Below are 288,358 nucleotides of genomic sequence, written 5' to 3'. Positions count from 1 at the left end.
TTCAGCAGATCGAGGAAGATGAGGCCAAGATCCAATTAGAATCTCTTCGGCTGAGTGGCACCGCTCTCGTCTGGTGGGAGAGAAAGTTGTAGAAAGGTAGTAAAAACTTGGGTAATCTCCTTTCTTCTTGGTCCAATTTTGTGTCTGTATTAAAAGATCAGTTTTATGCTTTGGGTTATCGACAAAATGATTTAATGGAATGTCAATATTTGAGACAAGGAAAGGGTCAAAATGTACAAACCTTCACAAAAGAGTTTAGAAAACAAGCTTTGAATTTGGGCATTTCACTTGATTCACCATAAACTGTAACAAATTATATTGGTGCTTTACATAGTTACATCAATCATTCTTTGTTGTTATTTGAGCCTACTGCTATTGATGTGGCCAATGTGAAAGTCATTCACCTTGAAAGTAGGGGCAAGAATGATAAAGAAGAGAAACCGAAGAAATCATCTTTTAAACCTCATAATGGCAAGTTCAAAGGAAAGGCAAGGGAAAGGACAAGAAGGCAAATACAACCAAGAAGGAGGAAGGAGCAAAGTCATATTGCACACGTTACAAGAAGGAAGGCCATGATGATGAACACTATTGGAAGTTGCATCTGAAGTTGAAACCAAATAGATTTGGTGGGAAGAACAAGCAAAAGATAGTGGCAACCATACATCAGGACCTTGGATCTGATTCCGGTGACGAGACACAGATCACAACAGTGGGCATACAAGGTACTCTTTCTCTTCATGCTAATGAAAATTATGAATTGCATGCAAGTACAAGTTCTTCAAATGAGTCTCTTGTTAATGAACGAAAGAGAACTGAATTGTTCCACATTAGAGTTGCAATGAAACATACTAAAGTGGAAACATTGTTTGATTCTGGCTCACAAGCAAATTTTATTTCAGAACCCTTGGTTAAGAAGTTAAGGTTAGAAACCAAGCCTCATCTAAAACCCTACCCTCTTGGTTGGGTGTGTGATAAAGTCAAATTACATGTAACCAAGTAGTGTAGAGCTAGATTTGTGATTGCATCCAAACTAGTAGATGAGGTTGATCTTGATGTTGTACCCTTGGATATATGTGGTATTGTATTGGGGAGTCCATATTTGTATGACAGGAAAGTAGTTTTCTTTCACCATGAAAACAAGTATCATCTCATGAAAGATGAGGTGGAATACATTGTTAGAGCTCATCGTGCAAAAATCAGTGTCAGTCTTGTAAGTGAAGGTCATATGAAGAGATTAATCAATTCGAACAAATGGTGCATTTTCATGGTTGTGAAAGCAAAGATGTAGAGACATCTGAAGCTTTCCAAGGTTGTGATCCCACTCATAAAAAGGAATTGTATGAAATTGTTTCTAACTATAATGGCCTTTTTCAGGAACCAAGTGGGTTGCCTCCAAAGTGTGAGATCCAACATGAGATTCACTTGCAGCAAGATGCTCCTTTACCCAACATTGGTATGTACAGGTTGTCAGCCATTGAGATGGAGGAGATAAAGAAGTAGGTGTAGGAAATGTTGAACCAAGGGGTCATAAGGCCAAGTTCTTCTCCATGTGGTTCACCTATTTTGTTGGTGCCAAAGAAGGATAACACATGGAGGATGTGTGTGTACTACAAAGCACTCAAGAAAATTAAACGACAAAGAATTGGTACCCTCTCCCTCGCATTGATGATTTATTGGATCAATTGAAAAATGTTATCTATTTCACAAAACTAGACTTGCGCAGTGGCTATCATCAAGTCAGGATTGCATAACAGGAAGTATGGAAAACTACATTAAAGACAACATAGGGGTTGTTTGAATGGTTGGTGATGCCATTCGGACTATGCAATGCCCCAACCACATTCATGAGGGTGATGAATGATATTTTCATAACTTTTCTTGATGATTTTGTACTTATGTATCTTGATGACGTTCTTATTTTCAGTAAAATGTGTGAAGATCATGTGAGTCATGTTATAAAGGTGTTTTATGTTTTGCAAAAAGAAAAATTGTATGTCAAAATGTCTAAGTGTGAATTTGGTAAGACCTCTTTGGTTTACTTGGGTCACATTGTCAGAGGTGGACAATTAAAGATAGATCCTTCTAAAATTGATGTGATTGTAAAGTGGCCTAAATCCACCAATGTTACAAAGGTTCGTAGTCTTTTGGGTGCATTACAATACTAGAGAAGGTTCATTTCCAACTTATTCATCATTGCATCCCCCTTACGTGCATTGATAAGTGTGAAGCAAACCTTTCAGTGGGGAGGAAAGCAGCAGAAAGCATTTGATACACTGAAAGAGAAGATCGGCATCGCCCTAGTTTTGGCCTTAATTTACCTCCAACAACCTTTTGATATCAAGACAGATGCCAGTGGGTATGCCATGTGAGTAATGTTAATGCAACAGAGGAAACCTGTTTGTTACGATTTAGAGACATTCTCCAAAGCTGTTGTGAACTATCCCACATATGACAAGGAGTTGTATGCCTTGGTTCAAAGAGTGAAGAAGTGGAAACACTATTTGATTGGCAAGGAGACCATCATTCACATAGATCACCAGCCCTTGCAGTACCTACAGTCGCAAACCAAGCTTCAACAAGCACGTTGTTGAGCTAATTTATTAACACAAATTAACACAAGTATTCATTATCAATCTAGGTTTGTAAAACTTGGAGGCATGTCCACAATAAATGGATATCAGATGTAGCCAAGCTTAGAAGATAAAATATAAGGAATTAAGGAAGTGCATATTACAAATATAAATCTATTTAAACAATTTCTAATTCACTTCTGCAATGTATGTGAGATGAAGTGGCTCTTAACTTAAGAGATCCATTCTTCTACAATATTACTTAATGAATAGAAATAAAAAATCATTAATTAACAACAGCTCAAGATGCATGGATAAACAATGAAGGAGACTTCTAACTTAAGAGATCTTTGGTATTCTTCATCACAATTCACTCATCATTATGCTATTGTTAGAAAACTGAAATTGTATAAAACTGCTTAAACACACTAAAGATGAATTCTAGTTTTGATCCATCAATTTAACAGAAGGAGAATTCAACTTGAACACTTTGAAGTCCCTTCTTATCAAAGTGATAAACAAACTAAGATTCATCAACAATATAAATCATTACACATCAATTCAAGTAAGCAAATCTGAAACAAAACAAGTAAATAACTCTAAAGCAACTAGTACATGAAGATTGAGTTAGTTTAACAATGAAGTGTACTTAGTTTGGAGTGGGGGCCCTCCACCCTTGCCTTGCACACTTAAGGATGTTATAAACTACTAAAACTTCAGTCACTCATCCACACCAATGAATAGCAAAATGGAAGTAGAACAAGTTCTTCAAATTAACTTCAAATATTCAAATGTCTCAGCATAAAGTTATACAAAAACTACATACATAAGCCTTCAAAGTTTTGGCTTTTAAATAGAAGATCATGAAACAAACTGATATAAAGTCTCTCTAACAACTCTATCTATTCATATCCATCTATCCAAGTTGAATCCATCCAATCTATCACTAAAAATATGGACAATCCCATGAAATCATAAAACTTCCCTATTTCCTGGGGATTTTCTAGATCACTGGTCCTGTTTGACAAGCTTTGATCGGGCCTGATTTAGCTTGTTTTGACCGAACCAATTGGAGTTAGTTTAGTCTTAGTTCCCAAGCTTTCCATTCATGTATCCAGCTCGAACCCAGGTGTCCTGCAAATATGACATCCATATAGCTATTACGGGAATTTCTGATTCTGTCCAAAAATTGCACTTGAAATTCAATTTTCATAAAAATTCCAAGAAATTGCAAAATTAAAATTAAATACCTGAATGTACATAAAATACATCAAAATGAAGTGGATGTGATGGAAAATGGATGGCTAATATAAGAATTAAGTAAGTTTCCTTAAGCAAAAATAGACCAAAATTGAGGGCCAACATCTCCCCCTTGTTGATCTTCAAGCATGTCCTCATGCTTATTTCTTCCTCTTGGACCTCCTTGCCCCTGCTGTGTATCCTGTTCCTGACCTTGATGCCTCCTTTTGTGCTGCCTCTAACAAATAATCTATCCCCATACTGTTTTCTTCTTTATACAATGTAGCCTTGACCTTCTGTTTTTCATATTTATTTTTCCACATGTTCTTTTCCTTAAGCCACTTGAATGCATGTTTGCAAAGGACGTCATTTCTTCTTTTTAGTTTGCCTATTTATTTAGTTAGTTTCTCATTCTTCTTAACTAACTTTGCATTAGTCTTCTTATTTGTCTTATTTTCCTTTTTCAAGTGCTTTTCCAGAATCTTATTTATTTCTAGCTAGTCTGTTAATTCTTTGATTTTGCTCAAGTGTAACTCTTTTTCGAGTTCTTGTGTGTCTTTGGCAAATGATGTTGCTGGCACATCATCAAAATAAGAGTCTTTCTCTAGAGCTTCTTTCTCTAGTCTCTCAATGATATCCTCTACCCACTTCTATGTTGAACATGTTTCTACAATTTGTACGTCTTGGTCCCTACTACTTGTTTTTACTGGGCTCTTCCTCCTAGGCTTCCTAGGAGTGGATATGATGGAAGTTTCTTTTTCAACCATGACAGTGTTGGTTTGTTTCTTGGAACTGGTTCTAGGATAAAGTGGTGAAGTCATAATGCCCCTGGTTTCCCACTCTGCTATTTTTTTGTTCCTCAATGACCTGTTCTTGATACTGGTTTTGATTTAAAAACTCTCTCCAAGTTATGCCCTGTGTTTTGACTTGATGCTCTACAAGTATTTTTATGAGCCCCTGATGATAGACTTGTGCCTCCCTTGGTTTATTCTCATTTCTTGTTGATTCTATCATCTTAATGAGACTTTGGAAGAAGAAATATGGCAGGTTTATTTTGACTTCCCCCTTAATGTGTTGGAGGAGCCTAACATGATACAAGTGTGCCACACTCTGTCCCCTATCACAAGTGAAGAATTTCTGAATAATCAAGACTAGTTCCCCCCATGGCTCATTGAACCACTCCCTAGATATACCTTTGGCTCTGTCAAAGGTTCCCTTCCTGTTTTTCTCCAAGAAAAATACCATGCTTTGTCCTTGAAATGTAGACTCTTGTGATAACTTTCCCTTGTCAGTTGAAGGTATATTGCTTGGGAAATGCATTCCTGAGTCACTGGAATAATTAGGTTCCCTACCCTTGTTTGCTCCTGAGTATAGCTATTCACAAATTCTCTGGTTATCCCCTCACTATGACCATTGAACCTTTGTAAAAACCCTATAAGCCCTGCTTCATACAACTTTTCTATTGTTTCCTTCTTCCATTGTTCTATTTGAAATTTTGGCTCTATCCTGGTGGCCATGTTTTCTGAAAACCAATGGATATACCCTTCTACTGTCATTAACTTCATTTTTAACAATAAAAATAACAATCATTTGTGCATACAAATCCTTTTTGATTCAGTTTGTAGAAGGCTTACCTCTCTCTTGTTATTCTTTAGAATGATAAAACCAAGCTTCTTTTTGTCTCTGTGTTTCTGCAATAAATGAATCAATGTTTTTTAGTAACTTTTGTGACTGGAAAAAAAAAAAAAAAAAAAAAAAAAAAAAAAAAATTGTTTTCTCTGATGTAAAATCCACTCTCGGCTCTGTCCCTTTTTATCACATCCATGTTCTATCCATACAAACAAAGTATTCATGCATAACACTGTTTATAAGAGAAGACTTGGAAATCGACCTCTGTTTTTTTTTTAAACAAAATCATATCATTAGTTTTTCCTTTTCGAATTTCCTTGTCACTCTCTTAACTCATTCATATGTCAAACAAATCATATGTCAACACCATTATTCAGATCTCGTTCATATATCAAACTGGAGTTATTTCCTCGTTTACTGTTTGTCGAATTAATGCCACTATTTATGCAATTAATCTTACTATCTATGCAATCAAATTCATTATCCATGCAATCAAATTCACTATCTATGTCACTCTCTATGCAATCTAATTCACTGTTGATGCAATCAAATTCACTGTTTATGCAACCAACCCACGATTTTTGCATTTTGAACTTACTATTTACACAATTGAACCATTGTTTATGCTATTTTAACTCAGTGTATACTCATCGAATCCATCCATTTTATACATTTCTTTGCAAGTTCAATACTCTGTTTCATTGACCAATTTGGTGTAGACATGTATTCATGCAATCATAACTTAACTTATCATTATGTCTCATTACCTAACACGTGTTTTTGCACTCAAAATTACAATCAAACTCTCTATTTTAACTCGACGACAGCATGTGTTTTCAAAACTCCACTTTAAACACTCTATTTTCATTATTCTTGGAAAAAGACTGTGTTTATGTATCCACAACCACACTAAACACTTCGTTTCATGACTCAAGCTCAACGAAAACATTTAGTTCTGCAATCAAACATTCAATTTGGCGATTTAATGAGTGAACGTGGAGGTTCCAAATGGAGTTACCTGGCTACAATGACTTATATTGATTTTCCTTTGATCTTGACTCAACCGACCTGCATTTTATTATGGTTGCCACTTGTTAAACCTCGGTTCAAAACATCTATTCCTTGACTAATGGCAGAGACAGCTAATGACAAATGACAACAGAAGTTGGAGCGCTTTCCTATCTCGGAGTTTAACTTCTATTTTAATGAAAGAATCTTGTGATTTCCTCATAACCATCTGTTGCATTCAATGAGGGAGACCAAGTTTCGATCTTACCTTATTTCACACGAGATCTCTTTGAAGTAACTCCACTTTCTTTGTTAGTCTTCTCGGCTTATCTCTTGATCCTCTCCGGATTTCCTCCTTATCACTCCAATCCCCAACCGCTATATCTTCTGCCTTTGCCTTCTCGGTTTACTTTCCTCTCTTCTCGTGTTTCTTCACTCAAACACGCATCTCAGGCTCACAACCATATGCTAAATGCTTCTACAATATTTCGTCGCTCTCCTTGAGCCTTTAGAACAACTGTGATGGTGGAGAGGGACGATATTCACCAGACTTTATTTATACAATGTTAGACTATGTGTATTCAATGGCAGACTATTTGCAAACTCACAGCATTGTTTGAAACCTCTGTTGTTTGTATTTAAAATTTCGTTTGACCATTTACCTGCTCTAATGGCTTCCATTGTGGCTGTCCCTCATTCCATTGTGGCTATCGTGACTGTCCCGCATACCATTCCTTAGTACTGTGGCGACATTCATTGTTTGACCTTGACTGATATGCCACTTATGCCATCGTATTATTTGCAAACCATATGTTTCGTCATAGTTGGCTCGTATTTGTTATGCATTGTGTTTTGATTGCCATTTGAATAGTTTTGGTTGCACGTTGTATGGTTTGTTTCTATTAAACTGTCATCGTACTCTCCATTACTTGCGGCTTATTCCTTCGAAGCATCATAACATGTATTTGCATTGTTTGATTATTATAATAATAGGTATTTGCATTGTATGTTTATTATAATAACCCTTGTCACTTCAATAGTATCATTCCTTATGCGCTATTATAACTCTTTACAATAAATCATTTCCACTTTATATCTTTCATAATGCGCATGTTTCCATATGTTTTTATTTCAATATATCTCTTTTTAATTTTAAAAATGACCATATTTAGGTCATGTTTTAAAATTAATTCCATGATACTAATGTTGTATTTGGTTGTGCAGGTTCTAGGGTTTCAATTGTTGAACCCTCTATTTTGATCCTTTTTGCTTTTCAAAAAAACCTTATGGTTAGGAGATGAAATGGATATGGAATATGTACATGGAGTATGGAATATGAATATAGGACATGAAATAAATATTTGGAGGATGTTTATAGTATTAAATATAGGATAGTGCTTATGAATAGGATAATAGGATGAGGGTAATAAAAGGAATATGTAAGTAAAAATAATAGGATGAGGGTAGTGAAATGAAGATGTAAGTAAAATTATGATTTTAGGTACTAACTTTAATTTTAACATGTTAAAAAAATAAATAAATAAATAATTGAACTTTGTACTTACAGTACTTGTACTCCTTGATAATATTTGATAAAGCCTATGATGTCTTATGGTCAAATGTCTTTGATGAAATGTCTAATATGGATTGAATAAACTTTATTTTTGCTTCCTGTTCTTGCATCCTTCATTGATTCAAGTCCATTGATTGTTGATTTCGTTCAGGTCTCGTATGCAATTGATTCATAATAACTCAGGTCCCTACTGTCATTACATTTTTTTATGCAGTATATACATGTTCTTTTCTAACATTTCAGGTCCCTTTTGCTCAATGGTTTCAAAAATGTTTCAGGTCCCTACTGCGATACAATACAAGTTCCGTCATCAATTCAGCTGCTCAAACTTCCAGTTGCTCAACTAAGTTTCTTTTGCGACTTTCCCCCTTGCTTATCTGAAGACTTGTCCTCAAGTCTTGTTTCTTTGGAGGATCTTTCTGCAAAATCAAACTATTGTGAGAGTAAAACAGAAATTGTGAATTCATATAGGCCAAAACTAGTTGGTTTTCCTTTATGAATTCCTGTTTGCTTGGTGCCAGTTGCTTGGTTTTCACTAGCAAACTTATTATTATTATTATTCCTCTTCTGGGGTACTGGAAGGCATATGGCTATGTCGTTCCATTACTTCCAGATTTGTCTCTTTTGTCAGTTGTTTCACAAAATCTTCTTTATTGATAGGCTTATTGTAAACTTTAAGCCTATGTCTGTTTACTAAAAATGATGTAGACTCTTGATCAATTGTTTTTATCTGAACAACTCCATTGTCAAAGATTTCTTCTATCTCATATGGCCCTAGCCAATGAGTTGTGAACTTTGCCTTGAAATCTTTGAATTTGGAGTCAAACAGTAATGCCCAATCTCCCTTGTTGAATGTCTTGTTCTTGATGAAGCGGTCATGCCATTTCATTCTTTGGTGCTGCACCAGTGTTGTGTGTTCTACTACTTGTTGTCTATGTTCATCTAGTTGGTTCAGTTCCATTATCCATTGTTATTGTGCTTCAGACAATTCTAGTCCTAACTCTGCTGCTAACTTGAATGTGTGTATCTGAAATTCTATGGGCAGTAAGACTTCTTTTCCATACACTAACTGGTATGGACTAAACCCAGTCATGTTTTTCTATGTTATTTTGTACGCCCATAGTGCATCTCTTAACTTTTTTAACCAATCCTTCCTATTCATTTGTACCGTTTTTGTCATTATATTCTCTAGGAATTTATTTTTCACATCCACTTGTTCATTTGCTTGAGGATGGTACGATGTTGATTTCTTGTGTTTGATCTTGTACTTTTCCGTAAAATCCCGAACAAGTTTTGAAGTGAACCGTGTGCCTTGGTCAGTTACGATCTGTCTTGGTACCCCAAACCTAACAAAGATTTCCTCAATGAGTAATGTGACCACTGTATTCTCTGTTTCCCTTGTTACCGCCTTTGCTTCAACCCACTTAGTTACATAATCTATACATACCAAGATGTACTTATTTCCGTTTGATGGTGGATTTATTGATCCCACAAAATCCAGATCGCATTGCTCAAATTGTTCTATGAGCACTTGTGGCTTAATTGGCATTTCATCTGATACTATTGGTCTTCCTATTCTTTGGCAATTGTCACACATCTTGACATAGGATTTGGAGTCTTTGAAGATTTTTGTCCAGTAGTAGCCCAATTGCACCACCTTGTAGGCTGTCCACTTGTCTGCAAAATGACCACCACATGGTTCGTCATGACATGCTTTCAAAATTTCTAGTATTTCGTCTTCTCTAACACATTTTCTTATTATTAAATTAAAGCTAGTATAAAACAGATCACCATTCACCCAACTATATCTAGCACTTTCTCTAATGATCTTTCGTTTGTGTTTCTTTGTGAACTGAGCTGATAATGTCCCAAAGTATAAATAGTTTGCTATATCTGCAAACCATGGTGTTTTTACAGTTATTGCAAACAAAAGTTCATCTGGAAAATTATCTGCAACATGATTTGGATCACTGGGTGTATGAAGCCTTGAAAGGAAATCAACTACTTGATTGTCTTTCCCTGGTCGATCTTGTATTGTAATGTTAAATCCTTGTATTAACAGTAACCATCTTGTTATTATTTCATTTATGATTGATTTGTTCATTAAGTATTTGATTGTTGAATGGTCTGTGTGAATAAACACTTGGTATCCTATTATGTAATGCCTGAATTTGTTTACTGCATGTACTACAACTAACATCTCTTTCTCTATGACTATGTAGTTCAATTCTGTTGGTGTTAAGTTTTTTCTTATGAAGTATATAGCATAATTGAATGGGTTTTCTTTTTGTCCAAGTGATGCACCTATAACAATATCAGATGCATCAGTTGAAATATGAAATGGCAAAGACCAGTTTGGTCCTCGAAGAATGGGTGCAATTGATAGTTTTTCTTTCAATATTTGAAATGCATTTTGACAATGATTTGTCCATTGGAATTCAACATCCTTTGCAAGTAACTTGAATAGAGGTTGTGCTATTTTACTGAAGTTTTCTATAAATCGCCTATAGTAGCCTGCATAACCCAAGAAACTTCTTACCTCCTTTTTAGTTGTAGGTGGCATCAAATTCACAATGACTTTTATTTTTGTTGGATCCACCTTAATTCCTGATGAGGAAATATGGAGTCCCAAGACTATTCCTTCTATTAACATCATATAGCATTTTTCATTACTCAGGGACAAATTTGTCTCTATGCATCATTTCAAGACTTTCTCAAGATTTTTCAAACAATCGTCATATGTGTTTCCATATACAGTGAAATCGTCCATATAGACTTCTACACATTCATGGATCAGATCAAATATTGCAAGCACTACTCTTTGGAAAGTAGTAGGTGCATTACATAGTCCAAATGGAAAAACATTGTATGCATAGGTTCCCCATGGGCAGGTAAATGTTGTTTTTGTCCTGGTCTTCCATTACTATTCTAATTTGATTATACCCACTAAACCCATCTAGAAAGGAAAAGAATTTCTTCCGAGCTATTGAGTCTAGGACCTGGTCAATAAATGGTAACAGGAAATGATCTTTTAATGTTGCTTTTTTTAATTCCGGTAGTCCACACATATTCTCCACTTCCCATTTTTCTTTGGTACAAATACTAAGAGAGAATACATTGACTATCTGAAATAGGATAGATGAACCCAACTTGCAGTAGTTTATGTAGTTCTTCTTTCACTATTTCCTTCATCATGGGGTTCATTCGCCTTTGAGGCTGCCTTACTGGTTTAATCTGGTCATCTATATAGATGTGGTGGATACATGTGTTAGGATGAATTCCCTGCATATCTATGTAATCCCAGGCAAAATCTTTTGAGTATTTTTGTAGTAATGCTATTACCTCTTGCTCTTATGACGATTGTAAATGAATACCAATGTTCAAATGTTTTCCAGGATTTATCTCAATTGTTTTTGTTGTTGAATTGGTAATTGTGTTTATAGGAAAAATATTTGTGAAGGATTCTTGCAGGGATTGAATTGTACAGGTTTCCTGAAAACACTGATTCAAAAGATTACTTGCAGCTTCGTACTGAGTTACTCTAGGCTGCTCTGAAATATCCGGTTCTGAGATGAAAATATCCAATATATCTGCGTTCTCCTCTTCTTCTCTAAGATAAAAAATTCTCTCTTTTTTTCCTTGGAAAAAAGTTGTAATTTTCATTAATGAGGAAAATTGCATTTTGCATATGCCTATGGCATATACTGTACTATGGGCTAGAAGCCTATCCTGTTTGAGAATTCAAAAAAAGAGGTGTACTCCACGCAAGGAGACACTGCTCTGTACTGTGATTTTCAATATGAAATATGTACTTACTCTACGTAGAGAGTATCAAAAAATAACTGTCATGTATAGGACTACTTGAAAATGCATTTATATAATATTATATAAAGACAAAAATATATAACAAAAACTATGTGTCAAGCTCCCTTTGAGCTTAACTATTCTGATATATCTATAAAAGGTCGATGATAATACTGATGGAAGGTTCCATCAGTTTGCTCCAGTATGCTCCATGTTCCTATAGGCCTGTGCGCTGCTTCCTTGGATAGTAGATCGGCAGCTGTGTTCCGCTCCCTGTATATATGTTGACAAATAAATGTGTCAAATAAGTTTATGAGTCTATGTATTTCTTCCATGATGTGTCTCAGAGAAAATGCATGACAATTTGTAATTTTGTTTATCCAATTGCATACTGTTTTTGAATCTCCAAATAGTTGTAAGTTTCTGCAATGTTTTTCCAGTGCAAAATGTATGGTGTATTTTGTTGTTGAAAGCTCAGCAAAGTTGTTCGTCCCTCTGCCTAGTCCCTTCTGCAGGTTGGTTTTGATATTGTTGTGGAGGCCAAGCTTGCCATGGCATTGGGGTATTCCAAGAGTTTTGAGGAGGATACTGATAGTTTTAGGGAATTGCTGAGGGAATTGTTGAGGAATCCTTGGCTGCCAAGGCCTTCTTGGTGCCACATAATAGAAACCTTCTGTTTCTGGTACTTCTTCCATTGGATTCATTTGCAATTCTTTCAACTTTAGACAATTTTCTGTCGAATGATTTTATGTGTAAAGACCACATACTTGAACATTGTCTAAAGGACATTCTCTTAATGCATGTTTTTTCCTACATTTGGGACAAAAGATTGCTAAGACTTGTTATTGTTCTTTTTTCTTTTTATTTGCTTTTAGAACATCTACTTGTGTCCCTAATGTACTTAGGAGATCAGTTTTGAAGTTTTCCAGCAAGCTTCCTATCTCTGCTCTTGTTACCCCTCCTGCTGCTGATTTTGTTGCTTTTGAACTAACATCTCTTCTTCCAGCTTTTGATCTTCCTCTAGAATATTTTTGACATAATTATGCAATTTCATTAAATGACAAGTTTGAAATGTCACCCTTGCCCATTACATTCAGAATGTCAAGATATTCATCTCTTATACCCTTGAGAAAGATTGTTCGAATGGTTTCTTGGTTTAGCGAGTGTTGTTTAGATTTTTGTAGATTATAAGCAAATCTTTCTAAGTATTCTTCTAAACTTTCGTCTTCTTGTTGTGTCATTCTGAAAACATCCTCTTTCGAGTCCCTAGGCCTACAATAGGCTTGGTATTTTTTAAGAAATATTGTCTTCATTTCATCCCAAGAAGTTATTGTTTGCTCTCCTAAACCCATGAACCATTTTAAGGTTGTTGCTTTCAAAGTAGCAGGAAAGAGACAAAGTTTGTGTGTGTCATCTGTGTATCCATAAGTTCTACACAAGATGTCAAATTCAAACATAAATGAATCAAGATCTTCTGTTGACATTCCATAAAAGTTAGGCAATACAGAAGGTGGAATATTTTTCATTTTCACATCTTCTCCTAATATTGCGCTTGTATCCAATATTGGAAAGCCAAAAGTAGCTTCCGGATCACCAACATTTTCTTGTTCATTATCATTTTGTCTTTTCCTATCCTCTTCTCCCTTTCTATCATTTTCTCCTTTTGCATCTTCCTCTCTTTGTCTTCTCCATTCTCTTTGTTTTCTTTCATATTCAAGTCTTTGTTTAGGAGTAAAGATAACAGATCTGTGCCGCTCTTCTGTCATAGCTTCAGCTATTCCAATGACAACTTGAGACTCGGGTTGTTCGAAAATAGGTTGATCTATAGGTTCAAGAATGGGCTAATTTACTTTAACAATTTTTTTATTTATTTTTCCTGAAGTAGGTGTTATTATTGGAGTTTGTTTTCTTTTCACCTCCCAGGCTAACAAAGTTTGTCTTTCAATTAAAGTTAATCTTTGTCATGTTCTTTGTTTTTCTTCTAATTCCTCTATTGTTGGTTTACTAGCAACCGGTGTGGTTAGTTTTGATGGTCCTACTTCTATTGATGGGGGGTTTTGTTTAATAAATCTACCTTTAGGATCTCTATTTCTAGGCATAAAGAAACATAACTAAGAAAAATGTAACATAACTGAATTTTTATTGTTTTTGTTTTATCAAATTTTTAGTGTTTTTGTTTATCTTCTATTTGACTATGTTGATGAATGCCTCCCCGGCAATGGCGCCAAAATGTTGAGCTAATTTATTAACACAAATTAACACAAGTATTCATTATCAATCCAGGTTTCTAAAACTTGGAGGCATGTCCATAGTAAATGGATATCAGATGTAGCCAAGCTTGGAAGATAAAATATAAGGAATTAAGGAAGTGCATATTACAAATATAAATCTATTTAAACAATTTCTAATTCACTTCTACAATGTATGTGAGACGAAGTGGCTCTTAACGTAAGAGATCCATTCTTCTACAATATCGCTTAATGAATAGAAATAAAAAATCATTAATTAACAACAGCTCAAGATGCATGAATAAACAATGAAGGAGACTCCTAAATTAAGAGATTTTTGGTATCCCTCATCACAAATCACTCATCATTATGCTATTGTTAGAAAACTGAAATTGTATAAAATTGCTTAAACACACTAAAGATGAATTCTAGTTTTGATCCATTAATTCAACAGAAGGAGGATTCAACTTGAACACTTTGTTGTCCCTTCCTATCAAAGTGATAAACAAACTAAGATTCATCAGCAATATAAATCATTGCATATCAATTCAAGTAAGCAAATTTGAAACAAAACAAGTAAATAACTCTGAAGCAACTAGTACATGAAAATTAAGCTAGTTTAACAATGAAGTGTACTTAGCTTGGAGTGGGGGGCCTCCACCCTTGCCTTGCACACTTGAGGATGATATCAACTACTAAAACTTCAGTCACTCATCCACACCAATGAACAACAAAATGGAAGTAGAACAAGTTCTTCAAATTAACTTCAAATATTGAAATGTCTCAGCGTAAAATTATACAGAAACTACATACATAAGCCTTCAAAGTTTTGGCTTTTAAATAGAAGATCGTGAAAAAAATTGATATAAAGCCTCTCTAACAACTCTATCTACTCATATCCATCTATCCAAGTTGAATCCATCCAATATATCACTAAAAATATGGACAATCCCATGAAATCATAAAACTGCCCTATTTCCTAGGGATTTTCTGGATGACTGGTCCTGTTTGACAAGCTTTGACCGGCCCTGATTTAGCTTGTTTTCATCGAACCAATTGGAGTTAGTTTAGTCCTAGTTCCCAAGCTTTCCATTCATGTATCCATCTCGAGCCCAGGTGTCCTGCAAATATGACATCCATATAGTTATTACGAGAATTTTTTATTTTGTCCAAAAATTGCACTTGAAATTCAATTTTCATAAAACTCCAAGAAATTGCAAAATTAAAATTAAATACTTGAATGTGCATAAAATACATCAAAATGAGGTGGATGTGATGGAAAATGGATGGATAATATAAGAGTTAAGTAAGTTTCCTTAAGCAAAAATGGACCAAAATTGAGGGCCAACACACGTCATTTTAGATGGATTGGATTTCTCCAGCAGTTTTACTTGGTAATAAAATACAAGAAGGGCACCAATAACAAAGTAGCAGATATGTTTTCTCACCGTCTTATTTTTGCATCTATAGTTTTGAAAAATGCTTCTTTATCTTTTGAAAGTTATGCTGAACAGTATGTTGATGACGATGATTTTGAGGAGATTTATGCAAAGCTGACTCATGGATCACAGGTAGATAATTACCATTTGCAGGGAAAATTGTTGTATCACATTGGAAAACTTTGTATCCCCACCAATGATAGAATATATGTAGTCAGAGAGGCACATACCTCTCCTGTGTCGAGTCATTTTGATGTAGGGAAAACTTTGTGTCATTTGCAGAGGTTGTGTTGTTGGCCTCACATGAAAAATATTGTGACTCGATATGTAAAGGGACATGTGTTGTGTTCAATTAGCAAGCCCACTAAAAGAAAATTAGGGCTCTACACACCACTCCCTATTCTGAGTCGTGCATGGGAAAGTGTGTTAATGAATTTTGTTGGTGGTTTTCCTTTGTCTAGGAGAGGTCATGACTATTTTTATGTTGTTGTGGATAGATTTAGCAAAATGTGTCTCTCAATTCCTTGTAAAAAGCAAGTCACTGTAGAGCAGACTGCTCATCTCTTCTTCCAATTTGTATGGGTCCAGTTTGGGCTTCCCACATCCATTATGTCTAATCGAGACTTTCACTTTTCGGAGAGTTTTGGACGAGTTTGTGGAGAATGATGGACCCCAAGCTAAAGAAGAGCACGACATTTCATTTGCAGACCGACGAACAAACAGAGGTTGTTAACCGCACAATGATATATTCAATATGAGGCTATTGTGGCAAGCATCCCAAGTTGTGGGACGAGCAGCTTCTCTATGTACACCATGCATACAACCGGGCAGTGCATTCATCCACTGAAATCTCACTTATTCAATACATGCTTTGTATATTTGCTAAAGGATCCCTTAGACATGGTCTTTGGGAGAGATGAAGATTTCGGTGGGAAAGATGACAAGGACTAATCAGGTGCTCAAGAAATAGCTCAAAATTTAAAATTGTCAGATCATTGTGGAACATGAATTACTGCGTAGTACTCATCATCCTAAATCCGACGCAACTCGTTTCACTTGAAATGGACTTCGTATGATCCCAGAATCATGTTTTGTTTGCTTTCCCAATTAGGTGATTTTTTGCAAAATATGATAGCCGAGTCAGCAATCCATACTGCTGACTGTGTATGCTGATGTGGCGGGGTTGACTGGTCAACGAGCTCCTTCGGTGAATCATATGATTCCAAGTGGCAGTTTGTCATTGGGTGCATTTGGCATTTTTTATTGGATGGTTGGTGGCCAACCACACCAAAAATTCATTGAAGGTTTGGGCAACAGCGGCGAGGGTCAAATCGGCAAGCTCCAAGCACAAGTACAAGCCTCCTACCAATGCGCCACACATAATGGTTCTTAACATACTATGGTATCAACGTTTATTTAAACGTTATGTCCCTGCCAATCCGGGGAAAGGGCCAGCCCTTGGACGCACCACCCCAATGTGATCACCAGCGGAATGGAGCGGGGCGCTCGACCAGTGGGGGCGGGCCGTTGGCCTTGGCCACGGGCATGTGGCCCCCCACATGACCATAAATTTCAGATTTAGGGCCTTATAAGCCATTTAACGCGCCCAGATTTTGGCGAAAGTGACGCTCCATTAGCATAATATGGGGAAAATTTGTAGGATGGTGCCGGATTCTGGAGAAATTGCGATGCGATTAGCAAAAAGACTTGGGGAAGCCATAATGTCTTCAGTTTTTTGACCAAATCAGGAGCAGAAAGAGGCTAGACAGGCATTTTAAAGCATTATGGAGCCATTGGAACATGTTTCATAGCTATCTGATCATTGTAAACTAATGTATTCACACTTTTGAGCATAATAGAGAGGGTCAAGCCATTGGAAGCTGGAACAAGGAGACGTATCCCAGGCAGGGTGAACTCCTTCATCATGTGCTATTGTGATACTATTTTGGTGTTGTTCATGTATGTTATATGTTGTTGTTCAGTCATTTGTTTATGCTAATTTGTACATGAAATTTACATAAAAACACTCAAAAACTCATGTTTAGACTTGCAATTAACAATTAACCTCATGAATCCTTAAGCACTTTTACATATCCTGGAGAGGAAATTAGCACAACAAAACTAATTTTCCCAATCAGATCAAGTTTGATATTAGAGCACTTGTTTTTCTTTGTGCAAGGAAGATTTAACTGTTTGCAAGTGAATGTGATGCTTCCAAGGTTGAAGCTCAAGAGAGGAGAAGGGAAACTCGTTGAAAGTCCTGAAGCTGGGTCAAGGAGAAGGAGCGCAAGGTTGCCACAATCTCCACCACCAGTTCTAGCTCAAATTGAAGTTGAGGCTTCAGTAAGCATGTCACATGAAGGAGAGCCTGCAAATATGACATAAGATGAGAAGGTTTTTAGGAAGGCTTTCTTTGACATGACAGAGATGGTGAAAGTCCTCTATGAAGAGAGGAATACCAAACTGCAGGGTGAAAGATCCAAGCCTCCAAAATGAGAAGGTTCTTCAGGAGGAGGAGGTAATGGAAATGGAGGTAAACCTCCACCCTCTCCACCATCATCTTGTTCTTCAACTTCACATGCATCTTCATCCTCTTCCACTAATAAAACCCTTACTCATACTCATCAACATACCTCAAAAGGAATTGGTAAAACACCCCTGTTAAAACTTGATGTTAAATTTGAACTACCCATGTATAATGGTGAAGTGAATGCAAATAATCTTGACAATTGGGTTCGTCAGTTGGAGGTCTATTGCAAAATTCAAAACCTTCAAGATGATGACATAAAGATTTAGCTAGCTTCCTTGAGGATGGAGGGTGCAACACTAGTATGGTGGGAATCCAGGACACAAGAAGAGATACAAAAAAACATGGTAAGATCTCAATTTCTTGGTCTGATTTCATTGCTGCAATTAAAAGACAATTTTACCCTCTAGCATATATGCAGAAAGCCATCATGAATTGGCATAACTTTAGACAACTTAAAGGTCAAAATGTGCAATATTACACCGAAGAATTTAGAACAAGGTCTCTAATGTTAGGTGTAGATTTGCAATCACAAGACACGTCGTTGAAGTATATATGGGGTTTACACAGTTACCTTAGGCATACTATCCTTATGTTTAATCCCAATAATCTAGATGAGGTGTATGTGCAAGCCACTCATCTTGAAGCAAGATGGAAAAATACTCCAGAAGAGGGTAGTAAAAAGTCATTTAAAGGTAAAGGAAAAGAAAAGGGTTTCAAAGGGAAAGGAAAGGAAAATGCATTCATTAAGAAGGAAGGAGAGAAAATAACATGCAAGCATTGTTCCAAATAGGGTCATGGTGAAGCTCATTGTTGGAAGTTTCAGATGAGACCAAAGAAATTCAACAACAAGGGAAAACAAAAGACAGTTGCAACCACTCAAGAGGATTTGGGATCCGATTCGGGCGATGAGACTAAAATTACAACCATGGGTATGAAAGGAAAAGAATCCATTGCTAGCACCAATACTTCAAATTTACACAATGAAACCCCAAATGAAAAGAAGAGGATATAACTTTTTCACATAAGGGTAATCTCAAAACATAGCAAAATTGATACTCTTTTCGATAGTGGCTCTCAAGCCAATCTTATCTCTGAAAACATTATCAAAATTTTAAACTCGGAAACCATTCCACACCATAAACCATATCCATTAGGATGGGTGTGTGACAATGCACAATTGCAAGTAACTAGAAAGTGTAGACTGAAATTCGCCATTACTACAAATTTCATAGATGAAGTGGAACTTGATGTTGTGCCATTAGACATATGTGGTATAGTTTTGGGTAGCCTGTATCTCTATGACAATAAAGCTATCTTCCATAGACATGAAACAAAGACCATTTGTTCAAAGATGGAGTAGAATACATTGTAAGAGTCCATAGCAAGAAACTAAATCTTTCACTTGTTAATGTGGGGCAGATGAAAAGACTAGTGAATTCTAGCAAGCGTTTTGTGCTTCTAATGATCAAACCCAAGAATGATATTGATAATGAAGCTTTTCAAGGTTGTGACTCAAGATTAAAATCTGAATTGGTTGATGTTGTTAATCAATATGATGAGATGTTTCAGGAACCAAAAGGATTGCCTCCCAAGAAAGGAATCCAACATGAGATACAGTTGCAGCAAGATAGTCCTCTTCCTAACATTGGCATGTACAGGATGTCAGTGATGGAAAGTGCATAAACTAAAGCAAATTCAAGAGTTGTTAGATAAAGGGATTATCAGGCCAAGTTCTTTGCCATGTGGGTCACCTATTGTTTTGGTGCCAAAGAAGGATGGAACATGGCGCATGTGTGTGGACTTCCGTGCATTGAACAAGATTACAGTAAAGAATCTTTACTGCCTAGAATAGATGATTTACTTGATCAATTGAAAGATGCAAAGTATTTTACTAAGTTGGACTTAAAGAGTGGCTACCATCAAATTAGAATTGTTGAAGGAGACATTTGGAAGACAACATTCAAGACAAAACAAGGTTTGTTTGAATGGTTAGTTATGCCTTTTGGTTTATGTAATGCTCCTGCTACCTTCATGCGTGTGATGAATGATGTGTTGAGGCCATTTCTTGATGAGTTTGTTATAGTCTACTTAGATGACATCTTAATTTTCAGTAAATCTCATGATGAACATGTCATGCATGTGAAAAAGGTACTTGATGTCTTAAAGAAATAACAATTGTATTTAAAGATGTCAAAGTGTGAGTTTGGAAAAACTTCTTTACTTTACTTGGGTCATATTGTTGGAGGAGGTGAGTCAAAAATAGAACCCACCAAGGTTGATGTCATTTTAAATTGGCCAAGGCCCAAGACAGTTACTCGGGTAAGAAGTTCCTTGGGAGCAACCCAATATTGGAGGAAATTCATTGCTAACTTTTCTTCTATAGCAACTCCTTTGCATGCATTGACTAGTGTGAAAAAGGTTTTTCAGTGGGGAGGCAAACATCAAAAGGCCTTTGATGCATTGAAGGAAAAGATTAGTTCAACCCCAGTACTTGCACTTCCAGACTTGAGACAATCATTTGAGATCTAGACTGATGCTAGTGACTACGCCATGGGTGCAGTCCTCATGCAACATGGTAAGCCTATCTATTTTCATTCGGAAACTTTCAATGGTGCAGTGATTAATTATCCTACATATGATAAGGAATTGTATGCATTGGTGCAAAGTGTGAAAAAGTGGAAACACTACTTGATGGGTAAAGAAACAATCATTTACACTGATCATCAGCCATTGCAATACTTGCAATCTCAATCTAAGTTGCAGCAATCAAGACACTTTTGATGGATGGGTTTTCTTCAACAATTCCACTTGGTAATAAGGTATAAGAAAGGTATCTACAATAAAGTTGTTGATATGTTTTATATGCCTATTATTAGTGCAACTACTTTGCTCAAACATAATTCTGTTTTGCATGAAAGTTATATTGAGTAGTATGCATTAGGCAATGACTTTCAAGGTGTTTATGCAAGTTTGAGTCAAGGTAACCGAGTAGAGGAATTGGATTATCATTTGCATGATAACTTGTTGTACCATCTTGGTAAGCTTTGTATTCCACAAGGAGAAAGAATCAACATCATAAGAGAGGAACATACTTCTCTTATTGTTGGTCATTTCGGTGTAAGTAAGATGGCGGCACGTCTACAAAGGTATTGTTATTAGGCTCGTATGCTTGAAAGTGTGTCACGTTTTATTAATGGGTGTTCATTATGTGCAGTCAGTAAGCCTAGCAATAGGAAGTTAGGATTGTACACACCACTTCTGGTACCTTCACGACCATGGGAGAGTGTTTCTATGGATTTTGTAGGAGGTCTTCCATTGTCAAAAAGAGGTCATGATTATTTGTATGTAGTTGTGGATAGGTTCAGCAAAATGTGTATTTTGATGCCATGTAAAAAGAAAATTACAGCTGAACAAACTGCTAAGTTATTCTTTTAGAATGTATGGGTGCATTTTGGATTTCCCACATCCATTGTTAGTGATTGAGATTTTCACTTTGTTGGGAACTTTTGGTCAATTTTGTGAGGATTCATGGACACCAAATTGAAAAATAGTACAACATTTCATCCGCAAACAAATGGTCAAACCAAGGTGGTGAACAAGACAGTGATACATCTTCTTCGTGGGTATTGCAACAAGCATCCTAAGTTGTGGGATGAACATTTGCACTACATTCAACATGCTTACAACCGAGCCAAGCACTCTTCAACTCAAACATTTCCATTTGAAGCATGTTTGGGATACTTGCCGAAGTCTCCTTCGGATTTCATTTTTGGAAAGGATGTTGCTATTGATGGTCATAGTGACATAGACAAAGCAAGAACGTTCATTGAACAAATCCAATTGGTACACTAAAGAGTTCAAGAACAGTTGGAAAAGAGGCAAGGCAACTACAAAGCAAGGCATGACAAGCATCGTATAGATCACAAGTTCCAAGTCGGTGATGAAGTTTGGCTTCACATTAGAAAAGAGAGGCTCCAAGGAGAAGGTAAAAAGCTTAAACCAATTAGATATGGTCCATATAGAATTCTGGAAAAGATTGGTGACAATGCCTTCAAGTTGTATTTGCCTTCATATATGAAAATTTATGTTTTTGTTAATGTTGATAACTTAAGGTTGTATGAGCCTCCTTTGATTGAATATCAAGGAGAAAATGTCCAAATTTCTTCCACTGAAGAATTTTCTTCTAAATACCTTAATGAACTACAACAAGACACAATTCTTGACAGAAGAACAAGGTCTTCAAAATGAGGGAATGTGGATTACCTTCATGTGGGGCTCAAAGGAATAAATCCTTCCAAGTCCAAATGGATCGAGATTGGGAAGGTGAGGGAACTGTACCCTCACCTACGGGACAACTAAAAGTGATCTTTTGGGGTCCAAAAGGCTTCCAGTGGGGAGGAATGGTTAGGTGCTCAAGAAATAGCTCAAAATTCAAAGTTTTTGGATCGGTGTGGAACCTGAATGACCCTGTAGTGCTCGTCATCCTGAATCTAGTGCAACTTATTTCGCACAAAATAGACTCCGTATTCTCCCATAATCATGTTTTGTTCGCTTTCCCAAACAGGCGAATTTTTGCAAAATGTGAAAACCCAGTCAATAGTCTGTACTGCTGACGTGGCATTGACTATGTATGCTGATGTGGCAGGGTTGACTGGTCAACGTGCTCCTTCGGTGAATCATATGATGCCAAGTGGCAGTTTTTCATTAGGTGCATTTGGCGATTTTTGATTGGATGGTTGGTGGTCAACCACAGGCTGCCACGTGGCAGCCTGGGGGCAACCAAAAATTCATTTAAGGTCCAGGCAACAGCTGTGGGGGTCGAACTTGTGACCTCCAAGCACAAGTCCAAGCCTCCTACGAACGCGCCACACATAATATTTATTAACATACTATGGTGTTGGGTTTTATTTAAACGTTATGTCCGCGCCAATCCGGGGAAAGGGCTAGCCACTGGGGCCAACCCTTGGATGTACCACCCCAATGTGACCACCAACAAAATCGGGCAGGGGGGCCGACCGGCGGGGGTGGGTCGTTGGCCTTAGACCCAGGCACATGGCCCCCCACATGACCATAAATTTCAGATTTAAGGTCTTATAGGCCATTTAACGCACCCGACAATTTCACCCGGAATTCGATGAAATCGGCGCTCTGTTAGCACAATTTGGGGCGAATTTGTAGGATGGTGCCAGATTTTGGGGAAATTACGGTGTGATTAGTAGAAAGACTTGGGGAAGTCATAACTTCTTCAGTTTTTTACTAAATCAGGAGCAAAAAGAGGCTAGATGGGCATTTTTAGGCATTCTAGAGCCATTGGAACGGGTTTCAGATCTATCTGAGCATTGAAAATTGATGTATTCACACTTTTGAGCATAATAGAGAGGGCCAAGCCATTAGAAGCTGGACCAAGGAGACGTAGCCCAGGCGGGATGAACTCCTTCATCATGTGCTATTGTGAAACTGTTTTGGTGATGTTCATGTTTGTTATATGTTGTTGTTCAGTCATTTTTTTATGTTGATTTGTACATGAAATTTACATAAAAAACACTCAAAAACTCATGTTTAAACTTGCAGTTAACCTTATGAATCCTTAAGCACTTTTAAATATTCTAAAGAGGAATTTAGCATAACAAAACTAATTTTCTGAATTAGATCAAGGACAAAGCACGAAAGTTCATTCAACGGTTTTAGATGATTCACCAGGCAGTGCAGGACTCGTTGGAGAAAAGTCAAGCTCAATACAGAGCTTGACATGACAAGCACTGAGTCGATCACCAATTCTAGGTTGGAGACAAAGTGTGTGTTTATGTTGATTTGTACATGAAATTTACATAAAAAAACACTGAAAAACTCATGTTTAAACTTGCAGTTAACCTTATGAATCCTTAAGCACTTTTACATATTCTAAAGAGGAATTTAGCACAACAAAACTAATTTTCCCAATTAGATCAAGGACAAAGCACGAAAGTTCATTCAACAGTTTTAGATGATTCACCAGGTAGTGCAGGAGTCGTTGGAGAAAAGTCAAGCTCAATACAAAGCTTGAGATGACAAGCACTGAGTCTATCACCAATTCTAGGTTGGAGACAAAGTGTGGCTCCACATCAAAAAAGACAAAATGAAAGGGGAAGGAAAGAAGTTGAGACCAATGCGATATGGCCCATTCATCATATTAGAAAAGATTGGAGACAATGTTTTTCGTCTCGATTTGCTAGCATACATGCAGATGTACTAAGTGGTGAACATTGAAAACTTGAAGCTTTATGAACTTCCTTTAAATGGACACCGAAGAGGTTGGACATGTTCGTACAGTGGATGAATTTCCACCCGAATACTTGGAAAATCTACCATAGGATATCATTCTTGACAGGAAGACTAGGACTTCACGACGGAGAGACGTGGAGTACCTTCGTATTGGTTTCAAAGGAATGCATCCAAGTAAGGCCCAATGGATTGAAAAGGAGAAAGTGAGGGAGAAATTTCCTCACTTGCCAATTGACTAATAAAGCTTTTGACATCCCAAAATCTTATTAGCGGGGAGGAATAATCCAGGTGGCTCAAGAAATAGAAATGGTCTTGAAAAGCTAAAAAAAAAATCAAATTCATTGGATTGAATTGAAACCATGACCAGATCGTAGTGCTCATCGTCCTGGTTCCAACGGTGTGAACGATACTCATATCTGAGTTCGTATGCTCAAGATATTCGCTTTCAAAGTTCTAGTCAAACTAGGCTCAGTAACAATCATTAACAAGGCAACAATTTGGCAAAGGGTCAGCGCACAGAATCCGGATGTAGGAATATGTGAATTTTCTGCCTATTCAATTTTTTCGGTGACCCTCAAAACTAGGTGGAATTTTTTGTATAGTTTGGCTTACATAACAAAAAAATAAAAAATAAAAAATAAAAATATTTCAGTTGGCAGGCCACCAACCCTGCCAATCAAATGGTTAATATGTTCAAACTATATATATATAATATATATATATATGGATATATGGGTCGGGCCACCGAAGACCCGAGCCCCGCCCAAACCACCAAGAAATACAACGACGACACGTGGAAGGAGGGCGACGGGGTTTGAACCCACTTGGCCCAGCTAGGTTGGTCTGCCAACAGATAGCCCCAATTTTAAAAAAACGATCTAAACTATAAAATAATATGTTGTTCATTAAACAAACCCGCACCAAAATTAAAACACAGAGGAGCCATAACGAGGGGTCTTGCAGGTTGGACCCCGGGACCTCCTACCCAACCGAAAACCTTAACTTGGACACTACCCACCAACGAGCCAACGACCTGGGCTTTGCAAAATCCATCTCCAATATTACATATAACCCATAATTTGTCTAAGCATGGGGAGGAGTGGTAAAACCAAAACAACGAGATTTGAATTGTAGGTGGAACCAGGGGCACGCCTAGGTGGGCACAAATTTCAAGAAAGATTCCTAGGGAATCTTGGGAGAATTTTTTTGTAGGGAATCTTGAGGGAATCTAAAGATTCCTTAGAGATCCAGATGTGACTTGCTCATAATAAGGTCAAGTTTGTAGTCGTTTGACACGATTTCGCGCCACGAATCGAACAGTGACGTCAGTTTCTGCTGCCGAGCTTTGCATTTTCATCCTATGCCGGAAAATGGAGGTATAAGGGTCATTTATGTAAATTTGTTTGTACTTTATTTTTGTTTCCATTTAATGAAAGAGGCCTCCCCACATTGAGCAGGGCCCGAAGACGCAATCCACACTGGGTGAACTCTGTAATCAAATCGTTTTGTGCCTCTTATCTCATGGTTACTTTTTTATTTCCACTTATTTTCATGTGTTTAAGTTACTTGGTTACATGCTCTTTTATATGAAATTTTGTATGCATCATTGAAGTAAAAGATCTGGATCATGCAAAGTGGGGCAAATTTTCAAGAATGGTTAATCCTCTTGTAGAAACTTATTTAAACGAGACAAATAAATTAGATGGTTCCAATTATGTATATTGGAAGTTTAAGTTACAAATTTTAATGGAAGGCTACTCTATGTGGTCGATAACAAGTGGAGAAGAAGAGAAGCCAAATTTTGTTATAGGTGCAACAACCACGTCAATTCAAGATTGGGAAAAACTGGAGAATAAGGCAAAGGTATTGTTAAGGATCTATGTAAAAGACAATATCATTCCCCATATTCATGATTGCAAGACCTCTAATGAGATGTGAAATACACTTAAGGATTTGTATGGGTCTAAAAATATAAATCAAGTCCTCTCCTTGAAAAGTAAGCTCCTTGATCTGATATGATCATATATTAAATACTGATGTAGAGTTGATTAGCCATTAGTGAATTGAATGATAACTGAAAACACGAAAAGCGAGGAAGATTGTTGAAGAAAAACACTTTATGACAGCTGATAAACCATAAGAAAGACGCAAAAATGAAATGAAAATAGCGAAAACACAGATATACCAAACAACAATATTGATTACGGAGTTCGTCCCTGACGGACTACGTCTTTGGGTCTGATTTCAAGATGGGTGACCATTTTATTAGTAATGAGAAGAAGAAGTGGATTACACAGTGATTTAGTTAGACTGAACTTGCACACACAAAATTCTGACATTTTTCATCAGATATCTCTCTGAACCAACTTTCCAACGCTACTTATGGTTTCCAAATCCGACTCTCCATGCTCCCGAAACTATGAAAACAAAATTCGCCTCTAACCTCCAGAACCTGCACATGAAAACTGAAAACTCTCCTCCTCGTCTTCAATGAAGAATTCTACCTTTATAGGCCTGCAAATGCATCATAACCACCTCTGACTGTTTGTATGATGAATTCGGTTGCTAATGGCTAACTTCTGGGTTGAGTTTTAGCCACCTCAGGGCTTAATCATGGCATCGAATTAATTAAAAATCAATTTAATACCAAAAAAACCCAAAATAACATTGGAAAATGCCCGAAAACCACAAACAGTTTTCTAACCAGACGGAATAGTTACAGCGCATGTGAACGCTGTCCACAACCTGCAATCAGCACATCAACGGTTCTGGTTGGCGGTGACAGTGACTGTTGCAAACTGCCAGCACATACCTGTTCATGAAAACTATTTACTGATAACTGTTGCGGCCAACCTCCAGCGGTTCTGGTCTCCAATGGTTAAAGGTCTACGGTCACATGTCAGCGGTTACGGTCCTACTGCGGTCAACATACCCGACGGTTAATTACCGTGTGTTCACATGCCCGCTGCGTTTAGAGACCCTGCGCGGTCTAGCCACGGTTAAGCCTGTTATATGTTTATTGTAATGTTTTTACAATGTGTTTAACATAGGAATTAGGCCAAGGGTTATGTTGTAGGTTTTGAATGTGTTTTAATACATAGGATATGCATTAGGACTTTAAGCTTTAGGTTAATGGTGTTTTAGCATAGGTTTTAGGTCATATATGTAGGATTAGGATTTTAAGTCTAGAATATAAAAATCCTTTTACAATGTTTCGTCACTATGTGACGTAAAACCACATGCGACGACAAAACCCTGCACACATCGTCAACTCCAGCTGTCTTTGCAATGACAGCCTTGACAATGAACTTATGCCCCGGATGACACCTTTGTCGACACATCAACCTCTGCCACTAACGACACAACCATGTCGATACTAACCCTATTTAAAGAACAACAAAACACATGTTGTCTACCAAACCCTGGGGAACTGTCGACGAACTCAAGTCGACAACCAGGCGCTAAACCACATCAACTGAATGCCATGAACCTACGAAAATTACCTGAACAACCTGATCCACAACCAACATTATTGATCTATCAAAGCTGAATTGAAGCGAAAACAACATTGAATGACACCCATAAACACTGATAACGACACTTTGAACATCTGTACAATTGGATCAATGGATCATTCCTCTCCACTTTAAAGCTTTTGGACCACAAAAGTTTGACTAATTAAATAGTCGATGAGGGTAGAATTCCCTCTCTTTCCATATTGACCTGACGATGTACCAATGCATTCGATCAATCATCTGCATGCGATGACCCTGATGATGCTGACCATGATACATTTTGATTCGGTGACCTGTTTCTTCCATCCGCAGTATGGCCAACTTGCGACGATGGGTAAACAACCTGTTATCAACATGGCAATTGGATTCTTTCCACGAAGAATCATAAGTTAGTGATTCAAAAACATCTTTGAAAACAGTGTTTGTAGAACTTTGTTCAATACATCTTATTGGTATTAACAATCTACTTTCCAGAATAACTGAAATATTCAAAGACTCCTTTGATTTTGATTTCATATCAATTACTTGACTTGATTTACTTTCTTGTTGACTGATTACTAAGTGAACTTGCTACCCATAACTCATCCAGCTGTGATGTAAAGACTGTTGCAACTTAGTTTGATTCTGAAAGTATCTAAGTAATTGTTGATTTACTTGAATCACTATGTCTATTAACTAATATTTCCATTGACTAACACTTCCAGTTAATGCATTAGTTTTCAAACCTTGGTAAGGAAACTTTAGATCTGCTTTTGAAAATGCTTTTTCATGAAAACTTATAGACTTCCTCTCCACTTGAAGAGAGGCTTCATTACTTTTAAAAGCATGAAATGATGATGCAATACTAAAGAAATGCAACAATGACTTTCCCCAATACTGACCTGCACCCTTGAAACTGAAAATAAACATACCATCTGAAACAAGTCTCTGATTAGACTCACATGTACCATTCCCTGCAATACACTATTGATGATGATAACTTCTACAATTCAGTTGAATAAATGAATTGAGATTCATTCTGTCTTTAAGAAGATGTTCGTAGGACATTAAATGTATCTCATGTTGCTTATCTTGTTCATGAGTAAGACTTCTTGTAAAAGAATTAACTACCTTAACCAATTGATCTATAAACTGAATCTCGCATCTTGAACAATCAACCTGATGTTGTTCCTTAATAACCATGAGTACATATTTACTTGAACTTATAAACTGCTTAACTTGATTTGAAACAATTAAATCCAAGTTTGATTTGACTTTGTGTGCCCTAACAATAAATTCAACCCCTTCTTTTTTTCGGTGATATTTATGTTCTCTTCTGTAAAAGACTACATCTCTATCATAAAGATAAGGACTCCCTAAGACCACTCCACAAATGTCTACTTGGACCACATCTAATTCCACTTCATCAATGTTCTTAGATGTAATTACAAATTTTAACCGACACTTCATTGTGCCATGTATCTGAGTTGATTTATTAATCCAACCTAATGGGTATGGTCTTGGATGATTATGTGTCTCCAATCCCAATTGATTAACTATATGTTCAGATATTAAATTTGCTTGCGACACATTGTGAAACATTTTGTCAATCTTTGTATGCTTAGTAGTTATCCTTATGTGGAAGAGTTCAACTCATTTATCCTCATGTGGAGGATTTATGTTTGAAGAAGATAAATTAGATTTCGAACTTGAACCAATATCAGAAGTTTTACTTGTCGTAACCATGGCAGTTATTTTCCGTACATCACCTGAATCTGAACCGAGGTCTTGCTGGATTATTGCAATGGCCTTCTTTTCATCCTTCGCCTTTAGGAACTTTTTGGGCTTAAGTTCTGGATGAAGTTTCCAGCACTTTGATTCATCATGACCGATTCTCTGGCAATGAGAACAGGTAGGTATTTCCTTCTGAATGATCGTTGATTTCTTTCTCTTCGAAATGTTCCGCTTACTGTTTCTGGAATCTTTGTTTTCCATCTCTTTGGATGACTGAGATGACAACTTGAATGATCTGCCACCTGATTCAATGTGTATGGCTTGAACACAAACCTAGTCAAAATCGTCAGGATTAAACATTAATAAAGTATGCTGCAAATATGAATGCAAACTACCGATGCATTTTAACAAAGTTTCACGTGTATCTAATGAAATACCAAGTGCCAATGCTTTCTTTTTGAACTCCTAAGTAAACTCCTGAACACTCTGCCCTTTACCTTGCCTCAGATGCTGCCAATCAATAATAGCTTGCTGCATGTATCATAAAGGATAGAACTGTTTCCTAAGAGCTTTCAAAAACTTAGACCATGAAGAGATAACTTTACCTGTTTGCTTTACATCTAACCATGTTTTGCTTTCCCACCAGATTAAAGTTGTTCCCTTCATTCTAAGTGTAGCTAACTGAATTTTAGTTTTATCTTTAGAAATGTTCTGAATGTGACAATACACTTCTAACTGCTTTATCGAGTTATCAAACTTTTCAGGATTCATTTCACCATCATAAACAGGTAACTCAAATTTAACATCAAGTTTCAAAAGAGATGATTTCTTAGGTTTCTTTTCCGTTTCAGATGATGCATTGGAAGAAGAAGAGGATGATGGAGATGATGGCCGTGAAGGAGGTTTATCATCCTTGCCTTTATCTTTGTCCTTCTTCGATGCCTTTGAAGAAGAAGTTACATCTCGCGCCTTCTTGTCTTCGTACAATTCTCCCAACATCTACTGCATGGTTAAGAACGTTTGCTGAAACTGTTCTTCACTCATCTTAGTTTCAGTGTGTTCACCTGCATCAAGTCCTGACATGGTCGCTTTCCGAATGACTCGTTGCTTTCCAATTTCTGGATTGATCTGCTCAATGATTCCTTCTCCTCGTTGTGACTCAGTTCTGGTTAACATTCAATGGGAACTCTACAAATGAAAACCTACTCTAATACCAAATTATATGATCTGATATGATCATATATTAAACACCGATGTAGAGTTGATTAGCCATTAGTGAATTCAATGATAACTGAAAACACGAAAAACGAGGAAGATTGTTGAAGCAGAACACTTTACGACAGATGATAAACCATGAGAAAGATGAAAAACTGAAATGAAAACAGCGAAAACACAGATATACTAGACATCGATATTGATTATGGAGTTCGTCCCTGATGGACTACGTCTCCGGGTCCGCTTTCAAGATGGGCGACCGTCTTATTATGAATGAGAAGAAGAAGTGTATTACACAGTGATTTAGTTAGACTGAACTTGCACACAGGCAATTCTGACCTCTATGATCATATAACTCTCTAAACCAGCTTTCCAACTGGTGGGCTCCAGTATTGTAGCAATAATGCTACAACTCCTGGAGCTTCCTTCTCTAATTTTATCAACCCGGTAGTTCGTAACAAACTTGGAAGCGACGGTGCTGTATGCACAAGTACTAGCTCCTGTCACAGCTGTCACTTGGTCAGCTCGCACAAGTCCGCTAGGGCTCAAGCCAACTTCTATGAGTTCTCAGAAGAAGCTTTTTAACCGATGAACGAAAGCTATCTCAAAGGAAATTAACCTACTGTAGGAAGGAACTGAAAGCCAACAAGAAATGAAAACCCTAGCAAACCCTAATTCTACCAGCTAGTCCTACTGATGCAAAGGTGGGAATGCAAACTACTGAAAGAGGTGCCATTACTTCTAGGAAGGTGAGATGCATGTGTCTAGACTACTTTGATCTAAAGAAAGCATATTTTTGTATTTTTGTTCAAGTTGTTGGAATTATTATGTATGTGCTTCTAACTGGGTCTTGACTGTGCAGGGATAGATCAAGGAGGGAAATGCTTGGAAAAGGTCAGGAAGGCTCAGAGAGGGTCTAAGGAATCCCTAACATCCTTTCAGAGAAGTTCACAAAGTTTAGATGCCTGGCAACCGTGTTTACAAGCTTCTACAGGAAGTCTGCAGGGGTTCTACAGGATGTTCAGAATTTCTACAGGAAGTTCAGTAATTCCTACAGGATGTTCTGCAATAGGATTTTTGGGTGATGGATGAGTGGAAGAGGCTATATGGATGGAAAGGGAGGTAGGAGGGGAGCTTGTGATGGTTTATGGACAAAGAGATGAGATGAAGAGGGGGTGTGCAAAGCTGGTTGGTCTAGACGAGGTTAGAGGAAATGGAAGGCCGAAAAGGTAGAATCACGTGGGTGATAGAAGAGTTAGGAGGCAAGTGGTCTAACTGAGAGATGAGTGGATGGCCTAGGCACGGCTTAGAAGGATAAGGGAGTGAGGGAGTAGGACTGCATAGTGTAAATGAAACAAATCATCCATGTCTTGCACATAACCGAAATTTCATCAACCTATTCTAACTATTTTTATGAAACCACAGAACAACAACGTGATTTTGTAAAGAAACTCTTGCATGGTACTGAAGCAAAGATTCATTCCACAAGATCTGAATGCATGGACGCTGCTACAACCGAGAACATTGCATCAAAGCTTGCATGAACATGTAAAACAGTGTTTTTGGTGGGTGGCACGGTCTGCAATTCCAGTCCCTAAACAGAGGTGGAAGTGAGTGTGCAGTCAACCCTTTTTGGAACTCTGATTAACTCCAATCTCCTTACTCTAATCTAAACTACTGAAAGCAACTTTGTTCATAAAACTAACCTACTTAACCACACCAAGAAATTCAACTAAGCAAACTATGTTTCCAAATGCATGTAAAGGAAAAGAAATACAATGCTGAAAGAAAGGTAACAATACAAAGGAAGGAGGCCTATTGCTCTCAGGTTGGGCCCAACCCCGAGAGCTATGGCTCCTCTAAGAACTCAGAACTGAACTCAAATTTGCCTGCTTTTCATTAAAAGATAATAGTCATAAGTCAAATAACATGCCAAAAATGGCTTACAAAGAGCAAAACAGAGCTATCAGCTCGTAGTTCAGAATATGCAACAAAGTTTCAAAAGTCCCATCGAAGGCTACGGCCTCATCATTTATACATTACGAGGGCCAAGCTGGCCTCCTAAATTAGTGGGGTTTGGCTGAACAAACTAAGAGTAATTTGCTGCTTCCTCAAAATCCGTTTGGCTGCCTTCTATCTCGGTGGTGGTGGCTATTGGAGCTCGGAGTTGGGGGTGGAGATCACGAGGAAGGCCATTCAATGTTGTGGACAACCTTCCTACAAAACCTCAATCCCATCTTGGCTGTCTCCTAGCCCTCATCTGCGTGGTTTTGCTCCATTAAATGTCAAAAAACCTGAAATAAACATGTGTTAGCCACCTAGGAATAGTGACTGCCCTCATTCGTACAAATGACATGAATATACTAAAAAAATGATGCATAAGTTATGAAAAATGAAGGGTTGAGCAAGGGTAGTTAGGTCAAATGAGCCCAAAATGTTACCAAATTTGGGGCTCATCATCACCCCCCAGCTAAAATGATTGCTCATCCTTGAGCAACTAATCCAGCTCCTCGTCCTTCATTGCCTTTACTGCCACCCTCACATCCCAAGCTTCTGCAGTAGTGTCCTCCTTACTGACATGGAACCCAGCCTTTCTTTCCACCTCTTCCCACTGTTCATGCTCATCTTTCTCTGTGTTGCCTTCCATCAATCCTAACAGCAGAGGTGGGTTTAGCTTGAGGCCAATCCAGCTGGCCTGGAGGTTCTGCATAGATTTCTTATAGAGGGGCACCCGTACTAGAGCTTCCCTCATTCGAGTTGGAGTATGATATTCTCTAATTTTTAGATTGTGGGCCAATGTGTTCCATCGGCGGGTGCAAGCTTGAACACAGTTGTCCCCTAACAGTCTCTCCATATCCTCGAAATGTGCTATGGCCTGGGCCTGCTGATCCATATATTTCAATGAAGCTTGAGGGTCGGTGGATAAGTGTTGGTGTGCTGATATTAATGCAGTTGGATCCCCTGGTTCTGCTCTAATTAGTAATGGCTCATTCAGCTCTCGGTTCATGACCGCTTTGGCTTTTGCTGCTCTTTCGTCTTCATGGTTCAACCATGAGGCAAATGCCATTAATTGCATATCCCCTAATACCGTGTTGGGATCCCATGAAGTCACATTAGGAAGGGCCAAATTATGGAGGTAGAACTCCGATAGTTTGGCCTTATCCTCTGATGAACTGGTATTGCATAATTCAGTGAACTGTTGTGGGTCTTGGAGCTAAGAGATACCCCTTTGCGCCAAGGTATTGATTTGAAATTGTAGCCATTGCTCTCTCAGGTACAGGCCATAGGATTTGGCTGGCTGTCTGCATTGTATAGCATCCATGGCCCAACTGGCCATACAGGCCAATTGTGCCTCTTTCTGCTACAGCTGTTGTTTGAGAGCTTGCACCTCAATTTGTGCTTGCAGTTCTGTTTCCTGTAGATGCGTGGTTGGCTCCCCAAGACCGATTTGCAGTTCCTTTCTGCCTTGTTGTTCTGCTGTGATGTCCCCTGAGGATGTGCCTGTTCCTCTCCTCAGCTCCTGTAGCTGCAGTCTAAGTTTTTCGTTTTCTTCCTGTAGGAACACCCGCTGGCAATTTGCCACGTGTTTAGCCATAGCTAATTCCCTTCTTGCCTCCTTGAGTTGCTCCTCCAAGGGGCCTATGTCCGCCACACCTTTTGATTTGGCTATTTTCATCCACGTGTGCGTTCGTACTCTCTCTTCCTCCAATGCAAAGAATAGTGGCACAGTAAATTTTTGTGGTATAATTTTGCCAGCTTCTAAGAAGTTATAATATGAGCTCAGACTTGGCTGAGGGCTAGGCTCCGTAATATGCTCTTTCTCTTCCTCTCTTGGTGGCTCTACTTCGTCCTCCCTCGGTGGTGATGAGGGTGCTTCTCCTTCCATTCTCTCTGTCTCCTTAAGCCGGGCTAAGGTTTCCTGTAGAGCAGCCTCAACATCCTGTAGCCGGGCTTTTGAGGCCAACTGGTCCAACCTCTCTTTCCAAGTAGTTGTTTTCGGGCTCCCCCTCTCATAGGTGACTAATATCTTTGAGGGGGACCTCTCCCTGGGCGAAGTAGGGGCATCCTCTATAGTGATTGGGCTGCTGGATGGAGGCTGTGGCTTGCCCGTTTTTATTCTCACACTTCTCCTAGCTTTAAAATATAGAGGGGCCTCCCTCTTTCTCTTTTCCTTTGGCTTAGGAGGTGTACTGAGGGCGGCCAGCACGGCTGGTGCCTCCCTTGCAAGAACGTCGGCTTTCTTTTCCTTGGGTTTTCTTTTCTCAGGGCTTCCTGTAGAAGGCTCTTTTTCAGCTGATTTCTGGCTTCCTGTAGAAGCCGGTTTTGGTTTTCCTGTAGGAACAGGTGGCATCGTTTTAGTTTGTTTTGCTGAGTGTGTTTTACTTTTTTACTTGGTCGAGGCTGCTGTCGAGGTGCCCTTAATGATGTGGACTGGCTCAGTCCTGTCCACCCTACTTTGTAATCTTTTCTCTCTGGGCGTTAATATGGGTGTGTCATCCTTCTCTTTGGCACCCTTTTTCTCTTTTTTCTCCTTTGGCTCTGTCTTCGGTGCTTTGGCCGTGGGTCTCTGGCCTTTTTCTTTCTTCCCTGCGGGTACTGACTCCTTCTCCTCGCTGCTGGAGGAACCAAGCTCTTCAGTCAACATTTTTATATCGCCATCCTTAGTCAAATTTCGGAAGGCTTCCCATGAGATAGGGACTTTGTATGTGTGGAGTGCATCCTCCACGAGGAGTTTAATGAGCCCGTGATGAGCTACCTGGTCTGGTGTGCCTTCTCTCAACTTGGTGGCACATTCAGTCATAGACTGCAGTAGAAAGTAGGGAATACTTAATTTGTTCTCTGCAGGTAGGTCCATCTGATGCCTTAATTCTGTGAGTAGCCGAAAATGGTACCCATACACAATGCTAAACCGACCTTCGCAGGTGATGTATTTCATAATTTGGAGGTTGACTTCGCTCCAAAGTGGCAGTAAGCTAGTCCTGCGAACCCCGTTCTTATCTTCTGAGAACTTCTCCTCTGGTGGAAAGAATTCCTTCTTAGCCTTTTGGCCTAATTTCCTCTCTTCTTTGTCCCATGGTACCCCCATTGGGAGCTCGGTAACTCGGCTGATGAACTGTGGGGTGAGTCTGAGACTCAAACCCCTGAAATTGACGGTGGCTAATGTCTTTGATTTTGGCTTCAGAGCCCGCAAGAACTCCTCTGCCACCTCATCATCATACCCTTGCAATTTGTCGCAGAACGACATCCATTGCGCGCAAGTGAACAGCTCTACCACCTCAGGGTTCTCTCTTAGTTTCTTGGAGTTGGTTGTTTCCTTTCTGATGAACCCACCCGGCATGGTGAAAAACTACTACGTTGGCTGGAGGTGGCGGATGCAAAAAAAACTAGCCTTTTGGGACAGAGCGTAGAATTACACCTCTGCCACGCATACAATTCACGAAGACTATCTCCAGATGAGCCTTAACAGGGCTTAATTACAAATCATATCCTGTAGGAAACCTTACATACACTTCGACGACAATTCATGCAAACGGCAGACAACACTTGCAATTCTTTTATGAGCAGACTGTAGAACGTCGACTCCGCCACCCTCGAAACCAATTGCATGGGAGGCAAGGTTCAGGCTTACCTTTTTAATTCGCCACCTTTGACGTGAAGAGCCCAATTTTCCTCGTGGCAGTGAGCTTCCTGTAGCGGAGCTTTCCTGTAGAAGCAGCGCACGGGTTCTGGAGAACACTGCAGTGGTTTTGCGCCCTCTGTGCTGCTATCAGACGTTCGAACAGGCCGAAGACTTGGAGTGTCAAGCTTCAGAGGAATCCGGATGCTCACTCGACTTCTAAACGGCTGATGATAAATGCGTGGGGTGGAAATCTAGCCGATAGATTTGAATCCGGCGGAATCCGTGGCGCGGGGGTGAGTTGTCCCTGCCGGACCGTTGGACGACGTCACTTAATCATTCTACTGCAAGTTCCCTGACTGCCGCATCATTCTCCGCAGATCCGCCGCCGTCATTTCTGTTAAAACGCGCTTCTCCCTGACTGGATGGCTCTCACGTGTCCACTACCCGTTCTTCTTGCCACGACCACCTTTTACACATCCGACTAAACCATCTGACTGGTCGACGTGGCCAGTCGAATGGCCATACGACCGCTCAACCCATTCATTTCATACTTGCAAACATTTCAAAGTAGAATTCATGTAATTCGACGAAAGAAAGGGCGAGGCACTTACCTGTGCGGCCGCGACATGATTTTCCAGGCTTCACGACGACGATGACTAGATTTGCTTGCTGCTACTTAATTGCACAGGCCCGGAGGTTCCTCTTCGCAGGCTGCTGATGATGAAGCTTGTGACTCGGCTGCATGTGCCCGCTTTATTATTGCATGTTGCAGGCGATTGAATGGTGTACACTCTAGTTGGCTTAACTGCTACGGGATTCCTGTGGGATGTCCTGTAGCAGTTTTTCCTCCTCGGGTGCATGCTGAACGGTGAAGACAGTGGCATCACGATCACGCTCATAGGGCCCTTGGATAGCTGTGATGGGTATTGCATGGCATCTCGGCATCTTTTTTCATTTAAGAATCGCTTCCTCTTGACAATTCAATGATCTGTTTTGATTGTGCAGGTACTTTTATTGCATGTCAACTGGGGTGGTAGAAGGAGGTGACAGAAGTGTGTGATGGAGAAAATAGTAGCTTGCATGCCTCCATGTCGAACCTTGGTCGTTAGATCTCCCCACACAATTAGTTCTGGGTCGTCCAAAACTTCTACAGGAAGTTTCCTGTAGAAATACAGAACTTCCTGTAGAAAGTCTGCAGCTTCCTGTAGAAGACTAAGCTGTGATGAAATCGTGCCCATACCTTGGAGAAGATGAGTGTTTTCAGAGGAGGTGCTGGTGAGGTCACCTGGTAGCATGATAAGGACCCTTGACTTTGAGTTGAGAGACCTCCTCTCCTTCATAGAATACCTGCAACCTGCATGCATTGCCACATTGTGAACTTGCTGTCCCTGTTTTTTTTCTTTCTTCTTCTTTTTTTTTTTTTTTTTTTGAAAGACAGCAGGGGCGCCTCAATCAGGTTTTCACCCTTTCCATCTTCCTTAAGCGCCTCAGAGAGGTTTTCACTCAAGGATCTTTTTCAAATCTCTTTCTTCCTTCTTCTTTTTTTTTTGAAAGACAACAGGGGTGCCTCAATGAGGTTTTCACCCCTACCATCTGCCTTGGGAGCCTCAGAAAGGTTTTCACCCAAGGATCTTTATTTATTTATTTATTTATTTTAAAGATCTTTCAGGGTATGCCCAAAACAGAGGCAGAACCCTTCTCTATGACCAACACTGATTTCTCCACAGTTTTGATGAACTCTTGTCTTGAGAGAGGTTTCCTGTAGATCTTCAGTCGATGCCCATTGACAAGCATGTGGATGGCCTCCTCATCAATGGTCCGAATAAGAACAGATCCATTTTCATGACATTTTTCCACTGCATATGGTCCCAGCCATCTGGTTCTCAGCTTCCCCTTGAAATCTTTATGCCTGGAATCATACAACAACGCCCAATCTCCTGGCTGAAATTGCTTGTCATTGAGGTGTTGGTCATGCCACACCTTTCTCTGAAGTTGAACCACTTCTGAGTGAAGGAGGGCCTGCATTCGGTGCTCGTCCAATCCATTCAGCTGCAATAACCTTTCTTGTTGGGCATGGTTGAGATCTAGGTCCAGCTGAGCTGCCATCCTCAAAGTGTTGTCTTCAAATTCAATTAACAGCAAAGCTCTCTTTCCATAGACCAGCTCATAAGGTGTGAAGCCGGTTGTGGTCTTCCAAGTGGTGTTGTAAGCCCATGTGGCCTCAACCAGGCGATCTGCCCAATCTTTCCTACTGTTGCTCACCACCTTAGTCAAGATCCCTTCCAATGCTCTATTGGTGACTTCCACTTGCCCATTTGCCTGAGGATGATAGGGGGTGGAAGTCCTATGCTTGATTTTGTGATGAGCTAGTAGGTCTTCAATTAAGTTGGATGTGAACTGGATTCCTTGATCAGTGACTAGCTCTCTTGGGTAGTCAAATTTGTAGAAGATGTTTTCTCTTAAGAACTAAGCCACCTTTTCTTCTGTCGCTGCTTTGATTGCCTTAGTTTCTGCCCACTTTGTCAGGTAGTTTGTGCACACAATGATGTAAGACCTTTGCCTCGAAGGAGGGTTGATTGGACCCACAAAATCCATAAAACCCACTTCTCAAATGGCTCAAGAGTCACTTGAGGTTGGAGAGGCATCTCATCCCTTTGAGTCGGTTTCCCCATTCTTTGGCATCGGTCACATTGGCTGATATACCTTCTGACATCTTGATGAAGTGTGGGCCAATAGTAGCCTGCCTGCAGGATTTTGAAGGCAGTCCTCTTTGCTGCAAAATGTCCTCCACAAGGCCCATCATGACAGGTGAGGAGGATATCAAAGACTTCCTCCTCCCTTACACAACGCCTTAAGATCTGATCAGGGCCAAGCTTGAACAGGTTGCCCCCGATCCAAGTGAATGAGGCACTTTTTCTGATGATTCTGCTCTTCTCTCTTGAGGATAGGTGCGGAGGGAACTGTGCTGAAACAAGGTAGTTTGCTATATCAGCAAACCATGGAGAGAGTACTGAAATAGCAAACAGATGTTCATCGGGCATCTGGTCATCCACTGTTCCATCCTCATCTGCAGATAAATCCAATCTAGATAAAAAGTCAGCAACAACATTTTCTTTACCTGGTTTGTCAACGATAGTCAAATCAAACTGCTGCAACAAAAGTAACCATCTAATAATACGAGCATTCACATCTGGTTTATTCATTAAATATCTAATTGCAGCATGATCAGTATGTACAAATGTTTGATAGCCAGTGATATAATGTCGGAACTTGTTCAGTGCATGGACCACAGCCAAGAATTCTTTCTCAGTTACGGTGTAATTCAGTTCCGCTTTGGATAAGTTTTTGCTAACAAAGTAAATGGCATACAGAAGTTTTTGTTCAACTTGTCCTAAGGCTGCCCCTATGGCTTTGTTCGAGGCATCAGTGTGAATGTGGAAAGGTAGGGCCCAATTTGGACCTCTCAAGATTGGGGCAAACACCAACTTGTCCTTTAGTTCATTCAGAGCCCTCTGACAATCGTCAGTCCATTTAAACTCCACATCTTTTGCCAACAGGCCAAACAACGGCGAGGCTAGCTTGCTGAAGTCTTTAATGAATCTCCTGTAATACCCTGCTAATCCTAAGAAACTTCGAACATCCCTTACCTTTTGAGGAGGTGGAACCTTCTTGATGAGAGCAATTTTGTTAGGATCCACCTGTAACCCTTGGCAAGAAATGGTATGGCCTAGCACGGTCCCTTCAGTCATCAAGAATTCACATTTTTCAGGACTAAGGGACAGGTTCATCTCAATGCATTTGGTTAGTACTTTTCCCAGATTGGACAATGCTTCCTGGAAGTTGGACCCATAAGGAGTGAAGTCATCCATATAGATTTCCACCGCATCATGGACCAGCTCAGAAAAGATGCTCAAGACGGCTCTCTGGAAGGTAGCAGGAGCATTGCATAGCCCAAAGGGAAGAACTCGGTAGGAAAAGGTACCCCAAGGACAAGTGAAGGTGGTCTTATCTTGGTCTTCCGGGTTGATTTGGATTTGTTTGTACCAGCTAAACCCATCTAGGAAAGAGAAAAACTTCTTTCCTGCCAGTCCATCCAACACTTGATCTATGAAAGGTAGAGGAAAATGGTCTTTCTTGGTAGCTTTGTTCAGTTCTCGATAGTCCACACAGATTCTCCACTTCCCATTTTTCTTGGGAACCAACACCAGAGGGGACACCCATTCGCTATCTGAGATGGGGTAAATGAATCCGGCATCCAATAGTTTTTGCAATTCTTCCTTGACGATGTCCTTAAGGGCTGGATTCATTCTCCTCTGGGGTTGCCTAACCGGTTTACAATCCTCTTTGATGTAGATGTGATGGGTATAGACCGAAGGATGGACTCCTTTCATCTCCTTATAGCTCCAAGCAAAAGCATCTAGATGATTGGCCAACAGACTACACAGCTCCTTTTCTTGGGAAGGAGATAGGGAGGAGCTGATCTTTAACGTTCTCTCAGGGCCGAACTCCACATTTTTGACTCTAAGAGTGACAGGGTTGGTCGCACAAAGGTCCACTAAGGTGCTGGCTTGGGCATCCTCCACCAATTCCTCTAAGGACAGTGCACTGGGAGGTGGATTCTGGATCAAGGTCTCAATCAAATCATCCTCGGTTGGGGGGTCTCCCCTAGTGGTGTCTAGGGTGCACAAAGGTGTTGAGTACACCTCATCCTCTTCTCCTTCCTCCAACCAAAGTGGTAAGTCATGCTCTAATGAGGGTTGGGCAGGAGGGTATAGGACTAGCTGCTTGGACATAGGACCATTTTTGATGGTCATGTTTCCTGCACGACAGCTTATGTAAGCATCTGCAGTGGCTAACCAAGGCCTTCCCAAAATAAGAGGATATCCAGTGAGCTTTGCCTTTGGTTGCAGAACCAAGAAATCTGCAGGGTATTCCCAAGAGTCAACAGAGACCAAGACATCCTCCACAATCCCTTCGGGAGTCACGGTGGAGTAATATGCTAGTTGTAGGACTGTCGAGGTCTTCCTCAAGGAACCCTGAAGGTTGAGTTTGAGCATGGTATCTCTGGTCATCACATTAATGGTAGCCCCCAGATCAATCAAGGTGTGAGGTATGATGGTGCCATTGATGTGGACATCTACTACAGGACTCCCAGGATGTAGATACTTTAGGCAGATGACTTGTCCCAACATAAGGTCAGACAGCTGTCCTATGACATTGGCGGTTGAAGCATCCCTCTTTCGCCTGCCTGGGTATCTGAAACACTTTTCCTTAACCAGTTTGTTGTATATTGGTACATCTTTGATGGCTTGGAGAAGTGGTATTTTCACACACAACTGTTTCAGCTCTCCCAGAAGCTCATCCTCCTCTGGGTTGGGTTGTGTGGTGTCTGTTAGTATCTCAGGAAAGGGTGGAATAGCCTTTGGTTCACTTTTCTGTTTATCTTCCTCGTCCTCTGGGGGAGGAGGTTGGAGATCCGGAAGAGTCTTTCCAGATCGCAGATTGATCTCCTGGATCTCCACAGCATAGGTAGGGCATGATGTTTCCCCAGTATATACCTGCTGGGCCTGTCTGTTGTTGGGGTTCGGGTTCGGTTGAGCAGGCATTTGAGGTTTCCTTGGAGGAGCAGGAGGTAATGGTTGTGGTTGAGCTGGTGGTGGAGGCAAAATGGCGGGAGGAGTATTGTACTGGGGCCTCCACCCCGATTGAGGTGCATTCCACTGAGGTTGTGGCTGGGCATGTGAGTGATATGAATAAGTAGTGGGTTGAGTATGGTACTGAGGTGGGTAAGACCATGGAGGAGGCATAGACCAGGAAGGATGAGCAGGGGGACCCCAGGAAGGCATAGGAGTAGATTGGTTGGGGCTGTAATAAGCTTGGGGTGTCCCTTGCATCCCCTGTTGGTAAGGTCTAGGTCCTTGTGGCCTCCTTTGGTTGAGGAAATAGAGAGGTTCAGTGGGGGCTTCTGTCCCTTGATACATGGCTTTAAGCCCAGGTAAGGTTGGACATTGGTTTGTGGGGTGGTCCTCCTCACAAACAAAACATACTTCAACCGAATGTAATGGGCATTCGTTCTTAGGGTGTTTCCTTGTACACCTAGGGCAGAAGATAGCCAAGGCCCTCTCAGCTTCTTCCTTCTTCTGCTGGATCCTGAATGTATCAAGTTGCATGGCAATGGTCTGTATCACCTCACTCTTGAGATCCTCTAATTGATTTGCAAACTCATGTTTGGAGAAAGGAATACCAGCTGAGAAGTGGTTTCCTCTACCTCTTTTCCGGGCTGCCCTAAAGTGGTTTCTGAACACAATCTTTATGTCTTCATAAGACAGTTGGTAAATATCTCCTCCAGCTAACATGTGAAGGGTATCTAAGAGGTCTTCAGGGACTCCTCGGAGCAGGACCAACTTGAGGGATTCAGGGTCAAGTGTGCACCTGGCCCTTTTATAGCTAAGTTGGAACCTTTCCTCGTAATCCTCTAAGGACTCATCATTTCCCATGGTCATCCGAAATATTTCTCCCTTGGTTTCCTTGGACCTACAGTAGTCCCGGTACTTGGTATTGAAAGCTTGCTGCATCTGAGCCCAAGTGGTGATATTGTTCCCAGGTAAGCCCATGAACCAGCGTAATGTTGCATCCTTAAGGGTTGAGGGGAAGAGTTTCAGCTTCTGCTCATCTTCAGTATAGTCATAGGTTCGACAAAGGACAACAAACTCAAACAGGAAGGTATCAGGATCTTTAGTAGTCAGTCCATTGAAGTGAGGTAAAGCAGAAGGGCTTATGTTCTTCATTTTCATGTCTCCATTGGTCTCTCAGATGGGGAAGGCACCTTCTATTCTCTCATCTTCTCCCCTATTGTCAGCCATAGCTTCAGATGGAATGGTCTCTAACTCTTCTTCTGCTATAGGATCTTCGTATATCTCAGTAGGTTCGCCTATAGGTTCTTCTGGATCACTGTCACCAAAGAAGAGAGAAGGGTGACTCAGTGATGTAGTGGGGGTGTTGGGTAAGAATTTGCCTGTTTTATCTCGATTCCTACGAGGCATGAAATGGAAAGACTTTTGATTGCTTTTTTTTTTTTCCTCTGGTACCTGCAAAAACTTAAACAGATTGATCTACAACTAACTATCTTGCAGAATTGAAATGAAAGCAGGAAAGAACTAATCTACTTTTCTCAAATGAAATTGCAGGAATGGAAATGCTAGTCTACGCTTGCACAATTGAAATGCTAATCTACGCTTGCAAAAATGAAATTGCGGAATTGAAATGTTAATCTATGAAAGCAGGAAATGTCTATGCTACTTTTGCAGAATGGAAATGAAATAAACTACTTGGCAGAACGCGAGAGTAGGAAAATAGAAGAAAAGCAACAATTACTAATACTCTGACGCTTCCCCGGCAACGGCGCCAAAAAGATGGTGGGCTCCAGTATTGTAGCAATAATGCTACAACTCCTGGAGCTTCCTTCTCTAATTTTATCAACCCGGTAGTTCGTAACAAACTTGGAAGCGACGGTGTTGTATGCACAAGTACTAGCTCTTGTCGCAGCTGTCACTTGGTCAGCTGGCACAAGTCCGCTAGGGCTCAAGCCAACTTCTATGAGTTCTCAGAAGAAGCTTTTTAACCGATGAACGAAAGCTATCTCAAAGGAAATTAACCTACTGTAGGAAGGAACTGAAAGCCAACAAGAAATGAAAACCCTAGCAAACCCTAATTGTACCAGCTAGTCCTACTGATGCAAAGGTGGGAATGCAAACTACTGAAAGAGGTGCCATTATTTCTAGGAAGGTGAGATGCATGTGTCTAGACTACTTTGATCTAAAGAAAGCATATTTTTGTATTTTTGTTCAAGTTGTTGGAATTATTATGTGTGTGCTTCTAACTGGGTCTTGACTGTGCAGGGATAGATCAAGGAGGGAAATGCTTGGAAAAGGTCAGGAAGGCTCAGAGAGGGTCTAAGGAATCCCTAACATCCTTTCAGAGAAGTTCACAAAGTTTAGATTCCTGGCAACCGTGTTTACAAGCTTCTACAGAAAGTCTGCAGGGGTTCTACAGGATGTTCAGAATTTCTACAGGAAGTTCAGTAATTCCTACAGGATGTTCTGCAATAGGATTTTTGGGTGATGGATGAGTGGAAGAGGCTATATGGATGGACAGGGAGGTAGGAGGGGAGCTTGTGATGGCTTATGGATAGAGAGATGAGATGAAGAGGGGGTGTGCAAAGCTGGTTGGTCTAGAGGAGGTTAGAGGAAATGGAAGGCCGAAAAGGTAGAATCACGTGGGTGATAGAAGAGTTAGGAGGCAAGTGGTCTAACTGAGAGATGAGTGGATGGCCTAGGCACCACTTAGAAGGATAAGGGAGTGAGGGAGTAGGACTGTACAGTGTAAATGAAACAAATCATCCATGTCTTGCACATAACCGAAATTTCATCAACCTATTCTAACTGTTTTTATGAAACCACAGAACAACAACGTGATTTTGTAAGGAAACTCTTGCATGGTATTGAAGCAAAGATTCATTCCACAAGATCTGAACGCATGGACGCTGCTACAACCGAGAACATTGCATCAAAGCTTGCATGAACATGTAAAACAATGTTTTTGGTGGGTGGCACGGTCTGCAATTTCAGTCCCTAAACAGAGGTGGAAGTGAGTGTGCAGTCAACCCTTTTTGGAACTCTGATTAACTCCAATATCCTTACTCTAATCTAAACTACTGAAAGCAACTTTGTTCATAAAACTAACCTACTTAACCACACCAAGAAATTCAACTCAGCAAACTGTGTTTCCAAATGCATGTAAAGGAAAAGAAATACAATGCTGAAAGAAAGGTAACAATACAAAGGAATGAGGCCTATTGCTCTCAGGTTGGGCCCAACCCCGAGAGCTATGGCTCCTCTAAGAACTCAGAACTGAACTCAAATCTTCCTGCTTTTCATTAAAAGATAATAGTCATAAGTCAAATAACATGCCAAAAATGGTTTACAAAGAGCAAAACAGAGCTATCAGCTCGTAGTTCAGAATATGCAACAAAGTTTCAAAAGTCCCCATCGAAGGCTAGAGCCTCATCATTTATACATTACGAGGGCCAAGCTGGCCTCCTAAATTAGTGGGGTTTGGCTGACCAAACTAAGAGTAATCTGCTGCTTCCTCAAAATCCGTTTGGCTGCCTTCTAGCTCGGTTGTGGTGGCTGTTGGAGCTCGGAGTTGGGGGTGGAGATCACGAGGAAGGCCATTCAATGCTGTGGACAACCTTCCTACAAAACCTCAATCCCATCTTGGCTGTCTCCTAGCCCTCATCTGTGTGGTTTTGCTCCATTAAATGTCAAAAACCTGAAATAAACATGTGTTAGCCACCTAGGAATAGTGACTGCCCTCATTCGTACAAATGACATGAATATACTAAAAAAATGATGCATAAGTTACGAAAAATGAAGGGTTGAGCAAGGGTAGTTAGGCCAAATGAGCCCAAAATGTTACCAAATTTGGGGCCCATCACCAACACCACTTACGGTTTCCAAATACGACTCCCGATGCTCCCAAAACTCTGAAAACGAAATTCACCTCTAGCCTCCAGAACTTGCACATGAAAACTGAAAACTCTCCTCCTCGTCTTCAATGAATAATTTTGCCTTTATAGGCCTGCAAATGCATCATAACCACCTCTGACTATTTGTATGATGAATTTGGTTGCTAATGGCTAAATTCTGGGTTGAGTTTTAGCCACCTCAGGGCTTAGTCATGGCATCGAATTAATTAAAATTAATTTAATACCAAAAAAACCCAAAATAACATTGGAAAATGCCCGAAAACCGCAAACGGTTTTCTAACCAGGTGGAATAGTTACAGGGCATGTGAACGTTGTCCACAACCCGCGATCAGTATGCCGGCGGTTCCGGTTGGCGGTGACGGTGGCTGTTGCAAACTATCAGCACATACCTGTTCACATGAAAGTTGTCTACCGATAATTGTTGCGGCCAACCTCCAGCGGTTTTTGTCTCCGATGGTTAAAGGTTTGTAGTCACATGTCAGCGGTTACAGTCCTACTGCGGTCAACATACCTGACGGTCACTGCTAACCCGACAGTTAATTACCGTGTATTCACATGCCTGCTGCGGTTTAGAGACCCCGCGCGGTCTAGCCACGGTTAAGCCTGTTATATGTTTATTGTAATGTTTTTACAATGTGTTTAACATAGGAATTAGGCCGAGGGTTATGTTGTAGGTTTTGAATGTGTTTTAATACATAGGATATGCATTAGGACTTTAAGATTTAGGTTAATGGTGTTTTAGCATAGGTTTTAGGTCATATATGTAGGATTAGGATTTTAAGTCTAGAATATAAAAATCCTTTTACAATGTTTCGTCACTATGTGACGTAAAACCACATGCGACGACAAAACCCTGCACATATCGTCGACTCCAACTATCTTTGCAATGACAACCTTGACGACGAACTTATGCCTCCGACGACACCTTTGTCGACACATCAACCTCTGCCACTGACGACACAACCATGTCGATACCAACCCTGTTTGTCGAACGACAAAACACATGTCGTCGACCAAGACAGAGAGCAGAGAGACTCAATTCATCAACACAACACATAAACACAGAACACAAGACTTGCTTCCATTCATTGATTAACAAGTATTTATACAAGATGGAGAAGGTTCTGGATATCAATTCGGGCGGTGGCTTCCTGAAGAAGCTTGCCCCTTTGTCAACAGTTTCTAGATACTGCATTAAAATCACAGTTGAAAATTGGTTTTGGGTAGTTGGAACTACTTCCAGTTTCTTCCAACACTCCCCCTTAATTCCAACTATATAACAAACATCTGATATGCCTGCTGGTCTAAGTCTCAGCTAGGCTTACAACATAATTTGGATTTTCTACAATGCACAACTTACTTCTACATATTTCAAATTTAGCCTTTCCAAGAGGCTTGGTGAATATGTCTGCCACATTTTCATTTGTATTACAATATGATAAGTCAATTTCTTTTGATTGCAATTTTTCTCTTACAAAATGATGTTGTGTCTCAATGTGTTTTGTTCTTGCACGATATATAGGATTGTTTGCCAATTTGATGGTGCTTTGATTGTCACATCTGATTACTATAGGTGTTGTGTTTCTCCAACATCTTCAAGTATCCTCCTAAGCCATATTGCTTCACAGGTTGCACTTCATAATGCTTTATACTCAGCTTCAGTGGATGACAATGAAACAGTTGGTTGTTTCTTACTGATCCATGATATTGGTCCTGAACCAATATTGAACACGTATCCAGTAGTAGATTTCCTATCATCTGGATTTCCTGCCCAGCCAGAATCAAAACAACCTGCCAATTCAACATCAAATTCATCAGTATACATAATACCAAAATTAAGTGTTCCTTTCAAATATCGAAGGACTTTCTTTGCTGCTTTCCAATGGATTTCACAAGGCTTAGCCATGAACTGACTAAGTATGCTGACATAATATGTTATATCTGGCCTGGTAGTGGTGAGATAGTTCAGACTTCCCACCAATTGACGGTACATAGTTCCATTCACCTCTTTTTTTCCATCATCATTGTACAATTTGACATTCTGTTCTAAAGGAGTAGATGTTGCTTTACATTCAATCATATTGAATCTTTTAAGGATTTCCCTTGTATATTTGCTTTGTGTGATTTGTGTCTTACCAGGTTCCCTCCAAACTTCAAGACCTAAACAATAATGCAATTCACCAAGATCCTTCATCTCAAATACATGTGACAACTAATTTTTAATTTCTTCAATCAACTTGCATGCATTTCCTGTTATGATAAGATCATCAACATATACAGATATTAAAGCAACATTTTTGTCTTTATCTTCCTTGATGTATAAGTTAGGATCATTCTTGCTTCTCATAAAAGAAAGAATCAATTTTCACATACCGTGATCTTGGTGCTTGTTTTAAGCCATATAAAGCTTTCTTTAACCTGCAAACTAGATGCTCCTGTCCCTGATTTACAAACCCTTCAGGCTGAACCAAATAAACTTCTTCTTTTAACTCACCATTCAAAAATGCAGATTTGACATGTAACTGATGCATTTTCCAATTATATTTTGTAGCTAATGCAATCATAATTCTAATTGTGTTCAACTTAGCTATAGGTGCAAAAGTATCTTCATAATCAATTCCCTCCTTTTGTGAATATCATTTTGCAACCAATCTAGCTTTATGTTTATCAATACTTCCATCAGCATTAAATTTAGATTTATAAAGCCATTTGCATCCTACGGGAACTTTGTTTTTAGGCAATTCTGTTAATTCCCATGTGTCATTCTTCATTATAGAGTTATATTCTTCATTCATTGCATTTCTCCATTCTTCATATTCTTTAGCTTCATCATAGCTTGAAGGTTCTACAACATTCATAACATGAGACATTAATGCATAATCTTTATACTTTACAGGTACCTAACTTTGACGTGATGACCTTCTTGGAGTTTTGCTATTTCCATCTTTCTTTTGGCTTTGCAGAGTCTCCTCTCCTCTCTTTGGAGTGTCATGACTGCTTGATGCCACTTGTTCTTGAACTTGTACCTGTTCCTGTGCTTGTTCCTGTTCTTGTTCAACTCTTGTATCTAGTTTGACATAATAATCAATATCATGCCATACACTAGTTTTATTTATTTTATCACCTTCATTTGTATTCTCATGAAACACCACATCCCTACTTGCAAGCAGTCTATGAGTATTGGGATCAAACAACTTGTATGCCTTTTGATTATCACAATAACCAATAAATATGCACTTAATTGACTTTGCATCAAGTTTTCTTCTTTCATTTTTTGGAATATGAGCAAATGCCTTGCAACCAAAAACTCTTAAATGACTCACTTTTGGTTTGTACCCACAAAATGCTTCAAAAGGTGTTTTAAGCTCTAAACTTTTTGTTGGACTTCTATTTTTCAAATAAACAACAGTATTAATGGCTTCAGCCCAAAAAACATTAGAGATATTTTTACCTTGAAGCATACTACATGCACATTCAACTAGTGTTTTGTTTTTCCTCTCAGCGACCCCATTTTGCGGTGTATGTGGCACTGTAAATTGTTGCAGAATCCCATTGCTTTTACAATATTGATTAAATTCTCTTGATTTGAATTCTCCCCCTTGATCAGATCTCAAAATTTTGATGTAATTACCAGTTTGTTTTTCTACCATATTCTTAAATTCTTTAAAGTACTCAAAAACATCACTCTTCTTTCTTATGAAATAAACCCATGTATATCTAGATCTATCATCCACAAAAATAAGAAAATACCATGCTCCACCAATAGATCTAGTTTGCATAGGTCCACATACATCAGTATGAATTAATTCAAGTATTTCCCTTTGCCCTTTTTCTTTATGTATAGGAAATTCCTCCCTATGTTGCTTGCCAAGTTCACATGCTTCACATTGAATATGATCATTCTTCAAGACATGAAGCCCTTCAACCATAGTGTTCTTTTAAAGTAGCATTAAATTTTTGTGATTTAGATGTCCATACCTTTGATGCCATAAATCTACTGTTGATATTGTTGTAGATGCCAACGCTTGATGACTTTTCCTGGTCACATCCAGCTTATACAAGCCTCCAACTCTGGTTCCTGTGGCAATAACTTTGTACTTATCTTGAATGTCTTTCACTACACACTGTGATTTAACAATTTCCACCTTCAAATCTTGGTCAGTAATAGTAGAAACAGAAATTAAATTCTTTTTGATATCAGGAACATACATCACATTATGGATTTGTTTCTCTTGTCCATTAGGCAAATTCACACCTATTACTCCATAACCTTGAACTTTAAGTGATCTGTTATCTCCTAGACAAACATATGTTCCATCCATGTTTTCATGATATTCATCAAACCACTCCTTATTACAAGACATATGGAGTGATGCACTAGAATCAATGAACCAAGCATTCTTATCATTATTTTCCATAGACAATGTAGCATCAGAAACAAACAATTTAAGATTTTTAAATCCATCATTGATTGGGGTATCTTTGTCCACAAAATTTCCATTATGCCTTCTGTTTCTTTGCCTAGACTCATTATATTTCCTTTTATAACAATCTTTAGAATGATGCCCAGGTTTGCCACAATAATGACACTCATCATTTCTCTTTGGAAATTTAGACTGTGTCATACCTTTTTGTTTTACTTGAAACTTTCCTCCTTTGTTCTTGTCCCATGGCTTGCCTCTGTATGGATATTTGCCCTTGGCCACCAATGCCAAATCTGAACTGCTAGAGCCCAAATTAAAGCTCTTCATCCTCTCCTCCTCTTGTAGAAGAATTCTTGTCAATTCATCAAATGAAGGGGGTTTCTCTCTAGTTGCAAGACTTGAAACAAAAAATTTGATAATTTTGCACTAAGCCATTTAATATGATGGTGACTAAGTCAGTACTAGACACCTTTTCACCAATATCTCCTAACTTATCACTTAAATCTTTGACACGAGATATGAAATTGCCTATACTTTCATTTGCTTCCATTTTTAGAGACAAAAGCTTAGTCTTCAAAAACAAGATTCGGTTTGTATTTGTTGTTTCATATAAACCCTTCAGCGTATCCCATGTTTCTTTTTATGTCTTGCAATCTCTGATGTGAGGAATAATGTTGTCCTTTACGGACATACGCAACAACACCTTTGCTTTCGTCTGCCTTCTCTCCCAATCTGGAATGGAACCTGCAACAGTGGGTTTGGGCTCATCCTCACTTACAATGGACCACAAATTATTTCCTTCTAAAATAGTCATTATCTTGAATTTCCAATTCACATAATTTTCTCTATCAAGTTTGGTGGATTCATTCATATAAGTATCAAGCAATAAATTTGCCATGATGAAAAAAAACTTCCTCCAATCGCCAAAATGCCACCAAATCTAAATCCAAATGCACTAAATTTCACTAAATCTCACACATGCACCATAAAAAATAAATAAATAAAAATAAAATAAAATTTGTCTTTCACAATTTCAATGTTTCCTTACTCAATAATAAAGTGTCAAGATAAACCAAATTTCCAACAAGAAATACCTCTGGACTCTTATTTTGTTGTTTATCACATCTACTATATTGGCACCTCCACACTCCTCTTTATACTACGAATAACATATCTCTATAAAAACAATCCATTTTTTTTTATTCTTTTCGCCTTAGAGGTAGTGACAAAAAGCATTCAACATGCATTCTTTTGATAATACGTGCAATATAAACACATCACCAGCACAACATTAAAAGATATCGATTTAATAGCAATGGTAATCGACCAACCCCTTTTCCTTCAAACGTAAAAGAGAAAAACCATACAGAATGAAAAACAGAAGAAACAGATGATCAAAGCTATGAAATGGCAAGAAGAATCACAGGTAACACCAACACAGATGGATTACTAGATCTAACAGTAAGCGGAGGAGAGAATTAAACATAAATTATTGTTATCTCACACGCCCTTCGACCCCACAGCGAGCACCAGTATCAACAACGCTCTATTAATGGCACAACGAACTCAGAACAACCATAACGGGCACAATAATCCGCTCGGCTTCGCAACTCTCCAGCACAGAACAACGCCAAACAGTATGCTCGCGTTCTGGTCGGCTCCACAGGTGGCTCAACGCTCACTGCCAACTCCCTCACGCTGCTCTATGCACAACAACAGGTTTTCTCCACACTTTGATTTGCAGTGGCTCCATCAACCACACTCCACACACGCAAGGATTAACTAGCTATCCAGGCTGCCGCTGGCTCCAGGCTTACACACAACCACCCCAGAGCCCACAACTCTCGCTCTTACTCAAACAACACCCACGGTCGAAACCCTTTACTCACACACAGGCGCAACACACCCTCATGCTCCGGTACCAAGACAGAGAGCAGAGAGACTCAATTCATCAACACAACACATAAACACAGAACACAAGACTTGCTTCCATTCATCGATTAACAGGTATTTATACAAGATGGAGAAGGTTCTGGATATCAATTCGGGCGGTGGCTTCTTGAAGAAGCTTGCCCCTTTGTCAACAGTTTCTAGATACTGCATTAAAATCACAGTTGAAAATTGGTTTTGGGTAGTTGGAATTACTTCTAGTTTCTTCCAACAACCAAACCCTGGGGAACTGTCGACGAACTCAAGTCGACAACCAGGCGCTAAACCACATCAACTGAATGCCATGAACCTACGAAAATTACCTGAACAACCTGATCCACAACCAACACTGTCGATCTATCAAAGCTGAACTGAAGCGACGACAACACTGAATTACACCCATAAACACTGATAACGACACTTTGAACATTTGTACAATTGGATCGACGGATCCTCCTGGATCACTCCTCTTCATTAATATGAAAGAAAATTAAACTATTAGTAATTTTATTTCAAGAATTAAAGATTTAAAGGATAAGTTGGGAGACATAGGAGAAGTAAAATCTAACATTGATCTTGTAGCAATAACATTAAATGGAATGTTATATGAATACCAGATGTTCATTATAGGTCTTGTAGCAAGGGAGAAAGCTCCCACTTTTGATGAATTGACAAGTATATTAATGTGGGAGGAAGAAAGGAAAAAAATTCTAAGGCCTCAAAATTCAGATTTGGCATTGATGGGGAAGGTAAAACAATCTTCCAAGGGGGAGCCATGGTAAGGAAGCAAAGGAGGAAAGCCACCACAAAGAAAGTCATCATTTGGAAAACCATCTTATACAAAGCCTCAACAAGGTATGATACCTTCAAAGGGTGATGTTAGAATGAAATGTTATTATTATGGCAAGTTTGGGCATCATTCTAGAGATTGCTTTAAAAGAAAGTATGATGAATCAAAACATAGAAGTAGAAGGCATACAAGTCATTTTGTTGAAGGAGGAGAAGTTATGAATAATTATTTTATGAACCTTAGATTATTTGTTTCAAATGTTGCATTGTTTGTTGAGACCGATGATTCAAATGCATGGTTTGTTGACTCTGGAGCCTCTATTCACATGTCATGTAATAAATATTGGGTTGGAAACTTCCATGAAACCAAGAATGGTGCAAACCTGTATCTTTGGGATGATCGTCCACACCAAATTAAAGGGTATGGTGATGTGCTTGTAACATTACCAAATGGCAGTGTTAAACATATTCATAATGTGATGTATGTACCTGGCATTAAGAAGAATTTAATTTCTGTTTCTACCATAACAAACTAGAATTTGAAGGTAGAGTTTGTGAAGTCACACTGTTTGGTGAAAGACATGTAGGATCACTTCAAAGTTGTTGCTACAGGTGTGTGAGTTGGAGGCTTGTATAATATTGATGTAACAATCAAAATTCATCAAGCATTAATGACTACAACCATGACATCGGAAGCTCTTTGGCACCAAAGTATAGCCATCTTAATTATCATAACTTACTACTACTTCAGAAACAAAGAATGGTAGAAGGATTCCCATTATTAAAGAATGAATATTCTGCATGTGAAGGATGTACATTAGGGAAAATGCATAGGGAAGAATTCCCTACTAATACAAATAGAAGAAAAAGGGATGTTTTGGAACTTGTGCATACAGATGTGTGTGGGCCTATGCAGACTAGATCATTAGAAGGAACAATTTTTTTTTTTTCTTCATTGATGATTACACAATATACATGGGTTTACTTTATGAAAAAGGAGAGTGAGGTATTTGAATATTTTAAAGAGTTTAAAAACTTGGTGGAAAAGCAAACAAGCAAATACATCAAAATCCCCTGATTTGATCAAGGAGGAGAATATAGATTGGTGCATTTGTCAGGTACTGCAAAGCTTATGGAATCATACAACAGTACATGGTGCACTCCACAACAAATGGCATAGCTGAAAGGAAGAACATGACCTTGGTGGAATGTGCAAGGAACATGATGAAAGGTAAAACTCTTTCTGATGCTTTTTGGGTTGAAGCTATTAGTACTAATGTCTATTTAAAAAATAGAAGTCCAACATAAAGTTTAAACTATAAAACTCCAAACTCCATTTGAAGCTCTTTGGGGTTATAAACCAATAGTAAACCATTTGAGAATATTTGGAAGTAAAGCTTTTGCTCATGTTTCGAAAGAAGATAAGAGGAAACCTGATGCCAAAGCTATCAAGTGTATCTTTATTGGTTATTGTTTTGATCATAAGGCATATAAAATGTTTGATCCCTCTTCATATAAAGTCTTTGCAGGTAGAGATGTTTTGTTTCATGAACATGTAGATAAAAGCCACACATGTGGCAACTATGATGCATGACATATTCCTCATGACCTTGATGATGCCAAAGAAGAAGTTGAACAAAAGCGGGAGCAGAAACAAGAGGATAAATCTAGTGATATGGACACCTCTAGTAGTGAAAGCACACCCAAAGGAGGAGATGAGTCACCAGAAAGCAGAAGATGGAACTAGAGAAGTGGACTCCCAAGAAGACCATTGTGCCAAATTCTACCACTTGTAAGGTATAAATATTATGCCTTGATGACTAATGTGTTGAATGTCATGTAACCTTTGAACTTTAAAAAGCCGGTGAACATGTGGAATGGAGAAATGCAATGAAGGAACAATATGATTCAATAATAATAAATGATACTTGGGAATTAACTGAATTTCCTAAGAATAAAGTACCCATAAGATGCAAATGGTTGTTTAAACCTAAATTTAAAGTTGATGGAAGTGTGGATAAATATAAAGCTAGATTGGTTGCTAAAGGTTATTCACAAAAAGAGGGAATTGATTATGATGAAACCTTTGCACCAGTAGCTAAGTTAAATACAATTAGATTGATGATTGCTTTAGCTACAAAACATAAATGGAAGCTTCATCAACTAGATGTTAAGTCTACCTTCTTGAATGGGGAACTAAAAGAAGAAGTATATCTTACTCAACCAGAAGGGTTTGTTAAAAAGGGACAAGAACACCTTGTTTGTAAATTAAAGAAAGCTTTATATGGGTTGAAACATGCACCAAGATCATGGTATGAAAAGATTGATTCTTTCTTTCTTCGGAAGGGTTTTATGAATCATCAAAGCAATCCTAATCTCTATATCAAGACAGATCATAAGGGGCATGTTGTTTTAATTTCCTTGTATGTTGATGATCTTATAATAACTTGTAATGCTTGTAAATCGATTGATGAAGTTGAAGGGTAGATGTCACAGGGTATTTGAAATGAAATACCTTGGTGAATTGCATTATTGTTTAGGTCTTGAGGTATGGAGAGAAGTTGGGCAAACTATGATTACATAGAGTAAATATATCAGAGAGCTACTCAAAAGGTTTGAAATGGATTAGTGTAAAGCAATGCCAAGACCTTTAGGAAAAAATTCCAAACTCTATAGTGGTGATGGCATGGGTGAGGTAGATGACACATTGTATCGTCAGTTAGTGGGAAGTCTGAACTATCTCACTACAACCAGGCCAGATATTGTATATTCAATCCTAATGTTGAGTCAATTCATGGCGAAGCCTCTTGAAAGCCATTGGAAAACAGCTAAGGGGTCCTCTAGTGCCTTAAGGAGACTGTTAATTATGGTATTAAACATACTGATGCTTTTGATGTTGACTTGGTAGGTTATTCTGATTCATATTGGGCTAGGAATCTCGATGACAAAAGATCAAATTTAGGATATCCATTCAACATTAGATCTGAGATCATGGCATGGAGCAAATGAAAAAAATCAATTGTTTCTTTATTATCAACTGAAGTTGAATATAAAGCTTTGTGTAGTGCTACATGTGAAGCAATTTGGTTGCGACAAATCCACAAAGGTGTTGGAGAAGAACATAAAATACTTACAATCATCAAGTGTGATAATCAAAGCTCCATCAAATTGGCCAATAATCTTGTGTACCATGCAAGATCAAAACATATTGAGACTCAATATCATTTTGTCAGGGAAAAGATGCAGTCTAAAGAAATTACTTTAATTTATTGTAATATCAGTGATAATGTGGTTGACATCTTCACAAAACCTCTTGGAAAGGCAAAGTATGAGTCATTTAGAACTATGTTAGGTGTGGTAGAAAACACATTTCTCCATTAAGGGGGAGACTTAGAATAATGGAGAAATGTAGATTTCTCTAGATTATATTATTATTAGCTACTTCTTGTGCTATATTAAGATTGTGAGTTTTTTTTAGTTTTTAGATCCTATTTATGAGGAGGTTGTTCAAACTCCTCTAGTGATTTGTAATCCCATATATGTACGCATTTTTTGGCTGATTGAATCAAGTTGCGAGTGTAGACAATCTCTACGTTGAGCCAACCTCCTGTGAGAGCTGCACATCTTTTCTTCATACTTTGTCTTCTATAATTTCTATATCTTCTTACACTAAATAACTTTCTATATTTCTATATCTTCCTACACTAAATAACTTTCTACCTATAAAATGAGTAGTGGTCTAATGTGGTGACTTTTTGGCCCTTTTTTTCAGAGGAGATTTATTAGAGTTGTTGAATTTGCACAATGTAGTGCCTCAAGAATTTTCAGGCCAATAAATCTATTTCTAAAATTTAAATAATAAAACATTACAATCTCACAAAAAATCATATTAACCAAATTTCAACAAAATGCCAAAAAATCACCTTATTAAACTACACCCGGAAAATAAAATTAAACGAAAATTAAACCTTTCCTCAATAGTCCTTACCACTCCACTACTATTTCAAAAAATTTAGAAAATCATTAAAATACACCGATGAATGAAATGAAATGGTTTTAATCACGTCCACGAGACCTCGCGGTCTAAGGGACCATCCACTATCGCTTAATCCATATTCAATTTCTTTTTTAGGTTGATTCCGCTGTTATGGATCTTGAGTAATTTTTTTGTTGTTTTGTGAAGTCATGTCTTCTCAAAAAGCTCACTAAGACTATTCATCTTTAGGCTGCTCATAAACTCACGACGATAACTTCATATGCCGCACATTTTTTGATAAAATGCCATTCTGTTTCTACCACCCCTTTGTTGCAAAAAATGCAAGTTCGTTCTTCCCAATCTTCTTTAGGGACCGCCCATCTAGTTTCACATCTTAAATGATGTGAGTTAGTCTTGAGCCGATCAATTAAATTTTTTGTTGTTCTCTTGATTGAGGAACTCAAATACTCTTATCATCATGTTTCCACGTTAGGTTAAATTCTTTGACATAATATGCTTTCTTTTTGCCTACCTTTGTCTACATGACAGTGTAAATTTTTCTAACGCCCACTTTTTTATCTCCTACTTAGCGTGAAGGTAATCATGCAAATTTATGTCCCATTTGCCTAACCAATTTCTAGTTTGTTTAGCTAAGTCTTTTCCACTGTTTAGTTCTTCTTCAACCACCAATTTGGACAACAAATGCTTATCCATATTTTCAACATTAGCCAATGAATGATGGCTGATGATAGACGGGTCTCCCCACGAAAAACAAATTTAAGGAATTGAGGACTTCCCCTGGTCACGTGGTACCAGCCAATGAATGATCGCTGATGATAGACAGGTCTTCGCTCCTCTCCCCACCGAAAAACAAATATAAGGAATCGAGGACTTCCCTGATCACGTGGTACCATGGGTAACCGGATGGTCCAAAAAAAACGCTACCCACCCCATTCGCATCTGCCCCCTTCCGCGCGCGTTTACTGGTCTCACCATTCACGTGCTAATATGGCTTCCATCTTAAAAAAACGTTACCTACCCCATCAGCGCCCGCCTCTTCCCTTGGGTGCTAAGCGGTTTCATTAATAAACACTGATTGCCATTAATTAGTAGAAGCGATCTCACTGTCTCAGGAGCTTCAGCTGAGTTTGAATTCGTCCAGGAAGAAGAGAGCAGAGCAGAACAGATAGATGACTACCATGAAATCTTTCATCCCCATAAGTCCGGACTCCCATTTCTCTCTCCAGAATCTGCCCTATGGAGTCTTCAAGCCCAACCAAGCGGCCGAAGCGCGCCCTGCTGTGGCCATTGGGGAGTATGTGTTGGACCTCAGTGTTCTGTCTCGAGCTGGCCTTTTCAATGGACCTCTGCTCAGCGGATCCGACTGCTTCCTTCAGGTTCTTAAATTTTACATTTATTTCGATTCTTTTAAAATTCTTTCCGGATACAATGAATTACAGGTTCGAGTTGTACTTGCAAATGTACACATTTCAAAGGGGCATTACTGTGCAAGAAAATCTGATAGAGTTATACCAATATAGTAATAGCTTGACAGTACATAAATAGATAACAACTCCAAACGAAGTCAGAGAGAAGCAGTAAATCGTCCAGTGGATGTATATTAGTTTGTCTGACATTTACCCTATTTACAGTGTCTACTTTCTATGCATTTTATGTTTCAAACAAGTAAGTATTAATGTGAAGGAAATCTAATAAAGATATACCAATATAGTAATAGCTTGATAGGATATACATAAATAACAACTACAATTACAAACCAAGTCAGAGAGAACTACAATACATCACCCGGTGGATGTGTGTTATTTATCTGACATTTTCCCTATTTGCAGTGTCTACTTTCCACGCATTTTATAAATTAGTCTAATCCATTTTCTGCTATTATCCCAGGGTATTTGATCAGTATCTATCTAAAGAAACACAAAATATCCAAAGACATTCTTACTATGTGCTGTTAACCATATTATCTTTAGCACCAGTATTGGGACTGTCCTCGTAAAATAAAGCTGGTTCTTCGCTGGAACGACTGTTTGGGCACACCGACCTTCAGTAGGCTGCATCACTGATTCCTTGATATCTTTGATTCTCAGTTTATGATTTTCTTGAAAAATACACAACTTAAAAGAGCACACACAACTCCCCTGCAATTGCTCATGCATAACACCCCAGCTTTTTGAGCATTCTTCTTGATCTTTTGAAAGGTTTTCATATCCCTATACCCGTAGGGGATGTATCTTTTCTGCTGAGTAATTTGAGCTTACATATGTGTGTATATTAGCAGAAACCAAATAAAGTAACGGTGATATCATGAAGATTACAATGCCCCAGCCATACCTGTCGGATGTTATTCTTATATCAACAAGCCAATATTACTCCGAAACACTTAATTGTGTGTGCCTAACGCCTGAAATATTAGCAGCTAGCCCTCTGCGGAACCGGAGAGTCATACAGCTTGAAACAAATCTTTTTTTTCCTTTACTTGAGTCCATCACAGAAGCAGACGGACCATCATTGGGCTCGGATAATTAAGCTCCACTTAGTATCCTTTTGTCCTCTTATAATATTTCCCATGCTCTTTCTAAGCGTCCAACTATTTTTAATCCCTAGTTCCTTTCAAGCTGTGTATAATCGAAGATAACTAATTTTATTAATGTCCAAGTGAATGATCATCACAGTAACTCAAGGGTATCGACTATCATGAATACAATGTAGGAGTGCACATGCAACTTCTATAGAGAATGTGTAAAATAATGTAAAGAAATAGCTTTATAATAGTACTGCATATGTATATAACTACTGTTTTTATATATATATAAAAAAACCATGACATAGGTATGGTGATACAAAATACTAATGTTCTACAAGGATGTGTTCCCCAAGGTGGGGTGTGTTCTCTACATTTCTATAACTACTGTTTTTATATATATCTAAAACTATGACATAGGCATGGTGATACAAAATACTAATGTTCGACAAGGATGTGTCCCCCAATGTGGGGTGTGTTTTAAACATTTTTCATGGTCTCAGAATGAAGGGGGTGGGGGCACTCGAGAAATGTTACCCATGTTACCTTTTTGGGGAAACTTGAAGAAATGCATGGGAAATGTTTCCTTAGTGTGGAGGATACATTTCCCCAAAAGGGGATGTCTAGGGCTCCCCCAATATTTTTTGTCCATAACCCATGAAAATAGAACAAAAATGGGGGGTTAAAGCTTTGATGAGCTAGTGGCCTTGGTAGTTAATGATAATATTAAATTTTTAAAGTATCTTTTTACTTAAATTTTTAACATTACCATTAGTTGCTTCATAATGTTTGAGGGTGGTTCCAACCTTATTGGACTTCATATGAAGAAAGTAGAATTTCATATCTCATTCAAAGTTCAAAGACTTAATAATTTTCAGGATTGATAGGGTTATAACGTTTCCACTGGATTGCACAATGATGAATTTGCATGGGATGAAATGTTATTGTTGGGATTTTGTCATTACTATATTTATTTTTATAATTTTGGAGACAAGGACCCCTATCCTAGGAACCTTGATGACCCAACCTTATATGTCTTTGCGCTCTTGTGGGTCCTCGTCCTGGTAACTTGCTAGAACATAACAAAATACTAAGTGAGTTTGTCTAAGACTAGAAAAATGGAAAACTCAAGAGCCTATTCAGAGAGAGAGAGAGAGAGTAAAGTCAATAATGTCAAGGTATCTTGGGTTTGATGGCCAAGGGAAATGGGGCGAACTAGGCATGTTGTCAAAGTTCTCTGGAACCATCTTGGGGTTCGACTATATGATCTTGGGGGGGATGTAGAAGTGGGGGATACTCCTAACATTCGAGGTCAAAAGAAACAAACTTTGAATAGATCACTGGCTTCACCTTTAGGATTGGGAGGTAATCAGATAGGTAGAAGGTGCCCTGCTTTGGATATGTTTGGAGCAGATCCCTTTAACACTTTGAGGATGTGTGACTAGTGTATGGTTCAACACCTCTGAATCGATCTTAATGATATCGATCAATCTCCTAAAGGGGGAGGTTGAGGAGAGACCAAAGGTCTCACCATTCTATTGTTTGTTGCACTTTGGAACTTTGCCTGCTTTTTGTTGCTCCAACCTCACAGATCAACATGAAAATATGAGGTGATTGTCCTTGTCATCAAAATGCGGGACACGGTGTCGAGGGGTTGAGATCTATGTATAAAGATCTCCTTGATGAAGAGGATAGGTATCTCTAATCCTGTTGGAAAAAAGTAGAGGGGGAGCCCCCTAAGTCCCTATAGAGGTATTGATAATGTCCTTTGATTTCATGGTATAGGGGGCACCTAAAAATGAGGTGCACCTTTGTCTTTGGCTCTTATAAGTGGCACATTTGGTAGATCCTATTAGACCATGGTATATGGTGGTCCATCTCTATTAAGAGTTGATGAGAATTGACTTAGAGTTGTCTCAGAGTTGTCTTAGTATGGTCCTAAGCAAGTGATCCAATGCTGACACGTATAAAGTGTTGAATTTGTAACTATGGCCGGTCTTCATAATGTATATTTGGTCACTTGATGTATTTGTATTTATCATTGTAAAGCATATTTTAAATGTTAGGGTCAAAAGAAAATTTATTTTGAGTCAAAGTCCCATTGCTCCAAAAGTTGTCAAGTCGACCTCCCTCCAAGTCAAGTCGGCCTTGGCTAAAGACACACCCATTCGACCAAGACAAACTACTATATAAAGGCATTTCAACCTCCTCCACTTGGGCATTGTTGATTTGTATAGCTTAGGAGGTACTCCAAGCCTTAGGGTTTAGGGTTTGGAGGGCAAAAGCACCACAAGGGTCACTTGTGGGCTTGGAACCCAAGGTTGGGGTTTTTGCACCTATTGGGATTTAGGCCAAAACCATGATGAATTTGAGCATGAGAAAATTTGAAGTGATAGAGCTTGGTGTGCAGATTCCAATGCTCCAAAGATCACTCAAATCGAAGCTCTAGAAATGAAGTTATGAATTTTTGAAGTTGACAATTAATTATGGACAATCAAGTCATGTAGGCTTGGTCCAAGAGACATGTCTCTTCAAATGAATTCGTGGAGCCCTCTTTATGTGTATATATAGAGGTGGAACAGAGGACTTATTAATCATCCTTTTGTGCAAAGCATACCTCATTTGAGTAGCTCGTTGAAGGAGGAAAGGTCTGATTTGAAGCCGCAACAAGGGAGGCTAGGGTAGTGAGGATTGGAGGTCTATTTTAGGGGTGAATAGGGGTTCAAAGTTTGTTGTTGGAGGTCGAGTACACTTGCAGGTAGGCTGAGGCCTTAAGGGCTGAACGCTGGCTTGTTTGAAGGCAACAAAAGTGCTGTCTTGAGGGCCGCAACCTTGTTCTTGAGGGTTGCAGACAAGGAAGGGACAACGTGCATGTTTCAAGGCTTGCTGGAGGGTGGACAATCCTCCTAAGAGGCTGCCACAACTCTTTTAGGGAGACAGATCCTTGTGTTGGACTTGAAACTACCCTAAAGGAGCAGCGTGGAGGGCAACATCTCTTTGGAGGACAACTGCATCCAATAGGAGTAATTCTGGGCTAGTTTGATGGGTTGTTAGGGATTGTGGTTAGTGCCCTAACCAGTCCAAGAAATGCAGCAAGTTCTAAACAACAACGTTTGGTATGTGTTGGGTCGCAATTTGTTGACCAGATTTGGATCAGAGTATTGAAGCCTGTGGAAGCCATGTATTGGAGTTGACTTAGGTGTGAGAAAGACTTCAATTAGGAGTAGATTTCACAGTGAAGGATTGGGCATCATTGGTCTGGTGGAGGGCAGCGTGTTGATAGCCCAAAGTAGCCCTAGACGAGCTATCTTGAAGTGACAAAGAGGAGCTAAAGGTTGGGTGAAGATTGGTGCCAAAGTGTAGTACCTTGATGGAAAAAGGTGACTGCTAGCCTGGTAGTTTGGAGCTCGGGAATTGGCCAGCCCAGAGAGCATATTAGATCAGCCCATTTACATGCTACAGAAGTGACTTGTAGCAGTGTTAGGTGGCAGCGCTCTTGGAGTCTCGATGTGTTGTCCTTTGAAGGACTAAGGGGCAGCTAGTGAGCAGTACGAAAGTGAAGGACCGACAGGAGAAGATACGACATAGAAGCTGCAACGAAGTTTGTCATTGTATCTTGTATACCATAGACTATTATATTATTCAAAATTGGTTTAATATGACGAAGATTGGGTTGTAGAATATTTGTTAAAATTTGTGTATACTTGTGCATATGTGATTTACTGCTTTATATTTTCTGTCGTGCAAAGTAGTTATTGTTGAGATTCTTAGTTTGGTAGTGTAAGAGATTTTAAGATTCTAACATACACCCAAGATCATGGAAATTCAAAGTCCCATTGCTCCAAAAGTTGTCAAGTCGACCTCCCTCCAAGTCAAGTCGGCCCTGGCTAAAGGCACATCCATTCGGCCAAAACTACTATATAAAGGCAGTTCGACCTCCTCCACTTGGGCATTCACATTCTCTCACACAAGACAAGTTCTGGGCAAGCAAGCGAAGGACAAGAAGGATGAATAGGACGAATAAAAGGAGGAATTGACTCTCTCCTCTCTCTTGCAACTCGCATGTGTGAATAAACTCTTCTCTCTCTGGTTCACAGTTTTTCTAGGCATTCTATTGCAGGGGCTGAAGTTTTGGGCCACTGCAGGGGCCGAAATTTCTAGGGTGACTGGCAATTGCAGGACAGCCGGAATCCTTGGTCAAGACAGATAGAGCGAATTGCTGGATCAGATTGGGAGGCTTGACTTGGACGGGAAGACTAGGTTTGAGTCTTGACCATAGGTCTAGTTGTGTCTCTCGTTGAACAAGAATAATTTCTATATTGAAAAGGTTGTTGGGTTCTTCCCCTTGGTAGCTTTTCCCAACCTAAATCTTGTCTTCTTTTGTGCATTGTGATCTCTACTGTTCTATTGTTGTTTATGGTTGAATTTCTAAAGTACAATCACTGAATGATATATTGGAATAATTTAAAAGAAGATCTACATCAAAAGTAATTATCAGAATTTTAGAAATATTGTGCTAAACCCTAAACCCTAGAGAGCATTTTATTGAACTCCTTTTTGTAGATTGACATCTATGGCTTATTTTATGAAATCTAAAAACAAGATAGAGGGAACATCAAACTTCAAAGCTTGGAAACTTAGAATAAATCTTAATCTTTCCAAGAACAAAGTTTTGGACATTTTGACAGGAAAGGTTGTGGAACCAGCTGATGCAATAGGGAAATAAAAGTTTAAGGAGGATGACATCACTGCCATGAGTCTTATAATAGACTCCATTAGTGATCATCTCATTCCCTACATTGCAAAGCATGATACTTCTAAGAAGATGTACAATGCTCTAATAAACCTCTACACTATCAAGAATGTCAGACAATCCATGAGTTTGAAGAATGAGCTTCGAAATACAAGAATGACTAATGACGACACTGTGGCTTCTTACTTCGTGAGGATTTCCCAAATAAGAGATCAAATTCAAGCAATTGGAGAATCCATTATTGATCAAGAATTTGTGGCCACAACACTTAATGGTCTTCCTATATCATGGGACACTTTTGCTATAAGCAGTTGGAAGGAAGCCCCTTCATTTGAACAACTATGGACATCTTCTGCTCAAGAAGAATCAAGGTTGATGACAAGAGATTGTTAGGAAGAGGAAGCTCAAGCTTTTGCAGCTTGTTTCAAGAACAAGGGAAAGAAGAAGTTTGGTCCTCAACACAAGAAGTCAGGAAAGGGATCTTCTTCCTCCTCTCAAAGGAAGAGAGATTTATCAAAGATTCAATGTTATGGTTGTCAAGAATTTGGACACTTCAAGAGAGATTGTCCTAAGATGGCTAATAACAAGAAGAGAAAGGGAAAACAACATGCTTTTGCAACAAATGTTGAAGATGAGAACCTAAAGAAGCCCAAAGGTGACAAGGATTTCTTTTACTTTTCTGCTCTAACAGGTTCCATTGCAGATGATGATGACATGTGGCTGGTAGATAGTGGAGCATCAAGGCACATGATTGGAGAATGTGGAAATCTTTCTAGCATGATGGAAAAGAGGTTGTCCCAAAGGGTTGAGCTTGGAGACAATCATAGCTATGCAGTCAAAGGAGTTGGAAAAGCATCCATAGAGTTGGAATCTGGTAACAATGTGCATCTTAGCAATGTTCTTTACATACCAGGTTTGAAAAAGAATCTTGTCTCTATTTCTTGTTTGGAAGATAAAGGAGATAGAGTAGCTTTTGTGGATGGAAAAGTACTTGTTTGGTCCAAGGGATCTAGTATAGATGATGCTAGGGTTATTGGGATTTATGATGGAAGACTGTATAGACTTGTGAGTCAACCAACTCAAGCACTAGTACATGATGAGATCAATCCAAGTGAGCTATGGCATAGAAGGTATGGACATCTTCATTATAGAGCATTGCTTGAATTGAGTCAAATAGTTTCAGGGGTTCTTGAATTGTAGATAAAGAATGATGGTGTATGTAAAGGTTGTGCTCTTGGAAAGAACATTAAGAAACCATTTCCAAATAGTGATAATAGATCTAAGGAAACTTTGGATTTGATTCATTCTGATGTATGTGGTCTGATGCCTATGAAATCGCTGTACTATGTGACATTTATTGATGACTTCTCCTATAAGACATGGACATATCTCTTGAGGACTAAGGATGAATCTTCGACAAATTCTAGGAATTCAAAGTTGAAGTCGAAAACTTGATAGGCAGGATGATCAATATCTTGAGATCTGACAATGGAGGAGAATACATCTCGAAGGAGCTTGTTGCTTTCTGTAAGAAAGCTGGGATTAAGAGGGAACTGATTGTTCCCAATAATCCACAACAGAGTGGTGTCGCAGAACGAAAGGGCAGGCCCATTAAAGAATCTGTTAAGGCCATGATGCATGATTTGGACTTGCCGTTGTTGTTAAGGCATCATAGACAATTGTGTACATTCAAAATAGAAATCCTCATAAAGTTCTGGAAGGTATGACTCCTGAAGAAGCATTCTCTAGAAGGAAGCTAGAGGTTGGACATATTTGGCTGTCCTGTCTACATCCATGTTCCTAAGGATAAGAGGAACAAGCTTGAGCCTTTAGGAAAGAAATACATATTTGTTGGTTATAGCGAATCATCAAAGGCCTATAGAATATACATTACATGGCAGCGACGGATTGAGGTAAGTTGTGATGTCACCTTCGATGAAAAAGTGGCATATTGGAAATCTAAGGAAGTCTTCGTGGATTCCTTGGATGAAGTGAGGTAGGAGGCTTCAAAGGAAGCACGTTCAAGTTCTATAGAATGTCCCGAAAGGCTAGAAGGGCCTTGTGATCCAGTGGAACCAATTATTGTCCTAGAGATCAGGTAGAGACTAGCATGGCTTAGATCTACATTAAAAGAGGTAGAAGGACATGCAACTCCTGATGGCACATCTAGATAAGTTAAGAAACCCAAGAGGTTTTCTAGCTATGCATCTCTCATGACAAATCTTATTGATGCAGAACCTTCCACTTATGAAGAAGTAGCTAGCCAACAAGTGTGGAAGGAAGCGATGAATGAAGAGTACCAATCTATTATGAAAAATGATGTCTGGGAGATTGTGCCAAGGCTTAAAGGGAAGTCAGTGGTGACTTCCAAATGGATATACAAGATCAAGCATGTTGCAAATGGTAGTATTGACAAATACAAGGTGCGGTTCGTGGCTAGAGGGTTCTCCTAGAAATAGGGAGAAGACTACGATGAGACCTTTACTCTAGTTGTCAGGTACACCTCCATTAGATCCATCATTTCTCTTGCTGCTTTGTTGGGATGGAAATTGCACTAGATGGATGTGAAGATTGCTTTTCTCAATGGTGTGATTGAGGAAGAGGTGTACATAGAGCAACCTCAAGGCTTTGAGGTACATGGAAAGGAATCTCATGTTTACAGGTTGAAGAAGGCTTTGTATGGACTCAAGCAAGCTCCTAGAGCTTGGTATGCTCGTATTGATAGCTATTTGACGAGACTGGGATTTGCCAAGAGAAATGCCGATCCAAACCTTTATTTTAAGGTTGTGAAGAATGCACCTGTGATATTATTATTATATGTTGATGATTTGTTTCTAACAGGTGTTGAGCCTCTTATCATTCAATGCAAGAAGCAGTTGGCTTTCGAGTTCGATATGAAGGATCTTGGGTTGATGCACTATTACTTGGGATTGGAAGTATGGCAACAACTTGGCAAAGTCTTCCTTGGTCGAAGAAAGTATTTGATTGAGATTCGTCAGAAGTTTGGGATGATGAACTACAAATCCATGGCGACACTGATGGTGATTGACTTGAAGAAGTTAAGAGGCTTTGACTCCAGATTGATAGATCCATCTATGTACTGGTGGTTAATTGGTTCATTGATGTATTTGGTTAACACTAGGCCAAACATATGCTTTGTTGTGAACACTTTGAGTTAGTTCCAGGTAGAATCGAGACATGAGCATTGGATTGCAGCAAAGCACATTTTGAGATATCTGTGTGGTATTGTAAACTTTGGTCTAAGATATGCTGCAAACAAGGATGTACAACTTCAGGGATATATGAATGCTGATTGGGTTGGAAGTGTTGATGACAAAAAGAGCACTTTAGGAGTATGCTTCAGCTTGGGCTCCGCTATGATATCTTGGATGAGTAGGAAACAAAGATCAGTCACACTCAGCACAACAAAAGCAGAATATATTACAACAAAAGCATGTATAGAAGTAGTGTGGCTTTGAAAGTTGTTTGCAGGATTGTTTGACCAAAAGTCGGAACCGATAGCGATACATAGCGATAATCAAAGCTGTGTGAAGCTTTCAGAGAATCTCATGTTCCATGACAGGTCGAAGCATATTGAGATCAAGTATTACTACATTTGTGACATGATGCAAAGGAGAGCGATGAGGCTCAAGTACATCTCCACCGATGAGCATGCAACTAATGTTTTGACGAAGCTGTTACTTAGAGACAAGTTCGTGTACTTCAGAGACAAGCTGGGGCTCGTGGAGATTACCCCTCTCATTGAGAGGGAGTACGGATATGTCTGCAACATGGATGGACATTATTCCATTTGGGAGAATGGGTCTGAGAGGTCCAGAGTGCTCAACAGGCAGGTTTGAGTGAGTGCCTCTTGGAGGAGACCTGATAACACACCATAAAAGGGTGTAGTGAGGTTTGTCAGTATTTGGACCCTGATCACACACTAGGATGGGTGGAGTGAGTTCCTAGACCCTAATCACACATCGGGAAGGGTGGAGTGAGGTTCTTTAACATCTGGATTCAATCGCACACCAGGGAAGGGTGTAGTGAGATACCAGAACTTGATCACGCACCAGGGAGGGGTGTAGTGAGATCCTGGACCCTGATTACACACTAAGTAAGGTGGAGTGAGGTCCTTTCAACATCTAGACCTGATCACCAATTAAGGAGGGGTTGAGTGAGGTCTTGGCCTAGAGTGCTCACTAGGAAGGGTGAGTGAGTGCTTGCTAGTTGAGGGTCTCAACATTTTGGCCTAGGGAGAGGCCATGAGATTTGAGGACCGATCACTCTGGAGGAGTGAGTCCTGATATGTTGATAACATTGCCATGGGTTTGGTACTGCCCCAGATATGGCAACTAGCAGATGATGATGATAGATGATGATGATGATTCTCTCACACACGACAAGTTCCAGGCAAGCAAGCGAAGGGAAAGAAGGACAAATAAGATGAATGGAAGGACGAATTGACTCTCTCTTCCCTCTCTTGCAACTCACATGTGTGGATGGACTCTTCTCCCTCTGGTTCATAATTTTTCTGGGCATCCTGTTGCAGGGAGCCGAAATTCTGGGTAACTGCAGGGGTTGATATTTCCGGGGTGACTGAGAATTATAGGAGGGCCGAAATTCTGGGTCAGGACAGGCAGATCAAATTGCTAGATCAAATTGGGAGTCTTGACTTGGAGTGGAAGACCAGGTTTGACCATATGTCTAGGTGTGTCTCTCGTTGAACAAGAATAATTTCTCTATTGAAAAGGTTGCTGGGTTTTTCCCCTTGGTGGGTTTCCCAAGGTAAATCTTGTCTTCTTTTGCGCATTGTGATCTCTATTGTTCTATTGTTCTTTATGGTTGAATTTCTGAATGATATATTGGAATAATTTAAAATAAGATCTACGTCAAAAGTAATTATCATAATTTTAGAAATATTGTGCTAATCACTATTGCAATAAGAAAATCAACGTAAACGGTTCAGACGATGATGCCATTCGACAACTCCAAAAAGTGCTCCAGGTAAAAGGACATCTTTGAGTCCAAACTCATTAAAGGTGAGGTCAAAGTGGCGTGAATGTGCAATCTATGGATAACCTCTCTAATAGCTCAACCCCCAGATCTCAGAGCCAAAGAGAACTGTGGGTCTGATAATAATCTCCATTTGTTGGAGTTTGGAAGAGATGTCTTGAAAATGATATTGGAAGTGTTATCTCTTGATGAGGGCTAGGAAACCATACCCTTTGTTGAGCGGAGGCTGGAGGGCATGATACATACCAAAATGAGGCCTTGTGAACCGTACTCTTAGGTAGGTTGAACTCGTGGTGATCTCAATCTCTCCCCCCCTAAGTAGAAATGTAAGTCTGCAAGAGAGCTCTTTGATGCACTGGAGATCAAAACTTTAGTTTTACCCAGGTTGACCATCAACTATTGAAGGTCACAAAAGCTGGCCAGTGTGTCGATCTGTCTCTAGAGGTCCTCGAGAGTAGAGGTCAACAAAACCAAATCGTTGGTGAATAGGAGCAAGGAGATCAAAATCTGATCTAGAAGACAACCATCCCTCTCCTCAATGTGCTCATAGAGAAAGGACACTAGCTCATCGATATAAATATTGAAGAGAATCGACGAGAAGGGGCATCCTTGTTGAGCTGAGAGACTCATTCTACAACCCAGTATGAGGGTGATGTGTAATTCCATTTGTGCTCAACTTAGAGTTGACACGCGTCCCTTTTAAATAAAAATATAATATTCTCTAAATAGAAAAACAATGTAGGCTATAATAAAAAACAAAAATGGATATGTTATGCAGGTTTACTTAGTTGTCCATATAACGTAATATAATAATTCATGTAAAGTAATTAGAAGTAAAAAAAATGGGTGAGTAAGATGTTTAAACCATACACTCTTCAAAAATATTTCAACATTGTATTTAAATAAACTATTTGAAGATGTATGTTAACTAATTTATGTCAATATCAACTTCATATATATCTATATATAGAAAAAATGTTAAAAGAAAATATTTTAATGTTGTATATAGTAAAATATTCAATGTGGGTTATCAAAAATATAGTTTAATACTAATTAATATTGGCATAGGCTTAAAAATATATTAATAATAAAAAAACCATTTTAATGTGCTTTGATAAAATGTCTCAATACACATGTGATGTTAAATATTTTAATGTCAACTATGTATATATTATATATTGTTTAAATTTTTTTATGTATATATCATATAAAACTCTTGAAAAAATAAGTTTTGATGGTTAAATGTTTGAAGTGGTCTCGATATTTTACAGCTAGGTCCTTTTTTAGCTATATGATTTTTTGTAGAAATCCATTCAAAAGTACAATTTAAACAATAAAAAATTACACATTGTATTTTGCACTCTAAAAGAAGTTTGCCCCTAAAGAAATTTGACCCCTCTCCGCTCATGTTAGATTGTGTTTAAGATGGATCTAACTGGTTTTACCCCAATGGTACTTTGGAAGAAGTCGGAAAGGATGTATGCCATCTCGAGGCATCCCAAAGTTGACTCATATAGTCTCATGATGGTTACCGCGAGGGTTTCAGATATGCCAATGTCATGGAGCCTTTAGATAATGCCCCTCTCGAAACTGTGTCAAATGCTTTTTAGAAGTCTATAGAGCAACTGTAAACCTCCGGAGAGCAATGACGAGCCTCTCATTAGTGATTTGGAGTGTGAGGATGTGACCAATTATCTACTTGTTTGGGTGGAAACTTGCGTGTTCTCTAGCCCTAAGATGTTGTCTCTCCAACTCCTCAGAAATCTAATAATGTAATATTGTGGTGTAAAGCTTGGAGAATGTACAACCCACCATGATAGTTCAGTGGTTGTTTGGATTAGAACTAATCATTGATTTATTTATTGGATAAATAATGTGTTTTGTCTAAGAGAGTGGGGGAAGCTTGAACATACCACATGGTTAAATAAATCAACAACATAGGACTCAAGGGATAGGACATTATGCTTAAGCAATTTGACCCGAAGCCCTTCTTTATCTATTTCTTTGTTGGTACTCATTGCTCTCACCATTTACCTAATGGCACACTCATAGAAAAGGTGTCATAAAGAGGGAGAGGAGGAGATGCAAGTGGGAGGTTGTTTATGAATGTCATAAAAGGAGGTTGTGTGGGAAAACATGGTGTAAGGGTTAAGGTTAGGTGGGACGGCGTAGTGTCTAGGAAAAAGGGTACACCAAAAGGCTTTTGGAGAGTGGTTGAGGGCCTCACAAATTTTTCGTCTCTATTAGAAAAATGTTTCTTTTTGACAATCACTGAGTTTACGATATGTTTTGCAAAGGCGAGGGGAGGAAGATGGGTCATGTATGAGAGTGAGATAGAGCTCTTTATGGAGGAATTTACATTCATCATTGAACTAGCGGTTCATGGGGTAGGAGTTATGGGTAGGCTTATTAGTGTGTTGATGAGTAGAGTTGGGGTATGAATCAAGGGGTACCTCCACTAGGACTTCGGAAAGTATCTTGTAGTTCATTGTGGTTATGTAGTGGCCTAAAGTGAGAAATAGGAAAGAGGGTGGAAAGACTCCTTAAGTTAAGTGTTTATGTATATTTTATTTTAATTTAATTTTATAACATGATTTTTTAATTAGTTTGAAAAATGAAAAAAGCATAACTACCTTTAAAATAATTCTCAACCTTCTTTCTTAATTATTATTAAAAATATTATATAAAAATTAAATCTTTATCATATTAATTATTAATAATTAAATAATTTTTTTTTTAAATACTATTTTAAAATAAACTAGTATCTATCAATATAATTACCAACTGTTTAATAAATATAATACAAACAATAAAAACAAAGAATGTTAATCTACATTATAATGGTTCCCACTATTATGCATCAAGGATGAGAACCGTGTAGCTGGTGTTGCGAGGAATTAGAATAAACGGAATATGTAAAATGATTAATAATTTAAATAGAGAAGGAACATAATTTTAATAAACTATATTTAATTTTTTTTTTAAATAAACTTATTATTATTAATTTTTTTTATGTTATTATTTATAGTTTAATATTGGGAATCCAATTTATTTATTTATTATTATTATTTAAATTTATTTATTTGTAAGATGATTAGTTGAGGCCTTATTGTGGGTTGTTTAGTAACCTTCTATTTCTAATAATTACTAATTTTTAGTTTTTAGTTTTATTTCCTTTTCATCTAAATTTTTGATTTTTTTCCTTTTTCTATTATTTCCATTTTCATGACTTTTAGTGTCTTTCTCCATATTTTCAATTTAAGATGACTTATTATCATATTAAAAACATATTTTATTAAATTTAATTATAAAAATTGCATATATTAATAAAAAATAAAACACATAAATATATATATATATATAAATAATATATTTAAAGTGTATAATTGTTAATATAAACAATATTAGTTAATCAAATTTCTTAAATTTTTGTGATGACATTACACAATACAATATTTTATTAGTTGTTTTATTTTTGTTTTTTTTTTTAATTAGTGCCAAATTTTATATTAATAATAACAAAATTTTAGTTCAATTAAACTATCTTTAAGTTAAGCAGCAGGTACTAGGTACTATGTAACCCTTATTTATTTAGGAGTTGTCTTTAGTGAGACTTTTTGAAAACTTTTTCCTGAATTTGACAACTCTATTTATTTACCCATATTACCGATATCTATAAATATGAAAAATAATTAAAAAAAAATTAAATTATGCCATCCCTTTCTCCCATATATGTACGCATTTATTCCTAACTAACAAATGTATGAGGAAAGTCTCAAATTTTGCTTGCAACCACACCAATAGAGAGCTTCTGTTTGCAGCCTACGCTCTGGAGCTTTACCATTTGGATAAGTATCGTGACATGGTTCGTGATTATTTCCAACTGGTAGAATTTTTTTGCGTTGTTTAATGAATAAGTGAATTTTTAAGTTGGGAATTTAATATTTTTTTAAATTTTTTTATTCTGGAAGTATGTAAATAGTTTAGTTTTTAAGTAGAAACATATTTAGTATTATTATTATTTTTTAGATATTTAAAATTTTGAATTTTTATATTTAATTCAGAGTAATTTAAATAGAAAATAAAAATAATTATTATTTTTATAAAAATAAAAATAATTATTATGTATTTTTTTTGAAAAAATCATTATTATTATTATCATCAAAACTTATTTAAAACATAGTTTAACCAAAATTATTCACATGACCTCAAAAACTTCAATAAGAGTAATTAGAAAATGGCAGTACAAAATTATCTTTCGGCCTTCAATTTGAAATTATTTAAAGCTTATAACTATATTTATAATTAAAGATTAATATAATATTGTATTGCGGTTATAATTAAAGATTATTATAATATTGTTTTGATAAAAAATTCAACATATTTTTTGTTGTTGAATTTAGGTTTCTGTGATCTATATTAAATTTTTTGAGAAAATTTTTCAACTTAAAATCACATTAGAATGCTTTTGTTGACGCGTTTAACTAATAATAAATATGATTCATAACCAAAACAAATTTATGTGGAAATTAATTTGAAAAAAACATCACATTTTTTACAATTACCTAAATTAAATATAAATAATAAATATTAAACAAATTTAAATTATAAGAATATAAAAATATTATATAAATATAATACAAAATACATCTCTCAATCCAAAAATTTAATATTTTAAGATTTGATTCCATTCAACGATAAAGTATGACCATTAAACATAGCTTAAATCCTATTTTCAAATATTGAATTTGCAATTTCTTTTAGTTACAGATTCTAGATTTCAATCTCTGGGGAAAAAATGTTCTATATTTCAACTAAATCAGGGCATATAAAAAGCAAAAACTTATAATTCCAGAAATTTCTTTCTAGGGATCCAAAACTCCCTTCAAATCGTATTTTTGAAAAACTTTGAAATTGTTTTGCAGGAAATATCCAAAACACCTGTCAAATACTATTTTTGAAATATTGAATTTGATTGCTGGGAAATATCCAAAACACCATTGAATTTGAAAATTTTGAAATTACTTTTTTTTGCAAATATCCAGAACATAAAGTTTATTCTATTTTTGAAATATTGTGGGAAATATCCAAAACACCGGTTAGGTTTTTTTTTGGGGAGATATTATATATATATATATATTTATTTTGAATTAAGATTATAATAATTTTTTTTCATTAAAATTGAAAGATTAAAAAAAAGTTTTTATTTGCAAGTGTAATAATAATTTAATTTTTTTTATATTTATGGGTTAATATTTTGGCTTATCAATGTTACATGCTCAAAAACTATATCTCATTTCAAAATCAAAATATTTTAGAAAAAAATTATTTTAATTTAATTTTATAACATTTTTTAAACTAAAACACAACACTTACAAGATAACAAGATTTTTAATTATGGATATTTACCTCCATTTTATCATAGATATTATTAACTTGTAAATAAGCTTACCATAACGTATCAATACCATTTGTCCAAAAACCATAACTCATTTCAATATCACTTGTCCACAAAACCTATTACTCATTTCAATATTTAACCATAACCCATTTCAATTTTTTATTTTAATTTTATAAAAAACTCTTATTATGTTCAATTTTTATATTAATTTTTAATATTATATAAATTTAAAATTATATTAAAGTATATTTAATATATATAATTTTGTAATTTATATAAATTTATCATTATCAATCAAATTATTATTATTATTTAAAATTATTAGTATTATTTTTGTAAAAGGTTCATACGCAGCAACATTATATATTATATTTATTTAAAATGTATTTTTAAATATATAAATAAATTTGTTTATTGGGTCTTGGTTAGATGGTGATGGGTGTTTTATTAAGGCACTTCTTGATCTGAAGTCATTAATTCAATTTGGGATGATATAAAATATAAATAAATTCAACACATTAAAATCTAATAATATTTTTGAAATAATGAGGTTTTGACTTTAAAATCACACTTAAAAGGTGGAAAAGGCCCAAAGAAGCTTGGGAAGAAAGTGTGTGTACATTTTGTACATCTAGGACTGCAGAATCAGAAAAACATTTCATTTTGGAATGTGATGTATTCAAAGACATCAAAAGATTGTTGGAAAGTTGGGTCAGCTCATTATCAATTTGAATCAGAAAAGAATTGAATTATTGAATTACAAAAAGCGAAAAACAAAAAACTAATGATCTCATAAACTATTTTTAGTGTCGTGGATGTTAAAATATTATTTCATTTCATTAAAATTAAATGAAAAATAATATTTTTGAAATATTGAGGTTTTTACTATAAGATCACACTTCTCACACTTTTGACCGTAAGATCACACTTTTCAGATTGCAACGAAAATTGGAAGTTAATTTTAATTAATACTTGGCTTAGCTCCTCTGTCAATCTACCAATCAAAGTCCCAATTATTAGTTTCAGTACTGATGTCTTTTTCACAGCTTGCTCCTGACAACAACGTCCATATAATAATTTCAATCTCAGGATTCGTAGAATTCCACGCACACCTGCTCTCCCTCTTATCCTTTCAAAACAGTCATTAATCCGTCGTAATGTCAGCTCATATGACGCCAGTTGTTTACGGAAAAAGACCGCCGATACGTTTATTGACATAAAACAATCGTAAAATCTTATCGCCATGACTGACACACCTAAATGTCTTCTTCCATGACTTTCGCAATCAAATCCTCAGCTCTCAGTTGCGTGTTAAATTACCATATTAGATCCCAGTTGCGTGTTGCTTCACGATACTTGATTATGCTATAGACGCATAAAACCTCAGCAGCGTTAATAGTAGACAAATAACTTAATTCTGAGCGTGCAGGGGAACAGGAGGAATAATGGCGAGCGGAAGTCTCGTTTCGTTCTTGAACATCCCCAAGGATTCGCATTTTTCAATGCAAAATCTGCCCTATGGAGTGTTCAGGCCTACGCCTGAACAGCAGCCGAGGCCCGCCGTGGCCATTGGCGAGTATGTTTTGGACCTCAGCGTCTTGGCCCGCGCTGGGCTTTTCCATGGCCCTGTGCTCAAGGGTTCCGATTGTTTTCTCCAGGTTTGTTTGAGGTTCTGTACTTTTGATATTGTAGCGAAGATCGTAATTTCAAATTGATATGTAAGGAACCTCAAACCCAGTTAGCAAACCCCGCATTAATCTTCAAACCCAAACCTAGTTTAAGACAGGTTAGAGAGATTTGAACCTTGTATCTTACCCACTTATCAAACATTGCATTAATCTTCAAACCCAAACCTAGTTTAAGACAGGTTAGAGAGATTTGAACCTTATATCTCTTTTAGGCAAGAATGATGTATTTAGCAAACACTGTATTAGCTACATTCAAACTTACTTTAAGATGGAAAGGAGAGATTTGAACCTTTCACACAAATCAAAGACAAACACCATATTAATCTCATACAAAAGTGGAAAAGAGAGCTTTAAAACTTGCATCTCTCCCAGGCAAGAGCAATGTGTTTACCATTTCACCATGGGATGATCCCCATCAACTAGAAGGAAAGCACTCTGCCCCACCCTCCGGAACCAATTTTCCCACCCACCAGTCCTATATTCTAGGCTCGGGCAGAGAAAGGAGAATGATCCATCCTCACTCCAATTCGATAGAATAGAAAGGGTGGTGGGTTTTCTTTCATTAAACTCCTTTTTTGCGATTCTTCCTACAAAGAAACGAAAACCCGTGGAACGGAATATATTTGATCGTATTTCATAATCCCCTGTCAAAGCTCAATTGTGCTAATGGGGTTTGCCATTTTTTTTTATATTAAGTTTATTTTAATATAGTGTCAGGGCGGTTTAGCTGAAAATGCAGAGAAAGATCATGCGTTGAGAACAGTATTCATTTTATCAATGGCAACGATACATTGAAAGTTATTCCGGAACATTACAATCCTCCAAAATTTAGAAGGCACTATGAGCAGGTCTTGTTCACAGGGCGGCATGGCACTCAAAAGGTAAACCATTAATCACAAACACAGTGCTTCAGTGACAGGGTGCTCTATTATCATTATATCCCATGACTTGCACGTAGCCTTAATTTCCTTTGAGCTCCAGTGGCATTTCATTTGCCCCAAACTCATCACGTACCACAAAGCAACCCTTTCTCAAGGGAAAGATCATAGATGGTCCTCAAAGGGTGAACTATATATCAAAAACACTTTCATTCCTCTATTCTCCTCTGATGGGTTAAAATCACCCATGACTCCAACTGTTTCTTTGCGTCTCGGGTGCAATTGAACCTTCAGGGTGGCCTGACATGCCACCACCTTTACTGCTTAACCACGACCCGGTTGGCAAAGTCTTGATAGCAAGGAAATACTACCTGCAAATATGTTAAATTTCCAAATGACCAACTTGCATGTTTGCTTTTTTGCCCTCAAATGTAGTTTGTCGTGGAGACAGAGGACTCTCTTTTACTTATGTCAGTACTTGTGATAATGCAAGTCCGCAAGTGCTTGAAGAGATCTTGCAGTTCTGGGAAAAAGTGGTTTCTGCAAACAACAATTTCTGTTGCGTAAACGTTGTACAAATTTTTATAATTCATTTTTTGCTTCGGAGCAGATGACATTGACTGATAGGAATTTAAGCTTAGAAACAATTATTGGACAAAAATAACTCAGTTGTCCTATCTTAACATTTACATTTGATTAAAGTGAATAGTCTTTTTATGGATAGTCTGCTAAAAAGAACTAGCATTATTCTAGCTGTAAAGATATCGTATTATATTTGCTTACTTTAGTTAGTATTACAGTTGCCTTGGAACTCACACCATGAAACCCTTATTACAGCCATCTCTGAATGCTTTCATGGCTATGGGAAAACCTGCATGGAAGGAGGCACGCGGAACAATTCAGAAACTTTTGTCAGGTAAGTTTTGATACGTATTTTGTCATTGTTATAAAAGCATTTTTAAGATGCCCATGACCCACCATAATAGTAGATATATATTTCTTATTCTTTTCGTTTAAAATTTTACTATTCAGTTTTAATAATCGGACTTTCAGATTACATTTATAATGTGCTAGCAAAGGTCATTTCAATGCAAACTGTAGCCAGCAAGATTTTATCACAATGCACATGCAGCTCAAAACACGTAGACATCTCTGGTTGCAACATACATTTATCATGTGCGCTCATAATTATTAAATAAGTTACAATTCTTGCATATGGCATAAATATCAAAAAATATTATAAGACTATTGCCACATTGACTGGAACTTTCTTTACTAGAAGAGTGATATATAAACGGTTACTTCTACTGGTTATTTAATGTTAAACTTGCCAATTAGGCTATATAGCAACAAGCATTGTTGAAAATTTGGCCATCTTCTTATTTTTAAAAGATTCAAATAATTTTATGAATATGCTCCTGAAAATGAAAGGAATATCATATGAACATCTATTTGAAATGGATTAAAATGCTATAGAAACATTTTATTACCAGTCTTTGAGAAGAGGCAGCATAAGGGAGACATTGATTGGCTCTAGAATTTATATAGGATTATATCGATGAACGCCTATTTTATATGTATTAAGCTACCTTGCAAACATTTTTGGCAATCGATGAGAAGAGGTAGCATTATGGATGCCTTGATACTACTTAGGCTCTCCACCGTATATAAAATTAGTTGTATGAGTATCTATTATAAATGGATCAAAATGCTATAGAAACATGTTTGCCAATCTAAGAGAAGAGGTAGCATTATGGAGATCTTGATAGGCTTTGGAATTTTATATAAAGAGTATATAAATAAATGAATTTTCGATGGCAAGATAATAGGTTTGCAGGGTTTACTTCAGCAACATAAATGTAAGTTGAATTGTATGTTGATTGTTGTTAAAATTGGCAACTAGGGCCAAACTCCATGTGGGTCATCTTATTTATGGCAGCTGATATATTTCTTGGATTCCTCTCGTTGAGAGGTGTAGGATTGATCTAACGATCATCCGATTCCGACATGTATTCATGGAGATATGAATTTATTTGCATTTCTTGACAATCTGTCAAGGTCGGCCAACAAATAAAATTGTGTTACACACCCCCAGCGAAACCTCAACATGACATATAAGTAGAGGAGACCTTGAGGCATTATGTCAATCATCTCATCTCCACATCTCTTCTCTCTCCGAGTCTCTTGAGTATGCGTAGGAGGAGGAAGATTCTCATGTGGGAAGAAGAAGGAGGATGCAGTGAGGGCAGCAGCTGTGACGTGGGTGCAGGATGATGCAGGTAGGTGCAGCAACATTGTTTTGGTTTGACTGAGGTGCTAGAGGACTGCGTTGACCAGCGTGTAGACACCCTTGACTGCAGATTTGTGTGGGGAACCTCTAGCTTGCTAGCCGCAGTTCAGATCAGCCTTGTTGACCACTGTTTGACCACTGTTTTGGGATAGCGTTGACTGGTTTGGGCTGACTGCAGGAGCTGATATATTGACTGCTGTTTTGACCATGTTTTTAGAACTGTTTTGGGCTGCTATCTATTGCTGTTGGAGGACGAGTTCTCCGAGGTTGTCTTGAGGTCTTTTGGAGTTGTTTGACCAGCTTTGACCTTGCTGATCAGAGTTACATTGCTGCTGTTGTAAATCACAGATTTGTGATATTGTACTATCTCTCTCTCTCTGTGCTGAATTATTGAAGAATATAGAAGAATTGATCAAAGGGTTTCCCCGCATTGGGGTTTATCCTTGGCTGGCGCCACATTTATGTTCTATCTGCATTTTACTATCATGTTGATGTCATTGCAATACTGGAAATTAATATTGGGCTAATAAGAAGATTTGAATTAAACTGCTCTTAAGCATAGAACATACCATAATTTAACATGGTATTAGAGCTAAGGTGAAGACAAAGCCCAAAAAAGAGCAAGAGCAATCACCGAAGACAGTTGGAAAAAGTCAAAAAGGCTTCATGGGTTCCTCAACACACTTTTCGGCCGAAGACAAGCTCCGTGAGAAGTCTGATTATCACAGATGGAAGATGTCTCTTGATCTGACATTGGAAGAGCAGGAAGTGTTGGACCATGTGAGGGGTAAAATTGCGGAGGCTCCATCAAATGCACCAGCTGCTACAAGGAACAAATACACTAGGGGTGAAGTCAAAGTGAAGAAGATCATTCGAGACTCAATTGACAAGCATCTGGTAGCCTAAATTTCTGAGTTGAACACCTCCAAGGAGATCTACGATAGATTGGTAAGCTTGTTTAAAGTTAGTGATGCAAATCAAGTTCTGTTCCTCAAAAATAAGTTGAAGGATATTAAGAAGAGCAAGGATGAAGATATTCAATCCTACTTCTTAAGGATCACTGAGATCAAGAATGATCTCCTATCAATAGGAGAAGTCATTTCTGACCGGGAAATAACCATCACTACCTTGGAGGGCTGCCATCCGAATGGTATATGTTTAGAACCACTCTTCTCAACAATGATCGAATTCCAGGATTTGAAGAATTGATGGCGAGATGCATTCAAGAAGAGACAAGGATGGTGGAGCAAGAAATGCCTTCAAGCAAAGGCAATCCCACTGCTTTCTCCTCTCATGCCAAAAGGAGAAATAATTTTGGGTCTAAAGGTCACTTCAAAGGAAAGACCAGATCGAAGGGTGGAAGGAAGGGAAGATGCTTTGTTTGCAATAAATTTGGCCACTATGCGAGGGAGTGTCCAAATAGAAAGGACACATCACATGACGATGATCAAAATCACTCTTGGGGCAACTCCAACCACAATCAAAGGAATGGCAGGTTCAATGGCAAAGGAAAGAGGAATGCGGGAAATCAAGGAAGTGGTCAACCCTCCAAGAAAGCAAGGAACTCCAGGTATGAATCAAATGTTGTTAACAATAAGCAAGATGAATATTATCTGATATCGACCCTCTCCACTACCTCTCCTCCGGATTCGTTGGGCAATTGGCTTATTGATAGTGGTGCCTCAAGGCACTTCACTGGTTACAAGGAAGCTCTCTCTAATTTGATAGAGAAGGAGACAAACTTGGAGATTATTCTAGGAGACAATTCCACCTATCCTGTAAAGGGTGTAGGGAATGTTATTCTTCATTTAAATCAGGGTAACGCAATTCATTTGCAAGAAGTCTTATATGTACCTGATCTCAAGAAGAACCTGGTGTCCATTTCGGCAATGGAAGACAAAGGCTACAAGGTGGCCTTCATCAATGGCAAGGTACGTGTATGGAAAAATAATTTTTAAGATGCTTTTACTCTTGGGTTTCGGGTTGACTCTTTATTATCAAGTTGGAGGAAGTCCTCTGGGAGTCATGTCTTGTGACACATCTTTGCAATCTGAACTATGGCACCGGAGGTTTGCTCACCTTCATTATAAGGCTCTACCCGATGTGAGACAAATGGTGACAGGGATGCTCGAGTTCACAATAGAGCATGAAGGCGTGTGTCCAGGATGTGCCGAAGGAAAGCTCAAAAGGGGATCATTCCCCTCAATCCATAGCAAGACCTTCGACATTTTGCAATTGGTTCACTCTGACATATCTGGTATATGATGCCCGTGAACTCTTTGGGAGGATATCTATATTATCTCACTTTTACAGATGATTATTCTCGCAGGACTTCGATATACTTCTTGAAAAAGAAGGATGAAGTGTTCTCCTGGTTCCGTCACTTCAAAGCCTTGATTGAGAATCAAACCGAGAAGAGGATCAAGATCTTAAGGACTAATAATGGGACTGAGTATGAATCCAATGAGTTTCACAACTTTTGCAAAGACACTGGCATGAAGAGGGAGACCACAACACCATACACTCCTGAGCAGAATGGTGTGGCGGAAAGGAAGAACCGTACAATTTTGGAAGCTGTTCGTTCCATGCTCCATGATCAAAGGCTTCCAAAGTTTCTATGGGCCGAAGCTGCGAATATCGCTGTATATGTTCAAAACTGATGCCCTGATCAAGCATTGGATTCCAAGACTCCCAAAGAAATGTTCACTGGTAAGAAATTTGATGTGTCTCAATTTTTGGAAGTCCCGTATATTTTCATGTGCCGAAGGAGAAAAGAAGCAAATTGGGTGCATCTGGTAAGAAGGGTATCTTCGTGGGCTACAACGAAACTTCTAAGGGCTATAGAATCTATGTGGCTAGTCAAAGGGAAGTCGAAATAAGTCATGATGTCACCTTTGACGAAGACATGGCTCTTAGCAAGGTTGACAACCTTACTATCCTTAGGAAAGATAAAGACGCTGACACCAGGAAGCCGGATGAGAAGGAAGATGAGACGATGCTCGATGTGGAAGAACCTATGGATCCCATTGATCCCCCTCCGCAAGAGCCTTCCTCTTCTAGGAAGAGGCCCTCATGGCTTAGGGGGACTCTTGATGATGCTGTGGGACATATTGCACCTGGAGGGACTTTCTGTGAAAGTAAGAAGCTGACCAGGTATCAGGGATATTTGACTATTATGAGCACCATCATTCAAAATGAGCCTTCATCATTTGAAGAAGCCATGAAGCATCAAGTATGGAAGGATGCTATGAATGAGGAATACGAGTCCATCATAAAGAATGATGTCTGGGATGTGGTCCCTAGACCCCAGGACAAAACAGTGGTCACCTCGAAGTGGTTTTACAAAATCAAGCATGGAGCTGGTGGGAGCGCTGAAAAGTATAAGGCCCGCTTTGTTGCTCGAGGCTTCTCTCAAAAGGAAGGTGTAGATTATGATGAGATATTTGCACCTGCTTCCCGATACACCACTATCCGCTCGATCATAGCCCTTGTCGCTTCACAAGGATGGAACCTACATCAGATGGATGTCAAGACCGCGTTCTTGCATGGTTCGATTAATGAGGAAGTCTATGTGGAACAACCCGAGGGGTTTGAGATTCATAATTGGGAATCTTATGTATGCAGGTTGAAGAAAGCTATCTATGGGTTGAAGCAAGCACCTCGAGCTTGGTATGAGAGGATCGATAGCTACTTGATGAAGTTGGGATTCACTAAGAGTGAAGCCGATCCAGACCTTTACTTTAAGGTTGAGGATGATAAGCCTCTCATATTGGTGTTGTATGTTGACAACCTCTTTCTGAGAGGTGTAGAACCTCTCATTCTCAAATGTCAGAGGGAGTTGGCTTTCGAATTTGAGATGAAGGACCTAGGACTGATGCACTATTTCCTAGGGCTGGAAGTCTGGCAAAATGTAGGAGAAATTTTCCTATCTCAAGGAAAGTATGTGGTGAAGATATTGGAGAGATTTGGTATGGTGGACTGCAAGCCCGTGACTACCTCGATGGAGCTTAACTTCAAGAAGTTATGCGATAGTGCTGCCGGACCTGTATTGGGTAATGCCTCTGAGTATTGTCAACTCATAGGAGCGTTGATGTTCTTGGTGAACTCTCGTCCGGATATATGTTTTGCAGTGAACACGTTGAGCCAATATATGGTTGAACCTCATCACTCACATTGGATTGGTGCCAAGAATCTTCTGAGATATCTTTGGGGCACAATCACTCATGGGTTGAGATACATTGCTGGAGATATGAGGCTACATGGATATTCCGATGCTGATTGGGCAGGCAGTGTGGTGGACCGAAAGAGCACTTTCCGGTGTTGTTTCTCTTTGGGTTCTGCCTTGATATCCTGGATGAGAAGGAAGCAGAAGTCGGTGACTTTGAGCACCACTGAGGTGGAGTACATTGCTGCGAGTATGGCCTCCTATGAGGCTGTTTGGTTGAGGAAGCTCTTCAGTGAGCTGTTTGGACATACGCTGGATACTACTGTGATCCTTTATGACAACCAGAGTGGGATTCATTTATCAGAGAATGCCGTATTTCATGATCGCTCCAAGCACATTGATATCAGGGACCACTTTATTCGGGATATGGTACAACGAAGAGCAATAAGGCTCCACCATCATATTGGGATTAATGAGCAGGTCGTTGACATTCTGACGAAGCCCCTGGGAAAGGTCAAATTCTTGACTATCTGAGAACGACTAGGAGTCGTGGAGAGACCTTCTTACGAGGGTCCTGTATGATGCATACATTGAGCTCTGGGAGCTCTGGGGGGTGCGCTATGTACATGGTGAATGATTCAGCCTTCCCCTGTGATACCCTGTGGCGACACGTAGGCAGGATGAGTGGTTCATCCTTCTTCTGTCAAGACATCCTACCCATGCAGTCTGGGACTCATGGGAAGTACCTCTCATCTGGCCAATGAGTAGGGAAATGAGGATAGGGACCATAGTAGTACCGATGGACGCATTGTGTATCTACTGTACTCCCTATACTAGGATGACATTGATTTGGGATCAATTGGAACTGACTTCGGGTTAGTAAGAGTGATATAACTCACTCTCTTTTGGAACTGATTTCTGATAAGTAAGAGTGTTATGGCACACTCTCTTCATTGGGATTGACTTCAAGTCAGTAAGAGTGCTATTAGACACTCTCTTTTATCTGGGACTGACTTCGGGTCAGTAGAGGATGGTATGATACATTCTCGATCATTTCTATTTCTTCATAGTTCAACTGAGTAGTGCATTTGATGGAAGTGATAGTACCGACAGACAGATGGATTAGCAGATGGAGTTCTCCCTAGTTGAGAGGGAGTGTTAAAATTGGCAACTAGGGCCAAACTCCATGTGGATAATCTTATTTATTTCAGCTGATATTTTTCTTGGATTCCTCTCGTTGAGAGGTGTAGGATTGATCTAACGATCATCCGATTCCGACATGTATTCATGGAGATATGAATTTATATGTATTTCTTGACAATTTGCCAAGGCCGACCAACAAGTAAAATTGTGTTACACACCCCCAGCTAAACCTCAACGTGACATATAAGTAGAGGAGACCTTGAGGCATTATGTCAATCATCTCATCTCCACATCTCTTCTCTCTCTGAGTCTCTTGAGTATGCGTAGGAGGAGGAAGATTCTCATGTGGGAAGAAGAAGGAGGATGCAGTGAGGGCAGCAGCTGTGACGTGGGTGCAGGATGATGCAGGTAGGTGCAGCAACATTGTTTTGGTTTGACTGAGGTGCTAGAGGACTGCGTTGACCAACGTGTAGACACCCTTGATTGCAGATTTGTGTGGGGAGCCTCTATCTTGCTAGCCACAGTTCAAATCAACCTTGTTGACCACTGTTTGACCACTATTTTGGGACAATGTTGACTGGTTAGGGCTGGCTGCAGGAGCTGATATATTGACTGCTATTTTGACCATGTTTTGAGGACTATTTTGGGCTGCTATCTATTGTTGTTGGAGGCCGAGTTCTCCTAGGTCGTCTTGAGGTCTTTTGGAGTTGTTTGACCAACTTTGACCTTGCTGATCAAAATTACATTGCTGCTGTTGTAAATCACATATTTGTGATATTGTACTATCTCTCTCTCTCTGTTTTGAATTATTGAAAAATATATAAGAATTGATCAAAGGGTTTCCCTGCATTGGGGTTTGTCTCTGGCTGGCGCCACGTCTTGGCTTGTCTTCTGTTGTTTACGTTTATGCTCTATCTGCATTTTACTATCATGTTGATGTGATTGCAATACTGGAAATTAATATTGGGCTAATAAGAAGATTTGAAGTAAATTGCTCTTAAGCATAGAACATACCATAATTTAACAATTGTTCATCCATTTATCATGCAATTATCTTCTTTAGTTGTATAACAACTCGTCCCTTCTTGAAATGCTTTATTTTGAAAGCATGGTTGAAATTATTGTGTCTATGTTCAACTTGATATCATAGATGCAATTTGCTAAGGCCATGAATCTTGCAATTGAATTTATCATATGGTGCATATGGTGTGATATTGATGGATTAGAATCCAATCATATTCTTTTTTCCAGTAGGTTGTATATGTACTAGTAAATCTTGGAAAATGATTTCCACCCTAGTATAGAATTTGGAGAGTTTTGGGTTCATTATCCTTGTTAGTATGAAAATGGATTTAGGCTTTTGTGGCTTGAGTAGTGAGTTTCTGAGTAGTAATACAAATTGCCCACTAGTTTGGTGTTGTCTTTTGTGTGTCGTAACTCCTATTGTGGAATTGGATCAATATCACGAGAATTACATATGAATGTACAAAAGGGACCTTCTTCTAGTTAAGGTCCTCGACTCTTTTGTAAAAAAAATTACATTTCCTATGTTAAAGGGTTGTTGAGTTTTTTGAACAAGTGCTTTTGTTATTGGAGTGTCACCACTTCCATTTTTTTCCTTCAGGCATGTAATATTTTGGTATCAAATCCCAAGATCTAATATGGCCCCAATCTTCCTCTTCGCTTTTGACTTATTTCCATTGTACTCTAAGTATCATTGTGTTGTTTGTTTGTTGTCCACCTTGGAAATGTTACAAATATAACTTGATGGCTTATCTAGTTTTTGCAATCTTCATCCACTGGTGGTCAACATAGCAAAACCAAGATCATGATCTTCAACAGGATGAATAATGTCCTCCCAAAATATCATTTCTATTTTTGCATATGGAGATTGAGATCAACAATTTCCTACACATAATCAAGTGTTGAGTTCTCTAGGCCTAGGTTTAGTTTGAGGAAGGCCCTCCAATTTTGTATAAACAAAGGCTATATCTCCCTCACTCTCCTTGAGTGTTAGTGCCTTTAGAGCCGCTCTTAAGACATTTTGTCCAAGATGGACCTTATGGATAGCCTTATTAAACCTATAGTTCTCTATGATTTGGAGGTTTGGAGTTTACTTAAGTTAGATTGGGCTGATAGATAGAGTTCATATCCTCTTGCTTTGTTGCATCATCAAATGCGAGAGAATATTTCCCCAGGCCATTATTCAAGTAGAGTTTGTGTCCCGTCTCTTTTGGAGTGAAACCATCTTTGGTTTGTTCTTCCTTTTGCATTGGGTTGGGGCTATGGGGACTCTTCAATTAGCAAAGATTCCTAGTCTTATCTTGCTCATTGCTCTTAGAAGGCCATGGCCACCACTATCACCTCATGTTTGGCTTGCTGTTGGTTTGTGGAGGCCAATTATCAACTTTTGTTATTTTGTATCTGGATGGATCACTTCCCCCCTTTAAGATATTCTCGTAATGCCATTGGTTGACTCTTATTGACCAAGTAGGAGTTGAATAGGATTATTGAAGAGGACATCTTTAGATGATATATTTGGGTTACTTGGATTAATCCACTAGGTTGTTTAAACCTCAAGATGGCCTTTTATGTAGAGCACTTCATGGTGTTGATGGATGACCTTATTGTTCACCCCCCCAGATGCTTAGGTATTGAATACATGCTCCTAGGATCCCTCTTGGGAAGTTTAGGTGGGTTCATATCCACATTGAGTCGAAATTGATCATTATATCACGCAGGGAGATAGGCTCTATCAGTGTTGCAACTGCCATGTTCATGAGGTTGAGAGGGAGGAGCACTTCATCCTCTAGTGCCCCATCTATTATGAGATTAGAGGTTGGTTTCACGGTGCTTCATGAGATTTGGGGTGCATGGTGTATGGTCAAGCCTTGGATGGTTCGAGATATATTTGCACATTGGAGATGGCTTCCATAGTGGTTTCTTGACTTCGGTTGAGTATTTTTGTATCTTTTTCCCTATAGTGTTGGAGATCATCTAGAAGCTTGGGTGATGATTTTCATGATGGGCCCACATGGAGATGGTTATTTGCGTGAAAAATGCCCTACTTTGGAAGGGGAATGTTTTTCGTCTTGGAGGAGGGGCATTGGGCCCCATAGGTTGGCTTGGATGCTTGGAGTTGGCTTGGGGACTCCTGGGTTGCAACAATGTTCATCTTTATGAAGCTTGACATTTGTACCCTTGGAGTGCAGTGCTCCACATATGTGAGCTTACATGTGTTATTGTAGGCTGCTTGTAAGGGCATATGCCCACATATGTATTGTTGGCCCCCCTTACCTCTCATGGATATATATATATATATATATATATATATATATATATATATATATATATAGAAGAGAGAGAGAGAGAGAGAGAGAGAGAGAGAGGGTGAGTCCTTTCATTACATGATCATATCTTCTCTTTGTACTTGTCTTCTTGGACATTGTGTCGTGTTTAGGTTTGTTCTTGTGAGTTAGACATTGATTATGCATTAGTTATTTTGTTTCTTGTGTTAAGGATGTGATCAAGAGGAGTGAACTACTACTCTCTATTTGTTGGATCTCTTATGTACTTCATCTCTCTCTCTAGTCTCTAGGGTTTCTTGACCTTGTTGAAGCATCTTGAAGATTAGAGTTAGGGTTTAATCCCTTGGAGATTTGGAGATTAGGGTTTTGAGGTGAAATCCTAAAATGTACTTGTTGAAGTGAAGAAGAAGATGAGAGATATACTTGTTGAAGTGAAGAAGAAGATGAGACATCTTGCATTGGAGGACATGCATATGTGAGGCATATTTGTTAGATCTCCTTGGTGTGAGCTAGATTTTCTTGGTTTCTCCTTTGTAGACTTGGCAAGGGGACAAAACCATGAGAGGTGTTTGAGCCTCCTACTTCAACCATGGAAAGGGCACTTAAGTTGTGTGGCTATCGAGTTAATCTCCTACCAATAGTTTAGCCAACCTTCATAGTCAACCAAATGAAAAAGGCTTCTTTTAGGTCCCACTAGAGTCTTCCATAGCCTTTTGCTTCAATTTTAATTGCCATAGCTTGGTTAATGAACCTTGTTACCCACCAAAATGGGTGACACCTAGGAGAAAGTTTTTGCCTATTCATCTCTTCCAGCTGACAACCAACAAACCATGAGAGAAATTTTGTAGCTGATGCGACGTGCCATTCATATCTCTGCCATCTGTATCAGTTATATGTTTCCTCGCCCATTTTTCAAGATCACATGTTGGAAGGTGGGCTTCTGATCAAAAGGTACTTTATTCATTATGCAATCGGGTGCTCGTGCTTGTTTGTATTTGAGAATTTTGACATGGATTATGGGGTAAATTGGAAGAAAGAAGGGTCTTGGTCGTATTCTTGTTCCCTCACCTTAAATGGGGGGCTAATTTTCAATCCTAGTCCAGTGGGCCCTGGATTTAGGAAGGGACTCTACTTGGGAATGTGAAAATTCCTAAATCGGAATCCCCACTGCAGCAATTGATGATATTTCTCCTACTTGTTAGATTTACATGAACAAGTTATTTGCAGTTTCTTACGACAAATATTGAAATACATACACTACAACCTTCACTTAATTACTTTATATGCGGAAACAAGAGACAGAGCAAGAAAGAAAATACAACACAATAACACCACTATTTTTGGACAAATGTCCTCCGAAAAACCCAATGTGGGAAAACCGGTGCAGTAGATTTGAGGGTTTTATTATTATGCAATGGTAAATCTGAGTACAATTCTTGGATGCTCAACTAGCGATCCGATACAAAGATAAACTGGACAAAACGAATGGTGAAGTGCTCTCACCCTGTCACTGGGAGAATTTGAGTCTGATCACGCTGAACTGGAGCCTCTGCGTACCCTCTGTGTAGCCTCTACGTAGAACTGCATCACTCCCATGCAGTTCCTGTGTCACCCCTGCTGGGTATCATGCTGCTCCTTCTCTGGACCCTCTGTTGGCGGAAAAATCTGAATCTTTGCCTCCCGGTCTCACACCTCGGCCCCCGGCTACTAAAACATGATTTCCTCAACAGGAATGCGACCTCCCTCTAAGGCCTGCGCTGCCACTGCGTCAACTTTGCGTGGGCCAACATCTACCTCTCTTTGGACGTCGTTCTGACCTCTCTCTGGACGTTGTTCTGCCCTCTCTCTGCCTCGTACTCTCTGGCTGTGGAAAACTTCCTTCTTCTGGATACTTATTGCCCCTCACTACAAAAGCTCACCTCAAATCTCTCTCCGACAACTGCTCCGCGTCAGAAATTAGATCTTCTGAACTCTCTCGGTGTGTTCTCCAAGTGCTCATCAAGCCTTATCTTATAATCCTCTCGCTGATCAATCAACGACCCAGATTAGATTCTAACCAATGGCTAGGATCATATTGACTTGATCTCTGCCTTCTTCTAGAAGTTACACTAACAGTTTAGATTAATACCCATTAATTATTTTAATTTCCTAAGTTTAGACTTAGGGTCCTATTAAAAATAATTAATTGTTTTAATAAAACTATCTTGGGGTGGAATTTCCCAAAACGATTTCTAGGTATTGGAGAATGCATGTGCCTAAGCCTCCCTGCAATTTTGAGACTTAGAGCATATCCGATGCTACCATAAATCAACAAGAAAGCCATGATTGAGATAGCGTAGTCCTATCTATCCCTATTCCATACTTGCCACTTTCCGTATTAGATTATGAGGTCCTATTCTACCTCCCTTCTTTGGGTCAACTGACCATTGATTCATTAGGATTTGGCCTCCACACATCCTCATACCTTGGATAGGGCCTGGAAATGCACCTGGGGAGGTTGATGCAACAAAAAATAAAAAGAAAGAGCATATGATGGCCACAAGAAAAACAAAAGAAAAATCAAAATGTAAAAGACGACCAGGATTTACAAATTAGCATGTGGGCAAAAGCCAAGCATGAGCTCTACCTCTATTATATGGCCATCACCTGTTTTTTGGGCTAATGTTGCCCTATCTCATAGAAGACAAGGAACCCTTGAATGTCCCAATCCCTAATGGGCGACAAATTGCCCCACACTAAAGGGGGTAATAATTGCTATACATCATGTGAAGCGAGCTCTGATTTCTCAAGCTACGAGTAGTAATACAAGGAAGAAACCAAGAAAAAGTAAAAGGCAATATAGAGGGGTGGAAAAACTAAGGCCGAGATAAATCATGCATCCACGATTGCTCCCTCCCCACATCTATACACGCAAGATGAGGTATTCCATCATAGCTGGTCCCTTTGACAATGACACTTGGCTGTGGAGTTCTTTTCCCATCCGTTCTATCATTTTTCAAATGGCACCTATTGATTGAAGGGTGGATTGAGTGTTGAAAATTGGTAGCTCAGGGATGAATTTCTAAAAATAGAAAGTCTAAAAATTGATTTTCTAAAAGTAGAAAGTGTAAAAATCTATGTTGCATGAGTTTCTGGAACGTGGGAATGTTGGGAACTTGGGTACAGGTGTCGGGAACGGCTACAGGTTTCCACAAAATTTACAGGAAACGACTAATTGGGAGCGGTAATATTATATAATAAAAAAAAACCAACACCACCCCTGCAGTGAACAGCTTCATGATTGAGGACCGGCAAGGTGCGTAGCACGCTCGACTAATAAGGAGAGGGGCTCGACCATAAGGATGCCCCTGGCAGGGTGAGGTAACGAACGCTCGACTGTTAAGGACCGGCAACGGGGCTCGACTGATAAGGAGAGGAACTTTAGTTGCTCGACCATAAGGTCCATCAGGGGCTCGACTGATAAGGAGAGGATGCGCAAGCAGGCTCGACCATAAGGGAGAGGTGCCGTTAGGCCGCTCGACCATAAGGGTGAGGGAGAGGAGAGGGCTTGACTGTTAAGGATGCATAAGCAGGCTCGACTGTTAAGGAGAGGACCTTTAGGTGCTAATTGAAAATATAAAAATATTTTTTTTTTTTTTTAATTATATAGTTTATATAATAATCAAAATTAATATTGAATCAAAATATTCAAATATTAAAATCAGTTTAAATATATAAATAATAGATATATAATCTCTCTTATATATAAATATATTCTTTGGGCGTCTCTCTATTTGAGTCTCTCCCTTTTATATGTATAAAATATTAAAATGTCAAGTTCATTATGATACATGACGAGTCTTTGAAATAGTTTGGCTTAATAATACAAAGGAACTGTTTTACATATGTTTGTCTAGTTATTCTTAAGAGAAAAAGTAAAGTAACTCTAATGTTTAAGCATTGACTGCCACATACAATATGCACACACAATCTTCTGCCATATATCTACATAAACAACATATAAACAACAAAAGAAAAACTCATCAGCATGACATGCCGGATATTGCCCTTACATTGAGGTGCCACATGCTTCCTTAACCCATCAAGGGATTGCTCTAGTTTCTCAATTGAGGATATCGGTGTTAAGGATGTCTTTAGCCTTTCTTCTTGCAAAGGTTTCAACTTAGGTTCATGTTTTGTGGGTAGTTCAACATATTTCTCTACATGCTTTGTATTCCCCAACCCAGGGAACGTCGAAACTCCAAAAAAAAAAATTGTCTTCAAAGCTTCTCCCGGAACTTTCCCAAACTCCCATTGTAGCTTCCGTTGAAAAGGGAACGTTCCCATACAGTTCCAAAGCTCCTGAGAACGCGGGAACCATTGGAACGGGTTTCCCAACTCTTGGGAGCGGTTCCCGTGTAACAGAGGTAAAAATAGATTTTCTAAAGTTAGAAAGTGTAAAAACAAATTTTCTAAAAATATAAAGTCTAAAAACAGATTTTCTAAAAATAGAAAGTCTTAAGATAGTAAATTACTTTGCATCAATTGGTAATCAAATATTGTTGATGAAAAATCACTTCTTATCATTAATCAATCCTAATAGTTCATTCTCGACTTATATTTTATCAACAATATTATTATTATTCTCTTTATGATATTATTATTGTTATTAAAAGAAATTTCAAGACACTCAATCATGGCTCTCAATAATATTCTCTTACACTCTCATTATTGGCATGGCATATTCCTCTTACACTCTCATTAATGTTCTTACATTCCCTTACACTCATTAAAGCATGTCATAAAAGATTCTCTTACACTCAATAAAATACTCTTTAATGCATATATTACACTCTATCTTAAAAGCATAAGTTACAAAGGCATGCGTACCTCCTTAATGGCATGAGTTACACTCCTCTTGGCATGCAAGTTACTCCTTTATGGCATGCATTCGTTGCTCCTCCTATATATATGTGACCGATTCTTTCTCCCCTCGCTACTTGTGCATTGTGAAAGACGAATTCGAACTTGAGAAAGAATTAGAGAGAGTTGAAGAAGATTGTGAGAGAGAGACTTGGAGAGTAAGAGTAGAACTTGGTGAGCCAAGGTTGATTCAGTGCTTCAGTGTTGATTCGGTTGATGAGAAGGTTGATTCAGTGTGTGCATCTGCTGCTGCTACCCTGATCTTCATGCTACAACTTTTTCAGATTTGGGTGAACTTACTCATTCTCTTGATCTCTAATTGTACTCTGTATCTTTGATGAAAAATTGATTTCTAATAGAAGAAAAATATGGTTGGGTTTTCCCCTTGTGGGTTTTGCTCTTGTCATTGGGCCTAAATTTTCTGTGTCATTTGTATTCTTGACTGTCTTCTATTGTGCATTTGGTTTATGTTCTATCTACAATTGCTTATCTAATATTGCAGCATAAAGAAGTTTTGTAATAAGTGATTGTTAGAACATAGAACATCAAAATTTCAACATGGTATTAGAGCTTTGGTGAAGGCAAGCTCAAGAAGACATGTGTTGTTCTAGCCCATTTTTCTGTTGAAATATTTCTTGCTATCCACTATTTGCAACCCATTTTCTATTAAAATATCTTTTTTTGTCCACTCTATTTACAGCGCATTTTCTGCTGAAATATCAAATGTTGCCCACTTTATTTGCAACCCATTTTCTGCTGAAACATCAAGTGTTGTCCACTCTATTTGCAACCCATTTTGTGCTGAAATATCACTTGTTGTCCTTTCTACTTGCTGCTCACTTTTTGCTGAAATTTTACTGTTGAATTGTTAAAATTGGTAACTAGGGCCAAACTCCATGTGGGTCATCTTATTAATGATCGCTGATATTTTTCTTGGATCCCTCTCATTGATAGGTGTAGGATTGATCTAAAGATCATCCGATTCCGATAAGTATTCATGGAGATATGAATTTATTAATGTTATGGGACAATTCGTCAAGGTCGGCCAACAACCAAATAAACCCCACTTGTGCTCAACGTTTTAGTATAAATAGGAGAGGTCTTCAAGTCATTTAATAATCATCTCTTGTGATCTCACTCTCCACTTGTTTGGGTTTTTGGTGGAAGGGGAGGTCTAGAGGAGATGCCTTCTACGCAGCCCTAAAGGAGAAGTCTTGGACGTGCCCTAGCCGCAGTCAAGAAGGGCAGTGAAGTGTAAGCCCTCAATGCAGCCAAGGAAAGGCTCTCTAGTCTAAGGGAGCTTCAACGCAAATCTAAGGAATCCTAGAGGGAGCCCTAGCCGCAGTAAAAGAGGCCTTCACACAGTTGAAGGTAAAGCCCTCATATGCTGTCCCAAATGCCCTAGCCGCAGGTCATGAAGGGACCCTAATTTGCTGTCTCAAGAGACCCTCAAACGCAGCAAGAAGAGAACCTTGATCTGGTGTCTATGGAGCTCCTAATCCGCAATCCTTAAAGGTTCTAATACGTTGTCATAATGGAGACTCTAGGAGAAGAGTCCTATACGTTGGAAGTGCAGTGAGAAGATCTGACCGCAGGCAAGAGGGAGATGAATTACGTTGTCATAATGAAGCCCTCAAATAGTTAGGGAGAAATTTAAACATAAGGCTAAAGGGAGATGCCCTAACTGCTGTTTCAAAGCACAGTCATAAGCCCTAAACGCTGTCAAGAAGAGGTGACCTTAATACGCAATGAAGGGTGACAAAGAAGCCCTTGTTCGCTGTAATAAGGTGTCTTAAATATTCTATCATTAAAGGACTCAGTCCACAATTGAGGATGACTGTTCTAGGAAGCCCTTGCTGTTTCACAACTAGAGGATGATCCATAGCTTTAGGAGGATGGTCGTAGGCAATACTAACAGTTGGTTGCTGTCCAGAAAGAAGCCTTACACAGTTACCTAGCTGCTGTTGCTGAAGGTGACAACAGGGCCATGTTTGGGTATTGAGGAGGAACTATGAGGCTGCTGCTTGAAGGCTGATTGGATCACTGTATGAAGGGACAAGGTTACAGTCAACTGCTGGGCTAGGCCGCAGGCCATAGCCAACAGTTGGAGGCCTCCTTAAGTGCTGCGTTCAGACCCTATAAGGAGTAAATATGTGCAGGCAAGCTGTAGTCAATAGATGGACTGTGGGGTTGATTTAGAATGCTGTAGCTCACAGTTTTTGTGCTCTATTCAGTGTCCAGGTTTGCTATCAAATGCTTCAGTCTTTTCAGCTTACACAAGTTGCCAGATGGGCAGACTTGACATGATTAGTGAAGCAACGAAGGACGAAGAGCGTTATATAAGGAAAGCTTTAGTATTCTGGGCAATTGGTTGAGCTGCTTTAGGCCTAACATCTGTTTCATTGTGTTATCTTCATGGTGAATATCTCTGATGTCTGATCTCTTATCTTGTCAAGTCAAAGTGTTGACTTCTGATGTATATGTACTATCTCTCTTTGCTGAACTATTGAAGAACATATAAGAAGAATTAATCAAAGGTTTCCCCACATTGGGGTTTGTCCCTGGCTAGCGCCACATCTTGTGTCCTCTTGTCTTGGCTTGTCTTCTGCGATTTATGTTTATGTTCTATCTGCAGTTTACTTTAATGCTGATGTGATTGCTAATCTTGAAAATATATTGAGCTAACTGTGAAAAGTGAAATAAATTGCTCTAAGCATAGAACATACCTAAAATTAACATGGTATCAGAGCTGAGGTGAAGACAAAGCCTAAGAAAGAGTGAAAGAGCAATCACCGAAGGCAGTTGGGAAAGGACAAAAGGATTAATGGATTCCTCATCCCTCTTCTAATTCACCAAGGGTGAAGGCGAAGCAGAGAATATTATTAGAATGGCATAGCAGAAGTTTCTAATGGCCTACCTGAAGATCACTTTTATGGGAAGTTCGGATCTAAGGGAGGAAGAAAAGGTACATGCCTTGGTTGAAATAAGTTCGGCCATTATGCAAAGGAGTGTCTGAATGGCAGGGACACATCACTTGATGATGATAACAATCATTCCAGGGACATCTTCAATGATCAGAGGAATGACAATGCAGGTCATCAAGGAAATGACCGACTCTTCAGAGAAAGCAAGGAACCCCAGGTATGAAGAATTGTTAAGTTATGGTATGTTCTATGCTTATAATAGTTTACTTCTTTTCCTTATTATATTCCATAGATTAGCAATCACATGTACATAAAGTAAAGTGCAGATAGAACATTAAACGATCGACAGAAAACAAGCCAAGACAAGAGACACAAGATGTGGCGGCTAGCTAGGGACAAACCCCACAATGTGTGGGGAAACCCTTTGATCAAATCTTCTTTTATCTTCAATAATTTAGCAGAGAGAAATAGTACAATAAATCTGATTTATATTAGCAGTAGCAAACTGTAGATCAGCAACATCACCATTAGCGGCTTCATCATCAAACTAGGGCAGACGATATCTCACAAACCGACTGTCGGATCGGCTTGATTCCACCACCAAAGGTTGCGGCTTTCAGAGGAGGTTTAGATGAACCTACATCGCAATTCAGATGAGGAGATCTTCTAGTCCACGCAGGTCAATCTTTACTTCTGTAGTTGCAGCTTCAATTTCAACAGCTTCCGGCTTCAAACTAGGGCAGTCGATATCTTGCAAACCGTCCGTCGGATTGACTTGATTTCACCACCAAAAGTTGCGGCTTTCAGAGGAGGTTTAGATGAACCTATAACGCAGTTCAGATGATGAGATCTTCTAGTCCACGCAGGTCAATCTTTACTTCTGCAGTTGCAGCGTTAGTTTTAGCAGCTTCCGGCTTCACATGTGTGAGGGAGAGACCATTTTCTGCGCAGTAGAGAAGAGACTCTTTTCTGTGCAGTAGAGAGAGAGAGATGTGATGAGATGAGTGAGTCCAAATGAGGAAAATTCCTCTTGTATTTATATACAACGTTGGTGTTTGAATAGATGCTACTGTTGGGCTTCCGAGCCTACATGAGTTGTAGTTCGGCTTGATAATAATTCCATAATCAAAATAAATTCTTATCTCCATGAATACTTATCGGAATCGGATGATCTTTATATCATTCCTACATCTCTTGACGAGAGGAATCTAATAAAAATATTATCAGCCATGAATAAGATGACCCACATGAATTTTTGCCCTAGTTGCCAATTTTAACACTCCTCAACTAGGGAGAACTTCATCTGCAATCTGTTTATCGGTCGTTACTATTCATCCATCAAATGCACTACCCTGTATAGCCTGCCCCTTGCCCTGCTCTGCTCTATTTTGCCTGTTCTGCTTTGTCTTGTTCTGCCCTGTATAGATCTGTATTGTTTTGCTCTGCTCTTGCATTGTTCTGTTTTGCTCTGCTTTTGTCCGAATTATGAAGAAGAAGAAATGATCGAGGATGTATCATACTGACTCAAAGTTAGTCTTAGCGTATGTACCACTGGTCCCAGACCAGTCTCAACCAACCCGAAGTCAGCGTCATAGTGAGTACAACTCCACTGGTCCTAGACCAGTATGATCCTCCACTGACTCAAAGTCAGTCTCAGAGTGCGTACCACTGGTCCTAGACCAGTCTCAATCGACCCGAAGTCAGCTTCATAGTGAGTACCACTACTACCACTGGTCCCAGACCAGTATCGCAGTCTCAGAGAGTGTACCACTGGTCCCAGACCAGTCTCAACTGACCCGAAGTCAGTGCCATAGTACTGCACTGACACGAAGTCAGTCCCAGAGTATGTACCACTAGTCCCAGACCAACCTCAACCAACCTGAAGTCAGTGTCATAGTATGGTACAACTCCTACCACTGGTCCCAGACTAGTATTATTGATCCCAGATCAATGGAGGTCATCCTAACATAGGGAGTACGGTAGATACAACGATGCGTCCATCGGTACTACTATGGTCCCTAACTTCATTTCCCTGCTCATTGATTAGACGAGAGGTACTTCCCATGAGTCCCAGACTTCATGGGTAGGATGCCTCGACAGAAGAACTAATCAATCCTGTCCTCACAGGAGAGCACATCAATCTTGCTACAATTGCCATGGAGAACACATCAATCCAGGCTGCCATGGAGAACACATCAATCCAAGCCTCACAGGAGAACACATCAATCCTGCTACAATCGCCATGGAGAACACATCAATCTAGGCCTCACAGGAGAAAACATCAATCCTGCTACAATCGCCATGGAGAACACATCAATCCAGGCCTCACAGGAGAACTAATCATCCTGCTACACAGGAGAGCGAATCATCCTGTTCCACAAGAGAGCGAATCATCTTGTCCCACAAGAGAGCGAATCATGTTGTTCCAGTGTGCACCACTAGGGGAGGGTGAGTCACCCTGTGGTCGTATGTTGCTCCAGTAAGAACCGCAAGCCCTCAGAGCTCCCAGAGATCAATGTATGCAACATGCAACACCCTTGTACAAGGGTTTCTTGACGACTCCAAGTCGTTTGGGAAAATCACAGATTAACTCTTTCCTCGGGACTTTGACAAGGTGTATCGACCTGTACATCATCTTAATGCGATGGAGCCTCCTTGGTCATCGACTTACCATATCCCAGATGATGTCTATCTGCTGGAGCAATCGACGAATATGGGATTCCTCAATAATCGAATCCCACCTCTGGTTGTTATAGAGAATCACAGTGGTATCCGATGTAAATCCAAACAGCTCACTGAAGAGCTTTCACAACTAGATTGCCTCACAGGAGGCCATGCTAGCAGCAATATATTCTGCTTCGGCGGTGCTCAAAGCCACCAACTTCTGCTTCCTGATCATCCAGGATATCGAAGCAGATCCCAAGGTGAAACAGCACCCAAAAGTGCTCTTACGGTCCACTATACTGCCTGCCCAATCAACATCAGTATGTCCAAGTAGTCTCACATCTCCGACAGTGTATCTTAACACATTAGTAATTGTGCCATGAAGATATCTCAAAAGATTCTTGGCATTAATCCAGTGAGGCTCAACCAAATATGAGCTCACAGTGCTAACTGCAAAACATATGTTCGGATGGAGGTTCACCAAGAACATCAATGCGAATGAGTTTATGAAACTCAGAGGCATTTCCCAAATATGGTCCGACATCACTACCATATAACTTCTAAAAGTTAAGATTCTCGAGGTAGTCACAGGCTTGCAGTCCATCATACTGAATCTTTCCAGTATCTTTACCACATATTTTCCTTGAGATAGGAAAATTTCCCTTGGCTTCTGCCACACTTCAAGTCCTTGGTCCTTCATTTCAAATTCAGAAGCTAGCTCCCTCTTACATTTGTGAATGAGAGGGTTTGCACCTGTTAGAAAGAGGTCATCCACATACAGCACCAGTATGAGAGGCTTGTCATCTTCAACCTTAAAGTAAAGGTTAGGATCGACTTCACTCCTAGTGAATCCTAGCTTCATCAAGTAGCTATCGATCCTCTCATACCATGCTTAGGGTGCTTTCTTCAGCCCATAGAGAGCCTTCCTCAACCTGCATACATGAGATTTTCGATCATAAATCTCAAATCTTTCGGGTTGCTCCACGTAGACCTGTTCTTTGATCGAACCATGCAAGAACGCGGTCTTGACATCCATCTGATGTAGGTTCCATCCTTGTGAAGCCGCAAAGGCTATGATCGAGCGGATGGTCATATATCTGGCAACAGGTGCAAATATCACATCATAGTCTATACCTTCCTTCTGGGAGAAACCACGAGCAACAAAATGAGCCTTATACTTTTCCGTACTTTCATCTGCTGCATGCTTTATCTTGTAAAGCCATTTAGAAGTGACAATTGTCTTGTCCTGGGGTATGGGAACTACTTCCCATACATCATTCTCCATAATAGACTCATATTCTTTGGTCATAGCATCCTTCCATACTTGATGCTTGACGGCATCTGAGAATGATGGAGGCTCATTTTGTATGATGGTGCTCATGATGGTTAGGTATCCCTGATACTTGTTAGGTTTCTTATTTTCATGGAAGGTTCCTCGGGGTGCAGCATGTCTTTCAGCATCATCAAGTATCCCCCTAAGCCATGAAGGCCTCTTCCTAGAAGAGGGAGGATCAGGTGGATAAATAAGATCCATGGGTTCCTCCACATCAATGATCATCTATCCATAGAGACAGCGTCCATAATCGTACGGTTCTTCCTTTCTGCCACACCATTCTGCTCAAGAGTATGTGGTGTAGTAGTCTCCATCTTAATGCTAGCCTCAGATATGCCGGAGTGAACCAACTGTAATATATCGAAGGTCTTGCTTTGGCTTGAGGGGAATGGTCCCCTATACACTTTCTTTCTCTACTCGGAATTCGGGCATCCCTGTCACCATTTGTCTTACACCGGGTATAGCTTTATAATGAAGGTGGGTAAACCTCCGATGCCAAAGTTCGGATTGAAGAGATGTGTCATAATATATGACACCTAGCGGACTTCCTTCGACCTGATATAATGAATCAACACGAAACCCAAGAGTAAAGGCATCTTTAACACTATTTTTCCATATAGGTACCTTGCCATCATTGAAGGTTACCTTGTAGCCTTTGTCTTCCATTGCCGAGATGGACACCAGGTTCTTTTTGAGGTCAGGTGCATTTAATACATCTTGGAATTTCTAGCCTTCTTGAATGGTTGTCCTCTTCCTTGATTTCCAACATTCCTTTTACTTTTGCTGTTGAATTTTCCATCCCTTTGATTACCATGAGAGGGATTTTGATCATCGTCATGGTGAGAGTCCTTTCTATCAGGGCATTCCCTTGCATAGTGACTTGCTTTATTGCAAATGTAACATCGTCCTTTTCTTCCACCCTTAGGTCCAGCTTTTTCATTTGATTTAGTCCCAGAATTATTTATTTTCTTAGCATGAGAAGAAAAGGCAGCAGGAGGACCTTTAGGGATGGGCATTTCTTGCTCTTCTACCCTTGTTTCTTCTTGAATGCATCTAGCCATTAATTCCTCGAAACCAGGAATTACATTATTGTTCAGAAGAGTAGTCCTGAACATGTACCATTCGGATGGTAATCCTCCAAGAGTTGTGAGTGCCATTTCCCTGTCAGTAATAGTTTCCCCAATAGATAGGAGATCGTTCTTGATCTCGGTGATTCTTAAGAAGTATACTTGCATACTCTCATCTTTACCCTTCCTGATTTCCCTCAACTTATTTCTAAGAAACAAAACTTGATTTGCATCATTAACTTTAAATGAACTCACCAGTCCATCGTAGATTTCCTTGGAGGTGTCCAGTTTAGAGATGAAGGCCACTAAGTGCTTGTCGATAGAGTCTCGGATGATCTTCTTCATTTTGACTTCTCCGTTTTTCCATTTGTTCCAGGCAGCAACGGATGCATTTGATGGAGGCTCAACAATATTGCCTCTTACATGGTCTAGCACTCCTTTATCTTCTAGTGTTAGATCGATAGACATCTTCCATCCGTGATAGTCAGCTTTCTCATGGAGCTTGTCTTTAGTAGGAAAGAGTGTTGAGGACCCCATAGTTCTTTTAGGATAGCCTCGTCAATCTTCTCTTTGATGATTGCTCTTGCTCTTGCTCGGGCTTTGACTTCACCTCAGCTCTGATACCATGTTAAGTTATGGTATGTTCTATGCTTATAATAGTTTACTTCTTTTCCTTATTATATTCCATAGATTAGCAATCACATGTACTAAAGTGCAGATAGAACATTGATCGATGTGGCTAGCTGTGCTCTTTGATCTCGCAAAGAGAAATAGTACAATAAATCTGACAGCAATTAGATCAACAACATCAACATTAGCTTCATCATCAAACTAGGGCATATCTGACAGATCGATTGTCGGATCGGCTTGATTCCACCACCAAAAGTTGTGGCTTTCAGAGGAGGTTCAGATGAACCTACAACGCACTTTAGATGAGGAGATCTTCTAGTCCATGCAGGTCAATCTTTACTTCTGCAGTTGCAGCTTCAGTTTCGGCAGCTTCTTTCAAACTCGATATCTTGCAAATCGTCTGTCGGATTGACTTGATTCGTTGCGGCTTTTAGAGGAAGTTCAGATGAACGTATAGCGCAGTTCAGATGAGGAGATCTTCTAGTCCACGCAGGTCAATGTTTACTTTTGTAGTTGCAACTTCAGTTTCAGCAGCTTCCGGCTTCACATGTGTGTTTTCTGTGCAGTAGAGAAGAGACTGTGCAGTACAAGGTGAGTCCAAATGAGGAAAAGTTCTCCTGTATTTATACACAATGTTGGTGTTTGAATAGATGCTACTGTTGGGCTTCTTAGCCTACATGAGTTGTAGGTCGGCTTGATAATAATTCCATAATCAAAATAAATTCATATCTCCATGACTACTTATCGGAATCGGATGATCTTTATATCAATCCTACATCCCTTGACGAGAGGAATCTAATAAAAATATTATCAGCCATGAATAAGATGACCCACATGAATTTTTGCCCTAGTTGCCAATTTTAACAAGAATCAAATGTTGTTTCTGATAAGATAAAGAAGTGTTATGTTGTATTGGCCCTCTCCTTCAGAGTCATTAGGAATTTGGCTTATTGATTGTAGTGCTTCAAGGCACTCCATCGGATAGATGGGTGCTCTCTCTCTAATTTGGTAGAGATGGAAACATTCGTGGGATCATACTTGGAGCCGATGCCACCTATCCTGGAAAGGGTGTTACCCCTCAATTGAATGAGGGTAACTCGATTCATTTACAAAATCTCTTTTATGTACTTGATCGCAAGAAGAACCTGGTGTCCATTTCGGCAATGGAAGTCAAAGGTTTCAGGGTGACATTCATTGATGGAAAGGTACGTGTTTGAAAATAGAATTTTTAAAGATGCTTTTACTCGTGGGTTCAGGGTTGGAAATTTGTATCAAATTGCAAAAAGTCCATTGGGGACCATGTTAGTTGACACATAACACCGGAGGTTTGTGAGTTAGATGATGACAGACATGCCTGAATTCAAAAGGAGCATGAAGGTACATGTCTGAGAAGTATCGAAGGAAAATCTTACAAGGGGACCATTCCCCTCATATAGCAGGTCCACAGGTTTGTAACGACCTGAGGAGATTTGAGATTCATGATCGAGAATCTCATGTGTGCAGGTGGAAGAAAGCCCTCTATGGCTTGAAGCAAATCACCCTGGGTTTGATATGAGAGGATTGATAACTGTTAGATAAAGCTGAGATTCACTAAGAGTGAAGCCGATCCAAACCATTGTTTGAAGGTTGTGGATGATAGACCTCTCATATCGACACCTTCTGAGAACGACATATTTCTGATAGGTGCAGACCCTCTCACTTGCAGAAGTAAGAGGGAGTTGGACTCTGGATATGGAATGGTAAACTACAAGCCCGTGACTACCTCGAGGATCTTAACTTTCAGAAGTTATATGATGGTGATGTCGGACCAGATTTGGGAAATGTCTCTGAGTTTCATAAACTCATTTGCATTGATGTTCTTGGTGAACTTCCGTCCAAATATATGTTTTGCAGCTAGCATGGTGAGATCATATTTGGTTGAGCCTCACTGAACTGGTGCCAAGAATCTTTTGAGATATATTCGAGGCACAATCTCTCATGGATTGAGATACACTGCCGAAATATGAAGCTGCATGATTATTTGAATGCTGACTGGGCTGGCAGTGTGGAGGATCAATAGAGCACTTCTCAGTGTTGTTTCTTTTTGGGTTCTGCTTCGATATCATGGATGAGCAAGAACCAGAAGTCGGTTGCTAGAAGCATTGCCAAGACTGAATACATAGCCACGAGTATGATCTCGTATGAAGCTACCTGGTTGTGGAAGCTCTTCAGTGAGTTGTTTGTACACATGATGAATACCATCGTGATCCTCTGTGACAACCAGGGGGGGATTTGATTGTTGAGGAATCCCATATTCAATGATTGCTCCAGTAGATAGACATCAGATACTACCTTATCTGGGATATGGTAAGTCGATGAACGAGGAGGCTCCATCGCATTGAGACTGATGTACAGGTCACAAACATTTTGTCAAAGCCTCGGGGAAAGGTCAAATCTGTGACTTTCCTGAACGACTTGGAGTCGTTGAGAGACCTTCTTATAAGGGCCCTGCATGTTGCGTGCATTGAGCTCTGGGAGCTTTGGGGGGCTTGGGGTACTTACTGGAGCAACACACGACCATAGGGCGACTCACCCTCCCCTAATGGTGCACTGTGTATAGGGTGAATAGCTCAGCCTTCCCCTGTGATACCCCGAGGCGACTTTGGGACAGGATGATTCGTTCTCCTGTGAGCCAGGATGATTAGTTCTCCTGTAGGACAGGATGATTAGTTCTCTTGGAGGACAGGATGATTAGTTCTCTTGTCGAGGCATCCTACCCATGCAGTCTGGGACTCATGGGAAGTACCTCTCATCTGATCAATGAGTAGGGAAATGGGGTTAGGGACCATTAGTAGTACTATCGGTGGACGCATCGTTGTATCTACTGTACTCCCTATGCTAGGATGACCTCCATTGATCTGGGATCAGTATGAGTGGTTTGAGACACTCTCTTGTGATATTGATTTGGGATCAATGGAACATCCTTCGGGTTAGTAAGAGTGGTATGACACACTCTCCTCATATGAAACTGACTTGGGTCAGTAGAGAATGGTATGAGACATTCTCCATCAATTCTTCTTCTTCATGGTTCAGCAAAGCAGAGCAGAGCAGAACAGAGCAAGGCAACTGATATTTTTCTTGGATCCCTCTCATCGAGAGGTGCAGGATTGATCTAAGGATCATCCGATTCCGATAAGTATTCATGGAGATATGAATTTTTTAGTGTTATGGGACAATTCGTCAAGGTCGGCCAACAACCAAATAAACCCCACTTGTGCGCAACGTTTTAGTATAAATAGGAGAGGTCTTCAAGTCATCTAATAATCATCTCTTGTGATCTCATTCTCCACTTGTTTTGGGTTTTTGGTGGAAGGGGAGGTCTAGAGGAGGTGCCTTCTACGCAGCCCTAAAGGAGAAGTCTTGGACCTGCCCTAGCCGCAGTCAAGAAGGGCAGTGAAGTGTAAGCCTTCAACGCAGCCAAGGAAAGGCTCTCTAGTCTAAGGGAGCTTCAACACAAATCTAAGGAATCCTAGAGGGAACCCTAGCTGCAGTAAAAGAGGCCTTCACACAGCTGAAGGTAAAGCCCTCATATGCTGTTGCAAATGCCCTAACCGCAGGTCATGAAGGGACCCTAATTTGCTGTCTCAAGAGACCCTCAAACACAACAAGAAGATAACCTTGATCTGGTGTCTATGGAGCTCCTAATCCGCAATCCTTAAAGGTTCTAATACGCTGTCATAATGGAGACTCTAGGAGAAGAGTCCTATACGCTGGAAGTGCAGTGAGAAGATCTGGCCGTAGGCAAAAGGGATATGAATTACCCTGCCATAATGAATCCGTCAAACAGTTCGGAAGAAATCTAAATGTAGGGCTAAAGGGAGATGCTCTAACTGCTGTTTCAAAGCATAGTCTTAAGCCCTAAACGCTGTCAAGAAGAGGCGACCTTAATACGCAATGAAGGGTGACAAAGAAGCCCTTGTTTGCTGTAATAAGGTGTCTTAAATATGCTATCATTAAAGGACTCAATCCGCAATTGAGGATGACTGTTCTCGGAAGCCCTTGCTATTTCACAGCTAGAGGATGATCCGCAACTATAGGTGGATGGTCATAGGCAATACTAACAGTTGGTTGCTGTCCAAAAAGAAGCCTTACACAATCACCTAGCCGCTGTTGCTGAAGGTGACAACAAGGCCATGTTTGGGTATGATATGCTGGGCAAAAGTATCCAATGAGGAGGAACTATGAGGCTGCTGCTTGAAGGCTGATTGGATCACTGTATGAAGGGACAAGGTTACAGTCAATTGTTGGGCTAGGCAGCAGGCCATAGCCAGCAGTTGGAGACCTCCTTAAGTGCTGTGTTTAGACCTTATAAGGCAGGGTATCGTTAGAGTAAATATGTGCAGGCAAGCTGTAGTCAATAGATGGACTGTGGGGTTGATTTAGAATGCTGTAGCTCACAGTGTTTGTGCTCTATTCAGTGTCCAGGTCTGCTATCAAATGCTTCAGTCCTTTCAGCTTACACAAGTTGCCAGATGGGCAGACTTGACATGATCAATGAAGCAACAAAGGAGGAAGAGCGTTATAGAAGGAAAGATTCAGTATTCTGGGCAATTGGTTGAGCTGCTCTAGGCCTATCATCTGCTGCATTGTGTTATCTTCATGGTGAAGATCTTTGATGTCTGATCTCTTATCTTGTCAAGTCAAAGTGTTGACTTCTGATGTATATGTACTATCTCTCTCTGCTGAACTATTGAAGAACATATAAGAAGAATTGATCAAGGGTTTCCCCACATTGGGGTTTGTCTTTGGCTAGCGCCCGCATCTTGTGTCCTCTTGTCTTGGCTTGTCTTTTGCGATTTATGTTCATGTTCTATTTGTAGTTTACTTTAATGCTGATGTGATTGCTAATCTCGAAAAGATATTGAGCTAACTGTGAAAATTGAAATAAATTGCTCTAAGCATAGAACATACCTAAAATTAACATGAATTTTACTGTTGATTTTTTTTTGCTAAAATTTTGCTATTGAAATTTTACTGCTACCGTTCTTCCAACATTTCAAGGAACTCAAGATATGATAGTAATTTTGCAGATAGTAATTAAGGTGTTGCATGTGTTTAATAGTTGTGGTTTTGGTACTTGTTGATGCATGCAAAAGTAAAGAGTAGTTTTACTTTTGTTTATGCATGTGCAAGAAAATGTTGCCTTGAAAAGAAGTATAATGCATAGAAGGTTATGAAAGAATAACTAATAGAAATTGAATGTTGATGAAGGACTAATTTTGATTCTCTCACATTATATGAGAAATGACATAATCTTATGGGTTTTGGTAGTTTTGATATTAAAGTTTACTGACAATAGTGGTTGCAACCTTGCAGGTAAGGATCATGACTTTTGCAAAAGATGGAACGGTAGTTTTCTAAACTAACCTCTTTTGCAATGATCAAAGATGGATATCACTGCAGACAATGAGGTGTGTGTGTGTGTATATATATATATATATATATATATATATATATACATGCCTTCACTCCGGGATCGAGATTTTAAGATCTTTATATTTGGTAGTTTTGATATTAAAGTTTATTGACAATAGTGGTTGCAACCTTTGTAGGTAATGATCATGACTTTTGCAAAAGATGGAATGATAGTTTTCTAAACTAACCTCTTTTGCAACGATCAAAGATGGATATCATTGCAGACAATGAAGTCAATATATATATATATATATATATATATATATATATATTCTTCACTCTGGGATCGAGATATCAGGATCTTTATAAAATCAATGGAAGACCTATCCATGCATTGATTCATGATAAGTAATCATCAATGTAAATTATGGCACTGAAAGTTCACTCATCTTCACTATAAAGCATTACCTCATGTGAGAAAGATGGTTTTTGAGATGCCTGAGATTAGAGTGGATCATAATGGAGTTTGCCAAGTGGTGCTCAAGAAGATGCATTTCTTCTGCCGATGACATATGACTGATGGAAAGTGGTAACTAATGGAGGCTGGATCAAGAGGGAGCTAACAGCTTCCTTCAAATCGTCATTAAAAAAACAAGTATTTTCAAGTCTTATGTTGTTTCTTTGTGTCACTGCTTTTGTTTAAGATTTATTTTTTAGACCATTGGTTATTCTTCCCGCATGAGTATTTGAATGATTCTTTCACTAGCTTCTTGATGATGATGCAATCAAGAAAAGAAGATCCTGAAGGTCATTAGGATGCAAAGAGTGTAGGTAGAGTAAACTCCAAGAGGAAGCTGATGGAGGATAATGAAGAAGCCACTCTCACATCTAGAAAAGAAAGAAAGACCTACCTCATCACCAGAGATATTTTCATTATGTTTATTTACTTTTGCTAACTATTGCTCTTGCTCTTGTTTTGGGATCACTAGCTGCATTTGATGAATGTGAGAACCAAGTCCTTTGTATCGAGATTGCGGAAGATGTCAAGCCATCCCATGATTTAAGTGACACATGAAATGGACAAGAGCTCAAGACATTTGCAAGGAAGCTAGAATCAAGAAAGAGCCCACCGTACCTTATAACCTGAAACAAAGCGGATACTTGATGATCTTTGGCTGCCCTGTCTACTTCCACGTGCCAAAAGAAAAGAGGAACAAGCTGGAAGATTCAGGTAAGAAAGGTATGTTTGTTGGTTATTGTGAAAATTCTAAGGTTTATAGAATATATGTACTTGGACAAAGAAATGTAGAGTTTGGCAGGGATGTAACATTTGATGAAGATGTAAAACTTAGAAAGGAAAGAGACACTCCTCTTCCTCTTGCTAATGTTGATAGTCAAGATGATGCATTTGAGATACAAGAAATTCCTAAGCGTGAAATTGATCCTGTTGATGAACCCATGGAGCCCATGGATCCTCCTCCATGTGATCCTTTGGATCCTTCAACAAGAAGGAGACCTTTATGGCTTCATGACACCCTTCAAGATGTTGATAAACATGCTGCTTCCAGAGAAAGCAAAAAAGCATGCCGGTTCCAAGGATATGCTGTAGCCATGAGCAACATTATTCAAGCTGAACCATGCACTGTTGAAGAAGCTATGAAGGCTCAAGTGTGGAAAGATGCAATTGCTGAAGAATATGAGTCCATCATTCATAATGATGTAAGGGAAGTGGTTCCAAGACCACAAAGAAAATCTATTGTCTTTTCTAAATGGTTGTTCAAAATTAAACATAGTGTTGATGCCAGTAATGAAAAATACAAAGCTAGATTTGTTGCCAGAGGTTTCTCTTAGAAAGAGGGAATAGACTATGATGAAATTTTTGCACCTATTGCCCGTTAGATCTATTGTGGTTCTAGTTGCTAGCCAGTGATGGACACTTCATCAATTGGATGTGAACATTACTTTTCTACATGGCTTCCTCAAGGAAGAAGTATTTGTGGAGCAACCACAAGGATTTGAAAAATATGACAGGAAAAATTGTGTGTAGACTGAGGAAATCTCTCTATAGATTGAAGCAAACCCCAAGAATTTGGTATGCCCACATTGATAGCTTCTTGATTAAACTTGGTTTTATTAGAAGCAACACTGATTCAAATCTCTACTTCAAAACTGTCCAAGATATGCCTTTGATTTTGGTATTATATGTTGGTGACTTATTCTTGATAGGTGGAGAACCTCTTATCCTCCAGTGTAAGAGGGAATTAGCGTCTGAGTTTGAAATGAAAGATCTTCATTTTATGCACTAGTTTCTGGGCCTAAAAGTATGGCGGAGAATTGGTGAGATTTTCCTTTCTCAAGGAAATTATGTTGTTAAGCTACTGGAAAAATTTGGCGTGACAGAATGTAAGTCCATGAATACTCCAATGGAGATGAATTTCAAGAAACTGTGTGGTGAAGCTATAGGACTTGATTTGGCTAATCTTTCTGAGTATCAACAATTGATTGAAGCACTGATGTTCTTAGTGAACACTGGATCGGACATATGTTTTGCAGTCAATACTCTGAGGCAATATATAGTTAAACCATCTCATACACACTGGATTGCAGCAAAGCATGTGCTGAGATATCTGCATGGGACCATCAATCTTGGATTGAGATATATTGTCGGAGTTGTAAAGCTACATGGGTACTCTGATGCTAATTGGGCTGGTAGCACTTCTAACAGAAAAAAAGAGCACATCTTGGTGCTGCTTCAACTTAGGATCTGCCATGATATCTTGGATGAGCAGGAAGCAAAAGTTTGTAGCCCTCAGCACAACTGAAGTTGAGTACATTGTTGCTAGCATGGCTAGTTGTGAGGCAGTATGGCTGAGGAAGCTCTTTGGAGAGTTGTTTGAGCATGTTCTGGACACAACATAATTTACTGTGACAATAAGAGTGGGATTTGACTTGCAGAAAATCTCGTGTTCCATGACAAGTCCAAGCATATTGAGATCAAATATCACTATATCTGGGATATGGTGCAAAGAGGAGTAGTAATACTCCATCATATCGCGAATGATGACTAGATTGCCGACATTCTTACCAAGTCTTTGCCAAAAGGGATGTTCTTGATTTTCAGAGAGTAGCTTGGACCGATGGATGTGACCCTTCCTAGAGAGGGTGGTCATGGATGATGAGCCTTGGTTGTGCGAGATCCTTGTCATGTGTTGACAACTGGATCCCCCTAAGCAGAGATGTGACTTGGTTGTGCAAGATCCTTGTCTTGTGTTGACAAGTGGATCCCCCCACGCAGAGATGAGACTTGGTTGTTTGAGATCCTTGTGATGTGCTGACAAGTGGATCCCCCCAAGCAGAGACGTGACTTGGTTGTGCGAGATCCTTGTCACGTGTTAACAAGTGCTTCCCCCCAAGCAGAGATGAGACCTGGTTGTGCGAGATCCTTGTCAAGTGGGTTATCCCCCCAAGTAGAGATGTGACTTGGTTGTGCAAGATCCTTGACAAGTGGGTTATCCCCCCAAGCAAATATGAGACTTGGTTGTATGATATCCTTGTTAAGTGGGTTATCCCTCCAAAGCAAAGATGAGACTTGGTTGTGCGAGATCCTTGTCATATGTTGGCAAGTGGCAACCCCCCCCAAGTGAATATAGGGTGATGGATGAATCTCCCCTATGATGATTCTTCTTCATTAGAGTGAGACATCATTGTTCCAGATGATACAGAGCAGAGATGAACAAAGATGAGTAGAGAAAACAAAGATCTTTGTTGCAGAAAGAAATTCCTCCCTAGCTGAGATGGAGTGTTGAAAATTGGCAGCTCAGGGATGAATTTTTCAAAATAAAAAGTAAAAAAAAAATAGAATTTCTAAAAATAGAAAGTCTAAAAATAGAAACTTGAAAGTCTCAAGATAGTAAATCACCTTGCATCAATTGGTAATCAAGTATTGTTGATGAAAAATCACTTCTTATCATTAATCAATCTTAATAGTTCAATCTCAACTTAATATTTTATCATCAATATTATTATTATCTTCTTTATGATATTGATATTATTATTATAAGGAATTACAAGGCAATAATGTTCTCTTACACTCTCATTATTGACATGGCATATTCCTTTTACACTTTCATTAACGCCCTTACATTCTCTTACACTCATTAAAGCATGTCATAAAAGATTCTCTTACACTCTTTTACACTCAATAAAAGCATGTCACAAAAGATTCCTCTTACGCACTCTTTAATGCATATGCAACACTCTCTTAAAAACATAAGTTACAAAGGCATGCATATGTCCTTAATGGCACGAGTTACATTTCCTAAACGGGCATGAATTACACTCCTCTTAGCATGCGAGTTACTCCTCTTTTGTGGCATGGATTCGTTTCTCCTCCTATATATATGTGCCTCATTCTTTCTCCCCTCACTACTTGTGCATTGTGAAAGAAGAATTCGAACTTGAGAAAGTTGGAGAGAGTTGAAGAAGATTGTTAGAGAGAGACTTAGAGAGTAAGAGCGAAACTTGGTGAGCCAAGGTTTATTTAGTGTTTCAGTGTTGATTCAGTTGAAGGGAAGGTTGATTCAATGTGTGCATTTGTTGTTGCTCCTAGTGATCTTCATGCTACAACTTGTTCAGATTTGGGTGAACTTTACTCATTCTCTTGATCCCTCATTGTACTTTGTATCTTTGATGAACAATTGATTTATAATAGAAGAAGAATTTGGTTGGATTTCCCCTTATGGGTTTTGCCCTGGTCATTATAACTAAATTCTCTGTCTCATTGTATTCTTGGCTGTCTTCTATTGTGCATTTGATTTATGTTCTACCTACAATTGCTTATCTAATGTTGCAGCCTAAAGAAATTTTGTAAAAAGTGATTGTTATAGCATAGAACATCAGAATTTCAACATTGAGGACATATCACTTCCCTTTGGGGGTTGGGAACACCTAATAGGGTCGTCTATTAATGACTCCTATTAGAAATTTAGAAAGACAGAAAGATTTTCTTATATAGATAATTACTTGTGATTATTTTATCATTATGTCCTTTTATTTTTTAGTTCATCAAGAAATTACCAAAACAATAACACATGGACAACAGATGTAGGTGGACAACTAGGGAAAAACCCCTATCTAAGGGAACCCAATCAACAATTCTTTCTTCAATAGTTTCTCAAGATAATCCAAGACTCTAGACCTAGACAAAGACTTCCTCCACACCAAGTTAGCCCTCAATCCTTCTTGTAAATGATACTCCTTCCAAAGCAACTTCGACCTAGCAGCATCGACATCAGCTTCGACTCAACAATAGTAGCGACAACAGCGTCGACCAAACTAGAGAAACTTTGATCTCCCTTGATACACCTCAGAACTGAGTGAGAGTTGTCCCAAAATTTCGATCTTGAGGTCTTCTATCTCCTTCTAGAAACTCACACTTCTTTCCAGCTCCTTTTCTAGCCCTTTGCCAACTTCGCACTTTTCCAGCTTCCAGTTTCAGAAATCGAACTATGTGTGAGAGAGTGAGATGCTCCAAATGAATTCAAACTGCCTTGTATTTATAACCTTCCAGGTAGGTCGAATTACTTGTCTTGAGTTCGACTTGGTGTAGAGAAGTCTAAATTAATTTTTGACTAAAAAATAATTCTTTTTACATGATTCCAAAGCCCAAGAAGGGTCTCTTTTAAAGTACAATGACTCCAATGACTCAGAATAAATCCTAGAAGTCCTTAATGGGGACTTTGACCTAAAACATGATGACCTAAGCATGAAACCAATGCTTTAATAAGTCATAATAATAATAATAATAACATTTTCTTCATTCTTTTGATAAGTATATCTCAAATACATTTATGAAGACCGTACCTAGTTACATATTTCAACAAAGGTAACAACATTACATGGCTAAGGCCCTAATTTTGGAAGAGAAGCCACATTTGAAGTGTTATTATGGCCATTGCTTTCAAGCTTGGTTCACTTAGATGCAATAATGACTAATGTACTTGATGATGAAAGTTCAACACTAGATATTGTGTATGATTGGCAGGTGGTTCCATCTATAGGTCTGGACAACTTAATTGGGAAAACCAGTGCAACAGATGAGGGTTTTATTATTATTCTTCAGCAACAATTTTGATTACAATAATTTAGATGCTTTATTTGCAATCTAATCTGAGGAAAATACTAGCAAAATTATTGTGAGATTTTTTTCTCACCCCACAACTAATTTCTACCACCGAAATTCCCTTGCTAGCCACACGTTGAACCTTCTGTGTCACACTCTGTGCAATGATTGCACAGAACCTCTGGGGATTTCGGTCTTCCTCTCATTGCCTCTTCCCGGTGCGCAATGATTGCGTAGAACCTCTAGGGATTTCGGTCTTCCTCTCACTGCCTCTTCCTGGGACTGGAATATTTCTACTTGGATTCCTGCTAACCTCCTCTACCACCTGCTACTCACCCTCTGGCTCTATCTTCTCTGTTGAATCTTTGCCACTAAGAAAATCGAACTACCTGGGCAATTGAGTATTTGCACTGGTATATTCTCCATCACCACATCGATCCCTTCTTATGTCTTCTTGTTGGGACTCCAACGGCCAAGATTAAATCTTAATCAATGGCTCAGATCATTTCTGGATTGATTCATGTGAGTTTCTAGACTATTCTCACCTTATCTCAATTAATACTGATTAATTAACGATATTCCCTAAGTTTAGATTCAACAAATATTAAAAAATCGATTAATAATCTAATTGAGACACTTGTAGGTGGAAATTCCATAAACGATTTCTAGGTTTTGGAGATCTCGTGTATTCTAGCCTCTCCACCAAATTTCATAGCTAGAACAAATCCGATGCTACAAAAACTAACAGTCATATGCTCATGAGACAGATGTATCATACTGAACACAATTGATTTAGTATTTTGGATGCTTCTCAGTTGCAGTTGTTGCAATTGTAACAAGAATAGTCGAGAGGGAGTTGCAGTGCAAATGCAGGGTTGGCAGCAGTATGGCAGTGCCAACAACAACACAAATGCAACATCAAAGTTGTACATTGGTTGGTGGGTAGTGGCCAGACATCAACAACGTGACAAAGGGGTGATACAGAGACAAGGTGTTGTGGCAACGATGGTGTAGAACTAGAACACCTTCATTGCTAAGAGGGAGTGTTGGTTTTTGTAGCATCGAAGATGTTCTAGTCTCGAAACTTTGAGGAGAGACTAAAACACATGAGGTCTCCAATACCTAGAAAGTGTTTATGGAAATTCCACCTAAAGATGGATCAATTAGATTATTAGCCGATTTTTAAATATTTCCTAAGTCTAAACTTAGGAAATATGGTTAATTAATCAATATTCATTGAGATAAGGTGAGAATTCTCTAGAAACTCACATGCAAGGAATTAATTTGGGCCCTTGATTAAGTTCTAATCTTGGTCGTTGGTGCTCCAACAAAAGATTATAAGAAAAAGTCTATGGGTAGATGTAGAACACACTTGTGAGAACTAGAGAGAGTTTGATTTCCTTGGAGAGTTCGATTTTCCAGAGAGCCAACAGTGCTGGGAGAGTTCGAGCTTTAGTAAGGAAGCATCAACAGAGAGGGGCAAAGACAATGAGGCCAGAGGAAGCTTTCCAGATCCAGAGAGGTATTTGCATGGGTTGCGCAGAAGCCTCTAAAGGGCATTTCGATTTAGGTGGAGGAAGGGTCATTTCAAGAGCTAGGGGCAAGAAGAATTTCTAGAGAGCCAAGCTAGAGGACTCTAGACCAACGACAGTTAATCAGAAGCAGATTAGAGGCAATTCCTAGCTAGCATATTTCAGGTTTGTGCAGATTGGGAAGCCAGTGCAATTGGCTTGATTGAGCCAGGATTGCTTGTGGGGTGATGAAAATTCCTCTGTTGCGCCAGTTTTCCCAAGTTGCGGTTTTTTTGGGGACATTTGTCCAAAAATAACTGTGTTAATTATTGTGTGTGTGCTAGTATTTTCTCAGTTTCCAACGCTATTTTTCTTTCGTAGTTTATTTGTATAAATCATAGTGTGAATTATTTGATATTCGCTGTAGCAAATAAATTGTTAAATAAATTAACAATTACGAAAATAATTTCCAGTTGTTGTGATAGATGAAATTTTCACAACTTTCCCCTTTGTCATTTAGTTGCGTGGTTAGAACATTTTGAAGTGATAGAACCCATATTTTTGACAACCATGACATTGCATGTGATTAGAACCCTTTTTTGAAATCCCTTGTTTTTTCAAAACAAGGTCAAACCCAGGCAAAGGAAAAATGGACCTTTGTTGATGCCTCGTGTAAGGACTATTGTGCCTTGGGATAATCAATTGCTCTTTGGCCTGCACATGAGGTCCCCACATTTTCGGCCCACAGGCTAATGTATGGGTCACTATGTATAAGAATTAGAGTTGTAGTTTCATATTTATTTTTTCAAAAATAACTATAAAATTTGATATCTTTAAAATTTATTATAGAAAATATGTGAAGTAGATTATTTCTCAATAAATTAATATAAACTAAATAATTAAAAATATATATGATATATATGTTATAATTATTGCACTTATGGCAAATTTTATCGGATCCCAATATAAACAATGGTGGAACATTGCTTGTCATTTAAATGTTCTTGCTTATATATTCATGATGCTTATTTTCATAGTTACATAGAATGTGATATATATATATATATATATATATATATATATATCTTCATTTCCAATTTTTGGGTATCACATTTCCAATGCATTTCTGTTTTAGAAACGTGTACCCCAAAAATTTCGAAACAAGGAAACACATTCTCTCCCTCCCTCTCTCTATATATATATCCCATAAATTTGGAAACAAATTTTTTGGGGGTCACGTTTCTAATGTGTTTCCTTTTAAGAAACATTTACCATTTTCCCCATATCATTCAACTTAAATTTTAGTATTTTACTTAGTCTCCCATGATATATTCTACAATTGATTTAGTCTCCAACGATATATTTTACAATGTGGTAGGTCAGATATACAAAATATAAAATATTGAAATACAAATATATAATATAATACATTGTTGACTAAGCCAGCTGTGACCAAGTGATTATACTGTGAAGCATGTGTTTTGACTCTTGAGAGAGCAGAGTTGCCCGAATATTTTTTCTGGGAATGGGCTTACTGCTGAGTAGTTTATTATCCTTAGTCACCTCTCACCCTTGGAATGGGTCCATTCTTTTGAACAAATTGATTATTGGACAATATGTTAAAGGTGTTTGAAAAACCATGAAATTGATATTCATGCCTTTTCCATGGAAAATGAGATGTTGTGTAACCTTTAATGGGGATCCTACCTGTTTTACTACCTTTAGATCAAATTTGGCAGTCGAGATTTTAAACTGGATTTTTTATTTTTAGAAAGGGCGTAGTTTGTTATGAGGTAGATATGCTGACACTCTTTGTCTACGTAGAGATTGGTAGTCTCTATAATGAGATTTTGACAATGTATACCGCTTGAAGTATTCTTTATTGTTCAACAGTGAAATCAGATGTTTTTTTCAAGAAAATAAAATCTAGCTTTAGGAAAAACTGGTCTTATCTTGATGTGCAGAAAGCTAATACTTTTATCATATTCTCACAGTTGATGAACCAGTCTTGCGAGATAATGTCGAATTGCAGAAAAGTGCATTGTTACCAATGGTGAGGCACTCTTACCCCTTTTTCTCCAAAAGTTGATTTGAAATCTGCTTTAGGATGCTGATACATCTGATGAAATGTTTTCACTTCTGGTCAACAGAGTCAGGTTCAGTTGATGCTGCCTGCTGTAATAGGAGACTATACAGACTTCTTTACCTCCAAGTATCATACAATGAACTGTGGAATTATATTTCGTGGTCCTGAAAATCCTCTTCCTCCAAACTGGTAAGCATACTTTCTTTTAAATAACCCTCACAGTGCATTGAATGTAAATAGTAAAGCTGGTTCTGCCTGTTGCTGAGTTATTGTCTTGCATTTTAGTATGTGTCAGACTTTGTAGGTTGTGAGTCATCATGGAAATCCCGATATACGTTTTGTAATACATTTGCCAATCATCCTAACAAAAGAAAGAAATAAGAAGAGGAAATAGAACTGCAATATTGTAATTTATTATTTTCCAAGATAGTCACAAAGTCTCTAAGGGGGGAATTATTGAAAATAGCACTCCATTTTTAAATAAACAGATTGTACCATTCCGTGTTAGTTGATTTGTAAGCTAATGTTTTTGCTGGTAGCATCACTTTTGTAAGCTCTTATATATTTTTGTCATTCAAAAAATAAAGATGTTTCTATTCAATGCTGCATTAATCGTTATCAGGATTAAATCAGCGTGGGGAAAAATTCGAAAAAAATTGTAAAAATCGGGAAAAAATCAGTAAAAATCGGGAAAAAATCGTAACATACAAAAATATTCATTTTTTTTTTCAATTTTTTTAATATCTAAAGCATCTACAACATAAAATAAATACATTGACACATAAATATGATAAAAGAACTAATATATGAGATGTTTAATATCATTTCTAGTGCTACATCATACATAACAGTGAATCATGTCCTGAATAGTAAGTCTTGACTCATGATATCAACAAAAAAATATCAACAAAATATATAATAATGTATCTCATGAGTCATAATGTCATATACAATGAAATGAACCAAATAACTAAAGTTTAATACCATTGATTTCCTCTGCCCCTTTTGCGAGAAAATGCAATAGCTTTCCTTTTACCTCTAGATGTAGATGCCGGTGGAGTTGGCAGTGGACTCTGCTGTGCTCTAGAAGCTGAAGAAATAGGAGTAGGACTAGGAGCTATAGGAGGTAGCCCACGTCCTCTACTGGTGCCAGGGGTAGCCCGGGTAGGTGGTGTCACCTCCTCCTCCTGTTGCTCCGCCTCCTCCTCCTCCTCCTCCTCCCCCTCCACTACCTCCTGCACTAACCAATCATCAGCAGACTCCATGAGAGGCCTCTCGGCCTCAACCCTCCATGCAGCAGTGGTGTCAATCCCATCCAATGAGATGGCCTCCATATCAGGTGTCCTCTCAAGTTGCCTCACCCACAATTGAAGATTGTAGTAGACGTAAACCATGTCATTAAGTCGCTGGGAGTCCAACCTGTACAAAGATCATGAAATAATAATTATAAAAAAAATATTGTTTAATGAATTCAAAAAATTATTTGGAAATTTGCAATATTTTAAGTGTTAACCTGTTGCGTTTCTTGTTGTGTATTTTTTCAAATACACTCTAGTTGCGCTCACATCCTGAGGAGCTACATGTTTGGTTGAGGATTCGAATGGCAAACTTTTGCAGAAGGGGTACCCTGGCACCATACATTCTCCACCATGCATCTACAACAAAATTACAAATAAAATTTTAAATAAACATAAGAAAAAAATGAAATTTGAAAGTTGAATCAAAGTATGAAGTTATGAACTTGAAGAGACAATGAAATTTGAAACAAACTAAAAAATACCTGGCATTTTAGTCGTCCTATCAGTCACAGCCATGTCAAAGTCAAATTTACCACCTACCATCCTGTATGTCTCAATTTCTCTGGAGATTTTAGTATGTTCTGTTGGAGATTGCACCATCATCTGAACACAGGTTAAGAATCCATCCATGATCTCAGCATCAAATACGAACCCACATGCATAAGAAAATGCGGGGTTTAGGTAGATCCGTGCAGAATGAATGGGACGATGGAGTGTGTTGTTCCATCGTTCATCAATCACTCCCCATAGGAGGAGTTGTCTCTGAAACCCCTCATCTCCCTTATCATCATAGTAGGTCCGAATGGAGTCTTTCGCCCTGTCCATGGCCTCATACAAATAGTCCATTGCAGGCTTCTCGCCATCAACTAATCGAATAACCTTTACCAAAGGTTCAGTAACAGTGCACACCTCCTGCACTCCCGCCCAGCAGTCTTCCTGGTATGAAACTAGTCTGCATATGGCCTCTCCCTTTGGCTTGCGGCTCATTGTCAAAGCACGCCACTCCTCTGAAAGAAACATTCTCTTCACATCCCACATAGAATTCAAGAGGGATTGAAGAGATATGAAACTGGTGGCAAACCGTGTAATGGCGAGGCACACCAACTCTTTGTTGTTGGTGAATTTTCTCATCAAGCTAAGCACAATAGTATGATTATATATAAATTTTGTAATTCTTTTTGATGACTCAACAATATCTTTGACGAATGAAATTTTTCCTATGTTCTCCAATACTCCTCACTGAGTATTACTCTGATCATCTGGCATCGGTACCTGTGCTGATGCTAGGCTTCCCTGTCCAACATCCTCTGCACTGCTGCATCTTGTATTGTTGCCCATGGTTCTGCCACTGCCACTGCTGCATCCTGTATTGTTGCCCATGGTTCTGCCACTGTCACTGCTGCATCTGTATGACAACTCCCTCTGCATCTGTGCTGTTGCTGGTCCTTTCTTCCAGCACTGCATCTGCACTGCACCTTCCTCTGCATCTATGCCGCTGTTGGTCCTTTCTCCCAACACTGCATCTGCACTGCAACTCCCTCTTCATTCGTGCTTCTTACACACTACTTCTGGAAGGGGTTCTTTACCATCCCCATCTTTTCTCTGAAGTAGTCAAATTTTGACTTTCCAAGGGCCTTGGTGAGGATATTTGCCACTTGTTTCCCTGTAGGAGTGTAGCTCAACTGTACAACTCCACGTTGGACACAATCTTTGACAAAGTGACACCGGATATCAATATGCTTTGACTTATCATGAAATACTGGATTCTCAGAGAGTTTGATGCAACTCCAATTATCACACATGATCTTGGTTGCCTCCATATTTCTTCTGAATAGGTTCACCAGCAGTTTTCTAAGCCATATGGCCTCACACGAAGCTGTGCTTGCTACCATATATTCTGCCTCAGACGAGCTTAGAGCCACAGACTTCTGTTTCCTACTGCACCAGGAGTTTATTCCTGATCCAATGTTGAAACAATACCCAGAGGTACTTTTCCAATCCATTGAATTTCTTGCCCAATCTGCGTCAGTTAATCCACTCAACCTGATATCCTTCCCCTTGTTGTACAAGAGCCCATAATCAACTGTTCCCTATAAATACCTGAGAACGTGCTTGGCTGTTGCCTAGTGAGCCTTCTTTGGTTCCACCATGAATTGACTAAGGGTGTTGACAGTGTAGCAGATATCTGGCTTGGTATTGACTAAATACATCAGGGACCCTATGAGCTGTCGGTATAGGGTGGGATCGACATCCTTGTCTTTTGATGCATCAATCTTCTTCCAGTTGGTGATCATTGGCGTAGCCATAGGTCTACAGTCTCCCATCCCGAACCTTTTCAGAATTTCTGTAGCATACCTTCCTTGCCCAAGGAAGATTTCTCTTTTTTGCTGCCAAAATTCCAACCCTAGAAAATAGTGCATTCGTCCCAGTTCCTTCATATTGAACTCCATGGCTAGTTCTTCTTGCAGTCTTCAATGAGTCTGTGAGGAAGAGATCATCCACATATAATACTAAGATAAGTGGCTCACTCTCTACGACTAGATAGTAGAGATTCGGATCCGCGTCACTCTTGACAAACCCCATTTTCTGCAAGTAGCCATCTATTCGACCATACCACGCTCTTGGTGCCTGCTTCAACCCATACAAGGATTTCTTCAGTTTGCATACATGAGACTTCTTCTCATGAGTTTCAAAGCCCTCTGGTTGTTCAATGTATACTTCTTCTTCTATTACCCTGTTCAGAAATGCCATCTTGACATCCATCTGATGGATCTCCCATCCCATCTGGGCTGCAAGAGATATCACGATCCTAATATATGTATATCTGGCTACCGGAGCGAAGGTTTCCTCATAGTCAATCCCTTCTTTTTGAGCATACCCCTTAGCCACAAACCTGGCCTTGTATTTTTCAATACTGTCATCCGCAGAATATTTGATCTTGTAGATCCATCTTGAACCTATCACATATTTGTCTTGAGGCCTTGACACCACCTCCCAGACATCGTTTACCATTAGGGAGTTATACTGCTCCACCATCGCATCTAGCCAGACCTGATGCTAAGCTTCCTCCTTGAATCTTTCAGGCTCTCCATCCTGAGCTACTAACGCTTGATACCTGTCTGGCTATTTTCGCTCCCTTTTACAGTTCCTTGGCTCTCTAATGAAATTCTCTGCATCACGCAGAACCTGACGAACTTTCATGCTGGTTCTTCCTTTGCCAACAAGTGCTTCTATTTGCTCCTCTTCCTCATCCTGAGAATCTTCCTGAGCCGAGGAAGGATTCTTCACTTCCGTTGGTTGAAGAGGCATGACCAACGAATCCTCTTTCGATTGCTCCTTGGAAGGCATTTCGCGAGATCTTTTGAAAGCTTTGTCCTCCACGAACTTTACATCTCGTCGTACTACTACCTTCTTGCTCCTTGGAAGATACATCTTGTATGCTTTAGTGTTCTCGCTATATTCGCCAGATACCCCTTTTCTGCAGTCTGATCCAACTTCTTCCTCTTTTCTTCGGGTATGCGACAATATGCCAAACTCCCAAATATCCTGAAATGACTGACTTCAGGTGTCTTCCCAGTGAAGACTTTCTCTGGAGTAATCTTGCCCAATGCCCGATGAGGAGTCCTGTTCTGAACGTAGACAACTATGTTGCATGCTTCTGCCCATAGGAATTTTGGCATATCTTGATCATACAACATGGCCCTAACTGCTTCTACAGTAGTCTTGTTTTTCCTTTCTGCCACCCCATTCTGCTCCAGATTGTGGGGAGTTGTCCACTCTCTTCTGATGCCCTCCTTAGCACAAAAATCAGTGAAGTCCTTATCGACATATTCTCCACCATTATCTGAGCGCAAGAGTTTTATTTTCTTACCTGTCAGATTCTCCACTAGAGCCTTGAACTCCTTGAATCAACCGAAAACCTCATCCTTGGTTTTCAAAAAATAGATCCAAGTTTTCCTCGAGTGGTCATCAATGGAAGTAAGGAAATACTCGACACCGATGAGAGCTTTGACAGACATAGGTCCGCAGATATCTGAGTGTATCAATCCTAGTACACTGTTGGCCCTGTGGTTGACCCTAGGAAATGCCACCTTGGCATATTTTCCTAGAGCGCATCCCCTGCATACATCATCTCGTTCCATACTCAGATCCAGAACTCTTGTTATAGTGCTCCTGAAATTCTCAGAGCCCCATGGTGCAAGTGACCCATCCCCTTCTGTGCCATAGTTCGTTCAAGTCTTTCTCCCCATGACTATCTATTAGTGCCATTGGAGATTCTAGTTGTAATCTGTACAACCGGTTACTTTTGATTCTGATCTACACTTTCTTTTTCCAGCTTGGGTGTTTGACGTATACCTTTTCCTTGATGAAGTAGACGTCATAGTCCTTGCTTTGTAGTTGTGACACGGAAAGTAAGTTCATTCCCAATCCTTGCACATGCAGCACATTCGTGGCACGGAATCGCTCTCCCGATTCTGTCTGAAAAACTATGGTACCCTTTCCCACTGGAGTACACTTTGCCTTGTTCCCCATGGTGATGTGAATGTTCATCTTCTCTTCTCGATATTCTGAGAAACACTCCCTGATTCCCATCATATGCCACGAGGCTCCACTATCTATATACTATACTTCTAATGATGCAACACTAGTCATGCACGCCACTTCTTCTTCCAACCTGGAAGCCAAAATAGAGAAATCAAAATCTCTCTCTTGTGCAATCTTCTGAAAATCTGCGTGAGTCCCCTGAGGTGGATGCCTCTGCATCGGGGTCTTGACCCATAATCGATTTTCCTTTTTTATCTCTGTTACTTGCTCTGTACCATGTGAAAATTATATCACTGTAGCAATTGATTTACTTTTCCTACTTATTTCATCATAAGTTATTCATGAAATTACTTCAACAAACATTAAAATAAATACTGCGGCAGATAATATCACATCATAATATAGAAACAAAAATATGCACACATTGACACAGTTATTTTGGACTAATGTCTCCGGAAAAATCCAATGTGGGAAAACTAGTGCAGCAAGGGAGGATTTTATTATTCAGCAATTTTCTTGTACAACAGGGTGCCAAACTGGCTTACCCACAAATAAACAAACTTCTAGCACTTTCCTAAACCCAGCATAGGCCCTACTGACGCCTCCTACACCCTGAAACCCTCTGCGTTAGCCTACTGAGGCTCTGCCCAGCCTCTCTGGGCTTCTGCGTCACTCCTGCAGCCTCTGCGTGGATGATGCAGGCCCTTTTGGCTCTGTGCAGTCTTTGCTGCCTCTGCGTGGCTTCCTCTGGCTCTGCGTCTGCGTCTTTTGCGCTGATCTCCCGTCTCTTTGTTCCATACTTTCTGTCTCCTGACTGTTCTGCAGACCACTGATTCAATTTCTCAACAAACCCCGCTCCAGAAATTGAACTGACTGGTTTCCCTCAGTGTCACTTCCAAGTGCCTCTCAAGCCTCCTCTTATACTTTTTCTGTTGACATCTCAACGGCTGAGATTAAGTCCCTAATCAACGACTAAGATTAGATCTGGCTAGATCCATGACTTTTGGACCATTCTAACATAGACATATATTGATACACATTAATATTTTATTTTTCCTAAGTTTAGACTTAGGGACTCCATTAAAAATATTAATTGTTTTAATATCTTCTGATTTGTTTAGAATCTGTACAAACCCTTTTTGGTATTGGAGATCTCATGTGCCCCAACCTCTCCACCAAATTTCGTGGCTAGAGCACATCCGATGCTACCCCAAATCAACAAATGATTGAGAGGTCCTACAAGAAAAATAGATAGAATTTCAATGGTATTTCCTTAAGGCACTCGTTGTCAAAACTTAAACTATGGGCTGCAAAACCAAGACACAATTAGTGTAGAAAGAGCATGTAAAATGAACAAGTATGATACAAAATAGTGTACAAAACCAAATCAAGTGATGAGAGTGAACCCCATCACTTGCCTAGTTTGGAAAATGCTCTTAAATAGCTAAATAAAATCAATGAAAGCACAAATTTTCTAAAAAGATTTAAAATTAGAAATATTTTGCTTGTATACAAGCTATGTCCAGGAAAACCCCTGCACAAAACCATTTTATAAGATAAAACTATAGAAACTCAAAGAACCAATGAGCTCTTGCGATAAGAGGGGGTTGGTCTCTCCAAAGACGTTCCCTCACGCATGATATTTGATCCCAATAAGATTTTTCCTTACAACACTTCAATCAAACATTAGTCTCATATAGATCTAGCAAATAAACAATGATAAAAAAAACTCTAGAAATTGTTTGGAAAATAACTAGAGATTTCTACACCTAGAGCATACTTTTAAATCAATTGCCAATGCAAGATAGCTTTACATTAACAAATCTACAAGAGCATATGGAAATAACATAGATCAAAGCATGAGCAAAAGAAATTATACCAATAGTCAACCAATCATCATACTCCAAAGGAACAACAACTCATGAATGAGACCCCCAAAGTCTTTTATTGTAATTTTTGAAAAGTGTACAAGGCAACAACGTTTTTGCAAGCACAATAGCTAGTAACAATGATTGCATAGTGAGAGCCCATGGCTCTATTTGATAGAAGTTTGAGAGCCAATCCCAAGGCAAATGATGACAATCCCAAGACAAATGGGTTACAATCCCAATGCTTCTACATGCAAATTCAAATTGCCCAAGTGGCTATTCGATTTCCTTCAGAGAGGCCCGCACAATCCTTGAGGAGAACTCGTTGGAGTGAGAGAGGGACATGTGGTTGTGTGAAGTGGAGTGGTAGGAGACCACTCTCCACTTCATCTCAAACAAACTCAATCAAATCTCCACCAAATACTCAACTCAGCTTGGAACTCGAGCTATCTTCCATAATTTATGCGATTTGTCTTTGGGAACTCGTGTTCCTTCTCCAAGAAATTCAATTTCCCTTTTTGTCACATGTTTCTCCTGATTATGTTGAGAATTAAATAGGGCAATAAGTAGTTTGTTGAGAAATCTAGGGCATTCAAAGTTGACAATTTTTTTTCTTGATAATTGCTTGTGATGCATTTTTACTTCTTTATCTTATAGTCTTTTCTTCGTTAGCTTATTAATGTGTTCTTTTATCAAGACAATTAACACAATGCATAAAGGACAAGTGAAACAATATGTAGGCTTCTTCAGCTAGGGCCAAAACCTCTCACTTCTTCGTGAAAATTTGGTTGCCCAAATTTTCTATTCTAGCAATTGATTACGTTTCTCGTATTTGTTAATTACTGAACCAAACTATTTACTGTTTCCCATAGTAAACACTGAATCAAATACACTGCAACCTACACCATTTAAATTTATAAGCGGAAACAAGAAACTGAACAAGAAAGAAATACACACATCTACACAGTTATTTTTGGACAAATGTCCCCGGAAAAACTTAATGCGGGAAAATCGATGCAACAACTTTGAGGGTTTTATTATTAAGAAGCAATAATTTCTGAATACAATCTCTGGATGCCTTCCTGGCAATCCAGTTACAAAGAATATCACTGACAGAAAGATAAGTGAGGTTATCTCACACTATCAATGGAAATCCTGGCTGATCTGGCCACTGAATGGGCTGCCCTTGGCTACCTCTGCGTAGTCACTGTGTCAGCCCAGCGTCACACCCTCTGGGGACAACACCACCCCTTCAACTGATCGATTTGCCTCTGAGATTCTGACTTTTTCTCTCCTGGTCTCACACCCCGGCTTGCAGCTCAAAAATCAATCACCCCAAGAAATTTTCGGACTTCCTCAAGGCTCTGCGCTGCATTTGCATCAGCTTACGTTGCCTTCGTGTGGCCCTGCGTCAACCTTTTTTGGCTCTGCCTCTCCCAGATCTCTCTCTGTATCCTCTGTTGAGTATTCTTCGACCGAGAAAAATTTCCCTTCGGATATTATCCTTGTCCCTCACTGCAAAAGATCATTATTGAAAATCTCTCCAGTAGCTACTCTGCTTCAGAAAATTGAACTTCTGATCTCCCCTCTGTTTGTTCTCCAAGTGCCCCTCAAGCCTCTTCTTAAATCTTTTTGTTGGATAACCAACGACCCAAATCAACTTCTAATCAATGGCTTAGATCTTTTTGGCTTGATACTCCTCTTCTTTTAGAAGTTACACCCATAATTTAGATTAATAACCATTAATTATTTTAATTTCCTAAGTTTAGACTTAGTGTCCCATTGAAAATTAATTATTTTAATAAAATTCTCTCTGGGTGGAATTTCCCAAAACGGTTTCTGGGTATTGGAGAATGCATGCGTCTAAGCCTCCCTCCAAATTTTGAGACTTAGAGCACATCTGATGCTACTAGAAATCAACACTCCCTCTTAGTGAGGAATGTGCTCTAGCAATGCACTCTGTTCTGTAACATTTTCTTCTGCGCTGTTGATGTTTGACACCTTGTCCACCAACTACTAAGCAAATGTTGCATTTGTACTGCTGCTGATCCTGCCACTATCAACACTGCATCTGTACTGCAACTCCCTCTCAATTTTGCATCCGTGCTACACTTGGCATTGCCATTGCTAATACTGCATCTGCACAGCAACCTTCTCCAACTGCTGCTGCTATTGCATCAACAATGGAAAAGCATCCCAAATTACTGAACTGGTGTTCAGTATGATGCATTTCGTTGCTGGAGTTTGACTGCTGCTAGTCTCTATGCTGACCCTCTGAAGACTGTGCGCTACTACTGACCTCTGCTCTGTGCCATCTCCACTGCTGTCAACTCTTCTCTGTGCTGCTCAGTCTCTGGTGCTACTAGCCATTGTAATTGTCATCCCTGCACTCCTCTGCACCAACTAACGCTGGTCCATCATGCTACTATTGATGTGGGCTCCCGTAGCAAGGAATTGATCCGAGAGGTGGGATCCTCAAGGATCCTACCCATCTGCAGTCCTTTCGAACTACAACTCTAAATCACCCCACCTCCCTCCTGGAGATGCTTGGGCTGTAATGACAAACTCTTCCTCCTCGATCTTCGCGGCTGCAACATTCAGATCATGCTTCTCATCTTTGTCCTTCTTCCTGAGAGGACACTATGTAGCGTAGTGACCAAGTTCACCACACCGAAAGCACTTGATCTTTGAAACATCTTTCTTCTTCCACTGCTCCTGCTGGGCCTTAGATGCGAGGGCTGCATTCTCTTCCTCCTCCTTGGGCTTCGACCCACTGCTGTTGCTTTCGTCAAGTTTACACTTGACCAAGTCTCTCCTCAGCTCCTCTTGCTTAAGAGTTGCCCACATTTCATCCCAGTTTGGCAAAGTCGCCTTGCCCAAGATGCTCTGGACAAAGACTTGCCACTCCTCAGATACTGAATTTAGGGCCAGTCTTACCATTTCAGAACCTTGAGGTGTTGACCCCACAACTGCTAGCTCATCTCGGGTCTCCTGAAGCTTAGTGAGGAATGTATCAATGCGCTCCCCCTTTTGCATCTGCAAAGATCTCCTCTTCTGCTCTAAGTACATTTTATGCTGCTCGGAAGATCCTTGATACAACGTCGACAATGCATCCCACATCTCTTTTGCAGTCCCTTTGCCAACGATGTGTCAGACTACATGATCTTTCACTCTGTCGAGGATCATTCGCTTTGTCTTCGCCATCTCTCCGTTGTACTTTTTGAGCAGATCTGGATCCGCGGGTACAACTATTACCCTGTCGACATAGGTCTTTAGAATATGCTTATCCAGAAGGCATGCCATCCTCGCCTTCTAGATCATATATTTGGATGCACCATCCAACCTATCCTAATCTCTCAACCCACTAGCTACCATCCCTGCCAAACAAAAAAAGTCGAATAACCTCCTCTCTCCTTTACGCAACACTAGATTGGTGTACACACTCCTTGTTGGAGCTTGTAGATTTGCCCCTCTTCGTTGTTGCTTAGCAAGTGAGAATTCAGACTCCTTGGTTGGAAGTCCTCTAAGGAAGAATTCCCTCAACCGTGTCTCTCTCTTCCCTCTAACATCTTTTTGCCCAGCAACTGCCTGCAGAAAACTGTGTCCCATTAGAAACCTCCTCTTTGCTGAAGCTTCTGTGCTACTCCCTTTGACACTGGCAAACTTCGATTTGGAAGTCTTACCTCTATGTCGACTCACTTAGAGAGAGACTTTCCTCGAAAATTTTGCCCTCCTGGCTTGGACTGCAGAATTCCTCTGGGGATTCGATTTGCTGCCTATGCAGCACTTCGACTTTCCTTCTTCCTTCAGCGCTGGGCTCTTCCGACACTGCTCTCTTGTTTCACATGCAGCTTTGGTACCATGTGAAAATTTGGTTGCCCAAATTTCTACAGCAGCCACTGATTACGTTTCTCCTATTTGTTAATCATTGAACCAATTTATTCACTGTTTCCCACAGTAAACACTGAAATGAATACACTAAAACCTACACCATCTAAATTTATAAGTGGAAACAAGAAACTGAACAAGAAAGAAATACACATCTACAGAGTTATTTTGGGACAAATGTTCCCGGAAAAACTCAATGTAGGAAAACTGGTGCAACAATTCTAAGGGTTTTATTATTAAGCAGTAGTAGTTTCTGAATACAATCTCTGGATGCCTTCCTGGCAATCTAGTTACAAAGAATATCGCTGACAGAAAGATAAGTGAAGTTACCTCACACAATCACTGGAAATCCTAGCTAATCTAGCCACTGAATGCGCTGCCTCTGTGCTACCTCTGCGTAGTTACTGTGTCAGCCCAGCGTCACACCCTCTGGGGACAACGTCAGCACTTTAGCTGATCGATTTGCCTATGAGATTTTGACTTCTGCTCTCCCGGTCTCACACCCTGGCTTCTAGCTCAGAAATCGATCTCCCCAGCAAATTTTCAGACTTCCTCAAGGCTCTGCGCTGCCTCTGCGTTAGCCTACGCTGACTCTATGTGGCCCTGCATCAGCCTCTTCTGGCTCTGCGCTGCCTCTCCCAAATCTCTTTCTGCCTCCTTTGCTGAGTATTCTTTGACCGGGAAAGATTTCCCTTCGGATACTATCCCTTCCCCTCACTGCAAAAGATCACTATCGAAAATCTCTCCGACTATTGCTCTGCTTCAGAAAATCAAAGTTCTAATCTCCCCTCTGTGTGCTCTCCAAGTGCTCCTCAAGCTTCTTCTTATATCTTTATGTTGGACAACCAACAACCCAGATTAACTTCTAATCAATAGCTTAGATCATTTTGGCCTGATTCTCATCTTCTTTAGAAGTTACACCTACAATTTAGATTAATACCCATTAATTATTTTAATTTCCTAAGTTTAGACTTAGGGTCCCATTAAAAATAATTAATTATTTTAATAAAACTCTCTCCCGGTGGAATTTCCCATAATGGTTTCTGGGTATTGGAGAATCCACGTGTCTAAGCCTCCTTGCAAATTTTGAGACTTAGAGCACATCTGGTGCTACCAAAAATCAACACTCTTGAGAGGAAAGCCCGATCAAAATTATTCTTCTAGATCTTCAATTGATAAGTACCAAGACCATGACACAAACCCTTGACTCTAGTATCCTCTCAAGAATCTTGGCACTAACATTGTTGCTTTGCCTCTTCCTTCCTTTGCCTTTGTTCTTGATCTAGAACTGCTCTCTTCGGCTCGTAGAGAAACTCGATCTCTATCCTTCTTATTGCTCGTTCTTGACTTTCCCTAGAGAATCTTGGTCTCTAGGTCTTTACTTCAATTTTTCAGAAGAATCCTTCTCTTGCTGCCCAGAAGAAACTTCATTGCCCTAACTTTGCACTGCCCAGAAGAAACTTTACTGCACTAACTTCGCACTGCCTAGAAGAAACTTCGCTATACCCAAAAGATAGTCTCCCAGAAGAAACTTCGCTATACCCAGAAGATAGTCTCCTAAAAGAAACTTCACACTTCCCTTTTCTGCTCCTTCGCACTCCTTTTCACCCTTTCGACGCACTTGTTTCTAGATCAATTTCAGATTGAAGTACTTGCTTCAAATGGAGGCCGTATTAGGCTATTTATACACCTCTTCACTGGGTGTTGAGGCCGACTTGATAGCTAGAGTTAGGCCGACATCATCTAGGGAGTTCCTTCATTGTTTGTAGGCCCGACTTCAAGGGGTTAGGTGACAAGCTCTTGGAGGATACTTTTACATAGACAAGACGACCTTTTACAAAGTGTAACATGACTTCATTTACATGACAATGACTCTAATATTTTATGACTAGAGAATATTTTATGATAAATAGGATTTGTACCATATCACCATCTCTTACTTCTAATGCTTCTATCATGATGCTTCTTTATAATTTGATGCATCCTAACTTATTTATACTATTCCTACCTATCATAAGTGAAGGGTACTTTCTGAAGAAGATCATCTTTATCATCTTTTTGCTTCTTCCTTCTTATGCTTCTTTGTCTTTGGTTCATTCACTTCATCAGTAGAATAGTCTTCTTCCCTGTCCCTCTTACATTTAGGACAATATTTCCTATAGTGCCCAAGATTATGACAACCATAGCATATTTCCTTAGCCATGTTCTTCTTTTTCTTCTTTGGAGTACTAAACTTTCCAAATTTTCCTTTTCATCTTGACATTATTTGTTCCCTTCTATCTGATCTTTTGTCACTTTCATTCTTCATCCTGTCTTCCTTTGCCTTGCAGAGAGACCATAATTTGATGAATGGGATAACTTCCTCTTCCCTAGTAGCAATGATGTTACCTTGTTCATTAGTTAATGCATTCAAAATAGCGAAGATTATTTCATTATCAGATACTATTTCTCGTAGGTCCTTCAATTGACCTTTTATTTGTTGAAAATAGTGACAAGAAATGATAAAAATAGAATCCCAAAATCCCAGTTTAATTTGTCCTTGAATTAAACTGAGAATTAAAATCGAATTCTTTTCTCATAACAACTTGTAAATAGTTAATTAAGTTTAATTAACTTATTAGTTTAGGAATTTTGAGTTGGAAGTCTTTATGAAGTTATGTATATGTTCTCCCTATATTATAGGGGCCCAGGATGAGTTGTAATTAGATAACTCAGTTTACTGAGTTAAGTTAAGTTAAATTAGTTCCAAACTGTTTGAGGAACTAATAGTGAGTTAACACTCAATTGGTGCACTAATGCATTAACTAGTGTTACTTTAGTTAACTGAAGATTACTTCATCAGAAACTCATGCATGTCGATTTTGAGAAAGACCCAGTTGAGACTAGAGTGCAGGGACAATGTACTATCAGTTGTATGATTTACTGAGTTGTAAATATCATGCATGCAATCAGAGAAGGACCTAATTTTGGATTGCACAATTATGGATGAGGAATTTCCCTTTAAATACAAGCTAATTCTCTCAGGAATTGTGCAAAGAATTAGAAGCTTGGAGGCTTGAAAATTTGGCTAAGTATTGGCCAAAGGAAGTCATTAGGCGGAGGATAGGAAATACTTGTGCAGGTTAAGCTCAAGGTTGAGCAGAGCATATTGTATTCATCCAAATTCTTTGACCAAGGGCGCAAGGAAATATAGGCTTGGAGAGCTGCAGAATTGACTACTCCTTCGCACTCTTTTTCACCCTTTCTTCGCACTTCTTTCTAGGCCGAATTTAGATTGAACTTCTTGCTTCAAATGGAGGCCGAGTTAGGCTATTTATACACCTCTTCACTGGGTCTTGAGGCCGACTTGACAACTGGAGTTAGGCCGACATCATCTAGAGAGTTCCTTCATTGTTTGTAGGCCGTCTTGAAGGGGTTAGGGGACAAGCTCTTGGAGGATACTTTTACATAGACAAGATGACCTTTTACAAAGTGTAACATGACTTCATTTACATGGCAATGACTCTAATATTTTATGACTAGAAAATAAATCCTAAAGACTCTCAATGGGGGTCTTGACTCAAAAACAAAATCCCTTGTTCATGAAACCCATGAAGCAAGTCAATATAATACTTTTTTTTATTTACATCTCATCACATAAAATCACAATTACATGTCATTATGAAGATCAAACCTAGTTACACTTTTCAACATAGGTTAATTCTATTAACTTGATATCTGTTTGTGTTACCTTTTTACTTATTAGCTTTGTTCCTTATTGTTACAATGTGCGATACATCAAACAGCTACCAAAACAATAAGAACACTGACACGGTATATAGGCTGCAAGCGAAGGCCAAACCCCCTCCTCGTGAGGGGAAAACCTGTAAATCTCTTCTCTTCTTATAGCTTCTTCAATTGATGAATACCATGACCTAGTGACTCAGACAAATACCCTCCAAGATCAAGATCAACTCGGCTTCCAGCGGTAGAGACTTCGACCTCCCACTGTACATCTGAAATTCTGGCTCACGACAATTGCTGTTGCTTCTCTTGGAGATTTCGATCTCCCTCGAATAGCCTTCTCCTCCCTTTGCTTGCCTTTCCTTGAGTCTTAGGACTAATAAGACACCCTAAGAGACATTCGTTTGCCTTTCCTTCTCTTCCTCATCCAAGATCAAATCAGAGATAGTCCCAACGTAGAAACCCTAATTTTGACCTTCTCAAGAGAGAGAGATCTAGCCCAAGCACCTCGACTTCTTCGACTTCTTCTCTTCCTCTTCTTCACATAGAATGAGATGAGTGAGTGTGTTGAATGGAGGATGAGTTCCTCTCTACATATAGGCTCTTCCAAGGGGGAGATGTGGCTCTTCATGTAGACCGACTTGACAACTCATTAGGCCAACTTTATGTTGGAGGTATTTCGACACTTTAAAGACAAAATAATTTTTTCTTACAAGATACAATGTGCCCATAAATATATGACAATGACTCTACAAACCCTAGAAGCACTCAATGGGTGCTTGACCTATAAAATAAAAGAACTTGAGCATGAAACCCATGCTCCAATAATAATATTTTTTTTTTTGTTTTTTTGTTTTTTATTATTTACAAGAATACATTTCATACTTAGGAAGACCAAATGTAGTTACACATTCTTCAACAGAGTCTTAGTCCATGTTGGAGTCCACATCAGTGTTTAACTCCTTGATAATTTTCCACCTCATTTCCACATCATTTAGCATGTGTGGATATTTATTTTCTCCAATATATTTAATTGTTGGGCTATAATTTATTACCACGTTTTTCACAAAACTTAGGAAAAATCGGTTTTGAGGGTCTAGAACTGATTTTTTACCCCTCACAGTATGTCATAGTAGAAATTTGAGGGTGAGAGGTGTAATTTTGAGCGCACATATCCCATACAACATTTCTAGACATCACTTATTACATCATACATTAAAATTTTATTCAAATTTCCGCCCTGCGAGAATTTTTTATATTTAAAAAATGACCCTTAGACCTAATCAAATTCCATGAAATTTTATGAGTGATCTAGTATGGTAATATGCAATGACTCTAGTCACTAGGAATCAACCAAGGCCTCGTCATCAAGCCACACTTTGGATTTAGGGTTATGCTTGGAGGAAAAAACCCAATTAATTATCAAGTCCTTGTAAGGACCTAATAATTAACCAAGTGAAAAAAACCTCCTAGAGTAAACTCACTTGATGCCAACGTTCCAATTTACCTAGGCCTATAACATGACTCAACTCATCATACTAGCATCACTTTACATCATTCCTGTAGGGCTTTGTGGAATCTGAGTACAACAAAAGAAGATGAGAAGAAGAAGTAGAATTGAAAAACTCTGATGATATAGTGAATTCTTATGGTACATGAAGCCTTTGATACATCTTTGGGCATGGAGGCTTCAAAAATCTTTGGGTACACTTCAGTGTTCATCCTTTGACTCCACATGGGGATGCATGTTAGATAGGAAGTGATAGTGTGGAAGAACCTGGAATCTACATCCACCAACAAAAGACATATATCAATAGCGCCCGTTCAAATTATCATCATATAAAATCAAATACAAAAATGAAGTACATAAATGGAAATTTATTCTAACACATAAATGACAATTTATTCAAGAAATGAAACTACTTAACCAAAATTACAAGGAATAGAGTTAGAGATACAATACAGAGATGCCCCATGGCATAAGATATTCTCTTTGTGGAACAATTTGAGCAGTTGGCCATTGACAGGTAACTCAAGTGATTCTCCATCCAAGGTGCTCAAATGGTAGGAATTTTGACCAATTGCTTCTATGATAATATATGTTCCAAGCCATAAACTATCAAACTTACCATGGTCACATGGATTTTCATTCCTGCGATCCCATAACAAAACCCTATCACCATTAGAAAAATTCCTACTCCTAGATAATTTGTCAAAAATTCTTTTAACCTTGATTGGATTTTACAACAATTTTCAAAGGCTCTTGTCCTAGTTTCATCCAATTCTACAATTTGGTTAATTCTATTTTGCATAACAGCGTTTTCAGATGTAAAACTTTGTAGAAGTTAGTAAGCTGGTAGCCTCAAGTGCACGAGAAGGGTGACATCCAAGCATAAACTAACTCAAAGTGACTCTTTCTAGTTGAATTCTTCTTTGTAATCCTGTCAGCGCACAAAGCATATTTAATTTTTCTATCTCATGCCATTTTGTTATCCCCTACTATCTTCTTGTTGATGGTGATCAATTTTTTATTGTTGGACTCAGCTAGGCCATTACCCTGACGATAGTAGTTTGAAGAATGGGATAAGAAAATACCATACTTAGAGCAAAATGATGAGAATTCAACAAAGCTAAAAGCCTTGGCATTGTTAGTTGTGATCTTGGCAGGGACACCAAAGCAAGTGATAATCTTATATTCAAGAAAATCCATTACTACTTTGTCGGTAGCGTGTTTTGTAGGGATGACTTCTACCCATTTAGTAAAATAATCAGTAGTAGTTAAAATCCATGAGTAGCCATTACTTGAATTTTCATTGAATTTCTCTATAAAGTCAAGCCCCCAATGTTGGAAAGGAACTTCCACGACCATAGGTTGAAGAGGCAAAGAAGCTAATTTGTGTTTCCCAGTGAATAGTTGACAAGCTTGGCAACCTCTAACATACTTGTGCACATTAGCAAAAATGGAAGGCCAATAATAACCAACTGTCAGGATCTATGGGTAGTAGTCTTAGCAGCATAATGCCCTCCACAAAATCCTGAATGAAACTCAGTGAAAAGCTTTTTGGCTTCAACTTCATCAACATATCTAAGTATCACCCCCTCTGGATTTCTCCAACCCAGACCATCCTTCATAATGCAATACTTAGTTGCTCTTAGCCTTAATGCTCTTCTTTTATGGCCAACTAGATGACTAGGACATGATAAATTTTGCAAATAATAAATAATGTCTTTTTACCATTAAACTTGACTTAACCTTTGAAGTTCTGATGAAGTTGATTCCAAATCATTTTGACAAATCAATCCTAATGGCCTCTCATTCCCCTCAGTCAAGATTTGGACCAACCCTTGGCCCTTTACCAGTGTGGTGGGTCTAATGTTTAAATCACATTCTTGAATCTTTGAGACCCACCTAGCCCTTGTTCCTAAGCATCAATTTGAGTTAAAATGTCTTTCACGACAGAGTGAGGAACAAATGCAATTATTCTAGAATATCCCACATAAACTTTGAATTGCTTAAGGGACTTGACTAAGGCATAAACTTGTTTCTCCATGGTGTTGTACTTTAGATCAGAGCCTTGAAGGGATCTACTCATAAAAGCAATATGTTGCTCATGCCCCTCTTTGTTCTTCTGAAGCAACACTCCAACAATAGTATCTTCAGATGCAAAAGAGAAAATAAAAAATTCATTTATGCAATCAGGGCTCACAAGAATAGGTGCTCTAGCAATGGAATCCTTAATTTCCTGAAAACCTTTTCTTCCCTCACTCCCCCAAACAAACTCAACATCTTTCTTTAAAATGGTGTTAAGGGGTTTATCAATTTCATCATAATTTGGAATGAACCTTCTAAGGAAGTTGATCTTTCCCAAAAAGGATTGAAGGGACTTAACATTGTGAGGCAAAGGAATCTTTTGAATTGCCTTAACTCTCTCAGGGTCAATCTTGATCCCATCCTTGGAAATGACCAAGTAACTTTCCTTCAGTCACTCCAAAAATAGATTTAGCAGGATTAAGGGATATCCCATATTCTCTACACCTATCAAAAATCTGCCTTAGATGGCCCACACGAGAAATTCCATCTTTAGAAAATTCAAAAAGCAATTAAATCATCTTGATAAATCTCAATGAATTTCCCAATTAGACCCTTAAAAGCATAGTCCATAGCCCTTTGAAAAGTTGCTCCAACAATTTTTTAGTCCAAAAGGCATCCTCAAATATTCAAAAGTACCCCATGGTGTGGTGAATCTTGTCTTATGCCAATTCTCCTTCTTCACCATGACTTGGTTATAACTTGAAAATCCATCTAATAATGACATAATTCCTAATCCTATTACCCTTTGTAATAGAGTTTCCATATTAGGTAAAGGGTGATTGTCCTTACAAGCTAAATTAAGATTTCGAAAATCCACACATAGCCTGATTTACCCATTCTTTCTTTTCACAATAACTAAGTTTGAACACCATGTGGAATGCCTAGTGTGAGCTATGATTCCAACTTGGAGCATCTTTTCCAACTATTTTAACACCAAGAGGGCTAACTTAGGATTTATTTGTCTAAGTTTTTGTCTAAAGGGTTTGGCATTCTCATCCTTTAGAGGGATAACATGTTCCATAACATCTTCCATGTATCCTTATAACTCATCATATGAAAAAGCCGAACCATTCCTATATTCTTGAAGTAAATTTATTAACTTTTTCCTTTCCTTCTTAGTTGTACCCTTCCTTACTTTAATCATCTTTGGATCATGAGGGGTGCCAATGTTTACTTCAATGAATTCCCATGGGTCAATTTTCTTATCATCTTTTCTCTTCACAACATCATGTCTATCAAACATTTGGCTACATGATCCCTAGGCGTGGGATTTGACACTGCTTTACACTCATATTTGTAGCCGACCTTAAAATCAGAAAATTCCTCCATATTATTCAAAAATCAAATCACTTGGCTTTCATCATTAAAGACTTGCCAATGCTTAATATTATCAGGAATTAATGGTCTAAAAGTAATTTCCATCTTAATCTTATCATCCTTCAAGTTCTCTTCAAGCTGAAAAGTAGATGCCGCAACAGTGAATTCATCAACTTGTTTATTTCCTTCTCTTGAAATTGTTTGAAGATCTAATGCATCAAAATACTCCATATTACCCCAAACAACATTACGATACTTTTTCAATCTACCATTCTTACAAGCAAATTGATTCTTTATTTAAAGAATGACTAAATTAGAACCCCCCTTGATACTAATCATCTTAATTTTCAAGTGCTTTGCCAACTATAGACCCAACAATAAAGCTTCATACTCTGTTACATTGTTAGTTGCGTCAAATTCCAATCTATAGGCAAACTTGAATATATGACCAAGGGGGGAGGTAAGGACAATGCCGACACCCTTACCAAACTTTGAATGGGCACCATCAAAGTTCATAAGCCAAATCCAATCTTTCTTACTTTCCACTTCCTTCTCCAAAGGAGCAATAGAGTTAGCTAAGATAGCATAATTTCCCAAGTCATTAGATTCATAGACAATTTCATTATAAGGCTTCTTGGGATTTTCCACATGATACTTTCTCTCCAACTCCCTATCCAACCTAACCATGATGCCCTCACTATTAGGGATGGTAGCATAGCTTAGATCCATTTGCAAAGTACCCCCTATATCAACTCCCCACTTTCTAGACAACATCCCCCAAGCATTAGGCACATCAATCACCATAATAGCCATAGTGATCATAATATCGGGATGTACTACCAAGTGGACTTGAAGATCCTTTATCAAATCACAAAATTCAATAATTTTTGAATCCATAGCACAATTGTTGTGGTAAGGTCTAGAAATCCTTAAGTTTAACTGATTCATGACCTTCTTGGTCATGACATAAGCTGATGCCCCAGAGTCAGACATGCAATTATGCAAAAGTAGCCCATTAACCAACAATGTAATATAAAAAGGTTGATGGTCCTTGTTACCTCTACACATATCACTACTTTGCAAAATGATAGGGGCATCCTCACATCCATCCTTAGCAAAATTCAACATTTCTTTCACATGAGGTGCATCAATGGCTTTCAACAACTTAAACTTTTGGGAGGGAATCTTTAGGATTTCAGTCACAGGTACTAAAATCTTTGCATTGTTTATCCATCCTCCCAAGTCAATATTTAAACCAGATGTAGGTGGAGTGAAAATTTTAGGGGCATTTTGATTTCTTTCCTTGTTCCTTTCCCTTTCTCTATCTTTGGCTATCTCTAAAATCTGATTCGATGAAGGCTTTCCCCATATAATTCCGTGATCCTATCCAACTCTTCAAAATTATTCACACTATGGGAGGATGGAGACTTCTTATTTATCTTTTGGCTATTCTCCACAACTCCCATCCAATTCTCCATGGACAAATGATGTTCCTTGCCAACCACATTTATTTGCTCACTTGTCCCAACCATTCCTCCTTCTAAAATCCTTCTCACATAAGGACAAGTGGCTTCATCATGCATTTCATCACAAGGTCTACAATAAGGAATTGGATCATCAACTAAATTAGTAGACTCAAGTGGATTTGGTGGCCTATGCTCATTGGGAGGTCCTTTCTTTTGCCATCTATCATTTCCTCGATTTTGGAATCTTCCAGCTTGATTCCTTTCCATGGCCACCAATCTATTTTGGATGACATTCATTTGAGTAGTGTTATTTGCTTTCATAGTCTTAATGAGTTGGGTTAATTCTTTGATAGGATCATGTGCATTTTCTTCCTTGGCCTTTCCTTTGGAGTCATGAGACGACTCTCCACTTCATCTCAAGCAAACTCAATCAAATCTCCACCAAATACTCAACTCAACTTGAAACTTGAGCTATCTTCCACAATTTATGCGTTTTGTCTTTGAGAACTTGTGGTCCTTCTCCAAAAAATTCGAGTTCCCTTTTTGTCACATTTTCTCCTTGATTCTTGGTCCATGGTGGAGTCCACATCAGTCTTTAACTCCTTGATAATTTTCCACCTCATTTCCACACCATTTAGCATGTGTGGACATGAAATGAAATCTTTACTGAAGCTTAATTTTTCCAAAACAAGGAAAAGAAAGGAGTGATTTACCCAATCAAAGGCGTTGGCCATATCCAATTTAATAACCATTCCAGCTTCGCTTGCCTCCTTACTCGAATGAATAGCTTCTTGCACCAGAGTAATGTTATCTAGAATATTTCTCTGTTGCAAAAAACCACCTTGATTTTCTGAGATAAAGGAAGAGACTAAGGGTTTGACTCTGTGGCAATGGTCTTGGTCAAAATTTTATAAGAAGAGTTGCACAGCGATATAGGTCGAAATCTGGAGAAGTTAGATGGATTGGCTTCCTTCGGAATAAGAGCAAGAAAAGAAGAGTTTGTGTTCCCGCCAATTTTCTTTTCGTTTTTGTCGTGATTCAACATTCGAAGAAGATCCTTTTTTATAGTAGTCCAGTACAATCTATAGAAGCATATGGGGAACCTGTCAGGACCCAGAGCTTTCTCAGGGTCCAAGGATCAGACCACTTTTCTGACTTCCTCTTCCGATATATCATTTAAAAGAATTTGGTTAGCCACATGAGAGATAACCTGAGGGATATCTTTATGGAAGTCTGTAGCTTGGTCAAGAGGAGTATGTTCTTTACTAAGGAGAGATTTGAAAAATATGAAGGCCTCTTCCTTGATTTCCACAAAGGAACTTACCTTCGATTTCCCCTCAGGCTTAATTTCCTTTATTCTATTTCGAGCCTTCCAGAATTTGGCTTGCTTATGAAAGAAGGCAGTGTTGGAGTCCCCAACTTTTAACCATAAGCTACGGGATTTTAACCTCCATAGATTTTCTTCTTGGTGACTTAAAGCAAATATCTGATTGGAGATTTCCTTTTCACGCTGAATGTGTTTCTCTTCTGTTGGAGCTTCTTCCATTAGTTTATAGTGTTCCTCAAGTTCTTGAACTTTGTGACTCCTTTTTTTAGCGGGAGGATGGTAGTTCTCCTTCAACCAATTCCTTAGTTCTTGCTTCACATTCTTTAACTTTGATTCCCAAACAAAATTCGAGGAGCCCTGAACCGTGGTCTTCCATGCCTTTACCACTATATCCCCAACCTCTTTCGAAAGCCCCCAATTTGCATTGAACTTGAAAGGCAGAGGACCTAAGTTTTCCACGCTTTCCATTTTGATCATAATAGGACAGTGATAAGAAAACCCTTGGGATTCTATTGTCGAAGAGCAATCAACACCTTTAAATAGTGAGCAACTATGAATCAAAAAACAATCCAAGCGAGCTACTATATATTGAATTCTCGTTCTTCTATTAGACTAAGTGTATTTCCCAACCTTTGAAATAATATCCAACATATTCCGTCTTCCTATTAAGTCCTCCATACAATCTTTGAAAGTATCCCTCACGATAGATCCTCCTCTTTTTTCTGCATTATTTAAAATGGTATTGAAGTCTCCTCCAATCACACTATTTAGATGTAGATTCCTTCCCTTTAGCACTTCCAAAGAGTCCCAAAATTCATCCTTCTCACTATAAAGCACTGGAGCATATACATTTATAAAGGGAATTCGTTCTCCTATTTCTTTTGCCTCTAAAAGAGTCAACACCCAGGATTTCGATTTTAGTTCTTCCACTAGAGAGAAAAGCTTGTTTGACCAAAAAATGCCTAGACCTCCAAAAGCACCTCTGGACGATTGAATCGTCCCAGAGCACTCTTTCCAAAATACATTTGCAGCTTTGAAGACATCCGATTCTTCCAACTTTGTTTCTTGAATAAAAACAACCATTGGTGATTCTTGTTTTATTATATCTCTCATAGCTAGGTTTTTAGCAGGGTTCCCTAGTCCCCTTATGTTCCATGAAATTACTTTCATTTAAAAGAGGAGACTTGATTAGGCCCTTCATCATTTCCTTCCTTATTTTTGCTTTCATAATTTCTGTAGTGACTAATTGATTTCCCAACATTTTGTTCAACTCCGCTTCTTTTTCCCTCAATGCCTTTTGTTCCAATCTACATTTCTTTTTTGAATTGCCCGTTTCTTGATTGCTATAGTCATCGGTCCAGGATAGATTCTGAGTCATATTCCGAGTGATGACTCTCCCTATTTCCTCATTAACATTGCAAGGATGTTCACTCAGAAGGTTTGGATTCGGAACCACCCTCGAGGGGGAGGCAATGTTTTTGAATCTTTTGGATGGGCTGCTCTCAACCACTATTTCAACTTCCTCAACACCTTCTTTTGTTGTTTCATTTTCATTGACTTTTTCTGCTTCTTGTAGTGTAGGAGTTTCATCCTCATTAGAGGGAGAACTTAGTACATTAAAAATTCGAGGAGCGAGGGCCAACGATATTACTAGTTGTACCTTGATGCTTGATAGCAGTGTTCCCTTTCAGACCTTTTTTTTGTTTCCACCACTACTCCTGGGGAACAAAGGTAGCCACAACTTTTTGCCCTGCTTTAGAGCAATCCCTTGCAAAATGATCATAATTGTGACAGTGACGACACTTGAAAGGGATTTGTTCATAATCCAATATTTGTCTGTGCTTCCATTCTCCTAGGTTTAGGTTAATCTCTCTCAGTAAACCTTTTTCCAAGTCTACTTCCACACAGATTTTAGCACAGGGAAATTGGGAGCTCTTCGGTTCAGATTTATCCAAATGCTTGCGTAACCCATTGCCAATGGCTCTGAAACAGTCATCACTCCAACAAGAAATGGAGAGCCTTGGGAGCTTCACCCACACGAGAATAACATTGGGGATGTATTCATCCGGGTTAAAAATCCAGAGTCCATTTATTTAAATACATACCCCTAGAGCCAAGGAAATAAGGCCCATTCCGAAAAACTAGGTCTCTATCTTCTTTGTTTTCAAACAGGAAGATGAAGAATCCATTTCCCACTGTAGATAAGGCAATCTCACCTTTCATCATAGGTTTCCATGTCTTGCTACTCCATAGATCCATTGACTTGGAGGATGACCACATCCTAATAAACTTAGCAATGAGTGCGCGCTCAGCATAAGCAATGGAGGTTTTCCGAGCTCCATTAGGTAGGGTAACATTTTTAATTTCATCATTTTGCTTCACAAACTTGGATAGAGCAACCGATTGACGTTGTCTTTTGGGAATATAAGTCACCAACATTTGAAAGGCCTTGGCGACAGAGAGGTCAGAGAGGGGCGAAGCGGGGGCGACCCCCTCCACGGAGGCCATTGAAGGGATAAGGAAGAAGGGAAAGCTCAGTGGTGAACATGGAGCAGAGCTCAGAGCTCTAGGTCATTCATAACCATAATTTCCACGAAATTTTACGAGTGATCTAGTATGGTAATATACAATGACTCTAGACACTAGGATGTGAAAATTTGGAAGCCCCAAATTTCTATTGCAACAAGTGATTATGTTTCTTTTATTTGTTAATTATTGAACAAAATTATTTACTGTTTCCTACAGTAAACACTGAAACTAATACAGTGCAGCTTTCACCATTTAAATAAAAATGCGGAAACAAGAAACTGAGCAAGAAATAAATACAACACATCTAGACAACTATTTTTGGACAAATGTCCCCGAAAAAAACCAATGCGGGAAAACTGATGCAGTGATTGAGGGTTTTATTATTATGCTGTAGTTTTTATGAATACAATCTTTGGATACCTTGCCGATTATCTAGTACAAAGAATATCACTGACATAAGAATAGTGAGAAGTACCTCACACTATCACAGGCGATTTGACTGATCCAACCACATAATGCACTGTCCCTGGCTGCCTCTGTGCAATCATTGCGTGAACCTCTAGGGACAACGTCACACCTTCTACTGATCGATTTGTTGCCCAGGAACTTCGATTTTCACCTCCCGGTCTCACACTAACTTCTGATTTCTGATATCGATTACTCTAGCAATTTTTTAGACCTCCTCAAGGCTTCTGCGCTGCCTCTGCATCAGCCTATGCTGGCCAACTTAGCCACTACGCTGCCTCTGCATCAGCCTATGCTGGCCAGCTTAGCCATTGTGCTGCCTCTCGTGGATCTCTCTCTGCCTTCTCTGCTGAGTATTCCTGGATCAGGAGAAATCTCCAACCGGAACTATCCCTACCCCTCACTGCAAAAGATCACTTCGAAATTTTTTCCGGCAGCTGCTCTGCTTTAGAAAATCGATCTTCTGATCTTCACTCGATGTGTTCTCCAAGTGCCCATTGATGTCCTTATAATCCTCCAGTTGAGAACCAACGACCCATATTAGATTCTAATCAATGGCTCAGATCATTTGGACTCGATCTTCGTCTTCTTCTAGAAGTTTCACCCACAGTTAGATTAATACCCTTTAATTATTTTAATTTCCTAAGTTTAGACTTAGGCACCCATTAAAAATAATTAATTATTTTAATAAAACTGTCTCTGGGTGGAATTTCCCAAAATGATTTCTGGGTATTGCATAATGCATGTGTCTAAGCCTCCCGACAAATTTTGAGACTTAGAGAACATCCGATGCTAGTAGAAATCAACACTCCCTCTTAGCGAGGAATGTGCTCTAGTAATGCAACCTGCTGAAGCATCACTCTGACTCTGAAACATCTCCCTCTGCACTGCTGATGTCTGACATCGCTGCCCACCAACTACTGCGCAAATGCTGAATCTGTACTGCTGCTGGCCTTGCCACTGCCAACACTGCATCTGTACTGGAACTCCCTCTCAAATATTTGTGTTGCTGCTGGTACTGCCACTGCCAACACTGCAACCTTCTCCAACTGCTGCTGCTTCTGCATCAACAATGGAAAAGCATCCCAAATTACTAAACAAGTGTTCAGTATGATGCATCTCGTTACTGGAGTTTGACTATTGTTAATCTCTACACTGACCCTTTGAAGCCTCTGTTCTATTGCTGACCTCTGCTTTGTGCCAACTGCACTGTTGCCAGCTCTGCTCTGTGCTGCTCAGTTTCTGGCACTACTAGCCACTGCAACTATCACTCCGACACTCCTTTACAACAAGGGGCACTAGTCCATCCTTTTACTTCTTATCTGGGCTCCTATAGCAAGGAATTGATCCCAGAGGTAGGCTACTCAAGGATCTTGCCTATCTGCAGTCCTTTCGAACTACAACTCTAGATCACCCCACCTCCCTCTTGGAGGTATCTGGGCTGTCATGGCAAACTCCTCCTCGATCTTCGTAGGTGCATCCTTTGGATTGTGATGTTCATCTTTGTCCTTCTTTCCGAGAAGACACTGTGTTGCGTAGTGACCGAATTCACCACACTTGAAACATTTAATCTTCGAGACGTCCTTCTTTCGCCTCTGCTGCTCCTGCTGCCCCTTGGATGCGAGGGCCACATTCTCTTCCTCCTCCTTGGGCTTCGACCCACTGTTGCAGCTTCCGTCAAGTTTACACTTGACCAAGTCTTTCCTCAGCTCCTCTTGCTTAAGCGTTGCCCACATTCCTTCCTAGTCCGATAAGTTCTCCCTGCCTAGGATGCTCTAGACAAATACTTGCCACTCCTCTGTGTTAGTTTTTGGTAGCATCAGATGTGCTCTAGCCATGAAAATTGGTGAAAGAGGCTAAGGGACATGAGTTCTAAAGAACTCAAAAAGTTTTTGGTGAAATTCCACCCGGATTGTATTTTATTAAAATAATTATTATTTTTAATGGGCTTCCTAAGTCTAAACTTAGGAAAATTAAAGTATTAATGGGTATTAATCAAAATATGGGTGAGAATGTTCTAGAAAGTGGATCAAGTCAAGTTTTAATCTTAGTCGTTGATTAGAGACTTAATAATCTCAACAGTTGAAGTCTCAACGAGAAAAGTATAAGGAGGCGGCTTGGGGTTCATTTAGAAAGACACACAGAGAGAACGAATTGATCTGGATTTCAATTTTGGGGCTAGGAAGCTGAGAAATTCGAACTAGGTGATCATTCTGCAGCAGAGGGGCAGGGATAGTTCGGGAATACTGGACAGAGAGGCTGAGAGCCACTAGTGGAGGCAACGCAACAGCTAGAAGGGGCCCACACAGAGCCAGAAGGGCCAGTGCAGAGCAGAAGCTGCACTCCACGTAGAAACCAGAATTGTTGGAGAATTTTCGGAACAACCGGGAGAGGTTGACGCAGAGGTTCCAGGAGGCAGAAGAGACAGTGCAGAAGCTGATGTAGGGCTAGCACAGAGATAGTCGGGGTTAGCTAGTTTTGTTGCCGGATCAGCTAGAATCTGCGGGTTGAAGTGAGGTAATCTCACTTAGTTTTCCGCCATTATATTTTTTCTCTGTCACTGGTTTGCTGGGAGGGCAATCAACATTGTATTCAGAACTACTGCTTCATAATAGAAAAACTTCAGAGCTGCTGCACTGATTTTCCCGCATTGGGTTTTTCCAAGGACTATTTTGTCAAAAAATAACCATGTCCTATATATCTTGTTCTTTGCTTAGTTTTCCGTTTCATGTAATCAGATTTAAAGTAGTGTAGGCTGCCGAAGTAATTTACTTTAGTATTCAGAAAATAACTTGATAATGTATATTAAAATCAAGTAGGAGAAGTAAATTCAATTTTGCTACAGTAGGGGTTCCTTGAGTGTAGGAATTTTCACACTCTGAAACTGAGTTGAGGGCCAGTCTTATCATCTCGAAAGACTAAGGTGTAGACCCCACAGTTGCTAGCTCATCTCGGGTCTCCTGAAGCTTTGCAAGGAATGGATCAATGCGTTCCCCCTTCTACATCTGCGTGGACCTCATCTTCTGCTCTAAGTACATCTTCCACTGCTCGGAAGATCCTTGATACAACGTTGACAATGCATCCCACATCTCCTTGGCAGTCCCTCTGCCAGCGATGTGACAGACCACATGATCCTTCACTCCATCGAGGATCATTCTTTTTGTCTTTTCCATCTCTCCCTTGTACTTTTTGAGCGGATTTGGATCCACGGGCACAACTACCACACTGTCGATGTAGGTCTTGAGAAAATGTTCATCTAGAAGGCATGACATCCTTGCCTTCTAGATCACATAGTTGGATGCACCATCCAACTGATCCTGATCTCTCAACCCACTGGCTGTCATCTTTGCCAATCAAAAAAGTCAAATGACCTCCTCTCTCCTGCTGCTGCTCAGCAAATGAGAATTTGAATTTCCTGGCTAAGAATTTTCTGAGGAAGAAATTCCCTCAAATGCCTCTTCTTCCTTCTGACGTCTTTCTGCCTGGCAACTGACCGCAGAAAACTGTGTCACATCAGAAACCCCTCTTCGTTGAAGCTATTGCTGTGCTGCTCCCTCTATCGCTAACATATATCGATTTGGGAATCCTACCTCTTTGTCGATTCACTCAGAGATAGATTTACGACGAAAATCTTGCCCTCCTGGACTGAACTGCACAATCCTAGTGGGGATTCGATTTGCTGCCTATGCAACACTTCGACTTCCCTTCTTCCTTCAACATTGGGCTCTTTCGGCACTGCTCTCTTGTTAAACCTGCAGCTCTGATACCATGTGAAAATTTGGAAGCCCCAATTTTCTACTGCAACAACTGATTATGTTTTTTCTATTTGTTAAATTTTTGAACAAAGTTATTCACTGTTTCCTACAGTAAACACCGAAACTAATACATAACAACCTTCACCATTTAAATAAAAATGCGGAAACAAGAAACTGAGCAAGAAAGAAATACAACACATCTACACAGTTATTTTCGGACAAATGTCCCCTGAAAAACCCACTGCAAGAAAGCTGGTGTAGCTACTGAGGGTTTTATTACTATGCAGTGGTTTTTCTGAATACAATCTCTGGATGCTTAGCTGGCTATCTAGTACAAAGAATATCACTGACAAAAGAATAGTGAGAAGTACCTCACACTATCACAGGCGATCTGACTGATCTAGCCACAGAATGCACTGCCTCTGGCTGCCTCTGCGTAGTCACTGCGTCAGCCTAGCGACACAGCCTCTAGGGATATCGTCACCCCTTATGCTGATCGATTTGCTATCCAGGAACTTCGATTTTCACTTCCTGGTCTCACACCCTAGCTTCTTGCTTCTGATATCGATTCCTCTAGCAAATTTTCAGACCTTCTCAAGGCTTCTGCATTGCCTCTGCATCAACCTACATTGGCCAGCTTAGCCACTGCGCTGCCTCTCTTGGATCTCTCTTTGCCTTCTCTGTTGAGTATTCTCGGATCAGGAGAAATCTCCAATCGGAACTATCCCTGCCCCTCACTACAAAAGATCAATTTGAAATTCTTTTCGACAACTGCTTTGCTTCAGAAAATCGATCTTCTAATCTTCACTCGATGTGTTCTCCAAGTGCCCATTGATGTCCTTCTTATAATCCTCTAGTTGAGAACCAATGACCAAGATTAGATTCTAATCAATGGCTCAGATCATTTTGACTCGACCTCTGTCTTCTTCTAGAAGTTTCACCCACAATTAGATTAATACTCTTTAATTATTTTAATTTCCTAAGTTTAGACTAAGGTACCCATTAAAAATAATTAATTGTTTTAATAAAACTGTTTCCGGGTGGAATTTCCCAAAATGGTTTTTGGGTATTGGAAAATGCATGTGTCTAAGCCTCCCTGCAAATTTTGAGACCTAGAGCACATCCGATGCTACAGAAAAACAACATATGTCTCACCCAAGGCCTCACCATCAAGCCACACTCCCGCTTTGGGGTTATGCTTGGAGGAAAAAACTCGATTAATTATTAAGTCCCCGTAAGGACCTAATAATTAACTAAGTGGAAAAAACCTCCTAGAGTAAACTCACTTGATGATAAGGTCCCACGTTACGTAGGCCTGTTACATGACTCAATTAATCATACTAACATCACTTTACATCATCCTCGCAGGGCTTGTGGAATCTGAGTACGACAGAAGAAAATGAGAAGAAGAAGAAGAGTTGAAAAACTCTGATGATATAGTGAACTCTGATGGTACAAAAAGCCTCTGATACATCCTTGGGCATGGAGTCTTCAAAAATCTTGGGGTACACTTCAGTGGTCAACAGTGAACACAACTTACATCCTGTGTTCTTGTGTATTGTTGATCTTCTTGTTTTGGTAACTGTTTGATGATAAGAACAACATAATAATAAGAAAAGAAACTAATAAAAAGTAAAAGTAAAAATACATCACACGAAGTTATCAAGCTTAAGAGAAATCATCCTAATTGTAGCCCTATCGATTTCTCAACAAACATATTCATTGTTGCCTGCCTGCCCCTACTGATTACTTTTTCACGAAGTCTGAATTTCATCCAAAAATTCAAAATGTTATCAACTGGCATCCTTTATTGACATTAAAGTTTCTCAACCAGAGCCGGTGCACTTGCTTGAAGCATTGATGCAATAATATTTGATTAGTTGAATCAATCCCAAATAATTTTGTTTTAGTCAATGAAATGATTATTCAAAATAATCTGAAATATTTTGTTTCACACTACAGACAGTCAGAAATTGGCCCTCTTCACTGTTATTTCCTGATTAATCTTTTTGCGACCCTTGCTGATTAATTGCAGATTACAACTATTTCATCTATGGTTTGAAGTCTATGAAAATATAAAGAATGGAACATCAATTGTCAGCTTCTTGTAAAACAGTCTTTCAAGTTTACAAAATATATAGATGTTAAATTTAACTATTGTGTTTTATTAAAACTTAGATAAATTGGCAAGTAAAGTGAAACCCAAGCTATGCAGAACAAAATTTGTGAAAGCCTACGATGATAATACACGATAGATATAGATTACAGAAAACTGGAACTATCTTTTGCCCTTCCAGCTAGCTACAATGTATATGACATGTAGGATTGGCATGCTTCCTTTGTCGACATGCTTTCGTGAGTGTAATTTTCCAAATTGAAATTTACGGCAAATAACAAAAACCTGTACAAGGAAGCAGCAACAGTGAACAAATTTCAATTATTCAAACATGTACATCAAAGTTTCAAACTACACAAGAAACTAAGCCATTTTATTAATACAGAAATCTGAGTTCATAGATGACTAGGAATGATAGAACCTTGGCTTGTTATGCAAGCTAGGCAAACCCCAGGTGAGATCTCACTAATCCAACTGCTGGAAATGGCTCCCACAAAATCTGTGCACTGCCCAGAAATTCTGGTAATTGCTGCTGGAAGGAAATTGAAATTTCGTCCTCAATAATGCCAGGATCGATTTCAAATTGCAGCCATGGACTCTTCTCCTATAACCCAAAAATACCTAGAAAAGGTTTGGCCTAACTCCAAGCCAAAATCGAACCCACAATGTGATGCAAACTGCCCAACTAACCAACAATACACCCTACTATAAGAATGTATGATTCTGGCTGGAATACTCTCTGGAAGATTATATAAAATTAGCTATAGGCTGGTCCTTTTTCCCTTGGTTGTCTCCTCTCTCCACAAGTTCGAACTCCCCTTCTTTTCTCTTTCCTTCTCCTAGTGCGAATTTCTCAAGGGGGTCGAATTTCCCTCTTTGGTGGTCCCCATATTTCACTTAACAAAAATTATTTCCTTTTCCTCTAATTTTTTTTTTTTTCTCTTTTTTCCTCCAAAAACTATGTGGGGCCTCCATAACCCACTTTTCTTAAGTTTTATATGCCAAAATATTCTCTAACGCCAAAATTGCAAAATGGAAGATTTTACTTGGCAAAATTATTTATTGGGGACATGACAGTAAGTGAAATTGCTTCTCAAGAGAAAAGCAAAAGACTGGATGCCTGCAACCTGCACTAGTTTCATCAATATTCTTATCCTGTTCTTTATTTGTTCACTGGCTGTCAATTAAATTATCTTTATCACATTGGTCAACATATATATTATTGCCTGCTTGCCTCTGTTTACTTTTTTACGAAGTCTGGATTTTGATCCAATAATTCAGAATGTTACAACTGGTATCCTTTATTGATATTGAAATTTCCAAACAATGCTGGTGCACGTGTTTGAAGCATGGATGAACTAATCTTTGATCAATTGAATGAATCTCGATAAATCCCATTGCAACCAATTAAATGATTATTACGAAATAATCCTGATTATTTCGTTTGACACTACAGGTGTTAAATTGGTTGTTTTTTCAGTATTATTTCCCAATCAATCTTTTTGGGACCCTGGACGATTAATCACCTGTGACAATTATTTCATCTATGGTTTGAAGTCTATGAAAATATAAAAAATGGAACAGAGATGATAAGCTCATTTTAAAACAGTCTTCCAACTTCATAAAATCTTTAGATTTTAAATTTAACTGTTGTGTTTTATTAAAACCCAGATAAGTTGGCAAATAAAGTGAAACTCAAACCATGTAGAACAACATTTGTAAACGCCTAGGAAATAGATTACAGAAAAATGTAACTATCTTTTGCCCTCCCTGCTAGCTGCAGTGTGTATGACATGTCATAGTGAACCAAAGCATCTCATGTGCTGTATATGTTCATTGTTATCATTATTCTTGCCATATCATCTTGAATGATTCATCTTTTGAAAGGACCTTATAGAAGTAGATTGTTTGCCTTGTTCAAACATCTGCTTTTGGAAGTATGCATGTTGCCAAGAAAACATCACGCTGTTATATCTTCAACATTAACATCATGTTTGCATCATTTTCATTCAGTTCCAATGTGTTGTCCTGTTGCAGGCTTCATCTTCCAGTTGCATATCATGGGAGAGCATCCTCTGTTGTTATCTCTGGAACAGATCTTCACAGACCTAGGTAAGACTTTTTGTCAAATTAATGATCATTGCTTACTCTGAATGTGTATGTCCCTTGTTGACTAATGGAAAATGATATCTATCCTTATATGATTGCTGGCACAAAGGTAAACCTTTTTTCTTAATAATATTTTTTTAAAGAGAAATACATATCCCCAGGAAACCTGCAGGGCACTTTCTCTCGTTACAAGGATGGTACCCAGAATAAATTGGATTCTGCTGAATCTCGGGGCTTTGTCATCACAGTGCTCAAGGTCATTACGACAATATACTCATAAAGAAATCAACATGTCACTTGCGGGAATTGAACATGGCTGGGAAGGATAACAGTCATTCTTCCCAACCACCTGAGCTAGACCCAATTGACAGCACTAACATAAAACTTTAAATTGCTTTAGTTATCTTGTGTATTCATTTTCAGGAGTGATTGGTGCCAACTTCCAAGTCATTTCCTCTTATTCTCATTGCAGAATTCTGTTGGCATATTGTTCTGTACCGTGGAAGTGGCCTTCAGGCATTTTTTACGTTGCTCATCATATAACATCGAACAAAGTAGGGCATCTTTGGGAGTTGTGCTACCCAAACCAGTTTTTTTGGTTTGAACTCTGTTTTTTCTTTCCAAGGAAAATACCTCATGGAAAACCCTCTGACTACCTTCTGATCATCCATAGATGGTAAATGGGGTATGCTATCAGCCCTAATCATGGAACCTAACCTTGAGGAGATCAAGAGAATTGAACTTGTGACCTCCCCAACTTTGGGGGAGAAATGTCACATCTGGCTTATGATTGCTTGAGCTAATTCTTGAGGCTAAACTAGAAACTTCTGAAATATGTTTTATAAACCCTATTAGTTTTTATTTTTAGTTTTGTTTTTGTATCTTTTTTTATATAGGAGCTGCATTTGTGCTCCCACATTGGATCAATTCTAGTGTACTCAATGTTAGTTTTTGTAGCATCGGATGTGTTCTAGCCACACAATTTTGTGGGGAGTCTAGAATACATGAGATCTCCAAAACCCAGAAGTCGTTTGTGGAAATTCCACCTAGAAATGACTTAATTAGATTATTAGTCGTTTGTTTAAATATTTCCTAAGTTTAAACTTAGTGAATATGACTAATTAATCAATATTAATTAAGTTAAGGTGTGAATGTTCAAGGTAATCCTAGCCATCGATTAAGATCTAATCTTGGCCGTTGAGGTCTCAACAGAGGATTATAAGAAGAAGTCGATGGGGCCTAGAGAAATTGCTTCAACAGTTCGATTTTATGAGCAGATCGATTTCCAGAGTAGCAACAGTGAGTTGCCAAAGAGAGAGCCAGTGAGATCAAAGCAGTGAGAGAGGGGCAGGGATATTGAAGTCGGGGGAAGGATTCCAGATCCGCTGAGTGCATTTGCAGAGAGGCAAGTGAGCCATAGAGAGGTTGGCGCAAAGCAGTGTAGTGGCCTCTAGAGGCAAAGTTGAATTGTTGGGGAGAAGCAAAATTTCAGTGCTAGAAGCTGGTCAGAGGTTCCAGAGGCTAGGAGAGACATTTTCTCAGACAACAGCTCGTCAGATGACTTGAGGAGAACCTGTCCCAAGCTTAGAGCAACAACCACTGCGCTAGGGTGATGTAGTGACTGCGCAAAGGTAGTTTGGACGACTCAATTTGAGCTGAGGTCAATGTCGTGATTTTCTTGCGGAGTGAGGAATTTATCCTCACTAGATTTTATTGACGATATTTCTCAACAGAATTGCCAGTTTCGACATCCAGTAGTACTCACATTATTTCACTGTTGCATAATAATAAAACCCTCAGCTGCTGCACCGATCTTCCCAAGCTGGGCTTTTTTGGGCAAATTGGTCCAAAGTTAACAATGTCATTCTATGTGTGTGTGTTAGTATTTCTTCCAACATTTATTTCTTCCGCAGTTTATTTGTGTAGGTTGCAGTGTGATTGATTCAATATTCGCTGTAGCAAACATTAAATAAATTGTTAAAAATTAATTTAACAACTAGGATAATTATTTCCAGTTACTGCAATAGGATTCGAGTTTTCGAATTTTCACATGGTATCAGAGTGCAGTTGGTTAGCGAAAGAGCTCAGTAGCGAAGATAGGAGTTTTGGTGTTCAATGTGGGTAGCAGATCGAAACACTAGAGGCAGCGTAGTCACTTTGCCAAGAAGTCGAGTTTCTTGAGGAGATTTGATTCTTCTGAGTGAGGGACAGAAAAATTTGATCTCTCTAGATCGAGGGATTCCAGAGGAAGAGGGAGCAACCCAATATTTTCGTAAAGAAGATCTCTAGCTGGCCGCAATAGTTTTGTAGCAGTTTGCTAGAGCAAAGCTAGTGTTAGATGGAAGGAAGAAGAGCACATAACAGAGGGAAGTTTTCTCTCAGGGAACTTAGAGTTTCAGAAGTTTGATTTTTTCTTGCAGATTGAAAATTGCAGCTAGCAGATTTGCACATTCTACAAGGGAGTGTGAGTAGCAGAGCAACAATTGAGCAAAGGGAAAGCGGGAGATTTTTGAGGTTTATTTCTCTAGTTCTGAGTTTCCAAATTTTGCAGGGATGGTCGTACGAGATTGCCAGACGAGGCCGTGCGAGTTAGCTAGAATGCAGATCTGGGTAGCAGACCGACTTCCAGTTGCTGGAGGCAGATGCCAGAGGAAGTGCGAGTTTTCTAGTGCAAGTTGCAAAGAAAGGAAGGGTCCCAGCGAGGGACTAGGCTTAAAAGGAGATAGTGGGGCACCAGATGCAAATGGAGGAGGAGTATGAGACTCCAATGTACCAGATGGGCAGGATTCTTGAGGAGGTCCATCTCTTGAATCAATACCTTGCTACAGAAGCCCACAATATTCAGTGGCAGGATGGATCAATAGCAGTAGATGTAGTCAGATGCCAGAGTGACAGATGCAAACTAGTTGCAGTCAGATATTAGGCAACGTAGAGTTGGCAACGGTGCAGAGTGACGCAGTGCAGAGTCAACAACAATGCATATGCCTCAGTGACAATGCAGATACTAGCAACAGTCAGACACTTGGGAGATAGATGCATCACACTGAACACAATTGATTCAATATTTAAGATACTTCTCAATTGTAGTTGTTGCAGTTGCAACTACAACAACAACAAATGGAGAGGGAGTTGTAGTGCAGATGCAGTATTGACAACAGTTTAGCGGGGTCAGCAACAACACAGATGCATCGTATATCATAGTTGCACAGTGGTTGATGGGCAACAACAACCAAACATTAGCAACATGACAGGAGATGATGCAGAGACAGAGTGTTGCTATAGGGGCCAACAACATTAGAACACATTCCTCACTAAGAGGGAGTGTTAGTTTTTGTAGCATCAGATGTGTTCTCGCCGTGAAATTTTGTGGAGAGGCTAGAATACATGAGATCTCCAAAACCCGGAAATCATTTATGGAAATTCCACCTAGAAATTACTTAATTAGATTATTAGTCGTTTTTTAAATATTTCCTAAGTCTAAACTTAGAGAATATGACTAATTAATAAGAATTAATTAAGTTAAGGTGTGAATGTTCTAGAAACTCACATGATCGACTTCAAGTTAATCCTAGCTATCGATTAAGATCTAATCTTGGCCATTGAAGTCTCAACAGAGGATTATAAGAAGAAGTTGATGGGGCTTGGAGAAATGACTTCAGCAAATTCGATTTCATAAGCAGATTGATATCTTGTGTAGCAACGGTTAGTTTCCGGAGAGAGAGCCAATGAGATCGAAGTAGTGAGAGAGGAGCAGGTACAGTGAAGCCGGAGGAAGGATTTCCAGAGCCGGTGAGTGCATTTGCAGAGAGGCAAGTGAGCCACAGAGAGGTTGACGCAGAGCAGCGCAGTAGCCTCTAGAGGCAAAGTCAAATTGCTAGGGAGAAGCAAAATTTCAATGTTAGAAGCTGGGCAGAGGTTCCAGAGGCCAGGAGAGACATTTTCCCACACAGCTACTAGTCTGATGGCTTGAGGAGAATTTGTTCCAAGCTGAGAGTAGCAACACCTACGCTAGGGTGACGCAGTCACTGCACATAGGTAGTTTGGACGACTCAATTTGAGCCGAGGTCAGTGCCTGGATTTTCCTGTGGAGTTTGGAATTTCTCCTCACTAGATTTTCTTGCTAGTATTTCTCTGTAGGATTGCCAATTTCGGCATCCAGTTGTACTCAGATTATTTCACTGTTGCATAATAATAAAACCCTCTGCTGCAGCACTGATTTTCCCAAGTTGGGTTTTTCCAGGGACATTGGTCGAAAAATAACGTTCATTTTATTTGCGTGTGCTAGTATTTATTCAGACGTTTATTTCTTCTACAGTTTATTTGTGTAGGTTGCAGTGTGATTAATTCAATATTTTCTGTAGCAAACAGTAAATAAATTGTTAAAAATTAATTTAACAATTAGGAGAATTATTTCCAGTTACTGTAATAGGATTCAGGTTTCCGAATTTTCACACTTAGCAGTTCCATTGACCTACCTAATTTTGTGGTCGTTAGTTGGACTCTAATAAAATTGTCTTATCTGATCTTCATTTTTTTCCTCAGAAAATAAAAATGTAAGTTTCTTAAAGGCAATAAATTTACATTCATCAGTTTCCCTTACAACATTCTATACATATTTCAAAACAAAAAGTTCTATTAAATGTTGATTTTGCTCATCCCAAGGGAAAACCAGTGTCTACATAATTTACTCTTGCATATTCATTAGAATGTCACAATATCTTAAACTATCTTATCCAGCATTGGCACTAGGTTCGGTCTTCATAATGACATGCAAAATTATGATTTTATGTAATTGATGAAAAGAAGAAAAATAAATTTATTATTGTAATGCTCGTCTCATGGGTTTCATGAGCAAAGAATTTTATTTTTAGTAATGGCTCCCATTATGAGCCTTTAGGATTTGTCATTTAGTCATAAAAGGCAATTTGAGTCTATGTCATGTAAGAAGGACCCTTCTTGGGCATGTTACATTCTATATGCCATTTAATAGGTATGAAAGCCCTCCAAGACAAGCACAAGACCTCTCTTTCAAGTCCGCTACAAAATAGAATAAATGATCTCCTTCAAATGACACGTCGGCTCACCCTCCAACCAGTGTTTTTAAAACGACTGGTCCTAACCGGTCAAACTAGACGGTTTGTAAGGCCACCGGTTGAAACCGGCTGAAAAACCCAGTCAAGAAGGTGCTTTGGCCGATTTTTGGCCCTAACTGGTCCTAAGAAGCTGGTTTAGGACGAAACCGGCCGGTTTGTAGTCAAACCGGCCGGTTCCGTCTTAAACCAGCGGATTACCTACCATTCCTGCGGAGGACCCATGTAGTGGCTTAGCAAAGGTGGTTTAGGGGCTTTGGAGGGAAAGTAAGGTTCCTTTCCCTCCAAAAACACCCTCTCCAAGCCTTTAAGAGGCCCTTCTCCCTCTCATTTGTCTCACACATCTCATTTGGAGTATTTGTGAGTTTGATTGGGAGCTTGGAGAGTGTTGAGTTTTTGCTGGAGTAATGGAACAAAACATAGAGTTTAAGCTAAGTAGTAGTCATCATGCCTCCAAAAGACAAAGACACTGGATGGGCTCATTGTGATGTGATTGATGGCAAAATGATTTGTAAATATTGCCATGTGGAGCACCAAATGAAGTGATAGGGCATATTAGGGAAGAATAGCTTCAGAAGTTTCAGACTTAAGTCACTGAACCAATAGAGAAGTTTGTGACTGCAAAGTTTGGGAGTCGAGACTCAACCAACTGAGTTTGATCATGATGGCTCATGAGACATTTCAAGTGATAATGTTGATCACTATTATCATATATGTAGACTTGAGTCTTGTAGTAGGCCACTGGCCCCATAGTTTGTAGGCTTTTTTTTGCACTCTAGAGGCCATTTAGAGCCTCATTTCTTATGTATTTTGTCGATGATATGTATTGCACTCAGTGCCATTTTGATATATTCACCTTTACATGGTATATAAATGAGCAAACTTTGCATATTTTGTCTCTATTGGCTTGAAATCATGGTTTGAAATCTTAAAAAATAGTTTTGTTTCATTAAAAATTAATTATTTAATGCATTTTTCTAAAACCGGTTCGTTTAGACCTAACCAGTCCCAGTTTGATCGGTTTTGGTCGGTAACCCAGTTCATTTGGTGGACCGATCTGGTTACCAGTTCCGATTTTTAAAACATTGCATCCAATAAATTGGCTTATTTTGATGGGGAAACAACTATAAATAGGGTTGCTCAGCATCATTTATGGCATAGATTTTGGGTCATCAAGAAGTTTGAAGTAAAAGGTGCGAAGTACAATGAGGAAGCTTATTTTTTTAATAAGATCAGATATTGTGATTTCTATTACAAAAGGAAAATGGAGCAAGCTCCCATTACAGATAGTTTTTTGGAGATTAACTCGCTTTTAGAGGAAGAAGAGGGAGCGTAGTCCCGAATACCTTGAGCATTGGATCCAAAATTGCCTGGATTTCCTACTACATTCTGCTTATATTGTCTTACAAATTGATTAAGCAAAAATTTACATTTACAAAACATGAGTAAAACTTATGATAATTGCCGAGAATGCTGCATTAGAATCACTGTTGTGATCTTCTAGAACTGATTGACTGATGGTTCTTACTGAGACTTGATCCTGCTGCCCTGGAAGTTTGAGTTCTCGCCAGTTTGGTTTATGATGAGTCCCTTGAGATAGTTGATTGATTCCTCAAGGTGAGAGAACTTGTTCTTGAGCGAATCAATTTCAATATTCTGATCATTAAGCTGCTTTTTCATAAGAGAATTCTCTGACTTCGCTTGCTGCCTTATTTCCTTCACTGTTTCGCGGAGCTGATCTATCATATATTTGTTTGCTCTGCACACTACGCACTTGTCATTTTGGGAAGCTCTATCAAGAGGATTCATTTCCATTGCTGCGCAGAGGGATGGACTAATTCTTCTCTGATGTTTGGAGATAACAAGGAATAGCTTCGACAAGAAGGAGGATCAGAGATCCGTAGAGGGTGCTCCCTGTTGGAAGAAATTGAAAAGGATGGCAGAAGCTGAGAGATGAGGCAGAGAGCAGTTAGAAGGTAGAGAGACCAGCAGAAGAAAGCAAGGAATGCTAGAAAGAGGGAAAGTAGACCATCAGGAGAGGTAGTGAAAGGCATTTCATTGTGCAATGGGGGTCGTAGATGTAGGGAAGAAGTCGAGACTGAAGGGGGAGAGGGAGTGAAAGGCATTTTGTTGTGCAATGGTCGATGCACAATGGGGGTTGCAGATGCAAGGAAGAAATCGGGACTGAAGGGGGAGAGGGAGCCATGACAGAGGATAGCCTGAGGGAGCGAAATCAAGATGAAGGAAGGAGCAGAAAAGAGGCGGATATAAAGGAGAAGAAAGAGGATAGGCTGAGGAAAGGATAAGGGCGATGAGGAGTCACGAGAAAACTGAGGGAGCTCGTCAGACTTGGAAAACGAGCAGGAGCAGGAGAGAGTTACGAGAAGGATTTGAGAGAGATTTGATTTCAGAGGAGGATTATTAATAGTTTTGGTCAAATTCCTATCCATAAACCAATGTGACAAGGACAGGATTGGTCTGAAGGAGATTTTATGGAATTGGAAAATGAATAATATCATGCAGAATACGAGATTCACCAGGAGGTTGTGCCACTGTCGAGTTGGCCTGAGTGTCAGTTGAGTTGTTGTTTTCTCTCAAAATGTGCTTGAAGGAAACTTGGCCTAAAGTTAATAGGTTTTGTTTGATTCTTGTTATGGATTGACTCAAAGAAGCATTTATTGGGTTGCTTCTTTTAACCATAGCTTGAATGATTATAGCTGAGTCACCCATTATGAATGGATTCTGAATATTCCTTCTTTTGAGGATCATTGTGCCCAACAACAAACCATAGGCCTCTGCCCTTTTGTTCGTGTTTTTTCTAGGTCCCCATTCATAAGTGATAGTGTTAATTCCACCTGGTTCTAGGAGGATGCCACCCGCTCCTCCTTTTCCCGGATTTGCCTTTGAAGTGCCATAAGAAAAGGTAGGGTCTGTTTAAATTTTTCATCCAAAGGTTGAATTCTTCATTTTTAGCCTTATTTTCCAATTCTGAAGTGCTGGCTTTGAATTGGGGGTGCTTGGCCAGTTAGGCCCGTTGAATGCATAGCTGATCCAACTTCTCTCCTCTTGCTGTAGCTAATTAGTATCAATTGGTTTCATTCCTTTTGAAAATATGAATTCAGATGTAAGACCCCATGTCTTAGACAATACTTTGCTGATGACTGGAGGGCAGTCATTGAAAATTTGTTGCTTTCTTGCTAACCAAAGCTGCCAACATAGGAAGGAAGGGAGACTAGTCCAATACCTTTTGATGGAGTGCTTTTTTGTAAGAGAGTAAGGATATTCCCTTTTCCAAGCTGTAAAGAAGTCATTAAATGGCTGGGATAGATTCAGATTGATCTCCAGGGGACTTACTAGGAGGTTCCAACATTCTTTTGCAAAGGGACAATCGAGAAAGAGGCGCTGAATGCTTTCTTCAGCCATTAAGCACAAATGGCACTTGGAGGGCCCTGAAAATCCCTTTTTTTGAGGTTATCCGTAGTTAGGACTTTGCCTTTTAGAAGAGTCCAGATGAATATTTTTACCTTTGGCAAGCTTTCAGTTTTCCACACCGTTCTCCAAGGTGCCCAATCCTGTTTATCTTGTTGTGCTTGAATAGTCAAATACCCTGATTTCACCGTGTACTCTCCTCCATTAGGATCCCATATAAATGAATCTTGGGAATCTTGATTAATTGGAGCAGCTCCCTTGAGAAGGATGATTAAAGAGTCCCATTGTTTTTTTTTGAGATTTTGAGGGAGGATGGGGACCTTCCAAGCTACCCAATTGCTGTTTTGCCAAAGAGAGATTGCTTCTAGTGTGCTTATTCCCTTTGAGCTCATCCATCTTCTTAAATTTTGGAGATTGGGATGAGTGGCTAGGGGAGGGTTCTTCATTATTCTATCTTCTCATAAGTTAGTACCTTTGCGATTCCCAGGAAGTTTAGATGTGTGGTCCTTGATGAGAGGGAAGACTTTTTTACTAGTTTCCAAACTTGAGCGGATGGCCTGATCGGGGTTCCTTCTACCAGAAGGAGAGATTGAGCATGATTCATATACTTCGATTCGAAGACTTGCTTCCACCAGCAACGCTTCCCTGTGATAAGCCTCCATTCTATTTTTGCCCCTAGAGCCAAATTCAAATGAGCAGGGAGTCTTATGGACGTACCTCCTTTTTCATATGGCAAGGTTACTTGATCCCATTTTACTAAGCTGAACTTTTTTGATTCAGATTTCCCTCCATGCCATAGAAAGCCCCTTATTATTAACTCTATTTGCTTGTGTATGCTCGCTGGTGCTAAAATTGCTACAAATTGATAGACTAGGAGAGCTATGAGCATTGATTTAAATTAAGATCACCCTACTGCTAAATTGAGCCAATTCATGTCCCAATTTTGTACCTTGTTTTCATTTTCTCATTGTGGTTGTTCCACATTTCTGTCTTCAGGGTTTCTTTAGATATAGGAAGGCCTAGATAGAGGAAATGACTCCATCTTGCTTGAAAGGGAATGTCCAAAATCTGAGATATTCGTTGAAGAGTGCGAGGAGGCACATTCCAACCATAGATTCTACATTTTTTGTTGTTTAGGAGTCCTCCTGAAACCTCCATGAAATTATTCAACACTTTTTTTATCCTTTGGGCTACTATGCAAGAAGCCCCTCCCATCATTAGTGTATCATCTGCAAATAATGAGTGATTGATGCTTTTGACTCCAGAGGTTATAGAGAGGCCAGTTAATGTGTGTTCTCTTCTGCTCTTTTCAAGAGTTATGCTCAATGAGTATGCCATTATTATATAAAGAAAAGGAGATAAGGGGCAACCTTGTCTCAATCCCCGGGAACTTTGAAAGAACTCACTTGGCCTTTCGTTGATTAGAGGGGCGATCCATGGTCCTACTGTGCAAGATCTGATTACTTCTAATATCTCACTTGAGAATCCAAATTTCTTGAGGACTGGTGATAGGATGGATAGATTAACTCTATCAAATGCGTTTGCCATATCTAATTTTATAATGATGCCTTGCTCTTTCCTTGATACACTTGAGTGCAGTGCTTTTTGGACTATCATAATATTGTCCAAGATCTGCCTATTAGGCACGAGTCCTCCTTGATTTTCTGAGATAAGATCAGGGAGGAGGGGTTTTATTCTATTGGCTAGGATTTTTGTGATTATTTTATAGGAGGAATTACATAAGGAGATTCTTTTATATTGCTTTTACCGATTGTTTTATTGCTCCATGTATATTTTCCGTTATTGGGAGGAATACCCAATAGATTGTAAGATTCCATAATGTTTTCAATGGAGTACCTTGATGGATCAACATGAAAGGAACCTCCAAACTTCTCATCAGCGTTCAAGACTAGGTTGAGGTCTCCTCCAACTATGATGCTTTTGTTTTGTACCTGGGATAAGATGTCTTTGAGAGAATTCCAACATACTTTCTCTCTATAGTGATTTGGCACATAGATATTAATCATAGAATATTGCTCATCAATGATTCTGTTTCTTAGGTTAGTTTTAATCCAGTGTTGATTTTTTAATTGATGTATTAATTCCCATTTTCCTTTCCTCCACAGAGTGCAAATACCTCCCGAGGCCCCTATTGCTTGGAGAGTTGAGCCTTCATAGTTATTTATTTTTTGGATCATTTTCCCAGATTCTTGTTCATTTATTTTGGTCTCCTATATCATGAGGATGTCTAGATTTTCCATTGCTAATAAGTCTTTGATTGCATTGAATTTCAATGGGTTTCCCATTCCTCGACAGTTCCAGGAGACCAGATTCATTATTTATTTTGGTTGGAGGCAAAGGGTCCTTTCCCTCTGGAAGGATGGGGGGTTTTCTCCTTATTTCTTGTGTTCTTTTTGAGGAAGGAATCCATAGGCTGTTGAGTACCCATAGCCATCTCCTTTGCTACAACTTTATCTCTTAGTTCTTTGTTTGACTTTCTTCCTTGTTTTTTTTGATGGTCAAGAGAGGATAATGACTGGTTCCTTGTTAGGATTTGATCAAAAGAGGGAGGGAGGGGGTTAACGGGGAGATTGGGGGAGGAGGGGGTGGGAAAGGGAGGAAAAGAGAGAAGCAGGGAGGAGAAGAGGAGGGAATGGCAGGTTCTTCAAGAGGACTAGAAGGTTGGAGGAATGGAGGGGTGGGATGGAAGGAAGCAAAGGGGAAAAGGGGGTAGGGAGGAGATCTGAGAGATAGGAGTTGAATGAGAGGGAGCTTGAGGGAATGAAGATGGCTGAGAAGGTTGTTTACTTGCTGTCTTTTTCTTTTTTACTTGTTCCCATTTTGGATCTTGAGCTTCTACTTCTTCGTTTTCTTGTTTTTTCAGACATCTATTAGCAAAATGACCGTATTCATGACATACCTTGCATTTGAATGGGATTTTTTCGTAGTCCAGTTGCTGAATGTGCATCCAACTGTCGACTTTGATCTTCACTGCTTCTGGGAGGCCTTTTCCTAGGTCTACTTCAACACATATCCTTGCACACGCGTGCATATTCTCCTTTGGCTTGCTTTTGTCGATGTATTTTCCCACTGCATTTCCTATTGCTTTGACTGATTCATCTCCCCAGCAATGGAGGGGGAGGTGAGGGAGACGCACCCAAACTAGCACAACATTTGGCACATCCAACTTTGGATCGAAATTCGGAGTCCACCTGTTTAAATATAGGCCCCTAGTGTCCATGAAATATGGGCCATTTCTGAATATCAAGTCTCCATCTTCTTTTGTTTCAAGATGGAATGTGTAGTAGCCTCCTCCACACAACCTAATCGAGATTTTTCCACTGATTGAAGAGGACTAGTTCCGTTCAACCCACTTCTGCACTGATTGAGGAGAAGGCCAAAGTCCTGTAAACTGTCCCACCAATCCGCATTCAGAGAGTGAGAGTGCTGCATGACGAGGAAGGGAGGGAGGAAGAATGATTTCTGGGATATCTTCTAGTTTTTTAACAAACTTGGAAATAGAAGGTCTAGATCTAGGATGACCAAGAGAAGTTAATAGAGAAGTGAAGGCAACAATGTTTTCTTCAGGGAGCTGAGCCATCTGAGATGAAGCAGGAGGGAGGTCACCATCCGGAGTAGGATCTGGAGTGACCATAGCAGTAGGAGGAGGCCGAGGCCAAGGAAGCCAGGAGCAGAGGAACGCAGGGGCCTACAGGGCACGCGCGCATCTAGTTCGAAAAAATTGGTACATCGAGGAAGCTTATTATCGAGCGAAGGAGAGAAGAGTATAATCCGAGCCCTTTTCTGGTCTGTTTTTGGGTTTATATCCTCTACACGTGTGAGGCAACAAGAGTTTAGTTGTAGCTGAAGAATCCGAGAAGAGTAGCAGTCCTCTTGGGTAGACAAGTTGGAAGAAGGTCAAGTCAATAAGGGAGGTGTGACAAGCTAGAAGAAGACCCTATCCAAAGCGAAGAAAGTTAAGGCATAAGATAAGGTGTTGTGCATGAGCTAGGGTTTCTGAATTAGGATTACAGAGCTAATTCAAGGAGGCAAAGGTTTGAAGCAACAGGAGGTTGAAGTGGAAGAGGAGCCGAGAAAAGGGAAGGAGCAGAAGTTTGATTGTTGTTGTCTAAGGATCTCATCAAGGGAACTTGTGTCTTGGTCTTGGAGTGGAAAATAGGTCAAGGGTCTTGGTCTTGGTATTCGTCAATTAGAATCTCTATAAGAAGAAGAATTTGTTCGGCTTTTCCTCTTAAGAGTGAGAGGTTTTGGCCTTGGATGATAGCCTATATTCTATCTCTTGTCTCTTTATAGTTTATGCTTGGTAATTGTTTGATGAAGAATAACATTATAATAACATAAGTAAAAGAAGATCCTAATCAAGAATTAAAAAGCATTCACAAGCAATTATCTAACTAAGAGAAATGACCTAATCTCGATTCCCTAGATTTCTCAACTGGGGGTATGTAGAATATTGAATGTCTAGCTATCCAAATCTCCCAAGCTACCACTAGAGTCAATGCTTTATAAGGTCTTACGACTTACTCATGTTGATTTCTGTAGCATCGGATGTGCTCTAGCCTCGAGATTTTGTAGAGAGGCTAAGACATGCATTTTCCAAGACCCAGAAATCATTTGGGAAAATTCCACCTAGAGATGGTTTAATTACAATAATTAATCATTTTTAATGTATTCCTAAGTCTGAACTTAGGAAATGTGATTATTTAAAGGGTATTAATTAAATATGGTGTGAATCTTCTAGATAAAGACGAGGATAAACTCCTGGTTAATCTTAGCCCTTGATTATGTTTTAATCTTGGCCGTTGGTGCTCCAACGAGAGATTATAAGGAGCTTGATGGGCACTTGGAGAACACACTGAGATAGTGAGATCTAGAGATTGAATTTGAGTTGCTGGAGAGAGATCGAGTGATATTCTTGCAGTGAGGGTCATGGATAGTAGACTGGAGGGGATTTTTCCAGTTTTGGAGAGTGCAAGGAAAAGAAGGCATCGAGAGGTTCAGAGAGGCAGCATAGTGCCATGCAGAGGCAACACAGTGCTTTAGAGGGAGTCCGAATTTTGCTGGGAGCAGTTGAGATCTAGTGCTGGAAGTCGGGGTGTGAGGCCAAGGAGATAGAGAGTCGAGTTCCAGTCAGCAAATCGATCAGCTAGAAGGGTTATGGAGCTCCTAGAAGCTGTGAGGCAGTGATTGCGTGAGCCTACGCTGAGTCTGCACAGAGGCAACGTGAGGCTAGCCATCCAGAGCCTGGATCAGAGTCGGACCGCCAGTGACAATGTGAGAATATTTCTCGCTACCTCTTTGCCAATTCATTCTCTGTATCAGATTGCCAGTTTGGGCTTCTCAAGATTTGTACTCAGATTACTACTGCATAATAATAAAACCCTAAGTTGTTGCACCGTTTTCCCAAGTTGGGTTTTTTTTGGGAAAATTGGTCCAAAAATAACGGTGTATTATTGTGTGTGTGCATCTATTCTTCCAATGTTCTTATTTCTTCCACTGTATTTATTTTGTGAAGGCTGTAGTGTATATGTTTCGATATTTGTCATAGGAAACTACAAATAATTTGTTTGTTTAATTTAACAAATAGAAGAAACGTTATCGGTTGCTGGAGTAGGATTCGGGGTTTTCCGAATTTTCACATGGTATCAGAGCACAGATAGAATCCGGAGAGCTCAGTAGCAACAGAGGAGGAGGAGGTTCGAATTTCTGCGTAGGAAGCAGTTCGAAACCCTCAAGAGGCAGCTCAGTCGTTGGGCGAGGAGGGTCGAGTTTTTGAGGAAAGATCTATTTCTTTGAGAGAGTCAACAAAGAAATTAGATCTTTGAGATCAGAGCTTAACGGAGACAGAGGAAAATACAACATTTTCTCCTTGCAGAGCAGATCTTTAGCTGAGACGCAAATTTTGTAGCAGTTAGCTAGTGCAAAATAACATCAGGAGGAAGGAAGAGCACACACTAAGGGAATTCTTTCCTTAGGGGACTTCTAGCTCGGAAGTTCGAATTTTTCTAGCAAAGCAGCAATAGTTGTGTGCAGAGTTTCTCACTCTAGAAGGGAGTGCGAATAACTGGGCAACAATTACGCAGAGGAGAAGAGGAGGAATTTGACTTTTTGCTGAGATGGCCACAGATAGGAAGGATCCATGGAAGAGCAGCAGATTAGATTAAGTTGCTGCAAATTTCTCACATGGATCAGTGTCCTTGCTACAGGAGCCCAACAAAATCAGAAGCAGGAGGATCATAGTGTCAACAGACACAGCTAGTCATTCAAATGACAATTGCATAGCTAGTTGCAGTCAGTTCCTGGAAGACAGTTGCAAAACTAGTTGCAGTGATATAGGCAGTGTGAATTGCTAGTTGCAGTATGCAGGTGCAGTTCCAGCAAGGAGTTTCCTAGAGCAGAGCTTCGCAGTTCAGTTTCCAGTGTAGGAGGACTGTGCGAGTTGCCAGGAGGGAGTAGAGAGATTTTCCATAGGGAGATCGAGACTCAGAGGGAGTCTAGTTTCAAAGGAGCAACTCTATGGAAGTTAGTAATTCTAGATCTGGGGAGATCAGACTCATTAATGCAGTAGTTGCAGCAGTAGTGCAAAAGTATCAACAGAGCAGTAATAGTCGCAATATGAGTAGATGATATTTCGCCATGTTGGCAGCCATACCTCTAGGGGTGAAGTGGGGTGATTTGGTTTTGTAGCCCCAGAGAGCTACATGCTGGATAGGATTCTTGAGGAGGTCCACCTCATGAATCAATACCTTGCTACGGGAGCCCAAAACAAGCAGTGGTAGGATGGATCAGTGGTAGTTGGTGTAGTCAGGTGCCACAGTGACAAATGCAGTGCTAGTAGCGGTCAGAGACTGAGCAGCGCAGAGCAGTGTTGGCAGCAGTGCAGTTAGCACAAAGCAGAGTCAGCAGCAGTGCAAAGACTTCAGTGACACTTCAGTGACAGAGTAGAGTCTAGTAGCAGTGAGGACTCAGGTGACAAATGCATCATACTGACCACAATTGGTTTATTGTTTCAGATGCTTTTCTGTTGCATTTGTTGCCATTGCAACAGTTGGAGAGGGTTGCAGTGCAGATGCAGCAGTTCAGCAGGGCCAGCAGCGACACGAATGCAACAATCAGAGTTGCACAATAGTTGATCGGCAGCAGAGCCAGACATCAACAATGCAACAGGAAATGGTGCAGAGACATAGTGATGCTTCAGTGGGTTGCAACACTAAAGCGCATTCCTCGCTAAGATGGAGTGTTGATTTCTGTAGCATCGGATGTTCTCTAGCCTCGAGATTTTGCAAATAGGCTAAGACACATGCATTCTCCAAGACCCAGCAATCGCTTGGGATTTCCACCTAGAGATGGTTTAATTAAAATAATTAATCATTTTTAATGTATTCCTAAGTCTAAACTTAGGAAATGTGATTAATTAAAGGGTATTAATTAAATCTGGTGTGAATCTTCTAGATAAAGATGAGGATCAACTCCCAGTTAATCTTAGCCCTTGATTATGTTTTAAACTTGGCCGTTGGTGCTCCAACAAGAGATTATAAGGAGGAGCTTGATGGGCACATTGAGAACACACTAAGATAGTGAGATCGAGTTTTTCAAGAGTAGCAGCGCTAAGTCGCTGGAGAGATATCGAGTGATCTCCTTGTAGTGAGGGGTAGGGATAGTAGACCAGAGGGGATTTTCCCAGTTTCGGAGAGTGCAAGGTAGAGAAGGCATCGAGAGGTTCAGAGAGGCAGCACAGTGCCATGCAGAGGCGACACAATGCTTTAGAGGGAGTTCGTAATTTTTGCTGGGAGTAGTCGAGATCTAGTGCCGGAAGTCGGGGTGTGAGACCAGAGAGCCAGAGAGTCGAGTTCTAGTTAGCAAATCGATCAACTGGAAGGGTTATGCAGCTCCTAGAAGCTGTGGTGCAGTGACTGCGTGAGCCCACGTTGAGATTGCGCAAAGGCAACATGGGGCTAGCCATCTAGAGCCTGGATCAGAGTTAGATCGCTAATGACAGTGTGAGAATATTTTTCACTACCTCTTTGCTAATTTATTCTCTGTATCAGATTGCCAGTTTGGGCATCTAAAGATTTGTACTCAGATACTACTACATAGTAATAAAACCCTCCGCTGTTGCACCGGTTTTTCCAAGTTGGGTTTTTCTGGGGACATTGGTCCAAAAATAACGGTGTATTACTGTGTGTGTGCATCTATTCTTCCAATGTTTTTATTTCTTACGCAATATTTATTTTGTGAAGACTGCAGTGTATATGTTTCAATATTTGTCGTAGGAAACTACAAATAATTTGTTTGATTAATTTAACAAATACAAGAAACATTATCAGTTGCTGCAGTAGGATTCAAGGTTTTCCGAATTTTCACGACTCAAACATTCCTCCATAGACTGATCTTCCCATACATTCATGAGTCCAATCCTAATCTGAAATTCCTTTCAAACTATACCGACATAATTTTAGAAAATTAACATGAGATAAATCTTTATTACCTGCCTGATAAAGTGGGCACTTGCCAGGACCATTCCAACACCTTCTTTGCATGTAGTCCCAGGTTGGTACTTTTTGCCTTGGAATCAACCACGGAAATTCTATTTTTAAATGGGCACTTGAATTTCCACATCAATGTTTACAACTGAGCTTGTTCCTATAAAGCCTCTTCTTCCACAAGTGCAATCTATCCCAATTTCCGACATCAAGATGGTACTTTTGGTTTTTGTTGATTTTGCAGCTTCGGAAGGTCTTCTGCATAGGCTAGTGTCTTGCATGCAGGGGAAATAGCCCCGTTTAGGTATTTGTTTGAGAGGAACAACTAATATGATTTCTTTCCTAAGTCTAACATGGGAAAAACACATTAATTAATTTAATTGATTAATGCTGGCAAATTGATCAAATTTCTCAGGACAGATATTTAATTATTTAAGTGACTTAGATCTAATCTCAGTCATTGATCCAAGTGGGTTAGGATTTAGTTGTAGCCGTCTATCATTTGGAGATTGAGGGTTAGGGATTTTGCTCAATTTGAAATTATAAAAGGAGCTTAATGGAAAGGGTGAAAACACATTCATTTGGAGAGATTCCAGCAGACTTGTGAGAGCTACTTGTCGGTTTGAGAGGTTGAGGACATAGGAAAAGAGCTGAAAAATTTACCAAAGTGTAGGGATAGTGATCAGGCACATGTTGGAGGATGAATAGGGTGTTTTGGCATGTGTGCAAGAAGGATATTGTTGCTGTTGGAAATTTTTTGAATATTTCCAGGTTTATTTATGCTGTAATTTTTGTATTTGAGGGCCAATTTCCCTGGTAAGGGAGCCCCAAGTTTTCCAGAGAAGAATCTAATGAAGAAGAATTTTTTGTTGAGAAATCTATAGGGAAATGATTAGAGTGATTTCTCTTTTTCTTGATAACTGCTTGTGTGTCTTATTACTTTATCTTACTTATTAGCTTCTTTACTTATTATTATGTTTTTATATCATCAAACAGCTAACGAAATCAGAAAAACAAGAACACAAAATGTAGGTTGCAAGCCAGGGCCAAAACCTCTCCACTTCAGAGGAAAACTAGCAAATCTCTTCTCTTCCTTATATAATTTCCAATTAACGAATTCCAAGACTTTTAGACCAAGATCAATACCCTCCAAGATCAAGTCCAACCTTTCTAGATGATGTGCTTTCCTTGTCCAAGTCAAACCCAGTCAAATCTCTTCCAGTAACACAACTTCGACCTCCAACTACATAATTTCGGCCTCTACTGCAGACCTAAAATTTTCGGCCCTCTTGTGGTTGCTGCTGCCACATGTGTGAGCTTCTTTTGGCCTCCCAGGGCTTCCTTGGACCTTCACTTGCCTTTCTTTGACTTCTGGAGCTTGGGGATGGATTCTTGTGACCTTTGCTTGACCTTCTTGCTTTCCCTTCTTCAAGATCGCACTTGTAGAGGAAAAACCTAGATCTGCTACAGAAACACTAACCTTCCTTCGCATGTGTGAAAGGGAAATAGCCCAAAACCAAGTCTTCTTTGTACTCTTCCTTCTTCGCTGCCGCCTTGTTCTTTCTTCGCTTGAATGAGTGAGAGATGAATGTGCTTTAAGGAGGTCGAGTTTCCTCCTTTATATAGGCTTCTCAAAGGTGGACGTGGCTCCTCAAATTAGGCCAACTTGCCAGTTGCTAGGCTGACTTGATCTTGGAGGGTATTTTGACACTTTTAAGGACAATGAATTTTCTTTACAAGTTACAATGTGACCGAAGGGGTCTTCAACTTATGACAATGACTCTTTGACTTGTTAACCTAGGACAAACCCTAGAAGCACTCAATGGGTGCTTGACCTATAAAGTAAAAGACCTTGAGCATGAAACCCATGCTCCAAAAATGATAATAATGATAATAATAATAATTTTCTTTCATTTTACAATTTACAAGAATCAAAAGTACATTTCATATTTATGAAGATCGAACCTAGTTACACATTTTTTCAACACTCTCTCTTAACTAAGGAGGTATTCATAAATGGTACATTGACATTCTTAATCTGAAGAGATCTCATAAGAAGAGTTAGATTGGTAACCCATTTGTTTAGCATCATATCAACCAACATTGTCATATAACAAAGCCTTGACTAACAACTCTATCTCTCCATAAGATCAGAGCACAATGCTTGGCGAGACCAATGATTTATAGACACCATCATCATTGTCTCTCAAGGTACATGCCCCACTCGGGTGTTCACAGAGTATGACCTTCTTTGGACTTTTCTTATCTTAGATAGCTAGTCCTCAAAGAATATCGGTCCACCACTACTCTTATCTTGGATGCCCTACCACATCCTCAAAGAGTATCGGATGCCAGATGCTTACCCAATCCTCCATTCCGTTTTCCCAAGTGAAGACAAGAATGATGTGCCTATCTCTCCCTCTCAACTAGGGAGGATACATCAGCTAAACCAAGCTTGTCTGTCAAATATACAAGCTTCTTATTAGTAAGAGATTTTGTCAATATGTCAGCAATCTGCTCATCGATGGAGATATATTGTAGCTACAACACACCATCTTGTACTAGCTTCAGAATATAGTGATACTTGTTTTTGATATGCTTTGTCTTTCCATGAAACACTGGGTCTTCAGACAATTGCATACAATTGGTGTTATCACAATGTATCACTGTAGGGTCCCGAGGTCCTTCAAATAGGTCGGATAACAGCTTCCTCAACTATACCGCTTCTCTGCTTACTTCACAGGCTGCAATATACTTAGCCTCAACACTACTCAAAGAAACTATATCTTGTTTTCTGCTCATCCATGAGGTCACGGAGGATCCCAAACTGAAGCATCCTCTTGTAGTGCTCCTTCCATCTTGCTCAGTGCCGCCCTAGTTGGAATCTGTATATCCAATCAAGTGGACATCATTCCTCCTATCGTATTTCAGGCAGTAGTGGATGGTTTCTTGCAGGTATCTTAGAATATGTTTTGTTGCGATACAATGATCATGCTTCGGCTCCACTTGGTATTCACTGAGAACATTTACTACAAAGCATATGTTTGGTTGAGTATTCACCAAGTACATTAGGGAGCCAATCAATTGTCTACACTTGGACGGATCCACAGGGCTCGATTCAAAACTCCTTAGTCTTTTCAAATTTGTGATCATTGGGGTTGTCATTGGTTTGCAATCCATCATGTCAAATTTTTTCAACATCTTGATCACATTATACATACTTTCCTTGACCTAGATAGATCTCATCAGGTCTTTGCTAGATTTCCAGTCCCAAATAGTAGTGCATTAGCCCTAGATCCTTCATGTCAAATTCTGCTGCTAGTTGCTTCTTACATTCTTCAATTCAACCTTCCACACCTTTCAAGAGAAGGTCATCAACATACAAAACAATGCTTACTGACTCTGCCTTCATAATCTTAACATAAAGATTCAAATCAACATAACTCTTTGTGAAGCCTAATCTCTGTAGGTATGCATCCATCCTACCATACCATGCCCTTGGTGCTTGCTTGAGGCCATATAATGCCTTCATCAATCTACAAACACATGCCTTTCTGTCCTTAACTTCAAACCCCAAGGGTTGTTCTATATAGATTTCTTCATCAATTGTGCCATTCAGGAATGCAATCTTGACATCCATTTGGTGGATGTTCCATCCCATCGATGCTGCTAAAGAGACCAACGAACGTATAGTAGTATATCTTGTTGTCGGAGCAAATGTCTCTTCATAGTCGATCGCTTCTTGTTGAGAGAAGCCCCTAGCCACAAATATTGCTTTATATTTATCAAATACTTCCATTTGCTGCATGTTTAATCTTGTAGATCCATTTGGAAGTTACCACAAATTTGTCTTTAGGCCTAGGTATGATCTCCCAAACTCCATTCTTCATTATTGTGTTCAGGCTTCTGTGATCCAATATAGATTCTAAGATTTTTTTTTTTGGTAATAATCACATCAAGGAATATTTGTCGATGCATTTTGAACCAACCAGTGTGGTTCATCGTCAGGACAAGATGAAGAATCAAATCATGGCAACATGTTAAATAGATAGACAAATCCTTCCAACGACTATAAAGAAACAACTACTTTTGATTGGGTCAAAAAATAGGTGAAGAATTAATTTAATCATAATTTAAATAATTAAGTCAAATGTATATAAATAGATATTAATATTATTTTTTCTTTTTCTTACATAAATTTGAAAATATTTTAGACTAAACTAAGAAAATTAATATTTTAATTATAAGTTAAATAATTAAATATATATAAATATGTATAAATTAAAATCCTAGATTCCCAAACTAACTATTGACTTAACTAAGAATTAGGAGAAATTAATTTCCTTAGGTAATGAAATAAGTCAAATATATATATATATATATATAGATAAAGGGCGAAGTAATATAACACTTTTCATAAAAAGAGGCTAGGGATAATTATCAAAATGAGGGAAACTTATTCTTATTACAAAGCTTGAGAAAATCGACTAAATTATAAATACCTAAGTTAAAGGTAGAATATAAAATAAATTAAGATCCATAAAAATATAATATATAAAAATATAAAATATAAAAAGGAAAAGGGAAACAAAGAGGAATGAATAAACCCAAAGGGGAGAAAATAGAAGAAACCAAAATCAAGGAAAAAGGGGAAAATCAAGGAAATCGACAAAACCACTAGACCAAGAAGGAGAAAGACTAAGAGGAAAGGGCCGGGATCCAACAGCTACTAATTTTCCATCTGTCATCCCTGTTTAGATTACTCGATCTCTTGTTAATTTCAATGGCTTCCCTAAACTTACAGTGATGAAAATGAGAAATCTTCGCAATAACCTTAGCCTCCTCAATGCATATATGATGCTTGGTCTTCTTAGCATGTTCAACCAAGGCTGAAGAGCGGGTTCTCCCATGCTTGATGTTAGCTGCGTGTTCCTTAATCCTCTGATTTAGAGACCGGCCAGTTTCACCGATATATGAGGTTCCACAAGAGCACAGGATAACATAAACACCTTTCATATCCATTGGGTTCACTGGGTCTTTAACAGATTTTAAGGAACTTATAGATTGATATTCTTCATTCATGGCATCCTTACGTTCTTGGTGATTGCCAACTTCTACAAAAGTGGATGGCTCTGCTTCTATTAATTTTGTCATGTAGGCTGCATACCCAAAATATCATTTGGGCTTCTTACTTTCCCTGAATGTGCCTTGAGCTACTCCATGACCTTCTGCACAATTAGTGTGGACTTTAACTAGTTAGGTCTCTTTCTAGTTTCATAGATAACCACATGTTGTATAGGTTCACTGGGACCTTCATTTTCATGATTTGATTATTCTTTTTCGCTAATAACTTCTACTTCAAATACTGAAAGTTCTTCATCATCGGAGTCCATAAGGAGATCATTTGATTTCTTGAATGCAATACTTTCGTTAAATATCACATCTCGACTGACTTCTATTCGGTGTCCTTTTATTTAGATCCTATAGGCCTTAGAAGAGTTACTGTAGCCAACAAATGTTCCCTTCATGCATGATGGATCCAACTTCTTTCTTTTGTCCTTAGGTATATGAATATAGACAGGACAACGAAAAATTCAGAGATGATCCACAGTTGGTTTCTTCCCAGTGAATACTTCTTCAGGAGTTCTATTATCTAGTGACCTGTGGGGATTTTTGATTTTGAATGTATACAACTGTCTTCGTAGCTTCACCCCACAGAAATTTCGGTAAATCTTGATCATGTAACATTGCTTTTACACTTTCTTCAATGGATTGATTCTTTCGTTCTGCAACTCCATTTTGTTCGGGATTATATGGGACTATCAACTCCCTCTTAATCCCAGACTCCTTACAGAAAGCTATGATTTCCTTGGATGTATATTCTCCTCCATTATCAAATCTTAATATCTTGATTCTTCTTTCTGTAAGGTTCTCTACTTCAACTTTGAATTCTTGAAATTTGGTAAATACTTCATCCTTGGATTTCATTAAGTAAACCCAAGTTTTCCTTGAATGATCATCTATAAATGTGACATAATATAGATGATCTCCAAGAGATTTAGGAGTCATAGGACCACAAACATCAGAATGAATAAGATCCAAGATTCTTTTTACCGTGAAGCACTACTTCTAAATGGCCTCTTGGTGTTCTTACCCAATGCACACCCCTTGCATACTCCTTTGTGATCTTCTTTCAGTTCGGGGATTCCATCCGCTATTGAATTTAGGGTTGGAAGAATTTTGAAATGGAGATGACCAAATCTTCTATGCCAAAGTTCACATGGGTTGATTTCAATGTGAGCCAGGGCTTGAGAAAGAGGAGATATCAACTTGTAAATTCTTCCTTCACAAATGCCAATTACTCTAGCATTTTCTATGCTTGAGTTTTTATTCCATACTACAACTTTTCCATCATTGAAAGCCACTCTATCACCTTTAGCTTCTAAGCTTGAAATGGAGAGTGAGTTCTTAAGCAAACTTGGAACAAATAGGATGTTGTTGAGATGAATATTGCCTCCATTTTCCACCTCTATCGAGGTTGATTCAGTTCCTCTTACGGGATAGTTCTTATTATCTCCAAGTTCTACAGAGTAAGAAGATTTTCCTTTTGACAATGTCTTTAGTTGCGACTAGTCATGTGTCTTGATGCACCACTATCGATCACCCAAATGTTCTCATCTTCAAATGTGCAAGTGAGTGTTGAGAAGAGTCCTTCATCGTTTGTCTTGGTCACTTCCTTCTTTGAAGTAAATAGAAGATTCCATGCTTCCTTGATACCTTTCTTGAGATGGCTTGCTACCTTTGAACACTTCTTGAGAAACTTCTTCAATATAGTAGGGATCTTCATAATGCCCTTAGCCAACCTTAACTCTGATACCATGTTGAGAAATCTATAGGGCAATGATTGGAGTGATTTATATTTTTCTTGATAACTGCTTGTGATGTCTTATTACTTTTTCTTATTAGCTTCTTTACTTATTATTATGTTTGTAAAGAATCAAACAACTACCAAAAACAAGAACAAGAACACACATAATATAGGTTGCATGCCAGGGCTAAAACCTCTCCACTTGAGAGGAAAACCTGCAAATCTCTTCTCTTCCTTATATGTTCTTCAATTGACGAATTCCAAGACCTTTAGACCAAGATCAATACCCTCCAAGACCAAGTCCAACCTTTCTTAATGATGTGCTTTCCTTGTCCAAGTCAAACCCAGTAAAATCTCTTCCAGTAGCACAACTTCAACCTCCAACTACAAAATTTCGGTCTCTACTGCAGACTTGGAATTTTCGACCCTCCTGCAGTTGCTGTTGCCATACGTGTGAGCTTCTTTTGGCCTCCCAGGGCTTCCTTGAACATCCACTTACCTTTCTCTGACTTCTGGAGCTTGAGGATGGCTTCTTGTGACCTTCGCTTGACCTTCTTGCCTTCCCTGCTTCAAGATCGAACTTGTAGAGGAAAACCCTAGATTTGCTGCAGAAACCCTAGCCTTCCTTCGCATGTGATAGAGAAATAGCCCAAAACCAAGTCTTCTTCGTCCTCTTCCTTCTTCGCTGTGTTCTTCTTCTTCTTTCTTCGCTTGAATGAGTGAGAGATGAATGTGCTTCAAGGAGTTCGAGTTTCCTCCTTTACATTGGCTTCTCAAAGGTGGACATGGCTCCTCAAATTAGGCCGACTTGCCAACTGCCAGGACGGCTTGATCTTGGAGGGTATTTTGACACTTTAAGGACAAAAATAATTTTCTTTACAAGTTACAATGTGCCCGAAGGGGTCTTCAACTTATGACAATGACTCTTTTGATTTCTTGACCTAGGACAAACCCTAGAAGCACACAATGAGTGCTTGACTTATAAAATAAAAGACCTTGAGCATGAAACCCATACTCCAATAATAATAATAATAATAATAATAATAATAATAATAATAATTTTCTTTCGTTTTACAATTTACAAGAATAAAAAGTACATTTTGTATTCATGAACACTGAACCTAGTTACACATTTTTTCAACATTTGTTTGGGGCAATTTTATTGTGTTTTTGTGGCTATTTTTTGCCACTGATTTTCTGCAAAATTCTGCTGCTAATCTTCTGAGTGAAAATTACTAGAGTATTTTTGTTTTACAATTTTCAGATTTTATTTTACAACAGAAAATTTATTTGCTGATTAAAGTAATTTCTAGGGATAAAATCACTATGGGAAACTTAAATCTGAACCTAGTGCTTGGAAATTAACAGTTTCTCATCAGCCCCCCCTCTAAAAGACCACCCAATATTATTGAGACCGGTTCGAAGATATTGGAATGTACATAAGGCCACATGATCTCGGAACATGAGAGAGATAAACTCCATACAAATCTAGAGCAGAGCATGCCCTGCCCATCAGACTCTTCCCAGTTATTGCAGAGCAGTTAAATATCTATTTGGAGTTTCCTTCTTTTGACTTCAGTTGTTCGGAGTAGGCAGTAGGCTCCTCATTGGTTTCAAAAGTGTAAAGTTTTGTAGATGTTCTATGCTAAGAGCAATTTCACTTTTCTCACAGCAATCATACAAGTAGATAAGCAAAATGCAGATAGAACATATAAGCAGATCTTACAGAAGACAAATCAGAAACAAGAAAAATGAATGTGTTCGTTTCGGCGGTCAACAGGATGCTTCAACCAGCAAAGTCTCCTTTGGTCAGCCAGCCCAGCATGTGTCACAACAACCCTCCAACCAGTAGATGAGTCAACCCAAGACGTGGAGAGGAGTTGTGTTCAAATTCTCTCCAACTTTTCCTGTATATATATACATCAATGAGGGTGTGTGACACATCTGTTGGGCATGTGAGCCTACATTACAAAACTGGCTGACCTTGCACATATAATTTATTAAGAATAATAAATTCAAAATATAAGTTCTGCTCATCGGATTAAGACTATTTTTATATGGATTTTACACCTCTCAGAAAGAGGAATCCAACAAAAATATTAGCCTCTTAATCTGAGCATCAGAACATGGAGTTTGGACCTAGTTGTCCAATTTTAACACTCCCTCTCAACTAGGGAGAACTCCATCTATTAGTGCAATTAACATCGTGAGTCATCCCGCCGAAACTTGCTTTGCTGGCTTCTTTATTTCAGAACAGAAGTGGGTCAGTCACAAAGACATCATTCCTCGACTGACATAATCAGTCCAGAGGTCCCAGACCTCACAAATCTTGATCCCAGATCAAGTGGTTGGACCATGCCATCCTAGATAGAGAGTACGGCAATCTCTGATGCGTCCATCAGTCTTTGCTAATAGTCTCTAGCTTTTCCACACCTCATTGGCCAAATGAGAGGTACTTCCCATGAGCCCTGAACTCAATGGGTAGGATGCATACGGGGCACAGATTAAATGAGTGGCGAACCAGCTCAATAATCACAAGGGTGGGGCAGAAGCATTATGAGTGCTTATAGCTCCGAGAAGCTATCCCCAAAGCCCCCCAGAGCTCCCAGAGCTCATCGTCCAACAGGACCCACATCATAGGGTCTTTCCACGACACCAAGACTCTCACGGAAGGTTAGGAACTTGACCTTCCCCAGGGGCTTAGTGAGAATATCCGCGACCTGCTCATCAGTTCCTATATGATCGAGCCTTACGGCGCCTCGCTGTACCATATCCCGGATAAAGTGGTACCTGATATCAATATGCTTGGATCGGTCGTGGAACACAGGATTCTCAGTCATACGAATCCCACTCTGATTATCACAGAGTATTACAGTGGTATCTAGCACATGTTGGAACAGCTCACTAAAGAGCTTCCTCAACCAAACTGCTTCACAACAGGCCATACTAGCAGCAATGTATTCGGCCTCCGCGGTGCTCAAAGCCACCGACTTCTGCTTCCTTCTCATCCATGAGATCGAAGCAGAACCAAGATTGAAACAGCATCCAGATGTGCTCTTACGATCCACCACACTGCCAGCCCAATCGACATCAGTATATCCCCGGAGTATCACACTCCCGGCAGTGTATCTCAGCCCATGGTTTATCGTGCCCCGAAGATATCTCAAAAGATTCTTGGCACCAACCCAGTGAAAATGATGAGGCTCAACCATCTGTTGACTCAAAGTATTCACTGCAAAACATATGTCCGGACGGGTGTTCACTAAGAACATCAAAGCTCCTATGAGTTGACGATACTCAGTAGGATTGGCCAAGATAGGCCCTGCAGCGCTGCCACTCAACTTCTTAAAGTTGAGTTCCATTGGTGTCGACACGGACTTACAGTCCACCATCCCAAATCTTTCCAGAAGCTTCACAATATACTTTCCTTGAGAAAGGAAAATCTCTCCAGGTCTCTGCCAGACCTCCAGGCCTAGGAAATAGTGCATCAGTCCTAGGTCTTTCATCTCAAACTCAGCAGCAAGCTCCCTCTTGCATTGATGAATGAGAGGGTCATCACCTGTCAGGAAGAGGTCGTCCACATACAGCACTAGAATGAGAGGCTTTCCTTCCTCAACCTTAAAGTAAAGGTTTGGATCAGCATTGCTTCGAGTGAAGCCCAGCTTCATCAAGTAACTATCCATCCTCTCATACCAAGCTCTGGGTGCTTGCTTTAACCCATAGAGGGCTTTCTTCAACCTGCAGACATAAGTGTCTCGATCTTGAACTTCAAATCCCAGAGGTTGTTCTACATACACCTCTTCCTTTATTGCACCATGCAGAAAAGCGGTCTTGACATCCATCTGATGAAGACTCCATCCTTGCGTAGCAGCAAGGGCTATGATGGATCGGATGGTGGTATATCGACCCACAGGTGCAAATATATCGTCATAGTCAATTCCTTCCTTTTGAGAGAAGCCACGGGCAACAAATCTTGCCTTAAACTTTTCAGCACTCCCATCAGATCCATGTTTAATCTTGTAGAGCCATTTAGTGGTGACAACAGATTTGTCCTTCGGTCTCAGGACCACATCCCAGACATCATTCTTCATAATATCCTCATATTCTTCATGCATAGCATCCTTCCAGACTTGATGCTTGATGGCTTCCTCAAAAGATCCAGGTTCAGATTGTATAATAGTACTCATGGCAGCTAGATACCCTTGGTATCTACACGGCTTCTTGCTTTCTCGGAATGTTCCCCTTGGGGCAGCATGACCCCTCAGCATCTTCGGGGGTGTCCCTGAGCCATGATGGCCTCTTTCCTAGAGAAGGGGAAGGGTCAATAGGGTCCATTGGCCCTTCAACATCAGGCATAGTCTCATCCTGGGGTTCTTCCAGATTTCCAGGTCTTTCTTTATGGTTTTCTTCAGATCTAGGAAGATCTACTACTTTCTTCAGGGAAGCATCTTCGTCAAAAGTGACATCATGGCTTATCTCTACTTCCCTTTGACCAGGTACATAGCCTCTATATGCCTTAGAAGTCTCACTGTAGCCCACAAACATTCCTTTCTTCCCAGTAGCATCCAGCTTACTTCTCTTTTCTTTCGGCACATGAAAATAGACAGGTCATCCAAAAATTCTAAAATGTGAGACATCAGGTTTCTTACCAGAGAAAACCTCTTCGGGAGTTTTGGAGTCCAAAGCGGAATGAGGGCATCGGTTTTGAATGTACACAGCAGTATTTGCAGCTTCTCCCCCCAGAAACTTTGGAAGACCCTGGTCACATAGCATGGCACGGGCAGCTTCCACAATAGTCCTATTCTTGCGTTCAACAACACCATTCTGCTCAGGAGTATATGCAGTGGTAGTCTCCCTCTTAATGCCAGCTTCTCTGCAAAAGTCTTTGAACTCATTTGACTCATATTCAATGCCATTGTCAGTGCTCAAAATCTTGATCTTCTTTCCGGTCATATTTTCCACCAAGGCTTTGAAGGTACGGAACCACATGAAAGCCTCATCCTTCTTCTTCAAGAAGTATATCCAGGTTTTGCGAGAGAAGTCATTAGTAAATGTCATCAGTAATTACAACAGAAGTCAACACTTTGACTTGTCTGGATCTGTGCATAGATCATTTCTTATAATGATGAGATCAGTTGAAGACATTCTTCTTCTCTAAGGTGACGACTTCACCTATCCATTTCGTTCATCTGTTACACCTTACCATGTAGCACCATCATGCTGCATCATGCATCTTCATGCTGCTCATGATCACTGTGCTGCCCATACATCAAGCTGTCTCATTCATCATCGTGCTGCCCTTTACTGACATGCCCATGATGCTGCTTCTATCATTATGATCTGAGATTGTTCATCCTTATTATTTCCATTATGTTGAGTCCTTTTACAGGCATACGAAGGATCTCTTGACCATCATAGTTCTATCATTGTTGCTGTTCATCATTATGACTATTATGCCAAGACAGTCATATATATATATAGATATGTAACACTGAGATAATCATTTAGTTGAGACAGTGTTAGAGCATGCTTACCCATATACATTTATATCCATGTGATTAGGTTGTTTATAAGGTAGGTCCGAAGTGGTCTTAAACCGAGACATATTGAACCTGTACTCACCAAATCTTGACTGTAGTTCTGCATGTATATAAATTGACTACATGTATATATATATATGTTGCCATCGTGTATATACATATCTCTGCATTGTTTGCCTGCATATATAAATATATTGCAGCGTTGTATCATAGCTTGCGTACATCATATCTATTTACTGTATATGATGACTGCCCAGCGTATATTCATGACTGCAGCGTCTTCATTTCCAACGGCTTCGTCATTTTCACTTGACTACAACTACTTCATTTACTGCGGCTTCGTTATTCCTCAACTGCGGCTACCCCTTTCCTTGACTGCAGCTATCGCGGTTATAATTTCCATATACAGCGTATATATGTATCACGTAGAAAGGCCACACATGTTCCAGGCTTCACGTAGAATAGCCATACCTGTATACCGTATATATATAGCGTATATATGTATAGAATGGCAGAGAGGAATGCGTGAACAGGTCTTGTTGACTCACTGTGTCTTATTGACCCATTGACTGTGTTTATATTTCTTCATAACCCTGGTGCTTACTGCGGCTAGGGCATTACTGCGTCTAGGGTATCTGGACAGCGTATGAACTGTGTGGATGTCGTTTCATAACTGTATAAACCCTTTATTAACAGCGCGTTAATAAGTCTTTATCAAAACTGCGGCTCACCTTAGTTACGTGGCACCCTTGCACTTAACTGCGGCCTTGCCTTTCCATCATTGCGGCTTTCTGCGGCTTGATTGTGGCTCTCTCCATATCACAACAGCTGTGGTTACCCTTTATGACAACGGCTTCTTATATCACTATGGCTACCATGTGGACAACGGCTAAGTGCTCCAGTTGTGCGTGTATAGACTACGTTCCACATATGACTGCGGCTCTTCGTAGCTGCGTTGCTTTTGACATGCGTTCTTCTGCGTATACATGACATCGTTGAGTTTCCACGACCGTTATACTGCGTATAACAGCGTTGACCATGGCTGCGTTATTCTGCGTATACATGACATCGTATGAATGTTTCCGTCATTTCACATAGGGTCTTACTACGGCTTCATAAACTGTGTATAAAAGTTTCCATGGACAGCGTATAAGGTTTGTTTTCATCCTCATAAGCCTGCGGCTAGCTAGGGCATTACAACAATTAGGGCATCAAAGCAGTTAGGGCACCATAGGCCAGCGTAATCCATAGTGTATCTCCTTCTCCAAAAACCCAAGACGTGGAGAGGAGATCACTTGAAGTGAGTTTGTCTTCACCTCAGCTCCGATACCATGTAAAGTTTTGTAGATGTTCTATGCTAAGAGCAATTTCACTTTTCTCACAGCAATCATACAAGTAGATAAGCAAAATGCAGATAGAACATATAAGCAGATCTTACAGAAGACAAATCAGAAACAAGAAAAATGAATGTGTTCGTTTCAGCGGTCAACAGGATGCTTCAACCAGCAAAGTCTCCTTTGGTCAGCCAGCCCAGCATGTGTCACAACAACCCTCCAACCAGTAGATGAGTCAACCCAAGACGTGGAGAGGAGTTGTGTTCAAATTCTCTCCAACTTTTCCTGTATATATATCCATCAATGAGGGTGTGTGACACATCTGTTGGGCATGTGAGCCTACATTACAAAACTGGCTGACCTTGCACATATAATTTATTAAGAATAATAAATTCAAAATATAAGTTCTGCTCATCGGATTAAGACTATTTTTATATGGATTTTACACCTCTCAGAAAGAGGAATCCAACAAAAATATTAGCCTCTTAATCTGAGCATCAAAACATGGAGTTTGGACCTAGTTGTCCAATTTTAACAAAAAGGTTTGACAACGAACCAGTGCCCAGTTCACCCCCCTTGCCTTAGGTTATCAGACTTAGGAGACCTTGGCATCTTGGCCCCATTGTTCGATCTTCCTCTCTCTCTCTCTCTCTCTTGTTAGGTCCTTGTGTTGGGTTTTCCGTTTTTCTAGTCTTGAGACTTCGACAAACTCACTTAGTGTTTTATATCATCATACTTTTGTCACAATTATATACATATATACAGGTTTCTTTCCTCGTATTATTTTTGGCATTTTCTAGGAGTGTGTTGACACTCCCACATTGTTTTCATATTGGTTATACTCTTCAATCCCATTGACATACTATTGTGGTCATTTGTTAGGCATTAATAAAATTATCTTATGCCCTCACAAGATTTCTCCAAACCTCTCTTTTTCTTCAAGAACTCTCTTTTCTTCTAGTTACAATCTTCCCATTTGAATTCGCATGCAAGGATTTTGGTGAATGGGTGAACGAAGAGAGGAGCCCTTCCTCTGTTACTTTCTTGATTACCTGATGGTAGGAGGTGGTTACTACGAAATAGGTGGTCATAGCTTTGGTATAGGAGATAGTTACTTAAAAATGTTGATTTGGGATAGCATCGGATGTGCTCTAGCCACAAAATTTGGGTCACATGAGATCTTGGGTCAGGAGATTTAAAAATTATTAATATTTTTAATCGAGTACCTAAGTCTAAACTTAGGGAAAATAAAATATTAATGTGTATTAATATGAATCTGTGTTAGAATGGTCCAAAAGACATGGATCAAGCCAGATCTAATCTTTAGCCGTTGATTAGGGACTTAATCTCGGCCGTTGAGATGTCAACAGGAAAAGTATAAGAGAAGGCTTGAGGGTCACTTAGAGAGTACACTAGAGTGATCAGTCATTCTATTCTCTAGAGCGGGGTTTGTTAAGAGAGATAGAATCAGTGATCGAGAGAGCAGCTGAGGGGCATTGAGTATAGAGAAACAGAGAAGGCAAAGATTGTGCAGGGAGAGCAGCGCAACAACAAAGGAGAGTGACGCAGAGTCAACAAGGGCTCACGCAAGGTCACGCAGAGGCAGCCAAGTGCTGCGCAGAGCACCAGAGAGGCCAGCGTGTTTGACGCAAGGCCCAGAAAGCTGATGCAGGGCCTCCTGGGGCTGACGCAAGCCAAGAAAGGCTGACGCAGGGCCAACGTGAGACAGAGAGGGGATGACGCAGTCCAGATTGGGCAGACACTGGGGCTGTAGAGAAGTTTTGTGCTGAGGAGCTGCCGAAAAGATTTTCCGGGGTTTCAGCCAGGAGATTTCTCTCAAACTGTGAGGTATAGTTGCTAAGGAAATTCTCTGTTGGGTAGGCCAGTTTCGGCACCCAGATTGTACTCTGATATTGCTTAATAAGAAAACCCTCAGATCGCTGCACCGGTTTTCCTGCATTGGGTTTTTCCGGGGACATTGGTCCAAAAATAATGGTGTCATGTGGTGTGTTTGTTCTTGTTTCTTTTAGTCCTGATCTGTAATATGTTGAGCATGCACTGGTGTTTATTTTCAGTATTTACTTTGTAAATAACTTGTTAAAGAAAAATAACAAGTAGGTTGGAATAAATTAGAAAAAAGTGCATGAAGGGTTTCTAAACTAAGTAAACTTAGAAACTTCAACAAAAAATAGGAGCTAGGCACTTTGGTATAGGATTACTAAGTTCTCATATTCAAATTTTCCTTTTCTATTGTACTAGGATGTTAGTCTAACTTAGCACTCTATGGGTAGGGTAAGGCATCATGATAAGGCATAGGTCATTTCCACATCAAACCCCCTAACCCTTCCCTCTAGTAGATTAATAGCATGATCGATGTCCTCACTAGTCAGCCTTGGAACCATTCATTTACATTAAAATGTTCCTATTTTTCAATATAGACAATCACCATGGCAACTACCCCATGGTGTCGCACAACACATAGTAAATGAAACACATAATTACAATACAAACAAGATCAAGTTCATGGGGTTAAGATTAGGGTATTACATTGGTGATGGAACACTTATAGTTATGAATGATGAGGGTAGGCTGTTTGAACATGAATGATGAAGGCATGTTGTCTCAACATGAATGATGAGGGTGGGTTGTTTGAACTCCTTGACCCATCCAAGCTAATATGATTTGGGATGATGTGTGGTTGTTAGCTTTAGTTATGTAATTGATTTGTGGCAGAAAAGGTTCTTCTAGGTACCTTGGACCAGGAAGTTAAGAAAAGGACTAATAAAATAACCGTTATGAAGTTAAATAAGCAACTCAAAGACCAAGTCATATCCTCCAAAGCAAGTCAAATTCTTCATGGACCAAGTCAAGCTACCACTTGGACGTTGGAGAGGAACATTGGAAACTATATGCTACATTCTTTATCTTTGACCTTGTGAGGCCGTCAATAAAGTGAATCTTGGACATGTCATTAGTCCATTGAGCTAGTTCTCTAATGCCCTAATGAATCTAGAAATTTTGACACTTGGGGTTTTGTTCCTCAAATTCAGTAAATGACTTTTGATGTAATGCATGTACCAAGCTGCCACATGCAAGCCCTATTTTGCCCCCTGGATACCTGTATGACTTGTTTGACCAAGCTGTAATTAGTCATTGCCTTCACTATTTGGAAAAATTATAAGTGGTATGAACTACTCTCATCAAGCTGAACAATTTGTGACCAACTGAGCTTTTGACTTTCGGGACCGCTTTGCATTGGGAATTGTGAAAGTTATCTATGTGACACTGCCATGCATGAGAACTACCCAGGGTATATTGCACCAAAGTTGAGGCCATGTATAGACTCTAAAGACATTAACCTAGTAAGACATGGGTGCACCTTGACACGGGTTGTACTAGTCCATGCATCGACAATTACCCCGACAAAAGTATGCTCCCATAAAACCATGAGTTCTCAAGTAATCTTGATTCCCAAATAAGGTCCTCCAGTCCTATTCAAGAAGAAAGGAACTTGAGATGAACTTCAGTGGACGAGCCATGGTCCAACCAACATAACAAAATATAGATAATAAGACATAGTTCTAGGATCCCTAATATAACGGCTCACATGGTTCTTACAATACTTTTGGCTTTTTACCTTGTGCTTACAATGGTGGTGAAATATGTTGCAACATTTTGTATGTACCCTTGCTGACATGAAGTGTAACAAGACCCAAACAACAAAGAATCACAAAGATAATAATTGGCTTCTCACACAAAAAGGTGGCATGCCCAGATTTTTTGTATTTTCTGAGCTTACTTGAATTGAAAATATAAGATGATATAGTTATGGAAGTCTATACCAGATGACTCTTATGGTCTGCAGCTACAGAGCAACAGAATAATGCAAATGTGTCATTTTGGGAGGAGAGTCATTTTGTTTGAACTCCTTGATTCATCCAAGCTAATATGATTTGGGATGATGTGTGGTTATTAGCTTTACGTATGTAACTGATTTGTGGTAGAAAAGATTCTTCTAGGTACCTTGGACCAGGAAGTTAATAAAAGGACTAATAAAATAACCGTTATGAAGTCAAATAACCAACTCAAAGACCAAGTCATATCCTCCAAAGCAAGTCGAATTCTTCATGGACCAAGTCGAGCTACCACTTGGACGTTGGAGAGGAACGTTGGGAAACTATATGCTACTATTCTTTATCTTTGACCTTACCAGGCCTTCAATCAATTGAATCTTGGACATGTCATTCGTCCATTGTGCTAGTTCTCTAATGCCCTAATGAATCTAGACATTCTGACACTTGGGTTTTGTTCCTCACATTCAATAAATGACTTTTGATGTAATGCATGTACCAAGCTGCCCAATGCAAGCCCTATTTTACCCCCTGGAAACCTGTATGACTTGTTTGACCAACTTTGACCAAGCTGGAATTAGTCATTGCCTTCACTATATGGAAAAATTATAATTGGTATGAACTACCGTCATCAAGCTGAACAATTTGTGACCAACTTGAGCTTTTTGACTTTCGGGACCGCTTTGCATTGGGAATTGTGAAAGTTGTCTATGTGAGACTGCCATGCATGAGAACTTCCCAGGGGATGTTGCACCAAAGCCAAGGCCACGTATAGACTCTAAAGACTCTAACCTAGTAAGACATAGGTGCACCTTGACATGGGTTGCACTAGTCCATGCACTGGTAATTACCCCTAGAAAAGTATGGCTCCCATAAAACCATGAGTCCTCCAGTAATCCCAATTCCCACATTAGGTCCTTTGGTCTTATTCAAGAAGAAAGGAACTTGAGATGAACTTTAAGGGACTAGCCATGGTCCAACCGACAGAACAAAATATAGATAATAAGACATAGGTCTAGGATCCCTAATACAAAGCCTCACATGGTTCTTACGATACTTTTGGCTTTTGACCTTGTGCTTACAATGGTGGTGAAATATATTGCAAAATTTTGTATGCACCCTTACTGACATGAAGGGTAACAAGACCCAAACAACCTAAGTTGCACGATATGGGGAAACGAGTACGAGTTTCTGAAATGAGAACGGGTACAAAGCGTGGCCCGCCCAAATTTTGGAAACGGGGAGATACAATATATATATATATATATATATATATATAGATTAGGACATTTAAGAAATATGTGCAGTCATAAAGCATACATGATACATTTTAATTTATTACATTATGATTAAATTGTCAATTCATAAACTATAAGTCTCTAAATTTACATCACATTTACTCATGAATGATCACATAATGAAAATAACAATATCCAAAATTAGCGATGAGAAATTTCTAATTTCTTGTCTCGTGCTTGATTGGGAGTCTCCTCCTACATAGTCGAACAACTTTAGTGCTCTTGATTAAATACAAGTTCCATACCCTAGTACCCTAGGTGCTCTTGATTATTGGGAGTCTCCCCTGCATAGAGGGCTTGGTTCTCTTCATTAAATTCAAGTTCCATACCCTAGTACATGACAAAATGCAATCGAAAATTGCAATCCTCCCAATCTTGAAATCCTGGAAAACAAATAAGTCTGCTGGATTTTGAGTGAGATCTAAAATTCTACTTTCTCCATATGAAATCCAATGAGGGTGAAACCACTCTCAAACATCCCGAGTCATTTCATGGTAATGTTAAAAATTTAAGTAAAAGTGAATGAGAATATTCACTTTTACTTTAAGAATTTAACATTACTATGAACTGCATATCAACATTGGGGCCATAGGCTTGAACATTAGGCTGCCCCAGTCAAAAAAATCATCTTTTTGCTAACTTGAGAGAGGCATCTAGAAGCATCCAGAAGCATCCAGAAGATATTTTAGTCGCCCAATAAAAAATTAGAAGTGGAAAAAAGAAAAGAAGAAAAGAAAATGTCGAGTGTTAATTGGAAACTCGTTTCCGGTCGTACTGGCCACGCTTCCCCAACGTGAAACAGGGCAATACAACTGAAAACGGGTTTCCAGGCTGTACGGTACGAGTTTCCTCGTTTCAGTTTCGTTTCCGGTCGGAAACGACCCCTGGGCAACGTTTCTAGCAACTTAGCAAACAACAAAGAATGACAAAGATAATAATTGACTTCTCCCACAAATAAGTGTCATGCCCAGATGTCTTGTATTTTTCTGAGCTTACTTGTATTGAAAATTTAAGATGATATAGCTATGGTTAAGTCTATACCAGATGACTCTTATGGTCTACAGCTACGGAGCGACATAATAATGCAAATGTGTCATTTTGGGAGGAGAGTCTGCAATATATTTATTTTATTGTTTAGATGTTCTGGGAAGCAGACCACATAGTTCTTTCCACTATTATATGTTTATAAGTTTAGGTGTGTGAATAATATTCATAGATCTAATGCCAACATTTTTCAATTCTGAGATGGAAATATAAATTTTGATTGTATATATGGATGTTGTTGAAGTAAATAAGTCTTAATGAAGATTAGTGTTATAGAAAAGAAGAGAGTTTTTTTGTTTTTGTTTTTGTATTCTTCTTACTGTTGATTTGGGGTAGCATCAGATGTGCTCTAGCCACGAAAATTGGTGGAGCACATGAGATCTCCAATACCTAGAAATGGTTTGGGCAGAATCTAACCAGTTTGGGAGATATTAAAATAATTAATATTTTTATGGAGTCCCTAAGTCTAAACTTAGGGAAAATGAAATATTAATGTGAATTGATATAAAATTGAGTTAGAATGGTCCAAAAGTCATGGATCAAGCCAGATCTAATCTTCGCTATTGATTAGGGACTTAATCTTGGTTGTTGAATTGTCAACGAGAAAAGTATAAGAGGAGGCTTGAGGGTCACTTGGAGAACACAGAGTTGATCAAGAATTCAATTTTTTGGGGTAGGGTTTGTTGAGGAAATCGAAGGAGTGATCAGAGTTCAACTGAGGGGCAGTGAATGCAGTAGCAGAGAGGCAGAGATAGTACCGGGAGCATCAGCGCAGAAGCTGGGAGAGGGTTGACGCAGAGCCAACCAGAGGCCACGTAGAAGCAGCGAGAGGCCACATAGTGGCAGCCAGGAGCTGTGCAGAGCCTGAGGAAGGGCCAACGTGGGAGATGCAGAGGCTCCAGAGGCTGATGCAGAGCCTAGAGAGGCTGATGCTGGGCCAGAGAGGCCGACGCTGGGTCAGAGAGGCTGAAGTTGGGTAGACGCTGGGCTAGAGAGGTTGTGATGCTGGGCAAACGCTGGGCCAGAGAGGCTGACGCAGACGTTAGAGGTTGACGCTGGGAGATTTCGTGGGGCAAATTGGGGTTGATATCTGTCTTCGACTAAGAGGTACTACTGTCGAGGGCATTCTCTGTTGGGTGAGCCATTTTTGGCACCCACAGTATGTTTTGAAACTGTTTAATAATAAAACACTTTGATCGTTGCACCGGTTTTCTCACATTGGGTTTTTCCGGGGACATTAGTCCAAAATTAACGGTGTCAATTGTGTGCTTGTTTTTTCTTCAGTTGATGATCTGTATGTGTTGAGGTATTTATTTTTAGTGTTTACATGGTAAATGACTTGTTAATTGACAAAACAAGTAGGAAGAAATAAATCAGTAAGTACAGGACAGTTAGACTTAGAAATTCCAACATGGTTTCAGAGCGTGGTTGCAGATAACATGAGAACTGAGGGCATCAGCTGAGTAGAGCAACAACAACAGAAACAACTGTCCCGAGTGACAGAAGCTGTTCCAAGCGGAAAAGCAGCAAGGAAGGGGTGACACAGTGCCTACACCATCAAGTTTGAGCTGGGAGAAGGATCAACGCAGTGGCAAAAATGAGCAGATTTGACCTACGCAGTGCCCAGTCATCTTTCTCAGTCAGGAAGGATTGACGGCCGTGGCCAAGATGTGCGGATTTTGCTGGGGCTAGGATTGTGCAGAGTCTAAAGGCTCTAACCTTCAATTTGCTGGGGCATAGGAGGCTGTGGAGAAGTTGCAGAGTAAAGTTGGTGGGGTACTGTGGTTAGATAGTACCTAACAGGGCAAGACCAAGGAGGAGGGAGTTGCTAATGAGGATTTCTAGCCAAGAAATCCGGATCAGTGGTGCAACTGCACTAACGATCGGAGTGGGGGCATCTCGACATTGGCAGAGGGGTTTCCAGGAAGGAAATCGAGGCTCAGAGGGAGTCACACCGAGAACTTCTAGGAGGGAAGTAGAGAGATTTGAAAAAGTCGAAAGAGGAGCAGTGAGATGGCAGTGAACAGAGTAAGAGATCAGGACAGACTGGACGGATCCTCAAACTTCGTAGTTTGGAAGGCTAGGATCATGTCCGTTCTAGACAGGAATCGTCTTAAGGACTTCGCCTTGAAAACGATAGTGATCCCAGTCGACCGAGCTGAGAATGATAAGTACGAGGAGGCAATGGCGAGGGCGAAGAGCATCATCCTTGACGGGGTCAAGGACCATGTAGTACAACATATTGTCGAAAAGGACACGATAACTGCGATGTGGGAGGGGCCCTAACGAAATTGTATCAGCATACTTCCGTGCAGAAGAAGGTGCTACTAGAAAATCAGCTGTGGTCATATCAGATGCAGAAACGTGAACATATAGACATCTTCTTCGGTCGATTGAAGGAGATCCGGGATCAGCTGACTTCCACAGGGGCCACACCGGATCAGGAATTAATGGTGAGGACCGCATTGAACGCAATTTCAGAGCACTGGGAGGTATTTGTTCAGAGCATACTGGGCAGATCGACCCTTCCAGATTGGGAGGAACTGTGGGTGGCTCTTCGTCAAGAAGAGATCAGAAGGCTAACCAAGGCAGGAAGTAGCGACAAGGGGGTCAGAATCAAGGAGGAGAAAGAGGAGGATGTTGCCCTAGAATTTGAGGGAAAGCAGGAGAAACGAAAGAAGTAGGACCTCTCCAAGGTCAAATGCTTCCACTGTGGGGAACTGGGTCATTATGCGAGCCAGTGTCCGAGGAAGAAGAGCAAGGGAGAGGCTTCTGAGACCAAGGCTGTGCTAGCAAGGGCGGAGAAAGAAGTGGAGACAAATGATGACTGTGCCATGTGTGCTCATGCACCTCGTGAGAGGAAGTGGGGAGACATCGAGCTGTAGTTAGACGAGCTACAAGCGATGAAGGGTAGGATCCTCGAGGTACCCAACCTCTTAGATTATACCTTGCTACGGGAGCCTCGAAGAGGAGTAGCAGAACTGACGAAGATGTCAGAGTTGGGAGATCAATTACTTACTTCTCAGTAACTGAGTTGGAGTGCAGTAGTTAGCAGTGGCAGTGCTATGGGCAACACGATGTAGCATGATGAGAAGGATTACAGTGCAGATGCAATAGTGGCAGTGGCAGAGCCATGGGCAACAACACAGATGCAGAGGGAGTTGTTGTACAGATGTAGCAGTGGCAGTGGCAAGGCCATGGGTAGCAGTACATGATGTAACAGTGCAGAGGATGTTGGGTAGGAGGCCTAGCATCAGCACAAGGACCGATGCTGGATGATCAGGGTGATGCTCAGTAAGGAGTATTACTAGAGCACAATCCTCACTAAGAGGGAGTGTTGATTTGGGGTAGCATCGAATGTGCTCTAGCCACGAAAATTGGTGGAGAGGCTAAAGCACATGAGATCTCCAATACCCATAAATGGTTTGGGCAAAATCTAACCAGTTTGGGAGATATTAAAATAATTAATATTTTTAATGGAGTAGACTTAGGGAAAATAAAATATTAATGTGAATTAATATAAAACTAAGTTAGAATGGTCCAAAAGTCATGGATCAAGCCAAATCTAATCTTAGCAGTTGATTAGGGACTTAATCTTGGTCGTTGAATTGTCAACGAGAAAAGTATAAGAGGAGGCTTTGAAGGTCACTTGGAGAACACACTGAGTTGATCAAGAATTCGATTTTCTGGGGCAAGGTTTGTTGAGGAAATCGAAGGAGTGATTAGAGTTGCAGCTGAGGGGCAGTGAATGCAGTAGCAGAGAGGCAGAGATAGTACTGGGAGCATCAACGTAGAAGCCAGGAGAGGGTTGACGTAGAGCTAGCCAGAGGCCACGCAGAAGCAGCCAGGAGCTGCGCAGAGCTTGAGGAGGGCCAGCAAGGGAGACGCAGAGGCTCCAGAGGTTGACACAGAGCCCAGAGAGGCAGACGCTGGGCCAGAGAGATTGATGCTGGGCAGACGCTGGGCTAGAGAGGTTGACGCAGACCCTAGAGGTTGACGCTGGGAGATCTCATGGGGCAGATTGGGGTTGATATCTGTCTCCAACTAAGAGGTACTACTGCCGAGGGCATTCTCTGTTGGGTGAGCCATTTCTGGCACTCAGATTGTATTCTGAAACTGCTTAATAATAAAACTCTGAGATAGCTACACCGGTTTTCCCGCATTGGGTTTTTCCGGGGACATTAGTCCAAAAATAACCGTGTCACTTGTGTGCTTGTTTTTGCTTCAATTGATGATCTGTATGTGTTGAGACTGAACTTGTATTTATTTTCAGTATTTACATGGTAAATAACTTGTTAATTAATAGAACAAGTAGGACGAAATAAATCAGAAAGTACAGGAAGGATTTCTAACAGCTACTTAGAAATTCCAACACTTACTTCAGCCTTTGATTTTTCTATAAAAAGCTAAATGTCCTTGTTCAGATCTTATGTGACATATTTTCATTAAATCACTTCTTACAAAGGTGCCAATTTTTTGTTTTTGCAGAGGTCAAAAACGTCCAATGGGCACACCTACACCAGGATTTGGACCAAGTGTGAAACTTGATTTTGAGCTAGAAATGGTAAGATTGTTGAGAATCTCACAGCAAGTGGAAACTGAATGCGATGATAACATTTACACAATTACATGATTTTCTTTTGGTTGGACGAAATATTTGTGCATTTAAAAAAAGTAAAGATGAGAATATCACAACATCAGAGCTGTTTCCTTCACCACATTATCAAAAATTGCAGTGGATGGAAAGTGGATGCTATCTATGGAAGAACTTGTTTCTTTTGGCTGGAAATAAAAAAAATTGTGCATGTAAAAGGTAAACAAGGGACAACATTGTAGCAGAAGTTGCACTGTTTCCTGAGCTGTAGTCTTGAATCCCAAATTAGGAGCATGGAATGAACTGAATTGCAATGGAAAAGTTTATTCATAGATTAAACTTATTTTGTTTGTTTGAAGTTTTATCATATACTTGAGTTTTCAGCTCAAAATACCATGTTACATTTGTGTGTAATGATCAAAGTGTGTTTTCATCAGTATAATTCAGTGTCGTATTGGAAATTTAATGTCAACAGATAATCTGGGTTTGTGTTTTAGGCTATGCTGGTTGGACCTGGAAATGAGTTGGGAACGTCCGTGAGTGTGGATGATGCACCTGATCATATTTTTGGGCTGGTTCTAATGAATGATTGGAGTGGTACTCCCCATTTGGGAAACTAGACTTTTTGTTCCTTTCCTTTTTTTCTGATAATGGGTTCAGTTTTTAAGTCAATTCACTAGGCTAAATCTCAATCAGGGCAATAATAGCCTTAAAAGCCAAGTTGGATATTTTTGGTTATTTTATGTGAGAGAATTGCTTTTGGTTTTAAGCCAATCTATTAGCTAAAATAACAATCAATTCATAGCATTTATAAACAGACCTTGGTATTGGCAGCAAGGGATATACAGGCGTGGGAATATCAACCACTTGGGCCATTTTTGGGAAAGAGCTTTGGTAAGAATATCTCGGTGCCACATTTGTTCATATGTGATTCTTGGCTTCTGTGTACTGTGGAATGGCTTCAAAGCAGTGTCACATATGTTTTGAATGTTGCTTACTGGATTTCGATTTATTTCAGGAACAAGCATCTCACCCTGGATTGTCACTCTAGAGGCCTTAGAACCTTTCACCTGTGAAGCACCTGTACAGGTAATATAGATTTTTTTTTTGTTCTTTCGAATTTGTATAATTAATCTATTGTTAATGATTATTGCCTTTTCTATGATGAGTTCTTACCCCTAAAGTTACCGTTCTGCATGATGTGTATATAGCCATACAAAGGACATTTTGTGGCAGAAGAACAATTTTTTTTTTTTTTATTGAATTAAAATACTCATGTAAAAAGCATCATAAGGGTTGCTTGTTAAAGAGAAAAAACTGGTTTAACAGTTGAAAGTAAGTTACAAATATTAGAATTTGAAATTATTTGATTTTATGACAATACCCTCTTTTTGCTCGACGTATGCTGTTTGACAGCAGTTTCATGATAGATGTTTGTGTAGAAAAAAGCAAAAAAGTGAAGCCAGAGAAAAAAGAACCTAAGGAATTTTTTTATCAAAAAATAGCATATCGAGATTGGGCTCAAAGAGCTATAACTGAGAATATCACTGAGAAAATATACAAGAAAAATGGCAACTCACTGAACATCACTGCTGATTGACTAAGAAAATAAAAAAAAAGTAAATTGGCAGTCCATTCACTGCTGCAGTGCGGACTGAACAGCACTGCTGATTGCTAAGAAAATAAAAAAAAAAGGTAAATTGGCAGTCCATTCACTGCTGCAGTGCTTCGATAAAATAAAGTGGAATGCCTTTTTTGTATGTTAATATTTATATTAGGGGTAGTGAACTTTAATGTTTGTATAGTTTAACAACTATTGTTAGTACTTGTTGCATTTAGTATTAATACATAAACGTTAGTAGATTATTGTGAAGCTAGAGTAAGATAACATCTGCTAACCAAGCGGTTGAAAAAATCACATACGTAAACAATGTTTCTTCCGCTTTATGCGTTTGATATTTATTTAGTAAAATACTGCGCATCTTTTTGTTGCCGGAAATTCTGTGTCTGCTATCCGCTTATGATTGCAATATATTCACTCAAACAATTTTGATGGAGTCTGGTCTTTGTGGTCAACGCTGATCATAGCCCTAGAAAGTGCTCTGTTGAGAAAATTCTGGCTGATTGAAGAAAAAGTTCATTGGTCTATTTTGGAAAGGAAAAGTACTATGAAGAATAATACCGGATTGCAAGCATATTGCTTATTTGTCATTCAAATGCATTTTTTAAGCTAAGTACTAATATTCATTAGTTGCCTTGTAAATTTGCATCTCATCTGTCTGTGCACTAAAGCTTAGTTAACGCTGAATTTTTATGAGTTTTGTATGGATTTTTTTGGTTAACCATTATCAGGTGAGATGAGGTGATAACAAGATGGGAAGTAGTAACACTTCAAATATGAGTTACAGGAATTACTTTTCTGGATATGTGTTGAGTTGGAGCAAGATCAGAACACATTCTCTTTGACTGTAAATGGGATGGAGTCGCTCAAGCAACAGAGAATTCTATTAGCTAAGAAGACTTTGGTCTGCATTGGAAACCCAGCTTTCTATCACATGATTAGCAAGACTGTTATTTAGAGTAAAGCCATCTTTCATGTACTTGCCAACATACTTAATAGCCAATTTTGTGGAAGGATACTATTCTAGTTTTTAGATCAAGATTGCAAATCTAGGTGGCCACATTAGAGGACAAATATGACATAACGGACAAGAATGCCATAGGAAATGTCACTATTGCTAAAAACTGAATACACGGAAACAGGGGAGATGTGGAATATGATAGTTTGTTATGAATGGAGTCATTTCATACATTGAGGAAGGGCACCTTATATTTCATTCATTGGGTAGCTGTGCTGCCTATTAGAACTATGTTGTATTAATGACACCTTGTTAATCTGTAATGACCCCTTAATCTGTGTGAGCTTTATAACATATTGAAGTTTTGTTAAATGTGGATTCATAGTATTTGAGTGTCAATATGTCGACAACTAAAAGAGACCACAAGTGACAACAATAACAGAAGTTATTTACAAGATTTGATAAGCATAATTTCTTTTACTAAAGTGCTTATCATATTACCAACTTATTTTGTGCCTTTAGTGAGATTTGTACATTGAGCATTTAGAGACATTGCAAGAGAAGACGCCTTGTACAAGATCAAGGTAGTAACATCGAAGGTGGATTGACTGACTCACCAACCCTCCAAGATCAATCGACATTTTTGATAGAAAGAACTAGATTTGGATGCTTCTTTGGCATAAGCTTTGATTCATCGTTAATGTGTGCACATGTGAGCATAGTTTTAAAAACCGGTTACCGGCCTAACCGGCCGGTTGGAAGCCTGGCCGGTCCGAACCGGCCCTTCTAACCCGGTTTAGACCCCCTCGTGCCCAAAAAAAGGCCTTAACCGGTAAAAACCGGCCGGTTTAGGGCGGAACCGGCCGGTTTATAGCAAACCGGCCGATTCCGTCCTAAACCGGCCGGTTTATGGACAGGCCGCCGGTAACACCAAAAAAGCGCAGCGGTTTTGGAAAGGAGGGCGGTTTAGGGGTTTTGGGGGTGAGGGAAAGGTATTTTCCCTCCAAAAACACCCTCACACTTGCTATAATACACCCCTCTCACTCTCATTTGTCTCACACAACTGATTTGGAGTGTTTGTGAGTTTGTTTGTGAGCTTGGAGAGTGTGGAGTTTTTGCTGAAGTAGTCATCTTGGAGTTGGAGTTGGAGCTATTTTGGAGATAGTGTGTAGCTGTCAGTGGAGTTGCCATCATCAAGAGGAGGCTAAGGGAGCTACTTTGCATTTCCAGGTAAGGATTTGCACTTGATAATTCCTCATTTGAGTCTGCTGTCCATGAATTATTTTTTTTGTGCTATAAACTTCCCACTTCAATGATCTATCATCTATGCTAAGCCTATGAACTCTCTAGCTCTATGCTACCAAATTTTGTAGCTTGCATGTGCATTTTTTTCCTACATTTATCATTGGTTTTCCATGTTCCTTAGCTGCAATTTTTTTTTTAAATGGCAGATTTATTTGCAAATTGTTATTATTTCAAGCAAACATGGCTCCAAAAGGAAAGGACAGTGCATGGGTTCATTGTGATGTAATTGAGGGAAAAATGATATGCAAATTATGCCATAAATCTATTGGAGGTGGGGGTATTCTTAGGTTGAAACAACACTTGGCTGGGGTAAGAGGCCAAGTAAAGCCATGTGATGCACCAAAAGAACTGTTAGGTCCTATTAGGGCAGAATACATTGCCAAGCTTGAAAAATTTTATGAGGATAAGGCTAGGGAGAAGGCCATCCAAGATGAAATTGCAAGGAAGAGGGAATTAATGGAAACCATGAATGTTTTGAAACAGAGTGGGTATGATGATTATGAGATTCAAGACTCCACTTCTATCCCTTCCACCAATGACCCCTTTCACTATGTTCATCCTTCTGTTGGAGTTGGCCAACCATCAAAAGGAGCAAAGAGACCAAACATCCAAAGTTATTTCTCATCTTCTGCCACCATTGCCTCTTCTAAATCTAATCCCACTTCCTCCCAGCCAAGTTCTCAACCCACTTTGGATCAGCATTGGAAAAAACAATGCAAAGAAACTTCTCACCAATACATTGCTAGATGGTGGTATGATTCAGATATCCCATTTAATGCTGCTCGCTCACCTTATTACCAAGCTATGTGGGACTCTGTTATAGCTGTAGGAAAGGGCTTCAAAGGCCCTAGTATGCATGACTTGAGGGGAGCTCTTTTACAAAAAGAGATATCTTCCATTGATGAGTATTTGGTTGAGTTTAAAGAGTCATGGGTCAAAACAGGTTGTTCCATTATGTCAGATGGATGGACCGATGGAAAGAACCGCACTATCATTAATTTCCTTGTTTCTTGCCCTCAAGGAACCATGTTTTTGAAATCAGTTGATGCATCTGATAGGGTAAAGGATGCAAGCCTTCTATTTGAGCTTTTGGATAACATTATTCAGGAAGTTGGGGAGCAACATGTTGTGCAGGTCATCACTGATAATGCCTCAAACTATGTTCTTGCTGGAAAGATGCTTGAGGCCAAATATAAGACCATATTTTGGACTCCATGTGCTGCACATTGCATAGACCTCATGCTTGAGGATATAGGCAAGGTGGAGTGGGTAAAAAACACTGTAGAGCATGCCAAGTGCATTACAAAATACATTTACAACCACTCATGGGTATTGAGCCTAATGAGGAAACACACTGGAGGCAAAGAGCTTGTTAGGCCTGCAATTACGAGATTTGCAACTCACTTCCTCACGTTGCAATGTCTCAATGGTCAACATAGAAACTTGCAGAAAATGTTTTCCTCTGATGAATGGTCTGAATCTCGGTGGGCTCGTAGACCAGATGGAAAAGACACCAAAAAGAAAGTGTTAGACACTTATTTTTGGAAAAGGTCTGTAGAGCTTGTGAAAATTACCGAGCCCCTTGTTAAGGTGCTAAGGTTGGTGGATGGGGAAAGATTGGCCATGGGCTACATTTATGAAGCTATGGATCAGGCAAAGGAGCAGATACGGGCAACTTACAATGACAGGTTAGCTAAATATGGCCGTATATGGGAGATCATTGATAACAGATGGAACAATCAACTCCATCGTCCTATACATGCAGCCGGGTATTTTTTGAACCCAAGGTATCACTATAAAAATCGGCTAGGAGATCAGCATGATGGGGAGGTCAGAGCTGGATTGATTGATTGCTTGGAGCGCATGGTCCCTAACCATGTAGACCAGTTGGATATACATAGACAGCTTACTATTTTCAATCAAGCAAGTGGTACTTTTGGCAAAAACTTGGCAAAGATGGCAAGGGATGTGGACCAACCAGGTAAGCAATTCCAATTTCCATTTTGTTTTTCATTTCAAGTTAAAATTGTTTACGTTCTTTACAATTCAAATTATAAACTAAGTTACTAATTATTGTCTTTTTCTTTGCAGCACATTGGTGGGAGTCATTTGGTGGCCAGTGTCCTCAATTGCAAAGGTTTGCAATTAGAGTCCTCAGTCAAACTTGTAGTGCTTCAGGTTGTGAGCGCAATTGGTCTGTTTTTGAGCGCATACACACGAAGAAGAGAAACCGTTTGGAACAAAAACGGTTAAATGATCTTGTTTTTGTGCAATACAACCTTCGACTGAGGAGGAACCAAATGATGAGCAAATCACCTGATCTAGATCCCATTGTGTTGGACGATATTGATCCAACATCAGAATGGGTGGAGGAGACTGAAGATCCTGTGTTTGAGGCTGATTTTGATATCGACATGGCTTTAGCGGAGGATGAGGCAGATTATGTGGCGGCATCAGAACCAGGATCAGTAGCGGCATCAAGGAAAGGCAAGGAACCAATGGAAGGCACTAGTCGTGCAGGTCGACAAACTCGTGCTTCCATTAGGTCCACTTCTATTGTCATTGGTGGCATTGATACTGATGTTGCAGATGAGGCAGAGGCATCCTCAGACTCTGAACCAGATGATGTCTATGTAGCTCCTGATGATGATCCTGTGTCTAGTAGTGGTGATGGACTTGATGATTGATCATGTGTACACTGTAGACTTGTAGTAGGCCAATGGCCTCATAGCTTGCAGCATTGTTTTTGGACTTTATAGGCCATTTAGAGCCTCATTTCTTATGTATTTTGCTATTTTGTCGATGATATGTATTGCACTCGGTGCCATTTTGATATATTCACCTTTGCATGGTATATAAATGAGCAAACTTTGCATATTTTGTCTCTATTGGCTTGGAATCATGGTTTTACATCTTAAAAATAGTTTTGTTTCATTGCAAATTAATTATTTAATGTATTTTTTAAAAACCGGTTCGTTTAGACCAAACCAGTCCCGGTTAGACCGGTTCCGGTCGGTAAACCGGTTCATTAGGTGGACCGGTTCGGTCACCGGTTCCGGTTTTAAAAACACTGCATGTGAGACACAATGAATATTCACATAAGAGATCAACAATGAGAAAAGGACTTTGCCAGAGTTGTACACATAAAATGTACATTCTACATCACAATTAGGTGTATAGAAGAGTACAAAATTGTGGTTGGTGGTGGTAGGTGAAGAGTTAGGTGGAGTGTTAGGTGAGAGTTACATTTATCTTATTGAATAGGAGTTACAACTATACATATGAAGTATTGGGTGAGTTATTATCTTTAACCATCTCCTATGAAGAGTTAGATGAGATGTACAACTATAATGAATCTTTGACTAAATTAACTAAAAGTAGGTCTCATCATTTCCTCTCTACTTAGATGAGATAAGAAAATATTATCAATGCTCAACAATTGACCATAAAGGTAGGTCAATAGGACTGTAGAGTAAAGTGATGTAGATACAAAGCAGGAGTACCAACATGTCTCCTATATATAGAGCAAGAAAGTAAGGTAAAGCCTGAAATCTATGCTAAAGCATGGAAATTCCTTGACTTCGAATATAGGTGGCCACAATGGGAGGGAGATGTACAAAGGGAAAGAATCCATAAACTAGATCATGGTCCACTAGATCTATGTCTCCAAACATTCTAGGTTGAATGGAAAAAAAATCAAGATTGAATGATGTCCAGAGGAAGAGTTGGTCGAAGATTTGGACAACCCACCTTATTGTTACTTGAAAGAGGTAACTTGCTATTGATGCTTAGATAATATCGTCTACGTGCTGGTAAGGGATCTAGTCTAGCAATGTCTTTGAGATCTCTAGGGAAGGGGGATGGTCCCTCGGGCCTGCGTTGATCTAGAGTTAGAGGCATTGCTGTTATCAATTTGTTTGTGGTGCTCGTAGTTGATGGGAGCTTTGTAAAGTAGAAAATAATTTGCTGAGTGAAATCTAGTCTTGGAGCTTGGGAAATGTGGGCATGAAGCTGTTATAAACAATCCATGTTTATACTTGATAGAATTATTCTGCAAATATAAAATATATTGATGATTGATAAGAATAATGTTTCGCAATGAGCCTCGTTGCGATTTACTTATAACATTGTCTGGTCATGAGGTGAAGGGGTATGTGCCTTTTGACCTTTTCATCAACTATTTAGCTTATTATTATTTATTATATTTATGTGTATAACATTGTATTCGTCATAAGCAATACTTTGCCCTCGAAGCATAGTAAATAGGATTTCTCTACTTGAGCACATTTTTGTGGTGGAATGAAGTGGAAGCTTCAATACCATATAATTTATAGTATTGACCTTGCTAGTTAAACTCCATGAATTGTTCTTCAAAGTTTGTGGTATAACTTCCCAACTGCATCAACCCTTTTGCACCTAGCACTAAATCCAGCTCTTCGAGCGATAGAGCATAGAGTTCTGCTTGTAATTGCGGTTCTTGTATTTGAATTGAAACTTCATGACATTTTCCTACTTCTTTGACCTTTTGCGCATTAGGAATTTTCACAGTGAGGTCCTTGGTGGGGTACACGAAAAGGTTTGGTTGTTTAGCAACAACAATGTCTATACAATTGTGAGTAGTGCTAGAATCTATGAATGTTGTGATATTTTTATCTTTTATGATTCCTTTAAGCTTCAGGGTCTTAGGTTGTGGTTTCCCTATACACTATTTTATAATAGTGTAATGACACATCTTTACATCTATGTCTTGGTGTCCAATTTTTTCTGCACGACAATTGTTTTCCTTCTCTCCAATACACGCTAGATGTGTTTTGAGTCCTCCTTTGCTTTATAATTATATAATTTCTTATTGTCACATTTGTGCCCTAGGGACAATTTGTCCCCACAATATCTACATTTGTTTACCCCTTTCTTATTTGTGTCTTCGTGATGGTTTTCATCTTCCTTGGTGAATGATGGCCTATTGAATTTTGTTTTTTTGTTCAATTAGTTTTGCCACATGTCTTGCATCCTCAACAATTTTAGGGTTTCATAGTTTTATTTCACTATGAATGTGTTATGAAACCAGCTCACAAAAAGATAGAAAAGATAGATCAACGCCTTAGAATTCAGCCTCTTCGAGGGGGCAACCTCCTTTACATTACATAAATGAACAATTCTTGGATGATACAAATGAAAATACCTCATTTCTATATATAGGAGTCTAAAGGGTCATCATATAATCAGGGCCGACATAACAATAATAATGTAAGGGCACAATAATAACAATAGTGGGCTTCTATGGGGCACAATAGTAACAATATGCGGACTACATGGGTACAAAAATATAATAAGGGGGTTGTACTAATAACAATAAGGGGTTACACTAGTAGTATAGGGGCCTAACATGTCCCTCTCATTCAAAAAGTGTTGTCCTCAACGCTTGAGTAGTTCTTGATGCTTCTGTATAAAATTCTTGTCCTCCCATGTGGAATCTTTAGCGGGTAAGTTCTTTCACTTGATGAGATACTCTGAAATTGATCGATTTCGTAGCTGTCAGGTTCTTGTTTCTGTCACTACTCCAGGTTCTAATATGATTTTTCCTTCCTCTTCAATTTCTCGCAATATTGTATGAATTGGGATCTTTTGCAACTTTTGAATAAGTGGCCATACATCCCTTCTTCCATTCATCCCTTGCTTCGTTTACCCAATTTGGTTGGATAATAGAAATATGACAAAACAATGCTTCCACATCCTCATCCTTTCTTGAGAGTGCATCTGTAACAAAATTTTGCTTTCCTTTTCTATAGATGATGTCAAAGTCATAACCCAACATATTTGTGACCCATTTTTTCTGTTCTTCTAAAGATAATAGTTGTTCTAAAAAGTATTTAAGACTATCATGATCCATTTTTACTTTGAAGTGTCTTCCCATTCGGTAAGGTCGCCATTTCTTAAGCGCATGTAGTATTGCCAACATTTCCTTCTCATAAATAGCTTGCTTGAGATGTAGCTGTAAAAATACCCAATCACCTACATCAAAACATTTTTCACTACGATGTTGATCTACCTGTTGTTTCATTCGATTTTGCACCAAAGTGGCGTTATCCTTTAAAAGTTGGAGAACTTGTTGTTGATGCTCGATGTGATCTTTCATTGCTTGAACCTTTTTCTCTTGATATGTCCTTCTATCTTGAGAGTTTGAGGAGTGGTAATTTCTTCCAATGTTTTACAAGATATGGTCGGATTCATTTCTTGATGCTCGATGTGAACTTTCACTTCTTGAACATTTTTTTTCTTGATATGTCCTTCTATCTGGATAGTTTGAGAAGTGGTAATTCTGACCAATGCATTACAAGATATGGTTGGATTCATTTCTTCTTTCTTGATGTGATCTTTCACTTCTTGAACCTTTTTCTTCTTGATATATCCTTCTATCTTGAGAGTTTGAGGAGTGGTAATTCTTGCCAATGCTTTACAAGATATGGTCAGATTCATTTCTTCTTTCTCTAGGGTTGGGTTTGGCGTATATCCTCTTCTTTTGATGTTTCTTGATCCTTTTCTTCCTTCTCTTCATACTCTATGTAAAATAGTTTATTCTCAGCACACTTATGGCCTTTAGTGTATTTGCTATCACTACTGTAACGAAGCCCTTTTGCTCTTTTTTTCTTCCAATTGTTGTGGTGTCAACCTTATAGGTTGTGGAAGGCTAGGGGAAACAACACTTCCATCTTTATAGTTGTGAGTGGTATGCTTCTTGGTTGCCATAATTTTGCTTTCCATTTTCATTGCTAACCTAAATGCCTTCTCTAATGAATCAGGTTCCCAAAAGCAAACATCATGTTGGATATTATCCTTTAAAGTCCATTTGAACACATCAATCCTATGCTCCTCTGGAATATTTTTTACCCTTATGTTCAATTTTTGGAACTCCTCAATGTGCTCCATTATTGAACCCTTTTGTTAGAGACTTATCAATTGGCTAAAAAAAGTGTTGCTTTTTGTATCCTCATAATGTGCTGCCAATTCTTCCGTAAAAATTGCCCAAGCGATAATTTGTTTACGAGAGCAAAGCCATTGATACCATACAAACTGATTTGGTTCCAAATATAAAGTTGCAATGCGTACCTTTTGTATGTTTTGCACATTATTGAGATCGAAAAATTGCTCCATCTGTAATATCCATGTTGCGGGATCCTTGCCATCAAACTTCCTCATATCGATTTTTGGAATATGGTGGGTCTTCGATCCAACATTAGAGTCTATGGAATCATGATTAACATTTCTTTTGTTTTCATCATGAGTTTCCTTTACTACCCTTTCACCATTAGTGACCATTTCTTGTAGCAACTTATTCATATTTATCTTCAATTCTTCCATCTTATCATCCATGCCATCTATTTTAGTGTCCATGCCATTCCTCTTACGCTTCCATGCCATCCATCTTAGCTTCTACGCCTTTCTTTAAGCAATCCATCTTAGCTTCTACACCTTTCTTTAAACCATCCATTTTAGCTTCTACGTTTTTCTTTAAACCATTCATCTTAGATTCTGTTAATTTTTGTGCAAGTGACACTTGTTGCACTTGGTCTCATAATTTTGATATATCATATTGCATTTCTTCCTCTTCTTCATGAGTCATGCTAGAGCTTTCAAGTTGCTTACTAAGTGTTTGCATTTTCTTTCCTCGGGGCATCAATTACCGATAATAATGCTTTACTATGCCCTTTGAATTCCTTCAAACTAATTTTTCAAACCAAGCTTATGCAAAAATTTAAAAAAAACTACACACCTTTTTTCACTTATAGGAGCTTGATATTGAATCTGATGTATTTCTGTAATTTCGGATCATCCAGTTTTAAAATTGTGACCTATAGTAGCCTTCTGCATCCTCTTTCTAATGCCACCAGTCTGATCCAAATTGGATTATCCAAGGAAGAGTTATGCACAATCTCGCAAGATGACCTGATTATAGACCTTTCTAGAAGAGCGAACTTGTATGAAGTGCCACATGTCACTGTTTCGACCTTTGGCTTTGAAAAATATATGAAACAAACTACATTTCGTCCTCTTTCTGTACCTTCTTACAAAATTTCAATCCGATGCTCAGAGAGAAAATTATGACGATTTTCCCCAGGTCACCTGCTCACCTGTTTGGAATGTAATTCAGGAGTCTGCAAAAAGACCAACTTCCTCAGATCATATCTTCGCAAATATAGCGCGAAAATGCCACGATGACCTATTTGGAGCAGCGAAACCCTAGAATCCAAAGCTCTGATACCAAATGTTATGAAATCAGCTCACAAAAAGATAGAAAAGATAGATCAACGCCTTAGAATTCAGCCTCTTCGAGGGGGCAACCTCCTTTACATTACATAAATGAACAATTCTTGGATGATACAAATGAAAAGACCTCCTTTCTATATATAGGAGTCTAAGAGGTCATCATATAATCAGAGCTGACATAACAATAATGATGTAAGGGCACAATAATAACAATAGTGGGCTTCTATGGGGCACAATAGTAACAATATGGGGACTACATGGGTACAACAATATAATAAGGGGGTTGTACTAATAACAATAAGGGGTTACACTAGTAGTATAGGGGCTAATAGAATGTAATCCTTCAACCCACAAATATACATTATTAGCAATTGTTCATTTGTGAATCTATTTTGTCTTGTTGCCATAACTTCCCATTTGTGCTTATAATCATTTATGCTCTCTTTTTGTTTAAGATATACACATTTGTTATATAGCTCATTGTTTTCTTCATCATGGAATATTTTTAATATAATAGTCATGAAACTTTGCCAATGAAAGGAGCAAACGTCACATTTTCTAGCCACCATAAAAACAAATCATAAGCTTCCTCTTCTAAGTTTTTGGAAGTTCTCATTATTTTGTCTCTCACCTAGCGAGAGGGGGGGCGGCGTTGATTCAAAGATACCCTCCATTTTGTTGACCCAGACCACTGCTCCTCTATGGTCCTTATTGTCATATTTTGGTAATTCTTTTTTGACATTTTGATAATCTCTATCTAAACTGTTGTGTGACATTCACTTCCTGAAAAAATCTTATTGTCATATTTTGGTAATTCTCTTTTGACTTTTTGATAATCTCTATCTAAACTGTTGTATGACATTCACTTCCGGAAAAAATCATTTGTGATTATTCTTGATATGTTTGATCACTTGTATTTTGTGGTTCTGGACTTGGTGTCGATTTTTTGTAGGCTACCTTTTCTGCAAATAATGCATCCACCTTTTTAGTTAGTTGGTCAATTCTTTCATCATAATAATTGAGTATCCTTGTTGTCATTTCTCATTCTTAATGCAGTTTGCCATCGATTCTTGGACTGTACTATCAACTTGTCAACCATGTCCTCTTTTTTTATTAGTTTATTGATTTTATCCATTAACACTTTTTTTCCTTCTCTCAACTCTTTTTGCTCTTTTTCCATGTTATAAAAGACAATATCTTATATGATTGACCTTATCTCTATATTGTTTAACTTCTATAAATAATTCTCCCTTCTTTTTTTACTTCATTTAGTTTTTTTTTTTAATTATTTATTTTTTATAAAATGATTTTATTATTAATAAATAAATAATTCCTGTTTTTTTCTTTAACTTCATTTATGCTTTTCTTTAGTTTCTGCAAATAATGCATCCACCTTTTTAGTTAGTTGGTCAATTCTTTCATCATGATAATTGAGTATCCTTGTTGTCATTTCTCATTCTTAATGCAGTTTTCCATCGATTCTTGGACTGTACCGTGTCCTCTTTTTTTATTAGTTTATTGATTTTATCCATTAACACTTTTTTTCCTTCTCTCAACTCTTTTTTCTTTTTCCTTGTTATAAAAGACAATATCTTATATGATTGACCTTATCTCTATATTGTTTAACTTCTATAAATAATTCTCCCTACTTTTTTAACTTCATTTAGTTTTTTTTTTAATTATTTATTTTTTATAAAATGATTTTATTATAAATAAATAAATAATTCCTTTTTTTTTCTCTAACTTCATTTATGCTTTTCTTTAATTATTTATTTTTTATAAAGTGATTTTATTATAAATAAATAAATATTTATTTATTAAATTGATTTTTTAAATTACTTATTTTTAATGAGTAAATAATTATAAAGTTACTTGTTAAAAGTCAATTTGCAGGGATACAACCATACAATTGGGCATACTGGGGACACACAATTTATTTATTATATTGACCATACAACAGCATGAGTGTGTTTGTGGAGGGTGTAGATGTGTACGGGCATAGTCTGTACATCGGGAGCATATCCGAGTGTCAAATATATGGTCTAACGGAATTGTCCATCGAGTGCACGAAATTGGTTGCAAAGTCATATGGCTGTACAACGGCTGCAGATTTCATGCCAAATTTTAATTGATTGGTGGCCATAATTTGTAGCAAAAGAACGCAATGGTATCGCAGTCGCTGTATGACAGCCACTGGAAATACAACGGCGTGTTGTATGACAATTGGTTGCTGGGAGGTCATAGGACTGAGATTTTTTTTGCTTGCTTGTAGGCCAAGGCACGGGTGGTCTGCTCACGCTAATGCCAATGTTTTAAATAAATGTTACCTCTTTATACTTGAAGACAATTATTTCGCAAATATAAAATATATTGATGGTTGATAAAAATGATGGTATTATGATCAATCCTTTGTTTGCAAAGCTTTTTGGCAGCATGGTAGAAAATACAATTAGTAAGTGGGTGGAAGTAAAAGAAAAGAGGGCAAGAGGACAAGCGGGTTTTAGGCCAAAGCATTCTACAATGGATCATGGTATTACGCTGAGACACATTGTTGAAAAGGTTTGTGAGGACAAAGAAGAAATATTCTGCTGCTTTGTTGACTTCAAAAAAGCATTTGACGCAGTCGCTAGAGACAAGTTGTGGCGTAGAATGGAAGAACTTGAAATTCATTTCATTATAGAGCCACTGTCCATAGACTCTAAGAAGAGGTGAAAGTCAAAAGTAGAACCTCCATAGGTATTTCAAAAAGCTTTAGAAGTGACATTGGAGTCAAGCAAGGTTGTCCTCTATCTCCTACTCTTTTTGGCTTATATATTGATAAACTGGAAGAGTGGCTAAATCTACAAGGTGGAGATGGTGTTTGGTTGGGGGAGTTTGTGATAAAGCTTCTTTTATATGCGGATGATCTTGTATTGATTTCTAAATTGGCCCATGGATTGCAAATGCACCTATATGCCCTTGAGCATTTTTGTAGAGCAGTGGGGATGCAAGTCAATACTAGCAAGACCAAAATAATGATTTTCTCTAATAAAAGGAAGCAGAGCCAACATACGTTCTTCTTTGAAGGCAACATTCTTGAAGAAGTAAATGAGTACAAGTACCTCGGGATTGATTTCAACAACAAACTTAATTGGGAGGATTGCAAAAAGAAGAGAATTTTAGGAGGGTGGAAAGCATTATATGCTCTTCAAAACAGATGTATAGAGGCAAAGTTATGGGATTGGAAAATGACTAAAGTGCTTTTGGACTCCTAGTTTGCCTAGTGATACTATATGGGTGTGAATTGTGGGCTTGCAACAACCCGGTCTCAAAATGGAAACAAATTGAGAAAATCCAAAAATGCTTGATCATGAGCAAGTTCAAAATAAAAAGTTTTGTATCTTATGAGATAATGTTGAGAGAAACAGGAGCAACTCCCATCGAAGCAATTGCTATGGTGTGGCTCATAAGATATCTAAAAAGAATTGAGCAAATGGGAGTAGGTAGATGGCCTAATGTTATCTTCAATGAAGGCATGAGTAAAAGAAAAAAAACATGGATGAAACAAAACTACATATGGATGCAAAAAATGGAACATGTACCTCAATGCCCGACCCACAAATAGCAAGGAGCTAAGGGATTTTGTTATGGAAAAGTTTCATAAACGAGTATGGGGAAAAGAGTTGGGTAGAAAGAAGAAGTACTACATTGAGGAATTCAACCCTACGTGTGATTTACAACAAAAAGAGTTCATTGGAGCTAGCATTTCGTTGAGTGCAAAGGTTCTTATTGCTCAATTAAGAACCAACTCGCGTCAACTTCGGTGTGAAATAAGACGTGGAAAAGGCCTAAAGAAGCTTGGGAAGAACAAGTGTGTACATTTTGCACGTATGGGGCAGTGGTATCGGAAAAACATTTCATTTTGGAATGCGATGCATTCAAAGACATTAGAGAAAGTTATGGGAATATGTTAGCATCGGTTTCTTGGCATTGTCTTTTTAGTGAGGGGATTGTTGGAAAGTTGGGCCAGCTCATCATCAATTTGAACAAGAAAAGGATTGAATTGCAAAAGACAAAAAACAGGGAACTAATAATCCCGTAGACTATTTTTAGTCTTGTGGACGTTAAAATATCATTTCATTTCTTTTCATTATAGTAAAGGCTAAGGGGTATGTGCTCTTTGGCTTTTCAATAACTTATTTTAATTTATTATATATTATTATTACTATTATAGTAAAGACTAAGGGGTATGTGCTCTTTAGCTTTTCATTAGCTAATTAACTTATTATTATTTATTATTTAGTATTATTTACTATTTTTATATTTTAAACAAAAGCATAAGGGCAGGTTGGGGTGCTTGAAGAAATTGGACAGGGTTTGCTTACCCCTCTCTATAGATCTAATAGTAAATTGGGTAGCGGAATATAAAGTGTTTCTCTATTTCAACCTCACAAAGATGCCGACTGGCAAATCCTCTCTACTCATTCAATTGGTGATCTTTCTCAACTTGAAGTCATCATGAACCCACTTGGAATTGGCTTGGGGACAGATAAAGAGTGCACTGTGTATGGGGCTGGATAATGAGTCTGCCCCTTGCCTCTATGGAGTGCTTAGCATAGAAGGTCATCTTTTGACTTAACCCACACTAGGAGTTAGTCCAAGTGACCTACACAAACTGTTCAACCCCTGCTCAATAGGTAAGAGATGGCCAGATACAGACAGAGAGTATCTGAATGGAGAAAGCCAATCCATTCAAATACCAGCTGACTCCAAAAGGTCTGAGACCCTTGCAACGCTACACCTAGAACGACCATGAGGGCTAGATTAGTGGACTTCGTTGAGCAAATTTGTCTTCAATTTTTGTTGATACTAGATCCTTTTACTAGAAGAATGAAATAGCCCTTCAACTTTGTGTAGTTGGTGTGTTGGAAGTTGGTATGGACCCATGCCCATGTTGAAGATTAATTGTATTACTCCAAAGGTTGAGTCGAAGGAAAACTGGAATGGGGGCAGAAGAGAGTGATCCTAAACAAAAAAAAAAAACAATTTTTCAAGAAGTCAAGGCAGAAGGTGTTACTCCTTGCTATAGGACAGATCCAGACTGAGGGAATGGGTGAAAAGATCCCTTGAATACAAATTCCAAATATTAATGTGCATTGAAAGAGAATACATAGGTGGAGATAAAAACATCAATTTGTATTAGAGATTGGATCAGCTATGGAGCCAAAAGAAGAGCCAACATTGAGATTTGAATATTCCATTGATACCAATTGATGTGTTCCCAAGTTAGTTAGCAATAATATTCACACAGGAGTTCAAGAATGTGAAACACGATTGCCACAACTACCTGGATATGTTATACATTCTGTGTTACATTAGATATGTATAAGAGTACAAAATTGTGGTAGGTGGAGGTAGGTGGGGGTGTTATTTGAGATTTACAAATATAAAGTATAGTGTGAGATTGATTATTAGGTAAGATATTATCTCCAACCAAGTCTGCTATGGAAAGTTAGGTTAATGCATAAAATACTAATATAATACATCATTGACCAAGTATCATTGATCTTACAGTTATTGATATAGGATATGGGACTTGATGCCCCGTTTTGAATCTTGGTAGAACAAATGCTCTGTTGCATAAATTTTAAGATGCACTCCTTTTTATTTCATATCTTTTATGTTATTCATTGCACTTTAGAAAGGAAAGGAATTGCTTTAGTTATTGCCACTTGATATTGCTTTGAAGGTGGTTACGAATCCCATTGACTACTTTTGGTCATTTGAAGACTTTAGTATGATGCTTTCTTTTCAAGCATTTGAAAGTTCCAAAAAAATTGATGCATTGTTTACTCTTCCCCTCTTCACTTCCCTTCTCTCTCTATAATTAGGGATGAATGATAGCCTCCTAAATTACTAATCTCATGGTTTGAGTTTTGTTTTTCCTTTTCGCATAAATGGATGTTTGATTTATCTCTTCTAGTGCCTGTTTTATAGAGATCAACTCAGAATACATTTGAACATCAGTACCATTTTCATTTTAACAATGCATTTAATACATGCAGTTATTCAGGAATGTGTGGTAGATAACAAGGACAATGTCAATATTCGTTCCTTTATAATTTTTTAATTGCATTTCTAGCAAGGGAAGTGCAATCAGGCTATATGCTGTAATAACATTTAGTTGCCAAAATAAATTTCTTCCATTGAACTGTTGATATAAAAGTTTTTTATTTGTATATTGATACATAGGTATAAGATTCTGTATTGAGTTTTTCTACTGCAAAAGGTTGGACGGATATTTGACAGAGTGCACTCTTTGTATGGTTTAGGATAACAAGCTAACGATTGCAGCAATATAATTGTTTGGCAACTAAACATAATCAAAGTACTTTTCTTCAAAATGAGATGGATTGGAAATTTTCATATAATTCTGAGTAAGCTATGTTAATACTTGCACGCAGGATCCACCTCCCCTGCCCTATCTAACTGGGAAAAGTAGCAGGACCTATGATATCCCTTTAGAGGTATTTAGAATCTATGTTTGTCATGTTAACATATCATAGTTTTTGATGCTAACAGTTTAATTCTCAATTGATTCTGTGCTCCCTTTTTGAAGGATTATTTCAATTTTGTTTTTCACATTGTATGTATTTCATGAATTGCAACATTCTTATGCATGTCTTTTCTGAAGGTTGCCTTAAAACCAGCCGGGGAAGAGAAAGCTTCTGTTATTTGTAAGAGCAACTTTAAACACCTGTAAGAGAGAGGCTCCTTTCCTTGCTTTTTCTTTTTGTGTTCCGTGTTTATTTGTTGCCGTTTTCATCTGTCTATTTTTATCTTCTCAAAAGCATATCGTGTTTCTTCCTTTATTTCTGTAAAAATATACACAGTAAGTGGACGATTATTCATATATGTTAAACATTCGTTGGGTTTTTTGAAAGCAAATTTCCTATGATTTTGATATTCCAATTTTATTGGGGGGAGGTGATGGAGTGTTACCTATAATTCAGAACTTGTTTACAAAACTTTTAGAATCCTTTCTTTTTTCTTGGTTTAACAATGGTCTTACTCTGTAATAGTATATATCAATTCTTTTGGATTTCAACTATGATTCAATACAGTGTTGTCATTAGAGAAAAAAGTTGCAGCCTCAATTGTACTATTTCAGCTTCGGTTGACATTTTTCAAGGCAGTTTATTATTTTGTCACTAAATTCACAGTATTGTCATCTAATACTAATGAAAGTTGGTGATATGAGAAGCTAGAAACACTTGATAATTTTGTGAGAGAGAGACGGGACTCCTGAAAGTGACACTTGTAAGCTTCCCAGAATGAATGCACATAAGATTGGAGGCCTATATTTATAGGTCAGCCTCCTACCTAACTAAAGATTAAGTTGCCATTAGTACAATTGAGGCTGCTATAAAATATAAATGAAACAGCAATGGAACTAGACAAAATTTTAATACTTAACAACCCTATTCATCAAGGCAATCCAAGTGAAAATATACCAAATTGTTATGATAAGTTTCAGCCCTGTAGTGCAATCCTATCATGCACAAACCAGATCTGAAAACACTTATTTACAGCTGTAATACAGCAACAAAACAGCTCTTCTCTTCTTTAGTTATAATGTGAAATCTTAAAATAAGTACCCTTAATTTATTTCAAATCAACAAGAAATATAGCTGGAAATTACAAGCCATGAAGAACTTCACCAAAGGTCTGGTAGCCAAAAAACCAGGATTAGACTTTGCTTTGATACCAAATTTGATGGACCAATCTGATTTAAATCACTAGTGTTCAAAATATTTGGAACAATATAAAGAATTTTTTTTAGGATAAAATAATATATTGAATAAATGTAAGAGGAATTACAAGATGATTGACTACAAATGAGGGCCCCATATAAATACCTAGGTGGGTGTCTTTCCTCCTTGGGAATCATGTATTTTTGATAAGACATGGATTTGCATTATGAAGTGTTCTTTCATTATTAATTATGATTAACTATTTATAGTTATTTTATATATTACGTTTATTACATTAATATCCATCTTGCTCTGAAAACCAAAGACAATGAATGATGACAGTGCAACAATGAATAAAATCTCCAATAGGCTTGTGTGATATTTTTGTATGCCCCACTTATTTAGGTTTTAGGCCATTTTAATATGTTTATGGTTTGCTTAAAAAGCCATGGCAGGTTTAGTTTGTTGGTCTTGGGAGGGTAGCAGGGCAGGTTGAGACTTATCTTGTTGCCCCATTTGGAGTTGGTGTTAAATTTTCTAGCCCCAACAATTTGGTTAATTACTTCCTAGTAGATGTAGATCTACTGAATAAAAAACATGACTGAGATTTTAACACCTAAGGTATAGATAATAACAGAAGCAAATTAAAACACCAATCTCATACACATGCACACAAGATTTCTCCTGTTGAAAATCTGTTGTTTCATTATCAATAATTTACAACATACAACGGCTCCCTTGCTAGGATTATGGCCCTTTGAGGAAAAACACAAATACAACAATAAACCTGGCAATGATCTAGTTGATTAAACCATTGACTTGTCATTCGATTTGCTGGCTGATTTGGATCCTTCCCTTACTGCCCCTTGCACTCTTCGTTAAACCCTACACACTTGGATGAAAGTCCTTCTCCACCCAATCATTTAGATCTCACTATCTCACTGTGGTTGTGCTCAGTGCTACATGGTGCAGAATGAGCAAGAAATAAGGGTGACTGTGTCTTGGTCTAGGAGAGGCAGTTTAGGTCAAGGTTTTGTCATGGTCTTTGTACTCATCTTGTGAAGAATCTATAAGAAGAGGTTTGCGGGTTTTCCCCTCAAGAGGAGGGGTTTTAGCCCTGGCCCTTATTGTTTTGATTGCTATTTTGATGCATCGAACATGAACAATAATAAGGAACAAAGATAATGTTAAGAAGTACACAAGTAGTAATCAATGAAAGAGAATTTGATTTAAATGTTGCCTTACCCTAATTCTCAACACAAGTGTCCTTCAAACTGTGACAACAGTCCAAGAGAAGTTGTATATGAGCTGCTAAGTGGCTGAACAGATTCTTCATGAGTGACAAACTTTGATCTTCTCGAGGGGCAGGGATGCCAAGTGTTAAGGAGTGGTAGTTAAGTGGGAGACATTTCCCACCCAACTGATGGTCAATCTCCATGTGTTATCCCAACTCTCCCACTATTGTAACATGTGCTGCGTAGTACCTCTAATACGCCTGCATATGAGTTTAATTGGCAACGTATCCTCTTGAGTGAACAGGTAGAGAGGGGGAGACAACCCTACTAAACTCTATGCCAGCTTAGCCCCTCAACCAATTCACTGACCTTGCATTAAAGTCTTCAAATATGTGTCCATTAAGTGAAGTAATACGACCCTCCTAGGTGGAAACTCGACCCCCTTAAGTGGTAGCCTAACTGGGCCTTATGGATAGCTAATTCATGGCGCTTAGGTGGCCATCCAAATCATCTTCTAACTCAACCTTTGACTGCTCCTTCTTTGTCACTTTGCTGGATTGTTGATGACATTTAAGCAACCAAAAACATGTTTCCATGTCACCAATTTATTTAATAATTGATTTTCCTTTTCTTTTTCCTCACTTTTCTAGTAAAGTGGATTTTGGTGAGGAAATATTTATTTTTTGCACCCCAAAGTGGGTACTAAGAAAACGCTGGTACACCTGGTATGCACTTTGAGTACTTACATGGCATACAATATTTCCTAGTGCCACTTTTTAATTATTACATTCAATTTTAATACAAAATTTCTATTCTAAGTGAAAATTTTAATTATTAAAAAATCTTAAAAAATACCTGATGCAATTTTGTGAGACTCTGGGAAATGCCTAGACTTAGAACACACTCAAGGCTATTAAGACACACTCCAACTTTGAAGGTTATGAGTGAAAAAAGTTCCAATGTTGTTAAAAGCGCGATCGGGATTTAATCGGCGCCGGGAAAAAATCGGAAAAATCGTTAAAATCGGGAAAAAATCGGAAAAAATCGGGAAAAAATCGTTTGGCACAAAAATATTCATTTTTTTTCAATTTTTTTAATATCTAAACCATCTACAACATAAAATAAATACATTGACACATAAATATGATAAAAAAACTAATATATAAGATGTTTAATATCATTTCTAGCGCTAAAATCACACATAACATTGAATCATGTCCTGAATAGTAAGTCCTGAGTCCCAACTCAGCCTCAAAATATCAACAAAAAATATGATAATGTATCTCATCATGTCATAATGTCATATACAATAAAATGAAAGTCTAAGACTCTAATCCTATTGATTTCCTCTGCCCCTCTTGCGAGAAAATGTCACTGCTTTCCCTTTCCCCCTAGATGAAGATGCTGGTGCCTGTGGTGGTGGAAATGGCAGTGGAGTCTGACGTGCTCTAGAAGCTGAAGAAGTAGCTGTAGAAGTAGCAGCTACTGTAGGTAGACAGAGACCACGTCCTCTAGTGGTAGCCCGGGTAGGCGGTGTCACCTCCTCCTCCTGCTCCTCCAACTCCTCCTCCTCCTGCTCCTGCTCCTGCTCCTCCTCCTCCTCCTCCTCCCCCTCCTCCTCCCCCTCATCCTGCACTAACCAATCCTCAGTGGGATCCATGAGAGGCCTCTCGGTCTCAACCCTCCATTCAGCAGTGGTGTCAATCTCGTCCAATGAGATGGCTTCCATATCAGGTGTCTTGTCTAGTTGCCTCATCCACAATCGAAGATTGTAGTAGACATAGACCATGTCATTAAGTCTACGGGACTCCAACCTGTACAAAGTTCATGAAATAATAATTAATAATTAATATTATAAAAAAAAATATTGTTTAATGAATTCAAAAATTTATTTGGAAATTTGCAATATTTTAAATGTTTAAGTGTTAAGTTGTTAACCTATTGCGCTTCTTGTTGTGTATTTTTTCAAATACACTCCAATTGCGCTCACATCCCGAGGAGCTGCATGTTTGGCTGAGGATGCGTATGGCAAGCTTTTGCAAAAGGGGTACTCTGCCACCATACATCTTCCACCATGCGGCTACAACAAAATTACAAATAAACATAAGAAAAAAATGGAATTTGAAGAGACAATGAAATTTGAAACAAAGTTACAAACTAAAAAATACCTGGCATTTTGGCCGTCCTATCAAAGATAGCCATATCAAAGCCAAATGTGCCACCTGACATCTGATACGTCTCAATTTGTTTAGAGATCTCCATACGTTGTTCTGGAGTTCTCACCATCTTCTGGACACAGGTTAATAATCCATCCATGATCTCAGCATCAAAATCAAACCCACATGCATAAGAAAATGTAGGGTTCAGGAAAAGCCCAGCAGCATGAATGGGACGATGGAGTGTGTTGTTCCATCGCTCATCAATGACCTTCCATAGAAGGAGTTGTCTCTGGAACCCATCATCTCCCTTGTCATCATAGTAGGACCGAATGGCTTCTTTGGCCCTGTCCATGGCTTCATACAAATAGCCCATTGCGGGCTTCTCACCATCTACCAACCGAAGAACCTTTACCAAAGGTTCAGTGACAGCGCACACCTCCTGCACTCTCGCCCAGAAGTCTTCTTGGTATGAAACAAGTCTGCAGACGGCCTCTCCTTCTGGTTTGCGGCTCATTGGCGAAGAACGCCACTCCTCTGAAAGAAACATTCTCTTCAAATCCCACATAGATTTCAAGAGGGATTGAAGAGATATGAAACTCGTCGCAAACCGTGTAATGGCGGGGCGCACCAACTCTTTGTTGTTGGTGCATTTTCTCATCAAGCTAAGCACAGATGTGTGATTGTAAATAAATTTTGTGATGCTTTTTGATGAGTCAACAGTCTCTTTGACAAAGGGAATTTTCCCTATGTCCTCTAACATCAAATCAATACAATGGGCAGCACAAGGTGTCCAAAATAAAGTAGGATGCCTGTCCATAAGCATTCTACCAGCAACAACATAATTTGCAGCGTTGTCCGTTATGACTTGGACAACATTTTCTGCACCCACCTCCAAAATAAACACATCCAGCAAATCACATAAAGTTTTTGCATCTTTGATTTGATGAGTTGCATCAATAGATTTGATAAACATAGTCCCCCTGGGACAACTAACCAAGAAGTTTATAAGGGTTCTCCCCTTTTGGTCAGTCCAACCATCTGACATAACAGTGCATCCTGTTTGTGCCCAGGATTCCCTAAAATCCTCCAATCTTTGGGTGCAGTCACGCTTTTCATCTTGAAGAAGCCGGCCTCTGAAATCATGAAGAGAAGGGATTTTGTACCCCGAGCCAACACTGGCAATAGCATCAACAGTAGGTTGGAAAAATGGATTATTCCTTACAATGCTGAAAGGAATATCACTCCAGAGGAGAAATTTTGTCATCAACTTGTCAGCTTGTTCTTTTTCAGTTCTTTTCATCATTGAACCGATAGTTGGTTGTGCACCAGGTGTGGTTCGAGGAACAAAAAATGATGATGCAGCTACCGGATTGACTGACGCTGCAGTAGAACCAGTGCCACTTGGCCCACTTCCTTCAACTGACCTTTTTAGTTGCCTTTTGAGTTCTTCTTTGGCCTCTTTAGAGTGCTCTAATTCTCCCAATGCTCTCATGGCTTTTCGGATAATTTCAGCATTTGTATTAGGACAGGGCACCACATCACGTCCAGGGATTTGTGCAAGGTGGAACTTCAACCTGTACACCCCCCCGAATATCTCCTTTCCACACAACTTGCAATACAAGTTTTGTCTATCATTCGGAGTTTTAGGGTCACCATATTCCCAGAAAGGATCCAATTTCCTTGGCATGTTTGTTTTTGAATTTTGAATTTGCAAACCTATGGAAAAAATTAAAAATAAGGATTAGGAAATAGGAATTTAGGATTACATAATACAAATTACAATTTAGCATTTGCAAAATTACAAGTTAATTATTTCCAAAATCCCAATTTCTAAACCCAAGTTACCCAACCAAATGCCAATGGCAAATGCAAAAAAACAATGAAAATTCAAAAAAAATAAACAATGTTTAAAGAAAATGAGAAAATAAAAATAAAAAATTGGTTCTCATAGTCATAACAAATAACCCATCCCAAATCAATGAAAAATTTCCAAAAATTCTTTAAAAACAATGAAAAACAAAGTTTTTATAGAAGCAAAACAAAAAAAAATTAATCTACATACCTGGTTTATGGACAAACTGGTGATCTTGGCTTGGATTCCTCCTAAAATCGCTTGGATTCGCTCCCAAATCCGACGGCAACCCTCTCCCTCACTTCTTCTCCTCCTCCTCCGCACGGACTGCTCAATGAAATAAAATAAAAATCGATTTTCCATATAAAACGCCCGCTGCCCGCGCCTCTGGCGATTTTCACCGAAAAAATCGCGATTTTTTCGAAAAAATCGCCTATAAAAAAAAGTGCCGATTTTTATCGATAAAAATCGCGATAAAATCGGATTTGCGAAAAAATCGCGATTTTCCGATAAAATTGCGATTTTATCGCGATTTTAACAACACTGGAAAAAACTCGATTAGTTATTTATCGGTGAAAGCGAATATAATTAATCAAGTGAAAAAAACACTCTAGAGTGACTTCCTTGGTAATCAGGTCCCAAGGGTCTAAGCCTGTTACATAATTTCATCATGCTAGTGTCATTTATTACAATTCCCTTGTAGGGCTATGGAATTACATAGAGGAAAGAAAGAGGAGTTAGTGAGAGAAAGGGCTAGAAATCTCAGCAGACGGTGAAAAAGGAATTTCATCTAGAGGTCAAAGCCAAGGGAGGAAAATATTGAGAGAGATTTTAGCAGCAAGAGATCATTTCCAACAGGATTGTACAATAAGTTTAGCAGATCAGAAAGGAACAGTCGCATGCGTGAGCTAGAGATCTCACACGTCTCTCGGGGAGGGTTTGTAACTTCGTACAACTGGTAGAAGTGCCCAGGTGTGTAGAAGTCCACATCGGCCACATGATTGAGGTCAGGTTGTAGGCTGAATCAAACAGCAGGTTGCTGGGGTGTTTCAATGGAGATTTGGAGGGCCATACATCTGGTACAAGTGCCCATAAAATATCTGTAATTGTTATAGCTTGTATTTTTTAGTAGGGTCATTTTCCCAGTTAGGGAGCCTTTACTGTTCTAAGTAATAAAAATGAAGCTCAGTTGGAGGGTTAATTTGTGTGTGAATTATTTCCTGTGGTTGTTTTTGTTGTAAATTTCAAAGTTAAAATTCTAGTGTGTTTTTATTCAGTAAGCGCAAATTTAAATTTCTGGGTTATAAATTTACTAGGAATAATAAACCAGATTTCGAATTAGAAGTTTAACAATAACACAAATGAGTCAATACTTTTTGTATAGTTTTGAGAATACTCTTCTTATTACTTGCATAGTTGGTCTCATCTCATCTTTTATATTGCTTTCACTTAGAACACATCATGTTATATCATGATTGACCTACAAAAGAAACCTCTAGGGTGACACTGGGACGCACATTTCACAACTTTGTGAGCTTGGATTTCAGATCTGCGGCTATTTAGGTGTGTTCTCCTAAGAGCTCTTGCATTCCCACTACAACACATTTGCTTATTGTGGCATTCATGCTGGTTTCTTAACATCTCTTCATGTTGCACAAAATATCTGGCATATGATGTTTTTACCTATACTCAACATCTTGCTCTATGAGTGCAATGCTTTTAGTCTCACTTTGTGGCTACTTTGTTGAGGGCTTTGAAATTTGAAGTCCGTTGAAACAAAAAAGAATTATCTTCAAAATGTTAACTCTCATATCTTCTTGAGATCACCAATGCAATATGCAAAGTGCAAAGTGAACATAGTCTCAAATTTCCTCACAATATGTCTTCAAACACATAGTCCAAATGATGCCTGCTCTGATATTGTGAATGCTTTTTAGAAGAGACATTGAGATAGATAGGTTTTATTAAAATGTCCATGAGACCAAAGTGGTCTATGGGATGGAAAGTTAAATTAGTAATAAATAGGCCATGCCTTGTGAAAGGTAAAACCAAAAAGTGTTTCCAAGGTACAGAAAGTATGATGGAAAGGCAAGGCGTTGTCCTAGGTATGCTGCTGAGCAGAGTTACTTATTTATCCCTACCCCTGTTGAGGTGTGTCAGTTGCTCTGCCCTTTTTCCTCAGCTCTAAGGTGCATCATCCTTGAAGTTTTCTGTATGGTGTCCTCAAGCTGCCTTCCCTGGAATGCTGCTGTCTTGTTGATCCGCTCTAGTCCTGAGTTTTCTCGTGTGTATGTATGCTTCACACCAGAGTAGAAAGCACTACTTGGTTCTCTGCCTCCCTGAATCACAAACTTGGCAGATCCTGTCTTCACATTCTTTTTTTGGGCTACTTCCACTATCCCTTCTTGCATTTGAGCCCATGGCAGCTTTGTCCATAGCTGATCTAGTATATCCTTCTCTTTCCAAGGGACATATAGTCTCAAGTTGTCCTGGATCAGGATCTTGCCCATGGGGTTGTACTGGTCAATCTAATACTGTCTTCACATTCTTTTTTTTTGGCTACTTCCACTATCCCTTCTTGCATTTGAGCCCATGGCAGCTTTGTCCATAGCTGATCTAGTATATCCTTCTCTTTCCAAGGGACATATAGTCTCAAGTTGTCCTGGATCAGGATCTTGCCCATGGGGTTGTACTGGTCAATCTAATACTGTTGTTCTCTGCTCCTTCCACTTTCATTTTTCTTTCCTATAACGAGCCTGTAAGTTGTTATTGAATATTAATAGTCAACTGTAGTAAAATTGGAGTCAAAGATTCAATATGTATTCAAGTGCTAACTAGTTAGGATTACCAGAACATTAATCTTGGTCACTTCTCTTTTAGGGTGACCCTTATTTTAGTAAGTTCTTACTCCAACATTGATGAAGAGTTTGATGGTGTAAGTAACAATATACTTTCGTCAGGTTATTTGACCCAAGTAATGTTGTACAGGCATGGATGTGGCATAGAAAGTAATTGTAATGCATCCACTAATTGCCATGATAACAAGTTCTTATGGTTGCTATCGTGCACAATCATTGAGAAATTTGCATTTCAGAGCTTCTTTGGAGTTAGATTTTTGCATCACAGGATTCTTGTGAGGATCACACACAATAGGATTTGAAAGAATAATTCCTGCTAAATCCTAACCAAACTTGATTTATTGTTAATGCCAAGTGGTTTTAAGTAGCTTAAAAAGATAGTCCCAATATATAGAAGAGAATCATTTCTGAACAGGCAACTGAATATTCTAACTACTTACTGAACTAATTGAACAAGAATTTCCTGGTGGTTTTCTACATGTTTCCTCAGTTCAGCCTGTTGCTTTTTAAATATCTATCTAATAATTTGCCTTCATAGGAGTGTTCAATAATTCCTTTTAAATGCAATTTGTTTTGGGGTAAGATGACTGCTTTGTGTTCCTGCAATTTAGAGTGAAGAAACATCGACTGATTTCATAAATAAACATTTTGTGGATCAGATATTGGACAATTGAACAACAACTTGCACACCATACCATCAATGGTTGTAATTTGAGGTCTGGAGATTTGCTAGGATCTGGAACCATAAGTGGGCCTGTAAGTCATGACTTCAAGTTCTAGTTGCTTTCTAAAATTTCATAAATTTTGACACAATTATATGGTCAAAAATATTAGATTGACTGGTTTTATTGTAGTTTTGGACCATGTAGATGGAGTTCTTAATTTTTACCTTCACAATATTACACATTGAATCATACTTACAGTTAGATTATGATTTCATTTTGTAGTGAAGCATCTTTAGCTGAGTAGTTCTTGGATTATGCAGGAGCCTGAAAGTTTTGCTTCCCTATTAGAGCTATCATGGGATGGGAAGAAGCCACTGAAACTTGGAAATAATATCTCTCGAACATTTGTGGAAGATGGTGATGAGGTCATTTTAACAGCATGCTGTCAGGTTATGACATTTCTACTTTTAAGTATTTTGCCTCTGAAGTATGATGACTCTCTGTTATCCTGTTATATGCAAGTGGAAAAGTAAAACCTTTCTTCAATAGCAGTGTTATGGTGTTATTTGATAGGAATGTTATACAGCAAGTGCAAGAGTGCCAATTCACTATTCTGCTTTTGCATCTATTTCCTTTATGTTTATATCCGTGGCAGTGATGAAACAACCAGTTCAGTACGTCAGTGGTTGGTATTTCTGTGTCCTTAGTAGATAGTACTACCTTAATTTTAATTTAGAGAAGGTTTTTGCAAACATTAAGAGATCTATAATATTGAATATATCATATTAATACCTTGATTAATTTTGTCTATATTGAACCATCTAGGACCGAAAACATTAAGTGCTATTAGAGATATAGATCCACAGTTTACTCATAATGTGATAATGCGGGAGCATTCTCTATTTGTTGAAGTGTCATTTCTGTACAATACAGTAACACTCCAGCAACAAATCTTTAGAAAGCAATGTATTGCTCTTCAAACTCGATGAGAATTAACTATATCCAATGCATTAAGAATTAACTACCACTATATCCAATGCATTAAGAATTAACAACTAGTATGTCATTTATTACAGATATGCCTGTCAGGGGAAAGAAACCACAACGAAAATTAAACTATTGAATTCTATTTTTATTGCTGTTATTAGTGTTGAAGGAAATGTAACTAGGTTCGGTCTTCATAAATGTAATTTTGATATTTGTATTTATTCAAGAAAAGAGAAATTATTTTTATAGTATTTGTCAAGCACATTTTAAAGTGCTTCTAGAAAGTCAAAGTCAAAATGTAATTATGATAAGACCCTTCAAGGGCATGTTACATCATGAATGTCAATGTACAAGGTCATGGGAACATCTCCAGGACAAGTCAAATCTCTCCTAGCTTCAATGAAGTCTCCAAGCAGCAAAACAATGAATAAAAGATGAAATATGATGAAACTGTCAAGTTGGCCTAAAGGACAGTCAAGTCGGCCTAAAGAGGAGGGGCAGACCTCTATTTATAGAGGCTGTCCACTCCTCATACAATGCATTCATAGCTCTAAAATTAGCGCAGAAAACAGAGATGAAGAAGGGTGATAAAAGGACAAGAAAAGGAGCCTCTAGTGCAGCGTACAAGGAAGAGACTAGACCGAAGTTGAAGGGACTGTTTTCTAGGGTAGAAAACAGTCACACGTGCGAAAAACAGACCTCTTCCTGCAGTCACAACAGCACTATATTTACGGTCACATAATATTTTTGTTTGGTCTAATAAACAAGGCATATAAGGCCTCTCCATCCAGCGAAGAAGAAGGAAAAGACAACGAAGATAAGGAGACTACTTTTAGGGTTTCTATCCACACGTGCGAGGATTTCAGAAGTGAACTTTTGCAGATTTGACAGCAGATGAAGGCAGCAGATTGAGAGGCATCATTCGGAAGTATAACTAAGTCTACAAGGTCTCTCTAAGGAAAGCAAAGAAGGTTCTCCCTATAACGAAGAAAAGAAGCCCTAATTTTCTAGGGTTTCTCCTAAGAAGAAAATAATTCTGACTTAGACAAGCAACAAAAGAAGGATGGAGTATTAAGGAGCAAAGTGCCAGAAGGAAGAGGTCCATGTGCCGAAAGTTATAGTGCAGAAAGAGGAGGGATTTGACTTATGCTTGGAGGGTATCCTAGTCAAGGGCCTAGGGTTTGGCAATTGTAAAAATAAGAAGCTTCAATAAGAGAAAACTTACAAAGGATTTTCCTCTCATGAGTGGAGAGGTTTTGTCCCTCGCAAAGAGCCAGCCTTTGTGTTCTTGTTATTTTGGGGTCTAGGGTTTGGCAATTGTTCAAATAAGAAGTTTCAATAAGCGAAAACTTACAAAGGGTTTTTGTTAAATTGGCAACTAGGGCCAAACTCCATGTGGGTCAGCTTATTTATGGCAGCTGATATTTTTATTGGATCCCTCTCGTCGAGAGGTGTAGGATTGATCCAAAGATCATCCGATTCCGATATGTATTTATGGAGATATGAATTTATTTAGATTATGGTTTTATTATCTAGCCGACCAGCCCTTACGTAGGCTCAGGAAGCCCAAATGTCATGACTATTCATCATATATGTTTTAGTATAGATATAGAGGACTTGAAGTCATTTCAACTCACATTCTTGATGTGATCTCCTCTCCACGTCTTGGGTTTTGGAGAAGGAGAGTCACAAAAAGAATACGCTATCCTTGTTTGATGATGCCCTAGCCAACGCATGCTGATCCAACACAGGGACAAGGAGACTCCTTCAACGCAGTCATGAAGACATATATACACAGTCAAATGATGCTCTAACTCATTGCTAAGAAGAGGACTATTACGCTGCTCATGGAAACTCACTTATATGTTGTTCATGGTTACGCTGTTCATGGTGACATTTATACAGTCAACGTGATGCCCAAATTAATATGCAGGGCAGAGATCCTTACACGCAGTAGTCTATGTAATGGGTCAAGGCTTGAAGTCACAACCTAAGCATGGAAGCCGCAGTGATAACATAATGAAGCACGTAAAAGCCGCAGTCATGGTTGAAGATGCTGTAAGGGAAATAAAGGCCGCAGTAATGCCCTAACTGCAGTAGCCGCAGTAAGGAAGTCACCTAGCCGCACTTAGCCGCAGTAGCAAAGACTCATACGCAGTCAATGGTGACACTCAGCCCTAGCCGCAGATCATTGATGACATTTATAAGCAGATCATGGAGACTTCTTAATACGCTGTTCATTAAGGTCTTTATACGTTGTTCATAAAGGACTTTATACGCAGATCTTTGATGACATTTATAAGCAGATCATGGAGGCTTATGTACGCTGTACATGATGACACATTCGCAGATAAAAGACTTTATATGCTGAATATACGTTGTACATGATATGTAATCTGGGCACATCTAAGATCAGTCTTGATGTGCTATGAAACGTTAAAAGGAAGATCTCGGTATATAGATCACAGTAACATACATCCTGTACAGCTGTGACTTAAAGTATTAAATGATGCATATTATTAAAGTATTAAATGATGCACCATGGGCAGCAGTTGAATGAGAACATGGACATGATGCACAGCAGTATGATGATAATACACATTTGTAAGGACAACAACATGATGATGATGCATATTAGTAAGGGTTGCATGATAAGATCATGAACATGAAGGGCAGCGTGATAAGATTATGGACATGGGGAGCATGATGATTATCATGATTAGTGCAGCATGGTGCAGTATGTTGTGGTGCAGCAAGAGGACCAGATGCAACATGATGATAGGTGAAGGAGTCATCTTGAGAATCAGTTGAAGCAGAATGTCTTGAATTGATCTCATCGCTATACGGAATGATCTAATGCTAGATCTAGATAAGTCAAAGTGTTGACTTTTGTTGTAAATGTACTCTCTCTCTCTCTCTCTCTTTCTCTGCTGAACTTTGAAGAAAATAAAAGAAGAATTGATCAAGGGTTTCCCCACACATTGTGGGGTTTGTCCCTGGTTCGCGCCACATCTTGTGTCCTCTTGTCTTGGCTTGTCTTCTGCGATTTATATTTATGTTCTATCTGCAATTTACTTTATGCTGATGTGATTGCTAATGTGGAAAAGAAATTGAAATAATTTGCTCTAGCATAAAGCATACCAAAAATTAACAGTTTTCCTCTCAAGAGTGGAGAGGTTTTGTCCCTGGCAGAGAGCCAAACTTTGTGTTCTTGTTATTTTGTTTTGATAGAAGTTTGATGAAACACACACACTAATAAGAAGAAGAAGATAAATTGTAAAAGTGCATCACAAATTGTTATCAAGTAACGAAGAATCACACTACACTACGTTGGCCTAGATTCTTCAACAATTAGGGCACCTTGATCGAAGCCCAGAAGAGGGATAGCTTAGTTTATTAGCTCAAGGTGTTATGAGTTTTGGGTGCTTTGATCAGCAAAGAAACAAAGAATGAATGAGAATGTAATATTCTAATTAGAAAATTTACAGTGAAATACCAAAACGTGCACTATCTACAGGCTACAACACAACCATAACATGAAAAATCTAAACACGATGCATGCAATGACAAATTAGAACTCCATAGGGCAGTATTAATGAATTTGAGCCATTTTATTGATAATCATGGGAATCTGAATAGAAGTGGAGATGAAAAGTATGCACCTGGGCTTGCTACAGTACGTAAGAAAATACCCAGGTGAAAATAACTGAACGACTCCACCCAAAATGACTTCTCCAAGCTGTGCATTCAACCCAGAAATTTTTGCAACTGCTGCTGTAGGTGAACTGAGGTTTGGGGCTCCAAAACTCCTCCAAAAGTTCTGCAAAATTAGGATCAGGCTCCTTGATGCTCGTCCAAGATAAGTGTTTTGGGCTAATTCCGACCTCTTGGAATTACCCAATTTTAGTGCCACACCCTCCTTCATTGGTTCTACGTCCCCCACAAATGTTGTTGCTGATTTAGCCTTAATTCCCTCCTCAAATGGCTGTATAAATTCCGTGCAAATTCTCTCGGAAGATAAGAGTGAAATTCTTTTTCAACTCCAGCACAAACCCAACTAGAATCTGCCCCATGAATTCTACCCAGCAAAGCCTCTGCACAGGCCCTAGAAATGAGGAATTTGGTTCTCATTGGAGTAGCAATGTCCCAAATTCTCTGGCTGGAATTCCCCTTGAAGACCCCTCGGTTTAATGGAATGCGTTTTGTCACTGCATCCTCTTGGATGCTCGAACTGATTGAAAAATAGCTGAAAAGACCCACGAACTCCAGCAATCTTTTCTCCACTAAGCTCTAGGATTCCCTCCTAGGGTGGCACTCTAAGTCCACTGAAAGAGAGTTGGGAATTTTTCCTTGAAATCCCTGTGCTCAATGCACTAGTTGACTTGGCTAAACAACTCAAGTAAGCTCTCAAGTTAGCTGCAAAAACAAAGAACTTGAAAAATGAGTTTGCTCTTGACTTTTATAGCTGCTTCCCTTCTCATCCTTGTGGCCCCCACTAGCTCGAATCCCCTTGTACATTTTTCCTCTTTGTGGGTCGAATTCCTCCCATGGGTTCGAATTCCCCTTTTTGGTGTGACCCCCACAATCCACCAACTTTAATTTTACCCAAATCTCCTAAGTTGGCTTTCCTTTCCCTTAGCAAAACTAATTTCAAGTCTTCTAACCCATTATCCCAAATCCCATCGCCAAAATATTTATAAGAAAATAAAACTGCAAAACTGGGAATTCACCTTAGTCAATTTTATCTGTTGGGGATATGACAATCCTCCCCTCCCAAATGTTGCTTGTCCTCAAATAATTGAAGTGTTGGATGCTGTAAAATCTATTCCCCTTCCCACGTGGCATCCTCCTCTGGTAAGTCCTTCCATCTCACAAGGTACTCCCTGATAGTTCTGCTCGTGAGTTTTCTTTCCCTCTCTTGCAAGATGGCCTCTCGTGTTAAAACCAAGTGCCCCTCATCATCTAGAGGCGGTAGCTTCGTAGTGGCTATCACCTGCTGCCCCAAAGCCTTCTTCAGGCAAGAAACATGGAAGACATTATGCACCTTGCTTCCGGGTGGAAGCTCAAGCTCATACACTACCTCCCCTACTTGCCTGGTTACCCTGTATGGCTCATAGCAATAGGGCTTGAGCTTTTCAGGTCCCTTCTGTTTTAGCGTGGATTGCTTATATGGTTGTAGCCTTCGGAATACCAAGTCCCCTACCTCAAATTACCTCTCTACTCTACCCCTGTATGCATATAACTTTTGTTGGTTTTGGGAAGTTTGCAAATTATCCTTGAGACATCTAAGGATATCTTGGCTCTCCTGTATCTAATCCTTTGCCCTTGGGGGTTGGCTGTCTGCAAAGATCACATCGGCAAAGGTTAGCGGATCATAACCATAAAAGGCATGGAAGGGCGTCATACCTATGGACATATGGTATGGGGTGTTGTAGCAGTACTCTCCAAGATACAACCACTTTGCCCACACTCTCTGTTGCCTAGTCACATAGTTGCGCAGGTAGCCCTCCAACCACTTGTTCACGATCTTTGTCTGACCGTCTGTTTGAGGATGGTAACTCGTACTAGGTGTAAGCTCGGTGCCCACAAGGTGAAACAACTCTTGCTAGAAACCACCCATGAATTTGCTCTCTCTATCACTGATAATAGTCTTAAGCAAACCATGTAGTCTAAATACCTCCCTGAAGAATAGCTCTGCCATCTGAGAAGCTGAGTACTTGGATGGAATGGAAAAGAAATGAGCAAACTTCGTCAATCTGTCCACCACCACAAAAATGTAATCTCGCCTTTGAATTGCTGGTAGCCCTGTGATAAAATCCATCTATATATCCTCCCATTTCTGCTCAGGGATTGGAAGAGGCTCAAAAGTCCTGTCGGATGAGTGTGTTCCCCTTTGTTTCTATGGAAAGTATCACACTGCCGTACATGCCTTAAGACGTCCTCTTTGAGCCCTTGCCAAGTGAAGCGCTCTCTAATAGTTCTGTACATCTTGAGGAATCCCTAATGCCTTGCCAAAAGCGAATCATGAGCAGGTCGCAGGATCTTCTCCCTCATCTGTGAGCCTGACACTAAATAGATCCTGTCCTTGTAGTAGATGACCTCATCCATCACCCTGTATCTATCATCCCCATGAGTAGCATCCAAGATATCGCATGCATGCTAATTCTTGGAGTACTCCATTTCGAGGGGAGATATTAAGCTTATTTCCTTATATGGTCTCCTTATGTGATTCTTTAATCAACTTCTTGAGGTTCCTTAGATTAATTTCAATAGATCCTTAAATTGTCTTTTTCCTCCTTCTTCACCTTAGCTCCATTCTCCAGTGTTTAATGATGTTGATCCCAGGCTTCTTAATAGATTTTGTTATCTCCTAATTCCACTGTATGAGAAGATGATTCCTTTGATAGAGTGTGAGGTTGTTTACTCTTTCTTGTCATATGCCTAGATGCTTCACTGTCAATAATCCATGCATTATCATTATTAAGTGAACCTGTAAGTGCAACTAGGAACCCTTGGCTTTTGACTTTGTTGAATAAGTAGTAGAAGATCTTTTTGATACAACTTCCTGCAGTATTGAATCCCATTCTTATCATAGAGGGAGTAATCATTTCCTTCAAGCCAACGATGTGATCTTCAATCTTCTTTGACCTTAGCTCTGATACCATGTTGAGAAATCAATGTTAGTAGGATTAGGATTAGATTTCTCTTTCTTGATAATTACTTGTGAATTATGTTGGCTTCTTTTACTTATTTGTTATATTATCTTTCATCAAGCAATTACCAAATTATGTGTGCATGAAGATTACAAAAACCCAAGACACAAGATGTAAGCCCTCTCCTAGGGCAAAACCCTATCTAGGGGAAAACCTAGTCAAAATCTCTTCCTTCAATAGTTTTCCTTGAGACTCTTCAACCTAGACAAAGGCCTCCTCCACACCAAGCCAACCTCTTCTTCGATCCAACCTTCGACCTAGTAGCAACAGAACTTTGACCCTAGCAACTTTGATTTGGCAGCTTTCAACATCAACAACAACTTCGACTTGGCAGCTTCTAGCATCAGCAGTAGCTTTGACTTGGCAACTTTCGGCATCAGCAACAGCTTCGACTTTCCAACATCAGCAACAACTTTGACCTTGACAAGGAGACTTCGATATCCTAAACCAACCCACACAAGGGAGTGAGAGAGACACCAAAACTTCGATTTCCTTCTTCCCTTCCTTCTTGACCAAACTCGCAGTCCTTTTAGCCCCTTCCTTGAACTTTGCATTTTCCCAGCATCTAGCTTCTAGCCTTAGATATCAAACTATACTTGAGAGAGCGAGATACTCCAGATGAAGTCGAACTGCTTTGTATATATAGCCTTCCAATGAGGTCGAATTGCCTTCCTTGAGGCCGACTTGATCTTCTTGAGGCCAACTTGGTGTCGAGGTTACATAATTCATTTTTGACTCAAAAATAATTCTTTTTACATTGTTCGAAAGCCCAAGAAGGGTCTTATAAAATATACAATGGTTCTAATGACTCTTTATTAATCCTAGAAGTCTACAATGGGGACTTTGACTAATAAAATGATGACTCAAGCATGAAACCCATGCTTTAATAAGTCATTGTAACAATAATAAAAATTCTTTTGACAAATACATTTTATGAAGACCGAACCTAGTTACATTTTTCAACACTTTTCACGTGCAAACTTTAGACTTTGGCCTCCCTTGACTTCGCTCTTCTTCTTCCATTTATTTCAGAACAAATCATGCAAATTTCTTGTCTCCTAATGAGCTTAATTCACCCTCTATTTATATTGTCCAAAGGGGTTGGAATAGATTTTTCTTCTGGGGCAGGGCCGACTTGACATCCCGAGGTGATTTTTTGACTCAAATGACATCTTTGAGAAATTCGTTTTCTAGGTTGTAAATAAGCCTTTGACTTTGACAAATACAAATAATAATGAGCATGAAGAACATGATTAAATAAAATAATAATTTGACTTGAGCATGAAACCCATGCTTGATTTTTTTTTCTTTTTGTTTTTACATGAAATATACAATGACATAAGTACAATGATAATTATGAAAACCGAACTTAGTTACACTTTTCAACACTCCCTCTTAACTAGGGAGGTATTCATAACTACACAATTGGATACAAGGATACTCTCAAATTGAAATATTCTCATAAGAAGAGTTCAGATTGACAAGCCATCATCAAACATCAACATCATAATCAACATTGTCAATTAACAATATAGCAAAGCCTTGACTAACAAGCTCTAACTCTCCATTAGATTAGAGCACAATGTTGGAAGGCATACATTTGGACACCACTACCACAACCTCTCAAGGCACATACCCCATTTGAATGTTCACCAGGTATGTCCTTATGGGACTATTCTTATCTTGGATTCCCGATTGTTAAAATTGGCAACTAGGGCCAAACTCCATGTGGGTCATCTTATTTATGGCAGCTGATATTTTTCTTGGATTCCTCTCGTTGAGAGGTGTAGGATCGATCTAAAGATCATTCGATTCCGACATGTATTCATGGAGATATGAATTTATTTGTGTTATGGGACAATTCGTCAAGGTCGACCAGCAACCAAATTGTCCCCACTTGTGCTCAACATTTTAGTATAAAAGGAGGTGGTTTGCAAGTCATTTGTACACACACTTCTTGTGATATTTTCCTCTCCACTTGTCTTTGGGTTTTGGTGGGAGGAGAGATCCTAAGAGAGGATGCTGCCCTAATGGAGAAGGCTCTACGCTATCATAGGAGATTCCCTAGAAGGCTCTACGCTGCCCTAATGGAGAAGGTTCTACGCTATCATAGGAGATTCCATAGAAGGCTCTACGTTGCCCTAATGGAGAACGCTGTATGCTATCATAGGAGATTCCCTAGAAGGCTCTACGCTGTCATGGAGGACAACCCATATCTCAACCACAAAGAAGCCCTAACGCTACCCTATGGAGTAGTCAAGAAGGGCAGCGATGTAAGCCCTCAATGCAGCCTAGAAAAGGGTCGCTACTCTAGATGGATGCCCTAGAACCTTAACATAGTCTATGGAAGAATGAAAGCTCTGAAATTGCCCTAACCGCAGCAAGAGAGGGAGGCTTGGCCTGAGTTTCTCAATGGAGGCCGAGTTAATTGCTGGAGCAGTAGCTTGTTTTTGGGTCACTTTGGTGGAGGCCTAGAGGCTGTCTTGGATGTCGCAGACTGTTCTTGAGGGCCGAAGACATGAGGAACTGTTTCGTGGGGTTAGAACCCTTGGAAAGGGCTACCGCAGCAAGGGATAAGCTTGCTACACAGTCACTTATACACCTACAAGTCTATGTGAAGGCTAACAAGGAGGGTGTAAGGGCTAGTTGTGACTGCTGGGGTATAACAAGCCAACGTGTGGTTTAGGAATGTTGGAGAAGGGTGATCGTAGCCTTGGGATAGATGTTGTCGCTGATGTGTGAGGGCTGGTAGGACTGTCATTGATGCCCTAACCAGTCCGTGACCGTATTATGAAGGCTGTCCAAACAATTGTTAGAATGCCCTTACCAGTCCAACAATGTGGCAATCAGAGAATCCCCTAACAGTGAATTGATGTAAGTGCCACAACATGATATAATAAGGTGCAGCATGTTGAATGTTGCAACATGATGAAGGGCATAGTGATGAAATGATGAGTGCACCACAAATGTAACAAAGTGCAGCATAGTGATGATGAATGCTGCGATGAGGTGCAGTAGTATGATGTATTGCAACAAGAAGAAGAAGTTCATGGTGCTGCACTAGTATGGTACATAGGATAGCAACAACAACGATGGTGTAGCAAGCACATGGGTGCCAACATGGTGCAACAGTGGCACAAGGTACAACAGTGTTAAACACTGGTACAACAGTGCAGCATAAGATGTAGCAGTATGATGTGTACAACATGGTCATAAGGTCCAACGTTGTGATGATGGGTGCAACACGGTGAGGTGCAACATGATGACGAGATGCAGCACAATGATAGGTGAAGGAGTCACCTTGGAGAATCGGTTGAAGCAACATGTCTTCAACTGATCTCATGTATCATCTTCTTAGAGATGATCAATGCTCTTATCTAGATAAGTCAAAGTGTTGACTTATGTTGTAAATGTACTATCTCTCTCTCTCTTTGTTGAACTATTGAAAAACATATAAGAAGAATTGATCAAGGGTTTCCCCACATTAGGGTTTGTCCTTGGCTAGCGCCACATCTTGTGTCCTCTTGTCTTGGCTTGTCTTCTGCGATTTATGTTTATGTTCTATTTGCATTTTACTTTAATGCCGATGTGATCGCTAGTTTGGAAAAGATATTGAGTTAACTGTGAAAATTGAAATAAATTGCTCTAAGCATAGAACATACCTAAAATTAACATGGTATCAGAGTTGAGGTGAAGACAAAGCCCAAGCACGAGTGAAAGAGCAATCACCGAAGACAGTTGGGAATGGACAAAAGGATCAATGGATTACTCATCCCTCTTCAAATTCACTGAGGGTGAAGTCGGAGCAGAGAATATTATCAGAGTGGCACAGCAGAAGCTTTTGATGGCCTACCTACAGATCACTTCAATGGGAGGGTGAAAGAAAAGGCAGATGCCTTGCTTGTAATAAGTTCGACCATTATGCGAAGGAGTGTCCGAATGGTAGGGACGCATCACTTGATGATGATAACAAGGAATGACAGGTAATGCAGGTCATCAAGGAAATATCTGACTCTTCAAAGGAAGCAAGGAACCCCAAGTATGAAGAATCAAATGTTGTTTCTAATAAGATAAAGAAGCATTATCTTGTATTGGCCCTCTCCTTCAGATTCTTTGGGAATCTGGCTTATTGATTGTAGTGCTTCAAGGTACTTCATCGGATAGAAGGGTGCTCTCTCTAATTTAGTAGAGATGGAAACAATCGTGGGACTATACTTGGAGCCGATGCCACCTATCCCGGAAACGGTATGGAGAATGTTACCCCTAAATTGAATGAGGGTAACTCGATTCATTTACAAGAATCTCTTTTGTGTACCTGATCGCAAGAAGAACCTGATGTCCATTTCGACAATGGAAGTCAAAGGTTTCAGGGTGGCATTTATCGATGAAAAGGTACATATTTGAAAATGGAATTTTCAAAGATGCTTTTGAGTTCAGGGTTGTATCAAGTTGCAGGATGGTCCATTGGGGACCATGTCAGTTGTCACATCTCATCTATAGCACCAGAGGTCTACTTGATGTGAGTTAGATGGTGACAGGGATGCCTGAATTCAAGAAGAGCATGAAGGTACATGTCTGAGATGTACCGAAGGAAAATATCATAAGGGGACCATTCCCCTCATATAGTAGGTCCATAGGTTTGGAACAACCCAAGGGGTTTGAGATTCATGATCTGGAATCTCATGTGTGCAGGTGGAAGAAAGTCCTCTATGACTTGAAGCAAAACACCCCGGGCATAGTATGAGAGGATTGATAGCTGTCTAGTGAAGATGAGATTCACTAGGAGTGAAGCTGATCGGACCCTTTGCTTGAAGGTTGTGGATGATAGACCTCTCATACTGGCACCCTCGGAGGATGACCTCTTTTTGAAAGGTGCAAACCCTCTCATTTGCAAAAGTAAGAGGGAGTTGGATTCCGGATTTGGAATGGTGAACTGCAAGCCTGTGACTACCTCGATGGAGCTTAACTTTCAGAAGTTATGTGGTAGTGATGTCGGACGAGATTTGGGAAATGCTTATGAGTTTCACAAACTCATACTAACGTTGTTGTTCTTGGTGAACTTTCGTCCGGACATATGTTTTGCAGTTAGCATGACGAGCTCATATATGGTTGAGCCTCTCTGGATTGGTGTCAAGAATCTTCTGAGATATCTTTGGGGCACAATCTCTCATGAATTGAGATACACTGTCGGAGATGTGAAGCTGCATGATTATTTGAATGCTGACTAGGCAGGCAGTGTGGAGGATCTCAAGAGTACTTCTGAGTGCTTATTCTCTTTGGGTTCTGCTCGATATCCTGGATGAGCAGGAAGCAGAAGACGATTGTTTTGAGCACCACTAAGACTGAATACACAGCTACGAGTATGACCTCGTGTAAAGCTGCCTGGTTGCGGGAGCTCTTTAGTGAGGTGTTTATACACATGATGGATACCACCGTGATCTTCTGTGTCAACTAGGGGGGGATTCGATTGTTAAGGAATCCTGTATTCTATGATTGTTCCAATATATTGACATTAGATACTACCTTATCTGGGATATGGTATGTCGATGAGCGAGGAGGCTCTATCGCATTGAGATTGATGTACAACTCGCAGACATTCTGTCAAAGCCTCGGGGAAAGGTCAAATTTGTGACTTTCTCGAACGACTTGGAGTCGTTGAGAGACCTTCTATGAGGGTCCTGCATGTTGCATGCATTGAGCTCTGAGAGCTCCGAGGGGCTTGGGATACTACTGGAGCAACATGTGATCATAGGGCGACTCACCCTCCCCTAATGGTGTGTTGTGGTGCGCTGTGTACAAGGTGAATGGCTCAACCTTCCCCTGTGATATCCCGAGGCGACTTACGGACAGGATGAATGGTTCTCCTATCGAGGCATCCTACTCATGCAGTCTGGGACTCATGGGAAGTACCTCTCATCTGGCCAATGAGCAGGGAAATGGGGTTAGGGACCATAGTAGTACTATCGATGGACGCATCGTTGTATCTACCGTACTCCCTATGCTAGGATGACCTCCATTGATTTGGGATCAATATGAGTGGTTTGAGACACTCTCTTGTGATATTGATCTGGGATCAATAAAACTGACTTCGGGTCAGTAGAGAATGGTATGAGACATTCTCGATCAATTCTTCTTCTTCATGGTTCAACAGAGCAGAGTAGAGCAGAGTTTAGCAAAGTAGTGTAGAGCAGGGTAGTGCAGGGCACTGATGGTAGAGATAGTATAGTCGGACACATGGATCAACAGATGGAGTTCTCCCTAGTTGAGAGGGATTGTTAAAATTGGCAACTAGGGCCAAACTCCATGTGGGTCATCTTATTTATGGTAGTTGATATTTTTCTTGGATTCCTCTTGTCAAGAGGTGGAGGATTGATCTAAAGATCATTCGATTCCGACATGTATTCATGGAGATATGAATTTATTTGTGTTATGGGACAATTTGTCAAGGTCAACCAATAACCAAATTGCCCCCACTTGTGCTCAATGTTTTAGTATAAAAAGAGGTGGCTTGCAAGTCATTTGTATACACACTTCTTGTGATCTCTTCCTCTCCACTTGTCTTTGGGTTTTGGTGGGAGGAGAGATCTTAAGAGACGACGCTTCCCTAATGGAGAAGGCTTTATGCTATCATAGGAGATGCCCTAGAAGGCTCTACGCTGTCATGGAGGACAACCCTTGTCTCAGCCACAAAGAAGCCCTAACGCTTCCCCATGGAGCAGTCAAGAAGGGCAGCAATGTAAGTCCTCAACCCAATGTAAGTCCTCAACAAGGTTACTGTCATAGTCTCCAAGTTATCATTTCATAGTTATGCCTTTGTCACATGAATCATAGTCTCAATATCATTATGGTCACGTTTCGTTTCCAATCAAGGTCATTGTCTTTTTGTCAACAATGTCACTATTATGTCAAGGCTACATCCGTATAAGGTCACTGGACAACTTTCGTAGGGTACTGTAGTCATAATTCTCCATTGTCATATTTCCTTAGGTCACTATTATACCAAGGTTTATAGCCATATAGCCATATCAAAGTCAATGTTGAGATCATTGTCGTTTAGGATGCTGAGATAAGGTTACGGTCATCATTACTGTTATGATGGCACTATCATACATCACGGTCAATGTAACATCTTGTCATCCATTTATGAAGATACTTCACTTTAACAAGGATTATTATTTCACCATTGAACAGGGATTTCTAGTTACTATTAGTGATGCCTTAACTTGCTATCGCAATTCATACTCCCTAGTCCTAATTATGTCGATTACTTGTTCATACTTCCTAGCCATAATGCAAACACTGTGTGTAAAAGGTGAGCCTCAGAGCAATACGAGCTATCTTCAGACTTTAGGTCGGCTTCATAGCTATAGTTGATCCTTTTTCTACCTATACGATTGCTTCATACATTTGTCATAGATCTTGTCCTTAATTACAAACATTAAAGCCACACAACAAGAGAATGTGTGATCCAGTCATGCAATGTGAGCCACTGACGAGGAGAAGCAAGCCACATAGTATTATAACATTCCTTAGGGGATCATAGGTATATATATGAGCCACAAAGTCGTTGTTCTGCTAGTTTGTAGAGTCACTGTGTGGTCACAAACAAGATGTGCAAGTCATTGGTAATGATGCGGGCCTCACATAGAGATTAGCGATGCCACATAGAAACATATGCGGTGCTACACAAAACATATAACAATGATGCCACAAAGTATACATAGATGCAATGCCCCTGTAATATGAACTAAAGGGATATAACGATGATGCTCAGAGTATAATAGTAATGTTGAGCCTCAAATGTGATGCCATGATTGACTTATGAGAGCCACAAAACATAAATACACAAGACACTGTCACAAAATCTGAGTCATAGAGTGCTGAGAAAGCAAGGGCAGCTAGATTAGGGTGATTTCTCTTACTTTGGTAATTGCTTGTGATGTTATTTTCCTTCAATTTGATGTACTTGTTGTTAGCTTCTTCTTTACTTGATTATTATTGTGTTCTTATCATCAAAAACATGAAGATCAATGAAACAAGAGGACCCAAGATATAGGCTGCTAGCCAGGGCCAAAACTTCTCCCTTTGAGAGGAAAACCCACAAGAATTATTCTCTTCTTATAGAATCTTCAAATGACGAATTCCAAGACCTAAGACCCAAGACAAAGACCCCTCCAAGATCAAGTCAACCTTCCTTTTTGATGAAATTTCCTTACACAACTTCCAAAAACAAACTTCGACCTTCCAACAACTTCTCCAACAACTTCGACCCTTAGCAACAGCTTCAACAACTTCGACCTAGCAGCTTCAACAACTTCGACCTTGATGCAACTTCACAACTTCGACCTTGATGCAACTTCACAACTTCGACCTTGATGTAGCTTCATAGCTTCGATCTTGATGCAACTTTACAACTTTGACCTTGATGTAACTTCAGAATTTTGATGCACATGAGAGAGAGAGAGAGATACCCAATACTTCGATTCCAACTTCCTTCTTGAACTTCACTAGTGTTTTTGTACTTCTTCTTAAGATCAAACTTCTTCTCTTTCTCTTTCGCATGTCTTAGATGTGTGCTTCAAATGAGGTCGAATGCCTCTTATATATAGGGCTTTCAAGTGGTACAAATTGCTTTCATGAGGCCGACTTGATCTTGGAGGGTCCTTTGATAGAACTTTGACTCAAATAAATTCTTCTAACTTCTTACAAGATGCCCAATGGGGTCTTTACATATTACAATATCTCTCTTGACTCTTTGACTTTATGACAACCCTAGAAGCACACGATGGGTGCTTGACCTATAAATACATTACCCTTGAGCATGAAACCCATGCTACAAAATAATAATAATAATAAATTTTCTTTTTCTCTTTACATCAAATAAAATCATTATTACATAAGACATTATGAAGACCGGACCTAGTTACATTTTCTATCACAAAGGTACCATATGCAAACCACAACAAGAAGAGCGACCACTGTGATGTATACAAATCTTATTTATAGTAATGAGAGCCACAATAGGAATAGCAAATCATAGTTTAATGCGAGAGTATGTGATTCATTGTAACTGCAAGCCACAAACAACAATAACAATGTGAGCCCGAGAGATATGTCATGTGATTTGTTCACATGAGCTACTGTAACATAGAGATGACAAGCCACCAAATGTGCAAGTCGCTGTTGAACATGAGAGCCACAGCTATTGTGTATTAAATCGAGCCACAAATATGTAATGAGTGCGGATCACCGGAAAGAATGTGTCATTCGATGCGAGTCATCAGGGTAAGATGTGCCATAAAACGATTTGGGTGTCATCACAAAAGTCATAGTTTTGGATCACTTTGCCATTGTAAATAGGATGTAGACTGTACTGTAAGAAGCTTAGATGTCTCAGTATCAAGTAAGCTTGAATTATAATGTTTATCCACAGAGAATATGAATATCATAGTCTCGGCCTTCAAGGTTAATGCAGATCCCTTTAGACATTTGCGAATATACAATTCAGATCACAGGATCAGATCTTTTGATTAGGTTTAACACAAGATGTTTTTCGAAGTTCTGTCCTTCTAGACCAAGTGTGTACTAGTGTAAGTGCATACAAGAACGAGTGCATCTGTCATCTTCCTCTTGAGCTCGGATCTTGAACAAAAAGTATGAATGTTGCAGACTTTGGACATGATGGTGGTCTTCGTTTAAAATGTAGTCTTCTTCAAGGATGCCAACAAAATTGATCTTCAAACTAGCAACCTTAGCTTTGATACCATGTTGAGAAATCATGTTGATTGCATATTAGGGTACATTTCTCTTTCTTGGTAATTACTTGTGAGAGTTTGTTGGCTTATTATTATTATGTTATGTTATTCTTCATCAAGCAATTACCATAATGTACATGAAGATCACAAAGAAACAAAAGAACACAAGAAATTAGGCTCTCCAAGCCAAGGCCAAAACCCCACAAGGGGGAAAACCCAGAAAATTCTCTTCTTATAGAATCAGATCAAAGTGAGATATCCAAGACCCATGACCATGAGAAGACTCCAACCCTCAAGATTCCAAGTCAAGCCCTCCTTCCACATAGCAAATCCATCAACAACAAAAGACTAGCAACATGTACAACATCGGGAACAAACTTTCAACAAGAGGTGTCATGGCAGAATTATCACGTATCCAAGCTCAATAAAACCCTTCCTTCTCACTGAAAACTTCAGACTTCAGCCTCCCTTGACTTCACTCTTCTTCTTCCATTTATTTAAGAACAGATCATGCGAATTGCTTGTCTCCTAATGAGCTCAATTCACCCTCTATTTATATTGTCCAGAGGGGTTCAAATAGATGTTTCTTCGAGGGCAGTGCCGATTTGACATTTTGAGGTGATTTTTGACTCAAATTACATCTCTGAAAATGTCTTTTTCTAGGCTGTAAATAAGCCTTTGACTTTGACAAATGTAAATAATAACGAGCATGAAGAACATGCTTACATCAAATAATAATTTGACTTGAGCATGAAATCCATGCTTGAAAAATAAAAATTTATTTTTCTGAATTAATTTTAACATGAAATATACAATGACACAAGTACAATGGTAATTATGAAGACAGAACCTAGTTACACTTTTCAACATAAAGTACTTAGAGGATTGTAGGGAATTTGTCAACTCCCTCTTGATCCTAGCTTTCTTGCAGAAATGAAATCCATCTGCAAACTCATCATCCTCATCCTCATCATCAACATGCTGCTTTCCTTTCCTTCCTTGCATGAGCTAGAGTTTCTTCTTTCAGCGGAAACATTGATATAGGTCTAGCTCTAGGGTTTTATCCACAGACCCTTATTCAAGACATCACCTTCAGATCGTATAGGGCTTACAAACCCTAAGCCCAAAAATTCATCAATCCTGACATGTTCAAATTATCCTATTGTAGTCAATATAGCTGGGACGAAAAGAAACTGTGAGATCATAACCAAGTGTCCAAAACATAAGTGAAAAGAATGTGCCATAGTGTCCCATGCCTCCACATATGTGATGAAATTGCCAACAAGGTGATTGGCCTTATGTTATCAGTCAATCAAGGAATGCTCCTTGAACGTAAGATGTCTCCATCATATCTAGGTCTCTCAAGATTTTAAGTTGATTTCAAGGGGAAAATTTGTCCTTCTTGGGAACACTTGAGAACCCCAGCATCTCAACTGTCAACAAGCATGAACTCTGCCCTTGTGCATGATCAGTATAGCACAGAGATAAACATCAAAACCTCTTGCTTCCAAATTCAAATTCTGAAGCTATTGGAGTGGGCCTGTATTCAATCATCAATATGCCTTAACAGTTCTAGAAACAAGTGTATCCATTGTCCATTCTGTCTCAACAAGTGACCTCAAAGGTCTGATTCAAAATCTGGTTCAAATTTCTGGCTTTTAAGTGGAACGAAATCTGGCCAGCAAGGTTTCAAACAGAAGGTAGAAATAGGCTTAAGAAGACTTGCCAAAATTGTCAATGAGGAGGTTGATCTGCTTGAGACAGCTTAAAAAACACTCAGCAATGCCAATACACCAAGCTTGCTCCAGGTATCTTTCGAGGGTTCGACTTGTACGGAAGATCTCCTTGTGGATGTCACGACTAGGGCACAATTTGATATGTAATAAGTCCCTACAACAGACCGAGTAATTTCAAAATTATTTTTCTTCAGATAGCAATCTTGGGAGTCCGAAGAGGCCGACACAGGGCTTTAACTGTTACAGAGATGCCCTAAAACTTCAGATCTGCTTTATACAACTCCTCTATCTCAAGAACAAACTCCTCTTTGGATTGAATTAATCCTCGAGAATAGGTTCGAAATCGTTTCAGGTTTTCCAATCAGAACCCTTGGTCTCTTCATGGCTGTTCCCTCAACCGAGCTCTGATACCATGCTGGATTTTCATAACCATCCAATCTGATAATTACTTCCAATGATTTCTTCATTAATTGATCTTGTGTCATATTCATTATTAAGCAATTATACATAGAAAATCTCAACAGTAAAACAATAGTGACAGTAGGATCATGAAGAGACAGCCAAACACGAGACAAATTTTTACCTTTGGAAAACCCTAACTAGGGAAAAACCCAGCAATCTTTTCTTAGGAGAAATTATTTAATTCATCAAAAGTACAATCTGAGTTTTATAAAACAACCTGGAAGTTCCTAGGGCTTAACCAACCCTTCTTCCATGAACAGCCGTCCAAAACAGTCTTTGCTGGCCTCTTGCTAGGCCTGAAATATCTCTGTCCTGTTCATCAAGCTTCTAAGGCCTCTCGGCCTCCCTGCTCCCAGCCTGTGACCCTCCTGTGGCCTTCTTGAAACTTGGCCCTCCTTTAAATTCTGCCTCAGAATAAACTTGTCCTTCAAATTCTGTCTCATAAATTCATCCTTCAAATTCTGCCTCAGAAATCTCCTTTTTTCGCACATGTAAACAGAAACAATAGTAGATGATGATGATCCAAACTGTGGTCTAAGTGAGGAGGTTGAGTGGGTATATATAGTGATCTTGTGGTGCCCCAAAGGGCATGTCTCTTCATGCTGGGCTGACTTAAACAATTGGAGCCAACCTGAGCTTTTGGAGGCAAAAAATAGATTCTAAACTCTAAATTTAAAATTTCTTTTTCATTTTTCTTATAGGGTCGAGTCATTGACTTGTAGTGAAGAATACTGATCTCAGCTACCAAAATTCAACAATAAGGTCCCATACAACTAATGTGTTATTAGTTATTACATAATGACATTGTATAACCAACACTCTGACTTAATCATGTGAATTTACTGTTTATTTAATCTCTTTAATACTAAACTTCCAATACTAAATTATCATATGACCATTAGACTAGCTAACATTTTAATGGCATAAATTTTGCAGCGCTTTTTGGTGATCAATATAGCTACATTTCATATCCTGACATTTATGTTTGTATGTTCAGGGAGATGGATATAAGGTGGGCTTTGGTACATGCTCTGGAAAGATACTACCTGCAATTTCCTGACCAGTAAAGTTATAATCTTTGTTTCGTATTATATGGCACATCTTCAAGAGTCTGTTGGGTGAATTCTTTTAGGGAGGCTCAATTGTGATATAGTATGTGCTTCAGCAGGACATTATTGACTGGTAATTCTATTCTAGGTAATGAACTAAAAGCAGCAGAATTGTCAAAGGAATTGGCTAATTTTGTAATTGGTCATAAGTTACATACCAGATTGTCAGTTGCTCAATATGGTGCTGGCTACCGGGCAGTCGTATCATGCCTTACTGATTCTCAGTCTTTGTGGTCCCCTGTTTTAAACCTTGTCGCCTATCATGTTGGTAATGCTCATTATGTTAGCTTTCGTCTTTTATTCATCAGTTCTTTCGCTGAGACTCTTATTCTTCACTTACCTTGCTTGTTGCTATGGTGGATTTTTTGTATTTATAACTACCAAATGCGTGAGAAAATAATATGGGTGTGTAGGGTTAAGTCTGCGAGTTCGTAGGTTTTTCAACAGTACTTGTTGGTAGGAGCTGAGAATTTAAGATGACTATATCTTGAAAAAGTTGTTGAAAAATGTTAGTTTTTGAAGCAATTCTATGACAACTTGTCTAGAAGTTGAATGTTGTTTACATTGGGTTAATTTCAGGCTCTCATAATATACACATTTTAACAAAAAATGCTAAATCCAATGAATTATTGTTTGAACTGGGAAAGGATCTATAATTCATAATTGGGGTTTGATTAAAGCGAATCATGTGAGAAAGTTGACGGATATGTTGAGTTTTGAATAATTTTACGACGGACACAACGGAGAAACATAAAAGGAAAGTTTTGAAGCATCTAGGAACATCCATCGGTGTATCATTAGATCTGATATGATATATAGCCATATTGACTCTATAAGACAACTTTATGTTGGCTTGAGATGTACCAGTTAAATTTATGAAATATTTGAGATGTACCAGTTAAATTTATGAAATATTCTGATCATCATGTATGAGTTCATTGAACATCTCTTTTGCTGCATTCATAGTTTTTTTAAAAATCAAACTTAATACAATCGTCTTTTTTTCAAGGAATCAGACTCCACTTTTATAATAAAAACAGTATTGTTTGATGCAGCAAAGACAAGCAAGAAGCTGAAACATATATTGTTTAAGAGAAAATCTGTTAGTGGCTATGAAATTAAGCTAGTGGTAACAACTAGAGCAGCTTTGACGATGACCGTACAAATGTAGAAAACTTAGAGACTATGATGGAAGATGTAAACTAAATAACTTGTAGGTATTAATATGGCAAAATTATGCCATCAAGAAAGAAATTCAATGTTCCATGGGGATATGTCCCCTAGGGTCGGGTGCACGCACCCCCCACACCTCTCGCACTTAAGATGGGGAATCCACTAGGGGTGCGTTTCCCCACACACCCTTTTCGGGGAGTCTGGGGGAGACGCAAGGGGGTGCTTTTCCCAGTGTGGGGGACTCAACTCCCCAAAAATGGTGCATTTGGGCGCCCCCCCTCAGAAGGGGTGCTTCTGGGTGTCCCTTTTGAAAGGGGGGCGTGCCCCCCCTTAAATTTGTCTAATAACACCCAATTTAAAAATAAAAATGAAAATAACATTTAAAAAAATCAAAACAATTAAAAAGAATTAAATTAAAATTAAATTAAAAATAAATAAAACAAAAAATTAAAGAAAATGCTAGGTTAATAAAACTAAAACTTTATCGTTCATTCCTTGTTTCATTTGGTTGACTTGTTGAAAGATGTTGAAGCTTGAAAGTGTTGCCGCCGTTGCCGAGCTGTCCTTTTCCCGCTACTGAGACCTGCGTATTGTCGTCGACCTGCTCATTTTCATGTTTTGCTGCAGACTCTAGAGTCGTTGCCCTGCTCACCTCCTTTGATGCAACTCTATAGCCATTGACCTGCTCACTTCTTTTGGTGAGTGCTGTCGCTGAGTGCTGCCACTTGCTCCACTCGTCGACCCCTCCGACACTTGCTCCAGTTGTTGCAGCCGTCGAGCTTGCTCCAATGTTCCTGCTCACCAATTACTTGCTCCACCCGTCGGCCCCTCTGTCACTTGCTCTAGCCGTCGTAGCAGCCATTGACCTTGTTCCAGCATTGCTGCTCACCAATTTTCCTATGTCGTTGACCTCCTCAATCTTTTTGTTCCTCTCCTACACGCTGCCATCGACCTCTAACTTCCAACTTCCAACTTCAAGCTCCTCCTCCTGCTCTCCTATAGGGTCAAGTATTGCAAAGTTCAAACGCCTACTCACCTATTGCAAGGCTTGCTCCAGAACCAAGAATCCTCTAGGTAAATTCAAATTGTTTTTAAAAATTAAATTTTATCCTGAACACAGTGAACAGTGGTGTAAAGTGTATATTGTAATTTATTTTTTATTTTTTATTTTTAATTCTATAACTTCTTAGTAGGAAGTTCCGTAATGTTTTTAAATTCTTTAAATTTTAATAATTTAATGAACACTATTGCTCACTGTAATTTAATTTTCATTTTTTTTATTCTATAACTTTTGTAATGTTTTTAATAATTTAATTCTAGTAGTTTTTGTATTGTAAATTTTAATTTACCTTATGACAATTTTTTTTAAAATCCTTCCTGCAGAGTAGAAAAAATAAGAAAAATTGCACAATAAATTAAAACACAGCAAGCTGCAAGTCTAAAATGGTTGATCACAACAGCATGAACAATCACGTTGTCATTGACAATGATAGTGAATATGATCTTCAAACAGAAAGTCCACTTGGATCTGAATTCCCATCAACAATGAATGAAACCCATGGAAGTAGTGCAACTAGTGTTTCTCCTTGTGCAATTGCAACCCGATCAAAGTCATTGGCAGAATATGCAAATGAGATATTTAATCCAAGCAAACCTCTTTTGTTATATCTTACCAAAATGGTTGACTCTTCAACCCAGCGAAAAAGAGGAAAACAAAGAGATGGGACACACCATTGGAAATGCAATGTTTGTGGTCATCCTTGGGTTGGGAGTTATACATCTTTTGGGTGTAGGTGGCAAAGGGGTTCATATCTGTACCAAATCATCATAATGCAAAAATCAGAGCTCTTGAGGATGCAAATGGCACTTTCTCAAGTAAAAATATCATGGCTCAAGCTCACCAAAATATTTATGAACCCACAAGCTCCAAAAGAAAATTAAAACAAATGAAAAATATGCCTCCACCATCTCATGTTGGGACTCGGGGTCCCTGTTCTTGTGTAGTGGGACCAATTCTTGCAGAGATGTATGGTAAGTTGAACCATGATGATACGAATGATACCATTGGCAAAGTTCTTTTTGCCAATGTCATTCCTTTCCATGTTAGTCGTTCTCCTTACTACAAGGAGATTGTCAAGGCAATTGCAACAAGAAGACCCTCATATGTGCCCCCAAGTGAACATAACTTGAGGACAATGATATTAGAAAGACAAGTGGCCAATATTAATTTGCAAAAGGAAAATATGAGGCATAGATGGGTGAGGGAAGGTTGTTCTATTGTTATGGATGTGTGGACAAACATTGCCAAAACTCCACTTATCAACATCATAGTTACTGGCTGAGAGGGGCCTTTCTTTCTTAGAACTATTGATTGTTCTGGAAAACACAAATATGCAATTTTCCAATTTGAGTTTTTTTGTGACGTTATAGAGGAGGTTGGCTCTGCAAATGCTATACAGGTTGTGGCAGATTCAACAACAGTGTGTAGATCAACATGATTAATGATTCAAAGTAAATATAGGCATATTTTATGGACACCTTGTTTTGAGCGCGATTCAAAGTAAATATATGCATATTTTCTGGACACCTTGTTTTGTGCATGCGCTCAATAATGCATTGAAAGACACTCAAAAAATTGAGCGGGTATCTAACTTGGTGACAACTGCAAGAAATGTGTAGATGTTTATTTGCAATCATCATATCTCTTTAGCCATGTACATGTCTCATGCGACGAAGGAATTCCTGTAGCCTACTCATACCCGATATGCTAATTATTTTCTTTTATTAGAGAGGATGTTGGAGGTGCAATTGTTAAATTATGGTATGTTTATGTTTAGAGCAGTTTACTTCTTTTTCTTATTATTATCCACAGATTAAAAATCACATGTACATTAAGTAAAACGCAGAGAGAACATTAAACGATCGATAGAAAAACAAAACAAGACAAGAGACACAAGATGTGGCAGCTAGCCAGGGACAAACCCCAATATGGGGAAACCCTTTGATCAAATCTTTTTTTATCTTCAATAATTCAGTAGAGAGAAATAGTACATAAATCTGATTTATATCAGCAACCACAAACCCTAGATTAGCCCTCAACTAGGGCAGACAATATCTTGCAAACTGATTGTCGGATCGGTTTGATTCTTTCACCAAAAAATTCGGCCTTCAGAGGAGAGTCAGTTCCACCTACAATGCAGTTCTGAGAGAGAGAAAATGGTCAACGCTGGTCAAACTTTTGATCTGCAGTTGCAGTGCTAAATTCTGCGTTCTTCCTTTCACACGTGTGAGAGAAGAGCCCCTTTCTGCGTAGTGGGAGAATAGCCTCTTTTCTGCACACGAGAGAGAGAGAGATGTTATGAGTTGAGTGAGTCCAAATGAGGGAAAGACCTATATTTATACACAACTGTTGATGATTGAATAGATGCGACTGTTGGGCCTCTGAGCCTACATGAGTCGCTGGTCGGCTTGATAATTATTCTATAATCAAAATAAATTCATATCTCCATTAATACTTATCGGAATCGGATGATATTTAGATCAATCTTACACCTCTCGACGAGAGGAATCTAATAAAAATATTATTAGCCATGAATAAGATGACCCATATGGAGTTTGACCCTAGTTGCTAATTTTAACACTCCCTCTCAACTAGGGAGAACTTCATCTGCAATTTGTCTGTTGGTCGCTACTATTCATCCATCAAATGCACTGCCTTCTACAACTTAACCCTTGCTCTGCTCTGCGTTATTCTATTTGCTCTGTTCTGTTTTGTTCTGCCCTGTTCTGATCTGATCTGCTCTGCTCTGTTCTGCTTTGATCTGCTCTGCTTTGTCCGAATTATGAAGAAGAATAAATGATCGAGGATGTATCATACCATCCTCCACTGACTCACAGTCAGTCTCAGAGTGTGTACCATTGGTCCCAGACCAGTCCTCTACCGACCCAAAGTCAGTGTCATAGGGGGTACAACTCCTACCATTGGTCCCAGACCAGTATCATTGATCCCAGATCAATGAAGGTCATCCTAGCATAGGGAGCACGGTAGATACAATGATGCGTCCATCGGTACTACTATGGTCCCTATCCTCATTTCCCTGCTCATTGATAAGATGAGAGGTACTTCCCACGAGTCCCAAACTACATGGGTAGGATGCCTCGACAAGAGAACTAATCAATCTTGTCCTCACAGGAGAACTAATCATCTCGCTACACAATTGTCATGGAGAACACATCATCTAAACCTCACAGGAGAACTAATCATCCTGCTACATAATTGTTATGGAGAACACATCATCCAAACCTCACAGGAGAACTAATCATCGTGCTACATAATCGTCATGGAGAACACTTCATCCAGACCTCACAGAGAATTAATCATTCTGCTACATATTCGCCATGGGGTGTTACAGAGAAAGTTTTGATTCTTTTACCCTGTTGTCATATGTCGCTCCAAGAAGTACCCTGCGCCCCCCCGGGAGCTACAAGAGCTCCATACATCATACAAGACCCTCATTAGAGGGTTTCTGAACGACACCAAGTCGTTCTCGAAAAGTAAAAAATTTGACCTTTCCTAGGGGCTTTGTTAAAATGTCGGCGCCCTGTTCATCTACACTGATATGTTGGAGCCTTATAGCTCCCCGCTACACCATATCTCGAATATAGTGGTCCCTGATATCGATATGCTTAGAGCAATCATGATATACGAGATTCTCTAACAAACGAATCCCACTTTGGTTGTCAGATAGGAACACGGTGGTATCCAGTGTAAATCCAAACAGCACACTGAAGAGATTTTGTAACCAGACTGCCTCACAGGTGGCCATGCTAGCAGCAATATACTCTGCTTTGACGGTGCTCAAAGCCACCAACTTCTGTGTCCTGCTTATCCATGATATCGAAGCAGATCCCAAGGAGAAACAACACCTGGAAGTGTTCATATGATCCACCACACTCCCTGCCCAATCAACATCAGTGTATCCAAGTAGTCTCACATCTCTGGCAGTGTATCTTAACCCATAAGTAATCGTGCTACGAAGATATCTCAACAGATTCTTGGCACCAATCCAATGTATGTGGTGAGGTTCAACCATATGTTGACTCAATGTGTTGACTGCGAAACATATATCTGGACGGGAGTTCATTAGGAACATCAATGCTCCGACGAGTTGACGATACTCGGTGGCATTTCGTAAAACAGGTCCAGCAGTGCTACTGCTTAACTTCTTAAAGTCAAGCTCCATCGAGGTAGTAACTGGAATGTAGTCCACCATATCGAATCTTTCCAATATCTTCACAACATATTTTCCTTGAGATAGGAAAATTTTCCTTGGCTTTTGCCAGACTTCAAGTCCTAGGAAATAGTGCATCAGTCCTAGGTCCTTCATTTCAAATTCAGAAGCCAACTCCCTCTTACATTTGTGAATGAGAGGGTCTGCACCTGTTAGAAAGAGGTCATCCACATACAGTACCAATATGAGAGGTTTGTCATCTTCAACCTTAAAGTAAAGGTTAGGATCAGCTTCACTGCTAGTGAATCCTAGCTTCATCAAGTAGCTATCGATCCTCTCATACCATGCTCGGGGTGCTTGCTTCAACCCATAGAGAGCCTTCTTCAATCTGCGTACATGAGATTTTCAATCATAAATCTCAAATCCTTCGGGTTGCTCCACATAGACCTCTTCTTTGATTGAACCATGCAAGAACGCGGTCTTGACATCCATTTGATGTAGGTTCCATCCTTGTGAAGCCGCAAGGGCTATGATCGAGCGGATGGTGATATATCTGGCAACAGGTGCAAAGATCTCATCATAGTCTATACCTTCTTTCTGGAAGAAGCCACGAGCGACAAAACGAGCCTTATACTTTTCCGTACTTCCATCTGCTACATGCTTTATCTTGTAAATCCATTTAGAAGTGACAACTGTCTTGTCCTGGGGTCTGGGAACTACTTCTTAGACATCATTCTTCATAATAGACTCATATTCTTCGGTCATAGCATCCTTTCGTACTTGATGTTGACAGCATCCGAGAATGATAAAGGCTCATTTTGTATGATCGTGCTCATGATGGTCAGGTATCCCTGATACCTGTTAGGTTTCTTACTTTCACGGAAGGTTCCTCGGGGTGCAGTGTGTCATTCAGCATCATTGAGTAGCCCCCTAAGCCAAGAGGGCCTCTTCTTAGAAGAGGAAGGCTCAGGTGGATCAATAGGATCCATGGGTTCATCCACATCGGGCATTGTTACATCATCTTTTTCTTTCGGTTCCCTGGTGTCAACTTCTTGAGAGCTCCTCAAAGTAGGAAGATTGTCCACCTTGCTGAGAGCCCATATCTTCGTCAAAGGTGACATCATGACTAATCACAACTTCCCTTTGACCAACTACATAGATTCTATAGCCCTTAGTATTTTCACCATAGCCCACGGAGATTCCTTTCTTTCTAGATGCATCCAATTTATTCCTTTCCTCTTTCGACACATGAAAATATACAGGGCTTCCAAAAATTCTAAAATGAGATACGTCAGGTTTCTTACCGGTAAACATTTCTTCAGGAGTTTTGGAACCAAATGCTTGATGAAGGCATCGGTTTTGTACATATACGACGGTGCTTGCAGCTTCAACCCATAGAAACTTCGGAAGTCTTTGATCATGGAGCATGGCACAGACAACGTCCACAATTGTACGGTTCTTCCTTTCCGCCACAACATTCTGTTCAAGAGTATATGGTGTAGTAGTCTCCCTCTTAATGCCAACCTCTTTACAAAAGTCATGAAACTTGTTAGATTCATATTCAGTCCCATTATCAGTGCTTAAGATCTTGATCTTCTTTTCGGTTTGATTCTTGATAAAGGCTTGAGATGTGTCACAAGACATGACACCTAGCAGACTTCCTCCGACTTGATATAATGAATCAACTTGAAACCCAAGAGTGAAGGCATCTTTAATATTGTTTTTCCATGCATGTACCTTGCCATCGCTGAAAGCCACCTTGTAGCCTTTGTCTTCCATTGCCGAGATGGACACCAGGTTATTTTTGAGGTCAGGTACATATAATACATCCTGTAAGTGGATCGTATTACCTTGATTCAATTTAAGAGAGACATTGCCTACACCTTTCAAGGGATATTTCATATTATCTCCAAGGACAATTTCCAGGTTAGTTTCTCTCTCTCAGATTATGGAGAACTTCTTTGTAACCAGTGAAGTGCCTTAAGGCACCACTATCAATAAGCCAATTTCCCAGCGAGTTCGGAGGAGCAGAGGTAGATAGAGCAGCGGGTAGATAATATTCATCCTGTTTATTGTCAACAGTGTTAGATTCATGCCTGGGATTTCTAGCCTTCTTGATGGTTGTCCTCTCCCTTGATTTCCAACACTCCTTTTACCGCTGCTACTAGATTTGCCATTCTTTTGATTTCCATGAGAGGGATTTTGATCCTCGTCCTAGTGAGAGTTCCTTCTATCAAGGCATTCCCTTACATAGTGACTTGCTTTATCGCAAATGTAACATTGTTATTTTCTTCCACCCTTAGTTTCAACCTTTCCTTTTGATTTAGTCTCGGAATTATTTCTTTTCTTAGCATGAGAAGAAAAGTTAGTAGGGGGACCTTTAGGCATGGGAATTTCTTTCTCTTCTATCCTTGTTTCTTCTTGAATGCATCTTGCCATTAATTCCTCGAAACTAGGAATTACGTTATTGTTGAGAAGAGTAGTCCTGAATACGTACCATTCGGATGGTAATTCTCCAAGGGTTGAGAGTGCCATTTCCCTATCAGTAATAATTTCTCCAATAGATAGGAGATCGTTCTTGATCTCGGTGATTCTTAAGAAATATGCTTGCATGCTCTCATCTTTGCCCTTCTTAATTTTCTTCAACTTATTTCTAAGAAACAAAAATTGATTTGCATAATTAACTTTAAATGAAATCACCAGTCTATCGTAGATTTCCTTGGAGGTGTTCAACGCAGAAACATAGGCCACCAAACGCTTGGCGATAGAGTCCTGGATGATCGTCTTTGTTTTGAATTCACCAGTTTTCCATTTGTTCTTGGCAGCAGCAGGTGCATTTTGACGGAGGCTCAACAATATTGCCTCTCACATGGTCCAACACTCCTTGATCTTCTAAAGTTAGATCGAGAGACATCTTCCATCCGTGATAGTCAGACTTCTCACAGAGCTTGTCTTCGGCAGGGAAGAGTGTTGAGGACCCCATAGTTCTTTTAGGATAGCCTTGCCAATCTTCTCTTCGGTGATTGCTCTTGCTCTTGCTCGGACTTTGTCTTCACCTCACCTCTGATACCATGTAAAATTATGGTATGTTCTATGATTAGAGCAGTTTACTTCTTTTTCTTATTATTATCCACAGATTAGCAATCACATGTACATTAAGTAAAGCGCAGATAGAACTTTAAACGATCGACAGAAAAAAAAGCCAAGACAAGAGACAAGATGTGGCGGCTAGCCAGGGACAAACACCAATATGGGGAAACCCTTTGATCAAATCTTCTTTTATCTTCAATAATTTGGCAGAGAGAAATAGTACATAAATCTGATTTATATCAGTAGTAGCAAACCCTAGATCAACCCTCAACTAGGGCAGACAATATCTTGCAAACCGACCGTCGGATCGGCTTGATTCCTTCACCAAAAAATACGGCTTTCAGAGGACAGTCAGTTCCACCTAAAATGCAGTTTTGAGAGAGAGAAAGATGGTCAACGCTGGTCAAACTTCCAATCTGCAGTTGCAACCCTAAATTCTGCGTCCTTCCTTCCACACATGTGAGAGAAGAGTCCCTTTCTGCGTAGTAGGAGAAGAGCCTCTTTTCTGTGCAGGAGAGAGAGAGAGATGTGATGAGTTGAGTGAGTTCAAATGAGGAAAAGACCTCCTGTATTTATACACAACTGTTGATGATTGAATAGATGCGACTGTTGGGCTTTTGAGCCTACATGAGTTGCTGGTCGGCTTGATAATTATTCCATAATCAAAATAAATTCATATCTCCATAAATACTTATCAGAATCGGATGATCTTTAGATCAATCCTACACCTCTCGACGAGAGGAATCTAATAAAAATATTATCAGCCATGAATAAGATGACCCACATGGAGTTTGGCCCTAGTTGCCAATTTTAACAACAATCAACATTGCAGGCCATGGTTGTGACTCCAGATTGGAACACATATGCAGAATCCAAGACAGAGGAAGGGAAGAAAATCACGATTCGTATATTGGATATTGATTGGTGGACAAATTGTGGTTATTTGGTGTCATTCTTATGTCCCATAGTTGAGGTAATTCGCAATACTAAGACAAATTCTCTTACTCTTGGAGAAATTTATAAGACTTTTGATGGTATGTTGGATCAAGTAAAGGTGGCCAATTGTGAGAAAGATCCTTCCTTAGAGTTCTATACAACCTAGATTCGACCCATTATTAAGTGTAGGTGGGATCGAATGAATACACCTTTGCACATGGCAGCATATGTACTCAACCCAAAATGGTATGTGGCAAGGATTGGTAGAATTCTTCCCATTGAAGATCCAGAAGTCAAAAAGGGATTTCGAGCTGTCATTACAAATATGTATAGTTCAGAAGAAGGGAGAACAATTAAGAGACAATGGATACAATTTGCAAGTCTCAATGGTCCCTTCAACAAGCTTGATGCAAGGGAAGATCATGATGATTTAGGCCACACTGATCCCATTGGTTGGTGGACCATGCATGGGATTGATGATCTAGAGATCCAACAACTTGTTATTCGCTTATTGTCTCAGATTGCTAGTTCCTCTGCAACAAAGAGGAATTGGTCCACATATAGCTTCATCCACTCTATCAAGAGGAATAGAATTTCCTCTAGGAGAGTAGAGAAGCTAGTTGCAGTGCACAGTTCTCTACGTCTTGCATATAGGAAGACTCGGAAGGGACCAACAACATGATGGGATGTGGATCTAGAGGATAGTGCACATATGGATGATGAGGATGGACCAGATAAGCTGCAACATGGTTTCGTTGGAGTTTTGTTGGTTACTCAAGGGAGTGACTCTGACTCAGATACTGACATTCCCGTTGATTGTCCCGATGACTTCATGCATCAGATGGATATAGAGGACCAATCATAGAGTCCTTGAAGTTAATTTTATTTTCAGTGCTCATTATCCATTTTTACCTTTTAGTTTTAACTTTTGAGTTGTGACACTAGATATTGATGACTTCACACTGATTCTTGACTCTTCACTCTTAACTACTTTTGAGTTTGAAACTTTGAGTTATATAAATTTAGTGTTCAAACTTCAATGTTTAATATATAATGTATAGTAAACTGTAATATACTAATATGTTTTGCTTTCAATTTAGATCCCAGAATGATGAATGATGAATTTAATTTTTAAATCAATGTAGATTGTAGAATGATGAATGATATGGATCAATGTATTTGGATATTTCATTATTGGTTTTTTTTTAATTAATTAATTTATTTTTATTTTTTCTTTTTTTATCGAATCTCATAGTATGGATGAATAATGAGTATGTCATATGAATGATTTATGTATCAAAATGAATGATGATGATGGATCAATGTATGTCAATATTTAATTCAATTATGAATTTAAATTTTATGTGTGTGTCAAATTTCAATATTCAATGTATTGGTATCCATATTGCTATTAGTCTATTTAATATTTATGCTTTCATTATTGAACAATGAATATGAATTTGAAAGATATATATATATATATATATATATATACCCCGACGTCCCCCCGCACCCTCGAAATTTCCCTAAAATTTGAGGGTACTTCCACACATCCCCCCTGTGCGTCTCCCCAAACAGGTGTCTTGGTGGAACATTGAAGGAATTAGGACCATGTCAAACTTCCTCGCATAAGAGACCAATCTTATGGTTACCAGAGGAAATCAATAATAGCTGAATTGTGGCTCTTTATATATTATGCTATAGTCATTAACTACGACTCACAAAGTTAGGGGAAGTCAACATAGACTAATAAATGCTCAGTATTTATGTTTGTTTTCAAGGAAATCATATATTCGTTTTCAAGGAAACCCCTACAGGATCTTCCTATCCGCCCCAAAATATCTAGATGGAGGGTGGTTCAATCACCAGGTACAATCACTATTGGTAACCAAGTAGAACTCAATAACTCAATCCTCGATGGGAGTAGAACTAGCAAGTTCACAATGAAGCTCCTTGAAATAGTATGTTCAAACTAATTGAGCTAGTCTACTGGGCTTATAAATGATAAATATATATGCTTTCATTAGCTTTGTATGTCACGGTGGACAACAATAAATCATGACACATAAATGTTGGAAAATGTATTAGGGCAACTATTTAAACACTTCTCCTTATCCTTAATAATTGTTTGTGATCTTATGCTATCTTCTTATGTTCTTTGTTATATTATTTTCATCAAACAATTATCAAGAGAAAAAACAATAGAGACAATAGGCACAAGACTTGGGTTCCAAGCCAGGGAAAAACCTCCTGCACAAAAATTAGGCTCCATGCCAAGGCAAAAACCCCTCCAAGGGGAAACCACAAAAATAACCTCCTCTTCTTAAAGAATCTACTTCAAATGAGAAAACCAAGCACCAAAAACTTAGGCAAAGTCCTCCAAGCACCAAATCAGCCCTCCAAAAATCTCTTCCAAACAAGTCAAAGTTTGACCAAGTCAATAAAAGTCAAACTTTTCAAATATGTTTTTCTTCAGAATTTCGGCCTTCATCTTTAGATCTGTAACTTCGGTCCCTTGGAACAGTAGAAACCCTTCCTTTTGGCATGTGTCAACCTTCCAAGAATCCTTCCTTCAAACCAGTTAATGTCTCCAAAGTCAACAAGAGTTAAATTGGGTCAAATCAATATTTTGGCCTTCGTGCAACTATCACCTGCAATCCTCAACCTTCTATAACTTGGATCTGCAATTTTCGGCTTCCTACAATTGTGACAAAAACCCTAATCCTCGCACATGTGAGAGAAATATGGTTACAAAAATTAGATTTCAATTTCTTCTTGAGATGCTTTCTTCTTCTAGGTCTTCGCTCTTTCTTGTCTTCCTTTTCTTACTTGAGATCAAACTACAAAAGTGTCTCAAATGAGGTCGAGTTCTTCTTATATATAGCCTTCTCATGAGGTCGGATAACCTCAAATTGGGTTGACTTCTTCTAGCATGGGAAACTTGTGCTTGGAAGCTCATGTGTTGAAATATGTAACTAGGTTTGGTCTTCATAATGACATATGTAATCCTGATTTTATGTATTTAATGAAAAGAAAAAAATAAATTTATTATTGTGAGTCTTGAGGCATGGGTTTCATGCTCAAGAGAATTTAGTTTTATAGGTCAAAGCACCCATTGAGTGCTTCTAGGTTTGTTATAAAGTCATTGAGTCATTATCATGTATGAATGAATCTTTTGGGCATGTTACATATTGAAAAGAAAATTATTTGAGTCAAATTAGAGTGAAAGTACACTCCAAGACCAAGTCAATCATGCATGCATCAAGTCAGCCTAATGGAGCAACAAGTCGACCTAAGGACATGTCAAGTTGGCCTAAGAGGAGGCTCAAGGAAACCTATATATAGGGCACTCGACCTCATTTGGAGAACACACTCACAATCACACAAGTTTGATCATAAAGAAGAAGAAAAGTGCGAAGAAGAGGAGGTTTAAGGAAGAAGAAGTTGAATTTTTGGGTTTTGTTTTGGGCTACTTCTCTCCACATGTGCGAAGGAATTAGGGCACATATTGTTGTTGCAAAGCCAAATTGCTGAAGCAAAGTTAAGTCATCAAAAAGAGTTGTTCTGAAAGTTGAGTTCTCTAAAGGAAAGAATCTACCTAAGTAAAGAAGCGAAGTTGCAGTCAAAGCTGTAGTAGAAATTGAAGTCGAAGTTGTAGTTTTTGGGAAAGTCAAAGTTGCAGTTTCTGGGCTTGTCGAAGGTGCATTTGCAGGATAGGTTGAAGTTGTTGGAAATATGAGCTACTCAAAGAAGGAGCATTGACCTCATCTTGGTGTTGGAAATGTTGGCATTGATGTCAATTGATCAAGGTGATGATATGACTATTTTATGCTGAATGCTATTGTTGCAAAGATGATTGAAGTACAAAGGCTGAAAGTGATTTGAAGTGCAAAGGCTACGATATTAAATTTGATGGTTGAGCATTATTAAAATGGGACATAAAATATTGAAAGAAAAGCTGAAATATATATGTTTCATTGAACATAAAATGTAGATAATACAAATCTGATTTGTCTCTTGTAATCATCACTGATTGAGCTGTTTTAGTTCAACTCTATTTTATATTACAAATTGTTTTCAGAACTAAAAATGAAGCGATAAGTTTGCGAGTAGTTTTTGGAAGTCCAAAAGACAATGCTTCATTTCATATTGCTTCAAAGAATACAAACAACCAATATGGCTTTCTTATAAAATATATAATGTGGAATCGAAACAAAGCATTTTGAAGTGAAGAAGTCTGCATAAGAAGATTGATGAGCAGCAATAGAAGAGGCACAAAGTTGTAAAGGAGAAGCAGTGCAACAGTAGTCTTGACAACATAATTGTATATGAAGTAACCAACATTTGTGACTTGATGTTGTGATTGAGAGATTTATGTCCCTTTCTATGTTGTAGCATGATAAAGAATAGGTTGTAGCTTGTTCATGTAGGAGCCTCTTGTGGGTTGTAGCCTGCGTAAAATTTGTGGGAGTAGGAGCTTCCTTTGAATTAGGAGCCTACATGTTGGAAAATCAAAGTAGTTATATTAGGGTTTCATTATCTTTTCTTGATAATTACTTATTAGTTATGTTGACTTCTTTTACTTTTTTATTATCTTATCTTTCATCAAGAAATTACCATATTATGTTTGTATGAAGATCACAAAACAAGAGACGCAAGATGTAGGCACTATGCCAGGGAAAAACCCCCCTCGAGAGGAAAACACAGTCAAGAAATTCTTCCTTTCAATAGTATTCTTTGAGACTCTTCACCCTAGATAAAGACTAGACCTTCCCTCCACACCAAGTCAGCCTCCCAGATCTTTGACTCCTTCCAACAACTTTCGACAACATGCAGCTTTTGCCAGCAACGAAACTTGGAAGATTTCGATATCCCAAAATAGGGCACGAAACATAGAGAGAGAGGCACTAAAAGTTCATTTTTCTTCTTCTCCTTGGACTTCCCCAAACTTGCAATTCCTTTGGCTACCCGAAAACATACTTCACATTTCCCCAGCTACTCTTCAGATATCGAACTAGCTTGAGATGTGATGCTCCAAATGACTTCAACTAACTTGTATTTATATGCTTCTTGTGGGTCGAATAAGTGCCCTTAGGCCGACTTGATCTGTTCTAGGTCAACTTGGTGTGAAGGATACATAAATCATATTTGACTCAATACTAAACCGTTTTACATGATTCAAAATCCCAAGAAGGGTCTCTTTGAATGTACAATCACTGTATAAACTCAATATTAATCCTAGGAGTCCACAATGGGGACTTTGACTAATATAATTATGACCCAAGCATAAAACCCATGCTTTAATATGTCATTGTTACAATAAAAATTATTTTCTTTATTCTTTTGACAAGTACATTTCATGATGACTCAAGTACATTAATGAAGACTGAACATAGTTACATTTTCCAACACTTCCTCTTAACGAGGGAGGTATTCATAATGTACAAATACAATGGAAGATCTCAAACTATATGAACCATGAAGAACTTTAGGCACCACAATGCCATGGACTAGATTCTTGACCAGGGAAATCTATCTATTGGTCTCTCAACAATTTAGGCACCACAATGCCACATACTAGATTCTTGACAAGGGCAATCTATCCATTGGTCTTTCAACGATTTAGGCACCGCGATGCCATGGACTAGATTCCTGACCAGGGCAATCTATCCATTGGTCTGTCAACAATTTAGGCACCGCAATTCCATGGACAAGATTCCTAACTAGGGCAATCTATCCAAGTGGGAATAAGGTGGACTCAAGCTTTCAACCCCTCTAAGTACCATCAGGCTTACTTGCTAACCACCAACCCAAAGATCCAAGTGTGTATCCAAAAACAAAGCTCAATAACCAACACCACCTTTCAAACTTCGGGACCTAGATATCAACACAAAGTGCTGACCAGATGTCTTCCTAGGCAATTCTTCACTCGCAAAGCCTCAACAAATTTCTTCCACATGCTTATCATCAATACAACAAGCAATATCTACCAAACCAAGCACACTCTTTAGATATTCAAAACTTTTATTAGGAAGAGCCTTTGTTATTATGTCTGCTACTTGTTCATCTATTGAGACATACTCCAAGTTCACGATCCCATCCTGCACCAAGTTCCTAATAAAGTGGAACTTATTGTTAATATGTTTCGAGCTATAATGAAACACGAGATCTCCAGAGATCTTGATACAACCTTGATTGTCACAATTAATCATAGTAGGACCAAAGACTTCTCAAACAAATCTGTCAGAAGCTTCCTTAACCAAACAACCTCCTTTCCTACTTCACATGCAGCCACATATTCTGTCTCAACACTATTTAAAACAACGAGATTTTGCTTCCTACTCATCCATGAGACCATAGCAACTCACATATTAAAACATCCTCTAGTAGTGCTCCTTCCATTTGATTCACTGCCACCCCAATCAGAGTCTGTGAAGTCAATTAACTTGAATTCCTTACTATAATACTTTAGGCAGTGATGTATAGTGCCACAAAGATACCTCAATATATCTTCCATCCTCTAGTAGTGCTCCTTCCATCGGTCTCACTGCCACCCCAATTAGAGTCTGTGAAGCCAATTAGCTTGAATTCCTTACTATAATATTTTCGGCAGTGATGTATAGTGCCACAAATATTCCTCAATATATGTTTGGAAACTATCCAGTGATCATGATGAGGCTCCAACTGGAACTGACTAAGAATATTCACTGCAAAACATATAACTGACCTAGTATTTACTAGGTACATTAGGGAACCCACCGACTATTGGTATGAGGTAGGATCCATGAGAGTAGAGTTAGAGCCCCTCAACTTCTTGAGGTTGGTGATCATAGGAGTAGTCATCGACTTGGAATCCATCATCCCGAATTTCTGCAATAACTTAATGATGTACTTTCCTTACCCCAAATATATCTCCCTAGGTCTCTGTCATACTTCTAGACCTAGGTAATAGTGCATCAGTCCTAGATCCTTCATTTCAAATTCAGTTTCCAATGTCTTCTTGTATTCTTGAATTCTTGGCTCTACACCTGTGACGAATAGATCATCCACATATAGTAGAATAATGACAGGCTCATTATTCACGACCTTGATGTAGATATTTAGATCAACAGAACTCTTCATGAACCCCATTCTAAGTAGATATGCATCCATCCTTGCATACCATGCCGTAGGCGTTTGCTTCAAACCATATAGGACCTTCTTAAGTCTACAAACATGAGTCCCTGCTATTAACTTCAAATATCTTGGGTTGTTCGATGTACACTTCCTCATCAGTGGTCCCCCTCAGAAAGAAATGTGGTCTTAACATCCATTTCATGGATATTCCACCCCATTGTAGTAGACAATGAAACCAATGATCTAATGGTAGTGTACCTTGCTGTGGGTGAAAAGGTTTCTTCATAATCAATGCCTTCCTTTTGAGAGAAACCCCTTGCAACGAATCTTTCTTTGTACTTGTCTATATTTCCATTAACAACATGTTTTATCTTATAAATCCATTTAGATGTGACAACCGATTTTCCATTGGGTCTAGGAATGATCTCCCAAACCCCATTCTTCATGATGGATTGGTATTCTTCCTGTATTGCTTTCTTCTAAACCTGTTGATGTGCAACTTCTTTGAATGTAGATGGTTCGAATTCAATTAAAATTTTCATATATGCATCATAGCTAGAATATCTCTTTGATCTCTTACATTCCCTGAAGGAACCTTTCGCAACTTCATGTCCTTCAGCATCTTCCAATGTAGTTTTCAACGAATTTGGTCTCTTCCTTGTGGTTGGGATGACTGCCGATTGAATAGGCTCACTTGGTCTTTCTTCTTCGAGATTTGTAGTAGAGTTTTCAGGTTGAACTTCTTCTTCTTCAAATATGGGAACTTCTTTGTCATCATAATCAATACGAATATCCCTTGATTTCTTCTATGCTTGATTCTCATCAAATATGACATCCTTTCTTACTTCAATATGTCTTCCTTCCATGATGTAGATTCTATATGCTTTTGAAGAGAGACTATATCCGATGAATATTCCCTTGATACTAATTGAGTCTAACTTCTTTTGTTTGTCCTTTGGAACATGGATATACGCTGGACTTCTAAAGATTCAAAGGTGATCCACACTCGACTTCTTTCATGTGAATAATTTTTCAGGTCTTGTATTATTAAAACTTATGAGGATTTCTATTTTGAATGTATATGACTGTCATCGCTGCTTCTCCCCATAAGAACTTTGGTGGATCTTGATCAACGAGCATAGTTCAAATGCCTTCTTCAATTGACCTATTCTTCCTTTCGGCCAATCCATTTTGTTCTGGATAATAGGGAACATTGAGCTCCCTCTTAATACCTACTTCCTTACAATATGCAATCAATTCCTTAGAAGTGTATTCCCCACCATTGTCAGACCTCAATTTTTTTTTATCTTTATTTGGGTTAGGGTTTCCACTTCAGCCCTAAAATCGAACTTATCAAACACTTCATCTTTTTTTTTGAGAAGGTAGAGCCATGTCTTTCTAGAATAGTCATCAATAAATGTCACATAGTAGAGATGACATCCAAGTGATTTGTCAAACATGGGCCCACACATTCGAATGGTTAAGATCTAATATCTCTTTAGACCTAATTTCACTATTATGAAATGGTTTTCTTGTACGTTTTCCCAAAGAGCATCCCTTGCACACACCTTCATGATCTAAATTTATATTAGGAATACCATGAACCAGTTGAATAAGAGTAGGGATGAACTTATAATGTAGATGACCATACCTCCTATGCAACAACTCAATGGGACTTATTTCCATATGAACCAAAGCTTGAGGAGGTGGTGTAATGACTCTATAAAGACTTCCTTCACGAAATCCAATAACCCTAGCTTTATCAATGCTAGAGTATTTTTTCCAAACCAATACTTTTTCATCAACAAAAGCAATTTTTTCCCCTTTATCTTCTAAACAAGAAATAGAAAGAAAATTCTTTTCCAAACCTGGAACAATAGAATGTTGTTGAGATGCAGTTGCGATCCATTATCCAACGTCAACAATGTTGATCCTAGGTCTCTAAAACCATATCTTTTGTTGTCACCCAATTCCACTGCATGAGAAGATGGCTCCTTTGATAGTGTATGAAGTTGTTTACTTTCCCCTGTCATGTGTGTCAATGCTCCACTATCAATGATCCATGCATTGTCATCACTAAGAGAACCTATAAGAGCAACCAAGAACCCTTGGCTCTTGACCTTATTGAATAAGTAGTAGATGACCTTCTCGATCAAACTTCCAAAAGTGTTGATACCCATTCTTATATAGTTCATAAATGAGGGAGAATTCATGCCAACAAAGTGATCTTTGACTCTTCTTGACCTTAGCTCTGAAGCCGTGTTGGAAAATCAAAGTAGTTATATTAGAGTTTGATTCTCCTTTCTTGATAATTACTTGTGAGTTATGTTGGCTTATTTTACTTCTTTATTATCTTATCTTTCATCAAGAAATTAGCATATTATGTTTGTATGAAGATCACAAAACAAGGAACACAAGATGTAGGCACTATGCTAGGGAAAAATGCCCCCTTGAGGGGAAAACCCAATCAAGAAATTCTTCCTTTCAATAGTATTCTTTGAGACTCTTCACCTTAGACAAAGACTAAACCTTCCCTCCACACCAAGTCAACCTCCCTGATATTCGACACCTCTAGCAACTTCGAATAGGCAACAACTTCCGACAACACGCCGCTTCTGGCAACAACGAAACTTGGAAGACTTCAATCTCCCAAATTAGGGCACAAAACATAGAGGGAGAGACACCAAAAGTTCAATTTTCTTCTTCTCCTTAGACTTCCCCCAACTCGCACTTCCTTTGGCTTCTCGAAAACAAACTTCGCACTTCCCCAACTACTTTTGAGATATCAAACTAGCTTGAGATGTGATACTCCAAATGACTTTGACTAGCTTGTATTTATAGGCTTCTTGTGGGTCGAATAAGTGTCCTTAGGCTGAGTTGATCTCTTCTAGGCCGACTTGGTGTGGAGGATACATAACTCATATTTGACTCAATACTAAACCTTTTTACATGATTCAAAAGCCCAAGAAGGGTCTCTTTGAATGTACAATGACTCCATAAACTCAATATTAATCCTAGGAGTTCACAATGGGAGCTGTGACTAATATAATGATGACTCAAGCATGAAACCCATGCTTTAATAAGTGTTAAATTTGGCAACAAGGGCCAAACATCACTTTGGATAGCTCTTATGAGGCAGCTGATATTTTTCTTGGATTCCTCTTTCTGAGAGGTGTAGGATTGACCTGAAGATCATCCCATCTGACATGTACAAATGATGTTATGAATTTATTTTGATTATGGAAAAATTGTCAAGGTCGGCCAACAAACCCATGTAGGCTCAGAAGCCCAATAGTCACGCCTATTCATCCTCAACGTTAGCCTATAAATACAAGGAGCCTCCTCCTCATTTTGGCATCACTCTCATTCATATTTCTCTCTCTCATCTTGATTGGGTACAAATTTATGGGCTTCTCTCTCTCTCTCCACACATGTGAAGGAAGGTTTGATTTTCTAGCTGTCGTGTTGCCCAGATTTGACCGAAATTTCAAGAGGCTGAAATTTTAAGAGGCTGACTTTGACCAGAATTGACTTTGGTTTTGTGAGGGAGACTTTTGTTTGAGCAGGCTGCATTTCTAGGCACAAAAACTGAGGTAGTTTGACCCTTGCGTTGAAATCCTAGTTCTGGTTGCTGCGTTGACTTTAGTTGACCAGGTTTGACTGGTTAATTTCAGACTCTTTTTGGCTGCATTATCTTGCTGTTGGAAGCTGAGTTGACCAAGGTTGACCAAGCTATTATTGCTTTCAATTTCAGCACTATTGACCAAGTTACGTTGATTTTCTGGTTAGGGCTTTTCGTTTCTGCTATTTTGACTGATCAGATTGGGCAAGTGAATATTGTAAATTGTACTTTTTCTCTCTGCTGAACTTTTGAAGAATTATAAGAAGAATTGATCAAGGGTTTCCCCACATTGGGGTTTGTCCTTGGGTGGTGCCATATCTTGTGTCCTCTTGCGTTGGCTTGTCTTCTACTGTATTGTTTATGTTATATCTGCATTTTACTATCATGATGAAGTGATTGATGAACTAGATATTGATAATTGGCTAGTAAAGAAATTGAAGTAAAATTTCTCTAAGCATAGAACATACCATTGTTATCCTAACGTTAACATGGTATCAGAGCCGAGGTTTAGACAAAGCCCAAGAAAGAGTGAGAGGAGTAATCACCAAGAGGAGCAACCACTGATCAAAGACAAGATTCAATGGCTTCCACATCCTACTTCAAGTCTGATGACAAGCTTCATGATATGTCTGATTATCATGCATGGAAGATGTCTCTTGATTTGATATTATAAGAACAAGATGTGATGCATTATTGGCAGGGAAAGATTTCAGAACCTCCTTCTGGTGCACCAACTGGTGCTAAAACCAAATGCAAGAAAGGTGAAGTCAAAGCCAAAAAGATCATCAAGGATTCTATTCATAAGCATTTAGTTGCTTACATTTCTGGTTTGAACACATCAAAGGAGATATATGACAGGTTGGTTTGCATGTTCAAATCTACCAATGCAAATCAAATTATTTTCCTCAAGAACAAGCTGAAGGTTATAGGGAAGGGAAAAGGTGAGGATATTCAATTCTACTTCATGAGGATTATCGAGATAAAAAATGATCTTCTTTCGATTGGTGAAGCTATTGATGACATGGAGCTCACTCTCATTGCCCTTGGAGGTCTTCCTCCTGAATGGCATGTGTTCAAAATTACTATTCTCAATAACGAAAGAATTACAGGTTTTGAAGAATTGATGACTGGATGTTCTCAAGAAGAAACAAGGATGATGGAATTGGAGATGCCTTCGAATAGGAATAATCCTAACTCATTCTCCACTCATGCCAAGAAGAAGAACAATGCAGGTTCAAAGAAGCAAAGTCAAGGAAGACAAGGATTCAAAAATGGAAGGAAGGGAAGATGCTTTGTTTGCAACAAGTTTGGTCACTATACCAGGGAGTGTCCAAATATAAGGGACACATATCATGATGATGATCACAATCATTCCAGGGGCAACATCAATAATCTAAGGAATGACAGGGTCAACAACAAAGGGAAAAGAAATGCTTCTGCTACTCAACTTGGAAATGATCAAGCTTCTAAAAGAACAAGAAACTCCAAGTGTGATGAGTCTAATGTTGTAAATTCTAAGTAAAAGGAATTTTATCTTATATCTTCCCTCTCTACTATGTCTCCTTCAGATACATTGGGAAATTGGTTGATTGATATTGGTGCCTCAAGGCACTTCACTGGGTATAAGGAAGCTCTTTCAAATCTGATAGAGAAGGATACAAATTTGGAAATTATCCTTGGAGACAATGCCACCTATCCCGTGAAGGGAGTTGGGAATGTTACCCTTTAATTGAATCAAGGTAACACTATTCATCTTCAAGAAGTACTATATGAACTTGATCTAAAGAAGGATCTTATGTCTATCTCGGCGATGAAAGAAAAAGGATTCAAAATGGCATTCATTGATGGAAAGGGACGTGTATGGAAAAGAAATTTCAAAGAAGCATTTAATCTTAGATTCATGGTTGACAATTTATATCAAGTTGGAGGAAGTTCACTGGGTGCTATGTCTTGCGACACGTCTCTTCAATCTGAACTATGGCACCAGAGGTTTGCTCATCTTCACTATAAGGCTCTACCCAATGCAAGGAAGATGGTGATAGGTATGCCCGAATTTAAAGTTGAACATGAAGGTGTTTGTCAGGGGTGTGTTGAAGGAAAGCATACAGGGGGACCATTCCCCTCAAGTTATAGCAAGACTATTGACATATTACAATTGATCCATTTTGATCTATCTGGTGCAATGCTCATGAACTCATTGGGAGGATACTTATATTATGCATCCTTTATAGATGATTTCTCTCGTAAGACTTGGATATATTTTTTAAAGAAGAAACACGAGGTATTCTCATGGTTCCGTTCTTTCAAAGCTTTGGTCAAAAATCAAAATGGGAATAAATTCAAAATAGTGAGGATCGATAATGGAACCGAATACGAATCAAATGAGTTCAAATATTATTGTAGAGATGCTGGCATTAAGAAGGAGACTGCGACCACATATACTTCTGAGAAAAATGGTGTTGCTGAAAAGAAGAACCATTCTATCGTAGAAGCCACTCGTGCCATGCTTCATGATCAAAGCTTTCCTAAGTTCTTATGGGCCGAAGTTGCAAACATTTCCATGTATGTTCAAAATAGATGCCCTCATCAAGCGTTGGACTCCAAGACCCCCGAAAAAGTTTTCATTGGTAAGAAACCTGATGTTCCTCACTTTATAATTTTTGGTAGCCCTGTATATTTTCACGTACTGAAAGAAAAGAGAAGCAAATTGGATGCTTCCAGGAAGAAAGGAACATTTGTGGGCTATAGTGAAACTTCTAAGGCATATATAATCTATGTGCTTGGTCAAAGAGAAGTGGAGATAAGTCATGATGTCACTTTCGATGAGGATGCTTCCCTTGGGAAGATTAGTAACCTTCCTCTTCCAAGGAAGGACAAAGAAGCAGATTCTAGACAATAGGGAGAATTGTGGGATGAGCAAATGCCCGATGCTGAAGGACCAATGGATCCCATTGATCCACCCTCTCATGAGCCCTCCTACTCGAAAAGGAGACCCTCATGGCTTAGGGATACTCATGAAGATGCCGAGAGACATGTTGCACCTAGGGGGACATTTTGTGAATGTAAGAAGGCGTATAGGTACCAAGGGTACTTAACTGCTATGAGCAAAATTGTTCAATCTGAGCCTTGCACATTCGATGAAGCTTCCAAAAACTAGGTTTGGAAAGATGCAATGAACGAAGAGTATGAGTCAATATGAAGAATGATGTCTGGGATGTGGTCGCTAGACCCAAGGACAAATCAGTTGTCACCTCGAAATGGATCTTCAAGATCAAGCATGGAGCTGATGGAAGTGCTGAAAAGCTTAAGGCCAGATTCGTTGCTCGAGGCTTCTTTCAAAAGGAAGGTGTAGATTATGATGAGATATTTGCACCGATTTCCCACTACACCACCATCCGTTCGATTATAGCCCCTATTGCCTCGCAAGCATGGAATATTCATCAGATGGATGTCAAGACTGCCTTCTTGCATGGTTCAGTTAAGGTGGAAGTCTATGTATAACAACCTAAGGGATTTGAAGTTCAAGATTGTCAGTGACATGTATGCAGGTTGAAGAAAGCCCTCTATGGGTTGAAGCAAGCACCCTAGGCTTGGTATGAGAGGATCGATAACTATATAATGAAGCTGGGATTTACAAGAAATGAAGCTAATCCGAACCTTTACTTTAAGGTTGAGAATGGTAGACCTCTCATCTTGGTACTCTATGTGGACGATTTCTTCCTGACTGGTGTAGACCCTCTTATTCATCAATGTAAGAGGGAGTTGGTTCCGAATTCAAGATGAAGGACCTAGGACTGATGCATTACTTCCTAGGGTTGGAGGTCTGGAAAAAGCCATGCAATATTTTCCTTTCTCAAGGAAAATATATTGTGAAGATTCTTGAAATATTTGAGATGGTGGATTGCAAGTTCGTGACTACTCCGATGGAACTTAACTTCAAGAAGTTATGCGGAAGTGCTACTGGGCCCAATTTGGGAAATACTTCTGAGTATCGTCAACTTGTGGGGGCCTTGATGTTATTGGTGAACTTCCATCTGAACATATGTTTTGTAGTAAATAAATTGAGTCAGTTTATGGTCGAGTCTCATCACATACATTGGATTGCTATGAAGAATCTCTTGAGATATCTTCGGGGCATAATCACTTATGGGCTGAGATACATTGCCGGGAATGTGAGGCTCCATGGTTACTCTCATGCAGACTGGGCTGGAAATGTGGTAGATCGGAAAAGCACATCTGGATGTTGCTTCTCTCTAGGTTTTGCTTCGATATCATGGATGAGCAGGAAGGGAAGTCAGTTGCCTTGAGCACCGCTGAGGTTGAATATATTGCTGCTACTTTGGCCTCCTGTGAATCTGTTTGGTTGAGGAAGCTCTTTAGTGAGTTGTTTGGACATGTGTTGGATACCACCATGATATTCTTCGACAATTAGAGTGGGATTTGTCTTTCGGAGAATCCCGTGTTTCGTGACCGCTCCAAGGATATTGATATGAGGTACCACTATATCCGGGATATGGTACAACAGGGAGCAATAAAGCTCCAACACATTGGGACTGATGATCATGTCGACGATATTCTTACGAAGCCCCTGGGAAAGATCGATTTCTTAACCTTCCGTGAACGACTTGGAGTCGTGGAGGGACCCTTTTATGAGGGTCCTGTATCAGATGAATGTTGAAATTTGCGAGCTTTGGGGGGCTTGGGGTACTTCTTGGAGCGATGAGCGACCATAGGATGACTCACCCTCCCCTAGTGGTGCTCTATGTACAGGGTGAATGGTTCACCTTCCCCCGTGATACCCTATGGTGGCTTATGCATAGGCTGAGTGGCTCCCCCTCCCCTATGGCATATGAACATGATGAATGGTTCACCTTCTCTTACCGGCACATCCTACCCATGCAATCCCGAACTCATGGGAAGTATGTCTCATCTGGCCAATGAGTAGGGAAATGAGGATAGGGACCATAGTACTACCGATGGATGCATTGTTTACTTTTGTACTCCCTATGCTAGGATGTTGATATTGATTTGGGATTAATGGAAACTGACTTTGGGTCGGTTAAGAGTGGCACGACACACTCTCTATTATTGGAGACTGACTTCGGGTCAGTGGAGAATGGTATGATACATTCTTGATCATTTCTTCTTTCTTCATGGTTTAATAGAGCAAAGCAGTGACAAGGATGGTACAGATTGTCAGACAGTTTGGTAGGTGATGTTCTCCCTAGTTGAGAGGGAGTGTTAAATTTGGAAACTAGGGAAAAACATCACTTTTGACAACTCTTATAAGGAAACTAATATTTTTCTTCGATTCCTCTTTCCGAGAGGTGTAGGATTTATCTAAATATCATCCCATTCTGACATGTACAAATGAAGCTATGAATTTATTTTGATTATGGACAAATTGTCAAGGTCGGCCAACAAACTTATGTAGGCTAAAAAGCCCAATAGTCATGTCTCTTCATCCTCAACGTTAGCCTATAAATACAAGGAACCTCCTCCTCATTTTGGTATCACTCTCATTCATATTTCTCTCTTTTATCTTGATTGGGTACAAATTTATGGGCTTCTGTCTCTCTCCACATGTGTGAAGGAAGGTTTGATTTTATCGCTACTGCATTGACAGATTTGACCGAAATTTCAGGATGCCTTAATTTCAGGAGATCAAAAATTTCAAGAGGCTGACTTTGACTAATGTTGACTTTGGTTTTGTGAGGGAGACTTTTGTTTGGGCATGCCACAGTTTTGGGCACAAAAACTGAGGTAGTTTGACCCCTGCGTTGACCAGCGTTGATTGCCCTAGTTCTAGTTGCTGCGTTGACTAGTTAATTTCAAACTGTTTTGGGTTGCATTATCTTGCTGTTGGAGGCCGAATTGACCAAGTTTGACCGAGCTATTTTGGAGTTCAATTTCAACCTTGTTGACCAGCGTTGACTTTTTGGTTAGGGATTTCTATTTTTGCTGTTTTGACTGATTAGATTGGGCAAGTGAATATTGTAAATTATACTCTCTCTGCTGAACTTTTGAAAAATTATAAGAAGAATTGATAAAGGGTTCCCCATATTGGGGTTTGTCCTTGGTTGCTGCCATATCTTGTCTCCTCTTGTGTTGGTTTGTCTTCTACTTTTATTGTTTATGTTCTATCTGCATTTTAATATCATGATGATGTGATTGCTGAACTTGATATTTATATTGGGCTAATAAAGAAATTAGAGTAAAATTGCTCTAAGCATAGAACATACCATCGTTATCCTAAAATTAAAAATAAGTCATTGTTACAATAAAAATTCTCGTCTTTATTCTTTTGACAAGTACATTTCATGATGAATCAAGTACATTAATGAACACCGAACATAGTTACATTTTCCAACACTACAAAAATCTAGTGTAATAAGTAGTAGCTTTCTTTCACATCACTTTTAGCCTAAAATTTGTGGTTTTCTGCCTTCGAGGTTTCCACTTATATCTGGTGTCTCCATGTGTTGGTTATTGAATGTTGTGTGAATGTTCTTTAATTTTTGATAAATATATCTGCAAATTTATCTCTCTAACACCTGGAAAAGGAATTCAATAATAATAGAGCACATACATAAACCATTAGCGGCATAAGAAGAAAATTAAGTTGAGCAAAAATAAGGATTTTAAATTTCCGATTCACCCCCTCTTAGTGATTTCCAATCATAAATGTCAATTGTTATCAGAGAGAGGTTCCTTCAGTAGTAGTGTAATAGTTGGAAGGAGGTCCTAAATTAGTAAAATGGCTAGTCAAGAAGGATGCTCAACAAATAAAGCCCCTCTATTTACTGGTACAAACTATGCCTTCTGGAAAGTGAGAATGAAGACATATTTAATGTCTCTAGGAGTAGAAGTCTGGGCTACTGTGATGGTAGGGTATGAAGAACCAAAGGAAACTAGTGACAAAGATGCAAAACTGAATTTTATAGCTAATGAAAAAGCTATGAATGCACTTCTGAGTGGTTTATGTGAGTCTGAATTTATCAAAGTAATGCATTGTGAGACAACCAAAGATATCTGGGTTAAATTAGAAAATATTCATGAAGGAGATAAAAAGGTAAAGATGGCCAAATTACAAGTGTATAGAATGTAGTTTGAGACCTTAAAAATGAATGAAGATGAAGATATAGCTAAATTCTTTTTAAGAGTTGATGCAGTCGTAAATATCATGATGGGTCTAGCTTAAATTGCTGCATTAAATTATCAACCAGGGAAAATCGTAAGCTTGTGATGGTGCCAGCAATATATATGCAAGAGTAGGCAACTAACTCTATGTCTAGCTAGATTATTTACGATTCAATATAATATGCAAGGGAAGAGGCTACTAACTAAGGAGGTCCTGGTTTTCCTTCCCTACAGTATCATAGAGAAATCATTGATTACATCAAACTAAAAAAAACTTGAAATGAAGACAAGAGAATGAACTTAATTATTGTTCAGATTCAAGTAGAGAGAGAGACTAACTTAGTCTCTTGATTGTCCTCTCATGTACTAATCCAAACTAAACTAAGATTCATTCATAAGGATAAGAAATGAAATGACTTGAAACATAAAAGCACAAAAGAATGAATTTCGATTACCATATAAATCAATGGAGAGAGAGGCTAACTTAGACTCTTGGTTATCTCCTCATATGATACTTGAAACATAAAAGCAAAAGAATGAATTTTAATTATCATGCAAATCAAATGGAGAGAGAGCCTAACTTAGACCCTTAGTTGTTCTCTCATATGCTGATAAGATTCTAATTTAAAACTCATTCATCAATCTCAAACAAATCAAATCCTCAAACATCTAAGCAATTAAATGAAATAAGATCTAATATGAAATAACATGCTCCTTTGATCCTTCTAGAGTGAGCTCAATTCTCCTAAGAACAAAGTGACAAGCTATTCCATATACTACATTAAGGCAACTTATATCTAAAACTACATAATGGAAATATATGTACAACTTATATTTAAAACTACATAATGAAAATATATATAAAATGAAGCTTTATTCTATTCCATCATAAGTTGGATACAATGCTCTAAGAGTCCTCTCCTTGGAATGGAGGAGGTACTCCTATTTATACAATGGGATGAGATAACAAACTCATAATGATGATCCACTAATCTCTCTTTAGTTCCATACATTTCTCAACCATCTAGACACATAACCCTATCCTCCATGATCTCCTCCATGAGGTCCATGATTTTCTCCATGATCTTTTCCATGAGGCTTATCTTATCAAATTCGAATTTGATCATTCAAGGCCACATAAAGATGCCCTGGAAGCTTCCTTTGTGCCTACACATGTCAACAAACTCATTCTAATTGTTAGGTATAAGTATAAGCATCTTATTTTCTAAAGTTTAGCCATAAATTCACTTAAAAATGTTAAGAATTAATAAACTTTGGAAAAGCATTGTTATAACCCAATAATGAGGTAAATGTAATGATATGGAGGTGGAATGGAGGTGACATGAAGGTAAAATGTGAAGATATTGGTGAATAATGGAGTGAAAATAGGGACTATTTTGAGGCCCAACATCTCCCCCAAACTCAAGATATTGCATGTCCTCATGCAATCTATTACATTACTTTTTGAGCTTTGGCTTAAACTCTGCATGATATCATTTACTTAACTTTTGCAAAGCGTTATTTTGATGAACTACAACTTGGTTGGTTTTTGTGTTTCAACCATATTTTGTTTGTTGCATTCAATGTATGACCTTTGCATATTGATATTGTGATTTTTATTGCAGAGTATTTTTGTTGGAATGCATCATGGTTGGTTCTTGTGTAACAACCATGATTGTATTGGCATCCAATTAACTTTCAAATACTTTTGTCAAAGCCATTTGTATGCTCATGTAATAGTGGCAGAGTATTTTTGTTGGAATGCGTCATGGTTGGTTCTTGTGTAACAACCATGAGTGTGTTGGCATCCAATTAACTTTTAAATACTTTTGACAAAGCCATTTGTATGCTCCTGTAATAGTGAATATATTTTGAAGGTAAGTGGGGTTAAGAATGTGATATATGAATGTGGATGTTATATGAATGTGATATATGAATGTGGATGTATCCTTCCCCTTAAACGGATGATTTGGGCAATTATGTGAAATGGGGAAAGCAAGGAAAAAGAAAGTGAAGTTTTTCCAAAAATTATTACTCTATTAGATATCATTTTGGGATTCAACTGCGTTAAGTAAGTCATTCATGCATGACCATTTCCATGAGAGGTAGTCGTAACTGACTAATTTCTCATGATTTTTGAATAGTTCACTTAGCACTCATTGCATCGGGTGATGCTCATAGGGGTGAAGAAGTGGGATTGAAACTAGTGAAATGAATCACATAGCATCAATAATCACTTCCGGGGCTTGCACCCGGTAACCAGGACTTCCCAGGAGGTCACCCATCCCAGAACTCCTCTGGCTCAAGCGCGCTTAACTGTGGAGTTTTCCCCACAATCAAGCCCACTTAGCTTGCTACCCCATTTGCAAAACCTTAGCAAGTATTGTGCCTCATGAACCATTCAAGTAGAGATCCCTTGACTCTTTTTGAATTTAAGTATGGGGGTTTACGCAGTACATTATATTAGATATCATTTTGGGATTCAACTGCGTTAAGTAAGTCATTCATGCATGACCATTTCCATGAGAGGTAGTCGTAACTGACTAATTTCTCATGATTTTTGAATAGTTCACTTAGCACTCATTGCATCGGGTGAAAAAAAAAACTGGATGAAAAAAAAAATGAATAAATAAAAAAATACAAAAATTCACAAAATTCACGCGGGTTTGAAAATAAATAATGGACCATTTGGAAGCATAATTTAAAAGAACATTTGGTGGATTATTTAAATGCTGACTAACTTGTTTAGAGTTGGCAAATTGATATTGTTGTATGCTTTTATAACGTACTAATCTGCAGGACACAACAAATCTATGATGCCAAACTTTTCGCCATGCACAGAAGTCAGCTGACACAAACAGGGAGTATTACTCTTCATGGTTATTTTCACAAATGGATTGATATTAATATCATGATTAAGTCAATTTTAACACTTTGTTTGTCCTTAATTTTTTTTATTTGGTATGAATTTTTTGCGTAAGAATCATGAAGAAACTGGCCATTTCTTCTAGAGCACACTTATGTTTTCTTTGTACCAAGTTTTTTACAGGTTACAGGATAATCAAGTGATCATAAGAAGATTACATTGTGACGACAATTGGTCTTCCAAAGACTAAAGTCATGAAAAATTCTCAAGACAAATCCAACTCTACAACCACTCCTTTGCAACTCCCTTTTTGAAAAACATTTTCCACCAATTGTCAATCCATAAAGCATACCATTTCCATATCCATTTTTCACAGCAAGAGTTCTTATTTATACACCATGCATTTCCTTATTGTCATTGTCCATGTCATTACCATTCCCCTTCATTTCCGCAATAAAACTCTGCTTGAGTCAAAGTCCTAGAGTCTAAGTATCATTGAAAAAACACCTAGAGGCTTGCATGCCTTAATGGCAAGTACTCTTGCCAATGAACAATGGGAGTACATTAATATCCCTTGTTCGTTGGATCTTGTAGGTGACTCGACCACGACAAATTTATTCGTACTTACAAAGATGTGTTAGGCATCCTGACTCCCATTGGAATCAATGGTGGGAGCTCTTGTGTTGGCTAGGGGCGTTCATTAACGACCACTAAGTCAACAACTTCTTGCTATGTTCAACATCGACACATTTAATCACATAGTAAGATTTGTGCCATCGAGCGTTGAAGACCCATATTTTGTAGCAGATGAAGCCACTTTCATTGTTTTTCAGTTTGTCATCACTTGAGGACAAGTCAATCAATAAGGCTGGGAGGGAAATGTAACTTCTATATTTTGTATACCTTCCAAGCCTTATAGATTTTCAGCCATATTTAGCAGACTCATTGGATTTATCATCCAGCAGCAGATATGACTTTCAGCCATGTTCAACAGGCTCCTCAGATTCATCATCTAGTAAAGAGGATCCAACAGCCGATACGACAACACAGATCCATCTTTCATCCACAGCTTGAAGAAGAAGCTTCAGAGCAAAATTGTGGCAGCTGAACATGCATGATTCATCCACCATTTTCCCAACCAAGTAAAGAAGACCATGAACAAAGGTTTTTGCAGCCACACGTGCACAACTCTCATCCATTTTGGAAGGGTAAGTTAAGGTATGATATTTTCTAACTTTTAACCATTAAATTCCTTGAAAAGTTAGAATAATAATTTTTGGAAAAACTTCACTTCCTTTTCCCTTCTTTTCCCATTTCACATAACTTCCCAAACCATCCGTTTAAGGGGAAGGATATATTTACATACATGCTTTGTCACATTCATATCCACAGTCATATATCACATTCTAAACCCCAATTACCTTCAAAATATATTCACTATTACATGAGAATACAAATGGCTTTGACAAAAGTATTTAAAAGATAATTGGATGCCAATACAATCATGGTTGTTACAAAAGAACCAACCATGATGCATTCCTACAAAAATACTCTACAACAAAAATCACATTATCAATATGCAAAGATCATACATTGAATGCAACAAAAAAAATATGGTTGAAACACAAGAACCAACCAAGTTGTAATTCATCAAAATAACGCTTTGCAAAAGTTATGTAAATGATATCATGCAGAGTTTAAGCCAAAGCTCAAGTACCAAAAAGTAATGTAATAGATTGCATGAGGACATGCAATACCTTCAGTTTGGGGCAGATGTTGGGCCTCAAAATGGTCCCTATTTTCACTCCATTATTCACCAATATCTTCACATTTTACCTTCATGTCACCTCCATTCCACCTCCACATCATTCCATTTACCTCATTATTGGGTTATAACTATGATTTTCCAAAGTTTATTAATTCTTAACATTTTAAAGTGAATTTATGGCTAAACTTTAGAAAATAATATGCTTATACTTATACCTAACAATTAGAATGAGTTTGTTGACATGTGTAGGTACAAAGGAAGCTTCCAAGGCATATTTATGTGGCCTTGAATGATCAAATTCGAATTTGATAAGATAAGCCTCATGGAAAAGATCATGATCTCATGGAGAAGATCATGGAACTCATGGAGGAAATCATGGAAGATAGGGTTATGTGTCTAGATGGTTGAGAAATGTATGGAACTAAAAGAGAGATTAGTGGATCATCATTATGAGTTTGTTATCTCATCTCATTGTATAAATAGGAGTACCTCTTCCATTCCAAAGGGAGGAATCTTGGAGCATTGTATCCAACTTATGATGGAATAGAATAAAGCTTCATTTTACATATATTTCCATTATGTAGTTTTAGATATAAGTTATACATATATTTCCATTATGTAGTTTTAGATATAAGTTGCTTTAATGTAGTATATGGAATAGCTTGTTACTTTGTTCTTAGGAGAATTGAGCTCACTCTAGAAGGATCAAAGGAACATGTTATTTCATATTAGATCTTATTTCATTTAATTGCTTAGATGTTTGATGTTTGATGATTTGTTTGTGATTGATGAATGAGTTTTAAATTAGAATCTTATCAGCACATGAGAGAACAACCAAGGGTCTAAGTTAGGATCTCTCTCTATTTGATTTGCATGATAATTGAAATTCATTCTTTTGCTTTTATGTTTCAAGTATCATATGAGGAGATAACCAAGAGTCTAAGTTAGGCTCTCTCTCCATTGATTTATATGGTAATTGAAATTCATTCTTTTGCTTTTATGTTTCAAGTCATTTCATTTCTTATGCTTATGAGTGAATCTTAGTTTAGTTTGGATTAGTACATGAGAGGACAATCAAGAGACTAAGTTAGTCTTTCTCTCTCTTTGAATCTGAACAACAATTAAAGTTCATTCTCTTGTTTTCATTTCAAGTTTCTAGTTTTATATAATCAATGATTTCTCTATGATACTGTAGGGAAGGACAACCAGGACCTCCTTAGTTAGGAGCCTCTTCCCTTGCATATTATATTGAATCGTAAATAATCTAGCTAGACATAGAGTTAGTTGCCTACTCCTGCATATATTTCGCTGACATCATCACAAGCTTACGAGTTTCCCTGGTCGATAATTTAATGCAGCAATTTAAGCCCAATAAATTGCCCAACAGGAAACTAGTGACAAAGATGCAAAACCGAATTTTGTAGCTAATGAAAAAGCTATGAATGCACTTCTGAGTGGTTTATGTGAGTCTGAATTTATCAAAGTAATGCATTGTGAGATAACCAAAGATATCTGGGTTAAATTAGAAAATATTCATGAAGGAGATAAAAAGGTAAAGATGGCCAAATTACAAGTGTATAGAATGTAGTTTGAGACCTTAAAAATGAATGAAGATGAAGATATAGATAAATTCTTTTTAAGAGTTGATGAAGTCGTAAATATCATGATGGGTCTAGGAGAAACAATAAAAGAAAGTGTAATAGTTTAGAAAATATTGAGGTCATTACCTTCTAAATTCAATCCTAAGGTTTCAACTATAGAATAGACAACAAACTTTGAGACTTTGAACAGGGATCCACTACTTGGCTCTTTGACAACATATGAGATGAGAATTCCAAAAGGGAAGGCAATCACTAGAGAGGCAACTTTCAAGGCATGCACATCCATAAAGGAAAAGGAATCTTCATGCTCAGGTTCTGATGAAGAAGAAGCAAAAATTCTCAGAAGGTTAAAGAAAGGCACAAGTAAGTACAAAGGAAAACTTTCATTTAAGTGTTTTAATTGTAGAAGAGTGGGGCATTATGCTTCAAAATTTCCTTATAAGAAAAAATAAATTCACCTAAAGGAAAAGAGAAGAACATGTCTAATAAAATGCAGAAAGAGAGAAAATTTAAAAGAAAAAGTTACTATGCTCAAGAAAATAACAGTGTATCTGAAAATACCAAAGAATCCTCTAGTGAATATGGAACCAGTGAATTCATGTTGATGGCCTTGGAAGAACTTGAAAAATATTTCCAGGAATATGAAGAAGAAGAGGAAGGTGAGGTAGACCTTGAGGGGGAGTTGATTAGTGCCCTAGATGAAATAGAAAGGATTAAACTAAAGAATAGAAAGCATAAAGAGATCCTATTGAAATATGTAAAAGAAGAATCAAATTCAGAAGACATTATCAAGTTTAAAGTTGAACTTTAAAAAGCAAAGAAGGTGGAAGACATTTTGATGCAGCAAATAAAAGCGAAAAACGAGGAATGTGAAAGGTAGGAAGAAGAGGTGGTAAGTCCGAAGAAGAAGCTAGAGAATGCTCAAAATGAACTAAACATCAATATTCCACAGATAAAAGGGTTTGAAAAACTGAACGTGATACTAAATGCTCAGAGGTCTCCACTCATAATGATCTAAAATGGGGCACTAAAGGCTTCTTGTCAAGCTTACAAGAACCTCTCCCACTCCAAAGCTTATATATTTCCAAGATCTATGCTTATGATTAACCAATTGCAGAATTAAAAGTGCTTGAAAGAGGTTTATGCTTGTGTTTGTCTTTGACTGTTTATTTGCTTTAAGTTTATTTGCCTTATGCTGATATTTAAACACACATAACAATAAATAAAGCAACACATAAACAAACACATAAGACAACAATATAATATGGAGTTCACCCTGATATCTTGGGCTATGTCTCCTTGGATCTCTAGTCAACTCGACTAGGCTCTTTGGGATTATGGCTGAATTCTTTTACAATCTCCACGCTCAACTCCATTGGTTTACAACTAAACTTATGGGTTTAGAATACCATCTTATCCCGCTGGCTGTCCATACTTTGCAGACAGATAAAGCCTTCTCTAGACTAGATTCCTTCAATCAGCGCTCTAAGCTATCTTGAGCTCTAGCTTGCACCAACTGCCTCAGAATTCTCTTACTGTCTCTATAACTCCTTCTTTTGTCTTCAACGCACATCAGACACCAACAACAACTGGATCATTGGATCTCTTTGCTGTTCTCTTGGATCTGGCTCTGGCTCTGACTCTCGGCCCTGGCTCTGGCTCTTGGCTCTCACTCTAGCTCTGGCTCTTGGCTCTCACTCTAGCTCTAGATCTAGCTCTTGGCTCTTAGCTCTGGCTCTCACGAGCTTCTAGTTTTGCTTGACTTCCAAGAGAATCTTTGCAACCTTCATATTCCATTTGCTTTTTGTAATACATCAGTTACAGTCGCCTCCATCATTGAAGACCGACTATTTCATTACAAGAATCCGTTTACAACTGGAAAGGACCGGCGGACATGGCCACCCGATTGTTTTTCATTCCTCTGGACAAAATAGCCAAATAACGGAAATACACAAGAAAAAGAACGCAAAACACATCATGGGCCTTAAACCAAAACTACAAATATTATGAAATCATGTTTATAATCCTTATCGGGTCCATGCCTTGATCGCGTATCGCAATCGCATGTCGCATGGTGCATTGGCCCCTTTGTATCATCGCGATCCGATTTACCAACCTCCGGTCACTTCGATCGACACCTCATCGGCTATCGGCATTACCGCTATATCACTTATCGACGTATCGCAAATCACATTGCGTATGGCTAAACCCGTACAAAACCCAAATAATGGAATAGACGGGAAATACAAAGAAATCCAATGAAAATCTGCAAAGCCAAACTTCAAACGGAATTTAATCGCCCCTTTAATCCTATCGGGTTCGTCCTCTGATCACATATCAAAATCGCAACAGGAAGGAGCCCCTCTATATTGTTGTGATCCTGATCCCCCGATTTTCAATCGCTCCGATTAGATCCTGACCATTGATCCGTAATCTCTAATCCGACGACTAACAGTCATTTCGGGCACACAACATGCACGAGGATTAACCGCCTGAAAAAGTAGTTTCCTCTCTCCTCCTTGCTGCTGAGTGTTGGCCAATACATGGAATCGGGTGGAGCCCGTCCAATACCGCTTACTGCTTGAAGCCCACCTGAAATACCGCTTATTGCCCTCTTTCTGGAACTCAAAAGGTTTAGTCTATTTACTATAAATTCTTCGGGTCCGCTTGGCCGCTACTATCCATGTGCTTTATCCGAATTACAATGTGAAACACGCTTTATAAAGGTTTATCTCTTAACAAAGGTTTTTAGCGCATAAGGCTAATATTAACCCTTAGGCAAAATTTAATAAGAAATGCCTCCTTTTCTAAGGACATTGGGCAAATATGTTTTTTACAATAACTCCTTCATCCGGAGTCTGTTTTGGCCCGTTCAAATTGCGTTGGATTCAGAATGAAACATTCTACGAAATGAGACTACTTTCCAAATCATCCAATGACTTTCATTTTTCCCCTGTGAGGAAAATTCATAGACTTAGAAGTCTATGTTAGATCCATTTTGGATCACACCTTCCCACTAAAAAGCTTTTGGACTCCAAAAGACTGATATACTAATCTGAACAGTAAATGAGAGTAACAACACTCTCTTCTTTATGCCTCCATACACTTGCATTGCATAGTACCTCTGAACCAAAGCTTTTGAACACTCCCTTGGATGTGCTTGTCCTCCTGGGAAGAATTGTCTTCCTCCTTGACTTCCTACAGAACTCCTTTTGAGAAGGTCACAGAAGGTAGTTTGAACTTCTCTGTCTTGATCATTGATCCAAGGTGACTCAAACCAATGTGAAGTTACATCTGCTTCACAAAATTTTCATTTGTACCTGTTTGACATACTTTCAACAACAACTGTTAACAACAACAGTATTACAGACAATAACTGGATGGCCTAAACTCCTATTTCAACAAAGAAACAAATTTCACATATTTTGAACACCTCCACGTCTTTGCATCTGCATACAAATTATTGACTAGATAACAAGCCAACAAAACATGCCTTTAAAACAATTAACACATATTTCATTAAATTTAGAATTAAATGGTGGATTAAGAATTTCAAAATAACAAAAAAAAATCAATTCTAGTGATGTACTTGTAATAAAATATCTCCAATTTTAGTGAAATATGTGTTAATTGACCCTTCAAGTCAAGCATGTTATAAAAAGAATTCTACAGTTCTTTTTTAAAGATGAAAAACTTCATCATCATCTCCATCTTGGAGACCAAATCAACTTTTCTTAAGTCAATATTGCATTACATGCATGTTTACAACAAAGTAGTCAACCCTTCAAGTTAATCACACATACATGTTCAAATACAAGGAAATCATCAACATCCCTATAGTCATGCATATCATGCTTATGCATGCATTTCATCCTTCAACTTTTGCTTACGTACATTGTAATTTCGAAGCTGAAATGAATATAATGTTGCAGCAATAAAGTGAGTCTCCTACTCAACTTTTTCATTCACCTTCTTGGTAGAACCCTGCAACTTGCATTCCATTAACAAAGAAATGCAAATAGATGCAACTTGATATAATGCATCTTCAAAAATACATGCAATCTTAATTGGATAAGAATTCTAACCATTTCTTACCAATCCATTTTGAAGGTCCTTCCTTTGTCTGCACATAAACATCAACATGTGAATCATCCTGAAACACACCAATCATGGAATCTTTCTTTCCATTCCTACCATTTTCTCTTTCCACCTTCTTCAAGTTTCGTGGAAGCATTGTTGGATTCAGAGTCCAACACTTTTCAGCAATGTGTCCTTCCTTATGGCAGTAAGTGCAACACATGTGCATCCTCTTGATAGGATGATTTGCCTTGTCTAGTGGACCTTTGGCTTTTTGCTTCTTTTCCTTCAAAAGTTTCCTGTATGTGGCCATTTTCTTCCAACATCTAGAAACATTATGGTTAACCAAACCACAAAAGGAACATGCAATTCTATTCCCATGCTTATATGGAAATTTATCATGGTGAACATAATCAAAAGGAATGTGGTTAGAACTAGATTTATACCTTTCTCTTTCACCTTTATTGCCTTCATGAGGAGGTGAATTGAATGAAGAAGTAGCTCCCTTTGGAACACCATCAACCTCTTCATTGGTTTTAGAGTTTCCACAACTCGCTAGTTCAAGTGCATGCTTATGAAAACCTTCTTCCTGAAAATGATGTTTCAAGCCATTGCATTCCTCAAGAATACAATCTTTACACTCTTGAGGAAGAAGACCTGCAATGAAACTCCTTCCTAGAACTGTTTCAATGGTCTTCATGGCAGCTTTGGAACTTTCTCCATAAGCTTGTCCATAGCCAAGACCCAAATACTTAGTCCTTTCCTCAACCATTATCGGCTCAACAATACCCTATGCATGTTTTCCCAAGCCTTTTCCTTCATAGCCCATCTTGGACATTGACTTGGAACCTATGCCTCTGGTATGCTTTTCAAAAGAACCAATATAAACATTCTTAGAGGAAATTGAAGACAAACTAGAATTATTTACCTCTTCTTCAAGCTGATACTTGACTAAGGCTTCTTTTGCAACAAAGAGTTGTGTCTCCAACTCATGCATCATTTCTAGGTTCATATTTGTAATATGAAGTTGTCTCTCCATTTCCTGCAATTTGTCAAAAAGCAACTGCTTCTCTTCCTTCATGGAATTCAACTGCTCTCTAAGTCTGGTGCTCTTCCTTTCATCCTCAAACATTTCTCTCACCATATCCATCATGGTGAACAAGTCTTGCTTCATGTCTTCATCAAAGACTCCTGTGAAGAAAGAAGAATTTTAGGACTCACTCGTAGAAGTTGTCATTATCAAAATGATCAAAAGAACTTCAATAAAATGCAATAGAGAACTTAAATACAATCTAGAATAGTACTTCACTAGATTCTGAATAAAATGACTTCAGAGTCAAGCTCTTATTCAAGCAACCTTTTGCAACAAACCTCTTGTGCTTCAAGGATTTCTTTGAGGTCCTTTGGGATAAGAATAATGCCTTCAGCCCTTCTTCCTTCTTGTCCTATCCTGGTCTTAGATATCAACAACTTTCCCTGAACCTTTGCAAACTCAAACAATAGTTAGTTTACAAACAATCAAACAACAAAATCCTTGCTACTATTTGAACACCTTTCAAGTCAAACAAGCATATAGATTTCTTTGTCAATCAAGCATTCTGATCTGATACCACTTGCATCATGACCACCTGCTCTGGTATAACCAGCTTTGATATCACCTTCTTTGAAGGTGGGGTTAATCAACTTGATGCTTTGATACCACCTGATCTGATATGGGGCACTAAAGGCTTCTTGTCAAGCTTACAAGCACATCTCCCACTCCAAGGCTTATATATTTCCAAGATCTATGCTTATGATTAATCAATTGCGGAATTAAAAGTGCTTGAAAGATGTGTATGCTTGTGTTTGTCATTGACTATTTATTTGCTTTAAGTTTATTTGCCTTATGTTGATATTTAAACACACATAACAGTAAATAAAGCAGCAAATAAACAAGCACATAAGACAACAATATAATATGGAGTTCACCCTGATATCTTGGGCTACATCTCCTTGGATCTCTAGTCAACTAGACTAGGCTCTTTGGGATTATGGCTGAATTCTTTTACACGCTCCATGCTCAAGTCCATTGGTTTACAACTAAACCTATGGGTTTAGAATACCATCTTATCCCGTTGGTTGTCCATACTTTGTAGACACATAAAGGCTTGAATTCCTTACTATAATACTTTAGGTAGTGATGTATAGTGCCACGAAGATTCCTCAATATATGTTTGGAAACTATCCAATGATCATGATGAGGCTCCAACTGAAATTGACTAAGAATATTCACTGCAAAACATACAACTAGCCTAGTATTTACTAGATGCATTAGGGAACCCACCAACTGTTGATATGAGGTAGGATCCACGAGAGTAGAGTTAGAGCCCCCCAACTTCTTGAGGTTGGTGATAATAGGAGTAATCATCGACTTGGAATCCATCATCCCAAATTTCTGCAATAACTTGATGATGTACTTTCCTTGCCCCAAATATATCTCCCTATGTCTCTGTCATACTTCTAGACCTAGGTAATAGTGCATCATTCCTAGATCCTTCACTTCAAATTCTGTTGCCAACGTCTTCTTGTATTCTTGAATTCTTGGCTCTACACCTGTGATGAATAGATCATCCACATATAGTAGAATAATGACAGGCTCATTATTCACGACCTTGATGTAGATATTCATATCAACAAAACTCTTCACGAACACCATTCTAAGTAGATATGCATCCATCCTTGTATACCATGCCGTAGGCGTTTGCTTCAAACCATATGGGGCCTTCTTAAGTCTACAAACATGAGTCCCTGCTATTAATTTCAAATCTCTCGGGTTGTTCGATGTACACTTCCTCATCAATGGTCCCCCTCAGAAAGAAATGTGCTCTTAACATTGATGGATATTCCACCCCATTAATCAATGCCTTCCTTTTGAGAGAAACCCCTTGCAACAAATCTTTCTTTGTACTTGTCTATACTTCCATCAACAACATGTTTTATCTTATAGATCCATTTAGATGTGACAACCGATTTTTCACTGGGTCTAGGAACAATCTCCCAAACCCCATTCTTCATGATGGATTGGTATTCTTCCTGTATTACTTTCTTCTAAACTTGTTGATGCACAACTTCTTTGAATGTAGTTGGTTTGGCTTCAATTAACTTTTTCATATATGTAGCATAGCTAGAATATCTCTTTGATCTCTTACATTCCCTGAAGGAACCTTTCACAACTTCATGTCCTTTAGCATCTTCCAATGTAGTTTTCAACGAATTTGGTCTCTTCCTTGTGGTTGGGATGACCACCGATTGAATAGGCTCACTTGGTCTTTCTTCTTTGAGATTTGTAGTAGAGTTTTGAGGTTGAACTTCTTCTTCTTCAAATATGGGAACTTCTTCGTCATCATAATCAATAGGAATATCCCTTGATTTCTTGTATGCTTGATTCTCATCAAATATGACATCCTTGCTTACTTCAATATGTCTTCCTTCCTTGATGTAGATTCTATATGCTTTTGAAGAGAGACTATATCCGACGAATATTCCCTTGATACTAGTTGAGTCTAACTTCTTTCGTTTGTCCTTTGGAACATGGATATACGCTAGACTTCTAAAGATTCAGAGGTGATCCACACTCGACTTCTTTCATGTGAATACTTTTTCGGGTCTTGTATTAACAAGACTTATGAGGATTTCTATTTTGAATGTATATGATTGTCATCGCTACTTCTCCCCATAAGAACTTTGGTAGATCTTGATCAACGAGCATAGTTCAAATGCCTTCTTCAATTGACCTATTCTTCCTTTCGGACAATCCATTTTGTTCTAGATAATAGGGAACATTGAGCTCCCTCTTAATACCTACCTCCTTACAATATGCAATCAATTCCTTAGAAGTGTATTCCCCACCATTGTCAGACCTCAATTTTTTTTTATCTTTCTTTGGGTTAGGGTTTCCACTTCAGCCCTAAAATCGAAGTTATCAAACACTTCATCTTTTGTTTTGAGAAGGTAGAGCCATGTCTTTCTAGAATGGTCATCAATAAATGTCACATAGTAGAGATGACCTCCAAGTGATTTGTCAGACATGGGCCCACACATCTGAATGGATAAGGTATAATATCTCTTTAGACCTAGTTTCACTATTATGAAATGGTTTTCTTGTACGTTTTCCCAAAGAGCATCCCTTGCACACACCTTCATGATCTAAATTCATATTAGGAATACCATGAACTAGTTGACTAAGATTAGGGATGACCTTATAATGTAGATGACCATACCTCCTATGCCACAACTCAATGGGACTTATTTCCATATGAACCAAAGCTTGAGGAGGTGGTGTAATGACTCTATAAAGACTTCCTTCACGAAATCCAATAACCCTAGCTTTATCAATGCTAGAATATTTTCCCCAAACCAATACTTTTCCATCAACAAAAGCAATTTTTTCCCCTTTATCTTCTAAACAAGAAATAGAAAGAAAATTCTTTTCCAAACTTGGAACAACCAAATGTTGTTGAGATGCAGTTGAGATCCATTATCCAACGTCAAAAATGTTGATCCCAGGCCTCTAACACCATATCTTTTGTTGTCACCCAATTCCACTGCATGAGAAGATGGCTCCTTTGATAGTGTATGAAGTTGTTTACTTTCCCCTGTCATGCGTGTCAATGCTCCACTATCAATGATCCATGCATTGTCATCACTAAGAGAACCTGTAAGAGAAACCAAGAACCCGTGGCTCTTGACCTTATTGAATACGCAGTAGATGACCTTCTCTATCCAACTTCCAATAGTGTTCATACCCATTCTTATATAGTTCATCAATGAGGGAGAATTCATGCCAACAAAGTGATCTTTGACTCTTCCTGACCTTAGCTCTGAAACGATGCTGGAAAATCAAAGTAGTTATATTAGAGTTTGATTCTCCTTTCTTGATAATTACTTGTGAGTTATGTTGGCTTCTTTTACTTCTTTATTATCTTATCTTTCATCAAGAAATTAGCATATTATGTTTGTATGAAGATCACAAAACAAGAGACACAAGATGTAGGCACTATGCTAGGGAAAAATGCCCCCTTGAGGGGAAAACCTAGTCAAGAAATTCTTCCTTTCAATAGTATTCTTTGAGATTCTTACCTTAGACAAAGACCAAACCTTCTCTCCACACCAAGTCAGCCTCCCAGATATTCGACCCCTTCTGGCAACTTCGACTAGGCAACAACTTTCGAAAACAGGCAGCTTCTGGCAACAACGAAACTTGGAAGACTTTGATCTCCCAAAATAGGGCACGAAACATAGAGGGAGAGACACCAACAATTAAATTTTCTTCTTCTCCTTAGACTTCCCCAAACTCGCACTTCCTTTGGCTTCTCGGAAACAAAATTCGCACTTCCCCAACTACTTTTGAGATATTGAACTAGCTTGAGATGTGATACTCCAAATGAATTTGACTAGCTTGTATTTATAGGCTTCTTGTGGGTCGAATAAGTGTCCTTAGGCTGAGTTGATCTCTTCTAGGCCGACTTGGTGTGGAGTGTACATAAATCATATTTAACTCAATACTAAACCTTCTTACATGATTCAAAAGCCCAAGAAGGGTCTCTTTTAATGTACAATGACTCTATAAACTCAATATTAATCCTAGGAGTCCACAATGGGAGCTTTGACTAATATAATGATGACTCAAGCATGAAACCCATGCTTTAATAAGTGTTAAATTTGGAAACGAGGGCCAAACATCACTTTGGATAGCTCTTATGACGCAGCTGATATTTTTCTTGGATTCCTCTTTCCGAGAGGTGTAGGATTGACCTAAAGATCATCCCATCTGACATGTACAAATGATGTTATGAATTTATTTTGACTATGGACAAATTGTCAAGGTTGGCCAACAAACTCATGTAGGCTTAGAAGCCCAATAGTCACGCCTATTCATCCTCAACTTTAGCCTATAAATACGAGGAGCCTCCTCCTCATTTTGGCATCACTCTCATTCATCTTTCTATCTCTCATCTTGATTGGGTACAAATTTATGGGCTTCTCTCTCTCTCCACACATGTGAAAGAAGGTCTGATTTTCTAGCTGTTGTGTTGACTAGATTTGACCGAAATTTTAGGGGGTTGAAATTTTAAGAGGCTGACTTTGACCAGCATTGACTTCGGTTTTGTGAGGGAGACTTCTGTTTGAGCAGGCCGTAGTTCTAGGCACAAAAACTAAGGCAGTTTGACCCCTACGTTGACACCCTAGTTCTGGTTGCTGCGTTGACTTTAGTTGACTAGGTTTGACTGGTTAATTTCAGATTATTTTGGGATGCATTATCTTGTTGTTGGAAGTTGAGTTGACCAAGGTTGACCGAGCTGTTTTGGAGTTCAATTTCAGCCTTGTTGACCAACATTGACTTTCTGGTTAGGGCTTTTTGTTTCTACTATTTTGACTGATCAGATTGGGCAAGTGAATATTGTAAATTGTACTCTTTCTCTCTGCTGAAATTTTGAAGAATTATAAGAAGAATTGATCAAGGGTTTCCCCACACTGGGGTTTTTCCTTAGGTGGTGCCATATCTTGTGTCCTCTTGCGTTGGCTTGTCTTCTACTGTATTGTTTATGTTCTATTTGCAATTTACTATCATGATGAAGTGATTGATGAACTGGATATTGATATTGGGCTAATAAAGAAATTGAAGTAAAATTTCTCTCATCATAGAACATACCATTTTTATCCTAACATTAACATGGTATCAGAGCCGAGGTGAAGACAAAGCCCAAGAAAGAGTGAGAAGAGTAATCACCAAGAGGAGAAATCACCAAGAGGATCAATCATTGATCAAAGACAAGATTCAATGACTTCCACATCCTACTTCAAGTCTGATGATAAGCTTCACGATAAGTCTGATTATCATGCATGGAAGATATCTCTTGATTTGATATTAGAAGAATAAGATGTGATGGATTATGTGCAGGGAAAGATTCCAGAACCTCCTTCTAGTGCACTGATTGGTGCTAAAACCAAATGCAAGAAAGGTGAAGTCGAAGCCAAGAAGATCATCAAGGATTCTATTCAAAAGAATTTAGTTGCTTACATTTCTGGTTTGAACACATCAAAGGAGATATATGACAGGTTTGTTGGCATGTTCAAATCTACCAATGCAAATCAAATTATTTTCCTCAAGAACAAGCTGAAGGTTATAAGGAAGGGAAAAGGTAAGGATATTCAATCCTACTTCATGAGGATTATCGAGATAAAAAATGATCTTCTTTCGATTGGTGAAGCTATTGCTAACAGGGAGCTCACTCTCATTTCCCTTGGAGGTCTTCCTCCCGAATGGCATGTGTTCAACATTACTATTCTCAATAACGAAAGAATTCCAGGTTTTGAAGAATTGCTGATTGGATGTTCTCAAGAAGAAACAAGGATGATGGAATTGGAGATGCCTTCGAATAGGAATAATCCTACCGCATTCTCCACTCATGTCAAGAAGAAGAACAATGTAGGTTCAAAGAAGCAAAGTCAAGGAAGACAAGGTTTCAAAAATGGAAGGAAGGGAAGATGCTTCGTTTGCAACAAGTTTGGTCACTATAACAGGGAGTGTCCAAATATAAGGGACATATCTCATGATGATTATCACAATAATTCCAGGGGCAACATCAACAATCAAAGGAATGACAGGTTCAACAACAAAGGGAAAAGAAATTCTTCTGCTACTCAACTTGGAAATGATCGCGCTTCTAAAATAACAAGAAACTCCAAGTATGATGAGTCTAATGTTGTAAATTCTAAGAAAAAGGAATTTTATCTCATATCTTCCCTCTATACTGCCTCTCCTTTGGATACTTTGGGAAATTGGTTGATTGATAGTGGTGCCTCAAGGCACTTCACCGGGTACAAGGAAGCTCTTTCAAATCTGATAGAGAAGGATACAAATTTGGAAATTATCCTTGGAGACAATGCCACCTATCCCGTGAAGGGATT

The 288,358-nt window shown here is 39.0% G+C and overlaps 1 protein-coding gene across 2 annotated transcripts; it reads left to right on the top strand.

Moving 5' to 3' along the window:
* Window positions 1-58,015: 58,015 nt before the first annotated feature.
* LOC149266362 (fumarylacetoacetase) lies at window positions 58,016-242,092 on the top strand. Of its 2 annotated transcripts, none has more exons than XM_089430445.1 (14): window positions 58,016-58,406; window positions 78,125-78,203; window positions 116,734-116,792; window positions 116,890-117,014; window positions 150,752-150,826; window positions 192,270-192,345; window positions 192,873-192,972; window positions 193,210-193,269; window positions 193,394-193,464; window positions 210,968-211,030; window positions 211,198-211,262; window positions 221,021-221,117; window positions 221,347-221,475; window positions 241,677-242,092. In XM_089430445.1, the coding sequence occupies exons 1-14, from the start codon at window positions 58,200-58,202 to the stop codon at window positions 241,737-241,739; spliced, it is 1,269 nt and encodes a 422-aa protein (XP_089286571.1). In that variant the 5' UTR covers window positions 58,016-58,199; the 3' UTR covers window positions 241,740-242,092. The 2 variants fall into 2 exon arrangements, with proteins under 2 accessions (XP_089286571.1, XP_089286569.1); XM_089430443.1 differs by lacking the exon at window positions 58,016-58,406 and adding an exon at window positions 76,040-76,379.
* The last annotated feature ends 46,266 nt before the right edge of the window (window positions 242,093-288,358 follow it).

This window comes from Pinus tabuliformis, chromosome 6 (assembly GCF_031772625.1).
Source record: "Pinus tabuliformis cultivar Carrire ecotype Pingquan chromosome 6, CPIR1, whole genome shotgun sequence".
Taxonomy (NCBI): domain Eukaryota; kingdom Viridiplantae; phylum Streptophyta; class Pinopsida; order Pinales; family Pinaceae; genus Pinus; species Pinus tabuliformis.
The sequence above is the reverse complement of the archived record's forward strand: the minus strand, read 5'-3'. Positions and strand labels throughout refer to the sequence as shown.

Bases quoted from the DNA above. Each gene is read 5' to 3' on its own strand.
- LOC149266362 (XM_089430443.1), top strand. From the start codon at position 76,167: ATGGCGAGCGGAAGTCTCGTTTCGTTCTTGAACATCCCCAAGGATTCG. The intron at 192,346-192,872 runs GTAAGATTGTTG...TTTGTGTTTTAG, and splicing joins TTGATTTTGAGCTAGAAATG to GCTATGCTGGTTGGACCTGG. The intron at 193,270-193,393 runs GTAAGAATATCT...GATTTATTTCAG, and splicing joins ATTTTTGGGAAAGAGCTTTG to GAACAAGCATCTCACCCTGG.